The sequence below is a fragment of the Rhinopithecus roxellana genome, chromosome 4 (genome assembly GCF_007565055.1).
Source record: "Rhinopithecus roxellana isolate Shanxi Qingling chromosome 4, ASM756505v1, whole genome shotgun sequence".
In the NCBI taxonomy this organism is placed as follows: Eukaryota; Metazoa; Chordata; class Mammalia; order Primates; family Cercopithecidae; genus Rhinopithecus; species Rhinopithecus roxellana.
The window spans coordinates 51,515,024-51,803,381 of record NC_044552.1 but is presented as its reverse complement, the minus strand read 5'-3'; the positions used below and the strand labels follow the sequence as shown (position 1 = coordinate 51,803,381).

Genomic DNA, 288,358 nt, shown 5'->3' with positions numbered 1-288,358 from the left:
CAGCATTGGCCAACCTCTTGATTTCAGCCTTGCAGAAAATCCAGGTAAGCTGTGCCAGGAGCTGTACTCCTGACCTATAGAAACTGTGAGATAAGAAATGCATCTTGGGTTGAAAAATTACCTATTGGTTACAATGTGCATTATTCAGGTGACGGGTACACTAAAAGCCCAGACTTCACCACTATTCAATATATGCATATAGGAAACCTGCGCTTGTGCCCCCCAAATATAGAAAAATAAAGATAATAAAAAATAAAAAATAAATGCATCATGTTTTAAGTCACTAAGTTAATGATAAATTTTTATGCAGCAATAGGAAACAAATACGATGTTCCATTCTCATTGCCTGGAAGATACGTTAGTTGCATACATATTGACCATTTTTCTCTATGTTCTTTCTGTTAGAATACTAATTATGTTTTAGATATTGGAAACCCATGTGCTTTGAGAGCACCTCTCCAGCTCTAGGAGGGTATAGGGTTAATTGGTCCAAGCCAGCCATATTTTATCCAATTTGCCTCACCAACGACAGGCTATGCCAGCATGTGTATCCTAATCCATATTTAAGAGGATATTTCCTGGGACACTTTCCTCACCCTTAATATGGATGCAAGTCAAAGACTTGCTTCTTCCTGCCCTGGACTTTTGCTACTTGATATGATTCTGGGATATACAGCAGCCATCTTGCACTTGAAGGGAAAGTTAAGAGAACAGCAGAGAAGCCTACCAGGGACCCTGATGTTATGGAGTCACTATATCTATCTGTCTATCTATCTATCTATCTATCTATCTATCTATCTATCTATCTATCTTTTTTTTTTCTTTCTTTTGAGACAGAGTCTTGCTCTGTCTCCAGGCTGGAGTGCAGTGGCGCAATGTCGGCTGGCTGTAACCTCCGCCTCCTGGGTTCAAGCAATTCTCCTACCTCAGCCTGCTGAGTAGCTGGGATTATAGGCACATGCCACCACACCAGGCTAATTTTTGTATTTTTAGTAAAGATGGGGTTTCACCATGTTGGCCAGGATGATCTTGATCTCTTTTTTGTTGTTGTTGTTTTGAGATGGAGTCTCGCCCTGTCACCCAGGCTGGAGTGCAGTGGCGCGATCTTGGCTCACTGCAAGCTCCACCTCCCGGGTTCATGCCATTCTCCTGTCTCAGTGTCCTGAGTAGCTGAGACTACAGGTGCCCGCCACCACGCCCGGCTAATTTTTTGTATTTTCAGTAGAGATGGGGTTTCACCATGTTAGCCAGGGTGGTCTCGATCTCCTGACCTTGTGATCTGCCCGCCTCTGCCTCCCAAAGTGCTGGGATTGCAAGCGTGAGCCACTGTGCCCAGCCTGAGTCACTGTATTAACCTCATAACTTCTTGTAAGTAAAATATTATATCATCCTCATTATTTTAGCCATTTTTAAATGGGTATCAGTAGCTTCCAGCCAAAAGCACTCTAACTGAAATCTTGTAAAAGATTCAGAGCGAGGAATGGGCATGTCACCAAAACATTGGTGAATCGATTGATTCACCTCTCAGAGTCGATTGATGTCCAGATTCTGGACAAAGTTCTTTAGGCTTGCTAAGTTGGAGAAGGAAGTGAATCCCAAACTAATGGGCACTGTCTTTACCACCACATTCATAGGGCCTCTGTGCAGAAATGAATGAGGCCAAACTCATGGAGAGAGGGAGAGACATAGCAGTAATAAGTCGCCATGCTGTCACTGAAGCTTTGGTGGCCTGTAGCTCATTTTATTTGGTTCTTTTAAATAACCTCACACTCTTTCCAGCTATGTCAACTAATACATGCATTCTTTTGCTTACCTGAGGTTGTGCTCTATTTCTATCACTTGCACTGAAAGTAACCCAAGAATGCACTTTCTTTTCTGCCCCTCTAGAGTCCACAGCCAGCTGACATGATTTATTGCCCATTAGTTGGTCTCTCTCACCCTTTAGTCCATTCTTTCTCTGTGTATGGTTGTGCCATTTCCCTCCTGAAAAGACCCCAGGGCTCCTCAAGGAAGGCAGCTTGAAACCAGAATTCCTCAGACTGACATTCACAATCTAGTCCCAGCCTACGTTTTCAACATTTTCTATTACAGTCTTTCTTAAACTTTTCACTTTCGACTCTCACTCACAATAGGAAATATTGTATATACAAGCATTTTAAACTTTTATTTTATTTTATTTGAGATGGAGTCTTACTCGGTCGCCCAGGCTGGAGTGCAGTGGCATGATGCATTTTAAACTTTCATATTCAATTGTTACAAAAATATTAAGAGTTCCTACCTTACCTTGAGATGCGTGATAGTAATAAGGTTTTCTTTCTGTCTTTAATTTTATTTATTTATTTATTTATTTATTTATTTATTTATTTATTTATTTATCTTGAGACAGAGTCTCACTCTGTTGCCCAAGCTGGAGTGCAGTGGCATGATCTCTGCTTACTGCAACCTCTGCCTTCTGGGTTCAAGCGATCCACCTGCCTCAGCCTTCCGAGTAGCTGAGATTACAGCAAGCACCATCATGTCCAGTTAATTTTTGTATTTTTAATAGAGACAGGGTTTCACTGTGTTGGCAAGGCTGGTCTCGAACTCCTGACCTTAGGTGATCCACCTCCCTCGGCCTCCCAAAGTGCTGGGATTACAGGCATGAGCCACCACACCTGGCCTCTTTCTGTCTTTAATTTTAAGAATCAGTTGTTTAGTGACATATTGAATATTTTAAGAAAAGTCATCTTTTTTTGTCTTTTACATATATGAACAGGAAATGAAGTAAGTAGCATTTTCAATATAAATCAAAGTGCTTATACATTCAAAGTTTCCCCCAAGAAGAGCTCATTTTTTAAACTTTAATTGAAGGGAAGCCAGTAGAAAATGTTCTGTCAAGTTACCTAAAATATAGCAGATCTTTAGTCACTTGAAATAGAATTAAGTGAGTAAAAAGGAAGTTTGCATTAGTGTTGATCTAACAAGTTTCAGTTGAAAGGAGTTGGCTTGCTGAACATTGATATTCTCAGCCCTCCCAATCTCTGTTATGAACACATTCCTCTATCTTTCAGTAACATCTTGTATCCTTTTCTCTTAGACCTTGCCAACCTCCAGCCACCATGTTGTGTTTCGTATTTTTTTAACTTTTTATTTTGAGATACTCGTAGACTCACAATTGTGAGAAATGTTACAGAGAAATCTCCCATACCCTTCACCAGTTTCCCTCAATGTAACATCTTGTGTAACTATAATATTACAACTAGGAAGTTGATGTTGATACAATACACTTATCTTGTTCAAATTTCACCAGTTTTACATGCACCCAGTTTTGTGTGTGTGTGTGTGTGTGTGCACATTTAGTTCTATATAGTTTATCACAGGTGTAGAATTGTATGACCACCACCACAGTTGGACATGGAAAAGTTTCATCCTGGGGATTCCTCATGCTGCACTTTTAAAACCACAGCCACATCCTGCTCTTCCTCCTCCCCTAAACTTTGGCATCTCCTAATCTAGGAGTCCCCAACATCCGGCCACTTTCCGATACCAGGCTGCACAGCAGGAGGTAAGTGGCAGTTGAGCAAACATTGCTGCCCGAGCTTCACCTCCTGTCAGTTAGCCACCGCATTAGATTCTCACAGGAGTGGAACCCTATTGTGAACTGTGCATGCTAGGGATCTAGGTTGCATGCTCCTCCTGAGAATCTAATGCCTGATGATCTGAGGTGGAACAGTTTCATCTCGAAACTATACCCCTACTCCCCATCCATGGAAAAATTGTCTCCCACGAAACCGGTCTCTGGTGTCAAAAAGGTTTGGGGACCATTGGACTAATCTTTTCTCCATTTTTATAATTTTGCTATTTCAATGATATTGTGAAAATTGTGAAAATGGACCATTCGGTAAGTAACCTTTTAAGATTGCCTTTTTTTTTTTTTTTTTTTTTTTTTTTTTTGCTTAGCATGATTCCCTTGAGATCCATTCAACTTGTTTCCTGTATCAATGATTCATTCTTTTTTATCGCTGAGTAGTACTCCATGACATGGATGTAACACAGTTTAGCTGTTTCCCAGTTGAAGGATATTTGGGTTGTTTCCACTTTGGTGCTATTATAAATAAAGCTATTAAAAATTCATGTAGATAACAGAACTAAACAAATGCTGGTTGCAGCCCACTAAATTGATTTCATGGCCAATGAATGGGCATGACCTGCATTTTTTTTTTTTTTTTTTTTTTTTTTTTTTTGAGACAGAGTCTCACTCTCTCTCCCAGGCTGGAGTGCAGTGGTACAATCTCAACACAAGCAACCTCTAATTCCCGGGTTCAAGCAATTCTCATGCTTCAGTCTCCCAAGTAGCTGGGATTACAGGCACCTGCCGCCACGCCCAGTTAATTTTTGTATTTTTAGTAGAGATGGAGTTTTGCCTTGTTGGCCAGGCTGGTCTCGAACTCCTGACCTCTGGTGGTCCGCCTGCCTCGGCCTTCCAAAGTGCTGGGATTATAGGCATGAGTCACCACACCCGGCCTGACCTGCAATTTTTAAAAAATGTTTTCAGTTACTTGGCTGTAGTAACCTTGTTTTCAAGCCACACTAGAGGTCTTGCTTTCCTCATACATGGCCCTTAGGCTCCCTATTTCTGTACTTCTGTTCAGGCTGTGATTTGTGCCAAAAATTCTCTCCCTGAAGCATCTTTGGCTATTGAAGTCTTACTTATTAATATAAGTTAGGAGCTGGGCGCGGTGGCTCAAGCCTGTAATCCCAGCACTTTGGGAGGCTGAGACGGGCGGATCACGAGGTCAGGAGATCGAGACCATCCTGGCTAACACGGTGAAACCCTGTCTCTACTAAAAAAATACAAAAAACTAGCCGGGCGAGGTGGCTGGCGCCTGTAGTCCCAGCTGCTCCGGAGGCTGAGGCAGGAGAATGGCGTAAACCTGGGAGGCGGAGCTTGCAGTGAGCTGAGATCCGGCCACTGCACTCCAGCCCGGGCGACAGAGCAAGACTCCGTCTCAACAACAACAAAAAAATAAAAATAAAACAAAATATATATATATATATGTGTTAGGAATGCTTTTGGCTACAAACCACAAAAAAGGTTGACTAAAATATTTGATATCATTTGGATATTTGTCCCTGGCCAAATCTCATGTTGAATTTTAATCCCCAATGCTGGAGGTGGGGCCTGGTGGGAGGTGTTTTGATATGGGGGTGGACCCTTCATGGCTTGGTGCTCTCTTTGTGACAATGAGTTCTCGTGAGATTTGGTTCTTTAAAGGTGTGTGGTAACTTCCCCCCACCACTCTCTCTCTTGCTCTGCCCTGTGACCTGCCGGCTCCCCCTTTGCCTTCCTGCCATGATTGTGAGCTTCCTGAGGCCTCCCTGGAAGCCAAGCAGATGCTGGCACCATGCTTCCAGTAAAGCCTGCAAAACCATGAGCCAATCAAACCTCTTTTCTTTATAAACTACCTAGTCTCAAGTATTTATTTTCTTCTTTTTGAGACAGAGCCTCGCTCTGTTCCCCAGGCTGGAGTGCAGTGGTGCACTCAGCTCACTGCAACTTCCGCCTTCTGGGTTCAAGCAATTCTTCTGCCTCAGCCTCCCGAGTAACTGGGATTACAGGTGCCCGCCACCACACTGGCTAATTTTTTTATTTTTAGTAGAGATGGGGTTTCGTCATGTTAGCCAGACTGGTCTTGAACTCCTGACCTCGGGTGATCCGCCCACCTCGGCCTCCCAAAGTGCTGGGATTACAGACGTGAACGACCGTGCCCGGCTGTATTTCTTTATAGCATTGCAGGAACAGCCTAATACAGGAAGGAAAGAAAAGAAGAAAGGAAAGACAGAAGAGAGGAAGAAAAGAAGAAAGGAAGAAAGAAAGAGGAAGGAAGGAAGGAAGGAAGGAAGGAAGGAAGGAAGGAAGGAAGGAAGGAAGGAAGAAGGAAGGAAGGAAGGAAAAAGAGGGAGGGAGGGTGAGAAAAGAAGAGGTTTCTCTTTTGCCCTAACAAGTATTGCCTAGAGCAAGGGTTGACAACCTTTTCTTTTCTTTTCTTTTCTTTTCTTTTTTTTTTTTTTTTTTTGAGGCGGAGTCTCACTCTGTCGCCCGGACTGGAGTGCAGTGGCCGGATCTCAGCTCACTGCAAGCTCCGCCTCCCGGGTTTACGCCATTCTCCTGCCTCAGCCTCCCGAGTAGCTGGGACTACAGGCGCCCGCCACCTCGTCCGGCTAGTTTTTGTATTTTTAGTAGAGACGGGGTTTCACCGTGTTAGCCAGGATGGTCTCGATCTCCTGACCTCGTGATCAGCCCGCCTCGGCCTCCCAAAGTGCTGGGATTACAGGCTTGAGCCACCGCGCCCGGCGACAACCTTTTCTATAACCAGAGAGTAAACATTATATACTTTGCAGACTAAGCGGCAAAATTGAAGATATTGTGTAGGCACTTACATAACAGAAAATAAAAGTCCTCCCTGTCCTATTTGCTTGAGGTGGGCATGCTTTGCATCCAGTTGCCTTCTGCTGGAGACAGTCTTGGAAGAAAGAGCTTATCAGCCCAAGGAGGGGGCTGGCCAGCCAGGTGTGTAATAAATATTGACAACCCCCCATGGTCAGTTTCACTCTCCACCCCAGTAACATCCAGTGCCTGTGCACTCTTCTCTACTCCTGGCGAGCCCAGCCACATCAATTTGGGCAGCTAACCAGAAGCAAGGTGGCTTGCAGGGTCACCAACTCCCGGAGTGAGATTCCAGCACTCAGTGCCCAACAGCTGTCAACAATGGAGTCCCCAATGTGTTGGAGGCAACCAGCTGGGCCCTACGCACTGCAGTGCATACCTGCCTACTGGCCTGGGGGCAAGTGCTGGTAGCAGAAGGGAAAGGAGGGGCAGAGGATGCCTTGGCTTAGTCTCTTGGCTCCCAGTGCTAGCCTGGTCAGTCGTGCCCCTGAGGCATATAAACAGATTTGCCATGGGGGCTGCAGTTTGCCAATCCTTGTTTAGAGCAAGTGATTGCTAGTTATTGTTTGGGTAGCTTGAAGATATCAGGACTGACATCTCTGTGATTCTGTGATTCTCTTGGTCTTTCCCTCGTGGTCTCAAGGTAACTGCTTCAAATCCAATCTTAACATTTGCATTCAGTTCAGGAGGGAGGATAAAATAGAAGGGACCATAGACTGTCTCCTTTACTAACAGATGTTTTTCCAGAGCCATAACCAGCAGATTCTCTTTATGTCACATGGGCCAGAACTGGGTCCATGACTTAATTCTCAATGTCTCTCAAAATGGTGATCTGCATGCCACGGCAGCATTGGGCTTCTGTGGTTCTCACTTAGCAGATAAAGCAGAAAAAAAAGTCTGTCTCTTTACTAATGAATCCTGTCAGTCCTGGTGGTCCAGTTCAGATGGTCCAGTTTGAGTTACATTCCCATCCCTGTGGCCAAGGGGATAAGAAACAGTGCTTGGCCAACCTGGGTCTATTCCCTCCCCATAAACCAGGGGATGTGATTGTCAGTGCTGTAGTATGAGGGAGAGTGTGTTTCTAAAGGAAAATGTGCCAGGCAGAAACAAATATGTACTCCAGAAGGGAGTCAATATGGTTTTGCCAAATTAAATTGAAGTATAATAATGAAGTAGCTATACGCAAGAATTTAATGGATTCTTAAATACTGCTATCCTGGCAGCATTCTGGGCTGTATACAAAATAATTGATAGTATTTGCCTTCAAGAAGTATACAGCCAGCTGGGCATGGTGGCTCACGCCTGTAATCCCAGAACTTTGGAAGGCTGAGGTGGGCCGATCACGAGATCAGGAGATCGAGACCATCCTGACCAACATGGTGAAACGCCATCTCTACTAAAAATACAAATTATCCAGGCATGGTGGCACGTGCCTGTAGCCCCAGCTATTTAAGAGGCTGAGGGAGAAGAATCACTTGAACCCGAGAGGCAGAGCTTGCAGTGAACTGAGATTGCACCACTGCACTCTAGCTTGGGCGACAGGGTGAGACCCCACCTCAAAAAAAAAAAAAAAAAAAAAAAAAAAAAAGAAGTATACAGCCTGGAATAGACAATGGTTATTTAGCTAGAAATAATTATTTTGGTGACAAATGAAAAATATATGGCCAGGCATAGTGGTTCATGCCTGTAATCCCAGCACTTTGGGAGGCCAAGGCAGGGGGATTGCTTGAGCTCAGCAGTTTGAGACGAGACTGGGCAATGTGGCAAAACCCCATCTCTACAAAAAAACAAAAACAAAAACCAAAAAATTAGTTGGGTGTGGTGGCATGTGCCTGTAGTCCCAGCTATTCAGGAGGCTGAGGTGGGATAGCATGAGCCCAGGAAGTTGAGGCTGCCATGAGCCATGATCGCGCCACTGCACTCCAGCCTGGGCGACAGAGCAAGACCCTGTCTCAAAAAAGAAAAAGAAAAATATATAGCGTAGACAAAGCCATGAGATTCTGAATAACAGGGACTCAGAAGTCAAAAGTATATTTTGCATAAACAAACTGAAACAGAGAAGATTTAAATGATGTATCTACAGGTGCACTGAAAGTCATGATTCAGGTTGGGTCAAAATACAGAGTTCTTACCTGGGAAGGATCGATTAAACTTCCTGAGTTCATCCAGTTTGGAGTTTTTCGAATGGGCCCTTAGATGAGAGATACTCTGTCCTGGCAGACATAGGGAGTCCCTACAGACTGATCACGTTTCACCTTGGCATGCCCAAAGCATCTGGCTAGACATTAGGTATTTTCTGTGCCTGGCAAGACACATGCTATCTGCCTGTTTGGGACTCAGCCATGAAAGAACCATTTCACAACCAGTGATACAGTACATCCTTGATGACTCAAGACATTCTAGGTTTCTTCTTTTTCGTTTGCCAAGTTTAGACTAGGACAGGGGATGGGGTAAGTGGCAGTGGAAACCATAAGGCAAAAAGAAGATAGTTGCTGGGTATATCACATTAAGGTGGGTTTATTAGGTAAAGATGGTCAGAGGACTTGGTAATAACAAAACAAAGGGCAGAAAATCCTCATAATGTGTCCTATCCAGTTCAATGTTGTTTTTATTTGACAATTACCAAATTAAACCACTATGCCACAGCATGTAGAAATTCTCACTTGTCAGCCACAGTCAAAATCTCCTCAAAATTCAACAAGATTTGATTCAAAAAAAATCACACACACTCCCTAAAATGCAATTATACCCTCCTTACTAGTGACAATAATCAGGGTAAATAGCACAAACACCAATTCATATTTGTCATTAAATAATGCAAGAATCTTCCAGATTTCCATGATGCTGGGGGCGTGAGACCAAGAAGAACAGGAGTATTGAAGGGAGAGACCCCTAAAATGAATATAAGAAACCCTTCAGTCTTCACTCGGACACATCTGTGTGCTATCAGACCAGGTTCTTTAGCTTTCTGGATCTCAGTTTCCTCATCTGTTAAATGACAAAGTGACTTCTAACATCTCTTCCCACTCTATTTTTAAAAATCTTTACGCCTATATTAAAAGCATTCTGAATGCTTTTAACTCTTGGTTATTGGCAACACAAACTCGAGCTAGCTGAAGATCAAAAGAGATATTTATTAGAAACTCTAGTGTGCAAGGAATGGGACATTAGTAAATTTTCTTTGGCTCAAACAAGGTCTAATTCTGTTCTTCCACCTCGTTGTGCTGGGAGGAGCATGTAGGGTAGGGTGTGTGCAGGTGCAGGGGTCAAGGGTTGAGAAGGGATGCTATTCAAAGTATTTAACAACTGCTATAACTAGAAAGATGCATACCAGGGGAACGTAAGTCTGGGTGAAAGGGTTTGGGAGTTAGTGAAATGGTCAGAGGAGGCAGTGAAGGAGAATGGATAAAACAAAGAGCTTGTCTCCTTTCTGATTCTTTGCCTCCGATAAACAAGAATATGGGTACCTCAATACGTTAGCTCAACACATAAAGATACATGGGCATGTAATGGAAGTCAAGGGCAGAGATGCAGCCAGCTTGCCAGAATGAATGGAAGCAGGGGCTTGAATGCCCCTAAGACTTTAGATTCATCTCTTGTAACTGCTCTTCTCTTTAGGACTATCTCACTCTCTTATCTATCATCTGCTGAGACAAACTTCACCTGGTTTTCCAGTTAGCATGCTGCCAACATCTCCTGACTTTACTTTTTGTTGTTGTTGTTCAAAATACTACATAGCAAGAATGAACCTAATCCAAATTCCTCATGAAGGGGATCTAATTGGCAAAGTTTGGGTCAGGTAACCTTACTTGGACAATCTAACCGTGACAAGGCTGGGATCCTATTGATATCACTATGTGGATGGTGGTATGGGAGGGATATTCACAGTTTTAACAATTGGTATAGTATGGGCAGAATCATTGAGGATGGACACAAGCCATTAACAATCCACTGGTTCCAGAACCAGACCAGGGCATTCTAGCTAAATACCAGCCTGGGATGAGGAAAAATGAGGACCAATTTTCAGAAAATGAAGAATAATTGTTGTGAATTGAGTAGTTAATCCAAGAGTATAAGAAAGAATCTGGGCTGGGCACAGTGGCTCAAGCCTGTAATCCCAGCACTTTGGGAGGCGGAGGCAGTGGATTACGAGATCAGCAGATCGAGACCATCCTGACTAACATAGTGAAACCCCATCTCTACTAAAAAAAAACAAAAAATTAGCCGGGCATGGTGGTGGGCATCTGTAGTCCCAGCTATTTGGGATGCTGAGGCAGGAGAACGGCGTGAACCCAGGAGGCAGAGCTTGCAGTGAGCCGAGATCTCACGACTGCACTCCAGGCTGGGCGACAGAGCGAGAGTCCGTCGAAAGAAAGAAAGGAAGAAAGAAAGGAAGGAAGGAAGGAAGGAAGGAAGGAAGGAAGGAAGGAAGGAAGGAAGGAAGGAAGGAAGGAAGGAAGGAAAGGGGGAAAGGGGGAAAGGGGGAAAGGAGGAAAGGAGGAAAGGAGGAGGAAAGGAGGAAAGGAAGGAAAGGAAGAGAAAGAAGAGAAAGAAAGAAAGAAAGAAAGAAAGAAAGAAAGAAAGAAAGAAAGAAAGAAAGGAAAGAATCCCAGAGTACATTACAGAGTATAAGAAAGAAAGAGTCAACCCTTTTTTTTTTTTTTTTTTTTTTTTGAGACGGAGTCTCGCTCTGTCACCCAGGCTGGAGTGCAGTGGCCGGATCCCAGCTCACTGCAAGCTCCGCCTCCCGGGTTTACGCCATTCTCCTGCCTCAGCCTCCCGAGTAGCTGGGACTACAGGCGCCCGCCACCTCGCCCGGCTAGTTTTTTGTATTTTTTTAGTAGAGACGGGGTTTCACCGTGTTAGGCAGGATGATCTCGAACTCCTGACCTCGTGATCCGCCCGTCTCGGCCTCCCAAAGTGCTGGGATTACAGGCTTGAGCCACCGCGCCCGGCCAACCAGTCAACCCTTTTAAAAAATGAAGCAACAATGTTCCTGGAAACTTTTTAGCAATAGAGGGATTAAGTGTCATTTTGGTTTTTATTTGATTATAGGCAAGAGTTCCATACAATAGTGTGCTAAGTATTGCAAACAATAAAGGAAAAATACAGCATGAGATGCCTCTTACACTACCCCCAGAAGTTTTCACTCTGATTGGAGAAGTCAGACACAGTGAACATTTACAGAACCAGGCATTTAATTGTATAATCTACACAGCGAGTGCCCTAGGAGTCAGAAAAGAGTTTCCTGTGGCTAGACTAGTCAGGGACACCTTCAGGGAGTAGCTGAGGATGCTTTCTATGGCTCCTTTCAGCATAAAGATTTTCCAAATTCTATGGATTAATAAAGAGACATTCCTCCATTTGGATTTTGAAGGATGTACTCTAAAGGTCTGGGAGAGCCTTCTAAGTCAAGGATGGGAATGCAAAAACTTTTGCTAAAAGTTAAACACCAGTCTTCTGAATAAAGTATGGATGCATCCTACAACATGGATGAACCTTGAAAACGTTATGCTAAGTGGAAAAAGACAGACACAAAAGCCACATATCATATGATTCCATTTGTATGAAATATCCAGAATAGGCAAACTTACAGACACAGAAACATAATTAGTGGTTGCCAGGAGCTAGGGGGAACAGGGAATGTGGAGTGACTACTAATGGATGTGGGATTTCTTTTGAGGATGACGAAAATATTCTGGAATTAGATAAGGGTGACCATTGTACAACCTTCTAATTATATCAAAACCCACTTAATTAGATGCTTAAAAAATGGTGAATTTTGGCTGGGCATGGTGGCTCATGCCTGTAATCTCAGCACTTTAGGAGGCCAAGGCGGGAGGATCACTTGACACAGGAGTTTGAGACCAGCCTGGTTAACACAGCAAGACTTCATCTGTGTGAACAAATTAGCAGGGTGTGGTAGTGTGCACCTCTAGTTCTAGGTACTCATGAGGCTAAGAGGGGAGGATCCCTTGAGCCCCAGATATCAAAGCTGCAGTGAGCTGTGATTGTGCCACTGTACTCCAGCCTGGACGACAGAATGAGACTCTGTCTCTAAAAAGAAAAAAGAAAGGTGAATTTTATGGTATGCGAATTATAAGTCCATAGAAATAAAAAGTGACAAAACCAAAATTATTTGCCAGCCTTCTGGTTAGAAATAACTTCTTTGGGCCGGGCGTGGTAGCACACACCTGTAATCCCAGTACTTTCAGAGGCCGAGGCACATGGATCACCTGTGGTGAGGAGTTCGTGATCAGCCTAACATGGTGGAACCCTGTCTCTACTAAATACCAAAAAAAAAAAAAAAAAAAAAAAAAAAAGGCTGGGCGTGGTGGCTTATGCCTGTAATCCCAGCATTTTTGGGAGGCTGAGGCGGTGGATCACCTGAGGTCAGGAGTTCGAGACCAGCCTGACCAACACGGGAAACCCCGTCTCTACTAAAAATACAAAATTAGCTGGCTGTGGTGGCACATGCCTGTAATCACAGCTACTCAGAAGGCTGAGGTGGTAGAATTGCTTGAACCTGGGAGGCAGAGGTTGCAGTGAGCCAAGATTGTGCCATTGCACTCCAGCCTGGGCAACAAGAGTGAAACTCTGTTTAAAAAAAAAAAAATAGCCGGGAGTGGTGACTGAGACAGGAGAATCGCTTGTACCTAGGAGGCAGAGTTTGCAGTGAGCCAAGATCATGCCATTGCACTCCAGCCTGGGTAACAAGAGTGAAACTCCATCTCAAAAAAAAAAGAAATAACTTATTTGAGCTGGACGCGGTGGCTCACACCTATAATCCCAGCACTTTGGGAGGCCGAGGCAGGCGGATCACAAGGTCAGGAGATCAAGACCATCCTGGCTAACACGGTGAAACCCTATCTCTACTAAAAATACAAAAAATTAGCCGGGTGTGGCTGCACACACCTGTAGTCCCACCTACTCAGGAGGCTGAGGCAGGAGAATCGTTTAAACCTGGGAGGCAGAGGTTACAGTGAGCAGAGATCACACCACTGCACTCCAGCCTGGGTGACAGAGCGAGACTCCATCTCAAAAAAAAAAAAAAGATATAGCTTATTTGTCATTTGTCCTCTTTTTTTACTCTCTATACCTTTACTTGTCCTACCTATACCTGTGCTATGAATGTCCACTGACAACCTCCTCATCTATCATACCAGACCAAAACTCCCCCCAGTCTTCAGTTGCAGCTGAGTATTTTCCCTGGTGACCCCATAGATACCTCAAACAAAACATGATGAAAATGAAACTGCAATTTTTGAATCAAATCTCCTTTTCCTCCTCTGCTTCCTCTGTTAGTTGGCAATTTCCCCTAACCACTAGTCACTTAGACCTTCTATGTGCAGGTACTTCATCTCTTCTATTCATTTGTTTGTTGACATATTTAGCTAACTTTTTAAAAGACTTGTATCTATCAGGCAGTGTGCTTTGTCCTGGGAGCATAGCTGTGAACAAGATTCACATGGTTTTAGCTATCATGGAGAAGGCTTTAATAAGAAATTCCAGGCCAGGCACGGTGGCTCAAGTTTGTAATCCCAGCACTTTGGGAGGCCGAGACGGGCGGATCACGAGGTCAGAAGATCAAGACCATCCTGGCTAACACGGTGAAACCCCGTCTCTACTAAAAACTACAAAAAAGTAGCCGGGCGAGGTGGCGGCGCCTGTAGTCCCAGCTACTGGGGAGGCTGAGGCAGAAGAATGGCGTGAACTCGGGAGGCGGAGTTTGCAGTGAGCTGAGATCCGGCCACAGCACTCCAGCCTGGGTGACAGAGCGAGACTTCGTCTCAAAAAAAAAAAAAAAAAAAAAAAGAAGAAGAAATTCCAACATAGATGAAAAACTACAATATGGAAAATATGGAAATCTATATGAATGCACAGCATAGAATCCAGCTTCCTACCTATAATTAGCCACCAAATGCTATTGACTTTGCCTTTAATTATGAACACCTCTTGGATCTGGTATTTGCTCTTCAGCCACAATAACCTTGCCTTCCTTCAAGCTCTTAGCATCTCGCACCTACAGCTGCTTTCTAACCAGTGTCCTTGTCCCAGTTTCTCATGCCTGGAGCCTTGCTAAGTCTCAGATCCTTCTCCCACACTGCTGCCAGCAAGATTTTTCAAAAACAAAATATCTCTTCACGTGAATTCCATGCTTATAATTTTTTTTTTTTTTTTTTTTTTTTTTTTTTTTTTTTTGAGATGGAGTCTCGCTCTGTCACCCAGGCCGGAGTGCAGTGGCACCATCTCAGCTCACTGCAAGCTCCGCCTCCCGGGTTCACACCATTCTCCTGCCTCAGCCTCCCGAGCAGCTGGGACTACAGGCGCCTGCCACTGCTCCTGGCTAATTTTTTGTATTTTTAGTAGAGACGGGGTTTTACTGTGTTAGCCAGGGTGGTCTCAATCTCCTGACCTCATGATCCACCCGCTTCGGCCTCCCAGAGTGCTGGGATTACAGGCGTGAACCACCGTGCCCGGCCCCCTGCTTATAATTTTTTATCTCCTATAGCAAGCAACCCAGAACCTTGGGCTGTAACTTGCTGCCATCAGAGCAGAAGTCCTCATCAATAGAGCTTGAGGACACAAAGGGGGTTTACCCCTCTTCCCCCGCTCTGGTGGAGAATCATTGTGTAGTTCAAGTTCCTTCTCAGGATATGCAAAGTCCTTCAAAATGTGATCCCTGCTTACTTCTCCAGTCTCATACCTTGCTATGGTTCCTCCTATTCGGTAGGATAGATTTTCTTTCTCTTTAACCTTTCCCAGGATCCATCGTTTGCACATCACCAAGCTGCGAATGCTCTCTAAGGCAGAGAAGTTGACAGATTTTCTTTTAATATCCTAAGTTATCAGGTGGCTCAACTAGACCACATGAAAGTCCTGATGATCTTTTTCAGATATTTGAGCCTAAGGCCACTTCATGGGCTCTATCTCCCCACCTACTTGATTTAAAACTCCTGACCCAGTCCAGTAGCAGCAGTGGATGAAATTGAGTGACTTAAAATGTACCTAAGACTGAACATAAGAAGAGGCCAGGTGCAGTGGTTCACACTTACAATCCAGCACTTTAGCAGGCTGAGGTGAGAAGGTTGTTTGAGGCCACGAGTTTTAGCCCAGACTGAGCAACATATGGTGACTCCATCTGTACAAAAAGTTAACCAGATGTGCTGGTATGTGCCTGTAGTCCTAGCTACTTGGGAGACTGAGGCAGGAGGACTGCTTGAGCCCAGGAGTTCAAGGCTGTGGTGAGCTATGATTGTGCCACTGCACCCCAGCCTGGGCAACGGAAAGAGACCCTATCTCTAAACAAAAAAAAAAAAGAGAGAGAGAGAAGAGAAGGGAAGGAAGGGGAAAGGGAAGGACAAGAGGAGGAAGAGGAAGAAAGAAGGAGGAGGAGGAGGAGGAGGAGGAGGAGGACAGTGACAACACTGGGCAGAGCAGGGAGTGGAGGGAATGAAAAAGTTTAATTGGGCCAAAGAAATGGGGAAGGAGAGAGGAAGCAGAGAGCCCAGAGGAGAGATGATTCTCCTGCCCTTGCTTACACAAGGTGCTGACCACACAGCCACTGCGAAAGTTGATGCTAAATCTTGGTGCTAGTTAGAGGAACTGGTAGGGTGAGTGAACTAGGAAGAGGAGCTGCTCCTGAATATTTATTCCCCTAAGGATTTTATAGGAGTCAAAGCATGCCATGGGAACCCAAAGTAAAGGACTGTGTTTACTTTCTTTTATACTCCATGTGTGTGATGAAGTGACTAACAGTCAAACTGGTCATGGACTGTATATCTCTCTCTTCCATGCTGAGGGGTATAAGCGGGGGTTGCACCCATATTTTTTTTTTCCTGCAAGTGTCATGGTGCTGTATGCCTCCGTGCTTTTGCACCTGCTATTCCTTAGCCTGGAATGCTTTCCTTCCCTCTTGTCTGCTTTCCTTCCCTCTTGTCTGCTTATTAGTCTCAGCCTTCATGACTCATCCTAACTTTTGCTGACCCTCCCAACACTAAAAACCTTGGTAACTAGAGAGCTAGGTACCGCTCTTCTGTTTTTTTTCATAGCATCTAGTGTACCTTTCTTGTAGCCCTTGTAACACTGCATTGTCATCAGTTCTTTAAATATGTCTTCTCCACTAGATCAGAAAGTGAAGATTGCATCGTGTTCATTTCTTTGTCCTGAGATCTTAGCAAAGTGCTTTTAGCACCTAGGTGGTTTTCAATAAACATATTCTGAATGGATGAAATAATTAATAACATGGCCGGGCGCGGTGGCTCAAGCCTGTAATCCCAGCACTTTGGGAGGCTGAGACGGGCGGATCACGAGGTCAGGAGATCGAGACCATCCTGGCTAACACTGTGAAACCCCGTCTCTACTACAAAAAACTAGCCGGGCGAGGTGGTGGGCGCCTGTAGTCCCAGCTACTCGGGAGGCTGAGGCAGGAGAATGGCGTGAACCCGGGAGGCGGAGCTTGCAGTGAGCTGAGATCCGGTCACTGCACTCCAGCCCCGGCGACAGAGTGAGACTCCGTCTCAAAAAAAAAAAAAAAAAAAGAAAGAAATAATTAATAACAGAACATTGCATATTGAGCAATAGCCATGTGTCCCCTTTGTCCCCAGACTCAATTTTATTTAGTGTCTTCATGGCATGGTAATAAGGTGCTTCCCTTCTGACCTAAACAATTTGCTGACCCCTTGTCAGAAATGTGGAGTGATCAGGGCTAATTAGATTTGTCCAAAGAGAAAGAGAGAGAGATTTAAAGCAGCCAGGCCTCATCCTGCTGCAGCATTGGCTGGACTCAATCTCAATAGAACTGGATCTGCTGACACAATTCTTTTCCAGTCCTGATTTAATAGAGGGGACAAGAGATGTCAAATGCACCACTAAAGAGAAGCATAGGTGGAAGGCAGACTACTCAGATCCAACATTGCTGGTCAAAGTGATGTGTCCATTAGTGGCTGCTAAAGGAGGGCTCGTTGCCTATTACATTTGGTGTCCCCTCTAAGAATCTCAGGTTCCTGGAAGTCTGAGCACGCCAAGACTGACCTCCCTGCCACCCACGCCTGCTGTACCACAGATGATGAACTGACTCTGACAGTTTTTGGTTGCCTGTAGCAGGTTACCTCTTTTAACATCTAATTTAAAAGAGAATAAATATTATATTTGTTGTTGCTATGAGCTCAGAAGCACAGGGTGCTCACAAAGCACCCCACAAATCACCATCACAATTGCTATGATTAACTTTACTGTATTTTTGTTCTATAATAATCTACAACTAATTATAGCCCATTAGAATTGCATGTACATACGGAGCAATTAGTGACAGCCATTTATGTATGTATTTATTTTATAAAGAATATTTGGAAAATATTGAAAAAATTTTTAAATGTTCTCCTGGAAATATTATAAATGTGGCTTCTTTCTCTTTTCTTTCTTTCTTTCTTTCTTTCTTTTTTTTGCAGTGCATGTTCAGTGTATCTTCTTTTTTTTTTTTTTTTTTTTTTTTTTTTTGAGACGGAGTCTTGCTCTGTCGCCCGGGCTGGAGTGCAGTGGCCGGATCTCAGCTCACTGCAAGCTCCGCCTCCCGGGTTTAGGCCATTCTCCTGCCTCAGCCTCCGGAGTAGCAGGGACTACAGGCGCCCGCCACCTCGCCCGGCTAGTTTTTTGTATTTTTAGTAGAGACGGGGTTTCACCGTGTTAGCCAGGATGGTCTCGATCTCCTGACCTCGTGATCCGCCCGCCTCGGCCTCCCAAAGTGCTGGGATTACAGGCTTGAGCCACCGCGCCCGGCCTCAGTGTATCTTCTTAAAAAAAAAAAAAAAAAAAAAAAAGATCACTTGGCCGGGCATGGTGGCTCACACCTGTAATCCCAGCACTATGGGAGGCCGAGGCAGGTGGATCACCTGAGGTCAGGAGTTCAAGAACAGCCTGGCTAACATAGTGAAACCCCGTTTCTACTAAAAATACAAAAATTAGCCAGGCATAGTGGCACACTCCTGTAATTCTAGCTACTTAGGAGGCTGGGGCAGGTGAATCGCTTGAACCCAAGAGGTGGAGACTGCAGTGAACTGAGATCGTGCCACTGCACTCCAACCTGTGCGACGGAGTGAGACTCTGTCTCAAAGAAAAAAAAAACAATAGATCACACTGCACTATAATCTGCTCTGTTTTACTAAACCAAAGAACCACGGAGACTGCATATTTCTCTGTGCCATACAGTCTATGGTATTTTTGAAGACTGCACAGTATTCCACCTCATGCATAGACCCTAGTTAATTTAGTCAGTCCTCAGTCATCATTCTTTATTGCAGGGAATACTTGCTTTGTAAGCCTCATGCTGGAACTTCCCATTGACATTGCCAGGATTTGAAGTCTCTGGTCAAAATCCCCAGGCTATCAGATGATTTTTGTAGGCTACAAGGAACATTTAGGGAGAAAGACCCAATAAACCTGGCTTTCACACTCAGAATAGCTTCCAGCGTTCTTCCCAGATGTCCTCAGGGCTGGAGGATCCCAGGCTAGTGGGAAGGATAATCAGATAATTTTAATTTAATTGAGAGGGAGAACAAAGGAGAATTTTACTTTAGTTTGAACTATTCAGGATACTTCAGTATGTCAAATTCTTGCAACTCAGTTTACTTCAGTTTTTTGTTTGTTTTTTGAGACAGAGTCTCACTCTGTCGCCCAGGCTGGAGTGCAGTGGCGCGGTCTCGGTTTGCTGCAACCTCCGCCTCCTGGGTTCAAGTGATTCTCTTGCCTCAGCCTCCTGAGGAGCTGGAATTACAGGTGTGCCCCACCACACCAGGCTAATTTTTTGTGTTTTTAGTAGAGATGGGGTTTCACCATGTTGGTTGCTCTGGTCTCGAACTCCTGACCTTGTGCTCCACCCGCCTTGGCCTCCCAAAGTGCTAGGATTACAGGCATGAGCCACCATGGCTGGCCAGTTTACTTCCGTTTAATTCAATTTGACAATTTTAAAAATTGAGCAGTCCATTACTGTAGCACTGCCTGCTGGGACCAGAATTAACTCCTGCTCATTCGTTTCCTTTCTCTCTCCCTTCCTCTCAGATTGGAATACATGTTTCTCCTTAACTGCTTCTTCTTGTCCTCCTTGTTTCTACCCCTGGGGCATGTTTTCCTCTTCTGGTACATTTGTAGGTCATTCTAGCCTTCTCGAAGGGTTCTACAGTAAATGATGATAGACTCCTGTACTAAGTGGATTCTCAATGTGCCAACAATTTACATTATTTGGTTCATACACTTAACAAATATATGTTGAACACACACTCTTTGCTATGTCATATGGGTAGGACGATGATTATCATGTATACAAACCTCTCTCCGTAGGAGCTTACAGTCTAGCAGAGGAGCCAAAGAAGTAAAAAGAGATTTGCAAAATGAAAGTATCACAAGAGAGGTCAGCTCAAGATGCTATTTCCATCAGACCAGAAGTCACCCTTGACTCAAACCACAACTTTCAACTTGGCCCAACATCCAGTGCCCTGTCCCCAGGGGTACAAATATGGACTGGAAAGGACCCCAATTTATCTGCCCTGCCCTGCAGTCTGGGCTGAGATATAGCCCAGGTCTCATCTATCCTGAGGCCTTCCAGATGGACACATGGACAGCCAGTTCTGGCCCCCGACTTACAGCTCTGTAGTGAAAACAGACTCAGTAAACACAAGCTGACTTAAACTGGTTAATTGTTGCATTGATTTTTTTTTTTTTTCTTTTTAGATCATTAAACCCTGAAACCAAGCCAGAGTCAAGTGTGAATAATGCAGTTGCTACTCATCTTGTCCAATACTGCCATTTTCACCGTCCCATCCTATTTAAAGAAAGAGAGAGCCAAGATAAGTATCCCTGAGAAAGGCTTCAGCTAAAGAGTTGTGGACAGGACACTCTGTCACTTCCTGGGATTTTGACCCCCAGCTGTCCAACAGAGGAGGGTCTGTGCCTTTGCTCATTAGCCTAACTTAGATGATAGGTGAGAGACTGAAATGAGCTATAGGGAATTGTCCACTTCCGGGCTGCTATGAGTATACCAACTGGAGTGTGGCAAAGTCCAGAGGTTCAAGCCTTAGTTTTTCATCCTGGGTGAGTTCACATGGCTTTCCTTTTCTAGTCCTAAGCCTGAGAAATTTCTCTCCAAAATCTGGCCAACATGGTGAAACCCCGTCTCTACTAAAAATACAAAAGTTAGCTGGTGACGGGTGCCTGTAATCCCAGCTGCTTGGGAGGCCGAGGCAGGAGAATTGCTTGAGCCTGGGAGGTAGAGGTTGTAGTGAGCTGAGATTGCACCACTGCACATCAGCCTGGTGAGAGAGTGAAACCCTGTCTCAAAAAAAAAAAAAAAAAAAAAAAAAAAAAAAAAAAAAAAAAAAAAAAAAAAGAAAGAAAGAAAGAAAAGAAAAGAAAAAAGAAAAGAAAAGAAAAAATATTTACCTCTCGAAACTTTTGGTATCAGTCTGAAGCTCAATCTTTCTGATTTTCCCAGTGCTCAGGAATTGCCCATCTCCCTCTCTGCCCCAGGAAAAAATGACTGAGAATCAGAAGCAAAGCGAATGGAAGAAACAAAATTGTCAGACCCTTTAAAGAGGAGGGAAACCAAGTCCATTTACCCTAAGGCTTTTTAGTTGCAAATTTCTGCTGGAGAATAAGGAAAGGCCTCATGCTTTGATATCCAAACTTTTATTTGCTGTTAAATTACCACAATCCAATTATACACTGTATTTCCTAAATCAGGGTTTTGTTTAGGAACAGGTGTTAAAACAAACATTTACACACATCAAATGTTGTTGGACTTTAGGAATTCATATTATTTTATTAATACCATTCAGCCATAAAAAATGAAATCTTTTGCACCAACATAGATGGAACTAGAGGTCATTATGTTAAGTATAATAAACCAGGCACAGAGAGACAAATACCATATGATCTCACTCATGTGTGGGAACTTAAAAAGTTGATTTCATGGAGGTACAGAGTAGAATGATGGTTACCAGGGGCTGGAAAGGGAAGGGGAATTGAAGAGAGGTTGGTTAATAAGCACAAACATACAGTTAGGTAGAAGGAGTGAGTTCCAGTGTTCAATAGTACAGTAGAGTGACTATAATTAACAACAATATATTATATATTTCAAAACAGCTGTTAAGAGAATATTTGAAGTGTTCCCAACACCAATAAGTGATAATGGTGGCTCACGCCTATAATCCCAGCATTGTGGGAGTCCCAGCAGGAGGATCTCTTAAGCCTGGGAGTTTGAGACCAGCCTGGGCAACATCGTGAAACCCGGTCTCTACAAAAAAATTCAAAAAATTAGTCAGGCATGGTGGTGTGCACCTGTAGTCCCAGCTACTTGAGAGACCGAGGTGGGGGGATCACCTGAGCCCAGGAGGTTGAGGCTGCAGTGAGCTATGATAGTGCCACTGCACTCCAGCCCTGGAGACAGCGTGAGACCCTGTCTCAAAAAAATAAAAATAAAAAGTAAATTGAAATAAAAAATTAATTTAAAAATATTTTTAAAAAAATATATGTTTGAGGTGATAAGTACCCTAAATACCCTGATTTGGTCATTACATATTGTATGCATATGTCAAAATTTACATGTACCTCATAAATACCTACAATTATTAGTATCGATTAAAAATTTAAAAATAAATATATTTGATAAGACTTTTAAAATAATAATAATATTAAAGCTTCCTGCTCAGTCCTTTTATCATTTATTCTTATAGCTTGCCATCTGAAACTCTTCAACTAGGAACTGGTTACCTTAGAGAATGAGAGATCAGATATAAGGCCTCAAAATCTCACATGTGCCCAGGGCTTACTGAGGGCCCAGGAGCAATTTCTACATCTTTTCTTTTTTGTCTGCATGGGTTAATTTATTTGCTCCCTGAATTGTTATTATTATACACAAACAAAAGGAAAAGATGACATGAGCAATTCCTAATGAAAATCAAATTAGCTTTAGTGAGCCCCTACCATTCCACCATTAAATGAGATAAAATAGACAGACAGTACAAGAAAATCATGATTTTTATTTTTAATTGGACTCAACCACAGTTCTTTAGCATCCTGTATGTGAAATTAGTATCGTGGTTACTTTTCCCAGTTGGCCATTTGGCAGGGGATCTAAATAGAAACACTAAGTATGGATGGCTATCTGATCATGGAATGTCAAGGAATGATGGATTTGACTTTAGGGTAAAAAAATACAGATATTCACGTTTTCCCAAATTCTTCCTGTGTAGTCCACTGGGATAGTATATCTTTGCTGCAAGTAGAAAGTATTGAAACAAAGATTCCATAAACAACCACTTAAGCTGGGCACGGTGGCTCACGCCTGTAATCCCAGCACTTTGGGAGGCTGAAGAAGGCAGATCACCTGAGATCAGGAGTTCAAGACCAGCCTGCCCAACATGGTGAAACCCCATCTCTACTAAAAATCCAGAAAAAAAAAAAAAACAGCAGGGCATGCTGGCGGGTGCCTGTAATCCCAGCTACTCAGGAGGTTAAGGCAGGAGAATTGCTTGAACCCGGGAGGTGGAGGTTGTAGTGAGTCGAGATCGTGCCATTGCACTCCAGCCTGGGCAACAAGAGCAAAACTCCATCTCAAAAAAACCCCACTTAAATGAAGTCATTGTCTTTTCACCCATTTAATTAGGCCTTCCTTGTATGATATGTGGGTATAATTATTATTTTTGTGTTAGAGATAAGGATCCTGAAGCATAGAAAAGTTAAGTTACCAGTCAGGCATGGTGACATTTCCACTAGTATCCACCTATAAGTAAGTGCTGGACTATGATTCCCTGGGGAGAGCAGTGGCTCTGAAGACAGGCCCCTGGGCTCTTTCCTGGCTCTGACTCAGCTTCAAACCTGCCATGTAACTGCTCAGAGTCTAAATGTCTTCATTTATGGAACTGAAATAATCCTGCTGAGATTACCTACTTTCTTGGCTTCATAATGTTTGCCTGAGAATAAGAAGCCGGGACTACAGGCATGTGCCACCACACCCATCTAATTTTTGTATTTTTTGCAGAGAAAGGGTCTCACCTTTTTGCCCAGGCTGGTCTCGAACTCCTGGACTTAAGCAATCTGCCCACTTCGGTGTTTCCCAAAGTGCTGGGAATACAGGTGTGAACCATCACACAGCTAAAATGTTTTGAAAAAGAGAAACATTGTACAAATGCGAGATGTTGTGTGACATGTCACTGAAACACGGTGGTATAAGAGAAGTTTTGGGAAACAGCAGACCAGAATTAGGCCTGAGAAAATCTTACAGTAAGCAGACCAGAATTAGGCCATCTGAGAAAATCTTACAGTAAGCAGACCAGAAAATCTTACAGTAAGCAAGCCATCTTCCCAGGCCTTTTCTCCAGATAGTGAAGAAGGCTTTTTAAAAGCAAAGCCAACTTGATTTGTTAATTGATCATCCAACTTCTTAACTATCTTTTTCTCATGGTAAAATACAGAGAATGTTGTGGGTGAGGGGCAAGTCGGGAGGTGGAATCCACCCCCCCATTCCACCCCCAATAGATTGTGTGTGTGGGTCGCTATTGCTAGGACTCACGAGTGCTGGGGATTGAGGGCACAGGGTAGAAGAGGGATCCTCTGCAGGGCAGTGTCAGATGTGTCTGTGTGATGTAGTCATGGGAGAGGCACGAGTCTTGGGCGGGTGTATCTTAGGGGTGTGGAAGTGTCTGCAAGGGCCTCCGTAGTATGTCATCACATTATTTATATCATGGGCATGACCCTGAACGTTCACCCGAGAGTGGTGAGAGAGAGAAGGCCAGGATTTAAATCAGTCTTGACAGCGCAGATGAAGTTTGTTATTGTTTTCCGCCCTTCCCGAGGGACTTTGGAAATGGCCCCCTGGGAGGTGAATTCTTGGAAAGAATACGAGGGCGGTTAAGGCGTCCCTGTCTCAAAGTCCGGTTTTTCTGCAGCTACCAGGGACTGCGAGGGTCTGCGTCCTGGGTGGAAGGAAGCGGCGTCAGTCAACTTCCTCGCAGCGGCGGCAGCGGCGCGGGCAGCGGCAGAGCGCGCGGGTCTGCGCATCCCGCCCCCGGGTTGGGAAGGGGCGGAGTCGGGCGTCACCCGCCCCCGGCGGTCTCCTCCTCCCGGCCGCTCCCCCAAGCCTAGCCCGCCGCGGTCGCAGCCGCCTGCGGGAAGCTAGTGGCCGGGACCCCAAGGCGGGAGTGCGGGCTGGGCCGGGCTGGGCTGCGCGCACGGGCTCGGCCGCCGCCCCTGCCGGTGAGTCCAGCCGCGGGAGGCGCGGAGCGGGTTGAGTTTGGTATCGTGATCGCGCGGTTGGGGAGCCCCGGGGCCCGAGCTCGGGAGGCGGGGACGTCAGGATCGCGGCTCTGGGGAGTCGTCGCACCACGAGCTCGGAGGAGAGGTCCAGAACCGCAGCGTTGGGAACCTGAGGCCAGGGGCCGGAGTTTAGGGCCCCTATTTTGAGTCTCAGAATCTAAGCCCGGAAGAGGGGGACGACGGGTTAGGATGTTGGGGACCCCTGGAGCTCTGAACGGCAGTAGTGGGGTGGCCAGGACTACGATGCTGGGGAGTCATGGAGCCCGAGCCTGGAGAGCTGGCGGGGGTGTGGGGACCGCGATGTTGGGAAGCCTGAGCCCATAGGGCGGGAGATTCAGGACCGCAACATGGGGGAGTCCGACAGGGCGGAACGAGGGGTGCCCTATCCGCATTTTGGGGGCGCCCTCCGCAGGGCGGAGGGGAACGGAACCCGGGAGGGGAGTGCGAAGGGGAAGAAGCCCGGGGTGGGAGGGGGAAGCCCGAGGATGGGGAGCCCGAGGTAGGGGAACCCCGGAAAGAGTAGGGTGGGGCTAGGCATGTGCTTTCGCCCGGGAAAGATGGAGGGGGCTTCTCTGAGAGGGTGAGAGGGTTGGCGCGAGGAGCCGAGTTGTGATGAGAACCGCCGGCAGCTGGCTAATGGGCAGATGCTGGGGCTTGGCGGGATGGGAACGCTGCGGTGGGGTGTCGGAGGTGGCTGGTGGGGCTGGAACGCTGGGAACGTCTGTTTCGGCTATGGGAACGAAGCGCCCTCGGTGGAACAGGGTCGTAGACAACTCGAAAGGGAATCTAGGCAGCAACACCGGGCATACCGGGGCGGGTGGGGACCTCGCACTCAACGCGCTTGGGGAATATTCGGAGCCTGGGTTTGGGGGGCTGCTGCACCTCGCCGACCCGGTGCGGGGACCTGGAGGCAGCCGGGCACCGCAGCTTCCTGTGCATCTATAGGTGCGCCAGGCACTGGCAGACTAGCGGGAGGTACAGGGGCCTTGGCAGACTCATTGTCTTGACCTAAGTTGCATCCCATATTTCTTGGCTGGGTTAGAAATGATTTTGTCCAGGAACCCGATGAGAAGAGCCTAGGCTAAAAATAATAGTTATGGAGTGAGATTTCACATGTACAGGTAATATCTACCTGTGTGTGTGCGCCTTAGGGATAACTTATATAACACACCGTATGTGTGATTTTTAGACCCACGTGTGTACTACTTGTTCCAGTACTCTGTGAGAAGCTGTTTCTGCGTAAAAACGAGGAAAATCCACAACCCATACACACACCAAACAATGCCCACAAACGCACTGCATTCCAGTCGAGTTAAACATGAGAGTATTGTGCAGTTTGGGAGTATTTGCTTGTCAGTGAAGACTCCTGTTAGTGAAGTTAATAGGTGTTTCCTGCATGGAAGGTGGACTGCCCTTGACTGCCCTGTTAACATCATCCACAGCGTGTACCCAGCCCTGAGCTGCTGCACCCTTGACCAGGTCAACTGGAAGGGAGCCAGACTGCTTAGGACCTCAGTGGATAAGTATCCAAGTGTGTATCTAAAAACGAAGGACCAAGGCATGGCTTTTGTTTTTTGTTTTTGTTTTTTATTTCTGTTGTTTGTCCTTGGGTGCATGTCCTTCAATTATTAGTTAAATGTTGACTATCTTACATTAACCCATCTTGTATTGTTAATTATGTATTGTAATTAGTTCAGTTATTTGGCATAACAACCAATTCTAGAAGACCCAGGGTAGAGGAATCTTATTAAGTGGATATATCCATTGAAAGATACCTGGGTTTTTCTTTTTTTTGCGGGTGTGTGTGCACTAGATTTCCTTCTGGTGCATATAGGTCCATCTTCTGACACACACTGAGATTTGAGCTTCATTGGAGAAACAAGGATTATTTTGGCAACTAGCATTTGTTGGGTCTGTTTTTCAATTCATGAAAAGGAAATCTTTAATAGTTATGCAAGTTAACAGGATAGAAAGTGATTTATTCATTTTACAAGAATCATTTCAGGACAAGCATGTTTCCATTAAGGGTGTGTGTATACCTTACTGAGTGGTCAGGACCTTGCATCAAAATCTGCATTATCATTCCTGCAGCAGTGTACTTATTCACTTGGACGTAACACTTGCTGATGCTTCCAGTTCTTTATCCAAATGTTAAAATAAATATGCCAGTATTTATACATTCAAATCAGTATTTCTTCCCTTCAAAAGCCTGCTCTTGGCAAGCTGTGTACTAATTCTAGTGATGCTGTCACTACTGAGAATAATTTTGGAGCTCCTGCTTTGGAGTTGCCTTCAGAGTTTGCAACACATTTCCTGATTGCCTCAGTGATGGCAAACCTTCTTCAGCTGGGAAACAGCTAGGCCCTGTGCAGGGCCAACTTGGTCTTCCGGGGTGGGGAATCGAGGTTGTCAATAAGAAGTATGCTCATTAAAATAATGAAAATTCTCTTGAAGGACCAGCAGTTCTAAAAGGGGCATTCAGTAATGGCATGGAGTGTGTATTTAGGATTGGAAGGAATTACAGTCGGTCCCTGAACAACCGGGGTTAGGGGCTCCCATCATCTCCACAGTGGAAATTTTGAGTATAACATTTAACTCCTCAAAAACTTAACTACTTTGAAGCACAACCTTCATTTTGGTGTTTATGCTCTGGTATGTGTATAAAGTAATTGGTCCTGTCACTTTATTGTTATAGCTTATGGCATATTGGGCTAGAAAAAGTAAGTCTTTCTTTTCCCCTCCTGATATTTGTTAATAGGCAGTCTCCGTCATTGTGGATTTTTACAGAAAGCAAAACAGAAATACAAAAGACTTGTTGTCTCACCAAAAAAAGAGGTACCCAGAAAGCCATTTGCCCCAGCTGTAGGTAATGCCTGGTGCTTGATTTTTGATGTGAAAGGATCTAGAGAAGTAAAGGGAAGAGAATGATTTCTGAAAATTAATTTCAACTTTGAGATTTCATGACACACAGTATAAAAAATGACCTGAACATATCCCTTTTTAAAATCCGCATATTTTTTTTTTCAGGTTGTATACCATAAAGCTTCACACAACCACAGCTTGAATCTTGATCTAGCTGTGGTTTGGGGGCAAGTTTCATCTCTTTTGACCTCAGTTTTCTTACCTTAAAATGAAGATATCAATGAGCATGTACCTCATGGCGCTGTGATGAAGATGAAATAGCATTGATGCATGTAGAACACTTGAGTTCGGTGCCCAACACATGAGTGCTCAACAGAGTCTAGCTGTTCTTGTTAGGAATATTATTTATTGATAGTCTTATGTTAAAAGTCCTTTGAAGTCATGTGGAAATTTATCATTTCCCAGGTAACGATACTCCCTTCAGTTAGGTTTTGCAACTAACTACAAATAGAACATTTTGGTTTTTGCCCTCCTGTTCTTTTAAGAGTTTTTAAAGGGTGGTCTTTTAAGAATTTTTAAAGGGTAACCTTTAAAAGCAACCACAACTACTTACTTTTTATTTATTCAGAAATGAGGAAATACAGACTCCAAATAAATGGGGTCAGTGCTCCCAGTTACTTTCTTTTGAATTCAGATTTTTTAAAATGAGCATTCCTGTTATGATTGTATATTAGGTATAACAGTTTGGCGTGGTAAGGCAAATCTCAAAGAAAAAAGTTTAAAAGCCTCTCCTCTAATTTTTTTTTTCCTTCATCCAATGAAAATATTATTCTAACGAAACAGCTACAGTTCTCTTGGCATGTATTGAAAGAGATGATTCTGGTAAACATTCCTTTCATTCCAAATGTGAGTTTTGCTCTGCTGTGTTTTTTAAACAATAGGGAAGAATAGCCTGGCACTGAAATCTCAGCTCTTCTGTAAATGTCAACACTAGTTTTTTTTCAAGTTTATAAGTGTTATTTAATATATATACGTCCATATATTAGAAAGATGGGAAAGTTTCATCTTAATTTTAATCAGATGATTAGGGGCTGCTATGAAATAGTTAATGTTTCATGAAATGTTGACCATTTAGTGAGAATTCTCTGTTTTAGGCAAGCAAGTGCTGGAGATGGACAGGCTTGAGACACAGGCTTTGCCCTTCAGAAGTTCTTTCACATCATGTGCTCTCTTACAATGATGCATGAACAAAAGTTTCTTCTCCTAATGGCCTGTGGAGCTAAGAATTAATATGGATTTTACTACATGATCTTTTCCCTCAATTTCTCAAAGACGGGTAAATAGGTGGATCTCTCAAGAGTGTTCATATTTTTGAGGTGGATTAACTCTTTAAAAATTAGATCCCAATATGCACTCAGAGGCCATAAAAGAAGATAATAGCTATAATTAGTGAATTACAAAGTTATATATCTATAGGATAGGGTGGTATTATTGCTTTACCAAACTTTCCTGGAATGTTGTGTTTGGTTCTTGCTCTGTCTTCTGAGTAGCAGTTTATGTACTTGTAAAGGACAAGGAAACAACATACATTGTGGCTTAGATTGGAGCCATGATGATGATGATGATGATGATGATGATTATTTTGAGACAGAGTCTTGCTCCGTCACCCAGGCTGGAGTGCAATGGTGCGATCTCGGCTCACTGCAACCTCCATCTCCCGGGTTCAAGCGATTCTCCTGCCTCAGCCTCCTGAGTAGCTGGGATTGCAGGCACGTACCACCAGCCCAGCTAATTTTTGTATTTTTGGTAGAGACGGGGTTTCACCATGTTGGTCAGGCTAGTCTTGAGCTCCTGACCTTGTGATCTGCCCATTTTGGCCTCCCAAAGTGCTGGGATTACAGGCATAAGCTACCCCCCCACCCCCGGCCTGGAGCTGTGATTCTTAATGGGGAGAAGGGGGTGGTGAATTTGCCCCTCTTTCCCCCAGAGGATGAAATTTGGTGATGTCTGGAGACATTTTTGATTGTCGTAACTGGAGGGGGAGGGATGTTACTGGCATCTAATGAGTGGAGTCTAGAGATGCTGCTAACCATACTATAATGCACAGGACAGCCCCTCACAACAAAGAATTATCTGGTTCAAAATATCAGTAGTGCTGAGAAGCCCTTGGCTAGAGCATGGGATTTGGAGTAAAAATAAACCTGCATTAGCACCCTGACATCATCATTTCTTAACTGTGCCACCCTGGGTGTGTTACTTAATCTGAGTATCCATCAAATGCATATCTGAAGAGATGTGAATTAGAGTGTGTATGAAATGCTTAGCACATGGCTCAAGCCTGTAATCCCAGCACTTTGGGAGGCCGAGACGGGCGGATCACGAGGTCAGGAGATCGAGACCATCTTGGCTAACACAGTGAAACCCCGTCTCTACTAAAAAAAGTACAAAAAACTAGCCGGGCGAGGTGGCGGGCGCCTGTAGTCCCAGCTACTCGGGAGGCTGAGGCAGGAGAATGGCGTAAACCCGGAAGGCAGAGCTTGCGGTGAGCTGAGATCCGGCCACTGCACTCCAGCCTGGGCGACAGAGCGAGACTCCATCTCAAAAAAAAAAAAAAAAAATGCTTAGCACACAGAAGGATCGCAGTAAGTGTCAACTCTTAGTATCATGACTGGTTAGTAGATCTAGGTCAAAATCCAAAGACTGTGCTTTAAACAGATACAGATTTTGTTTCTTAACCTATTACGTACAGAAAGAATTCAGGTTTCTTGTTTCCATTTGTGTGCCCAAGGATAGGGCAGGGGCACAGATGTAGGGCCTCCAGCGTCCCTGGTACCTTCTGCATTCTGGCCTAGGTTCTGCCAGACAGCTAAGTGTAGTCTGCAGATCAACCAAGCAAACAGGACAGTCCCCCAGACTTGTGTAGAGGAAAGATGAGGATGGAGGAGCTTTCTCTTCCCACTGGGCTACACTTGGAGGGAGGAGATAGCCAGGCCAGGAAGCTCCTTCTGATTGAACTTATCTCCCAGCTTCTGAAGGCTCTTCTCAGACCCCTGTCTAGGCATGATCAGAGAGTTACCTTTGCTGTGTGAGCAGGTGAGGAGGTCTGGCCATTTCCCCTTCCCTTTGCTTTTCTTTAGCTGCCTGTGGTGGTTTATGCCTGTAATCCCAGCACTTTGGGAAGCTGCGACAGGAAGATCGCTTGAGCCCCAGGAGTTCAAGACCAGCCTGGGCAATATAGCAAGACCCCATCTCTACAGAAAATACAAAAATTAGCCAGGCGTGGTGGCACGTGCCTGTAGTCCCAGCTACTTGGGACGTGCGCGTGCGCACACACACACACACACACACACACACACATACACACACCCGAGCCACATGAGTGAGTAATTAACTCAGTAACAAGCAGATCTTCAGCAAAATGGGTTGGGGGATGGGCACAGTGGAGCAAACTCTGGGCACAGAGAATGTTTCGCAGACAAGGATATAAATAAGTAACAGTGTTTTCTTAGCTGTGATCTAGAAACCATTGGTACTGTGGTTCTCAGTCCTGGCTGTAGAATAGAATCACCTGGGGCTGTCTAAGAATATTGTTGCCGGAGCCCCACCCCAGGCCATTGTTTGTGAGTCAAGGTGAGTAGCACCTGGGTATCAGATTTTTTTAATTCTCAGATGATTCTGATGCCCATTGTGAGTTGAGGGTCAAGGACCACTGCCTTGTGAAATGCATGACTTGCATTAAAAAAAAAAAAAAGAAGAAAAGGGAATTAAAAATATCTAAGTAACATAAGTATTGTTTTCTAAACTTTTGTTTAGTCTTGGGTGTATGCTGGCTTCTAATTGGTTGTGGTCGAAGTTTGAAAAACATTGTTTTAGAACCTTAGAGGTGTTTAATTAATATTGATAAATTTACCTCATTCAGTATTTCTGCGTGCACATCTGCTGGACAGTTTTCAAAGTGCTTTTATATATCCTCTCAAATATGACTTTTGCTACCATCCCATGAGGCATAAAGAGCAAATATAACTTTTTTTTTTTTTTTTTTGAGACGGAGTCTTGCTGTGTCGCCCAGGCTGGAGTGCAGTGGCCAGATCTCAGCTCACTGCAAGCTCCGCCTCCCGGGTTCACGCCATTCTCCTGCCTCAGCCTCCCGAGTAGCTGGGACCACAGGCGCCGCCACCTCGCCCAGCTAGTTTTTGTATTTTTTAGTAGAGACGGGGTTTCACCGTGTTCACCAGGATGGTCTCGAACTCCTGACCTCGTGATCCGCCCGTCTCGGCCTCCCAAAGTGCTGGGATTACAGGCTTGAGCCACCGCGCCCGGCCAACTATTTTTTTTTTTAACAGATGAAGAGTGATGTGGTTTAGCTCTGTGTCCCCTCACCCAAATCTCATCTTGAATTGTAATAATGCCCACGTGTCAAGGGCAGGACCAGGTGGAAATAATTGAATCATGGGGGCGGTTTTCCTCTTGCTGTTATAGTGATAGTGAGTTAGTTCTCTCCAGATCTGATGGTTTTATAAGGGGCTTCTCCCATTGCTCGGCACTCATTCTCTCTCCTGAGGGAAAGGTTTTTCTTTTCTCAATGTCTTGGAGGGTATAGGCTTCCAAACCATCTAGGTGGCAAATAAACTTCATATTTTCTTATGTGAAGGATATTCAATACCATATCAGAGCAATATTTGTTGAATGAGTAAGTTAATAATTATGATGAATGTTAATATACAATGGAGGTAATAGGGGACTTCAAAATTTCAAGACAAGTACACCTAGGGAAGACCCAAGGCTAGTTCACCTCTCTTTCCAGGGTGACCTGGTTCCTGACCTCTGTTCCTAGGGCTGTAAGAATTTGAGAAAGACCAGAGCTAGGGTTACTGATTTAAGAGCTTTTTGTTGATTTTGAGACACAGCTAATAGTAGAGGTGGTGACATTTATCCTTTGAGGGTCCAAGATTAAAAGGAGCAAAGAAGAATAAAAAAAAATCTCTATTCTCAAAGAATGGAGAATTGGGTACTTTCCGACAATATTGTGAAACTCTGTATTTGCCCTGTCCTTAACACCTACTCTTTTGAGTCCAAGAAAATACCAAAAGATTCAAAATAAATCCATAGTCAGGAAACTGGAGGTGAGCTACACGTGCCCAAACCAGGTGAAGATGGAAATAAAATATACATACTCTGCTGAATAATGTCTGTGGATCATAATTTTGGGAGAAATGACTTTTTTGTTGGTGAAAATTATAAAGAGAATTTGGTAAATCTGTATAAAATATGGACGGAAAGAGCAGATAGTATATAGTCAGTGGTGTAGTTTAATGGCTCTCACATTAGAACATTTGTATTTTCCATAGTGAATTCATTCCAGAAATCCCATCTTAGCTTTTTGATTCCTGCACTTAAGCAAGATAAAGGCATTACTATTATTCCCTTGAGTTGTCAGAGACCCTGAGCACTTTAGAAAGTGGAATTAGTTTCAGGCCGGGCGCGATGGCTCAAGCCTGTAATCCCAGCACTTTGGGAGGCCGAGACGGGTGGATTACGAGGTCAGGAGATCAAGACCATCTTGGCTAACATGGTGAAACCCCGTCTCTACTAAAAAAAAAAATACAAAAAAACTAGCCGGGCGATGTGGCGGGCGCCTGTAGTCCCATTTACTCCGGAGGCTGAGGCAGGAGAATGGCGTAAATCCGGAGGCGGAGCTTGCGGTGAGCTGAGATCCGGCCACTGCACTCCAGCCTGGGCGACAGAGCGAGACTCCGTCTCAGGAAAAAAAAAAAAAAAAAAAAAGAAAGTGGAATTAGTTTCATGGGCTAATACTCAATTGCCTGCAGTACTAAAATGTTACCCAGATAGGTTCAAGAATGTCATTGAATCTGGGTGGCATTTCAAGAAAGTAGAAACTGATTCCTCAAATCTTGGTTTGATGAAAAGGTTCAGGTTAATTCATGAAGTGCTATAGGTGTTTCTTGGATTGCATGGCTTTTTTTTTTTTTTTTCGTCTTAAAAACATACTGAATGATGACTTGTTTATGACTTACATCTCTGGAACTATTGTCACCTTCTGAGAAACTTCTGGTCTGAGGGTCTCAGACAATGTCTTTGTCTCATCTGGGATGTCAATATTTCAGATTTTTGTAGCTCTCAAGAATCAGTCTAACTTAGAGGGACACTAGGGAAGGAGGGGGAGAAAAAGGCAATAGATGTTGGGGCATAAATGAAATAAGGCTGGAGCAGCAGAGGTGGGGTTCAAATAGGAAATTTGTCAGTTCATTTATAGGGATATTTTTGGCCACTTAATAAGTACCCAACACTGTTAGATTCCTTGAGAGATGTAAGAGAAGTGTAAAGCATGTCTTTCTGTGCTTAAGGAGCCTAATACATTTGAAGGGTCTGCTATTTTTTTTTTTTTTCCATGAAGGAGAAAACTTTAGAATGTTTATAGTTGTGTGTAGGACTCTGAGGCACTGGTAGTATGTGCAGTACTGCTCAATGTGAGACAGGGTAAAGTCAATGGGAGCTCTTGTAGTTTGAGTGTAATTCAGGAGAAACAACCTGACTGAGATCTTGAAAGAAGAATAATATCCAGAAAGGGGGACATTTATGATGGGAGACATACCTTCTGCAATGGCACAGAGGCAAAAATCAGAATAGTACATGGTATGTAAGGCCCTGAGGAAATCACTTTATTTGGCTTCATTTTTCTTCATATCACTTGGCACCACTTCACGTGTGTGTGTGTGTGTGTGTGTGTGTGTGTATTCCCTATCTTCTGCACTGGATTGCAGTGGTCAGCTACATAAGGAATACATAGAGCAGGACCTCAGATACAGATACCCTTTTGCAATTGGGTGTTTGCAGAAAGGAAAAAAATTAAATCATTCATTAAAAAACATTTTTCAAGGGTCTACTTTACTATGTGCTTGGTTGGCACAGTTCTAGGTACAGGAGATACAGAGATGAACAAGGTCCCTGCCTTCATGCAACATATATTCTCTTGGGGGAGGCAGACAATAAGTAAATCAGGAAATGTATGATTTTAGGTAGTGAAAAATGCTATGAAGAAGAATAAATCAGGATAAGGGGAAAGAGAGTGCCCGTTTTAGGTAAGGGTAAGGTAAGGGTAAAATTTTAGATTAGCTCGCTCTTAGCTTCCCTAGAGAAGCCAAAGACCGCTAAAGTCTTTGCTAATGGAGTTCCAGCTTTATTATATGCTCGTCTTGTCCATTGACCCTCTCAACAATATATATACAGTGGATATTCAGCAAGTATTTCATAATGGTAATAAGAGTGGTCTTGCTAGACTTGAATTGGAGCACTTTTTTCTCCTTTTTACTTTCTATAAATAAGTTTAAAATGTATTGTAACAAGACATTTACAGAAGAAGCATGAATTGCATAGGAGAGGTCACACAGGTACTGTTGACAATAACACAGTGATCCATAAATCATCTCTGTGGAAGAGAACGTTGAATGCATTTGCAACAAAATTTTGTTACATGAAAAAGAAAATATTAAACTGTTTATAATTATGTGGCTAATACATCTCCTGGCCTGGAGAACCACTGGTTAACCAAATTTCAAAGGAGGTAATAATATATCCATGCATACATAAAAGCATACAAAGACATAAAATAGCTACCATGTATTGAGCAATCATAGTGTGCCAGGCATTGTGCAATATACTTTACTTGCATTACCTTTGGTCCCTGCAACAACCTTAGGAGGGAGATATCCCAGTACAAATGAGGAAACAGAGATGAAGTAGCTAGTGCAAGGCTATTACAGTTAGTATCAGAGCAAGGATGGCAGATTCCTTGTTTGTGTAGGGGCATGGAATCGAGTTTGGAAATGCTGGTTTAATTAAGGGATTCCTTGGAGTGCATATCTAGCCTGGCATTACTCCAGGGTGGAGTTCCCTGTCTGTGCAGCTCAGCACCCTATCTAAGAAATCCTAGAAGCTGGGAATTTCTGGGGCTGGCTCTGAGTTGATGTAAGTGGTTCTCTGAACTGATTGGAGGCATGGAGTGCATTGAACATTTTTTCACTATTTCGTATGCCTGTGAAACCACATACATGTCTATCAAGCAGCTGCATGTGCCATTAAAACTTGGAAGTGCTTAGCTTTTGGCTGGGGATGACAGCAGCTCAGTTTGGAGTCACCAGCAGCTCAACTAAAACTGACTTGGAACTCTAACTTGTGATTCTGTATATCTGTAAAAGATCTAGGTAATGAATATTGGAAGGATGTGAGATTTAGTAAACTTCCAAAGCATAGAGAACCAACAATAATCAACTTACTATTGTTACTGATAGTGAAAAGTTTGGGCAGTAGTGGATGATCTAGAGTGACAGTGAAGTTCTCTATGTGTTTAACTCCCTCATGTTGGCCCCAGAGCCCACCCATGTTTCTAGAGAGGCCGGCTGGTCTCTTGGCACCTCTGTAACCTGGAAACAATGCCCTCAAAACCTCTGATCTACAACAGATTACATTTAATGAGCACATGTTGTGTGCTAAGAGTTTTACATGTATTTCTCTCTCTGTTTCTCTCTCTGTCTTAAACTTTCTATTATTGAAATTTCAAACAGGCAGAGGTAGACAATATGGTATAATAAATCCCCATGTGCCCATCAACCAATTTCAGTAAATATTAACTCATGGCCAACTCCATATATATCTTCAGATTATTTTGAAGCAAATCCCAGATGTCATATTATTTTTGAACATTCCAAAATGTGTTTCCAAAAGATAAGGACCCTTTTATTATAATTCTTTAAACTTCACAATAACCCTGTTAGATATCACTATATCCCTATTTGACAGATGAAGGCTCTGAGACACAAGGAGTTTAAATTAGTTGGCCCTGGTCACCCAACTTGTAACTGACTGAGTCAGGATTCAAATCCAAGTTGCCTAACTCCAAAGCCCATCTTGTTTACCACCATGCTATATGGTTGCTGCCAGACCCCACTGTTGTAGCTAATCCTTGCATTACAGAATTGGATCCTGGGATTAACAAACTCCTGCAGACATGACTATTGATTTCTATGAATTCAACCATTTTCCCATTGCTGCAAATTGGGTTCATTTAGGTACACAGGGACAGAATAGCTGTGAAAGGCCTGCCTGAAAGAAAGAAAGGACTAGTCTGAAATATTAATGGATTCTATTAGGGCAACAAAACTGATAAAGCAGTCAAACCCTTCTTGTGATAGTGTTTTAAATCTTGGAGAAATCCACAATGAAAAAGGACTTAATAGAAAATATGACTGTCATTGGGCCATAGCTGCCAAGGGAACTAAAAGGTTTCTTTTAAATGAATTATCCTTTGGTTTTCTCTTGGCGGAAGGAATCAGCCATCCCACTGAGTCTTTTCAGTTTGTTTCTAGCACAGCTAATTGTGTTTATTTGTCTCTGGAATCACATGCCTCTCTCCTCTCCCTTGCCCTTTCTTAGGGTCTTTTGCCTGCTGTGTACTGCTTTTACTGCCAGAAATGTTCTCACCTGGGAGCCAGTTGGCTGCCAACACTGAATGGATGCTGGGAGGCTGATTCTGCCTCTCTAGAGATCTGACCTGGCCTGGGTGTCCAAGGTTGCCTTAGGGTAGAGAGAGAGATTGGATAAGCTGGCTACAAAAGGATCTGTTTTTTTTTTTTTTTTTTTTTTTCCTCATATGTGTCCACATGGTCCATAACAGCATTAAGAACAGAGCAGACAGCAAGAAATAGTATTGATTAATTGATCAAGATAGCTTTGCTAGTTGATATGGTTTAGATCTGTGTCCCCACTCAAATCTCATGTTCAGTTGTAATCCCTAGTGTTGGAGGTGGGGTCTGGCGACTGGATCATGTGGGCAGTTTCTCATGGCTTCACATCATCCTCATTGAAGCTGTCATCCTGATAGTTCTCATGAGATCTGGTTGTCTAAAAGTATGTGGCACCTCCCCCTTCCCTCTCTTACTCCTGTTCCAGTGTTGTGAAGTACTTGCTCCCCCTTTGCCTTCTGCCATGATTGTAAGCTTCCTGAGGCCTCCCCAGGAGCTGGGCAGATGCCAGCATCATGCTTCCTGTACAGCCTGCAGAACCATGGCCAATTAAACCTCTTTGCTCTGTAAATTACCCAGTGTCCAGTATTTCTTTATAGCAGTCCGAGAATGGGCTAATACACTAGTCAAGTTCAAGAAATTGGTTCTCCATTTTTCCTGTCAAAACATCACATCAACTGCTTAATAGTTTCCTTTGTCACTGGGATCACTGCACTGATATTTACTTGATTCTTTCCTTCTTTCCTCCTTTCTTCCTTTCCCCTTCCCTCCCTCCCTCCCTGCCTCTCCTTTTATTTTCTTTTCGTCTTTCAACAGGGTCTTACTCTGTTGCCCAGGCTGTAGTACAGTGGTATAATCATAGCTCATTGTCGCCTTGAGCACCTGGGCCCAAGTGATCCTCTTGCTTCAGCCTTCTCATTAGGTAGGATTACTGTCACATACAACCATGCCCAGCTAATTTTTTGTAGGGTCTTGCTGTGTAGGTACCCAGGTTGATCTTGAACTCCTGGGCTCAAGCAATTCTCCTGCCTTGGCCTCCTAAAGTGCTGGGATTATAGATATGAGCCTGTAGGTATTTTCTTGATTCCTAAACCTCTCTTTCCTTTCCTTCCCCCTTACCTGTCCTGTCCCATCACAGAAGCCATATAACTGCTGGAGAACTTCTTAGCTCTTTTTTAACCATCTTACCCATGGAGTTCTAGAAGATGGTAGTTGTCAGGATGCAATTGAAGAAAAGCCTACAAATTCCACCTTTGGTTCCCTATTGCACATGCCAAGGAGGACCTCATTATTATTAGAGATAATAATTATAATATTTAATTATAATAATTATATTGTTTATATATAGTATAATGTAATATATATAATATGATTCTATTAGAGATAATGAGGGGAATACGTTTTTAGGGAAAATATTTAAAGATGTTATTGCAAATATTTTGAAATAGTTTTTTATTATTGATATGATCACTACTTTTTAAAAAAGTTTTAGAGGGAAAAACAGTAGACCACAAGTCACTTAGCTGTCTATAGTAGAGTCAGCTCAGGGGTGGCAAATATATGGTTCTGTGCCACTTCTCCCTCCTGAGCCCCACCTCCCTCAAGAGCTTGTGGCAAACATTGTAAATCCATAACACCTTGCCTTCTAAGCTCCAGTCCAGGCCTGGAATGCCACTCAACACATGACTCCAGGAAGCCATTACCAAGCAATAGAGGTTGGCATGACGACTGAAATCTATTTGCCGTCTTCTAAATAAGTAGTCTATAAAGCCCTTCCCACACTAAAATTCAGTGAGCTTTTTAGCCTGTGGTCATATTAGGTCCCTAACAGCTAGGGAGCACATCTCCTCATTCATTGACTTTACCACATAGATGCCAAACCCTCTCTGGAAAACAGATGAGAAAGGAAAATTTTTAAAATTATTTTATTTATTTATTTTTTTAAGATGCAGGGTCTTGCTCTGTCACCTAGGTTGGAGTGCTATGGTGTGATCATAGCTTACTACAGCCTCCTTTCCTGGGCTCAAATGATCCTCCCTCCTCAGCCTCCCAAGTACTTGGGACTTACAGGTGCATGGCACCACTCCTGGCTAATTTTTATCTATCTGTCTATCTATCTATCTATCTATCTATCTATCTATCTATCTATCTATCTATTTATTTATTTATTTATTCTTTTGTAGAGACAGGGTCTGTGTTGCCCAAGCTGGTCTTGAACTCCTGGGCTCAAGTGATCCTACTGCCTTGGCCTTCCAAAGCACTAGGATTACAGGTGTCAGCCACCATGCCTGGTTGGGATGCTTTAAACACTGATGATTCATGGAAGATTTGGAAGTCACAACTCTCCCTTTGCAACTTATAGTAGGTCCTTCAGTGGTTTGTCAGTAAGACTAAATCAAATCATTCTTATGGAAGAAACAGAATGCTAATGCGTTGCTGAAGGGGAAGAAGAGGGATTGAAACCCAGAGCCTGTCCTGCAGGAGTTCCTACTGTGGTATAGCAGTTGTATTAAACTGAATCTAGATTATGTGTAGTTTAATGAGATGGGAAAGCAAAAAACTCAGTGCCTGGTTATAACTAACTCGCTATCACCTAATAATTCTCTTTACTTTTGAAGAAATTTGGACAGTATTAAGATAATACCTATGAAGCATCAAGACTTCCTTGACGAGGTTTTAAGTGTTCATGACCATATTATAGACAATGTGTTGGACAGCAGTAATGGCTTAGGCCAGTCTGTAGTCACCAAAATTACGAGCTGGTAGGCTGTGCAGGCAGAAGCTGTGTGGGCTGCTCCAGGCCTGCCTGTCTCTAGGAGGCTTGGCAGAGGATGCCAGGCTGCTTTCTGGGTGGTTAAGATCAGGCTGTGTATGCACTGGTGTGGTCTTCTCTTGTTTTAATCAACAGTACATTCTTTTGCAAGGAAAAGTCAAACTGAGGCTCATTTTGGAATGCTTTGGATTTCAGAGCAAGGACAGGCAGAGATACTTTTCCACTTTGGAAGTCTCAACTGAATATTGGGTATGGGGTGAGGAAAAGCAGGAAGGAAAACCCATATAGGTTAGATAAAACATTAGATTAGCCAAATATTCTTAAAGTATTTTCTAAAAATTAGATAAGATTTAGAGCTTATCCCTACCCCATTAATTGGATACTTTTATCTAGTAATGCGTATGTAACAATCATACTTAAGCTGAAATCACTTCTGGCTTACTGTTGTTCTTTATTTTCTGCATCTTTTTGGATGTCATATAAAAAGAGGCCCCCCCCCCCCCAAACATCATTTGCTTGTTATTTGGGAATGAGAAAGTAATTGAATTCTCTGGAGGGGTGAATGGTGGGTGACGCTGAAATAGCGAGTTGGGAATGAATGCAACTTTTCAGTAGATACTATAATCCTTTGTCAAAGGGAGTACTGGTGTGACGGAAATGAAACTACAAGTGCTGACCTTGAATTTCTGGTAACATTGAGTGCTTGTCTCTTCCAAGCCCATATGATCTATGGACTTGCCCAAATAGTGTCTTGCTGGTACTGTATCCTCTGTTTTCTAAAGGCACCTTAGGGACTTCAAAATGCATATTTTTGCTTTAAAGTGCATCGTATTTGAATGTTAACTCAATGGCAAACTTATATAATATTGGGTGTTAGACACTGAATAAACTTAAAATGCAAAAGTGACACTTTCTCGACCTGCATTCATCTTACTGCTTGTAATTGCATTCATTGTTTTTTTAGCTTTAATTCAGAAATCTTAACTTATTGACCTTTATTATTCTTTTCAGTTTACAGATGGCATTACTGGTACCAGAAGGATTGTGGTTTATTTTAAGTATGTGATTCATTTAATCTGATGGGACTCAGGCTTGGGCTGTCTGCTTTCCAGCCCACTTTGCCTCCAAGATCAATGCAGCCTCAAAGAAGGAAAGTTGTCAGTTTTTTTAATGGTATTTATGATTGATGTACCTTGTTGATATTAATAACTGTATCTGCTACATTATAACTTTGATTAATAACAGTCTTCAAGTAAACTGACTTGCTGACATACTCCACTTTGGAGAAAAAAATACCAAAACACAGGAAAATCAAATGCTATTAGAACTTTTGTTTAAGAGCAATTTCCCAGGGAGAACATCCTTGGGAATTGTTTAAGAAGCAACTTCCCAAAACCCTAGGAAGTTTTGTTTAAGAACAAAACTTAAAAGGGAACTTAGTTTTGGTTAAGAGCAAAACTTAAAGGGGAAACTTAACTTCCCCTTTAAGTTCAGCTCAAAGGGGAAACTTGAGTTCCCCTTTAAGTTTAGCTCTTAAACAGAACTTCCTAGGCTTACCATAGACACAGTCCTATCTTCTTCACATTGGTATCTCCATTAGCCAGACTGCATATGGAAAGAAATAAAGGACCTGGACAAAATTATGTTCAATTACACATTTAGGAAAGTGGACTAATACATTGATAGAATGATTTCCAATAAACGAGGTTGAAACAGAAAGCATTTCCTGAATAGCATAAAAGTTTAGGGCATGGACTCTGGAGCCAGACTACCTGGGCACGGATTCTGGCTCTACCACTTCCTGTCTGGATTTTGGGCAAGGGACTTCACCTGTTTCCTCATCTGTACAATAGCTAAAAATAGTAGATTCCATTTCATAGAATTAAGAGGAATAAATGTTTTATTTAAGTCACATGCAATGAACTTAGAACCATATGTAGTAGAGAGTAAGTGCTCAATATATGTGAGTCATTTTAGTAATCATCACTGGCAACTGGGTAAAGAACGCTAACAGTGAAGAAGGAATGCTATATATCTGGTTTCTGGCTTGAGCACCTGGGTGCAGCTATTTACTGAGATAGGAACAAGAAGCACAGGACAGAAGTAGGGTTACTGGGAGAAGCTTGATTCTCTTTTGGTAGTGTTCATTTGAGGTATCTTTGTTACAGCTGAGTAGATCTATCAAGTGGGCGTCAAATATACCCCATTCCAGATACAACAAAATTTTGTGGAATATTATTCAACCTTAAAAAGGAAGAAAATTGGCCAGGCATGGTGGCTTACACCTGTAATCCCAGCACTTTGGGAGGCTGAGGTGGGTGGATCACCTGAGGTCAGGAGTTCAAGACCAGCCTGACCGATATGGTGAAACCCCCTTTCTACTAAAAATACAGTGTGGTGGTGGGTGCCTATAGTCCCAGCTACTCAGGAAACTGAGACAGGAGAATTGCTTGCACCCGAGAGGCAGAGGTTGCAGTGAGCTGAGATTGCGCCACTGCACTCCAACCTGTGTGACAGAGCAAGACTCTTTCTCCAAAAAAAAAAAAAAAAAAAAAAAAAAAAAGTAAGCCAGTCACAAAAGGAAAGCACTGTATGATTCCACTTATATGAGGGACCTAGAGTAGTGTTCTCTAAATTCATAGAGACCGAAAGCAGAATGGTGGTTGCCAGGGGATTGGGAAGAGGGAGCAATGGGGAGTTGTTTAATGGGTACAGAGTTTCAGTTTTGCAACATGAAAAGAGTTCTGGAGATTGGTTGCACAACAGTGTGAATGGATTCAACACTAACTGAACTGTACACTTAAAATGGTAACATGGTAAATTTTATGTTATGCGTATTTTACTTGTATTTTTTTTTTTTTTGTATTTTTTTTTTAGAGTATCACTCTGTTGCCCAGGCTGGAGTGCAGTGGCGCAATCTCGGCTCACTGCAACCTCCGCCTCCTGGGTTCAAGTGATTCTCATGCCTCAACCTCCCGAGTAACTGGGATTACAGGCATGCACCACCATGCCCAGCTATTTTGTATTTTTAGTAGAGATGGGGTTTCACTGTGTTGGCCAGGCTGGTCTTGAACTCCTGATCTCTTGAGATCTACCCGCCTTGGCCTCCCAAAGTGCTGGGATTATAAGCATGAGCCACCCTGCCTGGCCCAGATTTTTTTAAAAAGTGTGAGCAAGAAAATAACAAGTTAAGTCACAAGGTGATAAGTAGTGCTATGGAAAACAAAGAAAAAGTAGAGCAGAGTTGGGTGTTGTGGAGTGCCAGGGAGAGTAGAAATGCGATATTAAATCAATAGGGTGGTTGGGAAGCCTCCTTGAAGAGGTGAGATTTGAGCAAAGACTGGAAGAAGTTGTTTGTCTCTTGGCTGCTGTTAAAATCTGTGTCTAAATCTGCCAGGGTCCACTTGGGATATGGCAATGCTAAGTCAATAATCTAGCGGTATATATCTGTTCAAGTACATATTGGTGGGCAGCTGTGGACGTGGACATTTCAACTCATTTGGAAAAACAATCCAGGCACTCAGGTAGCACTTCACAGATTGTAATCAGATGTCATCTGAGACTTGAGGTTATGTTACAGTAAAGACAAATGGTTATTCTTATATGTGACCTTTTCTAAAATCAACCTATAACCTAGAAACAAACACCAAGGGTTTGATTTCTTTAGTTATTCCAAAATGTGCATGTTGTTGTTTGCCCTGAGAAGTGGCGCCTTGGGAGCTGAGAAAACGCACACTTTTCAATATGAGTGTTAAATGCCTTCGTAAGACTAGGATTTTCCAGGCTTCAACTGACCTTCCTGTCTAAGACGGCAGCTTTAAAATCCTTATTTCATGTATTCTTTATTTGATGGATCATATGGCATGGAATGGTGAGCTGCTTATAAAAATCCTGTGACCTGGACATGTTTTATTATAAATTTATGAGGCTGGTACAAACAGGTATCAGCTTGCTATCATTTAAGCCAATACTTTATACTCACAAACAAACTGAAAGAGGTTTGCATCCTTGGATACTTGAACTGATTTTTCCACATATAATTTCTTAACCTCATTTTTCTAGATCTAATAAAAAGAAGTATACTGAGCATAAATCTCGACTTTGGAATCAGCAAGAAATCTCCCCCACCCTCCTCCTCCCACTGAACTTTGTGGGGAAATTAATATCTATGGATGGACAGGCCCCTTTGCTTCTCCCCAGTCCTGCTTCTCCCCAATCCTATCTTCTGGTCAAGAATTCTAAAGCCACACACTAGCAGCCATTCAGAACACACATGGCTGTTTGTAACTCTCTTGCCAGGCCACATTTATAGAATAATTGCTAAGGTGACAGGTAGGTGGGGGAAAAGGAAATGGATTCTCTCTATAGGTCCTTTCTACACTAATGGCAACAAGCATTGGTGGATTTGAAAAGCACAGCAATGACTGGGTGTGGTGGCTTAGGCCTGTAGGCCCTATACTTTGGGAGGCCAAGGTGGGTGGAATGATTGAGCCCAGGAGTTCAAGATCAGCCTGGTCAACATGGTGAAACCCAGCTCTACAAAAAGTACAAAAATTAGTCAGGTGTGGTGGTATGTGCCTGTAGTCTGCACTACTCAGGAGGCTGAGGTGGGAGAATAGCTTGAGCCCAGAGGTTGAGGCTGCAGTGAGCTATGATTGTGCCACTGCACCCCAGCCTGGGTGACAGAGAGAGATCTTACCTCAAAAGAAAAGAAAAAAAAAACTCAGTACCAATCTCAGAAATTGCCCCCTTCTCCAAATTTTGGTAACATTCTTATCCCCCAATGTTTGATTTCTTTTAGTTCTGAACACAATTCTTTTTTTTTTTTTTTTTTTTTTTTTTTTGAGACGGAGTCTTGCTCTGCCGCCCAGGCTGGAGTGCAGTGGCCGGCTCTCAGCTCACTGCAAGCTCCGCCTCCCGGGTTCACGCCATTCTCCTGTCTCAGCCTCCCGAGTAGCTGGGACTACAGGCGCCCGCCTCGTCGCCCGGCTAGTTTTTTGTATTTTTTAGTAGAGACAGGGTTTCACCGTATTAGCCAGGATGGTCTCGATCTCCTGACCTCGTGATCCGCCCGTCTCGGCCTCCCAAAGTGCTGGGATTACAGGCTTGAGCCACCGCGCCTGGCATGAACACAATTCTTATAAAATTACTGGCATAGGCCGGGCGCGGTGGCTCAAGCCTGTAATCCCAGCACTTTGAGAGGCCGAGACGGGTAGATCACGAGGTCAGGAGATCGAGACCATACTGGCTAATATGGTGAAACCCCGTCTCTACTAAAAAATACAAAAAAAAAAAAAAAAAAAAAAACTAGCCGGGCGCGGTGGCAGGCGCCTGTAGTCCCAGCTACTCGGGAGGCTGAGGCAGGAGAATGGCGTAAACCCGGGAGGCGGAGCTTGCAGTGAGCTGGGATCGCGCCACTGCACTCCAGCCTGGGCGACAGAGCGAGACTCCGTCTCAAAAAAAATAAATAAATAAAATAAAAAAATAAAATTACTGGCATAAAAATGTAGTATTTTGGGTGATTTAACAATAAAGAAAGGAGGAGAAATATTTTTCCTTTATCTTTATGCATGCACAGTTCTCTATGGGCATTTAGCCCCAGCTGGTTGTTGAGCTCAGGGTATACCCTAAATATTTAGTTTCTTCCAACATACAGTGTTGATGGAGACCCCCATGAGAGTACAGAAACAATAACACATGAGAATGTAGCAGCCATTAGGTGTATATTATTGTCATGAGATATATATCATTAGATAATGATAGCAGTACTTAGTAGCAAAAGGAGGGTTTAGTGGATTCAACAGATGTTCACTGAGGGGCCACTCTGCTAAACATCTGTGCTAGGGTCTAAGCAGGGAGGTGAGGGAAGTTAGTACCATACAACATAGTACTTGCCCATAAGAAACTTATGGCCTACTTGCAAATACCCAGATAACTACAGAACAAGGTTGTATATGGTGGCATCATTTAAGTGATACAAACTGGAGGATGCAGGAGAATGGATGGAAGAAGATATTACTTTGACCGGGTGAGTTGGAAGGCATGGAAGAATTGGCATGTGAGAGGCGTCTTCAGGGACAGATAAGGTTTTCTGAGATAGGAAGCCATTCCAGGTCAAAGGAACAGCTTGGGCAAAAGTCTGTAAAGGAATCCCCTTCTAGTCACATACATATCCAAGAAGACATGGGCAAACAAGACTGCAGCCTAGTGTGTCAGAGCAAATCACTAGAAACAGCCTCCATGTCCATCCACAGGAGGATGAACTAAAGAATTGTGGTATATTCACACAGTGGAAGTAGTCAGCAAAGAAAATGACTCAACTAGAGAATCATGTAGCAACTAATGTGGAAAAACACAAAACATAGATTAATTGAAAGGCAGAAGAATGTTAGGTACAAAATTTGTATCAAGGTTAAAAAATCCAAAAAATACCTTATTTATAAATTTCATGTGGTTTTATTATATCATTATATGTAGATATAACTTTAATTTCATAATGTTTTCATGTAGGAAGATGTAGGGAATGGGTAGATGTACAAAGCTACATTTCAGTTGAATCCACTTTTTTTTAAGACAGGGTCTCACTCTGTCACCCAGGCTAGAATGCAGTGTCACTATCGTGGCTCACTGCAGCCTCAATCGCCCAGGAGCAAGCAGTCCTCGCCCTTAGCTGGGGCCACAGGCACATACTACCATGCTCAGCTAATTTTCTTTTTCTCTTTTTTCTTTTTTTTTTTTTTTATGAGATGGTGTCTGGCTCTGTCACTCAGGCTGGAGTGCAGTGGCGCGATGTCACCTCACTGCAAGCTCCGCCTCCTGGGTTCACGCCATTCTCCTGCCTCAGCCTCTGGAGTAGCTGGGACTACAGGTGCCCACCACCACACCCGGCTAATTTTTTGTATTTTTAGTAGAGATGGGGTTTCACCGTGCTAGCCAGGATAGTCTCGATCTCCTGACTTTGTGCTCCGCCTGCTTCGGCCTCTCAAAGTGCTGGGATTACAGGCTTGAGCCACAGCGCCTGGCCATGCTCAGCTAATTTTCTAAAAGTCTTTTGTAGAAACAGAATCTCCCTATGTTGCCCAGACTGGTCTCATAACTCCTGAGTTCAAGTGATCAGCCTCTCAAAGTGTTGAGATTATTGGTGGGAGCCACTATGCCCAGGTAATTGTATCTATTTTAGAGAGAAGAGGATAAACAGATAGATACACTAATATATTTTATACACATATAAACACATATACTATGTACATATATATTTTAAGATCTAAAGTAAACATCACATGTTAATGTGATAAATATTACATTATCCTCTACTCTCTTCTTTACACTTGAAATATTTCATAATACAAAAATGAAGGAGTAACTCACAGTTCAGGTTTAGGAACAGCAAATGGTATAGAACAGTGATTCTCAAACTTTAACCTGACTTTTGGCAAGAAATACATTTTATTTTAGAAACCAGGAATTCCATGACAGGACTTACCCTTAACACACTGGATGTACTCTAACGTGTTCTATTTGCTCTTTTATTCTGCATGATATCAAGCAGTGGGTGATGCCTACAGATGCAAATAAAGGCTAGGTCCTGGAAGGCTTTGATGGTCAGGCTCAAGAATGTAAGCTTTAGTTGGCAAAGAGGAAAGGCCCACTGGTGGCTTTGGGGCATGTTATGTGAGCTAAACTTTAGCTAAATCAAAAAAAGATGGAACTGAGGCCAGAGATTGGAAGATCCAAAATCATTCAGGAAGTTATCATCATTAATGTTACTGGAACAGGATATGGGTCTGCAGGGGAAGTGAAAAAAAGGGAGAGGTTTAGCATTTGCTATGATTAAAAATACTACTGATAATAGGGATTTGATGACTGGGGTTTCAGGGAAGCTAGAGGGAAATGAGATAAATTTCACTCTTGATTTTAAGGCTTGATGCCTGGGAGATTGGTTACATCAATAACAACTATGTATATCAGGAGAAATTTGGTTTTAAACACAATATTTAAGGTGCTGATGGGGGACATCTACACATATGTAGTGAAGTCATGACTGAGGTTAAAAGGAATGCATAATGGTTTCACAATGTATTATGGCTTTCTATAGCAGTACACAGTACCTGGTGAGGGAAAAAATGAAAGGTGTAATCAAGGTGGGGCAAGGCAGGCAGACCTAGCAAAGGTGTGGCGGGTGGAGGGTGAGGAGTGCTGGCTAGGGCAGCGTGAAATGGCTAGCACTGGGTTGGGTTTGTGTTGGGATGGCAGTGAGTCCAAATGCAATGGGTGCACTGAGAGAAGAAGGGTTGGAAGACTGGAGGTTATGAGACACCCAAAAAGTATCTTTAGCACGTGTGATGAAATATTACAGGTGGAAGTTAGGAGTGTTTTAATCAAGGAGGAGGAATTTCAAACCTGAAATCTTGGACCTAAAATAATTCTAAGTTAGAAAAAAAATATTCTGAAATTCATATGGAAACAAAGAGTCTAAATAGTGAAAGCAGTCCTAAGCACAAGGAACAAAGCCAGAGGCATCACATTACCCAACTTTGAAATACTACAAGGCTATAGTAACCTAAAGGCTGCAGTAGCATGGTACTGGTACAAAAAAAGACACACAGACCACTGGAATAGAGAACCCAGAAATAAAGCTCCACACCTACAATCAACTGATCTTTGATAAAGTTGACAAAAATAATGGGGAAAGGATACCCTATTCAATAAATGGTGCTGGGAAAACTGGCCAATCATATGTAGAAGAATGAAACTGGTCTCCTACCTATCACCATATACAAAAATTAACTCACAATGGATTAAAGACTTAAATGTATGATATGGTTTGGCTGTGTCCCCACTCAAATCTCATCTTGAATTGCAGCTCCTATAATGCCTATGTGTTGTGGGAGGGACCCGGTGGGAGATAATTGGATCATGGGGGCAGTTTCCCCCATACTATTCTCATGATAGTAAGTCTCACAAGATCTGATGGTTTAATAGGGGAAATCCCTTTCACTTGGTTCTCATTCTCTCTCTGCTGGCTGCCATATAAGACATCCCTTTGCTCTTCATCGTCTTCTGCCATGATTGTGAGGCCTCCCCAGCCATGTGGAACTGTGAGTCAGTTAAACCTCTTTACTTTATAAATTACCTAGTCTTGGGGTATGTCTTTGTCAGCAGCATAAAAATGGACTAATACAATGTAAGACCTCAAACTATAAACATCCTTCAAGAAAATCTAGGAAGTACCCTTCTTGACATAGGCCTTGGGGAAGATTTATAACTAAGTCCTTAAAAGTATCTGCAACATGGCCGGGCGCGGTGGCTCAAGCCTGTAATCCCAGCACTTTGGGAGGCCGAGACGGGCAGATCACGAGGTCAGGAGATCGAGACCATCCTGGCTAACACAGTGAAACCCCGTCTCTACTAAAAACACAAAAACTAGCCGGGCGAGGTGGCGGGAGCCTGTAGTCCCAGCTACTCGGGAGGCTGAGGCAGGAGAATGGTGCAAACCCGGGAGGTGGGGTTTGCAGTGAGCTGAGATCCGGCCACTGCACTCCAGTCCGGGCGACAGAGCGAGACTCCGCCTCAAAAAAAAAAAAAAAAAAAGTATCTGCAACAAAAACAAAAAATTGACAACTGAGAACTAATTAAAGAACTTCTGCACAGCAAAAGAAAACTATTGGCCGTGCACCATGGCGTATGCCTGAAATTCTAGCACTTTGGGGGCCAAGGTGGGTAGATTGCCTGAGCCCAGGAGTTTGAGGCCAGCCTGGGCAACATGGTGAAACCCCCTCTCTACAAAAAAATACAAAATTAGCTGGGCATGTGGCGTGCGCCGGTAGTCCCAACTACTCCAGAGGCTGAAGTGGGAGGATCACATGAGCCCGGAAAGGTTGAAGCTACAGTGAACCATGATCACACCACTGCACTCCAGTCTAGGTGACAGAGTGAGACCCTGTCTCAAAGAAAACAAAAAAGAAAATTTCAACAGAGGAAACAGACAACCTACAGAATGGGAGAAAATATTCGTACATTATGCAAAGGTCTAATATCCAGCATCTATAAGGAACTTTAAATCAACAAGCAAAAAACAGCTCAATTAAAAAGTGGGCAAAGAAAATGAGCAGACATGTCTCAAAAGAAGACAGACAAGTGGCCAACAACATATGAAAAAATGCTCAACATCACTAATCATTAGAGAAATGCAAATTAAAACTACAATAAGATACCATCTCACACCAGTCAGAATGGCTATTATTTAAAGTCAAAAAGTAACAGGTGTTGGTGAGGCTTCAGAGAAAAGGGAACATTTGTACACTGTTGGTGGGAATGTAAATTAATTTCAGTCACTGTAGAAAGCAGTTTGGAGATTTCTCAGAGAACCAAACACAACTACCGTTTGACCTAGCAACCACATTACTGGGTATGTATTCAAAGGAAAACAAATTGTTCTACCAAAAAGACACATGGATGCATATGTTTATCACAGCACTATTCACAATAGCAAAGATCAACCTAGGAATCAACTTCAGTGCCCATCAACAGTGAATTGGATGAAGAAAATGTGGTATATATACATAATGGAATACTATGGAGCTATAAAACGGAATTTGCAGCAATATTAAGTGAATTAGTGCAGAAACAGAAAACCAAATACCACGTTTTTACTTACAAGTAAGAGCTAAACCTTGGGTATACATGGACATAGAGATGGGAAAAATAGACACGGGACTACAAGAAGGGAGGAGGGACCAGCACAAGGCTGAAAAACTACCTGTTGGGTACTATGCTCACTACCTGGATGATGGACTCAGTCGTACCCCAAACCTCAGCATCATGCAATATACTCTTGTAACAAACCTGCACATATACCTACTGAATAGAAAATAAAAGTTGAAATTTTTAAAAAATGAAGTAATTCTGAGTGATAAATAATCACTACCTTCATAGATACTACAGGTTAGGCGGGTAGGTAATTGTAATATCACGGAGCTGAAAGCTGTAGCTGTGTGATAGTTTACAATTACTGATCTGAACTGAGTAGATTGACTTTTCAAATGAAACTCTTCTATGGAATAACTAATGATTTTTAACCAGATCTGCTACTGATTATGAGTTACTACTTCTAATTACAGAAAAGCCCACACTGGGAAGTGGAGCAGGGTCTTCAGGGGTGCCCTTAGGGAAGAGCCCTGATGGGATGTCTTGGGAGAGGAGGCTCTGGATAGTGCTCCTGGGTCACTACAGTGAGCCAGGATTCCGAGTCCATCAGCAGCTCAGAGATGGACAAGCACTATCTTCTCATCTAATACTTCCTTTTCATTCACAGCTGCTAGACCTTCTTCTCCAAAGACACAGTCAGTTGGCTGGACTCTTGGGACATGGGTCAGAATTATTGGGGTCTGCCCATACATTATTGCTGATTTGGTTTAGGGCTTTGAATAGGTCACTTAAATTCACTGTACCTCAGTTATTCTCACAATCAAGTAACACAAGCTAAAATCTTTGAAAAAATATTTTGAATAACTTCCTTATGCAACCCAATGAATTTCACAATTTAAAGGAAGACATATGTACAGCCAGTTATAGCATAATGCTAAGAGGATGCTATAGACTAAAGTGTCTCCCCAAATTAATATGTTGAAATCCTAACCCCTAATGTAAGGATATTAGAATGTAGGGCCGTTAGGAGGTAATCACCTAGATCAGGGATCCCCCAAACCCCAGTACCCGTCTGTGGCCTGTTAGGAACTGAGCTGCACAGCAGGAGGTGATCAGCGGGCAAGCAAGCAAAGCTTCATCAGTATTTATAGCCGCTATGCTTTGCTGGCTTTACTGCCTCCTGTCAGGTTAGCAGCATTAGATTTTCATAGGAGTACCAACCCTATTGTGAACTGCACATGCAAAGGATCTAGGTTGTACTCTCCTTATGAGAATCTAATGCCTGATGATCTGTTACTGTCTGCCATCACCCCAGACGGGACCATCTAGTTGCAGGAAAACAAGCTGAGGGCTCCCACTGATTCTACATTATGGTGAGTTGTATAATTATTTCCTTATATATTATAATGTAAAAAGAATAGAAATAGACTGGATCCAGTGGCTCATGCCTGTAATCCCAGCACTTTGGGAAGCCAAGGTGGGTGGATCACTTGAAGTCAGGAGTTTGAGACCAGCCTGGCCAACATGGCAAAACCCCATCTCTACTAACAATACAAAAATCAGCCAGGCGTGGTGGCGCATGCCTATAATCCCAGCTACTTGGGTGGCTGAGGCATGAGAATGGCTTGAGCCTGGGAGGTTGTAGTGAGCTGAGATGGCATCACTGCACTCCAGCCTGGGCAACAGAGCGAGACCCTGTGTCAGGAGGAAAAAAAAAAAAAAAGTAATAAATGTAATGGACTTGAATCATCCTGAAACCATACTCCTCAACCCCCAGCCCCCGTACATGGAAAAATTGTCTTCCATGAAATTGGTCCCTGGTGCAGAAAAGGTTGGGGACCACTGACCTAGATGAATGGTATTACTGCCTTTATAAAAGAAACTCAGGAGAGTTCCCTTGGCTCTTCTGCCATGTGAGGACATAGCAAGAAGACAGTTGTGTTTGAACCAGAAGTGGGCCCTCACTGGACACCGAAACTGCTGGTGCCTTGATCTTGGACTTTTGCAGCCTCTAGAAACTGAAAAATAGATTTCTGTTGTTTATAAGCCACCTAGTCTATGATATTTCCTTACAGCACCAGTGAATGGACAAAGAGGATTTAGTAAGACATGATGAATTCTACTTCAGCCTGTCGCTAAGCTTCATAGGGGAGGGGTTATATCTGAGCCTGAATTTGAGAGAGAAGTGGGTTTTGCCAGGCACAGCAGGCTACAATAACATTGGCGATGTCAAGTGTGTGGCTTGTTCAGGCAATCAGGACAGTCTGTTCTGCCCTTTTGTATGCAACAAGAATAAAAACGAGTTCTAACAGTGCTCCAGTGTTATTTTACATTATGTTTCTCTGCCTGGCCCCTCCTTTTCCTAAATCTTTGCTTAGGCATTCTTGGTCATAAAAGTGACAAATGGTAGAAGATGATAGACCAAAAACGAACTGATGGTTAGAAATTCAGCCAGCAATTTAAATATTGGTGTGGATACCTCTCAAGTGGATGAACCACATACATAAATAAGATCCAACTCAAATGGTGTTTTCTTTTGAAAACTCACATTTTCGTTATCTTAGATCTCACTGGTTTTTACCTTTAGAAGCAGGCAAAGGATAGTCATTTCACTTTGTTTTTGAACAATGATCTATTGACACATTCTGGGGCATCTTTCCTCTGACTGTTTGCTGATAGAAATAAAACATAGGTAAGCCAGTGTTCCTGTCTCCAGAGGCTTGCAATTCAATAAGCAGAAGAGAGAAGGCTCTCTACACACACAGTAGTGAAGTAATGGGCAAGCCCGATGTTCTACTTATGAAAATATGTGGAATAGATACATAAGTGTTGGGGGCGGGGGAGGAATCCAGATGGCCTGGAGAAGGCTTTGTGGTGATTTGGAATTGAACTAAGGCCTTGGGGATATCTAAGGAGAAATGGAGAATAAAGTGACTTGCTTGACTCTTTATAGCAAATAAAAATGCTGGGCCTTAGAACCACCAGGAGTGTACTGTTGTCACTGCAGAAGAGTTAATGTTTAATTGCTAGGGAACACAGCTTTCTTTATATGGTGCTCCAAACCCTTGCTCGATTTGTTATCTGATTTTTCTGCTATGGAGAGGACATTTCCAAGATTGATTTCCTGCCAGTGGAAATGAGCAGCTCTCTTCATGTTCACCCGGGCTGGCCTAGGTCCCAGCTGGTTTGCAGATCATGATGAAGCTTCCTGCCGGTGAGAAGCTAGATTTAGTTGAGAGGTTGCCTGACTGAAGCCAAACCACACCTAACGAAGCCAATGCTTACACTCATGTAGAAAGTCCAGGGAGACACCTGTCCCTAGGCTTTAATTAGTGGGAGTTTCAGACAGCAGAGTTTACCTTTACTCAAACAAGAAGTCTCAGAGGAACATGATCCTCACACCTGAACTGTTGATTGGCCGGAGACTGCTCAGTGTGTTCTAGTAAATTGTTCCCAGCTCCTCTGACTTCTCCCACTTGAGAGATTAAACACAGATACTATTTATTCCATGTGGCAGGTGCATTCTGTGTCTGTAATGATGCATTTTGAAACCAGTACTTTCTCAAGTGAGATTAGCTGAGATGTGGAAAGTATAGGAAGTGACAGAACAGACAGAAATTCTAGCTTAGAGGGTTCTAGTTGGACAAAGAGAAAAAGGCACTCAGGAAATATGCTCTGCTCATCTTCCCCAGGGCACAGCAACAAATTAAGGCTGTCTTTTCTTTCTCCTCTTAGGAATATTATAGGACACCACAGAGGAAAAGATTCATAAGTGGAGAGGTCACTGAGCCCAGAAGGACATATCTTGCTGCCACATCTGTGGCAAAAAGGTGTACCTTACATTTTTTTATAGGCACGGTTCCGCCATACCACAAACCCACATGGTCAGGAAGTGACTCATTTATTAATGCCGTTTGAGCTTGTGTGTTGTGGGAAAAGTCTTCTGACAATATTGTGTATACTGGCTTTTCCAATCGAAGAGAACATCTTTGCTGCATTAACAGTAGATGTTACATACTTTTTTCCCTTTAAACCCCCCATGACCAATGGCTTACACTAGGGCAAGTGTAGTTAGGTTACTCCTAATGATTAATATGGTATGCTAACTAGTTGAACTCACAGAATAATACAAGTATGCATGTATTCCTTTGTAATGCTGGGGTGTTTATTGGGGAGGGTCTTAATATTTTACCAACTTATGTTTTACCAATTTTTGCATATTTATGTCAAATATTCCTGTTTGCAGAGTAGTACTGACATTTGCTTTCCAATTACAAAAGTCGTAAATGTTTGTTAAAAAGTACTATAATGATAGTATTTCCAGAAGAAAAGTAAAATTCCCCACAATCCTCTCATGTTAATAGCTGTATTGTTTTGATTATATGCATTTCCATACTTCATCTGTACCATGTTTGTATATTTACAAAAATAGGGCTGGGTGGGACACATACTTTAAGTCTGTTTTTTCCTTTACATGTCTTTGACTCATTTATTCATTCAAGAAAAATTTTTTTGAGAATGTACAATGTGCTAGTCCATCACTTTTCTGAGTGCAGTGGAGACTACAGTGAAAAACCAATGGAGCACACATATCGTGTATCTTTGTGTAACAATGAATGTCAATATGCTAGTTATTTTAATAAGTGTATTGTGTAGATTTATCTTAATTTACTCAAATACTCCATTTTTGGATGTCGAGATTCTTTTGTTAGGTTTTGTTAAATATAGGGGGGAAATATGCACTGACCATTGGTGAATCTGAATTGATGTTCAAATGATCTCTGCTAATAATAGGATTGCACCGGTAGTGCCACTCTTTCAAATGTGGCTTTACAAATAGTGATATGCTCCTTGGAAGATGTGGCTGTAAAGATCAGTATGAGCCCAGAGGTCTCTCACTTAATGACTATGGAGATCCTGAGGCATGTGAGGCTGTTTCCAACTCCACCTCTGGCTCAAAGGCTGCTTAAAGCACAGTTCCAGTCCTTATAAATGGACACCAGGTTGTCATTTTGGCTGCTATTCCTTTGCAGCCATTTATAGTTATGCAGTGATGTGTGAAGCTGGGCTTCTGTGAATTCTGGAAGCATTTCTTCTGCCTTTGATAGGAACTGCTGCTCGTTTGTCCTCTATCCAACAACCAGCAGGTCACTTTCCTGCCATCTGTGTGAGTCCCACACACAGTGACATGAAGTGATGTCACAGGATCTGTTTGTTGGTGATTTCAGCATGCTGCTTGACGTTCAGTACAAAGCAAAACATAGCCCAGGTGAATTGTGGAATTTTACAGTATTAGAGGTTATATAGATTACACCCCCATCTTATGGGCAAGGACACCAAGGCATGGAGAGGTTGAGTAATTTGCTTAAAAGTCACTTAGAGCACTTTGGGAGGCCTAGGCAGGCAGATTGCCTGAGCTCAGGAGTTCGAGACCAACCTGGGCAACACGGTGAAACCCCGTTTCTACTAAAATACAAAAAAAATTTAGCTGGGTGTGGTAGTGTGCACCTGTAGTCCCAACTACTCGGGACGCTGAGGTGGGAGAATTGTTTGAACCCGGGAGATGGAGGTTGCAGTGAGGCGAGATCGCGCCACTGCACTCCAGCCTGGGTGACAGAGCAAGACTCTGTCTAAAAAAAAAAAAAGTCACATAGTGGTAGAGCTAGAACTAAACATTGGGACTTCTAATTTCTTGCCCAGTGTTCTTTTCAGGGAATCAGCTATTCCAAGTTTGTGGTAGAGTCACATAGCATCCTTGTAATAGGTCAGGAAACACTATTGCTTTGGAGTGCTTCTATTTGGCATCCAGATAAAATGTCTTCAGTACCAGACAGTGCCAGTTTCCCAAATATGGAGCTTTTCTTTAATCCCCCACTTTGTTAATTTGGGAGAGGCTTTTTAGGTAGCTTGCTATATGCATAGCAGATTTAGTGATCTCATTGCCATTGTGTGTTCCACCAGTAGGCTGATAAATGACCCCAGGTTTATGATTGGAATGTCTCACCCCACCAGTTCTGTAAAGCTAGCCACAATGAACCATGTGTCTCTTTAATATTAAAGAGGCCCATCAGATTTATGATCATATTTATCTGGGCTAATAGACCTATTTGGATTATTTGATAGATTCCACTCAGATTTTGTGGAAGTCACATTTTATTCTCTTAGGGAGCATTGGAATCTGATTTACAAGTAAACTCAGTGTCAAAGCACTGAGAAACTTTGCAGTACTGATTGTTTTTGTAAGGCCAACTGCAAGTTGTCTTTGTTAATGAAGCAAAGCAGTACTGCAGCAGCATATTTGAAGTTGTATTTCAAAAAATATTGGAGTTTAGTCATAGAGTGCATTTTTTGAGGCATAGTGGTTAAGAACCTAGACTTGAAAGTGCACTGCTTAGTTACCTCCTGGATCTATCACATACTGTGTAGCCTTGGACAAGTCAGATAATCTCTCTGTGACTCTGTTTCCTTATCTGTGAAATGGGAATGATAATAGTACTGGTGTCAGGTAGTTGATGGGAAGTTTAAATAAGTTAATATTTTCAAAGCACCCAAAACACTGTCTGGTATGTGCTAGACATCGTATAAGTGTTTGATACTATTATTCTGACACTTTCTCTCTCTCTCTCTTTTTTTTTTTTTTTTTTGAGATGGGGTCTTGCTCTGTTGTCCAGGCTGGAGCGCAGTGGCATAACCATGGCACACTGTAGCCTCAACCTCCTGGGCTCACATGATCCTCCCACCTCAGCATCCTGAGTAACTGGGACTACAGGTGTGCTCCACCATGCCTGGCTAATTTTTAAATTTGTTATAGAGATAGAGTCTTGCTGTGTTGCCAAGGCTGGTCTTGAACTCCTGGGCTCAAGCTATACTCCCTACTCAGCTTCCCAAAGTGCTAGGATTACAGGTGTGAGCCACTGTACCTGGTCGATTTGGACACTTTCATTCCATCCATTCATTCATTCGTTCATTCAACAGCGATTTCTTGGAATATCGATGTGCTAGGCACAATGCTAATGATAAAAATATTCTCAGCCCTCAAAGGATCTCGTAGTTTAGTGGTCACAGAGACATATAATGCAAACCATGTAGGCATATAGTAAGGAAAGTCCTATAATGAAGGACTATAAGTGCAGTGGCAGTTAGGTGAAGGAGCACCTGAGGGGAAGGCTTCACAGGGGCCATTTGAGATGGGACATGAAGCATGAGTAGGAGTTGGCCAGTGGACATCAGTGGTATGGGCATTCCAGGCATGCACAGAAGGACAAAGTCCTGAGAGGATGGCAGAATAACTGGAACACAAAGTGGCAGAGTGGGAGATGCTTTGGGGACAGTTAAAGAGACACACAGGTAGGGACCAGGAAAGCCTCCTGTATCCTACAGAGGTTCCTGTGAGAGATAGTAAGGACTCAAATTCAGACAGGGGCCAATGAGAGGGAATCCAGCAGATGGAGGAGATGGCCAGGAGCAGTGAGTGCAGTGGGCATACCTGTTAGACACGGTTACACCTGTTTCTCAGGTGATAGGAGATGTGCCCAGGTACTGCTCTGCTTATCCATAAAGTTCCTCTCTGAAAGTTAAATGGTCTCTTATGGATACTTGACATATTTTGCTGTGTTTTCAGGGGATAACAACTATCACCAAAAACGTGTCATTTCATTGTTTTATTGAAAATTACTGAAAAGGAAATGCATTTTAGGTAGTTTCCATCAGTCAGAACTAGGAAAACAAAACCAAACCTTAAGAATACAGATGATCCCCAACTTAGGATGGTGTGAAAGTGATACACATTCAATAGAAACCATACTTTGCATTTGGGATTTTGATTTTTTCCAAGGCTAGTGATAGGCGGTGAAATACTCTAGCAATTCTGGGAAGCAGCAGTAAGCTGCAGCTCCCAGTCAGCCATGTGATCTCAAAACAACCAATACCCTACAGTGTCCTCTGCTGCCAGATGACTTTCCCCACCTGTAGGCTAATGTGTGTGTTCTGAGCACATTTAAGGTAGGCTAGGCTAAGAGTGGTTAGGTTCAGTAGATTAGGTGCATTAAATGCATTTTCAACTTAACAATGAGTTTACTGGGCTATATAACCCATCATATGTCAATGAACATCTGTATTTGGCTTAGTTCTGTGATTTTCTTTTAAAAAGAACACCTAAATGCACATTTTTTGGCTAAAATGTCAAATTATTACCATGAACTTGGGATTTTTACCCCATTTTTCTCTTTCCATTAAAGAAAAAAAATTTGCAAGGCTCTTCTAAGATAACTCTTTAAGATTAGATCCTGGCCGGGCACAGTGACTCACACCTATAATCCCAACACTTTGGGAGGCCGAGGTGGGTGGATCATCTGAGGTCAGGAGTTTGAGACCAGCCTGACCAATATGATGAAACCCTGTCTCTACTAAAAATTCAAAAAATTAGCTGGGCATAGTGGCATGCGCCTGTAGTTTAGTCCCAGCTACTCGGGAGGCTGAGACAGGAGAATTGCTTGAATCCGGGAGGCGGAGGTTGCAGTGAGCCAAGATCGCGCCATTGCACTCCAGCCTGGGCAACAGAGCGAGACTTCGTCTCAAAAAAAAAAAAAAAAACAAAACAAAACAAACAAACAAACAAAAAAAAGATTAGATCCCTATATAACGCAAGGCATTATTCAACTTTTTCTAACACTTTCTTATAAACATTAAGTGAATTCATGGTACATATACTCAGTAAATAGAACTTTTAATTCCAATTCCATTATAATCTGAATCTAATTAAAAATCCTTAAAGGAGATAGGGCAGTTCAAATGTCCCACTGCTGTAGATGTGTCCAAATGAATGTCTCCCATGGGTACTTCAAACTCAACATTTTCAAACATGTCATTCAGCCCAGACTTGACCCAGGGAGGCAGTATTATGACAATTCCCAGAAGTGTTACCAAAAAAAATACTCCTTTTTGATTTTAAAAAATTACATTAAAATCAATTATAAGGTAGAAAATATGTGTGGATAGATTTATTTTTACTAAGTTATATCCTTCAGTGGGCTCTTTATTTGAAATATTACTAGGACTTTATGTGCATGTTTTGCCTCTTGAAAGTACTATTCCATGACTGACCATTTTGTTATTATTCATTCTGTTTTGTTCCTTAAAAGTGGATAGACAGGAAATCACCTCCTCCCACCCACCCTTTTTTATGAGGACAATGACTCTGAGTAATTGATTGTCTTAGGCATAGTCACACACCTGAGTAGAGCAAATACTAATAGCCAGACTTCCTTACTCCCAATCCATTACTTCTTTTTTTCTTCACCTTTGCAGAAGTATAGGAAATTGGTGCCATGAGCCTGGGCCTAAAGAACTGTTCATTCAGTAAATAATTGTAAGGTTTCTTCTATATGCCAGATATTATTTTCAACATGGGGACTTCTGCACCTAACAGTGCCTGGCTTTAAGGAGCTTGTGGCTAATGGGAAAGTAAGTGGAGTAAATGAATGAACCCAGCTCCACGAATGAAGCAAACTGGGAGTCTAATGAGGGCTGGAGAGAACCCTAAGCCAGTCTGGGAGTTAAGAAGAACTTCCTGGTGGAGCCGACTTCCAGGTAGAGTGTTGAAAATGAGCCAGAGTTGCTGCGGTAGAGCTTACTAAGTTTGCATGCATGGGAGATAGAGTGTCAAGAACTCCCAGTATTAAGAGTATTAAGATCTGGACCAACAAAGTGGCCTTAGAGGTATGGGCTCTGGGAGAGGAGGCTGGAATAGGAAGGTCAACAGAGAAAGGATCTGTTTGAATAATTAGGGCTTAGAATTTGTATTGTAAACAAACAATGGTGAGCTGTTGAACTTTGAGGAGGGAATGATAATCAGATTTCCATTTTTAAACTGTTGCCCTGAATGAAATGAGGGTTGGGCATGTGAGTTAGGAGAGTCATTATTGATGAAGAAAGGTCAGTTATGAGACTGCTATTGTCATCATTAGCATAAGTTAATTCTGAAGGCCTAAATTAAGGGAGAGCAGTAGAAATGGAAAAGGCAATGGATTCCACAAATGTTGAGATAAAATCAGCAAACCTTGATTCTGATTAGATGTAGGGAATGAGTCAAGTCTGGGTTGAAGGAAATGTCTGAAGATGAGTTTGAAGTGTCCATGGGAGACATTCTTTTGAACACATCTAGAGCAGTTGGATATTTGAATTCAAACCTCAGGAAAGATCTGGCTGGAGGCAAATTTGGAAATCAGCGGATACAGGTGCTAGCTGAAGCTAAGGGCCTGGGAGAAGTGCCTATCTGAGAGACTGTGGATGGTGAAAAGGCGGCAGATACCACAGTTGACAGGGATGGTGGGAGAAGAAAGCCCAAGGTGGGGCCAGAGAGGGTAGTGTCATTGTTACTTAAGCCAAGAGAGGAGGCATTGGTTAGCATTGGGAATCCTTGCAGAGCTCAGGGGAGATGAGCACTGAAACAGGGTAATAGTTTCAGGGGAGAGAAATGACTCCCATTTCCTCTGTAACATCAAACCTAAACTTTCACTAATTCCACTGCACCTAGCCCACTCCCTTCCTCATTACTCCCCAATAGCCTCTCTGCTCATAGACCTACCAGGAAGTCATACCATTCCTATGCTCTTATTTTGCCTCTTTGCTAGAATGCCCCAATTCTCACTTGTCTGAGCTCTATCCAGCCTTCTAGGGCTAACATAAGCCCACTTCCCCCCAAGGCTGCCCCCGCATACTCCGAGTGCATTCTCTTCTATAGATCTATTTGTATTTCGCTCTACTTTACACTTGATTATGTGGGTCATCTGGTGTTGGCTATTGATTCATGAAGTTTGACTCTTCCAAACTTCTTGAAGTAAAGGGTCTTATTGTATTCTTCTGTGGCTTTTGTAGCCTGGAATAGTGTTGAACAGATAATCCTTGCTCTGAAAAAGATTTCTGGTTGATCAAAATTATAAGACTTGAAATTATCCAGTTCATAAAAATTCTTGAGGAAGATTTAAATTTCAGCTGTCCAGGAGTTGGAGTGAACCCTGTACAAAGGAGACTGTTCTAAGGTAGAATCTTGGTCAGCTGATAGTCACTTCAGGTTAGGGAGGAGAGCGTGGGAACAGAGGTCAGAAGTGAGGGAGGGGCTCTTTACTCAGTGCAGCCACATGGAAGGCTGGGAGGATTCAACATCATGATGACAGTATGTGGTTTCCTCCAAAACGGGCTCAAACTTTACAGCTGGTCCTTTGAATCATGGAACCGTTGCCCATTCCTGCTTGGTGAAAGTGAGGCCTAAGAGGGAGGGGGGCAGACCCCACTTCACAGTGGCTTCTGAAGTTAATGAGGATAAAAGAATTATAACTCAGAGTACCATTTTTGTGGCTGTGTTAGCTGCTCTCAAAGGCAGAATTTCATGGCAGGGGAAGAGGTGGTTGCTAAGGAAATGACAGAGGGAAAAAAGAAAAACAACCCAAACCCTCTTTCTGACCACAAGGTTAGAATTTTTCTTTCCTTTTTTTTTTTTTTTTTTTTTTTTTGAGGCAGAGTTTTGCTTTTGTTGTCCAGGCTGGTGTGCAATGGCATGATCTTGGCTCACTGCAACCTCCACCTCCTGGGTTCAAGTGATTCTCCTGAGTAGTTGGGATTACAGGAGCCTGCCAACACACCCAGCTAATTTTTTTATATTTTTAGCAGAGACAGGGTTTCACTATATTGGCCAGGCTGGTCTCGAACTCCTGACCTCAGGTGATCCGCCCACCTCGGCCTCCCAAAGTGCTGGGATTACAGGTGTGAGCCACAGCGCCCGACCTTAGAATTTTTCATGACCTTGCACTACCAAAGGGAAATTTAAGTCCTTTGTTGCTGTTCTTGTTTTTGAGACGAAGTCTCGCTTTGTCATCCAGGCTGCAGTGCAGTGGCATGATCTCGGCTCACTGCAACCTCCTCCTCCTCGGTTCAAGTGATTCTCCTGCCTCAGCCTTCCTAGTAGTTGGGATTACACGCACCGGCCACCATGCCCAGCTAATTTTTGTATTTTTAGTAGAGATGGTGTTTCAACATGTTGATCAGGCTGGTCCCGAACTCCTGACCTCAAGCAGTCCACCCGCCTCAGCCTCCCAAAGTGCTGGGATTACAGGCGTGAGCCACTGCCCTTGGCTGGGAAATTTAAGTCCTTTTTACCCTCAGATGACAGATCTTTGCGACCCTCTCATTCCTGAGAGAGGTAAGGAATCATATTCTGAGTTAGAGGCCATGGTGTTTGTATACCTGGACTCTCAGGTTCCTTTGTGGGTATTGGGTTACACACTCCAGGGGGTGGAGCTGTTAAGAAGACCCTGAGATCTCGGTGGCTGCATTTTAAATATCTCATTTGTAAGGGAAATGATGATTCTGCCAATTTATTTTCCCGGTGCACCTTTTCTTTTGAAGTTAAAGTTAATATCCTTTTGGACTTGTACCTTTCTGCTTCTTAGTTCTATAAATCTCTTCCTAGTTTATTTTCTGTAAGAGTGAAGTAGAAATAATTTCCAGAAAAGAACTTGTCAACATAAAGTCATGAGGGAGGCTGGTGATATGAGAACTAGAAGGAACTGTCAGAGCTCTGCAGTCATTGTCTTCTGCAGACCAACAATAAGGCAGTATCATGTTCTGTCCTTTCTCCCTCAGAACAGACAGATATGCCAGTTAGTTCTCAGATCTGAATTGTGCTCTCTTCCAATCACTAAACTACTAAAACCCTAAGTTTTAGTTTTTAGAAATTCAGTTGTCAGTTTATAAGAACCTGCTATGTGATGGATATGCTATTTTAAGGATATGAAAATAAGGAGGAATTGTGTGGTTATATATTATTTAACTCTGGATGCAGGAATCGTCTGATTGGTTTGGCTTCCCAAAGATGGTTTGGGTTCCCAAAGATGAGAGAAATAGCCTTGATTTTAGACAGCATGCAGACAGGGCTACTGGGAGCATCTTTGGGGATTCCTTCTTCTATAGCTTTATAACCCCAGTGACTCACCTTGATTTCTCCCAGCCATAAAATTAGACTGGTAATTTCATCTGGTTTGCTCTCTACTTCACAAGAGGGTAGTAGAAGATTATATCTAAACAATAGAGCACTTTAATTCCCCAGAACTCCAACAACCCAGCACCTCCAGATTATATGTTGCTAACAGCAACAGGACAACTTGAGAAGTTATCCCATGTCCCAGGCCCATTCCTGTAGTTCGTCCACCAAGGTCAGTTGGAGAAACCTCCATCCGGAACTGAACTCTTAGGCACTTGGATCCCTCTGCTGGCTGACAGCAGAAGCACTGCTTAGCTTTTTCTTTTCTTTTTGTTTTTAAATGAATTCAGGTATTCTAATTAGCATTTTCTTTCTCTCTCCCACACTCCCTCTTTCTATGTTTCTCTTTCTGGCCGACTCTGTAATCCTTAATACATTTCTCTTGGTGTCTTTAATTCCTACATTGAGCATGAGTTCATAGCCCATTTCTGGTCGAAGACCACTGTCTGATGGGTGCTGGCTAAATGAATGCCTCAATACAGGGTTATAGGGGCTGCCATAGAAATAGGTTCAAGGTATAGAGGGGACATTAGACCCTGACCTCATGAATGATTCCTGCATCTCATATCAGTGATGGTCATAATAATGGCAAGTACTAATGCAGACTTGGAACCAAGCACTTTGTTAAACACTTTACAGGCATTATGTCATATAGTTCTTTTTCAGCCCTGTAAGGTAGCTTCTCTGTTGTTTACTCCACAGATAACAAAGCTCAGGCTGGATTCATGCAGCTTGTTGATGGTGGGGCTCAGGATGTGAGCTCAGGTCTCTCTGGCACCAATGTCATAACTGCAAACTACAGTGACCTCAGATGCTCCAGGCTTTCCAAGCCCGTATCTTGGCAGAAGTTCTTTGACCTTGCTCTCTGCCTACAAGTCTCTTCCGCCTTTATCTTGTCTCAGGAATTCTGATTTTTCTTCAAGATTCCGTTCAGGGTCACTTTGAGAGGGCTATACCCCCATCCTTTCCCTGTTTTGGTTGTTTGCTGAGACCCCTGTGAACCAGTATTTGTTTGTGTTGATTCCCCTACATGTCCGTTTCCCCAGTAAACTTTGATCTCTTTGAAGGCAGGAAGTGTATCTTACCAGTCTTTGTATCCCTAGTACATAGTACAGAGCCCAGCTCATAGCAATAAAAATGACAGCAATACTTCACATTTACTATGTACTCATCTTGGGCTGGGCAGAGTGCTAAGCACTTCATTTTTTAGACCCTCTCATTTAACTATCATACAACCCATATAATATATAGAATTATGAAGAAACTGAGGCTGACAGAAATTCTATAACTTGCCCAAGGTCACCCCAGTAAGTGGCAAAACTGGAGCTTGACTCCAGGTCTCCCTGAACTTCTTTACATTTTATTAATTTTCATGCCCTACACTTTTTTACCTGATTAGGTATTTTTTCTCTTTCAATATTGATTGAGATGTATGAGTAGGAATTACATTTTCTTTGCTAAAATTAGTAAGCACCTTGAACAGTACTTGCTGTATGTGCTCCAGTTGAGGGTCTTTGAAAGAAGGGGTGCATTTAGATAAATCAGATATTGAATTTTTCTGAAGAAAAAAGCTTGGGAAACATAATTACATAAGGTAACTAGAAATGCTCAAAATCTATTTCTTTACCTAGCAACTTCACATGAAGTTTTGCAGCAGTTTTATGAAATATTTTATGAAATAATTGCTGTATTTGTCTGTCACCGAGAAATACAAGTATAAGTTAAGCACTTCTGAAGCCTGAAATCACTAAGTACAGTTTTAATTACCCAAGAGAGGCAAATCTAAAACTACTCGCTTTTCAGAACATAATTTTAAAAAATGAACAACAGTCTTTGCAATTAGATTTTATGTTAAATTTAGGTCACATGTTAATTTTAACTGTTAGGATATCCTAGAATGTGCATTGTTCTTTAGCAACCTAACTGATAAGTCAATTTGCCTGTCTTAAATATGAGGCTTAGTCAGTTGCTCACCTCATACTTTCAAAGTACCAGTGAAATTAGCGGATAGTTTAAGATTAGGTAGGTGCTAAAGAAATACAGTCTATCATTAGCGATATCAAGATTTGTAATTCTTATATTTCAATACGATATTTCATGCTATTAAAGCCTATTACATTTTAATATTGAGAAAATCCCATATCCTTTAAAGGCTACCTTACTTATAATTAAATCTTGATAATCATTAAGTCATTGATATCACTAAATTATGTTAGGGTAGCTAACATTTCCATTTTACAAGATGTAACTTTGCCTCACAGTAAGTGTAGTAAACATAGAATATTGGGACAGGCCAGGCATGGTGGCTTACGTCTGTAATTCCAGCACTTTTGGAGGCTGAGGCGGGCAGATAATTTGAGGTGAGAAGTTCGAGACCAGCCTGGCCAACATGGTAAAACCCCATCTCTACTAAAAATACAAAAATTAGCTGGGCATGGTGGTGCATGCCTGTAATACCAGCTACTTGGGAGGCTGAGGCAGAAGAATTGCTTGAACTCGGGAGAGGGAAGTTGCAGTGAACCAAGATTGCGCCACTGCATTCCAGCTGGGCAACAGAGCGAGACTCTGTTTCAAAAAAAAAAAAAAAGCCTTGGGAGGCTGGTGGGCAGATCACCTGAGGTCGGGAGTTTGAGACCAGCCTGACCAACATGGAGAAACCCCATCTCTACTAAAAATACAAAATTAGCAGGCATGGTGGCACATGCCTGTAATCCCAGCTACTTGGGAGGCTGAAGCAGGAGAATCGCTTGAACTCGGAAGGCGGAGGTTGTGGTGAGCTGAGATGGCGCCATTGCATTCCAGCCTGGGCAACAAGAGTGAAACTCCGTCTCAAAAAAAAAAAAAAAAGAAAGAAAAAAATATATTGGGACAGTAAGAGATCTTAGTCCAACTCCATTATTCTACAGATGAAGAAAAGGAGGCTCAAAGAAGCTGTCTGCAGCTCCTTGCTTCCTCTACTGTACCAGAAAGCCACGTTCCATTAAAATAACCACAGATCCTAGCCGGCCTGGTGGCTCATGCCTGTACTAACACTTGGGGAGGCCGAGGAGGGAGGACTCCTTGAGCCCAGGAGTTTGGACCCAGTCCAAACGCTGTACATAGCGACACCCCTGTCTCTACAACAACAGCAGCAACAAAAAATTATCCGGGCGTGTTGGCGAGCATCTGTGGTCCTAGCTACTCTGGAGGATTACTTGAGCCCAGGAATTAGAGGTTGCAGTGAGCTGTGATCGTGTCACTGCACTCTAGCCTGGGCGACAGAATGAGATCCCATCTCAAAAGAAAAGAAAATAGCCATAGTTCCTTGTCTATCTTAGCTGCATTCGTGTCTCACTGCCGCTTTGCCAATTTTCCTTTCTTTTCTGCAGGTTGCATCACCTGTCCTGAGTGCGTGGCACGGAGCGCAGGCGGGCCGCGGCCATGACGACCGCCATCTTGGAGCGCCTGAGCACCCTGTCGGTCAGCGGGCAGCAGCTGCGCCGCCTGCCCAAGATCCTGGAGGATGGGCTTCCCAAGATGCCTTGCACTGTCCCGGAAACAGATGTGCCCCAGCTCTTCCGGGAGCCTTACATCCGCACCGGGTACCGACCAACGGGTCACGAGTGGCGCTACTACTTCTTCAGCCTCTTTCAGAAACACAATGAGGTGGTCAACGTTTGGACCCATTTACTGGCAGCCCTGGCTGTCCTCTTGCGATTCTGGGCCTTTGCCGAGGCTGAGGCCTTGCCATGGGCGTCTACCCACTCCCTGCCCCTGCTCCTTTTCATCCTGTCGTCAATCACTTACCTCACCTGCAGCCTTCTGGCCCACCTGCTGCAGTCCAAGTCAGAGCTCTCCCACTACACCTTCTACTTTGTGGACTATGTTGGCGTGAGCGTTTACCAATATGGCAGCGCTTTGGCTCATTTCTTCTACAGCTCTGACCAGGCCTGGTATGAGCGGTTCTGGCTTTTCTTCTTGCCAGCAGCTGCCTTCTGTGGCTGGTTATCTTGTGCTGGCTGTTGCTATGCCAAATATCGTTACCGGAGGCCTTACCCAGTCATGAGGAAGATCTGTCAAGTGGTGCCGGCAGGGCTGGCCTTCGTCCTAGACATCAGCCCTGTGGCACACCGTGTGGCGCTCTGCCACCTGGCTGGCTGCCAGGAACAAGCAGCCTGGTACCACACCCTCCAGATCCTCTTCTTCCTGGTTAGCGCTTATTTCTTCTCCTGCCCGGTGCCTGAGAAGTACTTCCCGGGTTCCTGTGACATCGTAGGCCATGGGCATCAGATCTTCCATGCCTTTCTGTCCATCTGCACACTCTCCCAGCTGGAGGCCATCCTCCTGGACTACCAGGGGCGGCAGGAGATCTTCCTGCAGCGCCATGGACCCCTGTCTGTCCACATGGCCTGCCTCTCCTTCTTCTTTCTGGCTGCCTGCAGTGCTGCCACCGCAGCCCTTCTGAGGCACAAAGTCAAGGCCAGACTGACCAAAAAAGATTCCTGAGGCTGGCAAGTGGGGCAACGTGTGGAGGAAGCCCCTCATAATTTGGAGAAAACTTGATACAATAGAAGTTGACTTTGAAAGGATTGGCCTTTATATTAATACATATATCCAAGGATATGTTATAGCTGCAGTGTTTGAAAGCCAAAGGATTTAAGAGTTTTGTTGTTGTTAATGAAAGGAATACTCCTTTTCCTTTTGGATCATAGCTTAACAAGGCACAGGAAGGGAAGGGATCTCTCATAATGATTCATGAGACATTGAAATAAGGAGAATCATCTTCATGCCTGAAAATTTAGCAAAATTCTGACTATGGCCTCCAGGGGCAATTCCTAAAAGCTGAATGGATAATAAAATCGGACTGGAAAGTAAGTAGGTGGCTGGTCCTCACCCTGTTGGAATGGCTATCCTACTATGCTGTTCTTTGGTAATGGAATAAATTGACCCAAGGACCCAATTTCATTTGGATTTCAAATTGTCCAGAGTGGGAAAGCCTTCAAGATGACATAATGAATTACTCAGTTCATCTGATTTCTGGTCTCTCCTTTCTCGACAACTATAATACTAACCCTTTTCTCGGGATAACTGTCTACCTGGCAGTTTTCTCTGAAGTGCTGTTCACTCCCATCCCTACCTTGCATGGTGATATAAAGGACTAGGAAGCAGTCATACTTCCAGGAAATGCTTGGATTCATGTGGACATTCAGAAAGCTTATTCTCATATAATACTAATGTAAACAGTACTAGAAATTACAGTGCCAAGAGCCACCAGGACGCCCAGCCAATAAGCGTAGATACTACATGGTGTCATGGGACCCGTTCTATTTTATACCGGTGGACAACAGGAGTACTTGAGAGTTATCAGGGCTGCGTAACAGACCAGGAGATCTGGGGGTTGCACCAGGGAATCTCCATATTTGACCAGCATGTTTTAAAGGCTCTTGGTAGGATTAGTTGGTTCTAAGGATCCCTCTAGGGACCTCATTATTTCAAGAGGAACCCAAGGTCCAGTCTCCTACATAGATGCTGTCCCACAAAGGACCCACATAACTAACCCAGTTCAGGGTTCTCAGGCGGGCAGTTCTGCATCAGCTTAGAGCAGAACCCTTAAAATGCTCAAGTACTGGGATAGGCAAGCATGTGTGTTTACTGTGGGGTTGTCCTTTAAACCTCCTTTGGGTGAGAACGTGTGAACCAGGCACCCTGGTTTGTTTGGAGCATTGCTGCCCAGAAGCTTCTGTGGGATTGGTGGTGCTTGGGATTGATGTGTTCTGGCCATGCAGCCCTCCCTGAGGATTGACTTCTACACTAATCCAGTGAAGGAGGCTGTGTCAAAAGAAGGGCTCAGAAGCCCTCTTTTCAGAGGCAATGATTCCTGTCAGTATGAGGTCCCTTATTTACTAAAAAGGGACATGATTTAACTCCAGTTTGATGAACCTCCTCTGAATTTACTTTGTTGTCTTCAAATCTTTTGTTTTCTTCCTTTCTCTGAGATTTGTGGGTTTTGTGCCTTATAAATGGAAATGTATGAACACTTAATATATGCCCATGTAGAATTTTCTGTTTTGGGTTATTGGGATAAGAAAAGATATATGTTGCTCTTCAACTAGTGAATGAAAGAAACTTCAGAAAGCTAAAATTGCTTATCAGTCAAAAGACTTAACCTGTATTTCGGCCACAAACAAAAAAAGATATTCAACTGAAGCTTTCCAATAATCTTTATATCAAGAAAGCATGCTTCTTGTCAGCTACATTGTTTTCTTAGATGGATTTCTCCTGTTAATCCTCAAATATCTGAACTTCTGTGTTACCCAAGTGTCTTATACAAGCTTCTGGTGTCTAGGACAAATTTATGGCAAATAAAATTAGCAAAACTGAACTGGGTTGAACTGAACAAGAGGATGGAGGAATTGTGCACATACGTTGTTAGTAGAGGGTCAATTTAAAATAGGGACTAGAAATTGAAGTTTTCTTTATTATGGATTCAAAGACTGTATTATTTTGAAAGTTGGAAGGAGAAGGGAGGGAAGAGAGCAGAAGGGAAGAGGGTGTAAGTCAAACTCTTGAATATAACTGGTGGTATTGTGGGCAGAGATCTTTAGTTCAAATCCACATATTTTTAAAAAGAGAGAACCGGAGGTAGAGCAGTGATCAGGTGGGTACACAGACCAGTGCCAATCTGAACATTGTTAATGGCCTGTGACATGAAGAGCACAGGAAGAGGCATTAAGATATTGCCATACAGTTTTAATTTATACAAGTATTGGCCCCTCAACTGGTTGGAAATTTTTTTCTTAAATCTTTTTTTCTGAGTCAGGGTCTTACTCTGTCACTGAGGCTAGAGTGCAGTGGTGCAATCACGGCTCACTGCAGTCTCGACCTCCCCAGCTCAAGCAATCCTCCCACCTCAGCCTCCTAAGTACCTGGTACTACAGGCGCATGCCACCACACCTGGCTAATTTTTGCATTTTTTGTAGGGACAGGGTTTTGCCATGTTGCTTAGGCTGGTCTTGAACTCCTGAACTCAAGTGATCTGCCCACCTCAGCCTCCCAAAGTGTTGGGATTACAGACATTAGCCATCACGCCCGCCCTACAAACAGTTTTTTAATAGGAGATATTTGAGAGGCATTGAGGTAGGAGACTCTATGACATGCCCTCAGAATATCAGAATCTTCTAAGAAATAAACTAGGAAATGCAGATGTTTTTAACTACTCAGACTTTTGAGGAATTACTCCTTTTAAAACATTTTGGTAAAGTTTAGTGTATCAGTAAGAAAACAGACCTAGTTGAAAAGGAATAATTAACAATTTTATAAAGGAGATGGCTATCTTATTCCACCATAGCCCCTCCAACATATCTACTGGAAATTCTGCTAGTTAACTTTCTCTCTCTCTGTTAATTTAGACTTTCAACCTATGAAAATGTAAATACCTTTGAAAAAACTAAACTGTCAGTCATTTACATCTTCTCATGAATGAAATGCAGTATAGGGAGAGGAGATGGCAGGACACACTAAACTGGGGACACATTTGCCTGCTTCTCTCTTGCCTAATTCTTCCTGATCTGTATTTACTGATGAGCTAATAATATTTGTAAGACTCTAGGGGTTCATTTCCCATTTCAGTGGAAAGTACTTCACTCAATAACAATATTCTCAAGAGTCTTCTACGGGAAGCTAGAAAGACATAGGAGTTTAAGTCCATAGAATGAAGGTAGTTATTCCTGCCTCTGTTGCCCACCTGTTCACAAAAAGTACCTTTACACTTGAAAACATTAGGTTCTTTGGTTACTGCACTGTAGTTTCAAATGGATCCTCCAGATGGCATTCATGTCTTAGAAAGGGCACAGCCATTGTCCCCAAGGCTTCTGCCTACTAATTCTAGTGGTCTTGTGTTTTTCTTGATTGCTTGGCAAAGTAAAAATGGAGCTATTTTCTGTCTGTATAAATCTTCTTACATGAATAACCATTAAAGTGATTTTGTATATGCTTGTTGTAGTGTCAGCAGTTTAAAGCAACAGCCACCTTGTTTCTTTGACAAAGTGTTAACAAGGACTACCTTGAAGAGGCCCCCTCTAAAAGGTTCTGTTTATACAAACATTGCCAGGAAAAGGAGGTCAGGACACTTTACCTCCACCAAGAAGCAGGAAAGTATAAAAACTTTTAAAAAAACTCTATATCCCATCCCCCATACACATATACACACACACACCCTAATACCTACTCGTGAGTAGAACAAATTGCTTCCCCACAAAATGCTATGAAGTTGATTTCTCTGAAGATTTCAGTGTAATTAAATAAATACTCCTAGTTTCATAGATAATAGTGTAAAAGATTTCAAAATTTTTAAGTCATTGGCTATAATTTTATAAATGTAAAAATGATGAATTATACTATGATTCAACTATAGCAGGTACTACAATATACGAGTTGTGAAATGTGGCATCTATCAACTAATTTTGTAGCCTTCACAGATTGAAAGAGCTGTGTAAAAGGTGATTCTCTAAGCAACTGCAGCTTCAGGCTATAGTACTATCACAATCACTAAGAAAACAGCATTTCTGTGGCTGGAGGCTCCACTGGTTGAATTATGGTTGTCATTCTTGCCCAAACCCTTTTTTGTCACCAGCAGGGGCCCTAGGCAGTTTGAAAATGGCTTCTGTTGTTACTGTTACTAGTTTAACCACTCTTCACTTATTAATTTAGCAAGAGTTTATTGAGCACCTATTGTTGAAAGGTACCACATTGGCTCTGGAGACACCACAGTGTGGGAAAACACACCCTGTGGGCAGAGAGTCTGCCGTCTGCTTTTCCTTGGGCCATGAGGGTCCCTCTCTCCAGATCATGGTTCCAATCACAGCCTGAGGGCCAAGAAGCTGGGACCTGGTTTGGGCCAGAACCTCTTCATAAGGATTAAGCTCTCTCTCCCCTTTACCTCCAGAGGTTGGAAACCTCTTTCCCTGTAGCAAGACAGTCACCTTAAAGGTGCCTCTACTTCCTGTTACTCCTGCAACTTCTCCAACCCTTCTCACTGCCCTCTACTTGTTTTAACTCAGTCCTAGGGATCCTTGACACATCCAGACAGAGAGATTTCCACAAGCAGTAGAGACTTCCCAGGTACATAGTCCCATCCTTCAAGGAAGGGGATGTGTGGTTCCAACCTGAGTACAGGTTCCTGACTTGGTAAGTTGAAAACAGCATGCTGCACTCTGGCTACCTCCTTTAAAAAGTAACAACCATATCCTTTGTGGAATTACTATAGAAGTAATTTAATATGGAAGGGAAATCATTGCATCAAAAAGATAATTCATTTAAATATTAACTTTGGGAGCATATCTATCTATGGTAAGGGCTTTTGTTACATAACAGGATTCTCACTGGAAAAGGTATTCACTATATTTTAAGATTGCAGGAGGTCCAGACCATATGGAAGGCTACAGAATAACAGCTCAAATTTTATTGTGCATTATGATTTCTAAAACATTTCCACATCAATATGAGCTTCTAAACTACGAGGTAAGTAAGGTCAAACAGGTCTCCATTGAACTAGGAAACACTGGAAAGGTAGAGTGACTGGTTTGAAGCCACACAACTAGTTATAACGTTTAAACTCATTTTTCCTTCAGATAAATTCACGGTCCAGCCAATCAGAACATCAGCACCAAATACTTGCAGAGCTTGTTACAGCAAATGAAGCACTTTTATGCATTATGTACACTGACATAATCTTTTAACTTTTGATCCTAATATCTCATGCATAGCCAGGGTTGCATCATTTCTTTTTGAGTTAAAGCAATTTCACTCCACTCACCTCCTTGGATGCAGAATAAAGCATTCATTGCATCACAGAGGCTTCTCAGAACCCCAGAGTTCATTGTCCACGGACCCTTGGTGGCTGGATTATAAAGTCAAGTCCTACTCTCCAGTCAGTTTCCTGAAAATATGTTTGGATCCTTGGATGAGAAAGTCCTGCCAAATCTCAAATCCTCCCTTTTATCTTTTGATGGGATTGTCAGTTCTTTAAACAGTCAGCTTTCCCAGGGATTTTGACAAGAGATATGAACTTGAACATGGGATTTTAAAAATGTTTCTCTGCCATATGAAAGAGTTTTGCAGACTTAATAGAAAGCACAAAAAAAATCGTTAATTATTTCTTAAAGCAATATATGCTTATTAAAGAAACTAGAAAAGTAGGAAGAAAAGATAATCCTTGGACCCATCAGTAAACTAAAATCCCTGTTAGGGAAAAATAAGACTTATGTCAAAATACTGTCAATGGTAAAAGGTATAGCAGTGTCATGCAAAGATTCCTGAAAAAATCAGATAATGTAAACTAGAATTTTTTTTTTTTTTTTTTGAGAGGGAGTCTCGCTCTGTAGCCCAGGCTGGAGTGCAGTGGCGTGATCTCGGCTCACTGCAAGCTCCACCTCCCGGGTTCACGCCATTCTCCTGCCTCAGCCTCCCAAGTAGCTGGGACTACAGGCGCCCGCCACCACGCCCGGCTAATTTTTTGTATTTTTAGTAGAGACGGGGTTTCACCGTGTTAGCTAGGATGGTCTCGATATCCTGACCTCGTGATACGCCCGCCTCAGCCTCCCAAAGTGCTGGGATTACAGGCGTGAGCCACCGCACCTGGCCGTAAACTAGAAATTTTAAGCAGCCTAGTTAGTACTTTATTCTCTAAGTTACAAAATCAACCGTCTGGCTCAGTTTACAGGAGTACTGAGACAGTGACATTACACTCCCTTCTGACATTACATTATATAGGTAATTTGATGTTGTTGTGGCTGATACTGTCTCATTAATCCAAGCCAATGATACATTATCTCTCATGTTGAAAGAATTGTGTGGAATGTTTCTTCTGAATCAAGCTCTCAGAGAGGACTGTGCTAGAAATACCTTCACTGGAGGTAAGGACTGGCCTGTTGAACCGGTGAGTATGTAGATTCATTGACAGCCCTTCCACAGTGAACACTACTAGGTATCAGCCTCTGTTCTAGGCACCTAGGATACAGGAATGAACAAAACACTAATTCCTGCCCTTATGGAGAAATAGTGAACCAAATCAATAAATTATATATTAGAAGGTGATGGTGCCAAGGAGAAACAGAGCAAGGAAGAGAGAGAGACTGGAGGAGTGGGTAAGTGCGCCATTTTAAACAGGATCAGGGAAGAATACCAAGAAAGGTGATGGAGCCAGCTCTGTTTCTCACCCAGGCAAAGGGAAGAAGTGCAAGGGCTCTGAGCCCAGGGCATGCCAGGAATGGCCAGGAGGCCAGTGTGAACAGAGAGGCAGAGTACAGCAGAAGAAGAGAACAGGTTGTATAGGTCTTGTGAAGACTTTTGCTTTTACTGTGACTTTGGGAATGGGGTATGTGGGGAAGAATTCTGTCCAATGAAATTCAGGGTAGCTATCTATCGATATGGATTAGTTACTAATTGCACATTACTTTGCCTTTAGAAAACAGAGCAAATTCTATTTCCTGCAATATGCACAAAACCAGATTGGCATCAAGTTATCCCATGTGTAGGCCTGGCCCAGCAAACTGTGTTCCTGTGGCCACACGCTCATGCTTGCAGAATTCTTCCCAGATTCCTCCCAGAGCCTTTTTAAAGTGCCCAGAATGTTGACCTCTGCTTCCGACATAGTCTTTGAATGTTTTCTCATTCTTTGGACACTAGTTTGTACTCTGGATAATCCTCTGGGCAGAAGTGGAATGACATGTCTAGGGCAGAGCCTGTAAATTGGGGATAATAACAGTTTACATTATGTAGTACTCACCACTTGCCAAGAACTGAGCCGAGCTGTTTTCCTAGATTCTTTCATTTAACCCTCATAGTAGCCTTGTGAGGTAGGCACTAATATTGCCTCCATTTTGTAAATGAGGACACTGAGGCATAAAGTAAATTTGCCCACAACTACCTGGCTCTTATGTAATGGAATCTCACACTCAGGACTTTGAATCCAGAGTCTATATTCTTAGCCACCAAAATTAAGTGAGTGTAGAAGATTCTTTTGTCTAACTTCTCACATTGTCACTTGTGCGAACCAGAAAAAGTTTAAGAGGGAAGTGTAATGTAGATTTCCATTTCCCCACCCCTGATAAATGAAGTAAACCTAAGGATGCAGTTCTCATTTTATTTCTAGACACTTTAGCCAAGCAAAAGTCCTTATACTGTTATTGTTGAATGGTACCAAGGCTGAGATTCGTAAGTGTATTTTGTGCTAGAATACAACATGGAGCTACTCACATTACAAACAGTCTCAGAAGCCCTCTGTAATGACCTGAAGGATCTGAAGGACAGAAACTCACTTTAAGAACCACTGACTTCAAATTATTTTCGCATGCTTCTCTAATGTTTATAAAATGACTCTAGTGAATACTTTCTCATCTTTAGGACCTTTTAATGTATCTTATTCCTCATTAAAATAAATTTGAGCATGATTCCAGGCTAAACCAATTTCTTAAAGACAACAATGGCAACATGCAAAATATCTCCATCTAGTGTTTTTTCTTTTCTAAACAATAAACAAGGACAAATTATCTTAGAATCTGACTAATTTTACTCCAGGAAAAATACCTTTGCACACAGTACCCGGCACAAAATTTGTATTCAGAAAGTGCTAGTGGTAATCACACAGTCATTATTTCTTTTTCTTTTCTTTTCTTTCTTTCTTTTTTTTTGAGACGGAGTTTTGTTCTTGTTGCCCAGGGTAGAGTCCAACGGCACAACCTCAGCTCGCCACAACCTCCACCTGCCAGGTTCAGGCAATTCTCCTGCCTCAGCCTCCCGAGTAGCTGGGATTACAGGCATGTGCCACCATGCCTGGCTAATTTTGTATTTTTAGTAGAAACCAGGTTTCTCCATGTTGGTCAGGCTGGTCTTGAACTCCCAACCTCAGGTGATCCACCCGCCTCAGCCTCCCAAAGTGGTGGGATTACAGGCATGAGCCACTGCACCCAGCCCACAGTCATTATTTCTATCACTTCACGCTGAGCAGGGTGTTGTGAGTCCTGCACAAATTCATCCACACTCTCCATGGGCTCCCAGACGTCTCACCAGAACAGGAGCTCTATGTCCTTGAGAGGGATTTTTCTCCACCCACAACAGAATAAGATGTAGTTCATCTTCCCCCGGGAAATGGGGGATTTCTTGCTTTCCTCCACATTCCTTCCCTGACACTCAGTCTCCATGATCACAGACTCTCCCAGGCATTAGGAAGAACCTTGCATTGGTACACACACACCACGCAGACATTCTGGCAGCACCGCCCTTTCTCACTATGGCCCCAAGTGTTCTCAGACTACAGAAGAAACCCTACTGGTCCATGTACTCATTTTTTCTACCTCTTGATTCCCATCTATTATGTGTTTGTGTCTATTATGTGTTTGTGTATGTGTAGATATATTGAAATCCTAAACCCTGCTACCTCAATTAGTGACCTTATTTGGAGACGGGGTAGTTGTATATGTAAGCAGTTAGGATGAGATCATGCTGGACTATCTCTTAATTCAATATGATTGGTGTCCTTATAAGAAGAGGAGAAGACACGAGGAAAGACAGTCATGTGAAGACACAGAGACACATACAGGGGAGAGCACCATGTGACAATGGAGGCAGAAATGGGAGTTATGTATCTGCAAGCTAAAGAGTGCCAAGGATTGCTGGTAATAAGCAGAAGCTGGGGGATGGAGTGTGTGGGTTAGGGTGGTGGGGCAGGCAGAGAGAGAGAGAATGGCCTTGCCAGCACCCTGATTTCAGACTTCCAGCCTTTGGAACTGTGACAGAAAAAAATTCTGTTTTAAGCCACCCAACTTGTGGTACTTTGTTATGATGACCCTAGAAAACTTAATACAGCATCCAGGGCCAACCTCAGTTTTTACCTCCCTGTGAAATTGACACAGTTTTTCCTAACAAGTGGCTCTTGGTCTCTCAACTCCTTCCCCCCCCATCTATACCCAATTAAAGGGAGAAATGGGATTTGCAGATCTCAGAAGAGATACAGATGGGAAGCTTATCACATGTATGAATACAATAGAACCTCTGTGGTAGGGAGTTAAGTACAGAGAAAACGTTGTGAACAGCCAGTTTCAGTGTGGCTGTGTTTCCCATCTGAGTCTACCCTGTGTAAGCAGGTGCTCCTGGGTTGCACCTTGGCAACTTCCCACCTGGGTCTTTGCCTCTACTCTTGGTACTCACAACCAACTCATCTACCTGCAAGCACCTTCATCTTTGGGTGCGAAGGTTTTATATTCACCGTCTGCCTCGCATTCTAGTGGTGATTTTTTAAAAAATAGTAAACCAAACAAATAGGGAAAAGACCATGGCTCCGCGGAAAGCTCCAGCCATCTAGCCTCCTCTGTGGCCCACCAGAAAGCCCTTGTGCTCTTTTCATAAACTCTATCTTGAAAAGAGATTAGATGCCCTCCTACCCTCTAAAAGGATCTGGGGGTGTGTGTGTGTGTGTATGTGAAAGATGTTTATTCAGAGTTGGTGGGTGGGGGTGTGCATAAAAAGGAAAGAAAGACTTAAGTCACACAAACCAAACCCTTCTACATGTTGCATTCTCTAAAGTACCCAACATATTTCCCCCTTCTCCTTTCTTTTTACCTTAATCTGTCTTTAATTTTCCATGATTTTTCCAATTCCCAGTCACTGACCAAAATGTCCATTTATCATGCTCCCCCAGACAATGGTAATAGCAAACAGTCAGTGAGCGCTTACTACATGCCAGGCACTACAGTAAGTGCTAACATATATGAACTCATTTAATGCTCACAACAATCTTGTGAATTGGGAATAACAATTATTATTCCTGTTTATGGCTATTAAAATGTTAAGAAACTTCTGCAGGGTCACGGAGCTGATAAATGATAGGATTTGTACCTCTGCAGTCTGACTCTGCAGTCCATACTTTTTAAAAATATTTTTTATTATGAAAAACCTTGAACATATACAAAAGTAGATAGAATTGTATGATGAATTCCCATGTAATCACATACACAATTATCAAATCATGGGGAATCTAGTTTCATCTATATCTCTACTCACTTGCTTCTGTCCATATTATTTTGAAGCAAATCCCAGATATAATTTTTTCTACAACACATGCTTTCTATGTATCCTTAAAAGATGAAGAGTCTTTAAACAAGAATATGATACCATTATCATGTCTAAAAAACTGAAGAACAATTCCTTACCATCAAATATCCTGTGTTTGAATTCCCAATGGTCTCATAAATGTCATAATTATTTTAAAGTATTTAGTTTAAATCAGGATCCCAGTAGGACCCACACATTGCAATTGGTTGACTTTTTACTTACATCTCTTTTTAATCTATAGGTTTCCCTTCTACCTCAGTCTTTTTACTCCTTTCCAATTCAGTTGTTGGCAAAACAGAATCATTTGTCCTGAAGATTTTCCTACAGTCCACGCACTTTACCGCTATATCATTCTGCCTTTGGGGTACTATATTGTAGACTTTTCATTCCATAGATTTTAGAGAGAGGAAAACTCAATGAAGTGATTTCTAGACTCACTGGAGCTTTCATGAACTACATGAAATTATAAGTACATGTGAATATGTGCATTTTAGGGAACCATAGTCTAAAACTTTTACAAGATTTTAAAAATGATCCCATGACCCTCAAACAATCAATGATCATTAGCTCTGGTCCTGGTTTTTCATTTTAGAGATGAAAAGCAGGAGACATGGGTAAGTAAATTGTCCAAACTCACACAAATATTCTTAACAGGACAGGAATGTGGCTCTCAGGACCTAACCTGCTCCACTTTCTGTTTCATGCTGCATATGTGAAAGGGGAAAAGGAAAAGTGGTTTGAGGTGCTCAATAGAAGGTGTCAATTTCACCATTGTTTCAAAGTTGTCATTTACCTGAATTAATGAATTCACTTCTTGTCCACATTGGGAATCTAAAACTGTAGTCAATGTTACTACCACAACATTCTCATACTTCTCTTTCTCCGTATTATTGAGAGCTTTATTATGCCAGAGATGTCTCACAAGCAGGATGCCAAGATCAATGATCTGTCCTGAGCTAAATGAGAACTATCTTTCCTAGATGTGAGAGGATTGAGGTGGAGTGTAAGAATACTCAACCAGTCATTAATTGATAGTTCCTTGATCTCTTTTGGTCTGGAGATTTCTCATTAGTAAAATGAGCTAACTGGATTGTGTCAATTACTTTTCAAGCATTTTGACTGTGACCACGATATACTCTCACTATGAATGTATACGTATGTATATATCTTGAAAAAACTTTCACTGAATTATTCTTACAAACGAAATGGAATGCATCCGGATAATTTCTATTCTATTCTTTTGTAAAAATAATTCTGGTTGTGGTCACAACCTATTAAGTTGATTGTAAGAATTGCTAAAGGAAATCTGCAGCAGTTTGAAAAATACTTTCCCAGGTAACCTGAGTCATTCATTCATTGACTGTAGTAGGTCAGTCATTTTACAGCTATTTAATGGGCATCTATGTAGTGCTAGGCACTGTGATGAGAGTTAGGAAAATGGCAATGAAAAGACAAAGACCCTCTTATGACGGTTATATCCTGTGAAGTATGTTTGATCAGCTTTGACAAGGAAAGAGAATTCCAGCGGAATCAGCTAAAGCTATTGAATAGGTTGGACTTAAGGGAGGAAAAAGCAGAAATACAGGTTTTTCCAAACCCCAAGCAGGAGCCCGCATCAAGACTAAAATAGTCTAGACCCAAATGATGTAATTTTTGTGTCAAATGAAGATCTCCTGTGGATCCTAAATCTAATTACTGGATGTTTCTCCTTTTCCCATACTTTGCAAAGATTGAAGTGGTTGACGGGGCCCTCTTTTTAGATAAAATATTTCAGAGGCCATTGAGTGATGGAAAGGAATGCTAGAGAGCACTCTGACTGAGGGACACCCCCTGGCCATCTTATCCCCATATTCACGTGCTCACCACACCCACACCCCCAGTACCTGCAAAACCTGCTGGTATGTAATTGGTTGTTTTCTTTTCCAGAAATTTTGCTGTACCATTTTTATCCAGCAGAGGGAAGCAGAACACCAAAATCACTGCAGAAATAGTCCAGGACACACGCACACACAGCCCTTTGGTACTTTTTGTCCTGTGAATTTAGGTACTATAAAATAAGAATGTCACAGTTTTGAAAACAAATTCTGGGTAAAGCCAGCTATGGGCAAAATGCTGAAAGAGGAGAGGTTTATTTTAGCTGACTACTTATGGCCTGTCCCATTAGGATTGCCTGGAAGTCATCACCCAGCTCACAAGGCCCTCTTTCAGGCTTGGCTCCTGGCAGTCTGACCTTTCAATTTTTTTCCATTCCCCAAGTTTTGGAACACCTGCTAAAATCATGCAATATTTCTGTGGTCTTCTGAGTCAGGCTTTATGCAATGGCCTTTCAATCACGGCATTTCCTACTTTAACTGCCAGGAATGGTCAGTTTCTTGTCCTCTTTTATATATTCCACAAAGTGGGAAATGGTGGGTACAAACTGAAGTGCAATGCATGCTAAGTGGTCATGTAGACTGGAGTGCAGTGGTACGATCTCTGTTCACTGCAACCTCTGCCTCCCCAGTTCAAGCGATTTTCCTGCCTCAGCCTCTTGGGTAGCTGGGACAACAGGCATGCGCCACCACGCCCAGCTAATTTTTTTATTTTGAGTACAGTCAGGTTTTCGCCAGGCTGGTCTCAAAATCCTGGCCTCATGTGATCGGCCCACCTCGGCCTCCCAAAGTGCTAGGGTTACAGGCATGAGCCACTGCACCCGACTGGGATACAAACTCTTAATCATAGCAGACCTTCTGAAGATCCAGATACCTTTCTGAAGCCCTACCTTTCCTCCCGCCCCACTTCTTTACAGACTTGTCCCTGTGCCTTTTAACACTGATGCAGTACTGTCTGACTTCCCCTCCTCAGAGATGATAGCATTTTTAGGAGGCCATAGACCAACAGAAGTTGTCTTCATGCATTTCTGGGGTCCGAAAGTAGTTAAAACAAACCCCTTAGCCATTTAACTGGTGTGCTTTTCTGGAGAGAAAGGCATGAGTAGAGAGCACTCCTCAAATAGAAACAGATGCGATAATGGACAATAGGCTTGGGCATGACTCATCCTTTCCAGTTCCACACGTTCCTTCCCTACCCAACCCAGGAATATAGATCCAAGTGCAACCATGCAGTTAGTCAAGAAGGGCTCTTCAAAGTGTGTCCTAATGCCATGAAATTTACTTTTATTAAGAGAGTGGGTAGGGAGGGATCATGGAACTTGTAACAGTTTAAGGTTATCATGAAGAGTCAGCAAGAATTACACTAACGCATGATTCTGGGTAATCAGCACCAATGAGGTGGAGAGAAGTGGGAGAGGTGCCTTATCTTTGAAAGTTTAAACTTGCCATCTTTTTTTTTTCTTCTTTTTTTGAGACCGAGTTTCACTCTTGTTGCCCAGGCTGGAGTGCAATAGCGCAACCTTGGCTCACTGCAACCTCTGCCTCCTGGGTTCAAGTGATTCTCATGCCTCAGCCTCCCAAGTAGCTGGGATTACAGGCGCCCGCCACCACGCCCAGCTAATTTTGTATTTTTAGTAGAGGTGGGATTTCACTATGTTGTCCAGGCTGGTCTTGAACCCCTGACCTGAAGTTATCCACCTGCCTTGGCCTCCCAAAGTGCTGGGATTACAGGCGTGAGCCACTGCACCCAGCAAACTTGCCATCTTGACATATTCCTCCAGTGACTGGCATCCATCCTCGGTTGGTGTCTAAGGTATAATACAACGTATAGGTACTTTAAACGTTTTCAGTAACTTCCACAATGCTAATCAATGTTTTAGGGAAAGGATTACATTTCTTTTTTTAAAAATAATTTAAGCAAGTTTTGTAAAAAGCACCAAAGGCAAAAAAACTTCATTGAAGTTTTTAAAAAATGTATTCAACTACTGCATTAAGGTACTGTACTTACAGAAAAAGAAAAAAAGGTTTAAAAAAGGACAAGAACAGGAAACAGATGCAGTAAGGGGAGAAGAGTTAGAAAAGAAACTGTGGGCAGGGTATGGTAAGCAGCCAACAATAACTGCCTCAGGTGCCACTTAATGCATTAATGTCCTGGGCCTCCTGAGCATCATGCAAATTAGTGAAACCCAACAGGGGGATTTGCTGTGACAAGCAGCAATAAAAGTAAAGCTGCTGTCTGTATTGGCAGTAAACTACCTGTGACACTGAGATATGCCTTCTGTGTCTGGCTTATTACTCTATCATGTTCCTAAACTGGCTTGTGACAAACACCTGTTACAAAAATCAGATCCCTGGCCTCCACGTCAGACCTAATGAATCCAAATCTCTTGGCACCTGGGTTTGGATTACTTTTTATTTTTAAGTTCCTCAGCAATGATGGATAGCTTTCTTTTTTCCCCCCTAAAAATGTTTCAGGAATAGGATTACGTTTAAGAAAAAATAATTTAAGCAAGTTTTGTGAAAAGCATCAAAGGCTATACCTATGATGCTGACAATATTTCACCTCACTTATTTGCTTCTTTCCCAAGACTTAGTCTTTCTCTTTGAAGGAGCTGTGTTTCTCCTAGTGGTTCTGATCTTTTCATTGAAGCTGCAGGTACAAACGATGGATTGAAGTGACCACCCTTCAATCTCCAGTTCTTCAGTCAACAAATATCAAGTACCTATCAGAGTGCACCCTGTCCTGCAGCAGATATTCAAGGCTCTCCCTACAAGAATGAAGAAGGTGTTTAACCGAAGAGATTGGTGGTAGAATAAAGGGAGCTGGGCGCGGTGGCTCACGCCTGTAATCCCAGAATTTTGGGAGGCGAGTTGGGAGGATCGCTTAAGCCTAGGAATTCGAGACCAGCTCGGGCAACATAGTGGGACATCATCTCTAAGGAAAGAAGGAGGGAAGGAGGGAAGAAGGGAAGGGAAGGGAAGGGAAGGGAAGGGGAGGGGAGGGGAGGGGAGGGGAGGGGAGGGGGAGGGGAGGGGGCTTAATGAGGGGGAGGAGGGAGGGGAGGGAGGGAGGGGAGGGTAGGGGAGGGGAGGGAGGGAGGGAGGGGAGGGAGGTGGAGGGGAGTGGTGAGGGGGAGGGGAGGGTGAGGGCGAGGGGCGACGGGGGAGGGAGGGGAGGGGAGGGGAGGGGAGGGGAGGGAAGGGAAAGGAAAGGAAAGGAAAGGAAAGGAAAGGAAAGGAAAGGAAAGGAAAGGTAGGAGGGAAGGAAACAGATTTTAAAAAAGAATTAAAAGGGGAAAAATACAATGTGGCAGTGGGAGAATTAAGGATGAGATGATTGCATTAGTTCACTGACCATCCCTGAGCAACAGAAACACAATCATGAGGAATCCTCGGCCCTTGCCTACAAGAAGCACGAGTCTAGGTTAGTAGCACTGCCAACCGGACCAACGATTTACACTTCTCTGTGAAATGGGGCAGAGCGGGGAGAAAAGAGTGCCTGAGCTCACAGCGTTGGCGGGGCGCAGTGAGGTCCGCCGGGACTGGGCGGAAGGAGACAAGGAACGTCTCTCTCTGCAATTCATCTAGGGGCCTGCTCGGACCCCGGATCTCGCAGCGAGAACTACCGCCTCACCTACGCTCACCTTTCCCCGCGCCACGCAACAACTCTCACGTCTCATCCTCAGGGAGCGGGGCGGGGCGAAGCGGAAGGGCAGGGGCCGACACAACCACGCCCACTAGCCGCGCTCCAAGGCCGTAGCCCCCTTACCGCGAGAACGCAGAGTCTCGCGGGCGGCGCACGCGCAAACCTCCTGTGACGCCTGCGCCTCCTGGCTCCGCCCTCCGCTCGTGGGAGTTCCGGATGTTTAGCGTTACCATGGAGCCTGCAGGTGCCCGCGAACGCTGCTTGTCGCCTGGGCAACTGGAGAGGACGAAGCAGGACCTAGGTGGCGGCGGTGGTACCGGCTGCAATGGTGTCCAATCCCGTGCATGGCCTGCCCTTTCTTCCAGGCACGTCCTTTAAGGACTCTACGGTGAGAAGTTATCTGCCAGACTCCCACCTGTCCCCACCTTCCAGCAGCCCAGGAGGGTTCCCCGCTCAGTGCACCTCCATTCCCCTCCACTCAAGTCTGCTCTCCAAACACGTCTTCTTTCCTGACCTTGTTCTTTCTTCTCGGCCGAACTTCTGCCGTTCTTCCCTAGCCAGCCTCATCTTCCCTCTCCAGTCCTTTGCCCTCCGCCTCATCCCTTTTTAGTTTTTTTCCCACTCCATCTTGGCAGTGTGTTGGCGCCTTCATTCTCATCCCGTTAGCCGCGTTCTTTCTTAAGGCTGTGTTCCTCCAACCCCCTGCCTCTTTTCCCTTTAGATCACTGTTTCCCCACGCTAATCCCAGGCTTTCTGGGCCCTCTCCCTAGCTCATTCTCTCACATCATAACCTGTCTCCGTCTGCCCCCACCCTTAAAACCCCCCGCCACTATGCACCTTCATCCTCATTCCCACAGGTCCATCATTCCCGCCCCACCTGCTTCCTCTTCTGAATCCTATACCCGATAGTCTCCCCCACTCCCAGCTCCATTTCCTGTTTTGTATGTATATCGATTCCGCTCCTCTTCTTTCCGCCAGGTCTTTTTCCTTTCTTCTTTATGCTTGCTTCCAACCCCATTCTTTTCTCTCCATCTTCTACCTTTTCCATAATTTAGTCCCATCCTCTCCCTATTCTTTTCTTTCTCCATTGCGGTTTTTCCCCCAAAGCTTGCTCACCTTCCTCCCAAACCATCTTTCCCTGCTTTGTAAGAGATATTCCTTTCCAGTTCCCTCAAGAATTGATTAGTTGCTGTTTATTCTTCACCGACTCTATTCTTTTTGTTCTAACGTTTTTGTAAAAAGATTCCTGTTTAGATTTTGTTTTGCTCATTCCCCCAACCTTGTGTTTTTATTTGCATTTTCTAGACAAAATTCTTTAAAAAGCAGCAGCAGCTTGGATTCTTTTTTTTTTTTTTTTTTTTTTTTTTTTTTTTTTTTTTTTTTAACTCTTGCCACAGTTTAGCTCTTAAAATTATTTAGTATTTGTTTTAATCCTAACAGGGCTACTGAAATATGTGCTGAAAAATCAATAATGAGATTCAGTAGACTGATCATCACAGATGAGCTAACAGTAGTTTATGTTTATATAGTTTAATACTTTAAACTCTTACCTTCCTCTCCAGCTTCACAAAGTTAAGATAAAAGATTTGGTCAATTTATTTTCTTTGGAAGAATAAATTTAGAATGAAATCGAAAGTTTGATGAGAGAATTTGTATTCTGAATCTCTTTGTGATTATCCCTGCATTAAGACAAAACATCATAGATTTTTAGTTTCAGTGGACTTTTCAGTTTTATGTCATTTAGAAAATGTAGGCACGTGCCTGTCCTATACAGGATGAGCTTAAGCTTTTGGTGTTGGTGAGTATAGACAGGGCTGAGTTGATACAGGGAATTACGGAGGCGTGGATGGAAGTACAAAGCTCTAAAAACATATTGCTGTATTACAAGTAAGATGAACTGTGCATTGGACATATTTCATATTTCAGATTTTAAATACACTGACCAAGTGTCAACCAATTTGCCCTATTTGAAATTTGAAAAGCATCGTCAGTATATCTTCAGCAGTGAAGGACTGAATATGTATGAATGTAATTCTAAAGACATGCAGATAAGAAGTTAAAAACTTTTTAAAGGGGAGTGGAAAGATGATTAAAAAAAAAAAAAAAGACACACAGAAGGTGAACCATAATGGACAAGTGGGGTGGAAAGGGCCGAGGTTGCCTTGCCTGGTGTGTCTGTGAGTTATGGCTGAGTGATGGTAGAGACATTTGTGTAAAACAAAGAAATAAACTGAAGTTACTGATGTTGCTTCTGTCTTTGGTGGTGGAAGAAGAGCTTGAAGTTCCATAAATTACCCAATGAGGATGTCAACTCAGCGCATTTTGTTCTGTATCATGTTTAATATGTACCTGGAGCAGTCCCTGTTAACTGACTTGTGACTCTGAATACATGACCTTTAAAAACAAATGTCCAAGTTTATAGCCCTTTTAGCAAAAGAAGTTTATTCTGTTGTACCTTTCATCTTGAAAGATGGTAGGCTGGGCTCTAATGCAATTAGGATGTAGAAAGTTTATTTCATAAAAATATATTTTATGATTAATCCTAAATTGTATCTATGTAACTTTATATATTTGAATGTTGTATATATAAAATTTTGAAAGCATCCTCACAACAGAAAAAGGAAAACCATTAACATAACCTCTAATTTGCCTTTCTACTCTTTTTTATGTAATCTTTTAAATAAAAATGTGTTCATTGTAAAAAATCAACATAATTTAGAAATGTATAATACAGAGGACCAAACCGGTCTCTTCATGTACATATTTCTATGCTTATAATTGTAGTATACATATAATTTTATATGTTGCCTTTTCAGGCTTATTAAATCATAAATATTTTCACTAGGTTGCCACATGATCTTTAAAATCAATATTTTAATGACAGCACCATAATCCATTGAGTGAGTTTTCGATCATTTACTCATGTCTTCATGTGATTGTCTTCAACATTTACCATTGTAATAGGCAGCTTCAGGCATATAGCTCTTTCTCATAATTCTGGGTCATATTCTTTTTTTTTTTTTTTTTTTTTTTTTTTTTTGAGACGGAGTCTCGCTCTGTCACCCAGGCTGGAGTGCAGTGGCCGGATCTCAGCTCACTGCAAGCTCCGCCTCCCGGGTTCACGCCATTCTCCTGCCTCAGCCTCCCAGGTAGCTGGGACTACAGGCGCCGCCACCTGGCCTGGCTAGTTTTTTGTAGTTTTTAGTAGAGACGGGGTTTCACCGTGTTAGCCAGGATGGTCTCGATCTCCTGACCTCGCGATCCGCCCGTCTCGGCCTCCCAAAGTGCTAGGATTACAGGCTTGAGCCACCGCGCCCGGCCCTCATAATTCTGGGTCATATTCTTAAATAAATGGTCAGGGGTAGAATTGAGTTCAAGACTTTAAATATATACCATCCAGTTGCTTTCCAAAGAGTTGTAAGAATGTATCACTGTCACTTGTGACAAGGGGAACATGTAAAAATAAATTCATTGCATGTAAAAATAAAATTCACTGAACCATATCTTCTAGGTTCTACAGTTTTTATGACCACCAGATATCAGATGAAAAACATGAGAAGACTAGTGAAAAATTTAAGAGTATAGATGAGATACTCTTTTAATCTCTCGTGCAAGGTGAATTGATAGTTAAATTGGGCATTACAGAGCAGGGCTTTAAATTTTACTTTAAGCTCAGGTGGCTACTTCGCTCCTTGTTCTTGTTCAAGTGTTATAACTTAAAATACAGAATCTTTTAAGGTAGGTAAGCTTTTTTTTTTTTTTTTTTTTTTTTTGAGACAGAGTCTCACTGTTGCCCAGGCTGGAGTGCAGTGGTTCAATCATAGCTTATCGCAGCTTGGACCTCCCTGGCTTAAGTGATCCTTCCGCCTCAGCCTCCCAAGTAGCTGGGACTATAATAGGCACAAGCCACCACACCCAGCTAATTTATTTATTTTTTTAGTTTTTGTAGAGACAGGGTCTTGTTGTCCAGGCTGGTCTTGAACTCCTGGGCTGAAGTGATTCTCCCTCTTCAGCCTCCTAGAGTGCTGGGATTATAGGCATGAGCCAGCATGCCCAGCCTTAATATTGGTAAGCTTCTTGGTGTAAGTTTCGTGATGCTTATAAGCAAATATTTAAGTTATATTTTTAAAAGTTAATTTTTTTAACCTAAAAAATATTTGTCTAATGTTATTAATGACACATTTCTTTTCTTCAGAAAACAGCCTTCCATAGAAGCCAGACGCTGGGCTACAGGAACGGCTATGCAATTGTTCGACGTCCAACAGTTGGGATAGGCGGAGACCGGCTCCAGTTCAACCAGCTGTCCCAGGCTGTGCTGGATGAGTTGGCCAGTAAGGCACCAGTCTTAACTTATGGCCAGCCTAAACAAGCCCCACCTGCGGATTTTATTCCTGCACATGTGGCTTTTGACAAAAAGGTATCATCTGGAATTTTAGGGTACCCCTTGAATTAGGGTCTGAGAGCCAACTGCTTGCAGAAAAGTTAAAACAGTAAACCACAGAATTTCCAAAGTGCTCTGAGGAGAAAATTGTTCAAATGCCTTAACCCTTAGTCATGGACAGCTGAACTCAGGCTAAAAAGAGGCTTTCTTTAGTCAGGAAGCTGATTACAGGGAGTAAAGTAATTCCCTGTAGACTTCACCGGACTATTTTCCAAATGCAGTTAAAGAAAAGTTGGCTATAATTCTGAATTCCTGAATTTATATTCTATGTTTATCAGCCATGTGTTTTCCCCTTTTTAAAGGTACTATATTCTGTAATGGGGACATATCTAATCTCCATGAGATGCAGAATATCATAATGAAAACAATGACTCCATCTATTGTCAGCTTTTTGCAGGCAGTCTCCGTAAGTTGTTTTTCAGGGAACACTTCATGTTTGATATTGCATAACCAGTGGGTGGTATAACATTTTTGTTTGTTTCTCATTTATCTTTATGTTTTTGCAGTGTGAGTTTCCTTATTTCCATCTGTTGACATTACCACATCATTCTTGTTTTTCCTTGTCAATGAGCCTCCTCTTTTCACTAAAGTGAAGTAGTCCTAGCCCTGACCATGTAGCAGAATCACTGGCGAGATTTTTAAGAAAATTACATGTTATTCCAACCCTCATCAATTCTAATTTCCAGATGAGCTTTATGTGTAATTGGTTCTGAGAACTACTGATCAGTTTTGATAAGTTAGCTTTCTTAATTTACTCTTAGTCTGTTTCTTTTCTTGTCTTAATTGTTATGTTATCATTCCTGTTAAATGCCTGTAACATTTTCATCCAGCCAGCCAACTTTTGTTGAGTACCTGTTGTAAGCTAGAGGCTGGGGAGGAGCTATGCCATTTACATTGATAATCACTTATTTTTAAACAGTTTTAATATCTCAACTAGAATCCATATCATTTTCTCTTCCCCAGTTAACTCATTTATAGGGACACATTCACATATGCATTCATAGGCCGAACCTAAACATCCACGAAACAGTATGATTTATATAATTTGATATATCTTTTCCTTTTGCTTGTTTCTTTTATTTGTGGCTCTGACAGGCACTGCAAAATCAGCAGAGAAGGGAGAGGGCTGAAAATACAAGAGAGAAGTGGGATAGGCACTAAATAATTACCAAGATATGAATCCTGGTATGTTTAATTTTTACTGAAAAGAATAGTAAGTAACTGTAATAAAGTAGAGGGTGATAAAGTGATACCTGTCGTAAGAAAGTATTAGTGAAATTCAGTGGAGAAATTGTGCTTGAGTAGGAAATAGGCTTCCTATGTTTTGTTTTTCTGTGTTATTTTACACTAATTGTTGTTACTTACTTTGTACTTATTTAATATTCATAATTCATTTCTTTAAGGATAGTGCACATAAAATACTATTTTTATTTTCCAATTCATTTTACTTGGATCATCACAATTTCTAGATAAATGAGCCTTAGCATAGATAATGGGGTAGAGAGAAGCTAAATGCATGACTTTGAAACTAAGTTTGTTTGTTTATAATAAGGGAATTATGGTTTCTCTGAATTAAATGAAGGTTCTAATTTTTTTAGGAATACCTGGAGGTCCACATAATAGCCAACATATTTGTCTATATTTTGGAAATTCTTAGGACTGTTCCTCATAAACAGAATATAACTTCATTTCTTACTTAGGTAATGAAGACCAGGACATCTATTCCAAGTGCCGTCATCTTTTCCCCTTGCTCCCGTATAATTCCGGCATCACTCACTATATTCTGTTTCCCAGACTGACCTCCAACTCTTTATTTCTGACGTTCATCTTTCATCTTTTTCATCTTCAAGTTTCATATTATTTCTGTTTCAGACACTCTAGTGACTACTTCTCTAGCAAGAGTCATATCATCCTGTCCTCTTTCTATAATATCTTGTGACTCCTTTAAGCAAGAGAACTTTGTTTCTCACTTGACTGTCAAATCACTTACAATCTGACTTCTCCCTACCCACAGCCCCAACATACTTTTTCCTAGGTAGCCAGTGCTGTCCCTTTTACCAGATCTGGAGAGGTTTACTTTGCCAGCATTCTCTTTGGCCTGTTGGTGCCACCTGACATTGTTGACCCTCCCTCCCTTCTTGAAACTGCTCTTCTTTTGCCTCCATGACTCTTGTTTTCCTCCTCCTTTCTGTGATTGCTTATTCTTTAGCCTCCCTTCCTTTTTTCTTTTTTCTTTTTTTTATTATACTTTAAGTTCTAGGATACATGTGCACAACGTGCAGGTATGTTACATATGTATACTTGTGCCATGTTGGTGTGCTGCACCCATCAACTCATCAGCACCCATCAACTCGTCATTTACATCAGGTATAACTCCCAATGCAATCCCTCCCCCCTCCCTCCTCCCCATGATAGGCCCCAGTGTGTGATGTTCCCCTTCCTGAGTCCAAGTGATCTCATTGTTCAATTCCCACCTATGAGTGAGAACATGCAGTGTTTGGTTTTCTGTTCTTGCGATAGTTTGCTGAGAATGATTGTTTCCAGCTGCATCCATGTCCCTACAAAGGACACAAACTCATCCTTTTTTATGGCTGCATAGTATTCCATGGTGTTATGTGCCCCATTTTCTTAATCCAGTCTGTCACTGATGGACATTTGGGTTGATTCCAAGTCTTTGCTATTGTGAATAGTGCCACAATAAACATACATGTGCATGTGTCTTTATAGCAGCATGATTTATAATCCTTTGGGTATATACCCAGTAATGGGATGGCTGGGTCATGTGGTACTTCTAGTTCTAGATCCTTGAGGAATCGCCATACTGTTTTCCATAATGGTTGAACTAGTTTACAATCCCACCAACAGTGTAAAAGTGTCCCTATTTCTCCACATCCTCTCCAGCACCTGTTGTTTCCTGACTTTTTAATGATTGCCATTCTAACTGGTGTGAGATGGTATCTCATTGTGGTTTTGATTTCCATTTCTCTGATGGCCAGTGATGATGAGCATTTTTTCATGTGTCTGTTGGCTGTATGAATGTCTTCTTTTGAGAAATGTCCATTCATATCCTTTGCCCACTTTTTGATGGGGTTGTTTGTTTTTTTCTTGTAAATTTGTTTGAGTTCTTTGTAGGTTCTGGATATTAGCCCTTTGTCAGATGAGTAGATTGCAAAAATTTTCTCCCTATTCTATAGGTTGCCTGTTTACTCTGATGGTAGTTTCTTTTGCTGTGCAGAAGCTCTTTAGTTTCATTAGATCCCATTTGTCAATTTTGGCTTTTGTTGCCGTTGCTTTTGGTGTTTTAGACATGAAGTCCTTGCCCATGCCTATGTCCTGAATGGTATTACCTAGGTTTTCTTCTAGGGTTTTTATGGTATTAGGTCTAACATTTAAGTCTCTAATCCATCTTGAATTAATTTTCGTATAAGGAGTAAGGAAAGGATCCAGTTTCAGCTTTCTACTTATGGCTAGTCAATTTTCCCAGCACCATTTATTAAATAGGGAATCCTTTCCCCACTTCTTGTTTTTCTCAGGTTTGTCAAAGATCAGATGGCTGTAGATGTGTGGTATTATTTCTGAGGACTCTGTTCTGTTCCATTGGTCTATATCTCTGTTTTGGTACCAATACCATGCTGTTTTGGTTATTGTAGCCTTGTAGTACAGTTTGAAGTGAGGTAGCGTGATGCCTCCAGCTTTGTTCTTTTGACTTAGAATTGTCTTGGCAATGCGGGGTCTTTTTTGGTTCCATATGAACTTTAAAGCAGTTTTTTTCAATTCTATGAAGAAACTCATTGGTAGCTTGATGGGGATGGCATTGAATCTATAAATTACTTTGGGCAGTATAGCCATTTTCACAATATTGATTCTTCCTATCCATGAGCATGGTATGCTCTTCCATTTGTTTGTGTCCTCTTTTATTTCACTGAGCAGTGGTTTGTAGTTCTCCTTGAAGAGGTCCTTGACATCCCTTGTAAGTTGGATTCCTAGGTATTTTATTCTCTTTGAAGCAATTGTGAATGGAAGTTCATTCATGATTTGGCTCTCTGTTTGTCTGTTACTGGTGTATAAGAATGCTTGTGATTTTTGCACATTGATTTTGTATCCTGAGACTTTGCTGAAGTTTCTTATCAGCATAAGGAGATTTTGGGCTGAGACGATGGGGTTTTCTAAATATACAATCATGTCATCTGCAAACAGGGACAATTTGACTTCTTTTCCTAACTGAATACCCTTGATTTCTTTCTCTTGCCTGATTGCCCTAGCCAGAACTTCCAACACTATGTTGAATAGGAGTGGTGAGAGAGGGCATCCCTGTCTTGTGCCAGTTTTCAAAGGGAATTTTTCCAGTTTTTGCCCATTCAGTATGATATTGGCTGTGGGTTTAGTCATAAATAGCTCTTATTATTTTGAGATATGTTCCATCAATACCGAATTTATTGAGCATTTTTAGCATGAAGGGCTGTTGCATTTTGTCAAAGGCCTTTTCTGCATCTATTGAGATAATCATGTGGTTTTTGTCTTTGGTTCTGTTTATATGCTGGATTACGTTTATTGATTTGTGTATGTTGAACCAGCCTTGCATCCCAGGGATGAAGCCCACTTGATCATAGTGGATAAGCTTTTTGATGTGCTACTGGATCCAGTTTGCCAGTATTTTATTGAGGATTTTTGCATCGATGTTCATCAGGGATATTGGTCTAAAATTCTCTTTTTTTGTTGTGTGTCTGCCAGGCTTTGGTATCAAGATGATGTTGGCCTCATAAAATGAGTTAGGGAGGATTCCCTCTTTTTCTATTTATTGGAATAGTTTCAGAAGGAATGGTACCAGCTCCTCCTTGTACCTCTGGTAGAATTCAGCTGTGAATCCATCTGGTCCTGGACTTGTTTTGGTTGGTAGGCTATCCTTTTTTCAATTCTCAACTTACAAGTATTTTCAAGATTCTGTCTCATTCTTTATATAATTTTCTTGAGATCTCACCCACTTTCATGTTTTCAACTGTCACCTCGCTGTAGACAATGTCACTATTTAGTTCCAACTCTGACATCATTGAGACTCAAGATCTATATCCCCCTGGCCCATGGGATATCTTCACCTGGATTAACTGTTGGTACCTCAAGTTCTGTATGTCTCTAACTTATCTCTATCCGTCACCTTTTCCCATAGATCTACTTTCCCTTTGTGATTCCACTAGGTAATCCAAGCTTGAAACCTGAGCCATCTTTGGCTTTTTCTCTCCTCTGTTCTCCACACTTAATGAGTTGCCAAGTCAAATGTCTCTCACTTTCATTTCCTCTGCCACTATCGTAGTTCAAACAAGCCAAATGACTACCTAACTGTTGTTTTAGTCTCATTCCTAGTCCTTATGCTTATAGCAGGTATGCTGCCTGGTTTATTCTCTAGAGTTCAGCTCTGATAATGTCATTTTTCTGTGAAAATGCCATCAGACTTTCTTAACCAATACAGTAAACATTACCACTATTCACCTCGCTGTTCTAGTCCCCAACTTGAAAGTCATCTTTCATTCTTCTTTCCCCTCACAATCCACATCTAATCTACTAGCAAGCTCTATTGTTTCTGTTTCTAAAATGTGTAACTAATTCATTTACTTATTTTCATCTTCACTATTACCATAAATTTATTTTCCACAGACTAGCCAAGCTTATTTTTTGAAAATCGATTATGTCAAATACTGACTGAAACACTTCCATGGCTTCCCCATCATCTATAAAGATCCAACTCTACAGGTTCCTCACAGCCCTACTGGAGCTGACCCTCCCTGCTATCTCCCCAACCTCATCTTGGGTCCTTTTTCTCACCTACCATGTTTCAATACATTGGGTTTATTTTTACTGATTTCCTTGAAATGGCAGCATTTGAAAATTACAATTCGAGACCTTTTTGTACATGGCGTTTCTCCTATCTGAAATAGCTTCCCCACCATCCTTAAGTGGCTCACTCCATCTTTCCTTTCAGTGAGGCTTTTCCTGACCACTCTACTATGGCAGTTCCTCCTCATTTTTCTATATCACTTCCCTCTCTGTTTTTTCTTTTCCTTCGCAGCACTATAATTTGTGTTGCTGATTTGTTTAGTGTTTGTCTGTCCCACTTGAGTGTATACTTCATGAAGGTAAGGACTTATCTAGTTTATTATATATTTAGTGCTCAATAAATGTTAGTTCTAAAATGACATGAATAATTAACAAATAAAATTTATTTCTTGTCTGTGTCACTGCTGAAAATTGGCAAGCCGAACACGTAACATATATGCATATAATAATGTAAAATTAAAAATGTGACTTGGCTTTTTATAGTTGTGTGTGATATGAAAATATTTATGCAGCATTTCCCCCCTTCATCTTGAAGTAAATACAAATATTTTTATGTTTATTGTGGCATTCTGAGAACTTCCTGGGAGTTAGGCAGCCTGTATTATAATTCTGGGTCTCCTACCAGCTAACATTGTGACTTTGTAGACTCACAGTCTCTAATTTCCTCATCTGTAAACTCAGAAGGTTAGACTACATGATAACCAGGAGCCCAGCCTGCTGTAAAATTCCATGAAAAGTATATATTTTAAACACAGTATTTAAATATAATTTTTCTTTTCTTTCTACGTAATAATCAAGTTCTTATTCTATCTGGGAAAGGTGATGTTATCCCACTACTTAAAAAAATGTTTTTTTATTTCCATAGCTTATTGGGGAACAGGTGGTGTTTGGTTACATGAGTAAGTTCTTTAGTGGTGATTTGTGAGATTTTGGTGTACCCATCACCCAAGCAGTATAGAGTGCCCCCCGTTTGTAATCTTTTATCCCTCACCCCCTTCCCACCCTTTACCCAGGTCCCCAAAGTTCGTTGTGTCATTCTCATGCCTTTGCATCCTCATACCTTAGCTACCACTTATGAGTGAGAACATACAATGTTTGGTTTTCCATTCCTGAGTTACTTTACTTAGAATAATAGTCTCCAATCTCATCCAAGTCATTGTGAATGCTATTAATTCATTCCTTTTTATGGCTGAATAGTATTCCATCATATATATCACAGTTTCTTTATCCACTCATTGATTGATGGGTATTTGGGTTGGTTCCATATTTTTGCAGTTGCAAATTGTGCTGCTATAAACATGCATGTGCAAGTATCTTTTTTGTATGATGACTTCTTTTCCTCTGGGTAGATACCCAGTAGTGGGATTGCTGGATCAAATGGTAGTTCTACTTTTAGTTCTTTAAGGAATCTCCACACTGTTTTCCGTAGTGGTTGTACTAGCAATGTAGAAGTGTTCCCAGTTCGCTGCATCCACACCAACATCTAATAATTTATTATGTTTTGATTATGGCCATTCTTGCAGGAGTAAGATGATAGCACATTGTGGTTTTGATTTGCATTTCCCTGATCATTAGTGATGCTGAAGATTTTTTCATATGTTTGTTGGCCATTTGTATATCTTCTTTTGAGAATTGTCTATTCATGTCCTTAGCCCACTTTTTGATGGGCTTGTTTTCCTTGCTAATTTGTTTGAGTTCATTGTAGATTCTGGATGTTAATCTTTTGTCAGCTGTATAGATTGTAAAAATTTTTTCACACTCCTTGTATTGTCTGTTTACTCTGCTGACTGTTCCTTTTGCCGTGCAAAAGCTCTTTAGGTTAATTAAGTCCCACCTATTTATATTTGTTTTTATTGCATTTGCTTTTGGGTTCTTGGTCATGAAATCCTTGCCTAAGCCAATGTCTAGAAGGGGTTTTCCAATGTTATTTTCTAGAATTTTAATAGTTTCAGGTCTTAGATTTAAGTCCTTGATCCATCTCGAGTTGATTTTTGTATAAAGTGAGAGATGAGGATCCAGTTTTATTCTCCTATGTGTGGCTTGCCAATTATCCCAGCACAATTTGTTGAATAGGGTGTCCTTTCCTCACTTTATGTTTTTGTTTGCTTTGTCGAAGATCAGTTGGCTGTAAGTATTTGGCTTTGTTTTTGGGCTCTCTGTTCTGTTCCATTGGTCTATGTGCCTATTTTTATACCACTACCTTGCTGTTTTGGTAACTATGGCCTTATAAGTATAGTTTGAAATCAGGTAGTGTGATGCCTCCAGGTTTATTCTTTTTGCTTAGTCTTGCTTCGGCTATGCGGGCTCTTTTTTGGTTCCATATGAAGTTTAGGATTGTTTTTTCTAATTCTGCGAAGAATGATAGGGGTACTTTGATGGGAATTGCATTGAATTTGTAGATTGCTTTTGGCAGTATGGTCATTTTCACAACATTGATTCCCATCCCATCGGCATGGAATGTGTTTCCATTATTTGTGTCATCTATGATTTCTTTCAGCAGTGTTTTGTAGTTTTCCTTGTAGAGGTCTTTCATCTCCTTGGCTAGGTATATTTCTAAGTTTTTGTTTGTTTTTCAGCTATTGTAAAAGGGGTTGAGTTCTTGATTTGATTCTCAGCTTGGTCGCTATTGGTGTAAAGAAGAGCTATGGATTGTGTATATTAATTTTGCATCCAGAAACTTTGCTGAATTCTTTTATCAGTTCCAGGAACTTTCTGGAAGAGTCTTTAGGATTTTCCATGTAAACAATCATATCATCAGTGAACAATGACAGTTTGACTTCTTTACCTATTTGGATGACCTTTATTTCTTTCTGTTGTCTGATTGCTCTGCCTAGGACTTCTAGTACTGTGCTGAAGAGAGTGTGCTGTGAGTGGACAGAGTGGGCATCCTTGTCTTGTCCCAATTCTCAGAGGGAATGCTTTCAACTTTTCCCCATTCAGCATTATGTTGGCTGTGGGTTTGTCATAGATGGCTTTTTTTTTTTTTTTGAGATGGATTCTCGCTCTATCGCTGGGGCTGGAGTGCAGTGGCCGGACCTCAGCTCATTGCAAGCTCCGCCTCCCGGATTTACGCCATTCTCCTGCCTCAGCCTCTGGAGTAGCTGGGACTACAAGCACCCGCCACCTTGCCCGGCTAGATTTTTGTATTTTTTAGTAGAGACGGCGTTTCACCGTGTTAGCCAGGATGTTCTCGATCTTCTGACCTCGTGATCCACCCGTCTCGGCCTCCCAAAGTGCTGGGATTACAGGCTTGAGCCACCGCGCCCGGCCCATAGATGGCTTTTATTATGTTGAGGTATGTCCCTTGTATTGATTTTGCTGAGAGTTTTAAACAGAAAGGGGTCCTAGATTTTGTCGAATGCTTTTTCTGCATCTATTGAGATGATCATGTGATTTTTGGTTTTAATTGTGTTTATGTAGTGTATCACATTTATTGACTTGCATATGTTAAACCATCCCTGCATCTCTGGTATGAAACCCACTTAATCATGGTGGATTATCTTTTCGAATGTTGTTGAATTCAGTTAGCTAGTATTTTGTTAAGGATTTTAGCATCTATGTTCATCAGGGATATCGGTCTATAGTTTTATTTTTGATTATGTCCTTTCCTGGTTTTGGTGTTAGGGTGATACTACCTCCATAGAATGATTTAGGGAGAATTCCCTCTTTCTCTATCTTGTAGAATAGTGCCAATAGGCGTGGTACCAGTTTTTCTTCAAACGTCTGGTAGAATTCTTATGTGAATCTGTCTGGTCCTGGACTTTTTTTTTTTTTTTTTGCTGGTAATTTTTAAATTATTTCAATCTTCCTACTTGTTATCAGTCTGTTAAGGGTATCTAATTCTACCTGAATTAAGCTAGCAGGGTTTTCTCTTTCAGGAATTTATCTGTCTACTACAGGTTTTCTAGTTTATGTGTGTAAAGGTGTTCATAGTAGCCTTTTGTATTTCTGTGGTGTCAGTTGTAATATCTTCCATTTTGTTTCTAATTGAGCTTATTTGGATTTTCTCTCTTCTTTTCTTGGTTAATCTTGCTAATGGTCCATGAATTTTATCTTTTCAAAGAACCAGCTTTTTGTTTCATTTATCTTTTGTATTGTGTTTGTTTGTTTCAATTTCATTTGTTTCTGCTTTGGTCTTGGTTATTTTCTTTCTTCTGCTAGGTTTGGGTTTCCTTTGTTCTTGTTTTCCTAGTTCCTTGCGGGAGGTGTGACCTTAGATTGTCTCTTAGTGCTCTTTCAGACTTTTTGATGTATGCGTTAGGGGTTTGAACTTTTCTCTTAGCACTGCCTTTGCTGTATCCCAGAGGTTTTGATAGATTGTATCATTATTGTCATTCAGTTCGAATAATTGTTTAATTTCCATCTTGATTTTTTTTTTGACCCAAAACTCATTTAGGAGCAGGTTATTTAATTTCCATGTATTTGGATGGTTTTGAAGGTTCCTTCTGGAATTGACTTCCAATTTTATTCCACTGTGGTCTGAGAGACTGCTTGATATAATTTCAATTTTCTTAAATTTATTAAGGCTAATTTTGTGGCCTATCATATGGTATATCTTGGGAGAAAGTTCCATGCGCTGTTGAATAGAATGTATATTCTGCGGTTGTTGGGTAGAATGTTCTGTAAATATATTAAGTCCATTTGTTCCAGGGTATAGTTTAAATCCATTGTTTCTTTGTTGACCTTCTGTCTTGCTTGCCTGCCTAGTGCTGTCAGTGCAGTATTGAAGTCCCCCCCTCCTCATTACTGTGTTGCTGTCTATCTCATTTCTTAGGTCTATTAGTAATTGTTTTATCAGTTGGGTGCTCCAGTGTTAGGTGCATATATATTTAAGATTATGGGCCGGGCACGGTGGCTCAAGCCTGTAATCCCAGCACTTTGGGAGGCCGAGACGGGCGGATCACGAGGTCAGGAGATCGAGACCATCCTGGCTAACACGGTGAAACCCCATCTCTACTAAAAAATACAAAAAAAAAAACTAGCCGGGCGAGGTGGCGGGCACCTGTAGTCCCAGCTACTCGGAGGCTGAGGCAGGAGAATGGCATAAACCCGGGACGCGGAGCTTGCAGTGAGCTGAGAACCGGCCACTGCACTCCAGCCCGGGCGACAGAGAGAGACTCCGTCTCAAAAAAAAAAAAAAAAGATTATGATGTTTTCCTATTGGACAGGCCTTTTATTATTTAATGTCCCTCTTTGTCTTTTTTAATTGCTGTTGCTTTAAACTTTGTTTTGTCTGATATAAGAATAGCTATTCCTGCTCGCTTTTGGTGTCCATTTGCATGGAGTTTCTTTATCCACCCCTTTATCTTAAGTTTGTATGAGTTCTTATGTATTAGGTGAGTCTCTTGAAGGCAGCAGATGGTTGGTGAATTCTTATCCATTCTATGGTTCTGTATCTTTTAAGTGGAGCATTTAGGCTATTTACATTCAACATTAGTATTGAGATGTGAGATATCATTCCGTTCATCGTAGTATTTGTTGCCTGTATACCTGGATTTTTTGTTTTTTGTTTTTAATTGTATTTTTGTTTTATAGGTCCTGTGAGATTTATGCTTTACAGAGGTTCTGTTTTGATGTGTTTTGATTTGTTTCAAGATTTAGAGCTCTTTTTAGCAGTTCTTGTAGTGGTAGCTTGGTAGTGGCAAATTCTCTCAGAATTGGTTTTTCTGAAAAAGACTGTATCTTTCATTCATTTATGAAGCTTAGTTTCACTGAATACAAAATTCTTGGCGATAATTCTTTTCTTTTAAGAGGCTGAAGATAGGGCCCCAATCCCTTCTAGCTTGTAGGGTTTTTGCTGAGAAACTGCTGTTAATCTGATAGGTTTTCCTTTATAGGTTACCTGGTGCATTTGCTTCACAGCTCTTAAGATTCTTTCCTTCATCTTAACTTTAAATAACCTGAGGAAAGTGTGCCTAGGTGATGATCGTTTTGTAGTGAATTTCCCAGGTATTCTTTGAGCTTCTTGTATTTGGTTGTCTACATCTCTGGCAAGGCTGGGGACGTTTTCCTTGATTATTCCCCCCAAATATGTTTTCCAAAGTTTTAGATTTTTCTTCTTCAGGAATGCTGATTATTTTTAGGTTTGGTTATTTAATGTAATCCCAAACTTTTTAGAGGCTTTGTTCATATTTTCTTATTCTTTTTTCTTTGTTTTTGTTGGATTGGGTTAATTAGAAAACCTTGTCTTTGAGCTCTGAAGTTCTTCCTTCTGCTTGTTTGATTCTATTGCTGAGACTTTCCAGAACAGTTTGCATTTCTATAAGCACATCCATTGTTTTTTCCTGAAGTTTTGATTGTTTTTTATTTATGCCATTTCATTGAAAATTTTTCCCTTCACGTCTTGTATCATCTTTTTGATTTCCTTAAATTGGGCTTTGCCTTTCTCTGGTGCCTCCCTGATTAGCTTAATAACTAACCTTCTAAATTATTAGGTAAATTAGGGATTTCTTCTTGGTTTCAATCTATTGCTGATGAGCTGGTGTGATTTTTGGGAAGCATTAAAGAACCTTATTTTGTCATATTACCAGAGTTGGTTTTCTGGTTTCTTCTCATTTGGGTAGACTCTGTCAGAGGGAAGGTCTAGGGCTCAAGGCTGTTGTTCAGCTTCTTTTGCTCCATGGGGTGTTCCCTTGATGTAGCACTCTCTCCCTTTTCCTATGGGGATGTGGCTTTCTGGGAGCCGAGCTGTAGTGATTATTATCTCTCTTCTGGATCTAGCCATCCAGCAAGTCTACCAGGCTCCAGGTTGGTACTGGGGGTTGTCTGCAGAGTCCTGTGCTGTGAGCCATCTGTGGATCTCTCAGCCATGGATACCAGCACCTGCTCCAGTGGAGGTGGCAGGGGGGTGAAGCGGACTCTGTGAGGGTCCTTAGCCTTGGTTGTTTAACGTACTATTTTTGTTTTGGTTGGTCTCCTGCCAGGAGGTAGTGTTTTCAAGATAGCATTAGCTGTGGTAGTATGCGGGGGAGCAGGCAGTGGGTGGGCCCCTAGAACTCCCAAGAGTGTATGCCCTTTGTCTTCAGTTACCAGGGTGGGTAGGGAAGGACCATTAAGTTGGGGCAGGGCAAGATGTGCTTGAGCTCAGACTCTCCTTGGGCAGGTCTTGTTGCGGCTGCTGTGGGGGCTGGGGGTGAGGGTCTGAGGTCAGTGGAGTTATGTTCCTAGGAAGATTATGGCTGCCTCTACTGTGTACTTCAGGTTGTCAGGGAAGTAGGGGAAAGCCAGCAGTCACAGGCCTCACCCAGCCCCCATGCAACCCAAAGGTCCAGTCTCACTCCCACTGTCCCGCCCCTCTCCAACAGCACCAAGTCTGTTTCCAGGCAGTGGGTGAGCAGGGCTGAGAACTTGCCCCAGGCTACCTGCCTCCCGGCTTTGAAAGCAAGTGGGGCTTTCCTTCTTCCCCCACCTGTGGAATCCGCACACTGGATTCACACCCTCTCCCGAGTTCTGGCCAGGAGATTTCTTGATTGGTTCAAATTGTTGCAGAGTTCAGCTGGAGGTTCCCTTCTTCCTGTGGCCTTTTCCCAGTGCCTCTGGCTGCCGTGCCCCAGTACCCCTGTGAAGCAAGGCAGAAATGGCTTGGTAGGGGACCCCAGCGAGACCACAAGACTTTTCCCGCTGCTTCCTCTACCGCTGTATTTCACTGGGCTCTCTGAATTGACCCAGTTCCAGGTAAGGTCAGAATCTTCTGTAATCTAGACCTTCAGGTTCCTCAGTGGGGGTGTGTGTTTGGGGGCAGTTGATCTCCTTTTCCCACTTCCATGGTTTGGGCACTCACAGTATTTGGGGTGTCTCCTGGGTCCTGTAGGAGCAATCTGCTTCCTTCAGAGGGTCTGTGGATTCTCTCCGCTTTCCTAATTTACTCCTGCAGTCATCCTGGAGCAAAAGTTCACAGTGTGAGCCTTCACACGCTGCTCTGCCTGTCTGAGTGGGAGCTGCAATCTAGTCCTTCCTTCCATCTGCCATGATTCCAGGGAAACTTTCCAAAGAGCTTTTCTTCGTTAACTCTTCTCCCCCAGTCATTCTTTGTGGGAGGAGCACAGAACTCTTAATTCTGTTCTTAATAAATAGATAAGTGCCTTTTAAAAATTAACAATCAATTAAGTAATTCTTTTCGGTTAGCATATTCTTTACCTGAGACCTTACACACACACACACACACACACACACATATATATATATCAAGGAGAGAGATATGTATCAAGGAGATATATATTATATATATATATCAAGGAGATATGTATATATATCAAGGAGATATATAGATATAGATATCAAGGAGATATAGATATCAAAGAGATTATATATATCAATATCTCCTTGATATATAGATGTATCTATATCTCCTTGATACAGATATATTTATATATCTCCTTGCCTCCCATTCTGAGGCCAACTTCCTGTGGCCATAGGCATTTTCATGCCCACCAGTCTTAGAAAACAGATGGTTTGACAACTTGGCTGTGGCCACAGACTCGATCTTTGGTTATCTTCTCTGTGATTCTCTTCTCACTCCTTTGGTGAGTTGCCCAGGTTCATGGCTTGAAATCTCCTCTTTATGATGATAAGTTGTCCTCTAAACATATATATACATAAATGCCTATTTGACATCTCCTCTTGAATGTCTAATAAATATCTCAAATTAAGCCTATCTAAAACTGAACTCCCAATTTTGTCTTCTTACCCCCAAAATCTGTTCTGCAGCAATCTTCTTCATATCAATTTGATAGTAATTCTATTCTTTCAGTTGCTTGGCCAAAAATGTTTGTATTATCCTTGAATGTTCTGTAATATTTACTTCTTCCTCTAAACCAAGTCCTGCAGTATAAATTACCAGCGCAGTATACAACTTGTGCTGTCATTTAAATTCAGTAAGTCTAAAATCAAACTCACCATCTGCCATACCCAAATTATCTTCTCCTTATGTTTACATTTCTATGGGATCACCACTATATCGCCAGCACTGGGTTTTCCTTAATACCTCATCTGCTTCCATCTTCCCACTTCCTATCAATCCAGTCAGACTTCTGCTTTTCCATTGCTGCTAATTAATTACTGCAGACCTGGACTGTTCAAGGGGCTTTCAATCTGATTGCCATGCCTGGTACTTCCTCCTCCATCATAGTCTGCATACTGCTGCTGGGTTTCCTTCCTCTGCTTCTGTTATTGCCACTGCTTACAAACCCCCCTTGTATCCTCTGCTGATCTAAAATCTGCCCACTCTTCAAGTCTAATACGTCTCCTGTTTCCTCCTAGTTAAGCTTTCTCTGACCACTTTAGCTCACACAGATTCCTTCTTGGAACCACTATAGCATCTGCTATCTGAGAAGTAGCAAGATATGTGGAGAGAATATTGGGTTGTGAGTTAATAGTCTGAATTTTAGTTCCAGCTCTGGCCCTAACCCCTTACATGGCCTCAGGCAAGCCACCTTACTACCCTGGGTCTCAGTTTCCTCCTTATATAAAATAAGTGGGGTTCGACTAGCTGATCGGTTCAGCTTAAATGTTTTATGTATTTATAAATATATGGCTCAGATACAGGCCATTTTATGTATGAATTACTGTGATCATGTCCCCACTTTCAGTTCTTTGCAGTCGATCTAAAATATTACTTCAACATTATCTGTCCTTTGTTTTTACTGTGTTATTTTTCTCCTTCAAACATTCCACTGCACTTATCCATTTTATCTTTTGTTTTGTTTTGTTTTGTTTTGACAAATGAAAGTCTTTAATTTGAGTTTAAAACTGGTATTTTACAAGGTCCACCTTGTTTCTGTCAAAAAGACAATGATCACATCTTTTAGACGTAAGAAAAATTTCAAAATCCAAAAAAAAATAAAATAAATCACATAGCATTTGAAGTCAATAAATGATTAATGGGAATTTTTTTCCTGTTGTATACAAGGCCTTCATTGTATTCATATTTCTTCTATGCAATTGCCAGTTCTCTTTTGGTTTTTACTTGTTTTTCCACAGTAGTTATTCTACCTTTTTTTTTTTTTTTTTAGTAACAGTGCCCATGTATAGAATTATTTCATCTTTCCATTTATCAAGCCATATTTGTGTTTCATTTAGGATCTTCTTTTTTTTTTTTTTTTTTTTTTTTTTTTTTTTTTTTTTGAGGCGGAGTCTCGCTCTGTCGCCCGGGCTGGAGTGCAGTGGCCCGATCTCAGCTCACTGCAAGCTCCGCCTCCCGGGTTTACGCCATTCTCCTGCCTCAGCCTCCCGAGTAGCTGGGACTACAGGCGCCCGCCACCTCGCCCGGCTAGTTTTTGTATTTTTAGTAGAGACGGGGTTTCACCGTGTTAGCCAGGATGGTCTCGATCTCCTGACCTCGTGATCCGCCCGTCTCGGCCTCCCAAAGTGCTGGGATTACAGGCTTGAGCCACCGCGCCCGGCCTCATTTAGGATCTTCTTGATTTGTTCCTCTTATTCTAGTAGAGGCTTGGGTAAACTGTCTTGCCTGCTTAGAATCCCATTCTAATACTGTCTCTCCTTGAAAAGACACATTAAAAACAGAGACAAAATAACAGAAATTTTAAAATCCCAAAGCATGTCAATATATGCTTTTTATAATATTGTTTTATGTTTTTATTTTTTATTTTTTTGAGATGGAGTCTCACTCTGTCACCCATGCTGGAGTGCGGTGGCGCTAACTCAGCTCACTGCAACCTCCACCTCCTGGGTTCAAGTGATTCTCCTACCATAGCCTCCTGAGTAGCTGGAATTACAGACGCCCACAACCATGCCTGGCTAATTTTTGTATTTTTCGTGCAGACGGCGTTTCATCATGTTGACCAGGCTGGTCTCGAACTCTTTAACTCAGGTGATCTGCCTGCCTCAGCCTCCCAGAGTGCTGGAATTACAGGCGTGAGCCACCGCGCCTGGCATGTTTTATGTTTTTTAAATGTATAATCTATATATTGATACCATTTTGACTTCACATTGATGATGATGCTCCCCAGAGGACCAATGGTTTGCTTGATGTAATATATGTGTTTCTGAGCACAATGAGGGTATTTACACACACCTTTTAGAGATTCTGTAGTGGATTGATGATGAGGGTATGTACACACCCTGCAAAGATTCTATAGTGGATTGATGATATGAAAGTCATTCATATAAAGTCTATAATAATGAATGTAATTAATATACATTTACAAAGGACTACACTTCTAAAGAAGTGCAATTAACCCTCATTTTCAGTTTGAAACCAAAAATCACAATCTTGTCCAAGATTTTTTTACTCTTCCCAGAAGTTCTGGGAGGGACTTTTGACATGGAGGTGAAGCTAGTAGAGTTAAGTCCTTTGAGATGTATTCTCACCAAGGAACGTATGCAATAAATAGTTTATACACATTGTGAATATTTAAAGCAGATATCAGCAAACTTTTTCTGTAAAAGGGCAGAGAGCATATATTTTGGCCATTGCAGTAGTTTTAGTCTGCATAGTCTGCCACAACAAAATACCACAGATTGAGTGGCTTAAATAATAGAATTTATTTTCTCACAGTTCTGGAGGTTGGAAGTCCAAGATCAAGGTGCCAGCTGGTTTGAATTCTGGTGAGGGCTCTCTTCCTGGCTTGCATACAGCGGTCTTCTTGCTATGTCTTCATGTGGCCTTACCTTGGTGTGTACATGTGGGAGTTAGGAGAGGGACGTAACTCTCTTTCTTTTCTTCTCTTCTAAGGCCACCAGTTCTATGGGATTACACTTAAAGGTGGCATACCCCTATCCTTGAGATCTCGTTTAACCTTAATTATCCTGTCTCCAAATATAGTCACATTGAGGGTTAGGGGTTCAACATATGAATTTTGGGGATGAGGGGGACACAATTTAGTCTGTCTATCTCTGTCACAACTGTTCAACTCTTCCCTTGTAATGGGAGAGCAGCTGTTAACAAAAAGGCATAAATTATTTACATAGTTATTTGTGGATTGAAAATTTAAATTTGTATAATTTCCATGTGTTATGAAATTTTTTTTAAAATTTTTTAAACCATTTAAATATATAAAACCCATTCTTAGCTTGCAGGTCATAAAAAAACAGGTGGCAGGTTAGATTTGTCCCATGGACTATAATTTGCAGTGTCTGTAGTTTTAGAGTATCAAGATTTACAGGATAGGAGTGATGAGTGTTAAAATCTCCCTGTGTGGTTCTGTTTTCAGGAGGGTACTTGATATTTTTCAGATGACTATGACAAGCTAATAGTACACCATTTCTCCTTTCCTTGCATGTTACAGGTATTGAAATTCAATGCCTATTTCCAAGAAGATGTTCCTATGTCAACTGAGGAACAGTATAGGATCCGTCAAGTGAACATTTACTATTATCTAGAAGATGACAGCATGTCTGTCATAGAGCCTGTTGTAGAAAATTCTGGAATCCCTCAAGGCAAGTTAATAAAACGCCAGCGGCTAGCCAAGAATGACCGGGGTGACCATTACCATTGGAAAGACCTAAATCGAGGAATAAACATCACAATTTATGGCAAAACTTTCCGCGTTGTTGACTGTGACCAATTCACACAGGTATAGCATATATTTTTGACAGTTGTGGGGTCTGAGGCATCATTCTAATTTATAGAAGGATACATTTCATTTATTAGGGTAAGGGGAGGACGTTGGTAATCTGTCCTGCGTGAATTATTATGGTTGGCTAGGTATTTGCATGTGTGTATGTGCTAATATGTGCCAACACTAGTAGTAACATAATTTTTTCAGAATGATATTGATACTTATTCACTCAAAATCAAACTCTCATCATAGATGAATCGTTTGGTAAGAAACCAGGTTAAAATGGCAGTTCAAATAGAGAGTAGGGGAATAGCACCCCTGCTGGGATGGAAGTATGGAAGAGGGATTAAACGTTTTATCTTAAGTGTGAGCTTACGAAAATAGCACTACTTCTATTAGCAGATATGAGCCTAAAACTTTTTGTGTAGCTCATATATTTTTGGTAAATGATACTTGCTATATTCTAGGAAAGCTTACCATCTAAAGAATTTCTGAAATAAAACCATTTTTAAATGAAAAAAACTCTTCTATATGTAAAAAGTCCTCTACTTTCTTAATTTCATAAGTTTGGATTTTTTAATACAAAGGAAACCCTTCTTAAAGTTATATGCATAGAGGCTATAGATGGCCTTTCTTTACTACAAAGTGTAGGAATTAGGAAGTCAATTCCAATTTGTCTTAGTTAAAAAAATATTTCTAGCAGCAAAGATATAGTTTCTGAAGTATTTTATGTCCTTATTCCAGGATACCTAGTGCCATATTTGACTAATTTTTACATGCAGTGAGCTTCTATGAATCCATTATTGTTCTCATTTAGTTTATTTAACAAATATTTATTTGCATGCCTGCTTTGTTCCAGGCAGTGTTCTAGGTGCCAGATGTAAGGACTTGCCTCTATAGAGGTTCCAATCTTGTTGGAGGAGATAAACAATAGCAAATAAATAGACTGATTATATGTCAGATGATGATAAGAGCAATGGAGAAAAGTAAAGCTGAGTAAAGGGAATGGAAGTTGAGGGGCTCTTTATAAAGGTGGATCAGAGAATGCCTCAGTGATAAGATGACACATGAATAGAGGCCTGAAGGAAGTAAGGAAAGGAGCCATGGCATCAGTGCCATTCCAAAACATTAGAGAAAAATAGCTTCAAAAGTAGAGGTGCTAGACCATCTTTGAGATATTCTCCCATTCCAACATATTTTTATCTCTTTGTTTTTTAGGTGTCTGAGGTCTTATATATCATAGGCAGTTTCACAATTGTACCAACAGTGAGAAATTGTAAAATGTTATTTAAACATAAAGGCATTAACAATTATTTTTGCTGTTGTGTTTTCATAACAATTATTTTTACAGTTGTGTTTTTATGGGCAATTTGAACATTTGCAAATTAATCACTGAACAGTTGATCTATTTATAGTCAGTTCTCATTATTCACAGTAATTATGACTATAAAGTCACCACAAATACTGAATTAGTGAATACTGAACCACTGGTCTTAGAGGAAATACAGGGTTGGGTTCCCACCAATCTCTGGCCACATTTTTGTCAACTGACCAATACGTAAGTTTGATTTATATGTGTTTCTGTTTAAAGACACCTTATTTAATATATACGGTTGATTCATTAACATTAAACTCACACCCAACAGCACTGTAACTCATGTCTGAACAAAGCTTATCTAAGACATGCATTTTCTCTATGAGGTGTGTTAACAGCCTTCTTGGGCTTAGGAACACTAAATAGCACTTCAGTGCTAGGCATTGGGACCCTTTAAACAGCAAAACCACCAACGAAAAACAAAAATGCAAAAAGTGTGGCACCTTCATGTATATGTATGTGTATGTGGATATGGATATGGATATGGGTATGGATATGGATATGGATATGTATGCGTATATGTATCACATTTTCTTTTTCCAGTTTACCACTGATGGGCATTCAGGTTGATTCCATGTCTTTGCTATTGTGAATAGTGCTGCAATGAACATACTTGTGGCTATGTCTTTATGGCAGAATGATTTATGTTCCTTTGGGTATATACTCAATAATGAGATTCCTAGGTCAAATGGTAGTTAGTTCTGTTTTCAGGTCTTTTAGGAATCACCACACTGCTTTCTACAATGGTTGAACTAATTTATACTCTCATCAACAGTGTATAAACATTTCTTTTTCTCCACGACCTTGACAGCACCTGTTATTTTTTGACTTTTTAATAATAACCATTCTGACTGGTGTGAGATGGTATTTCATTGTGGTTTTGATTTGCATTTCTCTAATGATCAGTGATATTGAGCTTTTTTTTTTCATGTGTTTATTGGCCTTGTGTATGTCTTCTTTTGAGAAGTGTCTGTTTATGTCCTTTGCCCACTTTTTAATAGGGTTCTTTGCTTTTTTTCTTGTAAATTAAAGTTTCTTATAGATGGTGCATATTGGACCTTTGTCAGATGCATAGTTTGCAAATATTTATTTCCCATTCTTTAGACTGTCCTTTTACTCTGTTGATGCTTTCTTTTGCTCTGCAGAAACTCTTACGTTTAATTAGATGCCATTTGTCAATTTTTCTTTTGTTGTGATTGCTTTTGGTCATGAAATCTTTGCCCATTCCTATATTTAGAATGGTGTTGCCGTAGTTGTCTTCCAGGGTGTTTATAGTCTTTGGTTTTACATTTAAGTCTTTAATCTATCTTGAGTTGATTTTTATATCTGGCGTAAGAAAGGAGTCCAGTTTCAATCTTCTGCATATGGCTAGCAGGTTATCCCAGCACCTTTTTCCGTTGCTTGTTTTTGTCAACTTTGTTGAAGATCAGATAATTATAGGTGTGCAGCCTTATTTCTGAGCTCCCTGTTCTGTTCTATTGGTCTGTGTGTCTGTTTTTGTACGAGTACCATACTGTTTTGGTTACTGTAGCCCTGTAGTGTAGTTTGAAGGCAGGTAACGTGATGCCTCCAGATTTGTTCTTTTGCTTAGAATTGCCTTGACTATTCAGGCTCTTTTTGGATACCACTGCATTTTGAAGTATTTTTTTCCTAGTTCTGTGAAGAGTGTCATTGGCAATTTGAAAGGAATAGCATTGAATCTGTACATTGCTTTGGGCAATATGGTGACTTTAAAGACACTGATTCTTCATATCCATGAGCATGTAATGTGTTTTCATTTGCTCATGTCATCTGATTTCCTTAAGCAGTGTTTTGTAATTCTCATTGTAGAGATCTTTCACCTCCATGGTTAGCTGCATTCCTAGGTATTTTATTCTTTTTGTGACAGTTGTAAATGGGATTGTGTTCCTGATTTTGCTCTCAGCTTGGCTGTTGTTGGTGTATAGGAATGCTAGTGATTTTTGTATGTTGATTTTGTATCCTAAAATTTTGCTGAAATTGTTTATTACCTTAAGGAGTTTTTGGGATGAGGCTATGGAGTTTTCTAGATATAGAATCATGTTGTCTCCAAACAGTGATAGTTTGACTTTCTCTCTTCCTACTTGGATGTCCTTCATTTCTTTCTCTTGCCTGATTGTTCTGGCCAAGACTTCCAGTACTGTGTTGGATAGAAGTTGTGAGAGAGGGCATCCTTTTCTTGCATCAGTTTTCAAGAGGAATGCTTCCAGCTTTTCCCTGTTCAATATCATGTTGGCTGTGGGTTTTTCATAGATGGCTCTTTTTATTTTGAAGTGTGTTCCTTTAATACCTATTTATGTATTTACTTATTTATGTATTTATTTATTATTATACTTTAAGTTCTAGGGTACATGTGCACAACATGCAGGTTTATTACATATGTATACATGTGCCATGTTGGTGTGCTGCACCCGTTAACTTGTCATTTACATTAGGAATATCTCCTAATGCTCTCCCTCCCTGCTCCCCTCACCCCACGACAGGCACTGGTGTGTGATGTTCCCAACCCTGTGTCCAAGTGTTCTCATTGTTCAGTTCCCACCTATGAGTGAGAACATGCAGTGTTTGGTTTTCTGTCCTTGTGATAGTTTGAGAATGATGGTTTCCAGCTTCATCCATGTCCCTTCAAAGGACATGAACTCATCCTTTTTTATGGCTGCATAGTATTCCATGGTGTATATGTGCCACGTTTTCTTAATCCAGTCTGTCACTGATGGACATTTGGGTTGGTTCCAAGTCTTTACTATTGTGAATAGTGCCTCAATAAGCATACGTGTGCATGTGACTTTATAGCAGCATGATTTATAATCTTTTGGGTATATACCCAGTAATGAGATGGCTGGGTCAAATGGTATTTCTAGTTCTAGATCCTTGAGGAATCACCACACTGTCTTTCACAGTGGTTGAATTAGTTTGGAGTCTCATCAACAGTGTAAAAGCGTTCCTGTTTCTCCACGTCTTCTCCAGCACCTGTTGTTACCTGACTTTTTAATGATCACCATTCTAACGGGTGTGAGATGGTACCTCATTATGGTTTTGATTTGCATTTTGCATTTCTCTGATGACCAGTGATGATGAGCATTTTTTCTTTTTTTTTTTTTAATTATATTTTAAGTTCTAGGGTACATGTGCACAACGTGCAGGTTTGTTACATATGTATACTTGTGCCATGTCGGTGTGCTACACCCATCAACTCGTCAGCACCCATCAACTCGTCATTTACATCAGGTATAACTCCCAAGGCCATCCCTCCGCTCTCCCCCTCCCCATAATAGGCCCCGGTGTGTGATGTTCCCCTTCCAGAGTCCGAGTGATCTCATTGTTCAATTCCCACCTATGAGTGAGAACATGCAGTGTTTGGTTTTCTGTTTTTGCAATAGTTTGCTGAGAATGATGGTTTCCAGCTACATCTATGTCCCTACAAAGGACATGAACTCATCCTTTTTTATGGCTGCATAGTATTCCATGGTGTATATGTGCCCCATTTTCTTAATCCAGTCTGTCACTGATGGACATTTGGGTTGATTCCAAGTCTTTGCTATTGTGAATAGTGCCGCAATAAACATACGTGTGCATGTGTCTTTATAGCAGCATGATTTATAATCCTTTGGGTATATACCCAGTAATGGGATGGCTGGGTCATATGGTATTTCTAGTTCTAGATCTCTGAGGAATCACCATACTGTTTTCCACAGTGGTTGAACCAGTTTATAATCCCATCAACAGTGTAAAAGTGTTCCTGTTTCTCCACATCCTCTCCAGCACCTGTTGTTTCCTGACTTTTTAATGATTGCCATTCTAACTAGTGTGAGATGGTATCTCATTGTGGTTTTGATTTGCATTTCTCTGATGGCCAGTGATGACGAGCATTTTTTCATGTATCTGTTGGCTGTATGAATGTCTTCTTTTGAGAAATGTCCATTCATATCCTTTGCCCACTTTTTGATGGGGTTGTTTGTTTTTTTCTCATAAGTTTGTTTGAGTTCTTTGTAGGTTCTGGATATTAGCCCTTTGTCAGATGAGTAGATTGCAAAAATTTTCTCCCATTCTGTAGGTTGTCTGTTTACTCTGATGGTAGGTTCTTTTGCTGTGCAGAAGCTCTTTAGTTTAATTAGATCCCATTTGTCAATTTTGGCTTTTGTTGCTGTAGCTTTTGGTGTTTTAGACATGAAGTCCTTGCCCATGCCTACGTCCTGAATGGTATTACCTAGGTTTTCTTCTAGGGTTTTTATGGTATTAGGTCTAACATTTAAGTCTCTAATCCATCTTGAATTAATCTTCATATAAGGAGTAAGGAAAGGATCCAGTTTCAGCTTTCTACTTATGGCTAGCCAATTTTCCCAGCACCATTTATTAAATAGGCAATCCTTTCCCCATTTCTTGTTTTTCTCAGGTTTGTCAAAGATCAGATGGCTGTAGATGTGTGGTATTATTTCTGAGGACTCTGTTCTGTTCCATTGATCTATATCTCTGTTTTGGTACCAGTACCATGCTGTTTTGGTTACTGTAGCCTTGTAGTACAGTTTGAAGTGAGGTAGCGTGATGCCTCCAGCTTTATTCTTTTGGCTTAGGATTGTCTTGGCAATGCGGGGTCTTTTTTGGTTCCATATGAACTTTAAAGCAGTTTTTTCCAATTCTGTGAAGAAACTCATTGGTAGCTTGATGGGGATGGCATTGAATCTATAGATTACCTTGGGCAGTATGGCCATTTTCACGATACTGATTCTTCCTATCCATGAGCATGGTATGTTCTTCCATTTGTTTGTGTCCTCTTTGATTTCACTGAGCAGTGGTTTGTAGTTCTCCTTGAAGAGGTCCTTGACATCCCTTGTAAGTTGGATTCCTAGGTATTTTATTCTCTTTGAAGCAATTGTGAATGGAAGTTCATTCCTGATTTGGCTCTCTGTTTGTCTGTTACTGGTGTATAAGAATGCTTGTGATTTTTGCACATTGATTTTGTATCCTGAGACTTTGCTGAAGTTTCTTATCAGCTTAAGGAGATTTTGGGCTGAGACGATGGGGTTTTCTAAATATACAATCATGTCATCTGCAAACAGGGACAATTTGACTTCTTCTTTTCCTAACTGAATACCCTTGATTTCTTTCTCTTGCCTGATTGCCCTAGCTAGAACTTCCAACACTATGTTGAATAGGAGTGGTGAGAGAGGGCATCCCTGTCTTGTGCCAGTTTTCAAAGGGAATTTTTCCAGTTTTTGCCCATTCAGTATGATATTGGCTGTGGGTTTGTCATAAATAGCTCTTATTATTTTGAGATATGTTCCATCAATACCGAATTTATTGAGCGTTTTTAGCATGAAGGACTGCTGAATTTTGTTAAAGGCCTTTTGTGCATCTATTGAGATAATCATGTGGTTTTTGTCTTTGGTTCTGTTTATATGCTGGATTACGTTTATTGATTTGCGGCATATGTTGAACCAGCCTTGCCTCCCAGGGATGAAGCCAACTTGATCATGGTGGATGAGCTTTTTGATGTGCTACTGGATTCGGTTTGCCAGTATTTTATTGAGGATTTTTGCGTCGATGTTCATCAGGGATATTGGTCTAAAATTCACTTTTTTTTGTTGTGTCTCTGCCAGGCTTTGGTAGCAGGATGATGTTGGCCTCATAAAATGAGTTAGGGAGGATTCCTTCTTTTTCTATTGATTGGAATAGTTTTCATGTGTCTGTTGGCTGCATAAATGTCTTCTTTTGAGAAGTGTCTGTTCATATCCTTTGCCCACTTTTTGATGTGGTTGTTTGATTTTTTCCTTGTAAATTTGTTTAAGTTCTTTGTAGGTTCTGGATGTTTGCCCTTTGTCAGATGGGTAGATTGTAAAAATTTTCTCCCATTCTGTAAGTTACCTGTTCACTCTGATGGTAGTTTCTTTTGCTGTGCAGAAGCTCTTTAGTTTCATTAGATCCCATTTGTCAATTTTGGCTTTTATTGCCATTGCTTTTGGTGTTTTAGTCATGAAGTCCTTACCCATGTCTATGTCCTGAATGGTATTGCCTAGGTTTTCTTCTAGTGTTTTTAAGATTTTAGGTCTAACATTTAAGTCTTTAATCCATCTTGAACTAATTTTTGTATAAGGTGTAAGGAAGGGATCCAGTTTCAGCTTTCTACATATGGCTAGCCAGTTTTCCCAGCACCATTTATTAAATAGGGAATCATTTCCCCATTTCTTGTTTTTGTCAGGTTTGTCAAAGATCAGATGGTTGTAGATGTGTGGTGTTATTTCCGAGGAATCTGTTCTGTTCCATTGTTCTATATCTCTGTTTTGGTACCAGTACCATGCTGTTTTGGTTACTATAGCCTTGTAGTATAGTTTGAAGTGAGGTAGCGTGATGCCTCCAGCTTTGTTCTTTTGGCTTAGGATTGTCTTGGCAATGCGGCTCTTTTTTGGTTCCATATGAAATTTAAAGCAGTTTTTTCCAATTCTGTGAAGAAACTCATTGGTAGCTTGATGGGGATGGCATTGAATCCACTTGGTGCAGAGCTGAGTTCAATTCCTGGATATCCTTGTTAACTTTCTGTCTCGTTGATCTGTCTAACGTTGACAGTGGGGTGTTAAAGTTTCCCATTATTATTGTGTGGGAGTCTAAGTTTCTTTGTAGGTCTCTAAAGACTTGCTTTATGAATCTGGGTGCTCCTGTATTGGGTGCATATATATTTAGGATAGTTAGCTCTTTTTGTTGAATTGATTCCCTTTACCATTATGTAATGGCCTTCTTTGTCTCTTTTGATCTTTGATGGTTTAAAGTCTATTTTATCAGAGACTAGGATTGCAACCCCTGCTTTTTTTTTTTTTTTTGTTTTCCATTTGCTTGGTAGATCTTCCTCCATCCCTTTATTTTGAGCCTGTGTGTATCTCTGCACATGAGATGGGTCTCCTGAATACAACACAGTGATGGGTCTTAAGTCTTTATCCAATTTGCCAGTCTGTGTCTTTTAATTGGAGCATTTAGCCCATTTACATTTAAGGTTAATATTGTTATGTGTGAATTTGATCCTGTCATTATGATGTTAGCTGGTTATTTTACTCGCTGGTTGATGCAGTTTCTTCCTAGCATTGAGGGTTTTTACAATTTGGCATGTTTTTGCAGTAGGTGGTACTGGTTTTTCCTTTCCACGTTTAGTGCTTCCTTCAGGAGCTCTTGTAGGGCAGGCCTGGTGGTGACAAAATCTCTCAGTATTTGTTTGCGTGTAAAGGATTTTATTTCTCCCTCACTTATGAAGCCTAGTTTGGCTGGAAATGAAATTCTGGGTTGATAATTATTTTCTTTAAGAATCTTGAATACTGGCCCCCACTCTCTTCCGGCTTGTAGAGTTTCTGCTGAGAGATCTGCTGTTGGTCTGATGGGCTTCCCTTTGTGGGTAACCCGACCTTTCTCTGTGGCTGCCCTTAACATTTTTTTCCTTCATTTCATCTTTGGTGAATCTGACAATTATGTGTCTTAGAGTTGCTCTCCTCAAGGAGTATCTTTGTGGCGTTCTTTGTATTTCCTGAATTTGAATGTTGGCCTACCTCACTAAGTTCTCCTGGATAATATCCTGAGGAGTGTTTTCCAACTTGGTTCCATTCTCCCTGTCACTTTCAGGTACACCAATCAGATGTAGATTTGGTCTTTTCACCTAATTCCATATTTCTTGGAGGGTTTGTTTCTTTTTACTCTTTTTTTCTCTAAACTTCTCTTCTCACTTCATTTCATTCATTTGATCTTCAGTCACTGATACACTTTCTTCCCCATGCTCCAATTGGCTACTGAAGCTTGTGCGTGCATCACATAGTTCTCGTACCATGGTTTTTAGCTCTATCAGGTCATTTAAGGACTTCTCTGCACTGTTTATTCTAGTTAGCCATTCATCTAATCTTTTTTCAAGGTTTTTAGCTTCTTTGCAATAGGTTCAAACATCCTCCTATAGCTCAGAGAAGTTTGTTATTACTGATGGTCTGAAGCCTTCTTCTCTCAACTTGTCAAAGTCATTCTCTGTCCAGTTTTGTTCCATTGCTGGCGAGGAGCTGCGTTCCTTTGGAGGAAAAGAGGCGCTCTGATTTTTAGAATTTTCAGCTTTTCTGCTCTGGTTTCTCCCTATCTTTGTGGTTTTATCTACCTTTGGTCTTTGATGATGATGACGTACAGGTGGGGTTTTGGTGTAGATGTCCTTTCTGTTTGTTAGTTTTCCTTCTAACAGTCAGGACCCTCAGCTGCAAGTCTGTTGGAGTTTGCTGGAGGTCCACTCCAGATCCTGTTTGCCTGCGTATCAGCAGCAGAGGCTGTAGAACAGCAAATATTGCAGAATGGCAGATATTGCTGCCTGATCCTTCCTCTGGAAGCTTTGTCTCAGAGGGGCACCCGGCTGTATGAGGTGTCAGTTGGCCCCTACTGGTAGGTGTCTCCCAGTTAGGCTACTCAGGGGTCAGGGACCCACTTGAGGAGGCAGTCTGTCTGTTCTCAGATCTCAAACTCCATGCTGGGAGAACCACTTCTCTCTTTAAAGCTGTCAGACAGGGATGTTTAAGTCTGCAGAAGTTTCTGCTCTCTTTTGTTCAGCTATGCCCTGCCCCCAGAGGTGGAGTCAGAGGCAGGCAGGCCTCCTTGAGCTGCAGTAGGTTCCACCCAGTTTGGCTGCTTTGTTTACCTATTCAAGCCTCAGCAATGGTGGACGCCCCTCCCCCAGCCTTGCTGCCACCTTGCAGTTTGATCTCAGACTGCTTTGCTAACAGTGAGAGAGGCTCAGTGGACGTGGGACCCTCCGAGCCAGGCGCAGGATATAATCTCCTGGTGTACCGTTTGCTAAGGCCATTGGAAAAGCACAGTATTAGGGTGGGAGTGTCTGATTTTCCAGATACTATCTGTCACAGCTTCCCTTTGCTGGGAAAGGGAATTCCCCGACCCCTTGAACTTCCCAGGTGAGGCAATGCCCTGCCCTGCTCTGTGGTCTGCACCCCCTGTCTGACAAGCCCCAGTGAGATGAACCCAGTACCTCAGTTGGAAATGCAGAAATCACCCGTCTTCTGCGTCACTCACACTGGGAGCTTCACACTGGAGCTGTTCCTATTCGGCCATCTTGGAACCTCTCCTACTTAGTTTATTGAGAGTTTTTCTCATTAAGGGATACTGAATTTTATCCAAAGTCTTTTCTATAGCAATTGAGATAATCATGTGGTTTTTGTCTCCAGTTTTGTTTATGTGATGAATCACATTTATTGATTTGTGTATGTTGAACCAACTTTGCATCCTGGGAATGAAGCCTACTTGATTGTGGTGGATTACCTTTTTGATGTGCTTCTGGATTCAGTTTGCAAATATTTTGTTGAGTATATTTGCATCGATTTTCATCAAATATATTGGCCTGAAGTTTTCTTTTTCTGTTGTGTTTCTGCCAGGTTTTGGTATCAGAATGATGCTGGCCTCATAGAATGAGTTAGAGAGGAATCCTTCCTCCTCAACTTTTTGGAATATTTTCTGTAAGAATAGTACCAGCTTTTGGCCAGGCACGGTGGCTCACGCCTGTGATCCCAGCACTTTGGAAGGCCGAGGTGGGTGGATCATGAGGTCAGGAGATCGAGACCATCCTGGCTAACATGGTGAAACCCCATCTCTACTAAAATTACAAAAAGTTAGCCAGGCGTGGTGGCAGGCGCCTGTAGTCCCAGCTACTCAGGGGGCTGAGGCAGGAGAATGGCATGAACCTGGGAGGCGGAACTTGCAGCGAGCCGAGATAGCGCGACTGCACTCCAATCTGGGCGACAGAGCAAGACTCCATCTCAAAAAAAAAAAAAAAAAGAATAGTACCAGCTCTTTTTTGTATATCTGATAGAATTCAACTGTGAATCCATCTGGCTCTGGGTCTTTTTGGTTTATAGGCTATTGATTACTGATTAAATTTCAGAGCTTGTTATTGGTCTGTTCAGGGAATCAGTTTCTTCCTAGTTCAGTCTTGGGAGGGTGTATGTGGTAGGAATTTATCCATCTCTTCTAGGTTTTCTAGTTGTGCATACAGGTGTTCATTATATTCTCTGATGGTTGCTTATGTTTCTGTGAGGTCAGTGGTAACATCCTCTTTGTTGTAAAAGTCATTCAGGAGCAGATTGTTTAATGTCCATGTAATTGCATGGTTTTGAGTGTTTTTTTTTTTTTTTTTAAGTTTTGACTTCTATTTTTATTATGCTGTCATCTGGGAGTGTGTTTGCTATGATTTTGATTCTTTTGCATTTCCTGATAATTGTTTTATGTTTGATTATGTGGTTGATTTTAGAATATGTGCCATGTGCTGATGAGAATAATGTATACTCTGTTGTTTTTGGGTGGAAAGTTCTGTAGAGGTCGGTCAGATTCATTTGGTCTGATGTTGAGTTAGGTCCTGAATATCTTTGTTAATTTTCTGCCTCAATGATCTGTTTGATACTGTCAGGGAAGTGTTAAAGTCTCCTACTGCTGTTGTGTGGGAGTTTAAGTCTCGTTTTAGATCTCCAGGAACTTGTTTTTTGAATCTGGGTGTTCCTATGTTGGGTGCATATGTATTTAGCATAGTTAGGGTTTTTTTGTTGTTGAGTTGGATCCTTTACCATTATACAATGCCCTTCTTTGTCTTTTTTGATCTTTGTTGGTTTAAAGTCTATTTTGTCTGAAATTAGGACCACAACCCCTGTTTTTTTCTATTTTCCATCTACTTGGTAGATTTTCCTCTATCCCTTTATTTTGAGCCTTTGGGTGTGAGATAGGTCTCTTGAAGACAGCATACCATTGGGTCTTCCTTTTTTATCCAGCTTGTTATTCTGTGTTTTGTTTTCAGTTTTTTGTTTTGTTTAGTTTTTTTTTTTTTTTTTTTTTTTTTTTGAGACAGAATCTCACTTTGTCACCCAGGCTGGCATGCAGTGGTGTGATCTCAGCTTACTGCAAACTCTGCCTCATGGGTTCAAGTGATTCTCCTGCCTCAGCCTCCCTAGTAGTTGGGATTACAGGTGTGTACCACCATGCCTGGCTAATTTTTGTATTTTTTAGCAGAGACGGGGTTTCACCATGTTGGCCAGGCTGGTCCTAAACTCCTGACCTCAAGTGATCCACCCACCTCTGCCTTCCAAAGTAACGGGATTACAGGCATAAGCCACCATACCTGTCCTCTGTGCCTTTTAAATGGGGCCTTTAGCCCATTTATATTTAAGTTTAGTATTGATATGTGTGGATTTGATCCTGTCATTGTGTTATTGAAAGAACACATTCCTCCATACATCACAGCCTTGAGCCCGACACATCACATCCCCCCATATGCCTCCACTTCCTGGGCCCTACACAAACACATTCCTCCATATATCTCAACTTTAGAAGAAAAACAACACCTGGAGAAGCTCCGATAAGGTTACAACCGTTTGTAAAAGCGCAGGAACCAATAAGAAGGCTGCTAAAAGTATAACTTAAAATGTAAACCAATTGTAATGCTGTAACCTAGAGAAATGCCTTGTTCCTCTGTAACCTGACAAGTCCTGTTTACCTCGAGCTATAAAAAGCAAGCGCACACATTGTTCGGGGCCCTCTTGTATGTTGTAGAACGGAGGGACCAAGTTCGAACTTGCATTAAAGATCCTTGCCGCTTGGCTTTGACTCTGGACTCTGGTGGTCTTCTTCGGGGAATAAACGGTCTGGGCATAACATTATTAGCTGGTTATTATGCTGGCATGTTTGTGGTTGCTTTATAGTGTCACTGGTCTGTGTATTTCAGTGTGTTTTGTATTGGCTGGTAATGGCCTTTTCTTTCCATATTTAGTGTTCCTTTTAAGATCTCTTGTAAGGTGGGTCTGGTGGTAATGAACTCTCTCAGTATTTGCTTATTTGAAAAGGATCTTATTTCTCCTTTGCTAAGAAACTTAGTTTGGTTAGATATGAAATTCTTGGTTGAAGATTTTTCTTCTTTAACAATGTTGAATATAGGCCCCCAATCTCTTCTGGCTTGTAGGGTTTCATCTGAGAAGTCCAGTGTTAGCCTGATGGGGTTCCCTTTGTACATGACCTGCCCTTTCTCTGTAGCTGCTTTTAACATTCTTTCTTTCATTTTGACCTTTGAAAATCTGATGATTCTGTGGCTTGGGGATGATCTCCTTGTGTAGAATCTTGCAGGGATTCTTTGTATTTCCTTAATTTGATTGTTGGCTTCTCTGGTGAGGTTGAGGAGTTTTTTGCGGACGATATCCTGAAATATGTTTTCCAAGTTGTTTGCTTTCTCACTTCCCTTTCAGGAATGTCTGGTGAAATCTGAGCACTTGGTTTGTCTTTCCTATTTTGCTAAAATGTTTTCTGGTCTAATATAACCAGTGGGTATGCTTTTGTTTTTTTCTTTTTTGGTGAGGGGAAGGGACTTAATCATATACAGTATTTGTTTTAAGTGAATTAGAAAATTGGGAATATGATTTCAGCCTAACTTGGCCATTGTGCAGCTTGCCTTCAGACCTAATAGGAATTACATATTGTTTGAAACCATGGTTAGGTTCCAGATATATGGAAGTAAGCAATCCTAAGACTTACTCTGTTACAGGCACTTAACTAAATTTGATTTAAATTCATATTTGAAAACAGTTATTTTGCCATTGTGCATCCCAACTAGCTTAGCAAATACCTAGCAATATAACAATATAAGATACTTCAAGTAACTCCTGATTATTATCTGCATTATGGAGTTGGCCCAGTTGGAAACTTAATACAGCTTACATGTGCTCAAGCAGCAAACTAATGTTTAACTTGAGCAATGGCATAGAAATCATGATTACACTTTGTCTTTCTTTTTTTGTTTTTTTGAGGCAGGGTCTTGCTGTCATGCAGGCTGGAGTGCAATGTCATGATCATGGCTCATTGCAGCCTCGACCTCCTGAGCTCAAGCGGTACACTCACTTCAGCCTCCTGAGTAGCCTGGACTGCAGGCAAATGCCATCAAACCAGTCTAACTTTTAAATTTTTTTGTAGAAACAGGGTCTCACTATGTTGCTCAGGCTGGTTGTGAACTCCTGCGTTTCAGGAGTCCTCCTACCTCAGCCTCCCAAAGTGCTGAGATTGTAGGCCTGAGCCACAGTGCCTGGCCCATACACTTATTTTTATATCATCAGTTTATAACTTACTCTAAAAAGCTCTAAGAAAGATGATCATTGTTAACTTTCAATTATTTAGGTATTTTTAGAAAGCCAAGGAATTGAATTAAATCCACCAGAGAAGATGGCTCTTGATCCTTACACCGAACTCCGAAAACAGCCTCTTCGTAAGTATGTCACCCCATCAGACTTTGATCAACTCAAGCAATTTCTCACCTTTGACAAACAGGTAAGTGACAGAGGAACTGCAGTAGGCTTACTTATTTCCAAATGTGACCTATACTTATTGGCAAAAGGTTTGGGTAGCTGTATTGGTGACTATTTTAAAACATTACAGCTATAATTGAACTGTTGGGACACAGTACTGTCTTTCTGCTTTCATCAAGGGTTACAGGTACAGGAATGCCTGCATTTCATATGGAAATCCAAAGAAGATTGTGGAGTTGCGGAGTTGTTTTGTGAATCCCACCAAACATTTAAATCTCAAAACAATTCCTGAGCTACATCTGCTTCCCACCTTACGTTTCCAATTGACAATTTTTTCACTTAAAATGAGCTAATTTCATAGACTCCTTTGGGAAACCATAAATCGATTATTGGGAAATTTCAAAAATATGCATATATGTAGGTTCTAATGTTAAAATGTTTAATTTCGGCCGGGCGCGGTGGCTCAAGCCTGTAATCCCAGCACTTTGGGAGGCCGAGACGGGCGGATCACGAGGTCAGGAGATCGAGACCATCCTGGCTAACACGGCGAAACCCCGTCTCTACTAAAAAATACAAAAAATTAGCCAGGCGAGGTGGCGGGCGCCTGTGGTCCCAGCTACTCAGGAGGCTGAGGCGGGAGAAGGGCGTGAACCCGGGAGGCGGAGGTTGCAGTGAGCTGAGATCCGGCCACTGCACTCCAGCCTGGGCGACAGAGCAAGACTCCATCTCAAAAAAAAAAAAAAAAAAAAAAAAAAGTTTAATTTCACAGAAACCCCACTACAGATGCTTCGTTGTTAAATGTTATATTAATATTGGAGTCCAGAATGTTCTGAGCATTTTCCAACTCCGTTCCAACCTTCCTAATCCTCTCCCTTGTGAGCTGATGTGTATAAGCAGATTTAAATCCTTTCCTTTCTGTACTAAAGGGAGAGAGAAAAGGAAGAGATCACCCTCAGTGCTTCTTTGCTGTTCCTTTTCTTTAGACATTTAACCCCTTTTAGTTCAGAAAATGTAAACTAGCACTAGCATGGTCTTTTAAGGATTTTATTCATATCAGTCATATATCTGTTATTATTTTGTATTTAAATATTTTGTTTATTCCCATGATTTGAAGAAGCCTAGCAAAAAAAAAAAAAAAAGATTGTGTTTATATTATTGCTAGAAGATATGTGTTGATGGGACCAAAAAAAGACTGGTTAATAAATAAAAATTTTTTCTATACTAATTATATATATACTATATTCATATATACCTTTATTAATATTTATAAACCACTATGTAAAGAACTTCATTGCTCTTTTAATTTAGCTTCTCTTTCACTGACTAATATTTTGGATCAAAGTGAGCTCTTTTCTGGCACAAACTTATAATCCTATTATTTATTTCCGGCTGCTGATATATGGTACATAATTTCAGATGTTTTAGTATCTTTGTTATTTCTTTTTCTTTTTCAATTTACCCCATCTGAAATTACTTCATAGTCTTTCCAGCTAATCTTTTCATCATTGATACATAATTGCCAAAGTAGTCAAGTTGAACTCCCTACTTTTAAGATTCTTGAGTCACTACTTTGGATTCTTCAAAGGTCCTTCGATTTTATGCAATCTGGGATGATACAGACAGCATGTATGGTGAATGTCGGACCTACATCATTCATTACTATCTTATGGATGATACGGTGGAAATTCGAGAGGTCCACGAACGGAATGATGGAAGAGATCCTTTCCCACTCCTAATGAACCGCCAGCGTATGCCCAAAGTTTTGGTGGAAAATGCAAGTATGTTTGATTCAGTTTATTCTCTGTTACTTGGGATATTTTTAGGTTCTTAAAGGAGTTAATCAGTATCCATAATTCGTTTATACTTGGAAGCCTCTAGCTATTTTTGCTTAGATGCTCAGAAAATGGCTTCCCACAGCTTTCCTCCTTTACTTGCCCCTTGGTCCAGGCATGTCCCCAAGACAGTCTGGTACCCAGGTCAAGGAAACAAAACCAAAACAACAGTGGGGGGTTTATTTAAAGTGCAGTAGAGCAAAGTTTCTGAACTGAAACGATTTAATATTAGATTTTTAATGCATTTTTCAAGCAGGCTTGTTTTCATTCAAGGATATGAACGAAAGCTTAGCCTTTCTTTATATGCTTTCTTGACTTTGCTCCTCACTTCAACTACTTCCTAAACAGGAAGTTTCTATGTGGTTTAACTTGAGATGGGAAAAGGCATGTCTGTGACTCATAGAGGTGAGGTCCATTGTGTCAAACCCAGCTCATTCTTTGCTGGTTTAAAATTACCTAGCATGGGCTGGGCACGATGGCACACTCCTGTAATCCCAGCACTTTGGGAGGCTGAAGTGGGTGGATTGCTCGAGCCTAAGAGTTTGAGACCAGCTGGGCAATGTGATGAAACCCCATCTCTACAAAAAATACAAAAATTAGCCGTGCTTGGTGCCGCACACCTGTATTCCCAGCTACTTGGGAGGCTGAGGTGGTAGGATCATCTGAGCCTGGGAGGTCGAGGCTGCGGTGAGCTGTGATTGTGCTGCTGCACTTCAGCCTGGGCAACAGAGTGGGACCCTATCTCAAGAAAAAGAAAAAAAGTTACCTACCATGTTTGAGAGTGGCAGTGCAACAAAATGGCAGCAGATATCTGCAGTTCACTATTTCCTGGGATGAGTAGGCTTGCTTTAGTTATTGTTCTAGTAGTTTTTATATTTCACTTAGAATAATGTCATCTTGGTCACATGTAATGACTGACAACTCTCATGTTTGGGTGGCTGACAGAATTCTGTAAATGTGTTCATTGATTTTTTTTCTTTTTACTATATTTTTTGGAAATTAGGATATAAGAAATTTCAGGTATTGGGGCTGGGCACGGTGGCTCACTCCTGTCATCCCAGCACTTTGTGAGGCCGGGGTGGGTGGATCATGAGGTCAGGAGATCGAGACCATTCTAGCTAACATGGTGAAACTCCGTCTCTACTAAAAATATAAAAAATTAGCTGGGCGTGGTGGTGGGCGCCTGTAGTCCCAGCTTCTCAGGAGGCTGAGGCAGGAGAATTGTTTGAACCTGGGAAGTGGAGGTTGCAGTGAGCCAAGATCACGCCACTGCACTCCAGCCTGGGCGACAGAGCGAGACTCCGTCTCAAAAAAAAAAAAAAAAAAGAAAAAGAAATTTCAGGTATTGAGCAAGAAGTTTGTCTACATTAGAGGTTATAAATAAACGTGTAGTCTGAGGCTAAATTCAACCTGTCCACATGTATTGCTTCTCTTGCACAGTGCTTTTTTATAAAAAATGCATTATTATTTGTGGGCAAGGAGTTGGAGGTTCCCATCATTGAAAGAATGGATAAGCAAAATGTAGTGAAGGTACATTTTGATTAATATACAGTAGTTAGAAGCAGTAAACAAGATGTTCCCAGAAAGCAAGTGGATGGATCTTAAAACATAATGCTGTGTAGGAAAAATACATAAAATTAGATATATAATGCTGTAACACATGCAAAACATAGTACACATAGGACACATTCAGTCACATAGCTGCGTTAGAATGATTGCATGTGAGGGGAGGATGAGATTGGGGAAAAGGATAAAAGGGAGTGAAAATTGTCATCATTTTTGAATTAGGAAAGTTTATATTATATATATATATATTTTAAATGAAAATAACTGCTAATTCAACTTGTATGCTCAAGTAGAAACAACTGGATCTGTGCCCTAGTTCAACATAGTTTGGCTTCTACCTACTATACATATTCTTATAATCAGTTCTCTATAGAACCGTCTTAGAGTTCAGTGACAATGGGACTAATATACTAATTTTGGCCTTTAAGAATGCTTAAACAAGCCTGAAATCAGTCAGTTCGGAGCTAACAAACATTAGATTTACAATAGATAAAGAAAATGAATAGGAATATATTCAAGGTGGCATGAAAAGTCTCACTGAAACTAAATCCCTTTAAATGACAGATTCCAGATTTGTCTCTGCCTTATCAATGTGACCTATATTGAAAACTTAATATATAATTATCCTCCTCTATAATTTCCCAATTAAAAATTTTTATCAAAGTTGCCTGGAGAGGCAACCTGGTGACATATATAGGGTTCTTTTCAAAAGTAGGAAACAGGCTGGATGCTGTGGCTCATGCCTATAATCCCATCACTTTGGGAAGCCAAGGCAGGAGGATCACCTGAGGTCGGGAGTTCAAGACCAGTCTGGCCAACATGATGAAACCCCGTCTCTACTAAAAAATACAAAAATTACCTGGGCATGGTGGCAGGTGCCTGTAGTCCCAGATACTTAGGAGGCTGAGGCAGGAGAATTGCTTGAACCCAGGAGACAGAGGCTGCAGTGAGTGGAGACTGTGCCACTTCACTCCAGCCTGGGCAACAGAGCAAGACTCCATCTCAAAAAAAGAAAAAAAAGGTATCAGTCATGAGGTACAGAAAAGGCTATGTTTCCATCAGCTACATAATTCCTTTAACTAGAATGGTAGTGTTAAAAAAATGATGTCTAACTGACTCTCAAAGGCATTTATCCAATGAGTGATTTTTATTAAGTTCAATTAAACAAGAGGTAAGTAACTTCTATGGGAACCATTTCACGTGTTAAGTGTTATGGAAAACAAAATGTGACTCCCATTCCTAGAATCCTATCTTTCAGTCATTTCTAGTATCATTAAAAAGACAAGGCATATAAAATACATAAAGCTGTTAAGTAATAACACGAGTATACCAGATTATCTGATTATGTAATTAGTTAAGTCATGCAGACAGAGGTCAGAAGGAGAAAGGTGTGGGCCTGAAAAACTAAAGAAGTCTTTGTGAAAGTGCTGGGATTGGACCCAGATTTAGAATGGCAGAGAACAAAGGGCACACTGGAAAGAAGAACAAGAACAAAGGTTGGGAATTAGGAACAAGTATGGCATGTTTGGGGGCGTCAAAGAGATGGTGGCTAGGCAGAGTTTGTGTTAGACAGTAATAGGAAATTGTGGGAGTAACTTTCAAAAGTCCTCTCAACTAGGGCCTCCTGTTAAGTAGCTAAGATGAATCAAAATTATATATTTCTAATGGATGAAGTTAAAATATCAGAAATTCTGGAAGTTATTTCTTTGTCAAGGACAATTACATATTACCAATAGGTGGCAGGTAATGTCAAAATGGGACATTTTTTGGTTTACCAAAAGCTTTCTACTCAGCTCTTGAACCCAAGGAACCAGGTTCTGAAAGTCTAAATATGTCAGTTATCCTTCAGAGTGGCTTTCATAGTTTGATCTTGCCCTTGCCTGTGAGGTGAATCTTGAACACCCCTTGGACCTTTAGTGTTCCAGAAAGTTGAATGTTTTTTCTCACTTTCTGTGAGACACTTCTCAAAAGAAAACATACAAATGGACAACAAACATTTTTAAAATGCCCAACATCATTAATCATCAGTGGGATGCAATCATACCAGTCAGAATGGCTATTATTAATAAGTCAAAAAATAACAGATGTTGGCAGCGTTGCAGAGAAAAGGGAATGCTTATACACTGTTGACGAGAATGTAAACTAGTTCTGCCCCTGACGAAAGCAGTTTGGAGATTTCTCCAAAAATAGAACTACACCAATCCCATTATTAGGTATATACCCAAAAGAAAACAAATTGTTCTATCCAAAAGATATTTGCACTCATGTTTATTGCAGCACTATTCACAATAGCAAAGACATGGAATCAACGCAGGTGCCCATCATTGGTGGATTGGATAAAGAAAATGTATTAATGGTACATATACACCATGGAATACTATATGGCCATAAAAAATGAAATCATGTTCTTTGCAGCAATGTAGATGCAGGTAGAGGCCATTATACTAAGTGAATTAACACAGAAACAGAACACTGGGTACACATGGACACAAAGATAGGAGCAATAGACACGGGGGACTCCAAAAGAAAGAAGTAAGGGAGAGGGGCAAGGGTTGAAGAACTACCTATCAGGTACTCTGTTCACTCTTTGGGTGACAGGATCAATAGAAGCTCAGACTTCAGCATCGTATAATATACCTGTGTAACCAACCTGCACATGTACCCCCTGAGTCTAAAATTTAAAAATAAATAAATAAATAAATAACAAAAGTTTTGCTTTCCAAAAGACACTGTTAGGAAAGTGAAAGGAGAAGCTAAAGATTGGGAAAAATATTTGTAAAACATATTTGACAAGGTACTTGTCATAGGATATATAAAGTGGCTCTTAAAACTTAGTAAAACAACCCAAATAAAAAAAAATAGGTGGCCGGGCGCGGTGGCTCAAGCCTGTAATCCCAGCACTTTGGGAGGCCAAGACGGGCGGATCACGAGGTCAGGAGATCGAGACCGTCCTGGCTAACACGGTGAAACCCCGTCTCTACTAAAAAATACAAAAAAATAGCCGGGCGAGGTGGCGGGCGCCTGTAGTTCCAGCTACTCGGGAGGCTGAGGCAGGAGAATGGCGTGAACCCGGGAGGCGGAGCTTGCAGTGAGCTGAGATCTGGCCACTGCACTCCAGCTTGGGCGACAGAGCGAGACTCCATCTCAAAAAAAAAAAAATAGGTAAAGGATTAGAATAGATACCTCACCATAAGCATGCATGTATGACAAGTTAGCACCCAAAAAGACATTTAGCATAGTTACTTATTAGAGAAATGCAAATTAAAACCATGTAAGATACTACTGTATACCTACTAGAATGTCCAAAATTAAAAAGACTGACCATACCAAGTGTTGACTAGGATGTAAAGCAGCTGAAAATTTCATACACTGCTAGTGGAAGGTAAACTGAAATAACCACTTTGAAAAATAGCATGACGGTTTGTTTTTTCAAATTGCATATATATCTACCATACAAACCAGCCATTCTTTTCTTGGGTATTTGCCAAGAGAAAGGAAAACCTATGTCCACACAGAAACTTATGTGAATGTTTATGGCAGCTTTTTTTGTAATAGCCAAAAGTTGGAAAGAATGCAAATGTCTATCAACAGTTAGTGAATAAACAATTATTGTGTATCAGTACTTTGGAATACTACTGAAAATAAAACAATTATTGATGTATGAAACAACATGAATGAATCTCAAAGTAACTATGCTAAGAGAAAGAATTCAGACAAAAATGCATGCCTTATAATTCCATTGTTGTAAAATTATTGAAAACACAATATAAATAAGTAAAATAGATCAATGATTGCATGAGGATGGTGAGAAGGAAAGTTAGATTATAAAAGGGCATGAGGAGACTTTTGGATGTGATAGGTATGTTTATTATTTTGATTGTAATGATGGTTTCACGGGTAAATACATATGTCAAGCAACATCAAAATTGTATACTCTAAAAATGTGCAGCTTATTGTAGTCAATTACACCTCAGTAAAGTAGTAAAAATATAAATTCATATCTAGATATGTCATAGTCAAATGTAAGAACACTAGATTCAAAAAGATCATGAAAGCAGCTCCAAATAAAAAGGGAACCCATACAGGATGGCAGTTAGAATGACAACTGACTTCCATAGCAACAGTGATTACCAGAAGACAGTGAAATAATATCTTCAGAATGCTGAGAAAAAATGGAATTTAATGCCTAGAGAAACTGTCTTTCAGGAAGAAGGTGAAATGCATTTCCAGGCAAACAGATGTTACTAACAACAGACCCTTACTGGGAAAATTCTAGAGTATACTTCAAATGGAAAGAAAATGATTGCAGAAGTAAGGTCTAAGATACAAGAAGTCATGAATAAAGAAAATAGCAAAGTGTGGGTAAATCTAAATAATTATTAACTATACAAATTAAAAGAACAATATTGAATTTGTGAGAGTTAAAAATATCAAACTAGAACCAAAAAGTATTACAGTAATAGCATAGGAAAGGGTGATAGGATTAAATACATAACAAGTTTTGAAAAATGTTGTTTTTTTAACTTTTATTTTAAGTTCAGGGGTACATGTGCAGGTTTGTTTTATAGGTGAGCTTGTGTCATGGGGGTTTGTTGTACAGATTATTTTGTCTCCCAGTTGTTAAGCCTAGTACCCATCAGTTATTTTTCCTGATCTTCTCCCTCCTCCCACCCTTCACCCTCCAATAGACCCCAGTGTATATTGTTCCCTCCCGTGTGTCCATGTGCTCTCATCATTTAGCTTCCACTTATGAGTGAGAACATGTGGTACTTGATTTTCTGTTCCTGCATTAGTTTGCTAAAGATAATGGCCTTCAGCTGCATCCATGTTCCTGCACAGAACATGATCTCATTCTTTTTTATGGCTGCATAGCATTCCATGGTGTATATATACCACACTGTCTTTATCCAATCTGTCACTGATGGGCATTTAGGTTGATTCTATGTCTTTGCTATTGTGAATAGTGCTGCAGTGAACATACACTTGCATTTCTTTATGATAGAATGATTTATCTTCCTTTGGGGATATACCCAGTAATGCGATTGCTGGGTCGAATGGGTAGTTCTGTTTTTAGGTCTTTGAGGAATCACCACACTGCTTTCCATGGTGGTTGAACTCATTTACACTCCCACCAACAATATATAAAAGTGTTTTTAAAGACATACTTAAGGTATAGGCACATATCTTTAAAAAGATAGACAAATAAGTATCAAAAGAAACTGATGAAGTATAAAAACTGATGAAGCTATATTAGTATAATACAAATAGACATTTGGGCAAAAAGCTTTGATTGACATGAAGAGGATCATTACCTATTGCAAGAATATTTTATTTACTAGGAAAATATAATGATTCTAAACTTAAATGCAGTTAATAACATGGATTCAAAATATAGGAAAAATTCGTTTTTCTCTTCCTGTACTCAATTATGGCGCAGGATCAAGGTGAAAAGGAGAACCCCATGCGGGAACTTCGCATCCGCAAGCTCTGTCTCAACATCTGTGTTGGGGAGAGTGGAGACAGACTGACTCGAGCAGCCAAGGTTTTGGAGCAGCTCACAGGGCAAACCCCTGTGTTTTCCAAAGCTAGATACACTGTCAGGTCCTTTGGCATCCGGAGAAATGAAAAGATTGCTGTCCACTGCACAGTTCGAGGGGCCAAGGCAGAAGAAATCTTGGAGAAGGGTCTAAAGGTGCGGGAGTATGAGTTAAGAAAAAACAACTTCTCAGATACTGGAAACTTTGGTTTTGGGATCCAGGAACACATCGATCTGGGCATCAAGTATGACCCAAGCATTGGTATCTACGGCCTGGACTTCTATGTGGTGCTGGGTAGGCCAGGTTTCAGCATCGCAGACAAGAAGCGCAGGGCAGGCTGCATTGGGGCCAAACACAGAATCAGCAAAGAGGAGGCCATGCGCTGGTTCCAGCAGAAGTATGATGGGATCATCCTTCCTGGCAAATAAATTCCCGTTTCTATCCAAAAGACCAATAAAAAGTTTTCAGTGAAATGTAAAAAAAAAAAAAAAAAAAAAAATTCATAGCACCATTATTCAATGAGACTGGAAAAATACACCATAATAGTTTGAGCCATTAAAACATTTCTTTCAATAGTTATTAGATCAAAAAGACAAACCAATAAACATATATAAGACTTGAATAACATAATTATTATTCATTTAATAAATATGTATATACTTACCCAACACCTAGAAGATTATCATTCTTTTCAAACACAAATATCTGTAAAAATCAGTCTTAAGAATTTTTAAGGCTAGCTATTGTATACCATACTTTCTGATTTCAACAAAATTAAGTTAGAAGTCACTTTTGGAAACATAACGTGAAAAAAACCATGTATTTGGAAATTGAAAAGCATATTTTCTTTCTTTCTTTTTTTTTTTTTTTTGAGACGCAGTCTTGCTCTGTCGCCCAGGCTGGAGTGCAGTGGCCGGATCTCAGCTCACTGCAAGCTCCGCCTCCCGGGTTCACACCATTCTCCTGCCTCAGCCTCCCGAGTAGCTGGGACTACAGGCGCCTGCCACCTCGCCCGGCTAGTTTTTTGTATTTTTTAGTAGAGACAGGGTTTCACCGGGTTAGCCAGGATGGTCTCGATCTCCTGACCTCGTGATCCGCCCGTCTCGGCCTCCCAAAGTGCTGGTATTACAGGCTTGAGCCACCGCGCCTGACCGAAAAGCATATTTTCAAATAACCCATGAGTTAAAAAAAATATTGTCAGAAAATACCTAGAACTGAATGGTAGCAAAGACTCTTAAAACTCTAAAAAAAAAAAGACGTACTTGGAGGAAAATATATAGCTTTAAATGCTTACTAAGAAGAAAGATGACAATAAGTTAGGCATCTTTCTTAAAAAGTTAGAAATCTAAAGAATTTAAAAATTAAAATATTAAGAAATTAAAAGAAAGGAAATCATAAAATAAGAGTCTGAAAATAATGAAATTGAAAACAAAGGTAACAGAGAAGATTTGTCAAGTCAAAAGTCGTTTCCTTGAAAGGACTAATAAAATGACAAACTATAGACAAGATTTATGAAGGGATAAACAAAAGAAGACACATATGCACAATATTAAAAATAAAAGAAGAGGCCAGGCACAGTGGCTCACACCTGTAATCCCAGCACTTTGGGAGGCCAAGGCAGGCGGATCACTTGAGGTCAGGAGTTGAGACCAGCCTAGCTATGTGGTGAAACTCCATTTCTACTAAAAATGCAAAAATTAGCCCAGCGTGGTGGCATGCACCTGTAGTCCTAGCTACTTGGGAGGCTGAGGCAGGAGAATCGTTTGAACCTGGAAGGCAGAGGTTACAGTGAGCCAAGATCGCCACTGCGCTCCAGGCTGGGCAACAGAGCAAGACTCTGTCTCAAAAAAAGAAAAAAAAAAGCATTCTTTAAAATGCCATAACTATTAAACATAAAATAAAAGAATAATACAACTTTATGCCAATAAACTTAAAAACCTAGGTAAAATGAGCAGTTTTTTGTTTGTTTTTGTTTTTGAGATGGAGGCTCGCTCTGTCACCTAGGCTGGAGTGCAGTGGCGTGATCTGGGCTTACTGCAAGCTCCGCCTCCCGGGTTCATGCCATTCTCCTGCCTCAGCCTCCCGAGTAGCTGGAACTACAGGCGCGTGCCACCACACCCAGCTAATATTTTTTCTTTTGTATTTTTAGTAGAGACGGTGTTTCACTGTGTTATCCAGGATGGTTTTGATCTCTTGACCTCGTGATCCGCCCACTTCATCCTCCCAAAGTGCTGGGATTACAGGTGTGAGCCACCGCGCCCAGCCAAAATGAGCAGTTTTAAAAAAGTGTAACTTGTTTATGAAGAAATAGAAAACCAAATATCTTCAACATTAAAGAAATAGATTTAGTTTAAACATTTCCCACAAAAAAGCCAGCAGATCCAGATAATTTTACAGAAGATTTTTGACAAATATTTAAAGAACAGATAATTCTAAGCTTAACACAAACCCTTTTAGAGAGAAGGAGAACTTCTTAATTCTTTCATTTAAAAAGGCCAGTGAAACCAAAGTCACCATGAGAAAGAAAAACTACAGTCATTCTCACTTAAGAAGATATATGCAAAAATCCTAAACAAGATATATCAGTAAACCAGATCCAGCATTATATGAAAAAATAATTTGTTGAGCAAACAAAGGCAGATGACTGGACAGCACACATACATATACCAGATCTGCTGGAATATTGTATACTAAGGGAAGTTCATATAGTCAGAAGCTGTGTCACCCATTGCCCATCACTTCCTGGGGAAGCTCAAAGGGAGGTAGTAGGGTTGGGAGCAGACATAGGGAGAGGATCCCTTGGACTGTAGAACTTTTATTAATAAGATGCATTATTAGGGAAATAGCAGGCCCTCCTTTGCCATGATCAAGGGCCGGAGTTCAAATTTTATGCCTGTTATAGCAGAAAGTTAGCCTTATTCCTGTTTTTCAATCTTAGTAATTGCCAGTTAGGAGAACATCAGCCTACTTTTCATCCCCGTTGTAATCAGGGTTCTGTGCCAAAGCTTTGTGGTTACAACTATGGGATGTGGCACTCTACTAGAACTGATTGACTCTTAAGATTTCCTTGGATGCCAAGCTGCAGGTAATCGACCTTTTTTTTTTTTTTTTTTTGGTTTCTTTTTTTTTTTTTTGAGACAGAGTCTCACTCTGTTGCCAGACTGGAGGACAATCCCGGCTCACTGCAACCTCTGCCTCCCAGGTTCAAGCGATTCTCCTGCCTCAGCCTCCCAAGTAGCTGGGACTACAGGCGCCCACCACCATGCCTGGCTAATTTTTTATATCTTTAGTAGAGATGGGGTTTCACCATGTTGGCCAGGATGGTCTCGATCTCTTGACCTCGTGATCCACCCACCTCAGCCTCCCAAAGTGCTGGGATTTCAGGCGTGAGCCACCGTACCCAGCCCAGGGAATCAATCTTAAACAAGTTAATTCTTAGTTCTCATGAAACAGTAAGATAAGACTGGAATTATTTCACAAATGCAAGATTGATTCTACATTTGGCAATTATTTATTCCCACATGAATGGATTATTGTCATCATCTCATTGACTGTCCCTGCCTCCTATCTCTAGGACTAGCTTACAGTATCCTAATAGCAGTGATTACAACTGAAATGAAACCATTATTTATATAATTTTTTAGTATCTGTCTCCCTAAACAGAATATTTTCTCCATGAAGTCAGGAATTGTATCTACAGTGTTAATTATTGTAATCCCAGTGTTTAGCAGTGCACCTAGTACATGATGGTCACTAGTAATTGTTGGATGAATGGATAAACAGGTGGGAAGTTGAGCTGAATGACTTCGATCTTTCCTAGACCTAAGACTTTACCCTTATAGAAGGACATTTGTTCTTTCCTCCTGTAGTGATTTCTTCTAAGCATTAATTTGCTAAAATTAGTGATTTGTAGTGATAGTTTGAGCTGAATATGGGAGAGAGACTTTACAAAAACTTTATTATGTATGTGTCCTATCAACAGATGGAAATACACAGCCATGTGTTCTAGTGGGAATGTAGGGGAGACCCTGACTCTTGACCAGAGCAAAAGACTGCACTCCCTCAGGTTCTCAAGAATGGTTGTTGTGTGTCAAGTCTTTCTTGACACGCTCATTCCTTCTTCTTTTCTCTCTAACACCATCTTATATTAGAGAACTTCCCTCAGTGTGTGCTGGAAATCTCTGACCAAGAAGTGTTGGAATGGTATACTGCTAAAGACTTCATTGTTGGGAAGTCACTCACTGTCCTTGGAAGAACTTTCTTCATTTATGATTGTGATCCATTTACTCGACGGTATTACAAAGAGAAGTTTGGAATCACTGATTTACCACGTATTGATGTGAACAAGCAGGAACCACCTCCGGTAAAACAGGTAATCAGATAGTACTTCTTAGTGTGGTGAGAAAACTAATTTTTTGAGGTAGAAATTTAAGAAAAAGAAAAAAGACTTCTATGCAAATATTCGATAAATAATGGACAAAGTATATGTAATACAGTTGTTCACAAAAGAAGAAATACAAATGGCAAAAAAATTATGAAAAGACCCTTAATGTAACTGATAATCAATGAAATAGAATGAAAATAATGATGTTTTTGCATCTGTTCAATTTTAAAAGATTCACGATATTCAGTGTTTGCCCTATATGAAGAAATGGGAATTTTCATATACTGTTTATGGGAAAGCCAATCAGAGGAAACTTTCTGAAGGGCAATTTGTTGTCTATTTTATTTTGATAAATAAATAACATATATATTTTCTGGCCAGGCACAGTGGCTCACGACTGTAATCCAGCACTGTGGGAGGCCAGGGCAGGCAGATTACTTGAAGTCAGGAGTTAGAGACCAGCCTAGCTAACGTGGTGAAACCTTGTCTCTACTAAAAGTACAAAAAAGCCGGGTGTGGTGGTGCGCACCTGTAATCCCAGCTGCTGGGGAGGCTGAGGCACGAGGATTGCTTGAACCTGGGAGATGGAGGTTGCAGTGAGCTGAGATCACGTCATTGCACTCCAGCCTGGGCAACAGAATGAGTGAGAGTCTGTCTCAAAAAATACATAGATATATCTGTTTCGATATATATATTATAACTCATTATGGTTTATAATATATATGATATTGGATATATATGATGATAGGACACATACATAATATGGTTTATATTATGATATATAGATATAGATGTATCTCATGTCTTTTACCTAGAAATATACTTTGGGGACTCTAAAAACATGTGGAAGAATGTGTATTGTAGCATTATTTATAAAAAAAAAGTGTGAGGAGATTGACAAAATAAATGATATCCATTCATGAAATGGATGTATGAAAATACATCTATTCATACAATTAAAAGATAATTAAAATACACCCATTCATAAATTAAAAGACTACTGTGTGTGTAAAATATCACTGGGCCCTTTCTCCTCAAAAGAAAGGCATGAAAAAATGATGAAATGATTGAGTGCTTCCAGCCAGGGCCCTGCCTTCCCCTCCAACAGCTGCTCCTCTTGCTTGCACTTGGCCTCCAGTCGTACTGAGTTCTGTGGTTCTGCCAGTACAGCATCTTGTTTTACTCCCAGGAACTTTTGCTTGTGCTCTTCCTCCTTGAACCACTTTTCTGTTCTTACATGCAGCTCTTTTTTATCCTCCAATACCCAGTGTAGGCTTCCTCTCCAAGAAGTCTTTTCTAAAGCTCCAGGTAGGGCTAAAAGCCTTTCATCTCTATTCCTGGGGTATTCTCTGCCTCTCTCCACTAGCACTTCTCTATTATTAAATTATCTGCTAGTGAATCTTTTGTACTAGATTGTAACTCCCTTGAGGCCAGAGACTATGTCCTACTCATCTTTCTCTCCTAGTACCTAATACAGTGCCTAAAAAATAGGAGGTATATGTTTCTTGAACTGGACTGAAGAAAATTGGCTATGAAGGTGTTCTGCAAAAAAGAAGTGGTGTCTTAGGCAAAACTTTTAGAAACAATGTTTTATAGAAATGATTACAAAGAAGGATTTGGATTTTGGTATGCTGTGAGTTCCCAGAGGCAATACAATTTCTGGAAGGAAGTGTGGGTGATAATACCTCTTGCTGTCAGTTTTTTCTCTGATAGATTTCTTTATCAATGATGTGTTCATTGATTAAGAATGATGATAAACCCTCTCCTGGTGTATATGGATTGTGAAAAGAAAAATCATTATGATAAACCTTCTGCCCCTAAGTTTTTTGGCAGCAGTTGATGCAGTATATGGGGGGAAATAGCATGGGATCAGATTTAGATTTTGATCAAGGGAACTATTTTACCTCTTCAGTTTATAGATAAGGATGGTTGTCTAACCAGGAGGTAGAGTAGTGAGAGATTGCAACATAGTGATGCCCTTTGCTTAGTGAAAGGACTTTGACCTATTTTTTTTTTTTTTTTTTTTAAAGACTGGGTCTTGCTTTATCTCCCAGGCAGAAGTGAGTGGTGTAGTCTTGGCTCACTACAACCTCCACCTCTCAGGTTCAAGCTATTCTCATGCCTCAGCCTCCCCAGTAGCTGGGACTACAGGTCGTGCTACCACACCCAGCTAATTTTTGTATTTTTAATAGAGATGGGTTTTCACCATGTTGGCCAGGCTGGTCTGGAACTCCCTACCTCAGTGATCCACCCACCTTGGCCTCCCAAAGTGCCAGGATTACAGGCATGAGTCACTGCACTGGCCTGATCTATCTTTTGAGCCGATGAAAGCTTTTGAGTCTTAGAATACCTCTGTTCCCCATCCTTATTACTATCATCTTTTTTTTTTCTCGTAACCTATCTTGAAGTAAAGAAAAGAGAGGGAAGCCCTGTATAAAGAGCAGAGGGAACTGAAGATCTACTGTAGATTTTAGTTGGTTATTTTGCTCTATCCCAGCCCCTTTGTATAATAAAACTAATTTTATATAATAAAACATCTATACATTTGGCACATTAATTACAGTTTTTGGTCAGTTTCTTTCCCATACTTTCTCTATAATAAATAGCTCTATAGTAAACAAATTCCATCTGTCCATGAAATTTGTTGGAGATAAATAGAATGCCGATTACTAATCAGCAAACACTTTTTAGTCATTACACCTCAGTCATTTTAACCCTAAATAACATAAATGGAAACCAGGGATAGGAATTTGTAGCAGAGTCTAGAGGGATAAAGCTAGAGCCAAGCCAATGGAGGGGTAGAAGTAGATATGAAATGGATATATTCAATTCGAGAGACATGGCACTTGTAAGTCAGGCTTCTCTGCTAGATCAGGAATAAGTAAACATAAATGCAATAGCCAGATGTGTTTTCTCTCAGGCTGGCTCCATCTGGAGGCATACTGGTAGGGAAAAGAAAGAAACCAGAATTAGGAAAGCTAATCTGCTGTGGAGATTGCTCCTGAAAGCAGTATCTGAAGGTTGTGGTACTCTTGGGTTCTATGTATACTACTAGCTCAGTTGAAGATGTCCAGACAGAAACTGTGGTAAGTGGATCATATGAGCAGGAGTATCTAGGAGTGTGATATCCATAGTCAGATGAGTGTTCATCTAGTTTACAACAGGACCCACCCAAGCAGTAGCTTAAAGTATGAGAAGCAAGATGCCAGGATACCATGAATATGGACTGATATTTAGGGAAGGTCTTTATTCCAGGCAGGGAAAGTGAGGTATATTCAGGAAAAACAGGTAGTCTGTTAAAATACAACAGGAATTTGAGAAGAAGGCCCAGAGGCTTTATAGCTACCTTCTTACTGCAAAATCCTCAACCCTCAGTGACCTCCCTACTGGCACCCCCAGCCAGGATGCTCTCATTGTGTGTTGTTGGTACAAGTGCAAAGCAAGTTCAGATACCACCACTTTGCAGTTTCTGCCTAGCCTCCAGAGAAAACTCAACTGCTTCGCACGTAGGCCATCAGCTCAGGGTTCCTCTGCCCATAGTAACATGTAAATTCACTGAGTAGTGGTTTTGCGATTGAAGCAAATTAGGTCATTTTCCATCTGCTAAATCTACTAGTAATATTCTAGCCATGCCTATCACATTAACTACAGTCCCAACTAGTGATTTTGGGGTCAGTGTTCCAAGTAGTACGCCATGGACAAATTTAATAATCCTTTGTTGTTGAAGAAATACTCTGTTATGGATGGTACTAGGGACTATATGGACTTACTTGTTAAAGTGCCTGAAAATAATACATAAAAAGATTTTGTGGAGGTATATACAAGAGAAAATGTGTGCTACAAGCTGAATTTCCTAAGAAAGCATAGCAAAGAGGAGTCAGGAATAAATAACTCTGCTGATGTTTGCCTATCATTAGATGAGGAGGAGGAAGACTTAGTCTTTGACCTAAAGTTCTTAGGGAAATAAATCTTAGCATCCTACAGTGATGCTTCAGGCTCTTCATGGAGCCTAAATGAAACATACAAGCTCAACCTATATCTTCACGCAAACTCATTAAATAACCTTTGTATCTGAAAAATAATTTCCTAAATTGAACTTTTTCATGAAGAAAGGGGGTCCTGTGTGGACAAGGGATCTGAGTTCTCAGAAAACTATAGCTGTCATCCTGTTCTGTGAGGCAGAAATCAAGAAATAAAAAGGTTAGAAATATGGATGTAAGTAGGAGAAAAAGTCGCTTGAATCAAGTTCTTACCACCTTTCCCCTATCACACATACACTCACTCTCTCTCTCCCCCCCACACCCTCTCCCTTCCCCACCTCCCTCTCTCTCTGTCTTACTTTGGGTGAACTGAGGAAACAGTTTCCAGGTCTGCTAGGGTGAGGTCCACATCCTAGAGCAAAGAAGTCATAGACAGACCCATGCTAGGATGACTACAGGGTCATTTGCATTGGGACTAGGGTGGGACTAGGTCCTGCTTTTGTAGTAAGGGGTCAGTTTACATCAGCAATAGTTTCTCTCCAGCCCTGAGAGTTACTTTAGAGCATCATCAGTTACTTCTGTGATCACTGAACATGATGCAAAATCCACGAAGAGGAAGGGGATAAGTTGTTTTTTCTGACTGTATTTGTTTATATAGAAAATAAATTTGAATAAGTATTTTCTAGAGTTTTTTTTGTTAAATTCATAGTTACCTTTAATGTAATTTTAACACAAGTAGCATTTGCCTTACGTCTTGCTTCCTGTATATCTCCAGGAGTTGCCTCCTTATAATGGTTTTGGACTAGTGGAAGATTCTGCTCAGAATTGCTTTGCTCTCATTCCAAAAGCTCCAAAAAAAGATGTTATTAAAATGCTGGTGAATGATAACAAGGTGCTTCGTTATTTGGCTGCACTGGTGAGGCTAATTTTTATATACTAAAGATTCTCTTCTATCTCAGTACTGCGTACGATTGTTTATTTTGTCTGTAAGCTATAGATTAACAGCTGTCAGAGTTATGTGTTGACTCAACCAACCATTGTATCTAGTACCCAGCCTTCAGGGAGGTTGGATAGTATTAAGTATGGTGCCCCTGAGCTAAGACCTAGATCAAGTCCTATCTCTCCCAGTAATCTTTCTTAGATCATTAATCTCTCACTCTTAACACCTCAAATGTTGACAGACCTTTTGCCTCTTTTATTAACTATGAAATTGCTTAATATTCAAACCATGTGTGTATCTGTGTGGCTTTTTCATATACTGTGATTTCCTTGAGGTTAGGGACCATGTCTTAGTAAGTTCTGCATTTACCTGTGATATCTTGCCTGATATCTTGAGAGGTTATGTGACTAATAGTTAAGAGCATGCAGTTGGAAATAGACATACACTCAAGTGCTGCATATCCCATTAATTAGCTGAATTGTATGAGATAAATTATTGATAGAAATTCAAAGTATAAGGTCTTTAAAATGGAAAAAAAATGTAGACTAGGAACCTAACCATTTTCTTAGAAATGTGGACATAAATAGCAGAAGTTGAAATAAGTTATATCTGGGAATAGGAATTAGGAGCTGGGGGTAGGAGGTGTCAGGTGACTTTTCAAACTACATACATGTATTTGAAAAGATAAAAACTGAGGTAAAGACAACTGAATAATAGATTTTAGAAAATGATTGTATAAAGCTTTAAATAAAAAGGGAGTCCTGGCTAAAAACAAATTTTTTTAAGAAAACAACAAAACAGCAAAATGTAGGCCAACTACAGCACTCTCCATAAGAATTCTGACCAACAAAAGTTTTGTAGTACTAGATTCTTTCAGTTACTGTTAAAATTCAAGCGCCTTGTCGAATTATGATATGGTAACTACAACTCCTTAAGGGCAGGAATCATGTCTTTCTAGACTTTGTAGGTACTCATTAACTGCTCGTTCAGTAGGCAAAATAATTTATTTCTGCACACATTATCCATGAGTAAGGCAATACAATATTTTACCCATTTTATGTTTCAAAACTTAAGAAACAGAAAGGCTAGTTATCTTGTCCCAGATCCAGTGCTGCTTAGACAGGGGTAGGACTAGAAGTCAGCCTTCTGGCTTTCAACCCAGTATTCTTTTGATGAAGAGCTAGTTTCACACTTAGGATTAGAAAAGGGAAAGGAACTCATATGGGTTTGTAAACTGCAAAATTGTAAGCTTACCTTTGATGCATGAAAAACCTGGAAAAATTAATACAAAGTTGATTACAAAAATGGCTATGAATAGTGTTAGATATTGCTAACTAAGGAGAAAGGATAAATTTCTTTTGATTGCAGCCTTCTGTACTCACAAACAACCTGGTCAAACATGATATATCACAAAAAGTTAAAGCGTTTGTAGAGGACTTCTATTCCTAGCCGTGATAGACCGGATAATTTGGATCAGCCCTCTTGCTGAGGGGTGTGTGTGTGTGTGTGTGTGTGTGTGTGTGCGCGCGCGCACACGTATATGTATATGTATGTGTATGTGTATGTGCGTTACCACTTGAAGGTGCTGAACAACTAGCAAGATGTGAAGAATCACAGAACAAGAACCAGGGAAACAATGAGAACCACAGAAGTGAACCTGACATTTGGGGCCATTTTTCCGCTAGGCGCATTAACTGATTTCAGAAGACCCACCTGTGAGGACAAACATTGGAATCTCTTTAGGGCCTGTCAAAGGCAGAAGCTCCTGGTAAACCCTCTGTGCTTCAGTCTGTCTGTAGCTAATCTTTGAAGGGACTATTGTCTGTCTTTGAATTATAGTCCCTGATTGTCTCAGTTTTACAAATCAGATTAAGGTGATCCTGGATTCTAATAACCCCAGGTGACTGTCAGAAGCAAACAAATTCTCTGCAGATGACATCATTTTCGGCTTCAATTTATTTCTAGAATTTTAAAAATACAGTGTAACAATATTAATAATACAGTGTTCAGAAACAAGACAAGATAACATAAAGTGACCAGAAATAAGAGACTATAGAATATACCTATAGGGACTTCAGATACTGGCATTATGAAACTTAAACTTAAGCCGGGAGCAGTGGCTCACGCCTGTAATCCCAACACTTTGGGAGGCCAAGGAGGGTGGATCACTTGAGATCAGGAGTTTGAGACCAGTCTGGCCAACATGCTGAAACCCCATCTCTACTAAAAAAATACAAAAATTAGCCAGGCATGGTGGCACGCGCCTGTAATCCCAGGTACTCAGGAGGCTGAGACATGAGAATCACTTGAACCCGGAAGGTGGAGGTTGCAGTGAGCCAAGACTGCATCACTAAACTCCAGACTGGGTGACAGAGCAAGACTCCGTCTAAAAATGAAATGAAATGAAATGAAATAAACAATTTAAAAAATTTAAAAACCCTTTGTTTACCATGTTAAAGAATAAAATTGAGATTTTCAGCAAAAAATGAGAAATAAGCCAAAAAAGTCTGTTTCAGTTTTGAAAAATCATCACATTAACAGAATAAAAGAGAAAAATTAGCTTTTGAACAGCATTTGCTAAAATCAATCTGATTTAAAAATGAAATTCACATATACCCCTGAACCTAAAATAAAAGTTTAAAAAAGTAAAAAATAAAACAAAACTCTTAATAATAAAAAAAGGAATAAAAAGGAGTTTCCTTAATCTGTTAGAGGGTATGGTGAAAAGTCTACTACAAACAGCTTACTTAGTGATGAAATGTTGAAAGGGTACTTTCTGAGATTAGGAACAAGGCAAGACTGCTGTCACCCCTTCTGGTCAACATTGTTCTGGAAGTCCTAGCTGGAACAGTGAAACAGGAAGTGAATAAACAAGCATACTGATTGAAAAGGAAAAAATAAAATTGTCATTATCCAAAATGAACAATTGTATATATAGAAAATAAAGAATCTGACTTCTACATTAGGGAAGTCAATATACAAATAGCAACAAAGAAAACATAAAGTTAAAAAATACCATTTACCATAGCATCAAAAATATTAAATTCCTAGGTATAAATTAAATTCCTTGGTATAATATTTTAGGTGTTACATACAAAAGATATGTTACATACAAAAGATATGTGTTACATATCTTTTAGGTGTTACACACAAAAGATATGTTACATACAAAAGATATGTAACACCTAAAAGATATATCTTTATCATGCAAAAGATATGTGATATCTTTTACATACAAAATATATGTAACACCTAGATGTTACATACAAAAACACTTTAGGTGTTCCATATCTTTTAGGTGTTATATACAAAAGATATGTTACATACAAAAGATATGTAACACCTAAAATTTTATTGAGAGAAAATTAAGAAGACCTAAATAAATGAAGGAATATACCATGTTCATTGGTTAGAAAATTCAGTATTATAAAAATATTTTCCCCAAATTGATCTATGGTTTAAAAGTAATTACAGTCAGAAAATCCAAAAATGTTTTTATTTTTACAGACAAATTGATTCTGTAATTTAAGTGGAGAGGCAAAGCACCAGGAATAGCCAAGATACTCTTGGAGAAGAGCAAGATCAGTGGATTTTGCTCACCAAAATATCACTCTGTATTAAAAGTCACAGTAATTAAAACAACATGTTTTTGGTGCAAGGATAGACAAACCAATGGAATAGAATAGACAGCCCAGGAAAAGACATATGATAAATACAGCACTGCAGAGGGGCTGGGAAAGGAAGATGTTTCTAATCAATGATATCAGAACAATTAGATATTCATGTAACAAAAGAGAAGAAAATTTGACCTCCATCTCACACCAAAAATGGCAATCAAGTCTAGGTAGATTGAAAATCTAAATGTGAAAAGCAAAACAATAAAACTTCTTAGCAATAAATAATCTTAACATTATAGTGGGGAAAGATTTATTTAGTGGGATACAAAAAGACAGTCATGTTTTTAAAAAGGATAAATGGCCAGGCACAGTGGTTCATGCCTGTAATCCCAGCACTTTGGGAGACCAAGGCGGGCAGATTGCCCCAGCTTAGGAATTTGAGACCAGCATGGCCAACATGGCGAAACCCTGTCCCTACTAAAAATACAAAAAATTAGCTGGGCATGGTGGTACATGCCTGTAGTCCTAGCTACTTGAGAGGCTGAGGCAGGAGAATCACTTGAGTCTGGGGGGCAGAGGTTGCAGTGAGCTGAGATTGCCCCTCTCCACTTCAGCCTGGGTGACAGAGCGAGGCTCTGAATAAATTAAAATAAAATAAAATGGATAAATTTGACTACATTAAGATGAAAACTTTCTGTTCTTCCAAAAAACAGCATTAAGAGTGTAAAAAAAGGCAAGCTTCAAGTGGGAGCAGATGTTTAATACAGAAATCAACTAAGATCTTATATTCAGAATATGTAAAGAACTCTCTGAAATCACTTAGAAAAATGAGCAAGAAACTTGAACAGGCATTTCACAAAAGAGGATATCCAAGAGGCAACTAAACATACAAGAAGGCCAGGTGCAGTGATTCACACCTGTTTTCCCAGCACTTTGGGAGGTCGAGGCAGGAAGATCACTTGAAGGCAGCCTGGGAAACATAATGAGACCCTACCTCTACAAAGATAAAAAAAAATTAGTTGGGCATGGTGGCATGTGCCTATAGTCCCAGCTACTTGGGACACTAAGGCGGTAGGATCACTTGAACCCAGGAGTTCGAAGGTGCAGTGAGCTATGATCTGCCACTGCACTCCAGCCCAGGCAACAGAAACTCTGTCTTTAAAAATATGTACATATGAGAAGTTGCTTTGCTTGTTAGTAACTAAAGAAGTGCAGATTACAATCATAGTGAGTTGCCTCTACCCACCCATCAGAATCATTAATATGTTGATGAGAATATGGAACCATAGGAACTCTCATACTCTTTACTAAGAGAGTATACCCACTTTGTAAAACACTTTGGCATAATCAAATATACTAGATTGTGCTAAGGGTGCAATATATGTGTACCAAAAGATAAGAATGTTTATAATAGCATAATTCATAATAGCAAAAATAGACCTAAATGTCTACTACAAGAGACGGGATAAGTTATGGCCTATTTGTGTCATAATTTGATTTCTGTTCAGTGAAAATTAATGAACTACAGCTACTAATAACAACATGGCTGAATCACATCAACATAATTTTGAATATAAGAATCCAGACACAAAAGAATGCATGCATATTATGTAATTTCGTTTATATGAAGATTAAAAAGCAGACAAAACAAAACTTTATGGATGTCTGCTTTGTAGCAAAACTAAAGAAAACCATACAATTCAAAGCAATGACCTGTTCAGTAGGGGAAGGATAGAATATTGATTGGGAGGTTCTGTCAGCGTTCCGTTTCTTAACCTGGATGGTGGTTATATGGTTGTTCACTTCATTAAAATTCTTTCGGCCATACATTTTGGTATTTTTATTGTTGTTTTGGGTTTTTTTGTAGTTTTCTCTCTGTGTTACTGTTCACAGTAAAAAAATTTAAAAGAAAGCCAACAGAACTATTAGTAAAGAAATAGTGGATATCTTCATGTGGGCAGGAAAAAAGAAGTGATATTCTGGTCATGGTAATTTTCAGATGTTTTCCCCTGACCTATTTGATGAAATAGAGAATGTATTCATTAGACTCATCACAAAAGTTCTTGAGGAAGAAAGGGTGCTTGACAATAAGGGGAAAAGGTTTATGAGTGAGGTGGGGGACTTCAAAAGAAAATATATGGAAATTCAAAAAGAAGGGAATATGCTAGAGAAATGATCAGAGACAATTAAGTCCCATGGAGGTCAGACAAAGACACGGGATGTGTTCTGAGAAAACAATGTATACTAAGTTCTGATAGGCAATTGGTGCCTAAGTAAAAGTATGCTGGTAAACTCTCTGGGACTGAGAGTGGAGTGCTGGCTGAGAAACTTGGCAAAGCTTTGGAAGAGCATAAGAAACATGATTTGAACTGTGATCTTCAAAGCAGCTGAATGTCTTCCAAGAGATATGCAAGACAGTACCATCTGTGGTGTTTGTCAAGAAAATATTACAGCCTCTGTTTATTTACTATGAGTGCATTTATTTTATAGCCTCTGATATTTTTATATGTGCCTTTTAATGCACAAACTATGTTTATATAGAAGAACATATGTTTAATTATTAATTCATTCAATAAATATTAAAGGACTACTCTGGGCTAGATATGGTTCTAGATACCAAAGGTACAGTGGAGAACAAGATAGACAAATATTTGCTCTCATGGAGCTTACATTCTAGTCAAATAAATACATTGTATAAGGATAGGTAGTAACGTGCTGTAAAAAATAAAGCAAGACAGAGAATGATGGGAAGGGGGCTCATTTATATCAGCAGAATGGGGAAAGCCTCTCTGAGGAGGTCATAGCAGAGCAGAAACCAAAGGAATAGCTGAGGGAGCCAGCCAGGGGAATATCTGAGAGAGCTGCATGTAAGACCAAGACAGTGTGCAGTGAATGGAGGGCAAAAAGGTGGAAATGACAGGTCGGGGGCCAGCCAGGGCTCTGCAACCAGTGGTATAACAAGGCCAGAGGAATGGGCTGATGGGAGCAGTCCAGGTAACAAGAAAGTATAGATAACAAGCTGCAGATAATTTAAAAATAAAACCAACTGAAAGTTGGTCTGTTTCTTCTTATTATCATTTGCCTGTGATTCTAAACATCAGTGATACTCTTCCCCAAAGGGATGGCTCCTCCATACAGTAGAATTTCAGTTAATAAGTGTAAAACAAAAGTGGGAAGTAGAAAAATTATCATTATGCACACTGCTGTAATCACGGTTGCAGATAAGATCCAGCAATGGCTGCTAAAATTAGTGGGAAAACCTTTGAGGAGGAATAGGATTCCCATAATCTCAAAACATCTCCCACAAGATGTTTTGTAATTGCAAAGGGAAATACAGTAACTTTAAGGGAAGAAATCCAGCAGAAATCTTAACCAAGTGATCAAGGTTAGTGTCATCCATAATAAGATATATTGACTTCATAAACTCCCTGGTATACACTAAAGACATGACATCTTTTCTGGGATACTTTTGCCAAAAATGCAAAAATGAGATGCATGAGGAACATTCAAGAAAATAATTGATCAGTAGTCTTCAAAAGTGTCAAAGTCATGAAAGAGAAGGGCAGACTGAGGAACTATCTATCACATATTGGAGGAGACTAAAGAGAAATAATAACTAAATGCAATGTGGGATCCTGGATGGGATCCTGAAACAAAAAGACCATTTGTCAGAAACAGGTGAAATTTGAATAAGGACTGTAGTTTATTTATTAATATCATACTATTGTTATTTTCCTGGTTCAGATAATTGCACTAATGGCTATATAGGATGTTAACATTAGGGGAACCTTGGTGAGGGGCATGAGAATTCTCTGTAATATTTATGCAGCTTTTCTATAAATGTAAACCTCATTCCCAATAAAGACAATAATTTTTTTTTAAGTTTTATAGTACTCTTTCCTGCCATGGTAAACCATTACTATTGTCACCCCCAATGGCCCTGGTATGCCCCTGCTTAGAACTTTGTATTTTATTCTAAGTGTGACAAGAATTCTTTGAAGGTTTGAGAGCAGAGGAGTGATATGATTTGATTTTTATTAACTATATTGTGATTGTTTAACATTTATATTTTTACTACATGGAGTGTACAATCCAAATGATTTGGAAACTATTAGATGAGGGAATGATATGAGAAGATTATTTCACTAAGAGAAAAATCTAATGACTTCTTTAATAGATGAAGAACTATTACATCTATTATGTATGTACATAATCTTCCCATACATCTATGGGAAGAACAATCCCATGGGCTTAAAGAGAAGATGTGCTACAGTTACAGTATGAGTGGATTTTAGGAATAAGCAGAGCTGTATTAAGGTTTGTTGGACCTGGAATTTCTTTCTTAGGGGTTGTGTGATCACTCTGCAATTTGGTTTAGAAAAAGTCTTGTCTACAAGGTAGTTTCTCAGAATCACTTTCAATTCTTTGATTTTATATTACTCTTATCCCCTCTTTTTAATTTTTTTTTTTTACATTATGTATATACATTTGCTTAAAAAACAAAACCTTACTTTAGTGTTCATGAAGTTGAACATAGTATCAGCCAACAGGTCTCAGCTAGCAGCCTGTGGTCAGAATGTAGCCCACATATATGCTCTAGTATACTGTGTTTGTTTGGGCTTCATGGTGCTTTAAAAGAGTTGGAGTCAGTACTTTAAAATCAGAGGTTTAAAATAGTAATCCACATTTTTATCTTTTGAAAAACTGAAAGATCTAGCAACATTGGGCCTACATTCTCACAAGGCAGCCATTGAGTTGTGTTGGTGCAGGCCTCCCTTGGGAAGCCTCCCTTAGATGAGGCATGTTCTTCCCAGAGACACCAGAGTTCCCCCATAGATGGTTTGTTTATATTGTAAGAACCCAGACTGCTTCATTTATATCCTATACCTGGCCCCTGTAGGCATTTAAGTTTGCACATCTGCATAGACCATGAACCTTCATAATATCCTCTTTTCTTCACCTTTGTAGGAATCCCCCATCCCAGAAGACAAAGACCGGAGATTTGTCTTCTCTTACTTTCTAGCTACTGACATGATCAGTATCTTTGAGCCTCCTGTTCGCAATTCTGGTATCATTGGTGGCAAGTACCTTGGCAGGACTAAAGTTGTTAAACCATACTCTACAGTGGACAACCCTATCTACTATGGCCCCAGTGACTTCTTCATTGGTGCTGTGATTGAGGGTAGGTCTAAATACAGTCCAGAATTTCCTACTGGCTGCCTGAATGAGTTCTTAGTTGGAATTTAATTCGTTTTACCCTTGTAAGAAGCAATTAGATTATACTGCAACTGAGATAAAGCTACTATCCTTGTATATATGGTATAATGTGTTAATCGCCTTCCTAATCAATTAAACTCTAAGTTGATTGCATTTGTTGGCTACAGATGTCGACAGTAAGTTTTGTAAATACTGAGCAAGTGACTGCATATTAGTATGTCATTTAAAGAAAGCTCATTAGTTTCTGTCATAAATGCATAACTGTGAATTTGTCATAGGAAGGTTAATACTATTTTACTTCTGATTGCGTGAGAGAACATCACCAAGCTAAGTGTACTGCTACCTTCTCTCCAGTATTTGGTCATCGGTTCATCATCCTTGATACAGACGAGTATGTTTTGAAATACATGGAGAGCAATGCTGCCCAGTATTCACCAGAAGCACTCGCGTCAGTTCAGAAACATGTCCGAAAGCTAGAAGCGCCTGCTTCAGAATCAGAAAGGTATGTGTTTGATTGCTAGGGTTTGGCACACTCAAGATATTCAGGAATTAATTCTGACTTTGAGTAAACACATTTTAGATTTGCCGATTTCTCTCACCAGGTGGGAATAATTAGACATAAACAGAAGGTTCCCTGTGTCAGTGTAATAACTTAGAACTTTTTCAACTTTATTTATTTAGCAAATACAGTTGACCCTTGAACAGTGTGGGAGTTAGGGGTACCAGCCTTTCTGCACAGTTGAAAATTCATGTATAACTTTGACACTCCAAAACTTAACTACTAATAGCCTACTTGTGACTTGTGACTTACTGATAAACAGTTAACACGTATTTTCTATGTCGTATGTATTGCATCCTGTATTCTTACAATACAAGTAAGCTAGAGAAAATAAAATTAAGAAAATCATAAGAATGAGAAAATTATTTACTATTCATTAAGTGGATGTGGATCATCTTAAAGGTCTTCATCCTCATCTTCATGTTGAGTAGGTTGAGGAGGATGGGTTGGTTTTGCTGTCTCAAGGGTGGCAAAGCAGAAGAAAATCCAGGTATCAGTGGGCCTGTGCAATGCATATTCTTGTTGTTCAAGGGTCAGCTATAATTATTAAATGCCTACTATGTGTCAGAGACTATCACCAGGCCCATGGACTTTTATCGGTAAACAAAGCAGACAAGAATTTGTCTCCCACATTGAGTTGACCTTCCAAGCAGCAGGAAATAGACAATAGCACAAATAAATTATACAGTATATTGGGTGATGAATGCTGTAAAAAATGGAGCAAATTAAGAGTAATAAGTATTTCTGGAGAGTGGCAGTAGGTTGTGAAGGTAGGTCAGGGTATGTGGTTGTACCTTGAGGTGACATTGAACAACCACTTGAGGGGAGTTAGCTGGGTGGATTTCTGGAGGAAGTGCTTTTCAGGAAGAGGAAATGGTGCATGCAAAGGCCCTAAATGCTAGCATATCTTGCTTAAAGTATTCAACGAACATTGGGAAGAAGTAGGCCAGTGAGGGTGGCTGAAATGGTGTGAGTGAGAGGAAGAGGAGTAGGAGATGGAATTAGAAAATTAACAATGGGCTAGATTGTGTAGGACTTACTAGGTCTTTGGAAAGGTGCTGGCTTTTTTCTCTGAATGAAATGAGCCTTTGGGAGCAGGGGCATCTGAATAGAGGAGTGGCAAGATTTGATATATATTTTAAAAGAACTATTCCGGCTGTTTTATTGAAAATAGATTAGGAGAGAGATTAGTTAAGAGACTATTGCAGTATTCCAGGCAAGAGATGGTGATGACTGGGCCTAGGATGGTGGTATCAGTGGAGGTGGGGAGAAGTGGTCTGATTTGGATATATTTTGAAGGTAGCACCAATTGGACTTCAGACAGATTTTCTAGGGGATGTGAGGGGAAAAGAATAGTTAAGGAGGACTCCAAGATGTTTGGCCTGAGCAACTGGAAGGAAGAAATTGCGATCACCTGAGATGGGGAAGATGCGGGCTGTGGGTAGAACAGTTGCCTTCTTTGTTGGTTGGGGTGATGATTTCAGTTCTGGATATATTGTATATTAGGTTTAAGACAGCCAAGTCAAGAACATATAGTCTGTTGGATATGTAAATCTGGAGTTTGAGTGAGAGGTCTGGACTGGCAATATAAATGTGGGAGTTGTTGGCGTATAGTGATATTTTAGGCTGTGAGACTGGATGACATCTCTCTCTCTCTCTCTGTCTCTCTCTTGAGACAGGATCTCGCTCTGTCACCCAGGCTGGCATGCAATGCTGATAGTGGAGTAATAGCTCACTGCAGCCTCAAATTCCTGAGATCCTCCCACTTCAGCTTCTCAAGTAGCTGGAACTACAGGTACATGCCATCATGCCCGGCTAATTTTTAAATTTTTGGTAGAGACGGGGGTCTCAGTTTGTTGCCCAGAATTCCTGGGCTCAAGTGATTCTCCCTCCTTGGCCTCCCAAAGTGCTAGGATTACAGGCATGAGCCACTGTTCCTGGCCTGGATGAAGTCTCTAAAGGAGTTAGTATAGATAAAGAAAAGAATGGCTCCAAGAACTAAGCTCTGGGGTCCACCAACACTTAGAGTTAAGGAAACTGGAAAGGAAAACCAATGAAACAGGAAGAAAACCAAGTGAATGTGGATGCCATCCTGCATGCCAAATGAAGAAATTACAGGTAGTTCCTTGTTTACATGGTAGCGTAGGACTGTAAAAAAATAACATGCAAAACAATTTTAATAATCAAAGGGAAAATGTACAATTGTTCTGTGCCCTTTAAAAATTTTTGTCACTGCCAGGCGCAGTGGCTCATGCCTGTAATCCCAGCACTTTGGAAGGCCAAAGTAGTCGGAGCATGAGGTCAGGAGTTCGAGACTAGCCTGACCAACATGGTGAAACCCCGTCTCTGCTAAAAATACAAAAAAAATTAGCCAGGCATGGTGGTGCACACCTGTAATCCCAGCTACTCAGGAGGCTGAGGTGGGAGAATCACTTGAACTCAGGAGGCGGAGGTTGCAGTGAGCCAAGATTACGCCACTGCACTCCAGCCTGGGCAACAGAACAAGGCTCTGTCTCAAAAAAAAAAAAAAAAAAAAATTGTCACAATATTAAAAACTTTGATGGTTATAAATGTATAAGAACATGAAAAAATAGTAAAACTAATTTTCACTTAGCACACTGAAATTTAAAACATTGATGACATTAAGAATTAAAGTGTTTTATTGCTTTATAAAAACTTTATCAAAAGCGGTTTGAGCAGCACTTGCCTACTTCTCATTGTATAACTTATGATACGGAGTGAACATCTGTTCTATGCCTTGGTGAATTGTCATATTCCTGTTTAAGATGGATCAGCTTCCAACATTTTATGATTTTTGCTTTCAATGTTATATCTCTTAGACTTCTTTTAATGAGAATGAAATATCTCTGAGAGTTCTTTTAATGTGAAGCATTTTACAGGCATCTGGGATATCTTCATTCTTTTCATTACAACCACCTTTCTCATTTGTGTTGATAGGTTTGCCTTCACCAGTTTCCACTGGCTGCACATCTAGAGGCTCTTGAAAGGCAGCTGTGTTGACATTCCTACAGTCAGCTTTCTCTTCTGTAACTCCGTTTATATTTGACTTGAATTCACTTCTTGCATCTTTGCTGTACTTTCATCCTTATTGGCCAATTCTCTCTTTTCATTATCCATTTTTGTAAAATACAGTTTGTGTATCACTGAGAGACAAGGAGACAACATAGCTACACACTTTACTGTCTGTGTGAACTATAAAACAAATATACAGTGACCAGTCACAAACAGACTTTGAAAGAAGTGATGTAATTGTCACTGATGGTGATATGCATCTGTTTATTTACATTGTGGTTAGTGAACTAAAGTTCTGACAGATAAGTTTGTACTTTATGCAATTACTCATAGTTAATAACTGTGTTGACTGAAATTTGAACCATGTTGTTGAGGGAATGGATTATTTTACTAAATGGTGGTAGTCGAAATTCATGCATCTTGGAACTGTGCAAACTGAGAAATGCCTTCATATCAAGGAAGACAGACTTGATGGAGGACAGGTGAGCCTCAAAATTAGGGCTCAGCCAGGGAGAGTTATTGGCTTTTCCCAAGAAAGAATTCCAGGGAGAGCTGGTGCTGTTAAACAGCAACTGTTTTTAAGCAACAGTGTACAGCAGCAGCTGAGGTTCTGCTCCTTGTAGAGTAGGGATACCCCCTAGGCATTGTGCCCAGAATAGTAGCTCAAAGGCAGTTCTGCACTCATATTTATACCCACTTTTTATTATATGCACATTAAGGTGCAGTTTATGCAGAAATTTCTAGGAAAAGGGTGGTATCTTCCAGGTGTTCGTGTCATTGCTATGGAAAGGGGTGGTTACTTCCAGATGTTGTCATGGCAATGGTAAACTGATATGGAGCACTGGTGGGCATGTCTTACGGAAAGCTGCTTCTGCCCCAGACCTATTTTAGCTAGTCCTCAATTTGGTCCTGTGTCTGAGCCGAGCCTCCAGAGTTGAGTCCCACTTCCAACCTCAGAATGATTCAGTATATCAAATGGGGATTTAGCAATATTAAGGGAATTGGGGACCTTGGAGACCTAATGAGGAGTTTCAGCGGAATGGGAAGACGGGGAAAACCTAATGGCGTAGATTTAAGAGAGAATGGGAGAGAGGAATTCTGGATCAGAGTGGAGACTACTCTTTTGGAGAGGTTTGGTGCAAAGGACAACAGAGAAATGAGGCAGCATCTGGCAGAGAAAGTAAAGTCAGGAGAAGGTCTTGTTTTATTTTGTTTTTGCTTTCGTTTTAACATAGAAGAAATAGCATGTTTGTATGTTAATGGGAATGATTCCATAGAGAGGAAAGCATTGATAAGTGTGTGAGAGAGCAGGGAGAATTTCTGGAGTTTGTGAGAGGATGGGGTTTAAGTGGAGGAATTGGCTTCAGATAGAAGCACCAACCATTCACCTAGGGCAGTATTTCTCAAACTTTTGGGTCTTGAGACACCTTTATACCCTTAAAAATTATTGAGGGCCCCAAAGAGTTTTTATGTGTTTATATCTATTGCCATTTAGCATATTAGAAATTGTATCTGAAAAATTTTCAAATATTAATTTATTTTGAAAACAGTAAACCCATTTCATGTTAACACAAATAACATAATTTTGTGGAAAAAACCTATATTTTTACAAAGAAAAATCGAGTGAGAAGAGTGATAGTGCTTTACATTTTTGCAAACCTCTTAATGTCTGACTTTAGTAATAGAAAATGACTAGATTTTCATGCGCTTTTGTATTCTGCCTGCTGTGATAGCCTGTGTTGTGTGACCTTTGGAAAACTCCATTGTGTACTTATGGGAAAACAAGAGTAAAAAGATAAATAAATGACTAAGTATTATCACAAGAATAATTTTGACTTCACAGACCCCCAGAGGGTCTTGGGAACCTCCACAGGTCCTGGGATTACTCTTTAAAACCTTGATCTAGGGCAACAGGCAAAAGGCAGGCAGGATATGTGGGTTCAGATGCTAGTAGGTGGGTAGATATTGGAAGGCCCTTGTGATTGTTTCCTGATAGTAGTGCAGTAGAAAGAGTGAGGATAGAGGGAGATGTTGGAGGTTTCAGGAGAGAGGAGAAGTTATGAAATTCTCTTTTTATTGAATATGTAAATATCAACAAAATGAATATAAAATAAAATTTAAAACAGCATATATTAGCTACTACTAAGAAAGAAAAAATTTCCAAATATAATCCATATTCACCATTAATTGAAAAATGCATGTTAATTCCAGAGATATTAAAATGTAAAAAAAAAAAAAATTGTCTCATTTCATGGATACATCTTTAATTAAAAAAAAAAATTGCCTCAGGACTTAAACAAATATGATAGCTGTCCAGGAAAGTGGAGGCTAAACAGACTGGAGAAGCATAGTTTGGTGGCTGACCAGCATTAAAGACCTACTTCATATTCATAGTCATATATTCTAATACTTCCCAAAAGTTTTTTTCTGTAATTGTCCCTTGTTTATGCAAATACCAGCAGACACTGGAAAGCTTCTTGCTTCAGCATACCACTAATTAAATCATCTTTAACATTTTTTTTAAATTTAGTAATTTAAGTTTTTTAAAATGCAGTAATGAGGAAAAGATACCACTGTGACTCTTAGAACATGATATCAATAAAAATAAGGAGAAATTCAAATTTTAGGTTGCCATATGGATATGGTTTGTTTGGCCCCACCAAGCCTCATGTTGAAATTTGATCCCCAGTGTTGGAGATGGGCCTCATGGAAGGTGTCTGGATCCTGAGGGCAGATCCATCATAAATGGCTTGGTGCCATTCTCATAGGAATGAGTTCTCACTTGTAGTTCCCATGAGAACTGTTGTTGAAAAGAGCCTGGCACCACCTACTCTCTCTCGCTCGCCTCTTCTCTTATCATGTGATCTCTGCACATGTCTGCTCTCCTTTCCCTTCCACCATGAAAGGAAGCAGCCTGACATTTTTACCAGAAGCAAATGTTGGTACCATGTTCCTTATATAGTCTTCAGAACTCTGAGCCAAATAAGCCTCTTTTTTTTTTTTTTTTTTTTTAATAAATTACCACCCTTAGTTATTTCATAGCAACATAAATGGACTACAACATGGGGTAAGAGATCCATTGCCATCCTCATTTTGATCCTCACTCTCCCTTTCTTCTCTTGTGATGGATCAGAGAGATGAGTTAGGGAAAATGCATGGAGATGATAAGAATCCATGGTCACATCTTCTGTGTCTCCTAGCTATTCTGCATTTAGCTCTTGACTCACCCATCTGATAAAGAATCCTGCTCTAAGGAAATGCAGTTACAAATATATTTTGCCACTCATTGCAGAGTCATGAAAGGGGATCATGAGTACTTGTCAGACCAGTACTGTTTGTTTTTGTCAATTGTCAGTTCCAAGATGATGAAATTTGGAGTTGGCCATTTGCTTTCTCTGAGCCAGAAAATTAGAATAATGCACAGGTAACTGAGTATTAACTTCATCTTCAAGGTCTTAAATTCTCTTTGGGTTTGGGGTCCTCATTGCAGTATTTGAACTCAGACTTAAGGACAGCAAATGCACACACTTACTAACCTACCCTCCACAGGAAATCCACATGTGTGAATAGCATAGATACATACACACACTTGTTCATATGTATTATTCTTGTTCCATTAACATGCCCTTTTGTGCGCTTCAGCTTCAAGAGGACCCTACTCTCTTACTCAATGATCTTTTTAATCTTTTTCTTTTTCACTTCCAGCTACTTTTCCCATGAGAATTGTCCAAATATTCTCATTTTCTTTAAGGAAATGGAAGTGATTTGGTTTCAAATATGAGATCAAATGATCCAATGTGGGCTTCATCAGTTTTCTCACCCTTCATCTTAGAATGTTTCTCTACTATCACTCTTCTTCTCTTTACCTTCTTTTGTCAGAGATAAGTAACTCCTCCTATTTCTTCAAATCCAATTCTTCTATTTTGTGTCTGTAACCACTTCCCTCCTGACTGCTCCAGAATCTTTATGACTTTTTTTAATGACTGCTTCATAAATTTCTTTCTTGAAGGTCATTGATTGTTTCCAAGTATAATGGACTCTTCTCATTTAGTCATTCATTCAACAGATATTTGAGCTTATACCATATACCAAACCTTACATTAAATGCTTAGACAATTATATAAGAGAATAGGGAGCTCATAATCTATTCTCTGAGAGCAAGGGTTGTCAATTTTTTTTTCTTTTTTTAGTGAAGGGACAGGTAGTAAATAGTTTAGGCTTTATGGATCATACCTTCTTTGGCGTAACTACTCAATTCTACCCTTACAGCATGAAAGCAGCCATAGACAATATGTAAATGAATAGGAGTGGCTGTATTTCAATAAAAAGTTATGTATAAAAAATAGGCAGCAGGTTGACTTTGGCCTGGGTGTCATAGTTTGCTGGCCCCTTGATCTAGTGTTCAGTTTTTCTGATCTGCATATAATATTGATTACTCTTTACCACCTCTCTTTTGAAATCCTCTTTTGAGTTCTGGAAACTCAAAGTTTTTGGTAGTCCTAGCTCTCTTAAAGCCTATTCTGTGTGTCTTTCCTACTTCTGTCTACTAGGTTGGCATTTCTCAAGGTCCTGTTTTTTGTCCTCTTGCTTGCCTTCTCTAAACTTTCTAGACGTTGCAGTATCTGAATTGCTCTCCTGACCATTCTGCTGAATCTATTTTCAACATGTCTTTGTTCATCTGAGCCACCAGCATCTCACACTTTGTACAACTAAAAATGAAGCCATTGTCATTTTCATCTTTCTAACTCTTCCTTATTCCTTCTTTTTGCTTATCTGTCTCATTTTCTAAGTGGAGAACTTTGCCAGGATGCTCATAGCAAAGTATTTGAAGAGCACACAGAAAACTGTGACATCCCTCTTACCTCTGGAAGATTAGCCACTCTATAAAGCACGTTCACTTTTATGGAAGTTAAGGAAGGTCATTGGAGGGCTTGGCACAGAGTCTTCACCCAGCATGTTAGGACCTCCAGCCACCTCTCAGTTGGCAGTCCCTGTTGGGCATAACCAGCTGGCCCCTGTGTTTTCTTGTTGACCCATGTGAGCAAAGCTTGCCCTGTAACTTGCAGCTCTTTTCCAGAATGTGCCCTGACTTGGGCTTTGGCAATAAGTAAGGGCTGTAACTTTAACTAGCTCTTCCTTAAACAGTACCACCTGTTGCTATCTATCTGTGAATTTACTCCATCTTACTCAAAGGCAGCAGATGCCATGGGCATTTTTCCTGCTGTATAAAGGAGAATGGGAATCTAGCTTCTTCGGGAAAGGGAGAGTTATTGTCTCTTTCCCCAAATGATTGGATGATCACATTTTAACTTTATATGTTTCATGGCTCTAGTTCTTGGAAACACATGGAAGATTGAGGTTTGACTGCTTCCTGCCACTAAAATAGCTCCCTGGTGGTCATTCATAATTTAGTATATATGATTTGAATTACATTAATCAGATAAACATATTCTGCTTCTATAATGAATAATGCCAGAGAGCATTTAGATATTGGGGATTATTACAATTTTTATTGTTCTTGGCTTACTACAAAAGTAACACATGACCAGCATGTGAAAATTTAGGGAATAAAAATCTAGGTAATAGAAATGGAAAATAGCAAAAATTTTTGAAAATCTTATAACTCAGAGATAACTACTTCTAATATTTTGTTTTTTAAAGATGCATATAAAGTGGAAAATTCTGTAATACTATTTTGCTTTTTTCACTTGATAGTCTATCATGAACCCTTGTGAAATGAAATATTTTAAGACATATATATGAAGGGACCAAGGAGAAGCTTTGCTCCTACCCCATCTTTCATGTACCTACTTCTTACCCTCCACTCCCCATAGGTAACTACCTCTTTCATTGATTTTTTTGAATATCTTTTCAGAGTTTCTTTAAATAATATAAACAACTTTAAGTACATACTCTTATTGCCCCTACAACTTTTATAACACAAGGTAACACTCTATACATACATTTATGTCTTGATTTTCTCACTAAAAATATCTTTATACTCTTTCTGCAGCATTTTCAATGGCTACAGTATTATTCTGTTCCTTTATTGTAGTGTAAATTATTTAATCCCCTATTTTTGGACATTTGGGCTATCTCAAAACAATCTTATAGATGTATCTTTGCATACAACCCATGATTATTTCCTTAGGATAAATTATTTGAGATTATTTGCTGGACTGTTGCTTCATGTTTCCAAATTTTTCCTGAAAGGTTATTCCACTTTATACCTTCCCCAGCAAGACTTGCCAGCAGGTAAAAGGGGAAAATAAGTTAAAAAGAGGTTATTTGCAACAGTGAACTTTAAAAATATTATACACAAGAAAAATAAATATAGAAAAGCAATGGTAGATTGACAGTTTTCAAGTTATGGAAGGAGAGGAATTCAGGGAGAGGTGACTGGGCACAATTGAGAGAATATATTGGAACTGGAGTGGGATGTGAGTGCTAGTCTTGCTGCTGACATGGGATGTGGGATCAGTCACTCAGTTCTTCAGATGTGTTTTCTCATCACTGAAAGAGGGAAGAATGCTTACTGAGTTTATTTGGCCCATTTTGTTCTAAAAGGATTTATAAAGATGAAATATGAGGGAATCTTTCAGCTCTAAACTTTTTAATTTTATAACTGTACCTTCATTTGCAGAGGAAATAAAAATTGAGCCTCTACTTATTATGGTTGTGTTTCAAAGGGTTAGACCGCTGTCTTCCCAACACCCTGTGCTACTATTCTCTCTTTTTTTTTAATTATTATACTTTAAGTTCTAGGGTACATGTGTATAATGTGCAGGTTTGTTACATATGTATACTTGTGCCATGTTGGTGTGCTGCACCCATCAACTCGTCAGCACCCATCAATTCATCATTTATATCAGGTATAACTCCCAATGCAATCCCTCCCCCCTCCCCCCTCCCCATGATAGGCCCCGATGTGTGATGTTCCCCTTCCCGAGTCCAAGTGATCTCATTGTTCAGTTCCCACTTATGAGTGAGAACATGCGGTGTTTGGTTTTCTGTTCTTGTGATAGTTTGCTAAGAATGATGGTTTCCAGCTGCATCCATGTCCCTACAAAGGACACAAACTCATCCTTTTTTTATGGCTGCATAATAGTCCATGGTGTATATGTGCCACATTTTCTTAATCTAGTCTGTCACAGATGGACATTTGGGTTGATTCCAAGTCTTTGCTATTGTGAATAGTGCCGCAATAAACATACGTGTGCATGTGTCTTTATAGCAGCATGATTTATTATCCTTTGGGTATATACCCAGTAGTGGGATGGCTGGGTCAAATGGTACGTCTAGATCTAGATCCTTGAGGAATCGCCATACTGTTTTCCATAATGGTTGAACTAGTTTACAATCCCACCAACAGTGTAAAAGTGTTCCTATTTCTCCACATCCTCTCCAGCACCTGTTGTTTCCTGACTTTTTAATGATTGCCATTCTAACTGGTGTGAGATGGTATCTCATTGTGGTTTTGATTTCCATTTCTCTGATGGCCAGTGATGATGAGCATTTTTTCATGTGTCTGTTGGCTGTATGAATGTCTTCTTTTGAGAAATGTCCATTCATATCCTTTGCCCACTTTTTGATGGGGTTGTTTGTTTTTTTCTTGTAAATTTGTTTGAGTTCTTTGTAGATTCTGGATATTAGCCCTTTGTCAGATGAGTAGATTGCAAAATTTTTCTCCCATTCTGTAGGTTGCCTGTTCACTCTGATGGTAGTTTCTTTTGCTGTGCAGAAGCTCTTTAGTTTAATCATATCCCATTTGTCAATTTTGGCTTTTGCTGCCGTTGCTTTTGGTGTTTTAGACATGAAGTCCTTGCCCATGCCTATGTCCTGAATGGTATTACCTAGGTTTTCTTCTAGGGTTTTTGTGGTATTAGGTCTAACATTTAAGTCTCTAATCCATCTTGAATTAATTTTCGTATAAGGAGTAAGGAAAGGATCCACTTTCAGCTTTCTACTTATAGCTAGCCAATTTTCCCAGCACCATTTATTAAATAGGGAGTCCTTTCCCCATTTCTTGTTTCTCTCAGGTTTGTCAAAGATCAGATGGCTGTAGATGTGTGGTGTTATTTCTGAGGACTCTGTTCTGTTCCATTGGTCTATATCTCTGTTTTGGTACCAGTACCATGCTGTTTTGGTTACTGTAGCCTTGTAGTATAGTTTGAAGTCAGGTAGCGTGATGCCTCCAGCTTTGTTCTTATGACTTAGGATTGTCTTGGCAATGCGGGGTCTTTTTTGGTTCCATATGAACTTTAAAGCAGTTTTTTCCAATTCTGTGAAGAAATTCATTGGTAGCTTGATGGGGATGGCATTGAATCTATAAATAACCTTGGGCAGTATGGCCATTTTCACGATATTGATTCTTCCTATCCATGAGCATGGTATGTTCTTCCGTTTGTTAGTGTCCTCTTTTATTTCACTGAGCAGTGGTTTGTAGTTCTCCTTGAAGAGGTCCTTTACATCCCTTGTAAGTTGGATTCCTAGGTATTTTATTCTCTTTGAAGCAATTGTGAATGGAAGTTCATTCATGATTTGGCTCTCTGCTTGTCTGTTACTGGTGTATAAGAATGCTTGTGATTTTTGCACATTAATTTTGTATCCTGAGACTTTGCTGAAGTTGCTTATCAGCTTAAGGAGATTTTGGGCTGAGACAATGGGGTTTTCTAAATATACAATCATGTCATCTGCAAACAGGGACAATTTGACTTCTTCTTTTCCTAACTGGATACCCTTGATTTCTTTCTCTTGCCTGATTGCCCTAGCCAGAACTTCCAACACTATGTTGAATAGGAGTGGTGAGAGAGGGCATCCCTGTCTTGTGCCAGTTTTCAAAGGGAATTTTTCCAGTTTTTGCCCATTCAGTATGATATTGGCTGTGGGTTTGTCATAAATAGCTCTTATTATTTTGAGGTACATTCCATCAATACCGAATTTATGGAGCGTTTTTAGCATGAAGGGCTGTTGCATTTTGTCAAAAGCCTTTTCTGCATCTATTGAGATAATCATGTGGTTCTTGTCTTTGGTTCTGTTTATATGCTGGATTACGTTTATTGATTTGCGAATGTTGAACCAGCCTTGCATCCCAGGGATGAAGCCCACTTGATCATGGTGGATAAGCTTTTTGATGTGCTGCTGAATCCGGTTTGCCAGTATTTTATTGAGGATTTTTGTATCGATGTTCATCAGGGATATTGGTCTAAAATTTTCTTTTTTTGTTGTGTCTCTGCCAGGCTTTGGTATCAGGATGATGTTGGCCTCATAAAATGAGTTAGGGAGGATTCCCTCTTTTTCAATTGATTGGAATTGTTTCAGAAGGAATGGTACCAGCTCCTCCTTGTACCTCTGGTAGAATTCAGCTGTGAATCCATCTGGTCCTGGACTTTTTTTGGTTGGTAGGCTATTAATTATTGCCTCAATTTCAGAGCCTGCTATTGGTCTATTCAGGGATTCAACTTCTTCCTGGTTTAGTCTTGGAAGAGTGTAAGTGTCCAGGAAATTATCCATTTCTTCTAGATTTTCTAGTTGATTTGCATAGAGGTGTTTATAGTATTCTCTGAAAGTAGTTTGTATTTCTGTGGGGTCCGTGGTGATATCCCCTTTATCATTTTTTATTGCGTCTATTTGATTCTTCTCTCTTTTCTTTATTAGTCTTGCTAGCGGTCTGTCAATTTTGTTGATCTTTTCAAAAAACCAACTCCTGGATTCATTGATTTTTTGGAGGGTTTTTTGTGTCTCTATCTCCTTCAGTTCTGCTCTGATCTTAGTTATTTCTTGCCTTCTGCTAGCTTTTGAATGTGTTTGCTCTTGCTTCTCCAGTTCTTTTAATTGTGATGTTAGAGTGTCAATTTTAGATCTTTCCAGCTTTCTCTTGTGGGCATTTAGTGCTATAAATTTCCCTCTACACACTGCTTTAAATGTGTCCCAGAGATTCTGGTATGTTGTATCTTTGTTCTCATTGGTTTCAAAGAACATCTTTATTTCTGCCTTCATTTCGTTATGTACCCAGTAGTCATTCAGGAGCAGGTTGTTCAGTTTCCATGTAGTTGAGCGGTTTTGATTGAGTTTCTTAGTCCTGAGTTCTAGTTTGATTGCACTGTGGTCTGAGAGACAGTTTGTTATAATTTCTGTTCTTTTACATTTGCTAAGGAGTGCTTTACTTCCAATTATGTGGTCAATTTTGGAATAAGTGCGATGTGGTGCTGAGAAGAATGTATATTCTGTTGATTTGGGGTGGAGAGTTCTATAGATGTCTATTAGGTCCGCTTGGTGCAGAGATGAGTTCAATTCCTAGATATCCTTGTTAACTTTCTGTCTCGTTGATCTGTCTAATGTTGACAGTGGAGTGTTGAAGTCTCCCATTATTATTGTATGGGAGTCTAAGTCTCTTTGTAAGTCTCTAAGGACTTGCTTTATGAATTTGGGTGCTCCTGTATTGGGTGCATATATGTTTAGGATAGTTAGCTCTTCCTGTTGAATTGATCCCTTTACCATTATGTAATGGCCTTCTTTGTCTCTTTTGATCTTTGATGGTTTAAAGTCTATTTTATCAGAGACTAGGATTGCAACCCCTGCTTTTTTTTTGTTCTCCATTTGCTTGGTAGATCTTCCTCCATCCCTTTATTTTGAGCCTATGTATGTCTCTGCATGTGAGATGGGTCTCCTGAATACAGCAGACTGATGGGTTTTGACTCTTTATCCAGTTTGCCAGTCTGTGTCTTTTAATTGGAGCATTTAGTCCATTAACATTTAAGGTTAATATTGTTATGTGTGAACTTGATCCTGCCATTATGATATTAACTGGTTATTTTGCTCGTTAGTTGATGCAGTTTCTTCCTAGCCTCGATGGTCTTTACATTTTGGCATGTTTTTGCAATGGCTGGTACCAGTTGTTCCATTCCATGTTTAGGGCTTCCTTCAGGATCTCTTGTAAGGCAGGCCTGGTGGTGACAAAATCTCTAAGCGTTTGCTTATCTGTAAAGGATTTTATTTCTCCTTCACTGATGAAACTTAGTTTGGCTGGATATGAAATTCTGGGTTTAAAATTCTTTTCTTTAAGAACGTTGAATATTGGCCCCCACTCTCTTCTGGCTTGTAGAGTTTCTGCCGAGAGGTCTGCTGTTAGTCTGATGAGCTTCCCTTTGTGGGTAACTCGACCTTTCTCTCTGGCTGCCCTTAAGATTTTTTCCGTCATTTCAACTTTGGTGAATCTGGCAATTATGTGTCTTGGAGTTGCTCTTCTGGAGGAGTATCTTTGTGGCGTTCTCTGTATTTCCTGAATTTGAATGTTGGCCTCCCCTACTAGGTTGGGGAAGTTCTCCTGGATGATATCCTGAAGAGTGTTTTCCAACTTGGTTCCATTTTCGCCCTCACTTTCAGGCACCCCAATCAGACGTAGATTTGGTCTTTTTACATAATCCCATACTTCTTGCAGGCTTTGTTCATTTCTTTTTCTTCTTTTTTCTTTTGGTTTCTCTTCTCGCTTCATTTCATTCATTTGATCCTCAATTGCTGATACTCTTTCTTCCAGTTGATCGAGTTGGTTACTGAAGCTTGTGCATTTGTCACGTATTTCTCGTGTCATGGTTTTCATCTCTGTCATTTCATTTGTGACCTTCTCTGCATTAATTAGTCTAGCTGTCAATTCTTCCACTCTTTTTTCAAGATTTTTAGTTTCTTTGCGCTGGGTACGTAATTCCTCCTTTAGCTCTGAGAAGTTTGATGGACTGAAGCCTTCTTCTCTCATCTCGTCAAAGTCATTCTCTGACCAGCTTTGATCCGTTGCTGGCGATGAGCTGCGCTCCTTTGCAGGGGGAGATGCGCTCTTATTTTTTGAATTTCCAGCTTTTCTGCCCTGCTTCTTCCCCATCTTTGTGGTTTTATCTGCCTCTGGTCTTTGATGATGGTGACGTACTGATGGGGTTTTGGTATAGGTGTTCTTCCTGTTTGGTAGTTTTCCTTCTAATAGTCAGGACCCTCAGCTGTAGGTCTGTTGGAGATTGCTTGAGGTCCACTCCAGACCCTGTTTGCCTGGGTATCAGCAGCAGAGGTTGCAGAAGATAGAATATTGTTGAACAGCGAGTGTACCTGTCTGATTCTTACTTTGGAAGCTTCCTCTCAGGGGTATACTCCACCCTGTGAGGTGTGGGGTGTCAGACCGCCCCTAGTGGGGGTTGTCTCCCAGTTAGGCTACTCAGGGGTCAGGGACCCACTTGAGCAGGCAGTCTGTCCGTTCTCAGATCTCAACCCTCCATGTTGGGAGATCCACTGCTCTCTTCAAAGCTGTCAGACAGAGTCGTTCGGGTCTGCACAGGCCTCTGCTGCTTCCCCTGTTGTTTTTTAGCTGTGCCCTGTCCCCAGAGGTGGAGTCTACAGAGACAGGCAGGTTTCCTTGAGCTGCTGTGAGCTCCACCCAGTTCGAGCTTCCCAGCGGCTTTGTTTACTTACTTAAGCCTCAGCAATGGCGGGCGCCCCTCCCCCAGCCTCGCTGCTGCCTTGTGGTTAGATCGCAGACTGCTGTGCTAGCTATGAGGGAGGCTCCGTGGCCATGGGACCCTCCCGGCCAGGTGTGGGTATAATCTCCTGGTGTGCCCGTTTGCTTAAAGCGCAGTATTGGGGTGGGAATTACCCGATTTTCCAGGTGTCGTGTGACTCAGTTCGCCTGGCTAAGAAAAGGGATTCCCTTCCCCCTTGTGCTTCCCAGGTGAGGCAGTGCCTCGCCCTGCTTCAGCTCTCGCTGGTCGGGCTGCAGCAGCTGACCAGCACCGATTGTCTGGCACTCCCCAGTGAGATGACCCCAGTACCTCAGTTGAAAATGCAGAAATCACCGGTCTTCTGTGTCGCTCGCGCCGGGAGTTGGAGACTGGAGCTGTTCCTATTCGGCCATCTTCCTATTCTCTCTTAATTTCAGTAAATGCTAAGCTCAAACTTCTCACTCCACGTCACAGAGCAATCTCTTAGCTTCCATAGATAACCTTTCACAAAATTCAGTGTGAATTGGACAGGGAATAATATTAAAAGTATAAAAGGTTGATTCTTGGCTGCAGATCGATATCGATATCTGTATCTATCTATCTATCATCTCTCTCTATATATATCACTCAGGCATTTAGCTGTAGGTGAGGAAACATTAATCTGCAACATCAGTAAGAGACAATGATGTGATTTCCACAGATACCAAATTTGGCATGGTGGTGGTATTAGATTTGCCTCCTTGTAGTGCAGTGATTAACAGATGGCAGGAAAGGAGGCTGAGCAAGAAGGGAGGAAATTCAAAAACTGCCCCTAATCAGACCTTCCTGATGTGGAGGTCAGCTATCGGCCTGTGGGCAAGTGTTCAGTCATTGGTCAGCTCAGTCTCAAAGCTGGGATTAGAAGCTTCCCTGATTTCATCAAGTAGGAACTTTGGTCACTGAGATGAGATTGGTCAAGAATAAATACCACGTGCAGTCATTTCCTTCCTTTCTCTCCAGCAAGCAAACTGAAAAGGATCCAGGAGTGCAGGAATTGGAAGCATTAATAGACACAGTTCAGAATCAACTGAAAGATCACTCATGCAAAGACAACATTCGTGAGGCATTTCAAATTTACGACAAGGAAGCTTCAGGATATGTGGACAGAGACATGTTCTTTAAAATCTGTGAATCACTTAATGTCCCAGTGGATGACTCCTTGGTTAAGGAGGTCAGTATGAATTACTCTTCTGAGTTGATTGCAGAGGCTAAGCACTGGTCATTCTTTCCTAAAGGTAATTGTATATGTATTTCACTATAGCTGGGACAGATTTAGGATGTTCAGATCAGATCTACTATTCTGTCCTGATTAGGTATTGCCCGTTGATTCTAGCATTGGCATTCTTTTCTAATTGCTGTTGCAGGGCATCTCTTTAAGTGGGCCTGGGGCTGGACAACACAGTGGTTAGTAGACCAACATGTCAGGACTGAATAAGAGCAACAGAGATGATCCAGGAGGGGCAGCTACCAAGGGGAGACTCAAAGATAAGTTGATTGAGCAGACTGGTTGGCAACCTTTGATATCCTTCACAGCTGATACCTACACTGGCCCATCAGTAGGGTTAGCATGGAAGAGGGCGTGACCACTGTGGGAGGGCTGTGGCATCTGTCAGTAATGGTAGCATGACTAGCAGCAGATGGAGAAAGGGCATGGAAGTTTTCTTCATTGAATTTTTCTAAGTCAGTTGAAGGGGGACTTTCATGCCTTTTCTTCATTATAAACCCTTTAGCCAGGGTTCCCTTGGAAGTCAGAACAAAGTCCCCCTGAGAAATGCCAAGGACTGTGGCTTATTATCATTGAGACATTCTTACTGATTAAGAATATTGAGGTTCTGTAGGCCCTTTTAAAGATCTTTTAGCCAAAATAGGTGTTCATAATTTAAGAGTCATTTAGGAAAGGGTTTGGTTTAGGGCTAGTGACTAGGTTGGAGACAAGGATTTTTCACAGAAACATTAGCAGGGAGTGAGTAGGAGGGCAGATAGAAGAGTATTTGTTTATGTGGACCAAACACACATTTAGCTCCTCAAATTTTAGGTTGACAGCTTGCCCAACTTTTGATTTTCAAATTCTTCATACTGTCTGATGTGGGAACTTACATGGGAGATAGGAATGGCAGTCATTGGCAAGTGCAGCAGGGAAGTGGGGGTGGGACAGATTTGCACATGTCTTATAAAAATAACCACAGAAAGTCAGTCCGTTACCAGTCACAGTTGAGTTTCAAGGGACACAGGTTGAGCAGTGGCATAACCAGACCCTTCCGTTAGGCTGCGGTAGCAAGAGCCTGCTATTTAAAAAGTCTTACTCCTCATGAGCCGAGTAGACAGTCTTTTATTTGAATATAAAAACAACTAAAAGTGCTTTTATAAATATGGATGTTCTGAAATCTTGGGAAGTGTGGCAGACTGCCACGGTTACTACTTGAGACCGTCACTACAACAATTACTACTGTTACTACTTGAGACCGTCATTACAAGAGTTAATGAAGGAGGATGAAAGCAGAAATGAAAACTTAAAAGAAAAGTAACTATTTTAAAGGAAGGGAAAGAAGAGAGCTCCCTGCTTCTAGTGAGCAAAGGCAGCTGCCCGAGCCTCTACACCCCTTCATCTTTATTGGGTAGAAAGAACAGGGAGGAGGAGGTAACGATTGGTCAGTTGCTTAATTGATCATAGGTTCACATTATTGCTAACAGGCTTCAGATGTGCCTAATCACAAGAAACACTTGTGCCTGGGTCGTGACTGCCCTCAGCATTCCTTCTGGGCAGCAGATGCAGTTTGTCAGTTTGCCAACATCCTGCTTTCATGAGAAACAGTTTGCCGTTTACTCATATAGCCTCCAGTGATATACTGAGTTGATCATGACCCTCATTCTTTTAACCTTCAACAGGGAAGGTCATTTACTCCATCCATCTTTGGTTTCATTAAGTGTAAGATGGGGATGATGTCTGTCCTACCTGCCAGGTTCACAGGATCATTTCAGAATCAACTTGAAGATATAAAAATTCTGAACTGATTTACAAAGGCTGGGGATCATTATGTATAAGCGCACTCTGCAGTTGAGCTGACGGAAGCCCTGCGGATCTGTCTCACCTATTCTCTTTGCTTTCTCTGCAGTTAATCAGGATGTGCTCTCATGGAGAAGGCAAGATTAACTACTATAACTTTGTTCGTGGTTTCTCAAACTGACCTGCTGATGAGAAAATGCAAGACAATTTCTGATATTGGAATTATGCTTTGAAATACACCTTACATTCTTCATAGAGGCATTTACAAAGTTCCTGAAGTTTTATTTCTGTTTTGGTTCTTATTTCACTCCTACTGAAGTCAAAACTAAATTGGATCTAATAGGATCGAAGATTGGTGCCTTATTTAGGGCAGTAGGGGTATAGCAATGTCTAATTTTGTGTGTCAAATTGACTTGGCCACAGGGGGCCCAAATATTCCCTTTCTTTCTTTTTTAAAAAATATTTTAAATTTTTTTAGAGATGGGATCTCACTCTGTCATCCAGGCTGGACTGTGGTGGCACTATCCTAGTTCTGTGAAGCCTCAGACTCCTGGGCTCAAGTGATCCTCCTGCTTCAACCTCCCCAGTAGCTGGGACAACAGTCTCAAGCCGCCATGCCCAGCTAATTTTAAAAATTATTTTGTAGAGACAAGGTCTCACTATGTTGCCTAAGCTTGTCTCAAACTCATGAGCTCCAGAAATTCTACCACCTCAGCCTCCAAAAGTGCTGGAATTATAGGCATGAGCCACTGTGCCCAGCCTCAGATATTTCATTATTCTGGGGGTTTCTGTGAAGGTATTTTTGGATGAGATAAACATTTGAATCAGAAGACTAAGTAAAACAGATAGTCTTCCCTAATGTGGGTGAGCCTCCTCCAATCATTTGAAGACATGAGTAGAATAAAAAGGCTGACCTTCCCCCAGGTAAGAGAATTCCTCTTGCCTGACTGGCTTCAAATTGGGACATCAGCCTTTTCCTGGCTTCAGACACAAATGCAAACATCAGCTGTTGTTCTGGAGCCTGGTGGCCTTCAGACTGGACCTAAACCATCAGCTCTCCCAAGTCTTAGGCCTTTGGATTCAGACTGGAATTATACCTTTAGCTCTCCTGGGTCTCCAGCTTGCCAATTTACCCTGCAGATCTTGGGACTTATAAGCCTTCATAATTGTGTGAGCAATTCCTTATGACTCGTTCTCTCTCTCTATATATCTATCTATCTATCTATATATAATATATACACTTACATATAATATATATGTATAATATATATACACATACACACGCACATGTTTATATGTATATATGTATATGTGTATATATGCACACATATATGTGTATACATACATCCTATTGGTTCTCTTTCTCTGGATAACCCTAATTCAGATGTAGAATGATCAAGAGCAGGAGGAATGTTAGAATTCTCTAAAAGAATCATCTGGGATGTTGGAATCAGTACACAGTATCGCTGTTACTGCTAGTCAGTGGGCCCACCACTACCCATCTGCCCACCCTGATACTGAGGGAAATATACACCCATTTTTCAAACTGTGGTTCTAGGCCCATTAGACCTGCATTAAAAAAAAAAGGAGGAGGAGGAGGAATATAATAGAAAATATCTGGTATACCTAGCAGGGTATTTTTTCTTTTTTTCTTTTGTTTTGAGCAAGACGGAGGCTCACTCTGTCACCTAGGCTGGAACGCAGTGGCGTGATCTCAACTCACTGCAACCTCTGCCTCCTGGGTTCAAGTGATTCAGCCTCCCGAGTAGCTGGGACTACAGGCATGCGCCACTATATCCAGTTAATTTTTTAAATTTTATTTTTAGTAGAGACAGGGTTTCACCATGCTGGGCTGAGACTTCTGTTTCAAATGAGAGTGGATTTACTGGATCATCATGTAAAATGTATTTCTTGATGTGGGTTGTAGTAAAAAAAATAAAAATAAAAAGATTTGGCTGGGAACACTTGCTTACACCTGTAATCCCAGCACTTTGGGAGGTGGAGCCGGGTGGGTCACTGGAGGTCAGGAGGTCGAGACCAGCCTGGCCAACATGGTGAAACCTCATCTCTACTAAAAATACAAAAATTAGCCAGGTGTGGTGGCGTGTGCCTGTAGTCCCAGCCACTCAGGAGGCTGAAATGGGAGAATCGCTTGAACTCTGGAGGCAGAGGTTGCAGTGAGCCAAGACCACGCCCTGCACTCCATCCAGCCTGGGTGACACAGCAAGACTCCATCTCAAAAAAAAAAAAAAAATTAGAAAAATACCGCTTTTAGAGAGCTCAGCCTTGAGAGAGGAAGGAAAGACTAGTTGCAGTTACTATCCTCTAGTGAGCTCTGATCGGCTTTTTAGAATCAGGGCTGCTCTTTGGTTGAAGTCAGCCACTAAGTTCATCTTTAAACATGCTATCTCAAATTCCCTCAAGCCACCCAAAATATGGTATGAGTGAGGATAGAGTTACATAGAATTCAGACTGCTTTGCCCTCTCAGAACTTCTAGGGAACTTCCCTTGGTGTTTCCTTCCCTAATGAGCTCAGCCACTTGTAACTAGCTTATTGAAAGGGCTGTGAATGTATTATGTTGACTCCTTTTCTGTTCCAGGTTATTATCTTGGGAATAACCCATGTTTTGTTTTGTTTTTACCCTCAGTCGCTCATAACTATTTAAAACAGTATCTTTCAACTACAGATGCTCCTCTACTTATGGGGTTATGTCTCCATAAACTCACATAAGTAAAAAATATCACAAGTTGAAAACACATTTAATAACCCTGATAAGCCCATTGTAAAGTAGGAAAATAAGTTGAACCATTGAAAGTTGGGGACTATCTGTATTTTACAAGTTTTTTCAGTTTAAAAATTACCAAGCTCTATCCTGCCTGGCCCAGCTCAGTCCTTCCCCAGGCTTAGAAGCCTGTGGTACAGTGTGCGTATACTGGGGTGATGATAGTGGTTCCTTCTTCCTCCCTTCTTTCTGTCTTCTCCCTTTGTTCCTATTCAGCTATGCTGCTGTTTCTAGCCCATGTAGGCTCTGGGAAAGGTTAAGGGGGTAGAAACCAGAGAAAAAGCGCAAAGTCTTATTTCTGTGGCTAGTAATGTCATAATGTGGGGCCCAGTCTCTAAGTGACATGTGCCCAAAGGCTGACTCTTTCTCCCAGAGCACCTTTTTTCTCTTTTTGGATTCAGGGGGTACATGTGCACGTTTGTTACATGGGTATATTGCACCTAGGTAGTGAGCATAGTACCCAGTAAGTTTTTCTGCACATACCCCCACCTTTCCTCCCCCACTCTGGTAGTCCCCAGTGTCTATTGTTCCCATTATGTCTGTGTGTATTCAATGTTTAGCTCCCACTTAGAAGTAAGAACATGCAATTTGGTTTTCTATTCCTGCGTCAATTCACTTTAGGATAATAGCCTCCAGCTGCATCCATGTTGCATTGTTTTTTACAATACATGATTTCATTGTTTTTTATAGCTGCATAGTATTCCATGGTATTAGATATACCACATTTAAAAAATCGAATCCACCACTGATTGGCATCTAGTTTGATTCCATGTCCTTTGCTCAGAGCCCCATTTTGGTGAGTACTTAGAACTCTTTCCAACCGGAAACTGCCCAGTGCAGCACTCTCAGGTGGAGGGGACCCAGTCAGTAACTGACCACCCCGGCTCTAATGGCATGCTCTCCAAGGCTCCTTCTGATCTTCCCAGGAGGCCCTTTCAGGCTGACATACCTTCCAGGCTGTGCACTCTCACCATGTTCTCACCCAGATGGCTCTCTTGGCTGTGTAATTAGGCAGCTCAATCCCTTTCCTTTAGACTGTTTCAGGGGAGAACCAGGTACCCCAAACCTTGTGCTCTCCAAACTCCAGGGGACAGACACATGTCAAACCCTGAGTCTTTTAAAGTATCCCCTCACTTAGCTTGCAGACCCGAGGTACTCTAACAGCCTCTTTCAAGAAGCTTGCACTTTCTGGTATTTTCTCCATCACTCTTGCCTCCTGTGGTAGAGGAGCTTTGGGCTCCTCCTCAGCAAATCATTCATGGATCAGCAGCAAATCTGCAACATATGGAAATATTTGCCAATTTTTGTCCTCAGCTTTGGGTCTCAGCCAAAATGGAGATTTAGGAAGGTCTCATTTAGTATCCTCTAGCCTGCTTTTGCTTGTTTTGTTTTTCTGTTTGTTCTGTTTTTTAGCGACAGGGTCTTACTCTGTTGCCAGACTGGAATGCAGTAGTGTGACCATAGCTCACTGCAGCCTCAAACTCTTGGGCTCAAGCAATCCTCCTGCCTCAGCCTTCTGAGTAGCTAGGCCTATAGTCTCAGAGGGAACTGTCTTCAACAAAGCTGGCACTATCCACATCCACTCCTTAAGTTTGCTGTCCACTTCTTGCCTTGCATCTCCTTTTAAGTTTACTTAAGATTGAGAAGCTGATCTCTGACAGCACCATCACAAGGTATAAAAGCGATTTCATGAAAGACCAAAGCCAGCAGGCCATTTCTGTGGTGTCCACACACTTGCTGCTCACCTGTTAGTTTATACAAAGCAGCAAGGGTAGGAACCACAAATGTTAGAGCAAATCACTTTTTCTACTAAAATCCTGAATGGCAGTGCAGCCATTGGATGTCACTAATTACCTTGTGCTACAGTCACAGCTGGCATGCATCTGGAGTGTCAGGCTCAGGTGACAGAAGAAAGCTGAGCATTAGCCTGTAGCAAGCAATATTTTAGGAAGCAGAAATGATCATCACTTCAAATTGGCCACCAGGGAGTTGAAAGATTCTAATACACACACACACACACACACACACACACACACACACACACACACACACAGAGAGAGAGAGACAGAGAGAGACAGACAGAGAATTAAGATTAGCGTTGGTAGCTGAAGCTATCAGGTCTAACTGAAGAATTTGACTAAGACTGCTTATAGTGCTTACCGCTTTGGGACTAATAAAAATCTGCCTTGTGGGTAAAGATGGGCTGTGAGTTAGCCACTACTCAGAAACCTGGGCCTGTACTTTGTCTGCACCACCAGGGGGGGCTTGAAAATACCATCAAATTAAGGTGTATCAAATCTGTATCTATAGGCTTTGAGGGTATTTGGGACAAACAGGTAGAGAAGACTTCTCTAAGTGTTGTTCCAGAGAATCAAGGGTCACTTGGGTAAGTGATTCCTGAATATCCTGCTGGCACATAAGTTCATTTTCAAAAGCCAATTTGAGTGCTTTATATGTACCATGAACTTAGCATTCAGTATCTCTAAGTCTCTCACCACCATTCCTCGCAAAACATGAAACTCTTTTGACACAGATGAGCAAAAAGACTCAGAAAGGTTAACTGCTTAGTTCACCTAGCTTCTTAGTTCACCTAGCTTCTTAGTTCACCTAGCTTCTTAGTTCACCTAGCTTCTTATGGCAGAGCAGGACCCAAGTCTGCAGTGAAGCTTGCCATGCATCAGAACCACTCACCTTCACCTCAAGCAAACATTTCCTCTTTAATTCTCACACCCCATGGGTGTCCTTCACTAACTGCCACCTGTAACTGCACTCATCTTTTGAAATCTCTCCAAAGATGGTTCTGGTAAACACAGCAGGCAGCTATAGGCAACAGCAGCCATGTAAGTGACACCAGCGATCCCCACTGCCTGCCATTACTACTAACACTTGGATGTCTTCTAGTCAGCACCAACATGTTTGTTGGCCTTTACACAAAAGAAACCTCATTTCCTCCAAGCTAAACAACGTCATAGTATAGTAGGCATCAAGGATGATGTGCTTATTTCTGGAGCTTCCTACCCACAAAACCCCACGTTAAGAAAACCCCTTTCCCACTTTACTATTAAAGATTCAAATAAAAATGATGCTTACTATCCAGCACTTGACATAACTGACTCTCCATCCTTAATTCTAATTCTCTAATTCATGTCACCACAATGGACAAATACGGGTCGAGATACATAAGAAATGACTAATAAAGTGAAAAATAATAGACACGAGGGCTAAAATTCATTGCAAACTCCTTTAAGCAAACATAAACATCCATGTTAAAAGCATCACTGTATAAAAGCACATCAAGGAAATTATGAGACAGTTCTGATCATTTTCTGCCTTTTATTGTTATTTCAGAAAATATTTGATGTCTCAAAATGTACATTTAAAAAATCCATACAAAACTGTAATTTGTTTTAAAACCAGACAGAAACAGTGGAAAAATGATTTTGAAAAAAGTTCACCAAAAGTAAAAAGACACCCCTCCCCCCAACCCTTTTACATGAAAGCATAAATACGGCAGGTACAAATTTTCCTTGAGTTCCTTGTTGAAATTTGGTCCATATGAACAGGCTAGAGTAGAAAACAGACAATTTGTCCACATTTGCATTATCAGTTGCTCAGGGCACCAGCAGCCTTAGTTCATCCTTCAGATGTTTTTTTAAACAGAGGAACTGAAAAATGAGGTTTACAGTCTCATCACGTGAACACTCAAATCCGTACCCAAGGAAACGGTAGTATTATATTTACTATCACAGCCACAGCCTATCAGGTGAACAGGGCTATCCACCTGTGGCTGCTGCTTGGCAAAATATCCTTCCTCTCCACGTGAACAAGAAGCTCTCGAATGCTTTTAGGCAGAGTGATGGTGATGTTATGGGCACCACACTAATCTTACTCCTGGACAATGACTTAAGCCCCATCATGAGAATGGTTTTTTCCTCTTCAACAGATTTTGTAAAAATAGACCTCTAAGATGATGCTACATGTTCTAAAAGAGTGACACAGAAACCCACCCAGGATGAGAATGACAGCAACAAAAGGAAAGTGGCTGCTATTTCTTGTGTGAGGGATGATGACTACCCCTCCCATAGGTCCCATTTCTCCCCCAGTTAGATGTTCTAAGGGACAGAAAGGCTGTGGAAAGGACCACCGGCTGGGAGAGTTATTGCACAACCCGGAAGAGCGAGAAAAACGTGGACAGGCAAGGGGCAGGGAAGAGGGTTGCTGCGACTAACACAAGGTAACACTGAATTAGGAGCTCGAACCGTGCTGCAACAGTCAGACATGTATGTGTTAGCACTTGAGACTGGGAAGTAAAAGTAAACTCCTTTATCATATAAACTTTGGGCTGAATGGGAAGCAAAATAGACCAAAAGAGGTTATGGTAAGCGTGCCTTTTAAAAAAAATCTGGCGGTGGGGAAAATAATGGAGAAGCAGGGCTTGCTATGTGGGGCCAGACGGGAGTTTTTGAAGAGGGGCTGGAAACTCTGGGCTTCCCTTAATAGGTATGCTTGTGGTTGGACCACCTCACTGACTTCCACAGCCACCCAGCTGGGCCAGAAGAGAACTGACACAGGGAGAAACCAAAAACAGAACACGCCGCAGACCCTAATGCTGGGCAGCGGGGTTTGAAACAAATGCGGCGAAACTGTCACAATCCGTGTCCCTTTTATAGGTAACTGTACTGAGGTACGGTGTCTTTGGCTGCTTGTGAGAAGCAGCCATCGAGCCCTGGCAGCTGAGGGCTGGCCACGGAGTACAAGTGAAAACCACACAGCAAAGTAAGGCACTTATTCACACACACACACACACACACACACGTGCAATCTGCTTGGGACAAAAAGTCTACAGGGGTTGCCAAGCATGAAAGGCTACATGGAGACTGCAAATCCCAATGCTCTTCTTTATAGCTCTGCCAGTCCAGGGAACTCCGTAAAAGAATGAGGCAGCTCTCACTGGGGAGAACTGGTCTTCAGCCTTTGTGAGGTGGAGCTAACACACATGCGAGAAGTGGGGTAAAGAGTGAGAAGTTGGTAAAGTCTTCCTCACTGGGACAACCTTGGGCTGGAGAGGGATCCTATTTAGGTTTTCCAGTCATCTGACAATGACCTAATCCTCCAATAATCCCTAAAGTCCTCTCCTGAGGAAAGGAGCCATAAGCTCGGAAGGCAGAGCGAAGGAGGAAGAGCACACTACTGTCTTGACTCACAAGCTTTCAGCACTCCCTCTGTTAGAGAGCTGAGAACATCAAGAATTGAAGTTTGTGCACTTGTGCCACCGGCCCTTAGGCGGGAGAATGAGTTCTGTGCAGACTTCCCTCTCTCTCACACCAGGCCTAGGAAAAACCAACTAGGAAGGCTAAAGCATACAAAGGAAATCTAAGCCGAGGCCTTTTCTAGGCACAAAGGGAGTCGGCAACCCACTTCTGATTAAAGCATCCGTGGAAGATAAGAATTTTGTTGTGGAATCCTGGGATGAGATGCACTCTTTCACCCAACCTCTTATTAGCTGCTGAGAAAAAGGTCAAGGGGTACTGACAAAGGAGGTCCAAAGAGAGACCCCAGAAGCACACACCCGCCCCAAGCTTTGGGCGTTCTTAGGGTCCCAGGGTTTCCGGTCAAGACAAGGATCTGTGAATGTGGCCAGGGCAGCAAGGTGTCTACTGGGGTTTCTTACATGTTGGGAAGTTATGCCTTGGGACATGGACAAGTTTCTCAGCAACCATTTCCGTCTGGTGGCCAGACACACACAGGATTAGAAGTGACTCGAAAGGGAGGACAGTAGCTCCCCTCCTGGCTCAGCCTGCTCCCCCTTTGCCCAGAACCATCCCCTACCTTCAAAAGGAACACATGCAATTTATAAATAGTGCAGCTATCAGCGCCCGGATGGTAAAAATAACTCCCATCATCACTGCACCTCCAAGGAGGGGAGCCGGTAGCACGGATCCTTGGTCCACCAGCGCCACCTCCCTCTCCTCCCACTGTGTCTGTCGGCTTCCCCACAAACTGAAGTTAGGGCTGTCGAGAGGCCACAGTTGCTGAGGTAGGTCACGTCTTTCCTCCTGCCCTTGGTGCATGGTGCCGAACTCTCAAGCTTGGAGGTGTCTGGCGGAGCCTTCACAAATGGCTTGGCACTTTGGGGCAGGAGAAAATGCATCAAACTGAGGAAAACAGCCAAAGTGACCAAAATTAGAACACACTAGCCCAACAAGCTCATAGGATGTGGAATTATTTCAGCTCTGGCAACATAGTCTGTGTCGACCTGCCAGACTTGGCTCTGCTGTGAAATAAACGTGCCAGGGAGGGTGGTGGGCGGGGTGGGGGCTGACAAAGTACCCTACAACCACCCTCTAACCACCCTCCTCCCCAAACATCCCTGAAGCCCAGGCTGGCAAGATGCCAGCCCCACTCACGGTCTCAGGGTTTTTGTTTCACATAAAATAAACCCTAGCACACTCCTGTCCACTGGGAAGCAGAGCCTAAGTTGACTCCAGCCACTGGGCTGGTGGGACCACATCCAAGGCATGATGTACTGGCAGCACGGAAAGCTTGCATGAGACAGGCACATGAAGTTGTTGAGTCTCTGGCACGCCAAGTGTCCTGGGACAGAGCAACGGAAACCTACAGGCATGAGAATGAAGGTTGCTTGATGGCAAGACTTTGTTGCTCTGCTCAACACTACCTCTCCAGCATCTGGCACAGCGCAGGCACCTGGCACATCCCAGCATGCCATACATATCTGTTGAAGGCACAACTCAACGGTTTAACCTGGGCTCACCTGAGAGAGGCCTCCTGCATGTGAAGCCCTGACAATGACACAACCCGGAGAGCACCCAGGATGGGTGTTCTATAATGGGGGAGGAAGGTGGACTTAGGAGGCTGCTGGCTGAACACGCCATTTGCAGTTACCAGGCAAGGTGGGGGGCCTGAACTCAATTACAGCCTCTGTCGGGGCTGTTTGACTGAAATGGCTCCCGTATCAGGTCTGCTGTATTGATACCGAAACTGCCCTTTACCAACAGTTCTGCTGTGCAGCCCAGAGAAGTGTCAGGGAAGGAGAGGGACAAATGGGGGAAATGCATATTTTCAAAAACAGTCTCACTTCCTAAGGGTAATCAAAAGCAACCACGGGTAGCTCTTCCCATTTCTGCAACCTTATTGTGGAGAGGGATGAAGGCCTCCAATGGCGTTAGGAAACAAATCCCTCAGTTACTGGGAAGTTAAAATTTATCTATGATGTAAGTGACTTGGAGAAGGGGAGTTGCCTTGATGAAAAGACCCATTTTCCCCTTTTTGATCTAAATTCAGGTTTGGTTTCTGCTGTGATGTCAGGAAGATGACCAGTATACCAAATGACACATAGATTCCTGCACCTACCAAGAACGACTCCCCTTCGCCTCAGCACAGAGTTCGGAGGTTCTTAATTAGGACCTTTTTTTATTGTTGTTTAGAATTTTGCTCTTGTTGCCCAGGCTGTAGTGCCATGGTAAAATCTCTGCTCACTGCAACCTCCGCTTTCTGGGTTCAAGCGATTCTCCTGCCTCAGCCTCCCGAGGAGCTGGGATTACAGGCACCTGCCACCATGCCTGGCTAATTTTTTGTATTTTTAGTAGAGATGGGGTTTCAACATGCTGGCCAGGCTGGTGTCGAGCTCCTGACCGCAGATGACCTGCCCACCTCAGTCTCCCAAAGTGCTGGGATAACAGACATAAGCCACTGCACCCGGCCGTAATTAGGACCTTTTTAAAGCTGAATGCCCCTTCTAAAAGTCCTCACAAGGCACCATAAGGACTTGGAGGCCTTGTCTTCAGGTGGAGGGGGGGGGGGGAAGAATCTGTGAGGGAAGGGGCCAGAAAGGTGCCTATCATCTACCCAGAGAGTGATTCTCAGTCAGTCATGGTTTCATGCAGCCTAAAATGCTGTAGTTGTGCTCAAATGACAATTCCAAAGAACACTCAACAAGGGTGGCCAGATGGACAGTGGTCCAAGTGACCCTCCCTGGACACCAAGGGACCGGCATGGGGCTGAAGCCCTTGAGGCTTAGTGTTTCTGCAGCTAGAGATGAAGTCAAGGTAGTAAGTTTGGCCCCTGATGGGGCTGGCTGGCTCTGGAGGTGAGGACCAGCATATCTCAGGCAGGTTTATGAACCGCTGTTTGGTTTGGTTTTGAATGCTTGTGAATGTCTAAAAAAGCAAACGGCGACTGGGACTGCTGGAGAAAGGCCTAGGTCGACTCTTCTGTGGGTTCTGCCACCATTACCTTTCTGGAGGGGCCTGCTGTGCAGTTTGATCTGCTCTTGCTCTAAGCAGTGGGAAGACGTGTCTCCCCCACAGAGTGACAGCAGGCTGGCTTCCAATCCGCGGCCAGCCACTGGTAAGCGCTCAAGTCACGGGACCCAACTGAGTTCACACCATCCTTCTTGGTTGAGTTGTCATGTCCCAAAGCCAAATGCCTTGGCATTTACAACGAGCAGTGGCTGCTGTGCCTCAAGATGGTACGTGCAGAACTGGAATCGTATATCTCATCAGTTAATCAGCACCAAGGAGATGATGATCCGAGAGGGCCGCTCTCTCTTCTTCTTGCCCATCCGCATGAGGACCACCGAGGGCCTGCTACCAGCCCCAGGCTTCTGACTGGCAGGCCCTGGGGGACCGAAAGATAGGACTGCAATCTTAGCTCCCCTCCCATTATAAAAATCAGACAGAAAAATGGCAAGATAAGGTGAAATTAGGAAGTAAAAAGGAAAAGCAGCAGCCATGAGGGAAGAGACAGAGCAAGCAGAAAGGTGCCAGCCACCGGTGCCCGGGGTTCTGGAAAAGCCAGCACAGGACAGGAGTGAGGACAGGAGGTGGCCTGAGGAGGAGAAAGAGAAAGATTTTTGGCTTTATTGAGAATGGTTTGTGGAAGAATAAGAGAAAGCCAAGAAGAAAGAAAGCGAAACCCCACATTGAAAGACAGGTTTCGGCCGTTTGAGATGGAGCATCACAGGCAGGAAGGAGGAGGCAGGGAGGGGCGTGGGCTCCTTGCCCCCTGCTGGGCCCCCACCAAGAGGATTCCTGTTCTTAGCACTTTGGCCTTAGGGAGACTTGAGTTTCTTAGTCCGTGGGGAGGTTCCGTTCTCTGCCTTCACCACTCCATTTTCATGGTAACCTGGGAAGTGGAGAGAGACAAGGACACATGGTATTTCTGCTGCAGCTAAGGCAGGAGAGGGGAGGGTGGGGCCAGGCCAAGGAAAGGGCCCAGGCAGCCCGGCTGCTACACATGGATGCACCAAAGGGGCGCAGGGCTGCAGCCTTGCACAGCAAACAGAAGCCAGCAGATGGCTCCCAGGAGGGTCCTGTCTTCCCCAGGGCCCTGTCTGAGAAGCTTGGTCTCTGACTGCACTTTAGCAGGAAGGGCCTCGGATGACGCACAGTAACTCAGCAACAACAGAGGCCAGCCTGCCCAAGCCCGAGGCTGGGGCTAGATACTCGCCGAAATCACTGAGATGCTGTCACTGTCTCAATGTCCTCAGTTCCTCTCAGGCCCCTGCAAGGCGTCAGCCCATTTCCAGTTCAGCAAGAACTCCTAGGAGCAGTGGCCACAGAAGGGAGGGGGACGAGGCTGTAGGAACAAGGCCTCGCGCAGATGCCCAACACTCCTCTGGCAGAAAAATTGTGCTCTATTGTTCAAAATACCTCCATGAGCCTGCTCAAAGTCAGAGGTACTGGCTGCAGTCTTATGCCCCATACCACCCCTGCCAGCCAGGCCTCACTCTGCGACACACCCAGTTGCGCACGTGTCTGGTTCAAACACACATAAGCCTTTGCCAACCAGGTGGCCGCCTGGAGAAAAGCAGGTGAGTCAGAAAGCAGCGCCCAGTGTAGACAGGCCCCCAGGCTGGGCAGAACGTGCAGGGTTGGCAGGGCCTGGGGACCTGCTGAAGGTAGGTGATGACTGGAGTGCATGCAGGGGACAAAGGAGAAGTGGGTGTCCCACCCCTACCCCCCACCTAGCACTGTGTCACTGTGAGTCATTCTTGGAGACAGAGGAGGAGCCAGCAAGCTGGGAGGCAGGGGCAGGCTGAGATGTGGAGCAAAAGGGTAGGTGAGGACAGAGGCCACTGTCCGGCACTGAGAATGGGCGGCGGCAGCAGCAGCAGCTGGCTGGGGTCCAGAAGCCACCCTGAGGACACGCTTCCTGCCAGAGTTCCCCGCCCAGCCACTGCCCTGCCCCACGGTGGCCAGGGCTCCCAGCCTAGTTAGGGCCAGCCCCACCCACAGTCTGTCCTTGGCCCACACCCAGCCACGTGCCAACCAGGGAGCTAGAAGCCCCAGCCCTGAGGAAGGAGTCAGGAAGGAGAAGCTGGCAGGATTGGTCTGGGGAGCACCCAAGAAGCCTGGTGCCTTGGCTCCTCCCACCCATCCAGCCAGACTTCCCTGGCTCCACTCTCTGCCAAGGGCCCTGGCACTCACCAGATTCCCTCTTGATGAGCCTGGCTGGTAGTCTGGGTGTAGCTGGGACTCTCCGCTTTGCACTCTGCTCATTCCAGTATTCCCGCCAGTGCCGCAGCTGGGAGTGGATGAAGCGCCACATGAGCCACGCCTGGGCGGCACACACCAGCAGCAGCACGCAGAGCCTACAGAGGGGCAGGGGGTGGGCTTAGGCCGGGGCTTGGGCTCACGGGGAGCGGGGGAGAATAAGGGCCAGGGGCCCTGCAGTTCCCATGGCTCATCAGCTCCTCTTTCACCGCCAGCCCTCTTCCACACCACCACTATCACCAGGAAGAGTGTGTGCTTCGGTCAGTCTGCTCCAGCACACATCGCATGTGCCAGGGAGATGGGAAGGAAGTGGCGACAGATGTACGGACAGCTCTACAATCACGCTACTCCCATGACAAGGGAGAGGTCCATGGCTGTGTCTCTTTTGCGCACACCGCACAGAACAAGACTAATGTAAGCTCCACAAATATTGGTGGAATTCAAATAATCTGAATTTCTGGAAGAGTGGCTTCTCATTTAACATGTTACTTACAAGTGGAGCAACCCTGGACAAATCCCTCTCCTGGGCCTAGGGGCTCTGGGAAATAGTGGCTTCCTCGCTGCCTTTCTCACTGGTACAGGCAGCCACTGGCCAAGCCACTGAGCACACAGTTTTAAAGCACCCACACACAAGAAGAAGAGAATGATATCAACTGAGAGACTAAGTGTGATGTCTCTATGTGCCATGAAGTGCCAGACAAATGTACGGGACTCCCATTTGGACTAAGTCTGAGCAAACCAGGACCGGGGGTGAAGACGGTTTGGATGGAACCAGAGGCTGCTATCTCTTCTCCCTTCAGGCCTGATATCCAAAGATTCCCAAAAAAATAACAACATGTGGGAGACTAAAGGGTCTGCTGCCTCCAGACCTTCTGCAGGGGCTGTGCCAAGTTCAGGAGGCTGCTTGTGGTACTCAGGAAGCCCTGGCTCATCACCCTGGACTTCTGCTCGACTCACCTGCAAAACAAAGTGTTGAAGTTCCCTTTCTCGGGGTCAAATGCCTGGTTTTCCATGCGAGCCAGTCCAAAGCCAATGGCCAGCACGGCAAGGGTGAGGATGAAGAGGCGGGTGACCCCAAAAACAGCAGCCCAGGCACTGAACCTGCCCACAGAGGCAGAAGAGGGATGTCAGTCTTTAGCGCCCTTGAAGGAATCTTCACCTACTTCTCCAGAAGAGACCCCAAGTGGGAAGAGCATTCAAGGGTGGCTGGGGAAAGTGCTTGAGGGACAAGATATCTAAACTCAGATGTTCCAGAAAAAAATAACGTGAGGGCACCCCCTGCAGGTAAGCGGGCAGTGTGCACCCAGGGAGGGACCCTCCAACCCTCCGGGCCTCAGGGGGAACCCCTGCCCACGCCTCTAAGCAGGCCAGCCTGCAGCAGCCCCACTTACAGTTTCTCGTTGTTTTCATCTGCAAAGTAGAAGAGTCGAGCCATGTGGAAGAGGAACTCAGTTGAGTACTGCAGCAGCAGCAAGATCAGGCCCAGGCGGCTCAGGCTGAGGGGGAAAAAGACTAGCCTTACATTCCTTCCAAGATGCTGTGTGGGGCAGAAGCCATTGCATCTTGGCTCAGGACTGTCCCCTGTGCCTGGCTGAACTCTGCTTTCCACTCCCACGTTCCCTGGCTGGCTCTGCTCCATCCTTTAGGATTCGGTTTAGCTGTCACACCTTTAAGACATTTTTCCTAATACAGACCCGCTGGCCGTTCAGCTGTCCTGTCTCGGTCAGACGCCCTTGCCTGCTCCCACTGCAAACCTGGCACAGGCCCTTCACAGTACTTAGCACCTTGCACTCATCACCTTGGCTGGAACCAAGCACATAAAAGGTACTCAGAACACATTTGCTGAGCTCTGAGTATAGGAATATGAAGTGTTCCTGTTGTCTGACTTTCCATTATCCAAGTCTTCACAGCTCCGAGATACATGCAGAAGCAGGAAGTGCTCCTTCTGTGTGGTCCTGCTCGTACATTCTCCCCGGTCCTCACCACTGCTACGGTGACAGTGCAGACTGGCTTCTTAGACCCGTTATGCATGTGACACATGAGCATCCAACACAAGGGCAGAGCTGGCATCACCCCACAGCCTTCAGCCCTCAAAGACCCATCCATGAACTGATGGTGCTACAGGCCACCAGAGACAGGAGACAGAGTTCGAGAGCTCCCTCCCTGCCTGAATCTCACTAATCCAAGTCAGTCATTTGCACAGGATGCCTGCTGCAAGGACCTAGTCCAATGCACCTCGGGATTTCCAGGCACCTCGGCAGAAAGTCACACACAGTGAGCTCTGTAAGTGCCAGCTTGGAGAAAGTGTGGGGTGCTCTCTTTTACTGCATGGATAACACTCAGCAAAAGCCCAAATTATCAATGACACAGCTCATTACCATCAATAGAACTCTTTTCATAAAAGAGGCTCTCGAGAACTGACATTATAGCAATACTTTCTGCCTCTAGATCAACCAAGAGAGACCTACTCTCCAAGTCATTATAAACCAAAGGGAAGGGAATTCCAGGGCTACGAGCTTTAGCAGTGTTTACACTGGACACTGTGAGGCAAGAGCCCAGCTTTGGGAGGCCTTCAAGCTGCAAAGCCATAGTTCAAAGGCCAACATCCATTGGAAGTCTTCCTGGCTCTCTCTGTTGAGGGTCTTCTTCTGGGTTGCAGAGCAGATGATACATACTGTGTTATGGTGCTCATCATTCTAAACTCTCCTTACCTATGTCTAAAACTGTCTCTTCAGACTGAGAATGAACCACTGAAGATAAAGAATCTTCCATTACCATCTTTGTATTGTCAATTCTTAGCACGGTGCTAGGCACACAGAGGGTGTCAACAAATGCCTGATAATTATATGATTGTGTGGACAGATGCATGGACATAAAAGGGCAAGGAAATCTGGCTGGCTCCATGGTCTCACTCACTTTAAGAGGTATGCTCCAGCTATGTGCACCAGGTACAGGCAAATATACTGGAGCTGGCGGGGAATTTCCTCCTGGAAACAAGAGAAGCAGATGGTAAATTTGCTAATTCCCTAACTGAAGACTCAGGGAAGGGGGAAAAGTGCAGGGGGCTGAGACAACGCCAAGCTTCTCTGGGCTGCTTTAACACACAGTTCCATGTCCCAAGAGTCCCACAGTCCCACTGCACCAGGCTGCTGAAATTCAAGGGCATTCAGGTCCATTCCCAAATTCCAGCAGCCTTGGGTCTAGTGTCAGAGGGCGAGGTTTGGATTGAGAAAGAAGAAACAGGGACTGGAGAAGAGGGCTCTTGGAAATAATTCAGAAGGAAACTATAAAAAGTAAAAATTAAAAAAGACTATGGAAATGGCAAAGACCTCTCCTTTGACATCTAGAAGATGAGAGTTAGGTTTCCTCCAAAGCCACAGGTCTGGTGGAAGAGGCAGGCAAGAGACTGACACTGGTGGACAACACTCATGGGGGTCTACATGGCACTTCTCCAAGAGATGACTCAGCATGTTGCTCAACCCCAAACATATTCCTATCACCACCCAATACTCCATGCTTCTGGAGGAAAGGAAGGGAGGTACCCCCGGGAACAGCAGGAGGGGAGTGGTGAATGAATGGCCTCCAAGAAGGGGGAGAAGTGAGCACTCACCTTCCGTACCTTCTGGAAGTATAGCTCAGGAAGTGCGTGCAGCCAGTAGGCCAGCTGGCATAGGTAGAAAAACTTCACCTGGAAGCTGGAGACAAGGGGGCAAGTCACAAGGGCAGGATAGAGAAAAGTGTCCCTGCAGGCGCTGGCCAAGCACGGGAGGGAAAAGCATGGGCCGAGACTCTGCCTGTGAGGAGCTGGTCCAGGAGCAAGGGAGTGAGGCCAGTGACCGCCGCACCCTGAGCCTGGGACCCTGGCTTCTCCGTTGGCCTGTGCCCTTGTTCCACATACAAGACCACTTAAAGGGACACGGAAAGTCCACAGAAAGAAACAAACATGATTAAAAGAGTGCAGAGGAGGAGGAATCCTTCAGCCTTGAGGAGGGAGCTGATTATAGAGCACTGTTGATGGAGATGGGGACCAACAGATATACTGACACAACGAACGGCTCTAAGCAGCAAGGGAAGGTTCTAACTCAGTCCTATGTCCTTGGCTATTGTTGCTCTTAAAGATCTCAGGAAAGGCAGCCAGGTGCAGTGGCTCACGCCTGTAACCCCAGCACTTTGGGAGGCTGAGACAGGTGGATCACCTGAAGTCAGCAGTTCGAGACCAACCTGGCCAACATGGTGAGATCCCGTCTCTACTAAAAATACAAAAATTAGCTGGGTGTGGTCCAACATGCCTGTAATCCGAGCTACTTGGGAGGCTGAGTCAGGAGAATTGCTTAAACCTGGGAGGCGGAGGTTGCAGTGAGCTGAGATCGTACCATTGCACTCCAGCCTGGGCAACAAGAGCAAAACTTCATCTCAAAAAAAAAAAGACAAAAAATAAAGTTCTCAGGAAAGGCAAAGGGTGGCCTCCTGAGGGAGATGGCCCCAGGTGTTGCCCTCGGGGTAAACTGGCCTCTTGGCAGCACTCTATGAAGCAGAGGACGCTGGCTCTGACAGAGCACCAGCCATGGCAGGCCAGAAGGAAAGACAGTCTACAGATGTCAGGGGGTCACCAAGAAGGTAGAAAGCCCAGAGGGCATTATGGAGGGAGAGGTTCTGCTTCTGTATCTGTCTTGTGCAGTTGAGGCACCTCCGTGATGGGAGCCAGCACAGATGGAATTTCATCTGGGGATTCTCTGGTCAAGCATGCTGAGAAGAAGTGGCTTCCAGACAAGTCTGCCATCCACAATAGGCTCAGGGCATGACGGGCTCGTCAGGCCAGCTGGGCCTGTGGTGTTCTGGCCACACTCAGCTGGGACAGGAAGGCAGTGGGCCGGGTGGCTCCTCCCTGGGGCTGAGTCACGAGCATACTCACGGGAGGTGCACATGCGGGTAGTCCTCCCAGAGGCTTCTTGGGTTTGTTAAGTATCCTTCCTGCAGTGGGTGAGAAGAGAGACCATTTAGAGATGTGGACATGAGACCTGCTGGGGGCCCTAGGACTGGTCCAGGGGTCAGGGATGCATCCAGCCCCCACCTGGCAGAAAGAGGAAGGAAAGGGAAATGCGAAAACAGAGAACTTCTCTGTGTGGGACCCCTGGCGCTTGGCTGGTTTCTTTACTGTGGAAGAGTCATGCTGGAGTAGGAAGGGCCATGGTCTGAGGCCCAAAGACCCACATCTGAAGATGAGTCTGACAAGCGAATCAGTCTTGCTCCTCTGAGCAAGCTAATTAGTCTCCCTAAGCCACAGCTGGCTCATCTGCAAAACAAAATAAAAATACCCACCCTCACAGAGTTATTGTTGGAAATGAATTAGACAGTTTATGTGCCAGTGTCTAGTCCTGTGCCTGGCATGCAGGCGCTCAGGAAATGCCTCTATAATGAATACACAAATGAACTCTAGAATCACCACCCGCTGGAAAAATGAAAAGCCTACTTTGGCTTTTCACATCCTGCTGAATAAAAAACATGGCAGGACCCCGTAGGCCTCACCATGCAGCTGGACTCTGACACCTACCACACTGTGTCATTACTATCCGTTGTTTCCATTACTCTTGCAAGTCCCTTCACATTAGGGCCTTTTCTTGCCTATCTTTAGGATTCTAATATCTAAGCCCAGCACCTTATATGGGGTGGGGAAGGTAACATGAAAATCCTCCCATCACAAAACATCTAGAAATGTTGGCTGAAATCTAATGAATATTCTTTTAAATGCAAAGAGCTGATGAGCTCACAGTAAGAAAGGGAAACCCCCCGGGACCCAAAGGGAGAGGGAGGCTAAAAGGCAGAGCAGTAAGGTGACACTGTAGCAGCCCGTAGGCACTTCTCACGGGCCAGGGTTTTTGTGCCCATGTGAGAACAGAAGATGGTGCCTTGGGAGGTGAAACCCGAGACACTTGTATAAGATCAGGACCTCTGAAAGGCCGCAATCTCAGAGAGAAGAAAGACTAGAAAGTGTTTGCTGACCAACACAGGGAAATGAAGATGTCTGCTCAGCCCATACTCAAGGTGAAAACAAAATCATTTATTCTAAAAATCTGCAACCTCAGGTTCACTCTGAGTTTGTAGGTGAAATATACCACCTCTGTGATCCAAAAGCCACCAGCCTAAGAAATTAGAATTAATAGTGTTGTGGGCCAGTGATACCCTAGGGACATACCCTCATCCAAGGATGCTCAGGATTGCCACAGATACAATCTTGCTAAAGATGAATTTATAATCCAAGATTACAAAACACGGGAAGAAACAATCTACCACAAGCAAGAGTCAGCTGACAATACAGGAGGGCAATAAACACCAGTTGGCTGAATGAACGAATGAATGCTTTGTGCAATTTCTCTCTTCTGAAGAAAGGGCTCTTACTTGTCACTCAGAGAAGGCAGAGCAGATTAGATTAGGATGACTTCATTTTAGAAACGGGAAAATGAAGAAGAAAAGAGAGAGGAATCAAATAGATGCAATAAAAAATGATAAAGGGGATATCACCACTGACCCCACAGAAATACAAACTACCATCAGAGAATACTATAAACACCTCTACGCAAATCAACTAGAAAATCTAGAAGAAATGGATAATTTCCTGGACACTTAAACACTCTCCCAAGACTAAACCAGGAAGAAGTTGAATCCCTGAATAGACCAATAGCAGGCTCTGAAATTGAGGCAACAATTAATAGCCTACCAACCAAAAAAAGTCCAGGACCAGATGGATTCACAGCTGAATTCTACCAGAGGTACAAGGAGGAGCTGGTCCCATTCCTTCTGAAACTATTCCAATCAATAGAAAAAGAGGGAATCCTCCCTAACTCATTTTATGAGGCCAACATCATCCTGATACCAAAGCCTGGCAGAGACACAACAAAAAAAGAGAATTTTAGACCAATATCCCTGATGAACATCGATGCAAAAATCCTCAATAAAATACTGGCAAACCGGATTCAGCAGCACATCAAAAAGCTTATCTACCATGATCAAGTGGGCTTCATCCCTGGGATGCAAGGCTGGTTCAACATTCGCAAATCAATAAACATAATCCAGCATATAAACAGAACTAAAGTCAAGAACCACATGATTATCTCAATAGATACAGAAAAGGCTTTTGACAAAATTCAACAGCCCTTCATGCTAAAAACGCTCCATAAATTCGGTATTGATGGAACGTACCTCAAAATAATAAGAGCTATTTATGACAAACCCACAGCTAATATCATACTGAATGGGCAAAAACTGGAAAAATTCCCTTTGAAAACTGGTACAAGACAGGGATGCCCTCTCTCACCATTCCTATTCAACATAGTGTTGGAAGTTCTGGCTAGAGCAATCAGGCAAGAGAAAGAAATCAAGGGTATTCAGTTAGGAAAAGAAGAAGTCAAATTGTCCCTGTTTGCAGATGACATGATTGTATATTTAGAAAACCCCATCGTCTCAGCCCAAAATCTCCTTAAGCTGATAAGCAACTTCAGCAAAGTCTCAGGATACAAAATTAATGTGCAAAAATCACAAGCATTCTTATACACCAGTAACAGACAAGCAGAGAGCCAAATCAGGAATGAACTTCCATTCACAATTGCTTCAAAGAGAATAAAATACCTAGGAATCCAACTTACAAGGGATGTCAAGGACCTCTTCAAGGAGAACTACAAACCACTGCTCAGTGAAATCAAAGAGGACACAAACAAATGGAAGAACATACCATGCTCATGGATAGGAAGAATCAATATCGTGAAAATGGCCATACTCCCCAAGGTTATTTATAGATTCAATGCCATCCCCATCAAGCTACCAATGAGTTTCTTCACAGAATTGGAAAAAACTGCTTTAAAGTTCATATGGAACCAAAAAAGAGCCCGCATTGCCAAGACAATCCTAAGTCAAAAGGACAAAGCTGGAGGCGTCACGCTACCTGACTTCAAACTATACTACAGGGCTACAGTAACCAAAACAGCATGGTACTGGTACCAAAACAGAGCTATAGACCAATGGAACAGAATAGAGTCCTCAGAAATAATACCACACATCTGCAGCCATCTGATCTTTGACAAACCTTAGAGAAACAAGAAATGGGGAAAGGATTCCCTATTTAATAAATGGTGCTGGGAAAATTGGCTAGCCATAAGTAGAAAGCTGAAACTGGATCCTTTCCTTACTCCTTATATGAAGATTAACTCAAGATGGATTAGAGACTTAAATGTTAGACCTAATACCATAAAAACCCTAGAAGAAAATCTAGGTAGTACCATTCAGGACATAGGCATGGGCAAAGACTTCATGTCTAAAACACCAAAAGCAACGGCAGCAAAAGCCAAAATTGACAAATGGGATATGATTAAACTAAAGAGCTTCTGCACAGCAAAAGAAACTACCATCAGAGTGAACAGGCAACCTACAGAATGGGAGAAAATTTTTGCAATCTACTCATCTGACAAAGGGCTAATATCCAGAATCTACAAAGAACTCAAACAAATTTACAAGAAAAAAACAAACAACCCCATCAAAAAATGGGGAAAGGATATGAACAGACATTTCTCAAAAGAAGACATTCATACAGCCAACAGACACATGAAAAAATGCTCATCATCACTCGCCATCAGAGAAATGGAAATCAAAACCACAATGAGATACCATCTCACACCAGTTAGAATGGCAATCATTAAAAAATCAGGAAACAACAGTTGCTGGAGAGGATGTGGAGAAATAGGAACACTTTTACACTGTTGGTGGGATTGTAAACTAGTTCAACCATTATGGAAAACAGTATGGCGATTCCTCAAGGATCTAGAACTAGATGTACCATATGACCCAGCCATCCCACTACTGGGTATATACCCAAAGGATTATAAATTATTCTACTACAAAGACACATGCACATGTATGTTTATTGCAGCACTATTCACAATAGCAAAGACTTGGAATCAACCCAAATGTCCATCTGTGACAGACTGGATTAAGAAAATGTGGCACATATACACCATGGACTATTATGCAGCCATAAAAAAGGATGAGTTTGTGTCCTTTGTAGGGACATGGATGGAGCTGGAAACCATCATTCTTAGCAAACTATCACAAGAAGAGAAAACCAAACACCGCATGTTCTCACTCATAGGTGGGAACTGAACAATGAGATCACTTGGACTCGGGAAGGGGAACATCACACACCGGGGCCTATCATGGGGAGGGGGGAGGGGGAGGGATTGCACTGGGGAGTTATACCTGATATAAATGATGAATTGATGAGTGCTGATGAGTTGATGGGTGCAGCACACCAACATGGCACAAATATACATATGTAACAAACCTGCACGTTATGCACATGTACCCTAGAACTTAAAGTATAATAAAAAAAAAAAAAAAAAAGAAAAAAAAAGAAATGGGAAAATGAAAAAACAAGGCCGGGCGCGGTGGCTCAAGCCTGTAATCCCAGCGCTTTGGGAGGCCGAGACGGGTGGATCACGAAGTCAGGAGATCGAGACCATCCTGGCTAATCCGGTGAAACCCCGTCTCTACTAAAAAATACAAAAAAAAAAAGTAGCCGGGTGAGGTGGCAGGCGCCTGTAGTCCCAGCTACTGGGGAGGCTGAGGCAGGAGAATGGCGTAAACCCGGGAGGCAGAGCTTGCAGTGAGCTGAGATCCGGCCACTGCACTCCAGCCTGGGCGACAGAGTGAGACTCTGTCTCAAAAAAAAAAAAAAAAAGAAAATGAAAAAACAGGCAGGATCTCCTGAAATAAGATAGTTTTTTTTGATATGGAGTTTTGCTCTTGTTGCCCAGGCTGGAGTGCAATGGCACGATCTCGGCTCACTGCAACCTCTGCCTTGCAGGTTCAAGTGATTCTCCTGCCTCAGCCTCCCAAGTAGCTGGGATCACAGGCACGCACCACCATGCCCAGCTATTTTTTGTATTTTTAGTAGAGACGGGGTTTCACCATGTTGACCAGGCTGGTCTCAAACTCCTGACCTCAGGTGATCCGCCTGCCTCAACCTCCCAAAGTGCTGTGATTACAGGCGTGCACCATCACGCCCAGCCAAGATAGTTTTTCAGTAGCACAGCCGAAATCTGAGTTGGGCCACAAATCTTCTGGTCCAATAACTTCAGGCTAGGATGCTTCAGTAAATCAGAAAATCAACTGAGCTGGTGGCTTTGATGAGAAGACTGAGAACCTCGCATGTTCACACTGGGATTAAAGGCAGAGGTTTTATAGTGCTCAGCATTTGGCCAACAAGGTTTAGTAAGAAGTATTCTAGGTTATTGTCTATTAGGATCTTTAGTTGTATTTTCAAGTGAGGGCTGATCCACCCACCTTTGAGTCACTAAACGCCCTGTGATCTGTCAGTATGCCTTTCAGGTATAGTCCACAGCCTAATTCCACAAACTTGGGCCTCCATGAGCACAACAACCTAACTGATAGGTCCAGTTGGATACATGTATACCACTGTAGTCACGGTCACCTGGATTAGAAGGAAATGATCTCACCTCGAACTTACATGGCCTCATTTCTAATCTCTTCTCACTACCACTGCCCTCCTTTCTCCTCCCTGGGTCACGCGCTGATTGAGGAATAAAAGTGGACGAGGCTCTCAGGTGGTGGCTCTCAGGCAGAGTTTTGCTCTTGTTGCCCAGGCTGGAGTGCAATGGCACGATCTCGGCTCACTGCAACCTCCGCCTTGCAGGTTCGTGTACAGCGGTCGTGACAGTTGTGAGCAGCTTGTGTACAGCTTGTGTAGCGGTCGTGACAGTTGTGAGCTCTTTCAAATACACTGCTTCTATCACCCCCAGCCGCCTCCACTGTCACGCACACACGCCTGCCTTCATCAGCTCTCCTGCCCTAGGCTACCTCATTCCAGGGACATCAGAGAGGTGAGAATGTCTCTTCCTAGAGGAAGCAGCAATGTGCTTAGCAGGAAAAATGGTACTTCTGAAACTGAGGTGGGAGAGAAAGTTTTGCCAAAACAAGACTCGCCAACAAAAGCAGCACTGAGAGCAATGTAAAGCCCAGACAATCTCATGATTTTAAACAGGAACGCTCCTTGGCTTGGCCTCTTACTTAGAGACAAAGAGGTCAGAACTTTGAAGCCAACAAGCAAAGAAACTCCCCAGAAAAATGTTGCCTGCTTGCGAATGTCCAGTCCGCTGGGACTGGAGGAGGAAAAGGGTGGAGGGAGGAGAGCAGGGGGAGCCAGAGGAAAAATGACTCACTGCTCTGAGAACAGCCTTTTCCAGACCTCTGTCCAGGCAGCTGTCTGAGGGAGGACTGAGGCTGGGGCACCCTCTGAGCTCAGGCACGCAAAGCACCTGAGTCCACAGCGGGCTGAGGGTGACCCAGCAAGCACCTGAAACCCACCCCAAATCCCATCAACTGACAGGCCCCAGCGGATGGTTTGGAGCTTTTGAAATCCTTTGTTGTCTCTTGATTCTAAAAATCCACCCATGAGCTAAGCAAGGCCTCAACAAGGTGGAGAGATCCCTCCTGTTTCCCCAGCAGCCTTCCTTTGGTGTGTGAACAAACAACCACAAAGAACAGCGTAATTCAGACACAGCACAGGCAAGTGCTACATAAATTCAGACATACCTTATATTATTTGACCATCAGAACAACCATGCACTAAAAATCTGCCCTAAAGCAACTAGTCTGTTAGTAGAAACCGGTCCTGGTACAAACACCAGCGTTAAGGACATTCCCTCTACTTGGTTCTAAAATCTACGGTGGATTTTAGGTTCTAAAATATGAAGTCAGATATGGCAAGGAAGTCAGACAGGGAAGACCAAACGCCCACCCGTCCTGCTTTCTCCAGTGGAGTGTTTTTTCCTTTTTCCCTGAACAATGAGTAGTCGATCAAAGGTAGATTAAAAGTTGGAGGCTGCCATTCCCATAAAATTATTGGTGGTCCAGCCACACTCCCACTGCTCTACTTCTATACATGCAGAGAGAAATGTTTCAGTCAAACACCAAAATAATACTGGTATTTCTGGTGGGAGGAATTTGCTTTTTTGAACTTCTCTATATTGTTCACTTTTTTAAAAATAATCATTTATGATATTTATTAAAACAACCAATTCATTACTTAAAAAATGTTGAAGGCTGGAGAGAGAAGATGCATTTGCAGTTTACTCACTCATTCCACAGCCAACATTTAGCGGGCACTTAGTATGCGCCAGGCACCATACCAGGGATACAGCAGTGAGCACGGTGCCTGCTAGCAGGCAGCTCACAATCTAGTGGGAGAAACAAACAGAGAGTACACCAACAAGAAAAGCACCAGCAACAGGCACAGTACAGAAAATGCCAATTGGTGGGGGATTCTCTGAGGAGATGGTATCTGGGAAGAGACTTGGATGGCAAGAAGGAGTTGGCCATGGGATGGCAGAGGATGAAGCCCTTGAGCAGAGAAACCACCAGTGCAAAGCCCAGGATGTAGAACAGCCAGGACAAAAGTGGGGTTGTGGCCAGTGAGATGAGACCAGCAGGATCAGCAGGACCCAGATCACATGAGTGGGGAAAAAAACGATTTCACTGCAAGTGTGATGGGGGCTTTTAAGCATGGGAATGTATGGTTTTATTTCTGTTTTAAAAGATCCATCTGGTGGAGCAGAAAATGGATTGGGGTGGGAGGGTACAAGAGTGGAAACAGTCTCCTAGAAAAAAAGATATTCAGTGTCTAGGCAAGAGAAGATGGTGGCTTGGACTACACAGATCAAGGTGTCTCAACCTTGGCACTATGGCTAGATAATTCTTGGTTGTGGAGGCTATCCTGTGCATTAAAGGCTGTATCGTAGCATCCCTGGCCTCCACCCACTAGATACCAGTAGCATATTGCCAAATGTCCCCTAGAGGCCCAAATCTCCCCTGGTCAAGGGTCACTAGACTAGGGGTGGTGGTGCAGGCAGAAAGCGGCAGACAGTCTCAATGGGTTTGGGAGGTACAGCTGGCAGGACCTGCAGATGAAATGACTGTGGAAAGTGAGAGAAAGAAGAGTCATGAAAAAATTTGCATCATAACAGAAAAATATGATTTTTTTTAAAAACAAGCTGTTTTTATGTCTTTTACAGAACTACCTCTCTTCTTTTTCAATCACTTTCCTTCCAGGAAGCACGGTTCTGATGGAGGAGGGCAAGGAGTCAAATGCTGTCAGGAGGAGTTGGGGGTCACTGGAGCTTTCCGTGGTCCCCTGGTCTCTGTGCCTACTGAATATGTTGAGTGGGAAACTGGCTCTCCCCAGAATAAAAGACTGTTCTGTGCCTCCCCAAGAGAAGCCTATGTGCTCTCAAACTAATTAGCAACATGTTCAAATCCTTGAAGAACTGAGAGAGGCAAAGACAGAGCTGCTGAGCATTTCACACCCTGGAAGGCATGTTAAGCAACTTGGCTCTAGCCTCCAAATCTGGTCACCACGTGTCACAGCTGGGGTGGAATGTCTGGGGGTGAAGTTGAAAGGGTAAAAGTGACTCAGAGATGAGGCAATCCTTCTCCTGAACAGCGGTTAAGCATCTTTGGTATCTTGAGGCTGTCCTGTTTCAAAGCAGCTTCAGCCTCCAGGGGTGGGCACGGACGGAACGCCAAGGGACTAGGTGTGGTCTGAAACCTGAAGTCTAGGGACTTCTGTGCACGGCACGACAGCAGGGGTGCACTGTTCACACGGTGTCAATCTGCCCCTGGGACTGTGACAGAGTAGCCTTGCTTGAGAGGACAGAAGTCTTGGGCCTCTCATTTAAAATTCCTAGCGTTCTGCTTAGGAAAGCTGTTCTTTGATGAAATGATAACAGGAATAAAAACAATGTACAAAAGGACATGTTGACTCTGGCTTTGAGAATAGGAATTCAACATTCAGCTCTAGAGACAGAGTCCCTTGTGATGGAAGGGCCCATCACTGTCACTGAAAGAAGAGGAAGAAAGAGAGGGATCTGTGGAAGGCCAGGAAGGAAATCTTAAAGAGGTCACAGGGTTGCTGAATTTTCCAAGACCCAGGCATGGGTTCCTCGGGGGGCCAGGTTACAGAAAGGTGGAGCTCCAGGTGGTGGTGGGTACTAACTCAACACTTCCTAGCAGGACAGGCAAGGTCTTGTTACAGCAAACTCCAAAGGACCATCCGCATTCCCTTCTATGAGGGAATTTTCCTGTATCAAAGGTTGCTTGAAATAAGAGTCCGTTTACGTAGAAAGGAGGGGAAATTGTCTGGTCCTGCAGGCATCTGTTGCAACAGCATCGACTCTCACAGGATCTGATGAGCTGAGAGAGTGAGGCTGGCCTTGTTTATAGAAGGCCAAGGTAGTAAAACAGAGAGTAAGCTGGGCTTGGAACTCTATGTCCAAGTCCAAACTATCCTTGCTGCTTCAAAACCACAGACCCAAAGGCATACTGCAAAATTTGAGCTTGGAACTCTTCAATCTATAACATGGGTATCAGAATGAACATCAAATGTATCTTATGGGACAGTGTTTGTAGAAGGGCCTTGTAAAATAATACAGTGTTAATGTAGGTACACAGTATCATTACTGCAGTATTGCATAATGATTAAACAAGTGGTGACTGTTGGCCAAGATGACTCGCTCCAGCTATAAAATGGCATCTCTCTGCAATACCATGAGAATGCAAACATAGTTTCATTTCTAGGAAGCTAAGAAGGTTCTAAGAAACTTGTTCCCCTTAACAGAAAAAGAAAAAGAGCAAGGTGTCCTCTGCAGTCATGTGATCAGCAATCCCAGAGCCGGAAGTGCCCCTTGGTCTGAGCTCTCCCACTTCAGCAGTCCTGAGAATGGCTCACCGTCACCACCACGTAGAAGCACCAAATCACCGAGGTGAAATGAAAGACGACCAGCTGTCCAGATTCATTGAACTTGCTGTGTTTGACCTTGGAGAGATGAAGCCGTTTGCTGATTTTCTAAAGAATAAAGAAAACCCCTCATATTAATATACAAATGTATCCATACTGGGCAGGTTTCAAACTCCTGTTTTCTCCCCACAAAAGGGTTGAACATCCTTAGAAGTTTGCAGCTGGCCATAATCCAAGGTATTTAGTGTAAGCCTACTGTGTGCATACAGTGCTTGATCTAAGGCAAGCATTCTGAGAAAGTGACAAGATGAATGCCTCTAGTCTACGTGTAAAGAAAATATCCCCAATTACTCCATGTGCCACAGACCCATAAGGAGACCATCTCCAGACAGCTTTCTCTCTGTCTCATAAATACTGCTGCTCCATGTGCTGATTAAAGGAGGCTGTGAGAGGGAACAGAAATCAAAGCGTGGTGAAGGAAGCCCAGGCAATAGACCCAACCAGCGCAAGCAAGTTGGAGGATGAATGGGTGCAGAGCTGCAGTTTCCTCCAAGGCCAGGTCCTCCACCCCAAGGCACCTCCCCAGCTTCTGATCTCAGAATCCAGACATGTTACTTACATCTAAAATGTACTCTTGAACCACAGCGTGCAAGATGATGGTGATGAAGATGTAGAACAAGATTGTGACCAGGTCCTTAGGGCCATAGTGGTAGTGCACGGTCTCACTGTCTGTGGAGGTAATAAAAGTCCCATCAGCATCCCTGGGGGAAGGAAATACTCTGGGACCCAAAACTGAAATGAGATGGGAAGCAAAATGTGCCATCAAATGGTACCCATTTGCTATAGCCCCAGACTTAGAAGAAGGTTTCTGGTTTCTGCCCCAGATTCCTACCCACCCTCTGGTCTTAGCCCTTGGAAGCACCCACGAAGGTGACTAAGGAGAACCAAGTGCATGGCTGTATTGTCATAACAGTATCTCCCGAGTCTGTGCGGCAGGGCACAGTGGTTAGGAACCAGGGTTGGAGACCACCAATCCCCATTACTGGCTCTATCACTCCCTAACTGTGTGACTGTGGATAAAGGACTAACCTCTTTGAGCCTCAATTTCCTCCCCTGTAAAATGGGACTATAGTTACACTTTCTCAAGAAAGCACCGCATAAGGCCTGAAGGTGGACTCAGAAGCTGGACTCCTCAGTTTGTACCACAGCTCTGTCCTATGTGACCCAGGGGTATCTATCTCCATGTGTGACTTTTCTGTACCTCAGTTTTCTCATCTGAAAAATGAGGACAACATTTCCTGCATAGTAGGTTTATTATGAGAATTTAATGAATAAATACGAAGTGCTTAGAACAGTGTCTGGCACATAGTAAGTGCTATATACATACTTGCTATTATTTTTGTTGTTGGGCTATGGTTAAGGATCAAATGAGATAATTTGCTTACAGCAATGCCAACAATTTACAGTAAGTCTGTTTAAATGGTAGCTTATTAAAATACAATTTAATAGTAATAAATGAGACAGTATCCCAGGTAGAGCAATCTTGTGAAACTCTGCCGTTGCAGCCTGTGGACGGGGGAGAATCTGCATCCTTGCTCCAGTCAGTGGGCAGCAGGCTGCGGGGCTGTGAGCCTGGTGGCCAGTGTGCCTGGGTCTGGTCCGCTCTCTGCAACCCCCACCTCCCCCAGTCAAATGGCTGCTCTCCAGCTGTGCTGCATTCGCTCTGAGTCACACACACATGAGTCATCTACGCTGCTGAGATGCATTTACCAGAAGGTAGCCAGGCTGTTTGTTTCAGGGTGGCCAGGGAACAAAGTCAAGCTGACTGGGTCACTCTGGGAGTCCACCCTAATCTCAGCCACCCTAGACTGAGGGAATGTAACGGTGGGCAGTGGTGAGGGGGTGGGAGGAGGTGGCGAGGACAGAGAGAACATGATCTTTGAAATCAGACAAACTTTCCTTTTTCCTCTCCCTCTTCCTTTCCACAAAGACCTATTCTGTGAGAGGCACTGGGCTAATTGTTGAAACATGGAGATAAAAGACACCACCCCTGGTTGGAAAACATACAGTGCAGCAGGGAGACTAACAGACAGATGTACAATTACACTACAGACAGGCAGCACTCCCAAGAGGCACACACAGTGAGCCACAGCAGGCGAGGGCCCCACTCTGGCTAGGGTGAAGGTGGTGGGTAAACTGTTCACTGGTCAGGGTGAACAGGACAGCATCGGAACTTGGGGACCGGCAGGGAGGCCAGTGCGGGGGCGGAGGGCATCCTAGCCAGAGAAAGCCACATCCACAAAGAATGAAGGGACTGCAGCTGGAGTGCTGGGGGCGGAGGGGAGGTCACCATGGTGAGTGGCGGGCTGCTGTGCATGGCCCTGTATGCCATGTGAAAGGGTGTGGACTTTATCCTGAAGGCAACGTGGAAACATCGAAGAATTCAAATTAAACAGGAAAATGATGACATTTACGTTCTGGAACATTTACTCTGGCAGCAGTGAAAATGCCCAGAGGTAAGGACACCAGTTAAAAAGCTGTTCCTGTGATCCAGGTAAGAAGCCACAGGGCATGAATCAAGGCAGGAGAAGAGAGAGGAAGGGAGAAGGAGGGCTGTCAGTGAGAGAGAGCTGATGAGCCTGGGCCACTGAGGACTGAAGGGCTGGGATCCAGGACGGGGAGTCAGGCACTGAAGACCCAAGGAGAAGACATGAAGATGAGGGAGAGGAGACTCATGGCCCTGCCTCTCTGCTCTACCATGTGTGACGCCAGGATTACAATTTCCTTGCCTTCTTCATAAAGAGACCGATGAGGTGGCCACATATTTTGAAATTATAAAATAACTAAACACAGTTTCATCATCAAGATCATCCTTATTAGGCAAAATGGGATTTATACTCAACCAAACAAGCACAGTCCAAAAATCAGTGAACAGTACCTGACAAGACCTTAGATTAGCCATTTTAAAGCCCTTTAAGAGGGTCACCTGCTATTCTTAGGATCCCAAATAGTAGGGTTCCAAAGAGATGTGACCATAGTCTGAAATCCTTATTGAAACTAGAATGAATGTAGAAATAAACACAGGCTCGTATTCCTCTGCTGTTGAGAGCTGCACACATGTATCCTCATTGGCTGACAAACCACGCACAGGGCTCCATGCTGGGCTCTGGGAGATGACAGTGAGCAAGGTGGGCACAGCCCCTGCCCTCCTGGAGCTTAGCGGGTACATACCAAATCCTTGTACATTTAAACACCAGCAGCCAAAGAACTATAACTCAACAACAAAAACCAAACAACCTGATTCTAAAAGGGACAAAGTTCTTGAAGAGACATTTCTCCAAAGAAGAAATACAAATGGCCAATAAAGACATGAAAGATACTCAACACCACTCATCATTAGGGCAATGCAAATCAAAACCACAACAAGGTTATCTCCTCACACCCATTAGGATGGCTACAATGAAGAAAAAAATAAAATAAAATAAAACAGAAAACAACAAGTATTGGTGAGGATGTGGAGAAACTGGAAACTTTGTACATTGTTGGTGGGAGTGTAAAATGGTACAGACACTGCAGAAAACAGTATGGTGATTCTTCAGAAAGTTAACAATACAATTACCACATATTTCAGCAATTCTACTTCTGGGTGGTAGGGTAATTGAAGGTCAGATTTCAATAAAATATTTGTACATCCATGTCCATAACAGCACTATTCACAATAGCCAAAAAGATGGAAGCGACGCAGGTGTCCATGGATTGACGAATGAATAAACAACATGTGCTGTACACATACAGTAGAAGATGATTCAGCCTTTAAAAAAAAAAAAGAAATTCTGACACATGCTGCAACATGGATGGACCTCGAGGACAGTAGACTAAGTTAAATAAGTCAATCACAAAAGGACAAATACTGTATGATTCGATTCATATATAAGTTACCTAGACTAGTCAAATTTAGAGACAGAAAGCAGAATGGTAGTTACCAAGGGCTGGGAGTGGGAGGAACAGGAAGTGCTACTTCATGGGTACAGGGTTTGTTTTGCAAGACGAAAAGAGTTCTGAAGATTGGTTGTACAATAACGTGAATGTACTTAACAGTACTGAACTGTACACTTAGAAATGGTTAAGATGGTAAGTTTTACATTATGTATATTTTACAATTTAAAAAACAATAACAGCCGGAGGTGTCAATGCTCTGAAAAAACCCGCATGCAGGTGTGTCAATGCTCTGAAGTGGACTGAAGGCTGGAGGTCTGGAGCAGAAGGTTGGAGACCTGCAGAGGTGGGAGATCAGGAAGGACCCCTTAGAGGTCAGGGCAAGACATGTGGACTGTACCCTAAAGGAATGAAAGCTACTGGAGGAGTTTAGTCACATGTTCATACAGAAATCTCTTCCTGCCACAGGGAGAACAGGTTAGAGCGGCAAGGCTGGAAGAGCAGTCAGGAGGCGCCCGCGGGAATTCCAGCTGGAGCAATGGGAGAAGACATGTGCGTCGGGTAGACTCTGTGACGGAATCAAAAGAACCAGCTAACACGCTGGCTATGCAGATTGTTTCGATCATGGAAACTATCTCATAAGATGAACAAGGAAAGTGAATGAGGAAAGAGTTCACAGAGTTAAGGGACACAGTCCATTTCTTGGGTTTCCTCATTCCTAGAACCCAGCCACCAAATGCCACCTCAAGGTCAACACAGCCCCCCATCCCACTCCATCACCGCTCCATTTCTGGTAACATGCCATTCCTCTGACCTGTTACTCCTACTATCATAAGGAACAGCTTCACACACAAATACTCAAAAGCTATATTCTAATTTGCAGAAATTATCTCCATGGCTTCCCTCCTTACCTGCTATCTTCCTACTTTTTGTTTTGTTTTTTGAGACAGTCTCGCTCTGTTACCCAGGCTGGAGTGCAATGGCACCATCTCGGCTCACCACAACCTCCTGGGTTCAAGCAATTATCTTGCCTCAGCCTCCCGAGTAGCTGGGATTACAGGCGCGGGCCACCACATCCAGCAAATTTTTTTTGTATTTTTAGTAGAGATGGGGTTTTGCCATGTTGGCCAGGCTGGTCTTGAACTCCTGACCTAAGGTGATCCACCTGCCTGGGCCTCCCAAAGTGCTGGGATTACAGGTGTGAGCCACCACACCCAGCCCTATCTTCCTACTTTTGATCAGAGGAGGAAAGTATTAGGTTGGTGCAAAAGTAGTAATAAGTTGACTTGGCGCTTTCTGTTTTCATAGAGCTATAGAGGTTGGACCTTTGTCCTCTTCCAGGTGCCTATAAACAAACTGATGTTTTTGGTTTTTTTTTTTCTTTTTAAATTTTGGTTGCTCACTAATTCTTACAAAAATCCTCAAACAAGACCGGGCGCAGTGGTTTACGCCTGTAATCCCAGCACTTTGGGAGGCCAAGGCGGGTGGATCACGAGGTCAGGAGATCGAGACCATCCTAGCTAACACGGTGAAACCCTGTCTCTACTAAAAATACAGAAAAAAAACAATTAGCCAGGTATGGTGGCGGGCGCCTGTAGTCCCAGCTACCCAGAAGGCTGAGGCAGAAGAATGGCATGAACCCGGGAGATACAGCTTGCAGTGAGCTGAGATTGCGCCACTGCACTCCAGCCTGGGCAACAGAGCAAGACTCCATCATAAATAAATAAATAAATAAATATCCTCACACGACCCAGGTTAGAGCTCCCACTTCTCACAGAATGCCCCTGTCGTGCATGAGCTCTCAAAAAGAACAGCAATCGTTTGGCAAGAATCTATTATATTTTTTTTAGAAGAATAAGTCCAGCACATCTCTGGCCTATGAGACCAGAGAGATGACTCTGATTTTGCATCAAAACAAAATGCCTACAAAGACCAGGGAGAGCACAAATTAGCCAGGTGGTCCAGGTGTCTTAAGATAGCTGCTTTCAACACAGAGGCCCACTGCATTAAGCAGGTCGTATTCTTCACTTCCACAGAGAAATATGCTTTACACTGTTTTTCTTTAAACATATCACCCTCTTGGTCTATCTTTCACATCTCCACTTTGAGAGAAACAAGTTTAAGAGATATCCACTGATCTTTTAACCTTACTAAAATAAATACACATTAAAACTGAGATAAACGGTAGCAACAGGCAGCCTCGGTGTCAGGGACACACTAGAGAGGAGGGGCACATCCCACACTGTGTCCCGCAGGGGTGAGGGAGTCAGTGGCGAAGCTGCATCTCAGTCGCTGTGGCTACGGGAGAGGCGCAACCCAGTGGCTGGAGTCCCAACATTTCAAAAGCAAAGAAAAATCTTTACGTGAAATCATCTGATTTTAAAATGCTGGTGACTAATTCGAAATTTTTAAAAACACTGTATGGGCCAACACCAGACTGGCCAAAGAAAACACATCTGCGGGCCAACTCTGACTACAGACCACAGATGTGTAACCTCCAACCTTCCTGACCCCTGATACCTTTCCAACACCAATACTCGATGAGCCCTCTTCCTATATAACCCGATGGAGTATGCCAATATGCTCTAGTGTAGGAATTAATCTAGCTTTGGTAAAAAGCACCTTCAATAATGACCTTCCTACCGTAGTGGGTTATCCCACCTCCTACCAAAAGTGACACTCGCTTTGCTTATCTTTGATTACAGTTTAAAGAGAGACCTGGAACAGTCAGAATCTTGGCTGTTTTGACAATCTCTGTGGGCAGCCGTCCCTTTTGGGGAGTCACATTCTGCTTGACCTCCTGCTCCGTTTCCTATGACTAATAGATATTTTCCTGTTTCCTTCTGAGGTCACCTGCAAGCGGCTTCTCCTGCCTGCGTTTACATTTTCCAATCCTGTCTGGATCCCACTGTGCGGTCTCTGACCTCCTCTGCACAACCTGAGCTGGTGTCCACTTACTACTGCCATCCCATCTGCTTCTGAGAACTCGTTTGAGCTGGGGCAGGCATCTCCCCTAGAAGCTTCTTCTTTTGTCTGAAAGCTAGTTGTTTAAAGAGCATCACTGTACTCCCAGTTTCTTTCCGAAGCCCTGCAAATCCGGATTTGTAAAATTTTCTTCTGTTGGTTTCTGTGCTAAGAGCCAACTCTGTTTTCACATTATTTTGAGTCTTTTACACTATATATAAATCCAGAATTAGATACGGAAACATCACCACAAACAAAAGCCGGAGGCAAATGATCACCTGGGGAAAATGTTTACAATTCAGATCAGAGACAAAGGGCTAATCTTGCTAATAGGTAGTAAGTTGCTATAATTTGACAATAAAAGGATTTTTAAAAATCGAGTAGAAATGAACAAAGGATATACACAGACAAGCCACAGAAAAAAGAAACATAGAAAAGATGATCCTTATACATTTAAAAAAATGCTCAGCCTTACACAGAAGAGATATGCAAATTAAAACTACACTGAGATACCATTTCATACCCATCAGATTGGCAAAAATCCAAAGCTTGACAATATATTCTTGCTAAGGCTGTGGGGAAACAGACTCTTTCTTACACACTGCCAGCAGGAATGTAAAACGGTACCACCTCTTTGGAGGGCAATTTGGCAATTTCTATTGAGATTACAAACGCATCAATCCTTTGATGCAGCACTTCTACTTCTGGAAATGTATCCTGCAGGTGGTACCTGCTACAGTCAAAATGACATGTCTACAAGGTTATACACCACAGCACTGTTTTTAACGGTAAACGAATGGAAACAACCCATGTTGTTTTATCTATAGGGAACTGGTAGATACAGTTATAATACACCAGGGTTACTCAACATGTGGCCATGGGCCAACAGCATCAGTAACACCTGTGAGCTTAGAAACGCACATTCTTGGGCCCTGCCCCAGGCCTACTGGCTCAGAAACTTAAAGTAGAAATCTGTATTTAGCCACACCTTCAGGTTATGCTGACCCAGCAACAATTTAAAAAATATTTATGTAAGCAATAGAGCGATTTAAAATGAGAGAAATGAAATCAAGAACAGGGAAAATTGTAACCAGGGCATTTATGAATCAGAACAGTGGTTACTTTAGGAGGGGTGCTGACTGGAAGGGGCAGGAGGAAGCTGGGGTGCTGTATCTTGATCTAGGCTAGAGCTGCATGGGTGTGTACACATGTAAAAATTCATCAACATGGGCACTTGGCTGCATGCACTATACCTCAAAACAAATTTTTAGAAAGCTGATGATGCTCTCTACATATTGATATGAAATGATATCTAGGATACATTATTTGTTGGGGAAAAAAGCCAGGTACAGAAGAAGCATATAGTATTCCATCTTTTATGTAAGAAAGGGCAGGAAAGAAAAATACGCATTTGTATCTACATAAAGCAACACTGGATGGCCAGTTAAGAAAGTGTGGGAGGGTACACAGGACACAACAGGGACTGCCTACAGGGAGGAGGGGTGTGAAAGGAAGGGAGGGCAGGATGGGAACAAGACTCTCCCTCCGCAGTCATGGACTGAATGGGGTGCAGGGAAGCTAGGAAGTGGGAAATAGTCTATCTTGGTCTAGGTTCAATTGGTACAAAAACCTTGACCTAGGTTAGAGCTGTACAGGAAAGTGTTTCAATACAGATTTATAATTGAACCATGTGAATGTACTTCTATTCGAAAAATAATTTTTAAGTAAGTCTTCAAATTCTTCCTGCTTTGTGCAAATAAAGTGGTGTCTTCTTATCTACCTTGTTGCTCTATTTTTTTCCATAGGAAGCCAGACTGAGCATGAAAAGACCTGAAGCTCACTTCTGGAACCGCCACTTGTCTGTCATATGATCCAGGGTCTCTCTGTCTCAGTTACCTCTTCTGAACAATGGGATAAAACCATCTACCTTTTCTCACAGAGCTATACATTGTAAGGTGCTATGCAAATAGATGAAAGCATTATGCCTATTTCCAACAGAAAGAATCAGACACTAAAGGAACAGAAGAGTCACTTGCTCTATGCTATGCACGGTACTGAGTACCTCTCATGGGAACATTTACTCTTCACAGTAATCCCAGGTTATTATCTCCATTTACTGACATGGCGCTGAGGCACAGAGGTGAGCAGTTGCTGTACCCCCAGAACCTGCAGCTAGGCAGCAGTGGGGCCAGGACTCAACCGTGCTACTAATGCCAGGGCCAAACCCATTAGCTCCCCACCAGGCCTCTCTGCCTCCTGACGTCCCTTCAAATCACACAGAAGGTACACTCATTAAACCCTGAAGGCCTGCCCTACCCTCCCAGGTGGCAGGGAAAAAAGAGGCGCTTAAGACAGGCATGGGGTAAGCAGCCTCCAAGGGCAGCATTCTGACCTCCACCCCTCCCCACTCTCCAGGCTGCTGGTCTACCCCCTCTGTGGCCTCCCAACCTGGAAGATGTGACCAGTGGTGTTTCAACTACAAGCATCACCATAGTTCTCAGACACACGAGCATAGACACACCCACACATACACACACACACACACAGGCTGTTATAGGTTGAATTGTGCCTCCCAGCACTTTGGGAGGCCGAGGCGGGTGAATCACGAGGTCAGCAGTTCAAGACCACGCTGGCCAACACAGTGAAAACCCGTCTCGACTAAAAATACAAAAATTAGCTGGGCTTGGTGGCAGGTGCCTGTAATCCCAGCTACTCAGGAGGCTGAGGCAGGAGAATCACTTGAACCTGTGGTTGAGTGGAGGCTGCAGTGAGCCGAGACTGCGCCACTGCACTCCAGCCTGGGTGACAGAGCTAGACTCCGTCTCAAAATATATATATATTTGAAGTCCTAATTCAGATAGAGTATTTACAGAGACAAATTAAAATGAGGTCATTAGGGCGGAACCTGTTTCAATATGACTGGTGGTCTTCTAAAACGGGAGAAATTTAGATACATAGATAGACACAAACAGAGGGAGGGTGATGATAAGAGACACAGGGAGAAGATGGCCATTTACAAGCCAATAGAGACCGAGAACAGATCCTTCCCTCACAGCCCTCAGAAGGAATCAACATTGCCATCATCATGATTTCAGACTTGTGGTCTCCAGAACTGTGAGACAATACATTTCTGTTTAAGTCACTCAGTTTGTGGTATTTTGTTATGGCCATCCTAGGAAATACACACATACATACATACATACACACACACAAACACACACACGCACGTGTGCCAGAGAATTAAAGATCTAACAGATCTTCAAAGTTACCATTTTAACTCCACATTGCATGCTTTGGAATATATTTTCTCCATTTTTATAGTAAGGAAGGAAGATAAAGAAAGGATACTTACATGACATAAAACAATGTAGCAAAGATGAATGAAGGGTTGGAAAGAAGTTAAGATCCTGGACTTCTGCATTGCTTTTTTTTCCCTCCCCACCCCAGGCTGGAGTGCAGTGGCACGATCTCAGCTCACTGCAACCTCTGCCTCCCAGGCTCAAGCGATTCTCATGCCTCAGCCTCCGGAGTAGCTGGAATTACAGGTGCGCCTCACCACACCCGGCTAATTTTTTTGTGTTTTTCATAGAGATTGGGTTTTGCTGCTGGGCGCGGTGGCTCACGCCTGTAATCCCAGCACTTTGGGAGGCCGAGGCGGGCAGATCAAGGGGTCAAGAGATCGAGACCATCCTGGCTAACACAGTGAAACCCCGTCTCTACTAAAAATACAAAAAATTAGCCAGGCATTGTGGTGGGCGCCTGTAGTCCCACCTACTCGGGAGACTGAGGCAGCAGAATGGCATGAACCCGGGAGGAGGAGCTTGCAGTGAGTCGAGATAGCACCACTGCCCTCCAGTCTGGGCGACAGAGCAAGACTCTGTCAAAAAAAAAAAAAAAAAAAAAAAAAAAGAAAGGATACTTCCATGACATAAAACAATGTAGCAAAGATGAATGAAAGGCTGAAGAGAAGCTGATAAGATCCTAGGCTTCTGCATTTTTTTTTCTTCCCCCCCAAGGCTGGAGTGAAGTGGCATGATCTCAGCTCACTACAACCTCTGCCTCCCAGGCTCAAGCAATTCTCATGCCTCAGCCTCCCAAGTAGCTGGAATTGCAGGTGTGCCCCACCACACCCGGCTAATTTTTTTGCATTTTTACTACAGACTGAGTTTTGCCATGTTGGCCAGGCTGGTCTCAAACTCCTGACCTCAAATGATTCTGCCTGCCTTGGCCTCCCAAAGTGCTGGGATGACAAGCATGAGCCACCGCACCCAGCTGGCATTGCTTTCTTGATGCACCATTCCTTTTTATAAGGCTGTAACCCTCCCTGTAGCTTTCCAGAAAGAAATATACAAGGATTCCGAGGTGCTAGGCACATACTACAGACTCCACTGTACTTCAAAGTTCTGTGACTTCTGTATACAACATCGCCTGGGCATGACACATGCATTCCATAGGCTGCCTCACGTGAAGAATGCTTATAGCTAGGGGAATGTGTGAACATTTTAAAATTCACGAAGAGCTGTAAAGAAAAAATAATCTCTCAAGAATCACATACAAAAAAATTTTTTTAATTAAGGCTTTTTTTTTAACTTACATAAAAAAATAACAATTTCAACAAACCCATCGTTAAATTGACAACAATTATTTCAGTAAAAACAAGTGATTGGAAAAAAAAAATTATCTGGCTGGGTGTGGTGGCTCATGCCTGTAATCCCAGCACTTTGAGAGGCCGAGGTGGCGGATCACTTGAGGTCAGGGGTTCCAGACCAACCTGGCCAACATGGTGAAACCCCGTCCCTATTAACAATACAAAAATTAGCTGGGCATGGTGGCGGGTGCCTGTAGTCCTTGCTACTCGGGAGGCTGAGGCAGTAGAATAGCTTGAACCCAGGAGGTGGAGGATGCAGTGAGCAAAGATCGCACCACTGCTCTCCAGTCTGGGCAATAGAGCAAGACTCCATCTCAAAAAAAAGAAAAAAAAAGAAAAAAATCATCCTACCTAGATAGAAGAAACAATTTGATCAGAAGAAATAGGAAAGTGAAGTTCAAGTAAAGATGTGGGGTGGGGTCCAGGTCAGAAAAGGTGCGGGATGGGGTGGGGGTAAGAGCAAGATGATTCACTAGGAGAAGAGACATTTGGGGGCTCAGTGCAGCAGTTCAAAGATGTGGGTCTGCAGGCTCTAGCCACGTTCCTGCTGACCGCAGGCTTCAGGCTGGTTAACAATCAGCCACAGCCACTCTGTGGCTCTGCTTATTTAAGCCTCTACAAGCTCCACACAGAATGGGATAAATTATCTGAGCTACGACAGGGAATTGGATAAAAATCAAGCTGCGTCTGAAGAAGACACTTCTAGGCTGCATGAGTGTTCAGTGTGTGAAAATTCGTTGAGCTGAACACATGATTTGTCCACCTTTCTGCACAATTGTTACACTTAATAAGTTTTAGTTATTGGGGAAAAAAATCAAGCCCAGGACTGGCCACAAGTCCTGGGTCAGAGGCTCCCCATTCTTTTTCAGATGGCCAACCAATAAGGCCAGGGACACTGGGGGCCGTGGTTTTTCTCTTATTCATACAAACAGAACCTCAGGGTCAGAGGAGATCTTTGTGGCTATTTGGCTCAACAGGGACAGGACAGAGCCAAGTCTCTACCTCCCTGGTTGAGACTGTCTATGCCCACTGCCCCATTTGATAAACCCAGCTTTTCTAAAGCTTTCCAGAACACTGGTGCTATACAGGTGTGAGCACCCCGGCCCCTCCTTGGCTCTCACTGCTGCATCCTTGGGAGCACAAATCAATTCTCTGAGCCTCAGTTTCCTTGGCTGTAAAAGCAGCAGGCTAGGCTAGATGAGTCTCAAGTCTCCTCCAGCTGTATGGGCCACAGATTAGGTAGCTTTCATCTATAATCAAGTATGGCTTCCATCTCCAGAGCCACCGCTGTCCACCTGTCTCTTTCCTTTCTTGACCCCCATGAGCTCATCTTACAAAGAGGGGCTCAGCTTGATATGTGATGCCAATCTTTCAAGTATATGATACAAGCAGGAGACAACACTAATTCCTGCCAATCACCAAAGGGAATAAGAATCATTTGAGCCCTGGAAAAAGGCCTTTGGCTGAAAGAGGCTTTAAAACCATCTGTCTGAGGTTGTTTTGACTGCAGCGAGTCTCATCCTAGAAGAGGCTGCAAGAACAATGGCCAAGCTATGGTGTAGGAGGTCCTCAGGCCTTTCATCTCTGGCTGCAAAATGCAACAGAGCAGATGGTAGTAATAAAGCCAATTGGGATCCACAGGGCTTGGGGATGGATCCTTACTACCTTTGATCACTGCAAAACAAACCTTTCTCTGGAAGAGCTCCCTCAGCCTCAACCTTGGTGCTCTAGGTGTGCAGCAGCAAGCAGGCTGAGCAACATCAAAGCTACCAGAACTGCTGCCCACATTGCCTTACAAACAGGTACATGACTTTTTTTTTTTTTTTTTTTTTTTTTTTTTTTTTTGAGACGGAGTCTCGCTTGTCACCCAGGCTAGAGTGCAGTGGCGCGGTCTCAGCTCACTGCAACCTCCACCTCCTGGGTTCAAGCGATTCTCCTGCCTAAGCCTCCCGAGCAGCTGGGACTACAGGTGCGTGTCACCATGCCCGGCTAAATTTTTTGTATTTTTAGTAGAGATTGGGTTTCACTGTGTTAGCCAGGATGGTCTTGATCTCCTGACCTCTTGATCCGCCCGCCTTGGCCTCCCAAAGTGCTGGGATTACAGGTATGAGCCACCGCGCCCAGCCACAAACGTGTACGTGACTTCTTAGGGATCTGTAGCCCCAGCTGGAAACCAATTCCACTAGTGATACTCCCCACCTCCCCCAACCTTTCCCTAGGACCCGATATTTATAGAGAAACCAAAACTAGAAAAGGACAGAAAGATGCAAATGAGTTACTGGGTTTACGGGTTTCCCTATCTTACCTTTGCGGTTAGAAGCGCAGGATTATTTGAAAGCCTAACGAGAGATTTTCGCCTACCTCACTTAAAACCGTGCTTCTCGGGCTTTATGGGCCACAGGAACCTCGGGAGCTCTTGTTAAAATGTAGGTTTTGATGTAGCAGGTCTGCAGTGGGGCCTGAAAGTCTGTGTTTCTCACAGGTTCCCAGGTGGTGCCGATGGTGTTGGTCTATGGAAAATCTGAGTAGCAAGCCCTTCAGAGGACTCCCAGGGCTTCCTGTCTACAAGAACCACTGGGGTTGAGGGAGTGGTCATCACTCTGGATTTTGCAGATGGGAGACAGAGACCCAGGTGTTAAGTGTTTTGCCCAAGACAATTCAGCAAATTAGAAGCACAACCCAAGACAACCTTGTGGCTAAATGCTTAGCCCATTTGGGCTCACCTGTTGTAGATCAGAGAGGAAGTCAACAGGCTTGGAGTCTGCCTGTGGGAAGAATCAAACTTTTCTTTTCTGACCTTTATAGTCTATACATTTCTGATCACACACGAGATACTCTGGGGTAGTTTAATTAGAAAGAAGACTCAGAGTGTGTAATGGTGAGACCAGAAAACACACATTTTATTCCTTGCCAGAACTGAGCAGGGTGGACGGTTGTGGCCAGTTAAATTTGAATTTCAGATAAACGATGATTAATTTTCTAGTATAATTCTATCTCATACATCATTTGGGACGTACTTATACTTTTAAAAAGATATCTATTGTTTATCTGAAAATTTCACTGGCAGTCCTGAATTTGTATTTGCTAATAGAATGGCAAGCAGAAATGAGGAGAGCAGGAAGTTAGTAAAGGAATATCTCCTGCTTCATCACTGTTGTCCTTAAAGAAAACCTCAAGGATGCCAGGGTGGCAGGGGCTCCACTAGAATGCATAAGATGCATCACTGCCACTACTGTATGCATCTCTCTGAATGAAGCTTAATTTTTTTTAACCAGCTGATTATAATGCACAGTCATAAATTTATAGCTGGTGTTATGAGCTAAATTGTGTCTCCCCCACCTCCACCAAAACTCTTGTGGATGTCCTAACTTCCAGCACCTCAGAATGTGACCTCATTTAGAAACAGGGTCTCTGCAGATGTAGTTAGTTAAGATGAGGTCACCGTGGAGTAGGTTGGGCCTCTAATCCAACATGACTGTGTCCTTATGAAAAAGAGAAATCTGGACACACAGACGTGTACACAGGGAGAATTCCGTGTGAAGACTGGCACTGCACTGCCGCACGCAAAGGAACTACCAGAAGCCAGGAGGGAAGCCTGGACTAGACCCTTCCCAGAGCCTTCTGAGGAGCGGGGCCCCTCTCCTGGCCCCATGGTCTCGGGATTCTAGCCTCCAGAAGGCTGGGATGGTAAATTTCTATTGTTTTAGCCTCTAGGTTTGTGGTATTTTGTTACACTGGCCCTAGGAAACTAGTACTGGGAGCTGAGAAGAAGAGAAAGGAATACAGAAGAAGAGGGAGTTACGGCAAAACAAAACCTTCAAGAAAAAGCCTCAACCACATTACTTATTAACTTTGTTCCTTAGAACTTGAAAATGTCAGCTGAGGAAGACACAGGGATTTGGAAATGATGGACCCCCCTGTATGAAAACAGTTACTGGCTCTACTAAAATTCAGTTTTAAATGTTGAGTTGAGCAAGTTACACACTACTTAAGGAAGAAACCTTAGAAGTCAGAATTTACACTGGTTGTACAAAAAAAAAAAAAGGTACATTTCCAAGAGTAGAGCGCAATCTAAAGAGATTTTGGGGAGGGCTTTTAAAATCACAACCTTAACAGACTTGTTATTGTACAGTGTTTTTTCCCATGAGAAGTTTGCTTTCCTCCAGTTCTTACAAACCAAACAATTACCATACTGGGTTAGTGATTAAGAAGCTCAAAACAAAATTAAGCAGGCTATTCTGATTTCATTCTCTCTCTTGATTATTTGCTTGTTATATTTCCAATAGCCCCAAATGGCAAGATTTAAATAAAAGATAGGCTACTTAAAACACTTAATCTTCTCTTTCTAAAGTAACTGAAACCCCCTCCATTTACCATGTACTTTACTGTACCTTTTCCTCTGCCCAGGTCTGTTCTGGGCCTGGAGGAGGATTCCAGGAGCAGAATTCAATAGTCCCACCCTGGGAAAAGGCCAAAGCCCACTGGCTCAAGTCACGCTGGCCTATGTACAGTTACTAGAGCCACCACGCCTCCCGAGGTGTTACTAGAACCTCCCGAGGAGTCTCTGCCTCACTTGAGGGCTTCTGCTTATGCTGGTCCCTGTGCGCGGAGTGCTTTCTTCTGCCCAGACCTCTTCCTCTACTCACAACACAACGCAACCCCACACTCAGAAACATCTTCTGTCGCCACCCCTTTGTTTTTCCTTACCACATAACCTTGTACATGTCCTTCATCACCCTATCACAACTACAGTTTAATTCACTGTTTACTTATTTATTACCTATCTCTCTCTAATAAATGATAAGTTTCGTGACATCAGAGATCAGATGGGTTCTGTACATTATTTTACACCCAGACCCTGGCCCACAATGGGCACACAAATATTTGTCTAGCTTGATTAATTAAGCAAATGAAGGCATGACACGGTGGCACTCCACTACCCCCATTCCTCCTTACTCAAACACTGTAGGAAGCTTGTCCTGCCCAGAGGGTCTGAGTTCAGCTCTAGAGTGTGCTGTGTCTACGCTTCTCATGCTGTTGTGAGAACAATGCTTGAGGATATCACTTGTCTTGCCAGTGTCTCTAGGAAGGTTTCAAACTCAAAAATCAACCCTCTGATCATGATCTGGCTTTACAAGTAGCCCTTCTTATAATAAAAGGATGCCCAATCACATGCACGTCAACTTTTGTGGTCTCCAGGACAATTCTTTCACATGGTAAATTAGTAACACAGCTCTGGGTATGTGGGGTATGATCCAGCATCCCCTGTAAGTTGACTTCAGGGAGAAATGTAATGAAAACACCAGCACAATATTTGATAACTGGCTGTCTCTGTAGACATTTATAAACTGGCATTCTGATTTCTTTTTTAAATCCTGTGCATTTTATATTTACAAAACAACTTTAAAATTGAGGGTTTATGGGTCACGAGTATTAAATGACAGAGGATATTTTGGCAATACATACATAAAACCTTTACATACTACTTAACCTAGAAGTTCCAGGAATACGAAGTTATCCTAAGAAAGCAATCATAAATAAATGTAAAAATTGAGCCACAAGAATGTTCACTGTAGTACTATTTACAATAAAAACAGATAACCTAAATATCCATATGGGGCTGATTGGATAATTTGTGGTAATCCCTATTAAGAAACATCCCGCAGCTTTTCAGAATATCTGGTTGAATGGAATGATAATCGATGACACACAAAAAGGTTCATCATATTATAATAGCAAAAAATTGTGTTATAAATCAATATTCCAAAACATTCTAACTTTAGTTTTTTTCTGGGTGATGGGGTCCTGTGTGACTTTTATCTTCTTAATGGTTTTCTGTGTTATAATTTTTCTCTAAGACTTATGTATCACTCACATAAATATATTTTGAAAAAGTGTTGAAGAATAATTTTTAACTAGTTACAAAAGATCAAATACTATCTATATTTCACTTATATGAAGTACCTAAGGTAGTCAAATTCACAGAGACAAAAAATGGAATGGGGGCTGTTGGGGGCTAGAGGGGGTAGGGAAAGGGGAGTTAGGGTTTGGTGGACAGAGCTTCAATCTGCAAGATGAAAAGAGTTCTGGAGATGGATGGTGGTGATGGTAGCACAACAATGTGAATGTACTTAGTGTCACTAAGTTACACGCTTAAAAATGGTTACGATGGTACATTTTATGTTATATATATTTTACAATTTTTTTAAACTAAAAAATAAATCAGTAAATCTTGAGTACAGTCGAGTCTCTGTTATTAGGATTTTCAAGAGGCAAGAGTAAATAAGCCCGGATTTGACTTAGAACACACAGCCCTGAGCTACATCATCCACGTGCCCCAGCACTGGAGTGTGCCCTGGGATGAGCAGGCATCTGTCTGCTTCCTGACCACTGGTGCTGGCCACATGTTTCCTGGCCTACTGAGGGCAGAGATGCTCTCCAGTGTCTTTCATGGCATAGTTTTCTTCCTCTCTTGCCAACATCCCTAGGTTTGACTCTCAGATGAAGAAACTGACTTGGTTGCCCCAGAAAAGCATGGCTTCCTTCCAATCCTGGCCACAGTGACTGCAGGGGATGGTGGGCCCAGGAAAGATTCATGGCTATATCCCCCATGAGCTGCAGGTTCAGGATTTGCCACCAAAGTCTTTTAGCTAGCAGCTGGCAGAGCCAGACAAGGAAAAGAATCTCACCTTAAAGCCACTTCTCTACTATAAAGAGGAAAAGGCCGCGTGCAGTGGCACATGCCTGTAATCCCAGCACTTTGGGAGACGGAGGCGGGTAGATTACCTCAGGTCAGGAGTACAAGACCAGCCAGCCTAACATGGTGAAACCCCTTCTCTACTAAATACAAAAAATTAGCCAGGCGTGGTGGTGCATACCTGTAATCCCAGCTACTTGGGAGGCTGAGGCAGGAGAATCACCTGAACCCGGGAGGTGGAGGTTACAGTGAGCCAATATTGCGCCATTGTACTCCAGCGTGGGCAAAAAGAGCGAAACTCTGTCCAAAAAAAAAAAAGGCCAGGTGTGGTGGCTCATGCCTATAATCCCAGCACTTTGGGAGGCCAAGGTGGGCAGATCACCTGAGGTCAAGAGTTTGAGACCAGCCTGACCAATATGGAGAAACCCTGTCACTACTAAAAACAAAAAATGAGCCAGGCATGGTGGCGCATGCCTGTAATCCCAGCTACTTGGGAGGCTGAGGCGGGAGAATCACTTCAACCTGGGAGGCGGAGGCTGCAGTGAGCTGAGATCGCGCCATTGCACTCCAGCCTGGGCAACAAGAGTGAAACTCCGTCCAAAACAAACAAACAAAAAGAACAACAACAAAAGAATAAAGAGGAAAGAACTAGGTTCAGCAAACTAAAGTCCTTCCTTTGTTCATCAAGAGGCCACCCAGGACTTTGCCACTGAGAAAGGAGTGATACTCAGGTGCTGGTGGCGGGATCTGAGAAGCCCAAAGTTGCAGACCTGTGCCTAAGGGCTGGACTCGGCCTTCAGATGTGTTGGTTTGGTTTACACAACGTTGACCCGCATGGTGTTTGCAGAATTTCTAAATTAGTTGGCAACATTTAAAAATCAGAGTTTTTCTACCTAAAAAGAGATTTCTTTGGATTCTCTTATGGGGGGTGGAAAAGGAAGTTCTTAGGCACACAGGGTTTACACTCCTATGTGACAACTGGCTGGAAGTGAGCAGCAGCTACTCCTTTAGATAGACCCTCTCCCCTGTCCAGTTCAGCGATTTACCTGCCTGGCCCTGCTGCTCCTTGAGCTGCAGCCCCTCAGCCGTACTGGGAACTGCCAGTGAGGCCACTGTGGTACCTGGCATGATGCTGGCTGGGTTCCCTGTAAGTGCTTGGAAATGCCCAGCCACTATGGGGGAAGCTTGTGATGCAGCAGCTGTAGTCAGTGGGCCTTAACAACAGCCATGCAACAAGACTTGGGGCTGGGCCTGAGGTTCAGTCCTTACCCCAACCCAGTCAAGAGTGCAGCACTCTGTCCCTCAATCATGCTTCCATGCACTATCAAAACACAACATCCTGCCCATTGTCCTCAATGAAAATGTTAAAAGGAAGCTATGCTCTGGAGAACAGATCAATGGTCACGATGTCTCATGTCCTGTCTCCAACAGAACTCAATGTTAGATGCTTTGGAGAAAGGAGTAGGAGCTGCATGAAGCACCACGTGGTGCAGCAGGTCCTCTTCTGATGAAGAAGAGAGAGCAAAAGAGAGGGAAGTTCTTAGCTGTTAATACTGCACCACTGTAATCTCAGTGGTGGAGGCTGCCGGAGGCTGGTTTCAATATCTAAAGATTATACACAGCTAGATGTGGTGGCTCACGCCTGTAATCCCTGCACTGTGGCAGGCCAAGGCGGGTGGATCACGAGGTCAGGAGTTCGAGACCAGCCTGGCCAACATGGTGAAACTCCGTCTCTACTAAGAATACAAAAATTAGCAGGGTGTGGTGGCACACACCTGTAATCCCAGCTACTTGTGAGGCTGAGGCAGGGGAACTGCTTGAACCTGGGATGCAGAGGTTGCAGTGAACCAAGATTGCGCCACTGCGCTCCAGTCTGGGTGACAGAGCAGAGACTCCATCATGGGAAAAGAAAAAAAAAAAGATTGTACACGGATGGTGAAAAGGAAGCTTTCCAGGTTCTTCAGGATTAACAGGGCCAGGAGAAGATGGAGACCAGTGATTCTTACCTGCTGTAGGCACGCTAATGTTATACTGAGGTAAAATAAATAGAAAGGCAGTCTTGGCTGTGACCTGTAAAACAAAGGAAAAGAGTTCCAGTTTAGCTTTTGGCCACATCAAAAGAAACAAGTGGAAGCTGCTAACCGCCCCTTTTACATCTTAGACCCTCAAACCTCTTGACTGAAGGGTTCTGCCTAATGCAGAGTTAGCACTAGTTTTTGTTCTATTTTTATTTAATGACATGCCTCTCAATACCTGTACCCTGGGACCCAGATGGTATCTAGACTGATACTCACTGCAGATGAGATGAAACAAGCTGTGTGTGACAGGATGGGAGCTCACAAGTGAATAGTACAAATCTGTTGGCCATCCATTCATTCATTCATTCAGATATTTATCAGTTTACTTCTGTGCATCAGCACTGTGGAAGACAGAAACTAATAAATAAAGTCACAACCTTCAAGAAGGTTAGGGGCTAGCTGAGGTTTCCCCAGCACTTCGGCTGCCTGTGCATTGAAGAGCAACCTGAAAGTCTACACCTGAGCTTCAGAAACAGAGAATTCCAGCTGCTAATTTCACATCTACCTTACCGGGAGTCATGGGACCAGATGTAACATCCCACATTGCTGGCTTATTTCAAAAACTGCCTTTAAAATCTTAGTTGTGCTGTGAAACAAAAAACTGTGGTTTCCACCTAGTTATGAATGGCCAAATCAGTACTGTGACAGTTTAGCCAGCAGGGGAGAGATGACAAAACCTGGGGGTTTGAAGCTTGGACTCAAGAATCGACTACCTGGGTTTAAATGCCAGCTCTACCATTTTCTTGCTATGTAACTACCAGCAAGTAATCTTATACGCCGAGCCTCAGTCTGCTTGTCCATAAAATTCGGGGTGTTTGTAACACCTCAGCTGGTCTGGGTACTACAGACTGGTGTGGTGCTGGCCCAGCTGTCAGCATTGTTCAAAGATCCCCAGAGGTTTCGGATGTGCAGGTGGACCTGAGAACCAGGCCTTTCCCAAGGGCCCTCTGGAGACACCTCATCAATAAAGGGTGCTGGTTCTTCTCTAACAGAGGTTTGAAGGATGCACATGTGAGGGACGGGGTGGGGGACAAACACACTGGACAGTGGCAAAGGCAGCATGGAAACGAGTGAATGATGCATCACAGATGCCCTGTGTTGCCCAGACATGCCAGCAAGAGGTCACTATCCTCAGCTACTTCTAGAGACAACCCTCTCCTTTAAAGAGTAAATCTCCCCCATCCCCTGGTCAACAAGACCCATCCCATTCAGTGGGTGTCATTTACTCTGTACAAAGAGATGCAGGACAAGCCTTCTTGTGTTTTTGTGCTGCTGCTTTAGACATGTCCTATCAAGCTTGCAGGGAAAAACCCAAATGAGATTAGCTAAGAGCAGGATTGATAGCAAACACCAAGCCCTATCCGAATATACAGGTCTTCCTAATCCCCACCCTAAAACCTTAATACCTTTGGTCAAGACCTTTTTCAGTGTTCTCAACCTACCTTCCCGTCCGACTGCCTGTATTTTCTTTAGAACAGATGTGCTGGGTTTCAGCCAATGCATTCTAGTCCCTACTTCCTTTGGGGAGTTTTAGCCCCTCTCAGTTTGTGTCCTACCTTTCCTATACCCACCACCACACACACAGTTGTCCTGCTTAGAATCTCACGCATCCCTTCATGACCCACCTCAATTGTAATGTGAAGCCATTCCCAGCTGTTCAAGGGTATGATCTCTGCTTGCCGGATGCACTCTGTGTCATGCTCTGGTGTTTTTATCATTTCCTTACCCTTGTTCATAGTTCTCATCAGCCTCTCACCTCCTCCATAGTTCTCATCAGACTCCTCACAGTCCCACAGGCAGCGACTGTGCTGTCCTGTCCCATTTATCCTCGCAGCCCCTCTCACATAAGGAGCCCAGATGCACACAGTAAGTGCTCAGTAATGGCTCACTGCTTAAGATGAAAAATCAAAAGCCAAGTCAGCTTCAATCAGCTGTACTTATCCCCCTCTGTCACGGGAGCTGTTCCCAGTGCCATCATCCAGGCTGTCCTCTGTCACCAATGGCCTTCTCTGTGAGACCTGTCCAGGCACTAAGCCACCTGAATCCAGCTCCGCCAGAGCCCCTCCTGACCACGCTAGCCATGGTGGTTCTCCTTCTCTGAACTCCGCTCATATAGGTCATTCCTGGCCCAACCACCTAATACTCCATATTGTCTGACAAGACTCCTCTGAAAATAAACCTCATCTTCTCAGCCTGAAATCCCTGTGAAGGAAGATCAGAGGAGTTGGAAGAAATGAGAGAAAGGAAGAGCCAGGGGAAAGGCAGGCAGGCATTAACCAAACACTGCCCTGTCTAGGCACATATCTCTCACTTGATTTCATTCAGGAAATGCACATGTCTTTTGGAGCACAGGGTGGAGTGGACCTCTGTGGGGCTTGGGCTGTCTGCCATCCATTCTCCTCTCTTAACAGCACCAGGGTTTCCTGCGGGAAGCCTCCCTCCAGCTGTGTGTGGGCATAGGATGTGTGTGGCGTCACTACGGGGGATGGGAGGATGGAGGGGACAGACCCTCAGGGCAGGAGCCCAGCCAACTGGACACCCTCCCTGGGCTCTGGATCTTGAGCGGGTATGAGGAGGTGCTGCTGGCCCCAGAGAGCCTCCTTCAGCTGGCCAGGGTCCACTTCTAAGACACATTATCACTCAATGTGAAGAGCACTGGTGTTCAACTCCGGCTGCACATTAGAATCCCTGGGGGAGCTTCTAAAATCTCTCTGCCTGAGCCACACCCCAGCCAATTAAACCAGACTCTTTGGGGCATGGGCATTTTGTCAAACTCCCCAGGGCATTCCGATGTGCTGCCAAGTCTGAGAACTTTTGCATTTTTTTTTAAAGGAAGATAGACATCTGGTATGTGGGCTCTACATATATTCTTGCCCTCGCCCAACATATCCAGTTAACTGTCATCATTCACACGAGTTATGTTCTATCAAGTCACTGCAAACACTGAATTAGTGAACACTGAAACATTGCTCCTGGGAGAAATACAGGGTTAGGTTCCTGCGAGCCTCTGGTCCCATTTTTGTCAACAGATCAATTCATAACCTTGTTTTATGTGCGTTTCTGTTTAAAGACACCTAATTTAACATACATTGTTGATTCATTAACATTGAATTCATGGCCACCAGTGCTATAACTCATGCCAGAATAAAGCTTATCTAACCACATATGCTATCTCCATGAGGCACATCACAGTCATCCTACGCTCAGGACACTAGACGGCACTTCTGCATGACAGTTGGGGGCCATTTTTAAATAGTGAAATCACCAAGAAGCAGCATAAAAATGCAAAAAATGTGGCACTAAAGAGACTACGAAAAAGACATCTGTCTACAGGATGAGAGCCGGAACGGGAGGCAGAGTGTCGCCTTGTTTGGCCTCAACTGTGAATGTGAGTGTTGGGCAACTCAAAAGCTCTGCACATGTCTGTGAATGACCATGGAAGCTGATTTGGGGGTTACAAATAAATCTCAGCGAGTAAGCGAATTTGCAAAAACAAAATCCACAAATAAGGATCAAATGTATCAGGGCAAACCTGAACGCCGGCACCATGGGGGCCAAGATTTTTCTTTTCTAACAGCCGTATCCAGGTATAATTTACACAACAATAAAAAAAAATTCACCCGTTTTAAGTATACACCTCTAAAGCATTTATCTTTATTTTTAAACTATCTCTTTCTTGGGGAAACATAAGCTGTAGGAGCGTGGGGATCTGACCTGCCTTGATGATCTGACTTGCCTCGTTTGAGGCACACATCCATGGATGGCTTCAAACTGCCCCAGAACATAGCGGCACTCAGCAAATGCTTAAATGAACACAGCGACTAAGCAGGAGAGAGCTGGTGCTGTGCTCAGCCATCTGACCCTCATCCTGTCATCTGTCCACGATTATTCTTCTACATATGTCCTCTCTCTCTCGGTCTGTCCCAGAGCTGGGTGAATGGTAGGTTTCCTATAAATTCCTATTTGACAAACTCATAAGGTAAGCAGCTGTAATATTTAGTGACTGCAGATGAATGCTTACCATGTTTTCTGAACATGATTCTGAGAGAATAGGATCTAGGACCATAATCATGACAAAAATACTAGATCCCAGTACTTTTCTATCCCTAGCACCCCTGGTAGTAGCAGCAGAAACCATTCTAAAAAGTGCAACTTTCTCTGTAAACAGCCATGCTTGCTCCCACGTTACCATATCTCAGCAAGATGGTGTCAGTTTCTCTGGTTTATAGATGAAAAAGCCAAATTTGAGGAACAGAGAGATAAAGTAGCCTCCCGAGACCTCACAACTACACAAGCAGAAAAGGCAACATTCAACTTGATTTTTTTAAAAACTTGTCCCCAAAACAAATTTAGGAGGCACACAATACTGCACATAGAATGGTAATGTAAAATGCAAGCAGGAAAGAACACAAAAAATATGCATTTTAGGCAAAGAAAAGAAGCAAGGAATGAGGCTGATCCACAAAAATGCATTCCAGGAAGTCCTACTCATTGGCTAAAGGTGGCCAGAAATTTGGCTCCAAGCTTTTCCGCAGCCACCTGAAGAAGGAAGGAGTGATCGGCTCCTAGATTGACCATATCCATCCATTAAAAAAGCAGAAAGCACTAGTCAAGAGCAGACTTACTTCTTCAGCCTTCTTCTGTGCCATAAAAGGTCCTTTAGCACCCCAAATCTTCACTCCATGACCCTCTCCTGACCTCAGACCAGGGATCAAACCACTAACAAGTCCCTCCCCACAAGCACCAGCTAAGTTCCTGTAGTACACAGGGCTGAGAATCAGGAGCCTATTAAAAATGTCATTCCAATTATTTCTCATCCCTCTAAGGCTGTTTATAGGAAACATTATTGAGTTTAATAGCATTTTAAATGCCAAGCTCAGTGGGTAAAAGGTTAAAAGTGACAACATGCTAATACACTAATGTAAAAGGAGAACACTGAAATATGTAGGAAGGGTCACACCACACACACACACACACACACACACAGAGAGAGAGAGAGAGAAATAGAGAGTGAGAAAGACAGTTTCCTTATATTTTTTAACTAAAACAGGGCATCAAACACCAAGGCAAAGGCCTTGAGCATGCTTGTGTAGCCATAACAAACCAAAACTGTTCCACATGCCATGCTGTATTAGGGGCACATGAACCTGAGCTCTTGGCTGCAACTAGACCAAGGATGCTGGTGAAATAGCTGCTTCCAGTTAAGCACAGTGGATGTGGATTCCAGTCCCAGGTCTGCTGTGGGCCAGCTGGGTGACCTTGGGCAGGATATTTCACCTCTCTAGACCCCAGTTGACTCATCCATTAACAATGACAACAACAGTTAATGTTACCAAGTGCTTACTCAGTGCCATGCTTGAGTCCAAGGTCTTCACACAAATCTATCTCATGTCATTCCCACAATGACCCTACAAGGTAGGCACTAATCATGTCCCCATTTCACAGATAAGCACGGGAAGGATAAAGCCAAAGGAGCAGCTCAGAAGGAATGTCCTTAAAGGTCCTTCTCACCCTCAGCTCGAAAAGGCAAACTTTACCTGATTCTACTTACTTTCCAATGCCCAAAACGCAACCTTACACTGACAAACTTTGTAAGAGGTCTTTACAGAAGTTTAAAATATATTGTTGCTTCTTCACTTTGTGAAGATAAGGACTGGGTATCATCTACATCCGACAGAGCAAGAAAATAAGGCCTCTCAGGTTAATCCACCACCTGCCAGCCACGGGCACTGGGTATACCTAGGCTTCCAGATGCCCAGATAGGTTCTCCTTCCACTGCAAATTGTTAGCTGGTCACCAAAGACGAAAGAGAAGAACTGTGATGAAAGCAGTTCCATGGCTTCTCTTTTAAATATTAAATCCTCTGGTTTGGTTTATTCTGTTTTTTTTTTTTTTTTTTTTCTTGGCAGACACATCCATGCATTGGCTCTTGGAAGGGGTTGTGTGGGCAGACCAGCCCCCAGAGGCAGACAGGGTACAGAAGGCCTTATTTTCACAAGAGCAGCTCTGCTCTTAATGGCTTCTGTCTCACGGACACCACCCCTCCCACCTAAAGGACAAAACACAGAGACACATGTGTCCCACTACTGACGACCTTCATTTTTAATTCCTGAGAAGCACAGGATAAAGCCAAGTGACAGGTCCTGCAGAGGCTGGGAAATTAGGCACCTAGAACTTCCCTTCTTCTCCCAGCTTGGCCTGTTTTTGGAATACAAAGGGTCTTCACTAAAGCTTCCCCAGATTGATTTTGCATCTTTCTGTGGAGGAAGTGAACAGGAAAAGTTCAGGCAGACAAGAAAACCTTGGAAAGTTATGCCCAGTTGGTGGCGAAGAGATTTTTGGGTTTTGTTTTTTTAAACAAAAGAGTCTTTTAGCTTTTTTTCTTGGAGTGTTTACGTTCCAAGCCACTGATCACCTGCATGCGCCAGGGATGTGGTCAGGGTGCGATGGACGTGGGTTTGCAGCCCCTCCACTGCTCGATAAAAGGCAGATACAGCTGAAACAAAGACGCTTTTCACTTGTGCTTTCTGAAAATCTCCGTTTTGAAGGGCCAGAGGCTGGCTGCGACGGCTAAGCGCCTGAATCGCAGAGGGGCAGGGTTCTGACAGTACCTTTCTGTGTGGCTTTTAGCAACGCCTAGAGATTCTGGTTTTTCACCTGAAAAACTGCCTTGATAGGAAAATCAGGCAAAGCTAAACAGACACGCACACAACAGATTCTCTACAAGCCTGTGATCACGATGTTGAATAGACTCACTATTAACAGTTTCGACAGCAGTGTTAGATTAAAAGTAACATTGTGTATTCATGAAAAAATACTCGTAATTTGAATAGCCACGATAAAATTATGTTACTTGGTTTGCTACAGTCACCGATTTAAAAGTCTAAACTTTATATTGGGATACAGAGGAATGCAGAAAGGGACACAGTAAAGGGTTTTTAAAATCTTTGAAATTGGGCTTTTGAAAAAAGAGAATAACGCTTGAACTTGCTATAATATACATCCCCAATTTGGGAAGTTGATCAGGTACTGAAAAACAGAGGGTGGCCTAGGGAAAGCCCTTCCCCACTGCCTTTATATCCACAAGTTAATTATAACTTTAAGAAGACTGTATATTTATGCAATTTATGCTGGTATAGCTTGAACTTGGCATACTATCTATGCACCTTATAGATAGCCTTATATAAAATATAGGAATTTGCCTGAAGTAAATGTATTACTTCTCTGAGAGCCTTAATATATATATTCTCATCCTCCCCTAAAAAGAGCACTGAGTTGGTATTTCTAATACTTATCACTTGATTATATACTTCACTCTCACTCACACCCACCTGGCCCCACCAAGTAGCTTTTCCCCTTATCTGGATAGCAAAGCATACTCATAAACCATTCCTTATGGAAGCTAAAAACTACATAAAAATTTTTAAATGCTCAGGCAAAATAATTTTTCAGAATAGTGACATTCTTAATATTTATTTCTCCTGCATCATGGGGCAGAGTTCACATTACTGGTTGTGTCTGGATATGAGTAAAACACACATTGGTCAGAACAAAATATTTTTACTTTTGGCCAAAAGCCACCTGTTCTGATGCAGTATCATTGATACATTAAAAATAATAACATAAAAAAGAAAGGATTATGGAGTGTAAAACTTTAGGTTGCAAGTGATTTTTTGAGAGTTGAGATTAGGTAATATTTTAGACTTGGCCGCAGAAAAGAAACCCCTCACCGGTATAGCACAATGTCATTTCAGTGTCATTTCAGCTATAGTTTCTAAAGACGTTTTTGCTCCGTAAGACAGAAAGCAAAAAGAGAGGAGGGCCATTCTCATCAGTATAGATGTGTCTGCAACATCCTGTCTGTCACTGATCTTCAGCAAGCAACAAGAGTGGGTACCAGGGAGAATCATACCCAAGGAACTTCTGGCATTTCCTGGTATTCAGGGAAATTAAAGGATTATTCAAGGTCTCCACAGACTCAAGGTAGCTGGACTAGGCAGGACCCAGGTATATTTGCCTTCATTTGCTTGTTTGCTCTTAGGGAAAGCAAGAGTTGGCAGACAGTGATCTGCTGCAACCATTTTAAATTATTCTCCACCATCTGGAAAGTTTCCTGCTCAAAACATCAGAATGTTGACCCCCACATTTTGACTGAAGAGCTAGGCATGTGGATTAGCGCCTGCTAAGACAATGAACTGTGAGTTCACACAGCGATGTGGCAGGGTGAAGCCATCTCCAGGGGCCATAAACCAGACCAGTCAGCAGGGCTGCCGACCAATTCTCACAGGAAGCCTTCAAATTCCTCTGGGTATTTGTGTAGGGGCACATAAAGACAGGCCTTGACCCTGGGTGTCAACCTCCACCTATTATTAAACTAAGCGAACTGAGGCCAGAAGGTGAAAATACGAGTTTTTAAAATGTTAGATGTGTGATCTCTGCTGTCCTAGTTTCCATACTACCCCTACTCCATGGACGAGTGTGTTGGTAAAAGAGCTTAAATGAGGGATCCCACGGAGTTGGCCATGGTACCATTCCAGTAGCTTTAGAAGTCCAGGTCAGGCTGGGGACCTCTGCTCTGTGTGTCTCAGTTCTGAATCACCTTGGTTTCCTACCACTCTCTGTTACAACAGTGCATCCCCCTCCTGTGGGAAATGCATCAAAACACACTCGGCACTGGCGTTTGAGTCCATCTTGCTTGAGTCTACAAAGACCGGCCAATGACCACCTACATGAGGGAACCTGATAAGCAGAACTTCATGATGATGATTTGATTCCAGCATCTTAAACCAAGGCCAAGAACATTAATGAAAAACATCCAGCACTCAAACATCTCTGTTTGTCAGCAAATAATATTCACAAGAGGATATTCAGAACCATCTTCAAAGTGGAGAAGGAAAATAACAACATAAAAGGCAAGAGTTCCCAGGAAAATGTGCTACAGATGAACAGGATATACAAATCCAACACCAAAGGCAAGGCCTCAGGTAAACGCTCCCCATACTTTGCCACAAACCAGTCTCCACATACCCCTAAGCCAAATAAAGCCTGGCCAAATGTCAATATTTAAATATCACATCCCAAGGTTTCTCTCTCACATACACAGTTATATACGTATAAAATCTTATTAGACTAACTTGAAAGTGGGTTTTAACTAAAATATAAAAAGACTTGGGGATTTTTTCTCAGTCCTGCTAGGCTAGTCTCTATTCCAAGCTCTAGCATCCCAGGAATCTGACAGTGACTTCATGCAGGGCAAAGGTGGCCCAGGAAGAAAACCAAAAATCAGACGGAGAGGCTGGACCCCCATCTGAACTCACAGCTGGGTCTCAGAGGTTGACAGGGGGCATCAGACACCCTCGGCCATGGCTCAATGTGCAAAGCCACACTTGGTGCTGAATGCAGGCCTTGGAGCAAGGTCCAGGAGGCCAGGTGTCCCCCACCCCTGGCCCATTCAGCAAGTCTCTTTCAAGGGGCTACAAGAAGAGACAGGAACTGCCTGGGACACGAATGACCTTAAGCTTTTGCCAAGAAGCACAGATAATCTCTCTGTAAGAAAATCACAGAGTAAGAGCCTAAGAAGGGGCAGACACAGACACACAAAGAGAAGGAAAGAGGAAAGCAGCTCTCCTGCCAAGGCCTTGCAGGAGTAGGGGAGGAATGGGGAGCATGGTTCTCCTCCTTCATTCTTCTAGTCACTGCTATGACCCCCACCCCCACCTACTGCACACACACCCCAAGCAGGAACCAAGGCCATGGCCATGCCAAGAGCAGCTGGAAGAACCACCCCCACCTGCTGTTTCTGTCATCTCCCTCTAATCAAGCCCTGGAAAAGACAACAGATCTTAAAATTCCACAGGACCTGTTCCACAGTCCTCCATGGCTCCCTATTGCTCAGGAGAGAATCAGGACCTATGCTGACATTCCGACTCCAAGGTGGCCCTATCTTGCTTTTCACATTTTGCCCCCTCCACTCCCACACTCAGGAATTTTGCTCCAAAACCACAGCAGGCACCTCCATCCCAGGTAGGAATGGCACCACCGCTCAAATGTGCAGCTCAGTCAGATAAATCAGTATGCAAAAAAGTCATTTACAACACAACAGAATCATCACTCTCACAGGGCAGGTACAGGCGGTACAGGCGGTTCAGGATGGAGAGGCTCCTGACTGCGAGAACTGAGGCTGCCCCACTCCAGGGCAAACTTCATCAGCAACGTTCTACCTGACCTGCACTCTGAAGGGCTAAAGAGGCAAACAGGAGGCAGGAAGGGTGCTACAGGCTGAGGGAACCGCATGCACTAAAGCTGAGAGAAGGGAGAAATGTGACTCCCAGGGAAAATGAGGGGCCTGCATATGGACGGTAGTGAGGCTGGAAGGTTGGCAGGAGGCAGGTCCTATGAAGGACCCTTTCCGGCAGGTATAAATATTGAACTTCATCCTACATGTGAGAGGTAGCCACTGATGGTTTTTAAGCAGGGGACAACCCAGTACGATTTCCATTGCACCAATCTCATTCTGCTCACAGTGTAGAGAAAGGGCTGGAGACGGCAGGTGAGCCGGGCAGCACAGAGACTTAGGTTACTGCAAAAAGAGACCATCCAGGCCTGGACTTAGGCAGCGGCAACAGACCTGGGGTAGTGCTAGACAATTTTCAAAAGACCTGATGGCACAATTAATTAAGGTGAGGGAATGGCCAAGTGTGGTGCTCAGGTCTTATTCAGGAAACAGACACACAAATGTCCAATTTAAATAAAATGTGCTAGGGGTGATGACAGATATTCACAGGGTGTTGTAGATGGCTGGGGGTGTGAGAGGGGAGAAGGGCACTGAGAAGGCACAGTCAGAGGGGCCAGACGAAACCCAGAAGGAGCCCAGCAGCCCAGGGAGGACACCATTGCAAGGAGTCAGCTGCACACCTGCAGATGCCCCAGGGAGGACCAGTCAACTCAGGACTGAAATGTGAGCAGCACGTAAGCAGGTTTTTGTTTTGTTTTCTGATGGGTCCCAAGTGCCTGCAACAGCACTTGGCACATAGTGGGGACTTAATAAATATTTATGGAATGAATCTGTGAAGTGTCCATCAGATTTGTAAAGCAGAGGTCACTGGTAAATGCTGCCAAAGTTGGAGGAAAGGAGGGGCAGAGCTGGTGTGCATGGGTGAGCATGGAGTGGGAGTGTGGAGACAGAAGTGTGGACTGCTCAGTCTAGCAGCTCAACTCGGAAGGAAAGCAAACAGATTGGGAGCTAGAGAGGAGTGGACAGTCAGGGAGGCGCGGGAGAAGCTTGGACCATGTGTGGTGATGAGAAAGACCATGGAGAGAAATATGGTTGGACATGCAGAAAAACATGGGGGCCTAGAGAGGATGATCTCCTGGGAATTACACCAATCCAATGGGTATTTCTTCGGAAACTGAGATCCAGGACTGCAGAGAGGGATGCCCAAGAGGGAGCACTGGGCCTGGGCAGCTTTTGTTAAGACCACACCCTTTCTCAGTTCCCCAAGACCCCTGCTGCTTGTGCAGTTCAGACACCTTGTCTTGATACACACATCAGCTATGGAGAAGATGCTCAATAAACACCCCATGAATTAATGTACTTTCAGAGGAGCTGGAGGGGAGAGAGGCAAAAACAAAATTAACATCCTCCCTCCACTGTATTCGCAAAGGGGCTGGGAAATTTTCTGCTATTTAATCAATTCTTTTGAACCGATGCTACAGTGCCACTCTCAGCAGCTGTGACTTTACTTTCATTCACTTCTCTAGAGGGACAGGCAGGGCCACCTGGACGGATTTACAAGGGATGACTGTTCTGCACGTTCCCAGGGGGAGAACTGTCAGGGTGCCAAAGGGGTGGAGGGCCACGGGAGGCCTCTGGTCTCCTCTCAGCCTGTCAGCCTTTACTGCATCAGCTGGACAGACAGAGTTCAGAACCAGAACCCACAGACACGCAGATAAGCACCTGGCCATGGGCCAGGATCCATGTTCATGTTCTACAGCCACAGTGACAGCTGCCCACAACCATGGGGCAATTCCGGATCTGACAATGGCCACACCGGGTTTTCTAAACAGGTATGTCACAGAAAGCATTAGAAGTATGGTGTGTTTGTTCATGTGCACAAAGCTGGCTGGTAAGACAATTTCACACCCTAGTAATAAGTCTTTGTTTAGCACTGTCCCTACACAACAAAATATAAAAATTTTTAAAAATCATTTCTTCAATCACAAAATATTGAGCACATGCTCTAGGCAAGGCAAAATGCTACTAGAGATGAAAAAAATTACAACATCCACTTCCTTCTCTCAAAGGCTCAGGGCCAGAATCCAGAGTCAGGCTATACGTCTAGTCCAGTTCCGTTATCACAAAGACAATAAAACCAACCACTCTTCTTTGAATATTTACTGCAAGCCAGGCAAGGTAAAGGCACTTTACACAATTACCTCAAATAATCCTCAGCAACCCTGCAAGGAGCGACAATGACATCTAACGTGTGAGATCTTATGAAATGCCAGGCATTGTGCTAAACGCCAAACAGGATTACCTCATCTAACCTCCAACTCTATAAGGAACTGCTACATTACTACTATTCACTGAACTTCTATCACCTGCCAGGAACTGCTCTGAACACTTACAGAAATGATCTCACTTAATGCTCCCAGAGGCCCTAATACGCAGAAAAGTGAGGCCCAAAAAGCTTAAGCAACACGCCCCAAGGCACACAGTTAATAAGCCCCAGAAGCAGGACTAGAACCCCAGATCCATCTGACCGTGACATCTGCACTGTTAATCACCATGCTACCTGAACAACGTGCCTAAGATCTAATGATCAAAATGAGACCTTGATGCACAAAGGGTTCATTTTAAGACAAGAGATGTCACAGATCAGGACAGCGTTAGGCAAAGGGCAAGTGGAAGCTCCTTTGCTTCCTCCAGGGCAGAGACCATGTCTTTATTTATCTCCATACCCCCAGTGTTCTTGGCACAAAGGAGAGACCCAAAAAACATCTGTTAGTGCCCTGGGTTTGGAGATTTCTGGACCTCCTCTGAGAAGATTTCTGGAAGGGGCTGAGCTGAGCCAGAAAGATGTACAGAAAGTGGATAAAAGGGGGCAGGTGAGGGTTAGAACAGAATCATAATGGCACTGGAAAGGCCTGGAGAAGGCCTAGAGATACAATGGTTTAGTTTAGGATCGTCATGACAGCTTTACAGGGGCTGTCCACTGTGTGGGCCAACTTCAGACCTCAGCTGTGCCCATTTGTTTCAAATGAACTAGTCTAAAATGGAAGAAAGGGTACCTGGCCCTCAGACCCCTTAAAGCTTTCCTCCCCTTCCTTCTCTCCTTCCCTCCTTCCCTTCCTCCCTCCTTTCCTTCCTCCCTCCCTTCCTTCCTTCCTTCCAAAAGCTGCCCAAAATCAGCTGTCTCCTGAGTTCATTAATGGGGATATCATCTATTCCAGCATGGTGCACATTTCAAAGCTTTGCTTCCCACAGTGATTCAAATCAAGATAAAGAAATGATTGTCTCTCTCAAAGTATAAAGGAGGCAACATTGTAATATAACATTTGAAACTCTTTTCAGCCACAAAACTCTAAAAAACCATCTCATATTTCATAATTAAACAATTAAATTTTATCAGTTACCTAACAGGTACCTGAGTCCAAGCTCCTGCATGTGAAACTGTCAAGAAAGCCATTTCCTGTTGGATACAGATATTCAAAGACTAGTGGCAATTAGACACAGTGATTAGAATCCCATTTATGCTGCACCAGAAACTCCTCTTGGTCCCTGAGGGCTAGTGTGCAAAGCACTGGGGCAAGAGAAGGAAATGGGTTTAAGTGGTGCTTGAATATTATCTGAACCAGCCAAAAGATGGAAGTGGAAGCATTTACTGTGCGACCACTTTAAGAAGCAAGGGTGATTCTAACTCTCCCCAGAAATCAGGGCAAAAGTAGCTTAAAGTTAGATGTGTTGCACTATTTGGCTTATTGCAATCAGGAAACGTCTGTCCAAAAGTCCTACTCTCAGAGATGGTAGTATTTCAGGGACATCGATTTAGCTTTGCCACTCTTTGATTGCCTGTTGTCATATATGAGGTAGGATTCAAACAGAAGGCAGAATAGCATCTGTAAGTTCTACTGGACTGCACAGTGCTCCATCCTACCCTGTGTCCCAGAACAGACAGCTTCACCTTTACGGAGTACTTCAGTGGGCTTCCGGTGGAATCTGCAGAACAGGAGACAGCATGAACAGGGTATTCATCACCTGGCTCCTTTCCTGCTGGACAGTTCTGGCAGTGACTGCAACCCTCCACCAAAGCTCTAGCCCCTCCCCTTCAACCACAGCTCTCAGTGGTATTTCCTCTCTCTCCCTTACCTCTTAGTTCTAGATCCATGCTATCCTCAGCCCCTTCAAGCTTAGGGATATCTCCCCACATTTGCAAGCCTTGGAATGCTTTACTGTTCCTTATCTGTTTCCCCTGAGCCAGTCCACGCCCTTGTTAATAGTGCCTACATAACCACTCCTCAATTACCCCACCTGTTTCCTGTTGGGACCCTGACTGATGTAGATATGCTCCTCAAATAAAAGACTTAATACTAACACCATATGATAATAATTAACCTCATCAATGTAACCGCTGGCAATGGGACACGATTTTCATTTTATTTTATTTTATTTTTTGAAACAGAGTTTCACTCCCATTGTCCAGACTGGAGTGCAGTGGCAAGATCTCAGCTCACTGCTGCCTCCACCTCCCGGGCTCACGTGATTCTCCTGCCTCAGCCTACCGAGTAGCTAGGATTACAGGTGTGCACCACCACACCCGGCTAATTTTTGTACTTTTAGTAGAGATGGGGTTTCATCATGTTGGCCAGGCTGGTCTTGAACTCCTGGCCTCAAGAGATCCACTTTCCTTGGCCTCCCAAAGTGCTGGGATTACAGGAGTGTGCCACCATGCCCAGCCGAATAGGACACTTTAAACCAGCAAAATTATCCTCCACACATATCCTGGTACTATCCCTCACGAAACGCATGGGAGGCACACAAATTGCCACTCTTTATGGGCCATCTAATTTCCAAAGGACCAACAGTGTTGATAACCAGCATCAGAAATGGTTTTCTTTAGGCAAGACACCCTGGGACTGGCTTCTCACAAACTCAGATCAAGATAAACCACTGCGGTGAACGACCACTTTCCTGCCTGAGTTTTTCAAGGGGGCCTTTACTGAGGCAGGAGGAGGTGAATACAGGATCTTGAGGACACCACTGGCCTCAGGCTGCAGTGACGAATATGAGTCCTGGCTTCATGAACACTTGATCACATAGCTTTTATTATTATTTTGGAAAACCATATCCGTTATGAATGGGGACTGACTCTATACTAACCAATACTGTCTCCTAATTAATATCTGATCTGTTTCAGTCCGGAAGGCAAAGGATCTTTACCTTTATGTGCTCAGAGTGCCACACAGGGTCGCTTGGATGAAGGGATTACGCTGCTGGTCCCTAGCCATTTACCTCCCTTTCACAAAGGGATTCTTTCTAACGTTTTCAGGATAGAGCAGCAACTGGAGTGAGGGTGGGCATGCAGGGGAGGGTGAATGAGGGAGGAGGGAAAGTCTGCAAACAAACGGGCCACTTATCTCCAGGAGTCTTTCTACCTTTTCCTACAGCTGAGTAGCTTGGGGGCAGGTTGTCTGCCAAGCTTCCCTGGCCCGTGTAAACACTCTGGCACCAGCTGGGGTTTGGAATCTGCTGAGTCTCTGCCAGCTGGCAACCTGGAGATGGGTCAGATTAAAGGAATGCATAATGAAGAAGGGGGTGGGAGACAGAGGCTGTATTTACACAGAGGGGGTCTGCAGGGGTCAGTACGGCGCTAGCCAAAGGGGCCTCTGGAAGTGGAAAAATAGGAAGGGAAAAGGAAGGGGTTTCAATGTGCCCAAGCACCATGTCCCACCCAATTGGCCCAAGACTGTTATGTTCATTTATTTTTTTCCTTTCAAAAACTAACTTCTTTGTCCCCTTCTCAGTCCCCCACAGCATCTCCCAAGCCAATTACACACAGCCCTTTGAAAGGTTTGCAGCTGGCCGCTCGAGAAGGCTCAGCATGATCAGACAACACGGACACTTGATCTTCTGAGATCCCAATTTGGGAACGTTAACACGGAAACCCTAGCCACGTGCTGACAAGCAGGCCCTGGGCCACATTCTGTCCCAGACTGAGTCCAGGCAAGAGGAGAGGGCACAGATAGCCAGCAGTACCAGGCAGCTATCCTGGCTTCCAGCCTTAAAGAGAGACAGGCTCCCGGCTCCCCCATGCAAAGCCCAGGGGGCACGGATGCAGAGAGGACAGCCCTGAGACAAGACCAACAGTCTCCCCAGCCCTTTCACTACCCTGCGGAGGCAAGGGGGACAAGAACAGACTGAAACCTGTTGGGTATTCGGTGGCCACGCCTGCTAGGAAGGCTACCTGCAGCTCTACTACAGCCCATGCAAATAGGTAAAGCTCAAATGGCTGTACATATATTACTAAGAGGAAGCAGAGGGGAGAAAAGTGCAGTGAGGAGGCAAGAGACCTGTTCCCTGGCAGCTCAGCCACAAACTCGACAGGCTGCCTCCAGCTGCTCCCATCCACCTCACTGGGCCTCAGTGTTCTCATTTTTTAAGGGTGTTCTCTGAAGTCCCTTTGCATCCATGGATTCTTCCCCATGCTTCTGGCACATGGCTTCACCTCCAGGCCCACGGTGCAAGCCTCAGCTCTTCTTGCTTTCTTGGAAATCTCTGCTATAGCAGCCACCTCTATTCCAGTGACACTCAGATCTACTTTTCCTGCTGGAATCTTTCTCCCCAGGATGGGAGGTGCGAGGCTGCATCTTTACCTAGATAGTGTATCATTAACTCCCATTCAGCATGCCAAACCTGGTGCCCAGGAGAAAGCTCTATACTTGCCTATGTCCCAGGCTGCAGTCAAAGACTCCCCACCTTTCCTTATAGCCCCTTGTTGGCTTTTTCCTTCACTATTTTATTAAATCCATCATTTCTACTCCCAATGCTGCTAAGAGCTTCATATTCTCTTTGCCACCAGCCTGTAGGAGAGACTTCTAACGGGATTCTCAGCCTCAAGACTCAAACCCCCTTCCTCCCCTCCCACTATCCATAGCTAGAACAGCCAGGCATATACACACAAACATACACACACACACACCACAGGCCCTCCATGCCTGCTGCTGCTTAAAGGATAATGTTAACCTCTTTAATCTGGCATTCCTAAACCTCCCTCACTCTCCACATTTGATTATCATAACTTTCCAAACTAATATGATAGTCCTGGATGTCCTAAAGGATATATTAAGGATATTATTCCATTAAATACTCTCCAAGATCAACAAATGTATTTGGTAGAGAAATATGTAACTCATTAATTCTATATGAAGGCACTGACAAGTCCTGCAGTAAAGAAACAGTAAAGAAACAGCCTAACATTTCCCAAGGCAATCCGGCCCAGGAACACTTGTGTAGCAGAATACTTAGCGGCTGCTTTCTTTGATTCTCTGAATGTCCTTTCTTGCCTGCACTCCAGCAATCCAAATCTGCCTTCCATTTGTTCATCTGCCTTGGCTTTCCTTTGAGAGCCTGCTCCAGCCTCACCTCCTCCTTCCTCCTCCCCATTCTACCATCTTGGCTGCTTCCTCCTCACACCTGAAGCACTCACTGCCTGTACCTCTTTGTTGAGAGGTAGTAAAGCATAATAGTTAAGAGCCCAGATTTTGGATTCAGAAAGACCTGTGTCAAAATCCCAATTCTGCCCTCACTAACTCTGAAACGGAGCTGTTCAGTTGCTTGGTGTAGACAGAGATAGAATCCATAAAGAGGACTGTGGAGGGGACTAGTGGGATTAGAAGGTCAAATCTAGCACAAGGCCTAGCACATCACGGGTATTCAATAAACAACAATTAGTCATTCTTCCTCTTCTTTTTTATCATTGCTTTGTAATTTATAATTTTCTGGGTTCTCCTGCCCCTACCCTTTGCATATATCAAGCTTAAATACGTGCTGATAAGGCCACCAGCAGCAACAGTTCTATCTTCCATGGGACAGCAGGAATACACCCTAACCTGCCAGCCCTGAACACACATCCGCCCCAGCACACCATCCGCCCCAGCCTACCAGCCCTGAGCAAGAGGCTCTCCCAGGCAATCAAGTCCTAGAACTTCACAGAAGCCCCTCAATGTTACCACCCAGCCCTGCCCCCACCACCTGTGTGCTTACTGCACCCCTGGGAAGGGATGCAGAGGCAAGGCATCACACTTTGGTTTTGAAAACCAAAGTGGGCCAGGCGCAGTGGCTCCTGCCTCTAATCCCAGCACTTTGGGAGGCTGAGGCAGGTGGATCACCTGAGGTCAGGAGTTCAAAACTAGCCTGGCCAACATAGTGAAACCCTGTCTCTACTAAAAATACAAAATTAGCCTGGCATGGTGGCATGTGTCTGTAATACCAGCTACTCGGGTGGCTGAGGCAGGAGAATCGCTTGAAACCAGGAGGCAGAGGATGCAGAGATCGCGCCACTGCACTCCAGCCTGGGCAACAGACTGAGACTCCATCTCAAAAAAAAAAAAGAAAAAAAAAAAGAAAACCAAAGTGAACAGATCTCACCCAAAAGCTGGCTGGGTAACTTATTTCCACAGACTCTCAATGGGGCAGCAATGGGCTACTGTGTTGGGGTTTAAAAGTTTTCAAATTTTCACCATTTCAACAACCATTTCACCACAGGCCATTTCATCCATGGCTTATGCAGTCAATGTCAAGAAGAAGTTACATTTCCACTTTTAGAGTCAATCTTTTTTTTTTTTTTTTTTAAAGAGGGTCTCGCTCTGTGGGCCAGGCTGGAGTGCAGTGGTGCAACCACGGCTCTCACTGCAGCCTCAACCTCCCAGCTTCAAACGATCCTTCTACCTCAGCCTCTTCAGTAGCTGAGATACACGCCACCATGCCAAGGCTGGTCCCGAACTCCTGGCCTCAAGGGATCCTACTGTCTCAGCCTCCCAAAGTGCTGAGATAACAGGTGTGAGCCATTGCGCTTGGCCAACTTCTAGTCAATCCTGACTTGAGTTTTTCCTGATGCTTTTGTATCCTTCTCTGACTGGTCTAATACCCTTACTTTCACCTTCTGAGCCACTGTTCAAAAGGCTTTTGAAAAGTAACGCTTTGATTCATATTCGATGGGAATGGTATCTGTAAGATTGAAGGTGTGGGCTTCTCTTTCCAGCATCCCTTGGCTGCCCTGCTTTCAAGCCCCCTCCTCTTGCCCTCTTCACTCTCCCACTTCCACTCCCACCCTCCACCTGTGCCCTGGCTTCTGCCCCCAACCCCCCAACTCTCCCCCAGCAGCGGGCTTGTCACTAATCCAAACTTTCCATCTTTCCATTCCCCAAATAAAACCGTTTCAACATTGCCTTTTTCTGATCATCAAAATAATATGCGTTTCATTGAAACAAATACATATATATGAATAGACAGATATAAACATGGAGAAAAAAAGTAAAATTACTTGAAATCCTATGACAGAGAAAAACACTGGTGCTATTTTGATGATCATCTTTATAGATATCTTTCTATAAAAATAAAATACATCCAAACGTTTACAGAAAAAGGCTCACACCAATATGGTATTCTGTAAGCTGCTTTTAAAAAAACCACAACCATATGTTTTGGACATCATTCTATGATACTGCATACAGATTTATGTCACCATTTTAAACTGATCTAGCCAATCCCTTACTGGTAGGCATTTAGGACAACCTCATCTTTAAAAAATGCTAACATCTCAAAATATTTGGATATACTATTGAGTGGGGAAAAAAAATCGGAATTCAGCCTGTGCATTTTTATTACAACCATAAAAAATCATAGTGTCCAGGCATAAAAACAGAGTAAAACTCAAGTCAATTTTGTAAAATGGAAGAGCTATAGAAAATCTGCTTATAAAAGTGGTATTTACACAGAAAAGAAAGTCCTTCAACAAAAACAACATGTAAAATGCAAAATCTCCATTATTTTTAAACATGTTATGATGGTTAGGTCATGCCTCAGTATAAAATATTTCAAGCAGCTGATCTCCATTCAATTTAATCTCATAGTTTTCTTCCCAGTGGGAGAGGGAGACAGCAGTAAGCAGTGCTGAAGCCATATGATCTTTGAGAAGGGACAAGGTGAGGGGTAATTCTGGAGCTTGTGGCTCTTGAGGGAGGGCATTCATGGGCAAAGCCGGGGGCTGGGGGCTCAGGCATGCAGGGAGAAGTGGGGCTCAGAGGTCACCAAGAAGCCCTCAGCAAACCCACTCAATCCGTACTTTTTTGGTTTTGTTTTGTTTTGTTTTGTTTTGTTTTGTTTTTGTTTTTGAGACAAAGTCTCGCTCTCTTGCTCAGGCTGGAGTGCGGTGGCACGATCTCGGCTCACTGAAACCTCCACCTCCTGGGTTCAAGTGATTTTCCTGTCTCAGCCTCCCGAGTAGCTGGAACTACAGGCGTGCGCCACCATATCCAGCTAAGTTTTTGTATTTTTAATAGAGATGGGTTTTACCATGTTGGCCAGCCTGGTCTCGAACCCCTGACCTCAAGTGATCCACCCACCTTGCCCCCACAAAGTGTTGAGATTATACACGTGAGCCACTGTGCCTGGCCCAATCTGTACATTTCTTAACAGTCTTCGTGGCCCAGGCAGCAATGTTTGAGTATAAAAGGTATAGGCCAGGTGCAGAGGCTCATGCCTGTAATCCCAGCTCTTTGGGAGGCTAAGACAGGCAGATTGCTTGAGGTCAGGAGTTTGACACCAGTCTGGCCAACATGGCAAAACCCCATCTCTACTAAAAATACAAAAATCAGCTGAGTGTGATGATGCATGCCTGTAGTCCCAGCTACTCGGGAGGCCAAGACAGGGGAAACGCTTGAACCCAGGAGGCGGAGGTTGCAGTGAGCCAATATCATGCCACTGTAGTTCAGCCTGGATGACAGAGACTCCATCTCAAAAAAAAAAAAAAAAAAAACATTTTGGGAGGCTGAGGTGGGCAGATCACCTGAGATCAGGAGTTCAAGACCACCCTGACCAACATGGCAAAACCCTGTCTCTACTAAAAATACAAAAGTTAGCCAGTGTGGTGGCAGGCGCCTGTAATCACAACTACTTAGGAGGCTGAGGCAGGAGAATCACATGAGCCTGGGAGGTGGAGGTTGCAGTGAGCCAAGATCGCACCGTTGCACTCCAGCCTGGGCGACAAAGTGAAACTCTGTCTCAAAAAAAAAAAAAAAGATATGTCTTGAGAGGAATGGATGCACCAGGATGTATAGACTGTACACAACCTATAACATGAAAATCAGAGGCACAGAAAATGGCTGCTTAATGATAGAGGCAATACTCATGGAATTAATTAATATTCTGAACAAATAATATTGAGTCCTTACTGCATATCAGGTTCTATAAGGATGCCGTGCATGCATTATTCACTTACTTGGTCCTTTCAAAAACTCACTGAAGTAGGTACAAGAATTTTCAATACCATTTTACTGATAAGGAAATGGCCACAGTTAAGTAACTTCATCATGTTATCTAGTTAAGTACAGGAGCTGGTAAAGAATCAGACAATCTAAATCAAAGCCTGCACTCACCATGCATACATACCACCGTATTTATAAGCCCTGTGTGATGTGGCAATCAGAAATGGAGAATCAGGGGGCATGTCCTGATAAGGCAACTGAGCCTCAAATCTGCAGCCCATTTTTCCAGGGAAGGAGAGCATGCAAGTTAATCATCATAATAAATCTTTTCTAAAAGGAGCTCTATATACCATATAAGAATGCCCTATCTTTCACTTTCAAGAGGTCTCCATGGAAATGAACAAAATCAAATGTGACCTGGAGCCAGTTCTCTGCAATCTGTTTAGTTTTCACATCCCCCTAATCTGTGACTTCGGCCACGTCACCATGGTCATTTTTTAGACACGAAATGAAGAAAAGGCACTTAGGAATAATCACATAAGTCGTTCCTGGAGGAAGCTGAGCTTGCAAGCTGAAGGACAGTATATTTAGCTTAAATATGATGACTGGGAAGTCTAGGATACTATATTTGGGCAAACTGTTGATTTGGGGTTTGGTAAGTTCTGGTTTTGGCAGCAGCGCCCTTGTCCTGCCCTACCCCCACCTCGGGCCACGTGGGCTTAGCTATAGAGCACAGCTCTCGCACAAGCAAAACCTGCAGGCTTGGCCTCCCCAGGGCTCTGGGGAGCAAAGCAATTTCTCCAGGGATTGATAGGGTGAGAAACTACTTGCAATCAGCAAGTAGCCAAACTGGATGCCAGAAAAGGAGGAGCCTGGGAGCACCAGGTGGGAGCATGGTCCCATCCTGAGGCCCAAAAGCCCCCCAAGTCCAGTCCCGTAAGGAGCACCTCACCACTCTGGCCATCCTGAACTATAACCACCAGTTTTCCTTTCTATCTTCCCTATTAGACTGAGCAGAGAGCGTATCTTGAAAATCTCAGAGCAGCTGCTCAATAAATTTGGAATGAACTGAAGAGTTCTGGAGATTGGTTGCACAATGTGGATATACTTAACACTACTTAACGGCACACTTAAAAATGGTTAAGACGGCAGATTTAATGTTATGTGTATTTTACATAATTTTTAAGAAAACACAATAGTGACACTATTACACCAAACAAAAGGTAATGGCACTTGGATCCTTCTAATACTCACTGTAGAGTGTAGGGTGAGTAACTTGAGTTTAGGAAGTATGGGAGGGTTAATTAGGTAACCTCCCATACACCCTGTTAATGGTGAATCATGACTTGCTGCAACAAAAAGTCACAGAGCGATGGCAAATACAATCCCCCTATTAGGCTTTTTCATGTGTCCCAAAGAAGGAAGAGTCAGGAAAACGTGTCAGTGGCTAGAGATTTGGCCCCAAACCCATCCAAGAAATCACTCTCTATTAATTCCAACGAATATTTTTCCTCACACCCTTTTAGCCTCAAGACCTTGGAGCTGGCACTCTTATTTATTAAGAGAGAGAGAGAGAAATGGAAAGCTGTTCAAGAACCTGTGCCTTCCTTACAGGACAAGAAGATGGCATTTCGCAAAGTGGGATCTGCGGAATGTAACTATACACTACTTGGAAAGAGATGGTCACAGACTTGAGAAATGGTGGCTACTACTTTAGTAAGTTTATATGCTCTGTGAATCTCCAAGAAAGAGGGCATGGTAGAAAGAGTTCTGCATACTTCTCTGGCCCAGAACTCCCAGCCCCCACTGTTTCAACAGTTTGGACTCCACATCAGGAAAGATCAGTGGAACTTTCCTGATCAGGAAAGTTCAGATCCTGGCTCACCAATTTACTAGCTGTATCATCTTGGGCAAGTGACTTGAATTCTCTTGGCCTCCATCTCTCCTTAAAATAGAGTAAAGGACTCAGGCTGTGAAGTCAGACACACGGACCTTGAATTGTGGCTCTGGCACTGATGAGCAACGAGAGTCCTTAGTCTGTCTAAACCTCAGTTCACTCATCTGTAAAAGAGGAGGCACCACAGTATCTGTCACACAGGCTGACTGTGGGGGCTGAATGACAGAATACAGGTAGAGCGCTTTTTACAAGACTGAGCACAAAGCTGGTAGTAAATACAGAAGACATGCTTGTTATCTTTGATTCTATAAACTGTGAAGTGCTCTATAAATGCTACCTATCCTCTAAGGCCTAAGTCAAGTCCCATCCTTCATGAAGATTTCCTGATTGCTAGAACCTAAACACTCTTACCTCTGGACTTACACCATTTGTAAACTACTATGCTTACCACAAATGTATCTGCATTGAGTCATATGCCAATATGTGGTATTATATCCTACATTGCAATCTAGTGGTTCAGACATAATTCTTATCTCAAGTTTTTATTTTTGTTGTTGTTTTTTCCCAAAACAGAATTGTGGGAAGTTAACTGAATTTAAAAGCAATACACACCTACTGTAAGAAAATTTTAAAAAAGAAACATATAGGCCGGGTGCAGTGGCTCATGCCTGTAATCCCAACACTTTGGGAGGCTGAGGCAGGTGGATCACCTGAGGTAAGGAGTTCAAGACCAGCCTGGCCAACATGGTAAAACCCCGTCTCTATTAAAAATACAAAAAAATTAGCTGGGCATGGTGGCGGGCACTTGTAATCCCAGCTACTTCAGGAAGTTGAGGCAGGAGAATCACTTGAACCTGGGAGGCAGAGGTTGCAGTGAGCCGAGATCGCGCCATTGCACTCCAGCCTGAGCGACAAGAGCGAAACTGTCTCAAAAAAAAAAAAAAAAAGAAAAGAGACAGAGAGAAACATATAAAGTTGAAAGCTAAAGTCTTCCATAACCTATCTCCTAGAGAGATACCAATGTTGACAGTCTGCTGTGTGTGATCTTTCCAGATGTCGCCTGTGCATACATAAACATAAGGTTTTTCTTATTAAAATAGGCTCATCCTATACATACTAATTTGTAATCTATTTTTTTATCAGATATCAGTCGATGTCAACACAGAAAGATTGATCTCATCCTCTTTCCAACAGCTATAAAGTATTCCGTTGTATGGCTATATCACAATTTACCTAATCCGTTCGTTATAGGTGGATATTTGGGTTATTTCAAATGAATTTTGATGTTAGAGCAAGAGCTGTGTCCTGTGTCCTGTGTGTTTTGGCATCCCCAAAACACAGTGAGAAGCATTCAGTAAACTGTCGTATGAGTTAGCACAGTGAGAAGCATTCAGTAAACTGTCGTATGAACTCTGACAACATTTGCTCTGAGTCACAGAGGATTACTGGCTCACAGTTTGTCAAATATAACTCTCAATAACCAGCACTGCTGGGGCAAGCCAGAATAATGGGCAATATTCATAGTACTGGCCCTGAGCTATCATTCTCAGATCAAAAAGACAAGCTGTTCAATGTAGTTTTGATGCTGGCTCCTTGCCTATATTAAAATTATTTAATGACCCAGCAATTCCACCCCCCAGGTATATATCCAAGAGAACTGAACACATGACATCCACACAAAAACTTGTACATGCATGTTCAGAGCAGCATTATTCATAATCGCCAAAAGATAGAGACAAATGTCCATCAACGGATGAATGCATAAACAATATGCACTTTGCCATACAATAAAATGATTCCGTCATAAAAAGAAATGAAATACTTATACATGCTACAACATACATGAACCCTAAAAACATGCTACATGAAAGAAGCCAGATATAAAAAACCACATATGGTATGATTCCATGTATATTAAATGGCCATTTGCGAGTCCAGAGACACAAAGTAGAGAGTTGTTGCTGGGGTGGAGATGCAAGTGGAGATTAAGGTGGGATGGTGAGCAATGGGAAATGAATCCGAACAGTTTTTTGTTTGTCCGTTTGTTTGTTTTGTAGAGACGGAGCCTCACTCTGTCACCCAGGCTGAAGTGCAGTGGCGCAATCTCGGCTCACTGCAACCTACGCCTCCCAGACTCAAGTGATTCTCCTGCCTCAGCCTCCCAAGTAGCTGGGACTACAGGCACACGCCGCCATGCCCGGCTAATTTCTTTTGTACTTTAGTGGAGACGGAGTTTCTTTTTTTTATTTTTTTGAGACGGAGTCCCGCTCTGTTGCCCAGGCTGGAATGCAGTCGCGCGATCGCGGCTCACTGCAAGCTCCGCCTCCCGGGTTCACGCCATTCTCCTGCCTCAGACTCCCGAGTAGCTGGGACTATAGGCGCCCGCCACCAGGCCCAGCTAATTTTTTGTATTTTTAGTAAAGACAGAGTTTCACCATGTTAGCCAGGATGGTTTCATCTCCTGACTTCGTCCATCCACCCGCCTCGTCCATCCACCCGCCTCGGCCTCCCAAAGTGCTGGGATTACAGGCATGAGCTACCGCGCCAGGCCCTAGAGAGGGAGTTTCACCATGTTGCCCAGGCTGGTCTCAAATTCCTGAGCTCAGGCAATCCACCCGCCTCGGCCTCCCAAAGTGCTAGGATTACAGGCGTGAGCCACTGCGCCGGCCAAACAGGTTTCTTGTGAAGATGATGGAAATGTTTTCGAATTAGATAATGGCGATGTCATAAAGCATGGTGAATACACTAAAAATCACTGTATCATACACTTTAAAAATCACTGTACCGTACACTTTAAAATGGTAAATTTCATGGTACATGAATTCTATCTCGATTTTAAAATGCAAAAAAAAAAAAAACTTTAAAAAGGGGTTATCAACTGGTAATTCCACTTTACCACTCATGTACTGAAAAAATATGAGATTCGATAGAATGTCAAGTGCTGTGCTGGGTACTAGAGATACTACGGCAAGCAATGCCGCCTGCCCTCAAAGAACGCACAAAGAGGTTGTGGAGTGCCACCGGCTGCACACGATAAACTTGGGGTCATCAGAACCATGATAAGGGAAGCACAGGGAGAAAGGAGGGCTTTCCAGAAAAAGTGGGCTGCAGCTTGAAGAATGAGGAACGGCTGGCCAAGTGAAAAGGGGAAGCATGTCCCGAGTAACTTGTATGAGGTGCCAGAGGCAACAGAAACATCATAGAGGAGCTGAAACATAATCGATAGGAAAGAGCCCCGTGATCCAAATGTGCCCAACAGAGTAACTTTAAAACTCCAACATGTATTTTGCCTCCTGTTATATACCAGGCACTTGATAGATGCTGAGAAATTTTTTTTATTAGAGTTCTGGGGTACATGTGCAGAACATGTTTTGTTACATAGGTGTACACATGCCATAGTGGTTTGCTGCACCCATCACCTGGTCACCTACATTAGGTATTTCATCTAATGCTATCCCTCCTCTAGCCTCCCCACCCCGCCACAGGCCCTGGTGTGTGATGTTCCCTTCCCTGTGTCCACATGTTCTCCTTGTTCAACTCTCACTCATGAGTGAGAACATGCGGCGTTCGGTTTTCTGATGCTGAGAATTTAGCAGGGAGCAAGATCAATGAAGGCACTGGTAGAACTTTCAGTATGTAACCATACATTTCCATGGGTATACAGCAAACAGTCTATGGCTAACTGATTCATTGACCTGGATACGGTATTTTAAAAGGACCAATACAATTTGTCAATACCTATCAAAAATATGAATGCAGTTAACGTTTTGACCTTATCATCTCACTTCTGGGAAAATATCCAACAAGATAATGCCCATATAGGTACAAAATGACATATGTACCAGGATATTCACTGCTGCACTGTTTATAAGAGCAAAACACTGGAAACGACCCAACTGTCTGTCAAAAGGGGACTGGTTAAATGAATTAAGGTGACCCTGCACAATGGAAGACTGTGCAGCCTTCCACATGAATGAGGAAATTCTCTGCGTACTGACATGGAAAGATCGCCCAGATATTTTGTTAACTGAAAAGGCAAGGTGCAAAAGTGTAAATAATACACTTCATTTTGTATAGGAAACGAGACAGACACATAGACAGATATAAGTATATATCTTATTTATAGCTGTTTGTATTTGCTTAAATAAACCCAACAAGACAAATACATAAAAGTCAATAAAAAGTGGTTACTTAGGGCCGGGCATGATGGCTCACGCCTGTAATCCCAGCACTTTGGGAGGCCGAGATGGGCAGATCACAAGGTCAGGAGATCAAGACCATCCTAGCTAACACGGTGAAACCCCGTCTCTACTAAAAATACAAAAAATTAGCCGGGCATGGTGGTGGGCGCCTGTAGTCCCAGCTACTTGGGAGGCTGAGCCAGGATAATGGCGTGAACCCAGGAGGCAGAGCTTGTACTCCAGCCTGGGGGACAGAGCAAGACTCCGTCTCAAAAAAAAAAAAGAAAAAAAAAAGTGGTTACTTGGGGGCAGGGGAGCTGGATGAGAACAGGTGGGGACGGGCAGTTCTTAAAGAATTCCTTTTTATGTGTTTTATTTTTGAGTCACATGAATGTATCGCCTAATGGTACCAATTCCAAAACTTTTTTTTTTTTTTGCCACGTGAATGTATCTCCTAATGGTACCTATTCCAAAAAAAAAAAAAAAAAAAAAAAAAAATTTAAGCTTTAAAAGGCTAAGATTATAGGCTGTCTGCATGCACATGCTAAAGTAGCCAGCATTCCTAATGTGCTCAAAAGCATCTCTTACTGATTACCCGAGAACCCAGAAGAGACAACATGGATAGAAAAGCTTCAAATGACCACCAGCAGCAGAAAGGCAACTCAGACACGCACCATCCTGTGTGTACATGGGACCATACCTGACAAATTCATCCTGACTACGTGGTAGGTACAGAGGTGCTGGGGATACTGAGAACATGTGAAACACCTCTTTCCTGAGGTTGTGGAGGGATGGCTCACGGCAAGCGCAAGGAGCCATGCCCCGCCCTAGTACAAATTGGAGTCACTCTCATGCTGAAAAATCTTCAATGGCTCCCTATTACCTAAGCTGAGGACCAAACCCAAATTTTTAAACAAACACCTCCATGGCCAGAACCCTGCCTGCCAGTCCAGTGTCACTTTTCACCACTTCCATCCTTAACCGGCCCCTACCCAGCCCATTCTGGCAATATAGAGACACTTGCCATACTCCCCTTGCGCCCATGCCTTCTCTCTGCCTGGAACTCCCTCTCCCCAGCACATCTGCCTGCCCCATGCCCCTTGAACCTCAAGGACCAGCCCAAACTTATCCTTTTTAAAATGAATGGTCCCTACCCCTCTCAGTGGGGTTATGCTCCCTTCCCAGACAAACACATTGTACCCACCACACACAAGAGCAGCAGTGACACTGTCACTCCCTAAGGACTCTCAACTCAATGGAGGCAGAATCTTCACCTCTTCATCCTTTATCCCTAGCCCCAAGAACAGGGCTTGGCAGAGAGCAAATGCTCAGTCCAAGTCTGGGTGAATGAATAAACAAGAGAATGAAAGAGGTGGGAAAAAGGGAGGAATTAACGCTCTCAGGGCAGAGGGGCTGGGAAACACCTGAGCAGGGGGTGCTTTTGCCATATCTGAGGCGGGCCTTAAAAAAGAAATAGCAGTTACAGGATGAAATGGGGAATGAGATGACTTGGAGTGCATGGTGCATGAACAAAAGTAGAGAAGCATGAAGGAGGAGGGAATGTTCAGGGAACACAGGGAGGTTGGTCTGCAATGAGGGTCAGGGCAGGGATGAGGCCTGCAGGAGGTGCAGAGTCCAGGACAAAGGCTGAGATTGCAGGGAAGCTCTGACGCCAAGCTAATTGCCCAGCCTTTAGGCGGGCACCTTGGAAGGAGTCTAAGTAGGGAGACCCAGGCTCAGCTCTGTGTTTGAAGACAACCCATGACAGCTATGAGGAGAAAGGATCAGAAAAGATGAGAGTGTGGGGTCCAAGTTAGGACCAACCATAGCCATTTAGGTGAGGAATATCAAGTGCCCGAGCTAAAACAAAAGATCATCAGGACGAGAGGAGACCTGGGGGCAATTCAGGAGGTAAAACCACTGAACTTAGTGAACACACATTGGGGGCAAGGCAAGGGAGGGCAAGTGATGGCTGCAGGGTTTCGGTTCTGGTATATACACTTGCTGAATTTCCCTCTTCTAGAGACCATGCAAACTGCAGTCATGCATGGGGATGGCGGTATGGGAGCTAATAAAATTGTAGTGTCACCAACAGGCCTTGGTAAGAAGACCCCTAGATACTCAACTAGTCTGCTAGAAATCAGACAAAGGGAAAATCTCACTGCATCTATTTCTAGGGGGTCTGGCAAAAGTTTAGAGATGAACAGCATACAATGGATCAACCAGTCTTCTTCATGTTATCACACGCACTTCAAAAAATTACTTACTGACACCTTCATCGGAACTTTCAGGTGCAAAATATAGGTAGACCCCAGTACACAGTGAGTGCTAAGTAACTTTTTTGAATAAACGTCACATACAGGCCATGCCTACTTCTTCTGTCCACCGAACATGCCATGGCCCTCCCAACCTCCACTATCTCTAGAAAAGCCTCCACAAAGGAAGTTCCCACTCCCTCTGCCTCTGCTGAACACTGGAACAAAACCAGTTTCCTTAAGTAAGGCCACAGTACTTGCATGCAAGCTTCTTTATGGCTTATTTAGCCAATAACACAAAAGGTAGAGGGAAAAGATGTTCTAACTCACTGGGTCCCTACCTTTTAAAAAATTAGAAGTTACATGAGATGCAAACAGATACCTTTTTTATTATAGTAAGTCTATAGGACACTTCAGTGATAAAACCATATGAAGGCAATGCAAGACAGTGAAACGGAATGATGTGCATGTTACAGGAGCACCACCGGCATCACGGCACACCTCAGGGTTATAAGAAGGTCTAGGGAAAAGCCCTTGCTCTCTCCCAGCTTTCACTGTCCTTGCCCACTCCACCACTGCCCTGCTGCTTGCCTGTGTTACATGAAACATAAGAGAACGAGAGCTGAGAACGGCCTTGCAGTTTCTGAAGTCTCTGAATCAACACCAGAGACAGTTCAGCTGCTTTGGGGGCTTGCTTCCTGGTTGGGGGTCGAAACTGAAATTTCCCCAGGTGGAATTTCTCACCTGGATCAGTGCCCCAGCATCCTAACCAGACTTCCTGTCTCTAATCTCTAGACTCTAATTTCTAATCTCATCCCTAAACCACTCTGGTAGTCTCCAGAGCAACCTCATCACCGCTGTCTTTCCTAACAGTCTTTAAAGGCTCCCATTACCTCCAGGACGGTCTCAACTCCACGGCAGGACCTAAGGGGCCCTTGGGTGATCTGGCCCCACCTCCACCCTTGTCCCTTGTCCCCGCTGCATCCCACCTCCAGAGCATCCTATGACACCAGTGTGCTGAGTGTCCAATGCTCCACACTAGCTCATCTGTCTACAAAGGATGGACTGTTCTATCGCCCTCCCATATCTCCTTCTTTGGCCTTATCTAGCATCCATCTATTCCTATTCTGAGCTGGGAGACCACCCCCCCTCCATGTTCCCAAAGCATCCCCTCTAGCAGACTACACTTACTGAGCACCACTGTATGCTAGACCAGAAGACCCACATGGCAGCTCAAGTGGGGTAGTCATCATCAAGTGACTGTACTTGCCTCCTTTTATTTATCTCCCTTACGAGATGGTAAATTCCTTGTGATTAAGCAACGTGTCCTTTTTCTTTGTGTTCCCAGCATCTAGAACGATGGTTCACACAAAAGCACTGCTTAATCAACATTTGCAGAACTAGGGGCAAGAGGTCAAAACCAGCTCAGTTCAGACTCACGTCCCTTGGGCTAGGTGATCCCTTGGGCCATGTGAGCAGCAACCCAACTGGTAGGGCTGAGAAACCAACAACATTGGTCAAGTTACACTTAGCTATGCCACAGCTGCAGGCTAAAGGCGTGGTAAGTGGTCAGTGAAAATCTGGCGAGGCCATAGTTGTCATGCCTGAAGTTATCTGGACCCAGGAAATGCAGGGAAGAGTAGCTGAGAAGCGTCACATTCTCTTCTTTCTGAAGCTCCAAAATGAGCACAGTAGAGAGAGTTGTATCAACAAATATGTTAGCTGGCTTGCATTTCATATTTCAGTGTTTTGTACAGAGTAAGTGTGTTTGCTGAATGATTATAAATAAAATAAAACTCAATGGCCAAATGGTTGAATAGTGTTGAATGTGGATATTTCCCAGGCTGGGCGAAGAATGACAGAAATGTTTCTTTTATATTTCTTGGGTAATAAAATGTACTATGCAGCAGACCAACTTTGCTTTTTACTTCAGGGCTATAAAATTGTAGCTTTCCAGAAATTTCTGCAGATGAATCAGTCTGGATAGCCAAATTCTCCATATTGCCACAGATTTAGTTTTGAAACTTCAACATTGTTCATTATGGATGGTGATTTTTTAAAGTCACAAAGCCAAGCCCAGATTCCTTTCCAATATACGGATTTTCTCCTTCTCCATCATGGGTTCTGCCTTTAAGCCGTATTTCATGCCAACCCCGAATTTGTGCTAGAATCTGCTTTCAACTCAAGTAACGAATGAAACCAAGATTAGAAGTGAGCCCACTAACTTAATGGAGGCACAATGTTTCCCTAGTTACTACTCCTAAAGCTACAGGATTGGGGGAAGGTGCCTCTCTCCTTCTCCCAATTTCTGACTGGCAATTTAGTTTTATACACATTTTCCAGTCCTGTTCTACATGCCCCTCTTAAGAAGACACAACCAGGCTACCGGACATTCGACACATCCATGAAGCAGGTGAGGCCCAGAGAGGTGAAGGGCCTTGCATGGGCCACAAGGCTATTTAATGGAAGAATCCAGGCCCCTGTCCTCGCCCCTTTCACTGCACGCCTCCCTGCTGCAGGCCTTCCACTGGCACCAGCCATAACTCATCCCTGAAGAACCCTGAAAGAAGGGCACATGTTCCAGCCATCATACCTAAACCAGAGCCCAAACTGCTATTTTTTAAAAAAAAAATCAACTACCACCCGTTCCTTTCTACTTCAACATTCCTCCTCCAAACAGTCACAAAATCCACATAAACAAGTTATTCCTTGCCCGTTGAGGTCACAAGTTGATCCAGTACAAAGCTGGACTACAAACTAAAAACATAGTCTCTACTCCAAAAGCGTGGGTCTGAAAAGTTCCAATTCTGCTCTGAGTTCTGAGGAATTCTTCTCAGCCGGAAACCAGGCATTGTGAAGCAGGCCCTGTGATTTCCTGCAGGACTCCAGGAATTGCTGGAGGGAAGGCCTATTTATCCTGGGATTGCTCCTCCAGGTCAGGAGCTTCCAGACTGCTCTTAACCTTCAGGAAAGGAGCTGATAAATAATTGCATAAGTTTGTCTCTACCCTTTGTCCTGAGGTAGGTACGTCCTTCTCCCTCTCCAATAGCCACAGAAGTCTTCGTAACAGTGGTGGGCCCCTCAACAGTCTCTTTTTAAAATTCTCTATAGAAAGAAAAATTAAACACACTCTAAGAGAGAATATCCACACTTTTATAATAAAGATGAAGGAACAAACTGATTAAACTAACAATACTCTGTCCCTGCAAAATTCAAGGGCTTTATTAAGAAGTCCTCTTTCCATTTCAAAGGCAGGGCAATTGAGGCTCAGAGAGCTATGTCCTTCCCATCAGAGGTACAATCATCAGCTCCACCAACCCAAAAAAGACATTACAGATCATGTTTGGGTTTGATGTTTAAAGTCTTAAGAAACCATATGGAAGAGTTCTCCTAACTCCAGCCAGGGTTTCAATCAATACAGGCCAGCACCTTGGTCTTGGACTTTCCCAGCCTTCAGAACTATGAGAAATAAATGCAGGGCCAGGCGCGGTGGCTCATGCCTGTAATCCCAACACTTTGGGAGGCCAAGGTGGCTGGATCACCTGAGGTCAGGAGTTCGAGATCAGCTTGGCCAAAATAGCAAAACCCCATCTCCACAAAAACACAAAAATTAGCCAGGCACAGTGGCAGGTGCCTGTAGTCCCAGCCACTTGGGAGGCTGAAGTGGGAGAATCGCTTGAACTCAGGAGGTGGAGGTTGCAGCGAGCCAAGATTGCACCACTGCACTCGAGCCTAGGCGACAGAGCGAGACTTCATCTAAAAAAAAAAAAAAAAAAGAAAGAAATGCAGGTTGTTTAAACCACCAAATCTATGGCATTTTTGTCATAGCAGCCCAAACAGACTGCCTTTACGCAATAACGTATATATAAGGGTACCAACTGTGCCTCACAAGGTATCTAAAAGTGACCACCACCATTCTCCTTGAATACTGACCACACTACACCTAGGGCATTATCACTTAATTTAATAAACCACCCCTTCCATCAACAGCGATGACTAGAGGTTGAGGTCCAATAGTCTGAGGACGCACCTGCCACTCACATCAAGTTGAAGACCTGACTCCTATCCACAAACAATCTATCAGCTTTAAGCTACCACACTAAGACCTCTTTGAGGAGAGGGACCCCACCTATTCATCTCTGCATTCCCAGAGCTCAGCACAGGCCCAGAAGAGGCACTCAGGCACTCAATAAAAAGCTGCCAAATAAATGAGTACAGCACTCAATTTCAAGACTTCTACATAAATATTGGCATTCAAAGGTAGAGTCTAGAATTCCAGTGGGCAGAGCTGTAGAAGACCACCAGAGATGAGTGAGAAGACTTGGATTCTAGCCCCCGTTTTGCCAAAAATTCACTCTACTATCCTATCCTGGGCAAATCTCCCAGTCAATAAGGGTCTTATTTTGTTTTTCTGTAAACACAGTAGAAAACTTCTTAGGTTTCCCTCTAAGATTTTAAACTTATAAAATACAAAGCAAAGACGTGCCCTTGAGCTACAGCTACAATGTTAACTTGATGATAAGGGCAGTAAAAATATAACAGCCAGAGTCATCTTCTCTTACACAGACGCTGGGTAGCAGCAGGCAGTAACTTTACTAGTAGGTAAAGCTCCTGTGTATTTGCTTATGTTCACGCGTTATATACACACACATTTGGGTCACTCCCTGTAGTCTCTTTCAGGGAGATGCAAATTTCAATAATTGTTCCAGGCAGAAAAGCCTCCAAGTGGAACAAAGAGCCACAGACATTACTTCCAGGTAATAAACAGATTCCACTCAGACAAAGAAAAATAAAGCAGCCTGTGGCTACATTCCATAGACGCCCCATTTGTGGAAGCATTAGGGCTGAGCTCTACATGTGAGCCAGACGTTGCTGAGTTCTTATTTTGGCTCCGACTCTAACTTGGAGTGGATGGTCCTTAGCCAAGTCTCTGCTCTAGAAGCCAGGCTCTGGATGAGTATGGCAACCCCCATAAACCATCCTGATTACAGGGTGAGGCGAGTGAAGCATTTCACAGATGTAAAGTGCTGCCAGCCCCTCCAGACAAGTGAGGAAAGCCATCACGAGACAACGTGGCTTGGTGGAGAGCCACAGAGCAGCCCCGCTCCTAATCCTGGGCTCCTACAAACTCACCAGAGGCTTCAGAGATCTGCCTCAATCCCCCCTGCCCCCCCACACACACACACCCTGCCTCCATTTCCCCTGCTGAAAAGCAAGGACTTTTTGCAAGAGTCACTTGCACAGCTCTTTAAACCACACAGTTAACTCGCAATGTTAACCAGCTGCGACCAAGTTAGGTGTGGTTCTCCTCTACTGTGGGACTTCTGAGACAGTAGAGGTATACCAAGGCAAAGTAATAGACTGTATAAAAGATAAAGGTCTGTTTGTGAAATAAGAAGGGCTGTTCAGGAACCATGTTAGTACTGTTACTGTTCCCCCCGCCCCCACCCCCGCTCTTTTCTTTAACCATTAGGTACCAATGGATACCAGATACACAGAGCTGAATAAAAAGGTTAAGAGATACTATCAGTAAAGTTTCCCACCAAAGCCTGCTAATAGCGCTCTCGCTGATTAGAAAGCACTTCTGTCATTTGGGAACTCTAATCCGCTCTTATCAACCCTCTGGCTTCGTCATTTATCAGGGTGGGAATGAGAGGTACATCAACTATGCCACAGAGTGATTTCTGGGGCCCCTGCCCATGAAGAAGCAGATCAAAAAGGAGCTCATGCCTGCCAGAGTGAAGCTTTCACCATAGCAACACATGTTATTCTACAAACACTCAGGACTAAGGCGCTCTGTTGTGACTGGTCCGGACGGTGCCCCCGAGAAACGAGTGACTGAGGGTTCAGACAACAGAGCAGGCAGGAGAAAAGTGGTACCTATTTAACTTGCAGGGCAGTCTCCCTGTGGTTTTTGCTTCTCCACAAAGTTAACAGTGGCAGCCCTAAGACCCTCCAGTACCCACAGCCTGTGTTCTAATAGGATAGATGTCAAAGAGAAAACAGGTGTTCTCTGTGGAGCAGCTGCACCACCAGGCTCCGTGGTGAAAAGAAGTTCTGGGGTAGAGAGATTGGTCTGTTTGGAGATTAGATGGCTAGCAGTGGAGAACTTGGGGGAAAGGTCTCCATCTCAAAACATATCATCTCTAAAACAAAATACAGCCAGGAAGCTCAGTGAGCCACCTGAGGATGAAACATAGACCCCCAGACCCACCAATGAAGTCAGTAACAATACTCATCCATGTACTTGTTGAGACCATTAAGTGTCCATGTGCCAGATACAGTGCTGGGTATTTTTACACATACTAGCTTTCACTAGGTAGTTAGGGTTAAAAAGTCATTAACCGATCAATGTCACTTTCCTGGATATCACATTTGTGCCAAGGAAAGAAACAGGAAAAATCAGTGTGCCCTTACATCCCATAGGATAGGATTACACTTGAGGCTTGACGAGTAGAAAATCTAGCTCCAAATGTCTGCTCTGTTGCTCATATCATGGAGGCATCCATATAGAAATCCAACCACAGAACAAGTGCGCCCAAGAGAATAACCCTCCTTGGGTTCCTGTCTAACCTCTCTACAACACCATGGATAGAGTAAATAAAAGGCTAAAAGGGAGATGCATAAAGTTAGGAACTAGAAAATCTGGCAAAGGCACTTCTTGAAAAGTGCATTAGAAGTTAGTCAAAAAGGCCAGGCGCGGTGGCTCAGGCCTATAATCCTAGCACTTTGGGAGGCCAAGGCGGGCGGATCACCTGAAGTCAGGAGTTCGAGACCAGCCTGGCCAACATGGTGAAACCCCGTCTCTACTAAAAATACAAAAATTAGCCGGGTGTGTGGCATCTGCCTATAATCTCAGCTACCCGGGAGGTTGAGGCAAAAGAATCACTGGAACCTGGGAGGCAGAGGCTGCAGTGAGCCGAGATCGCACCAAAGGGCACAGAGCGAGACTCCTTCTCAAGTTGACCCATGTCCACAGATGTATATGTGCGCCATTTGCATACGTCTTTCTATGAACACAATAGAAGCAGGATTGTTTTATGATGCTGCTAACAATCACAGACAGGACCCGCAGCCACATTTCAGGTTATGATGCCTACAGGTATGTCTGGGAGGATGTGAACCAGTGCCACAGAAGCCATGTACTAGCAGGTGGTGACATAGTGGGCTCCATTGTATATGCTGCAAACATTTCACCCTGACAAGTCAATCAGTGTCAGGAGCAGGGAAGAAGGTGGTTCCTGAAGAAAAGGTAAATCTGCCAAATCTGCCTCCAAAACAATTAAAAGGCAAAAACCAGCCACCACCAAGAACTCCTCTGAGTCCCTAAACCTTGAAGTCATCACAGACCAAAAAGAAACCAAACTTACAAACGATAGGCTCAGAATTGTGGAAATATTTCTTTGCAGCTGCAGAGCCTATAAATGAGCTTTTAAAAAAAAGTTTCAGTCTTGAAATGACATTTGAAAGGTAGTATATAAATTGCTTCCTCTCTTCAGTGCACCCACTTTTTCCTCATTCTCCATTCACTAATGAAAGACTTTTCCTCTTCTCCTGCCTGTTTCAATTTGAAACGTGGCACAGAATGGGACACTGGAAGGAGAAGGGAAGGTGGGGGGAGGTGGCTACTTTCAAATCTGACACACATACCCTCCAACCGGCTATCCATACCCTGGTTGACGGTCAGGCCAGACTCCACCTAAGACAGGACTGAAGGACCAAAAAGTAGAGTAGAAACTCCCCCTCGTGCCACCTCTCCCAAAAGCAGACTTAACGGTGGAAAGGAAGGAGGGGGAAAATAAAGTTCCACATTCCTGACATTTTTTAGCCAAGTGCTGTGGCCGCACAGAGCAGCTTCTCTATTCCAAGCAGCCTCTAGGACTGGGAGAAAACCTGGGTTCAGGGAGGGAAAGCTGCCCCCTGCCTTTGAAACAGGATGACTAAAAACTAAACCAAAATTGGGGTAGTGATAGGGGTGGGCGGTGAGAGGAGAGACAGCCTTTCATGTGTGTTCCCAAAAGGAAATTATCCCAAGGGAAAGAATTTAGAGTCATCGTCTCCCTGGGGACAGAGAACTAGCAAGCCCTGAGGTCCCTAACAGGGACACAGAAGCCCTCTGAATGCAGAAGAGGTGACCAGTGAGTTGGGGAAAGAGCAAGGCAGGGACGCAATGCAGACACAAGGGCTGTGGCTGCTGGGGCGTGGGCTGACAGCGCGAGAGGGACCCAGCTCATTGGCAGACGCAGGTCAGAGGACCCCAGAGGGAGGAACGGCCAAGAAAGTCGCTCTTTGTGGGAAGAATTATAATTGAGTTTTCCTGGCTCAGCTTCTGAATGAAGGAATCCTAGCTGGGGCCAAGTCAGAACCCCAAGAGCCTATGTCCTCTCACCCGTTTCTCCCATTCCCCTTGTACCTCTCTTCCTGTCGTCACTTCTAGGAAAAGGGTGGTGAGTCCCCAGTTGCACCTACCATCCCACCATATGCATCCCTACATACCCACACATGCACACCACACACTTCCAGAGGGAAACCCAGAAGATCCTAAGTGATATCCAGCCAGTCTTGTGCTGGGTTATGAGGCATCTCCCCCTGCTTTACTCTGAGTATGACGATGCCCATATTTGTTTCTCTGTGGTACCTATAGTATCCAGGACGCTTCTGCTCTCATTTGATAGAGGCAGCAGTTCCAAACTCACCCTCCCCACCAAAAGGAATACTTATCTCTGTGGAGAGTTAGTCAGTAGGTAAAGACAGTGAGGCCCCCCGCCATGTGCCCGGCACAAAAGAACACAAGACCTTCTTACTGGAGGCTTAGGGGAGAGCCCTCTTTCTCCCAGAGAAGCACAGACTGATGATCTCACAAAGTACCTCCAAAAGAAGGAGACAGCTGCCCTGTAGGTTCTGTAGGTTCAAGGTGCTATGGGAACAAGCGATGGGGTTGGCAGGAAAAGGGGGCCTGTAGGCATTTCAACCAGGGGCCTAGGTACATTTCCCAATCCAAGCCTAAGGGGGAGAAAGAGTAGTTTTGTTTGTTTGTAATTTTTCTCATCTTGGGCCTTTCTCTTTCACCAGGTACTGGAAGTAAGAGTTCTTAGCACCTTTCAACTTCTAGAGTGGCAGGTTTAATGCACAGGACTTTCCAGAAGACTAGAGACCCGGGGAAAGAGGTAGGTACCAAACTCAAGCGCTGGCAGCTCTTTCTGAGCAAAGATAAAGCAGGTAGGGCAACAAACCCTAACAAATGCTAGAAATACGACAGAGCCACAGGCTATGCGAGAAACTTGGCCGCTGCAGAGCCTGTGGCTTTGAGGTTTACAGCTGTCACGTGTATCTTTCCAGCCACACCCTCCAAGGCTGGGGACACGCACTTGGAGTCCTCTTAGAATGGAGGACAGCAAACAGACAGGAGAGAAGGCACTGGGCAAAGGAAATTCTGTTATTTTGTTAAGCTATTATTATAATAAATAATCACAGGGCTCCAGGCGCAAGAGACTTTTTCATGTTGGTAGGAGATGTTATGGCATTTGTTGCTGATATGATCTCAGTTAAACCTTACAATCACCCTGTGTGGAAGACCAGTTCTATTAACGTCTTTAATGATGGAGAAACTGAGGCTGCAGTCAGTTTTCAGTCAGCCTAGTCAAAGAACAGGGACTGAGACACAGGGATATGACACTGTGTGACACCACACACTTCCAGGGGAGAACCCAGAACAAGGTGGAGGAAGCCTGATCCAATATACCACTAGAGAGAGCTATGAGAGGGAGAGGAAGGACAGAGGGACTGAATTAAAGGAGCACTACCAAAAACTGGAGTGGAGACCCCAGTCCTAGCACCACCGTTTATTTCCTACAGACCCTAAAGCCCAGCGACGGACACATTCATTCATCCAACCCTGACTTGGCCACCACAAGAATGTTCCCAGCTTGAGAGTAGCTTCGCCAGCCAATTAGGGCCCTTGTCATTCATAAAGATACAGGGAACCCGGAGACAGAGGGACAGGGAAGGAAATTTAGCCAGGCAAGCCATCCTCCATCTCCCAGGAAGTTTGTAAATGATCACAGCTTCCTAACCCAACCATGAGAATGCAATAAGCAACCTGGCCCAGAAGGGAGGACAAGGAGTCTCAGGAACCAGAGGAGACCGCGGTGAGAGGGAGGGGAATGTCGCTCATATATCTCACTTCTGAGACAAGATATACCGCAACAAACCCATGCCAACCTTCCTCCAGTTCTTCCCACTTTTGAATATCACATTTTTCTTGCTCTGCAAGAGTAGGGAATCCTTCCCATCAGTCTTGTGAATTCTGACCCCTTGCTGGTTTTCTACAACTCCCCGCCTGGGAGGCCAACACCAGGGCATTGCTGTCGGGGTGGGATCCCCATCCTCTGCCTGCCACTCCTACACTATAAGAGAATCAACTTCCCCAAAAAGTGGAGGGTATCCCTGTCTCTCTTCTTGTCTCTGTAAAGGGGGTGAAGCTCTGGGTCGCCGCAGATGTATCTAAAGGGACAGTCCACGGAGTGGTACAGGATATCCAAAAACCGGCCTTCCAGAGCACAGCAAAAAAGTGGGAGCGAGAGGAGCGCAGAAGGCCACTGCTGGGATGGGGCCAGGGCCACACGTGAACATCCCAGCACGTTCCAGAGCTGAGATGCAAAACACCCAGAAAATCAGATAGGAAGTGGAAAAGGGTCAGGGTCTCTCCTACTGGAAAAGCCCAGAAGAGGTAGTGGCCACCCCTTGGGGGAAGAGGGTATTGTGCAATGACTGCGGGTCTGGGAGTCTCTGGGCTTGGCTCCCGGACTTCAGAAAGGAAACCCCACGCGTCAAGCCAGGGTGGCAGCGCGGCGGTTGGTTCGAGGCCAGGCTGGGGTTTCAGGGCTGCAGACAGAGCTGCAGGATACGGTGAGTGCCCAAGGGAGCGGCAGAGCATGGCATGGCTGGCACGGCGCGGAGCTGAGGGTGCTGTCTGGGCTGGCCGGGGTACAGGCCGGAGGGATACAGTGCACAAAGCTGGGGTGCAGATAACGTACACGGCAGCCAGGAGCCCCAGATCAGAGGAGGGCCCGCTGACCCGCAGGGGTGTGCCGGGTGGCGCACGACAGGGGGCACTGTCCCTCCAGCTCCCTCCTCCCCAGGCTCTCACCTCGAACATAAGCCCGATGAGGACGCAGAGCACCAGGCAGAAGCCGATGTCCGCATGGTTGTGGATGACGAACTCCTGGCTGAAGAGCGGGTAACTTTTCGTCCTCCTGCGGAAAGCCATGGCAGCGGGCGCGCAGCGGCCGGCGGGGCCCGCACCCTGCGCTCACGAACCGCAGCGCAAACTTCTCCAGCCCCGGCCCGGTCCGCCCGCCGGCCCGCCGCCCGCTCTCCCACCGCCGCCCGCCCGCCCAGCGCGGAACAACTTCGGGGCCCGCCCCCTTCCTCCGCCCGCCCCCGCCCCCGCCGCCCGTAACCGCCCCCGGCCGCAGCCCCCGCCCAGCCCGCGGCCCGCACTCGGCGCGCCCGGCCCCGCCCTCCGCGCGCTTAACCCTGTAGCCGCTGGGCACGCGCTGGCGGCCGGGGCGGAGGCGTCCGGGGGCGGCGAGCGGGGACCGGCTTCTCCTCATCCCGCGCCAGCGCCGCGCCCGGCCGCATTCTCGGGGCCGGGGGCTCAGCCGCTGACGGCGGAGAAAGCAGGCCGCGGAGGAGGCGGGCGCCCGGGCCTGCCCGGACAGGAAGTGGCCCGGGTTTCCCACTCCTCGCTCCGCTCCTTCCTCCGCGGGAAGGGCAGGCCCGGGAGGCAGCGAGCGCCCCGGGGGTGGCCGGGCAGCCGGATGCTCTCGGGGTTGCGGGCTGTGGCCCTGGGGGCTGAGTGCAGCGCGGGTGCGGCGGAAGCAGGGAAGCTGCGAACCGGCCTTTTCCCTGGCCACAGCGCCCTGCACGGACGATCAGTGAATGGAGATTACTCAAGTATTTATCGAGAACTTGCAGTGGGCTAGGCACGGTTCAGGTTGTGTGAATGCGCAGATCAACAAACCGAAAGACCCTGCCTTAGGGGAGCTTTCCCTCCAATGAGGGGAGAGGGTGGATGATTGCAGTTTTGCCTAGTGACTTTTGGGAACCTCACGCCACCATTAATTAGCTACACACATCTCACCGAAAGTCTGCCTTACATATTAATCAGAAGAAGTGGAAGAATAAACACAGAAGCAGCAAAAAAGGAAGGCATTTTCTCATTGGAAGTTTCTATTTAATATTAAGTCTTTAAAGTACTCCTGGAAGGACAAAAGGTGTTTTTAAGAAATTAATTTATATTCTCAAATATTGGATTTAATCCTACCAGTAATGAACGAGTCAGTTATTTTCTAGATGTGCAGAAATACGTAATGAACAAAAAACTAATTCCTATTCCATTTTTTATTAGGTCCACAGTTATTTCACTTCTAAGTAAATATGATTTTTTAAAAGTGGCACGGGGTGGAATGTAATTGAGACAGGATGGAGTTCCTAGAGAAATTTTACTTCCTCAATTTGCACTCCACCTTACTTAGCATACAGTCTTGGGTCTGTAATTCCCTTATCTGACTCTCAAGGAAATGAAAAAGTAGTGCCTAGATTGGACTAAACTCATTTAACTTCAAGACTGACCTTTCTCAAAGTTGAACCTTCGTGTTGTGAGGAACAGAAAGATCAAGAACTCTGAAGCACCTCAATTTTCCAGCTGTGAAGATGCGTTCAAATTTTCAACGTGCGGCCACATCTGTGAGGTTGAACTTTATACAATTGGTTTATTTATAGGTTCAGATGGTTGAATTTAACAGTTACCCCCACCGCTATTATTATTATCATTATTATTTTGAGACAGAGTCTTAACTCTGTCGCCCAGGCAGGAGTGCAGTGGCGAGATCCTGGCTCACTGCAACCTCTGCCTCCCAGCTTCAAGCGATTCTCGTACCTCAGCCTGTACCTGGAACTACAGGTGTGTGCCACCACACCTGGCTAATTTTCGTATTTTTTAGTAGAGATGGGGGTTTCACCATGTTGGCCAGGCTGGTCTCAACCTCCTGACCGCAAGTGATCTGCCGTTTTTTTGAGACGGATTCTCTATTGCCCAAGTTGGAGTGCAGTGACGCCTTCTGGCTCACTGGAACCTCCTCCTTCCAGGTTCAAGCAATTCTCCTGCTTCAGCCTCCCTAATAGCTGAGATTACGGGTGCCCTCCACCACCCCCTGCTAATTTTTGTATTTTTGCTAGAGACAAGGTTTCACCATGTTTAGCCAGGCTAGTGTTGAACTCCTGACCTTCAGTGATCTGCCTGTCTGGACCTCCCAAATTGCTGAGATTACAGGCCACTGCACCCGGTCTTTTGCTATAGTACTATACTATACTATACTATGGGCAGCGCAGTAGGTTTGTTTATACCAGCATCACCAGAAACAGGTGGTTAATGCATTGCGCTACAGTGTTACAGTGGCTATGACATCACTAGGTGATAGGAAATTTTCAGCTCTATTGCAATCTTGTGGAACAACTGTTACGTATGTTGTTTGACCAGAACATCATTACGTGGCATATGAGTGTATGTCCTCGAGTTTTTCGATATTCCTCCTGTCAAAAAGAGGCAATTCGTTCCCCTCCCCTTGAGTGTGGGCTGGACTTACTGGCTCACTCCTAACAGATAGAATGTAGCCTAAGTGATGGTATGTGACTTTCAAGACTAGGCCAGAAGAGGCATTTGGGATTTCTGCTTTCTTTCTCTCAGGTCACTCCCTCTGGAGGGAACCAGCTGCCACTTTGTGAGGATACGCAAAGTCCTGTGGAGGCATATCCTCCATATGGCTGAGGCCTCCTGCCAACAACCATCACTGACTTGCCAGGCATGAGTGTGCCACCTTGTAAGCAGATTTTCCAGCCCCAGTCAAGCCTTCAGATGACATCAGCCACTGCTAATCTCTTGACTACAACCTCATGAGAGACCCTGAGCCAGAACTAGCCAGGTAAGCCACTCCTGAATTCCTGACCCATTGCACCTGGAAGAGAATAAATATTTGCTATTTTAAACCACTAAATTTTATTGTAAGTTCTTACACAGCAAGAGGTAGCTAATACTGCTAAGCTTACAATCTTTTAGAATAGACTAAGACATCATTACAATTCAGGGTGATGCTGGTGACTCTGAAAACAACCTGAAATATGCACACTCTGAGTACAAGCAAAAGGTAACTTAATTCTGTCTGGGGGTGTAGGGAGGAGGTCATTTGGGCTGGGCCTTTACCTGACAGATTGTACTGTCAGAGAATGCAGAAAGGGTGTGGTAGATGAATTTGGAGAGTTAAGACAGAGCTGGATTGTGGCAGGATTGTGGCAGGTTTTGCATACTGTGATAAAGAATTGTGACTTTATTCTGCAAACAATGGGAAGGAATGGAAAGTTGGTGTTTTTCATTTGTTTGTTTTGAGATGGAGTTTCGCCCTTGTTGCCCAGCCTGCAGTGCAATGGCAGCATCTCAGCTCACCGCAACCTCCGCCTCCCGGGTTTAAGCAATTCTCCTGCCTCAGTCTCCCGAGTAGCTGGGATTACAGGCATGTGCCACCACGCCCGGCTAATTTTGTATTTTTAGTAGAGACGGGGTTTCTCCATGTTGGTTGGGCTGGTCTTGAACTCCCGACCTCAGGTGATCAGCCCGCCTCAGCCTCCCGAAGTGCTGGGATTACAGGCGTGAGCCACTGCACCCGGCAAGAAATAGAAAGCTTTTAAGCATGACCAGATCTGTCTTTAGAGAAGAACTATCAGGAGTATGGAAGACCATCCTGATTTAAACAGGAAGACCACTTTGGAAACTATTATAATAGTCCAGTAAAGTAATGAACACTTCTCTCCTTTTTTTTGAGACAGGGTCTCTGTCACCCAGGCTGGATGGGCTTAAGTGGTCTTCCTGCCTCAACTTCCGAGTAGCTGCAACTACAAGTGCACACCACCATGCCTGGCTAATTTTTATTTTTTATTTTTTTTTAGAGACAGGGTCTCCCTATGTTGCCTAGGCTGGTCTCGAACTCCTGGGCTCAAGTGATCCTCCTGCCTCTACCTCCCAAAGTACTGGGATTACAGGCATGATCCACTGTGTCTGGCTAGCACTTCTCAAAAATCAGTAGCAATAAGAATAAAAGGGAGTTGAATGAGTCAGAACTTTGCATCTGGGATGACAGAAATGATGGTGGGACCATTAAAAAATTTATTTAGAATAGCAGATAAAGAGCATGTTTAAGGGAGGAGAAGAAGATGGCCTCCACTTTGAACAAGCTGAGGTTGAGGAGCCATGGAACACTTTGACAACTCAGTTGGAAACTGTTGGATTGAATTTGGGGAGGGAAAATCACAACTAAAGTATTTTCAGTTCATCTTCAGTAGGACTGTTGAAGTCATCAGGTTACATGAGTGTTCCTGAGAGAATGAGAAAAAGTCTGAGGTCAGCAGAGTCCTGGTGAACCCCGACACTCAGAATGGGGGAAGATGAGGACAAGGAAAGGGTGGCATAGAGGAAGCCACGACATAAGACTTTCATTAAGGATGGGTTGAATCAGGCAGAACAAGAATGAGATGAAGCCCCTAGATTCAGCCATCCTGGCTTTTAGAGACCACTTAATTGAACATTGGAGTGGGCTTAACAGTAGGTAGAAGTTGAGAAAAGGAGGTGGGTAAAAAGGTCTATTTGTAAAAAAAATGTTTTGTGAGAAAAACAGAAATGGATGGTGCTTTGAGGGCTATGGAAGATCTAAGGAAGGATCTTTAAATTATATTTAATTTTTGAGATTGGAACATATTTGGAGACAGAGAGGAAAAACCAGGAGAGAGGGAAATACTGAAAATACTTGAGATACGGGAGATCAGTGATGAAACCAAGGAGGAGACCGGAGGGTGGCTCCAGCAATAGGAACAAAAGGGAAAACTCTCCTGACAAGGATCAGGGACCTAAAAATGGGTGAATACAGTTCCATCTGGATGTGGAGGAAATAACAACCCCTTACATTTGTACTGCATTTTCCAATCACCCTGTGAAGGAGGTAAGACAGTTATTACCAGCCCTTTGTTGTAGCTGTTCTGAGACATGACTGACCAAGGGCCACATAATGAATAGGTAGCTGAAGCTGGACTCAGACCAGCCAGTCAGGCTCTCAGCACAGGGTTCCCTTTGCTGGACCATACTTCAGCCCTGCTCAGGCTTCCTAAAGCACAGCACTGTCAGGCAGGCACTACCTCTCCCTCTCTACCTGTCTAGTCATGGCTGCCAACAATTCAGCTGTATCAATTTTTTTTTTTTTTTTTTTTTTTTTGAGACAGAGCCTCGCTGTGTCACCCAGGCTGGAGTGCAGTGGCATGATCTTGGCTCACTGCAACCTCTGCCTCCTGGGTTCAAGTCTCCCAAAAGTACCTGGGATTACAGGCATGTGCCACCATGCCTGGCTAATTTTTGTATTCTAGTAGAGATAGGGTTTTCCCATGTTGGTCAGGCTGGTCTTGAACTCCTGGCATCAAGGGATCTGCCCACCTTAGCCTCCCAAAGTGCTGGGATTACAGGCATGGGCCACTGCAACCGGCCTCAACTCTTAACTAAATTAGATTACTCCCTCTTTACAAAACAGAACTTATGGTTTCCAATCCCTATGTCTGTGTGTTTTTGTTCACCTCTCAATGTTAACCATCTTTTAAGATAAAGAGTGTGCACCTCTTCTATCACTAAGCTTCATGGCATTAGTCTGGGGGCATCGACACAGCAATTTGTGTGTAGCTATCAGCTAGGACCAGGTCTGCCTGCAATCGGTATGTTTGTCTATGAGTTTTACCCCTCATTACATGGTGCAATCCTTCAAGGCGTGAATCCTGCCATGGAGTACTGTCATAGTCCAACAGCGTAAAGCACAAGAGTCCCACATCTTATATTCTCATCAGATATTGGTTGAATGCTTGATTGAATGAGAGATGCTGTTGCTGTGGGCTGTGTAAGAATGACCACTATCCCCAACCTTATCTACATGGAGCACAGCATGCTTTTGTGTTGATGAATTCTTTCCAGTAGCTGTCCTTTCCCCAAAGTGGAAAATTTATTTTCTCACGTAACAAGAAGCCCAGAGTTAGTTCATTCCTAGGGATAAGTAATGCATCAAAGACCAGGATCTCACTATCCACCCACTTTGAAACTTGTTTGCTTTTGTCGCAGGCTTACCCCTCATGGTTGCAAAGTGGCTGCAACAGCTCCAGGTATTCTATCCTTTAACACAGAATAATTCAAACAACAAGACCCAAAATTCAGACAAGAAGGAAAGGGACTTTTGAGGAGTGAGGAAAACTTTCCTAGAAACCTCAGACTTCTCCTCATGCCTTATTGACCAGATTGTATCCCATGCCCATTTCTAAACCAATCGTTGGCAAAGTGAATGGTATTGATGCGATTAGATTAACTTTACCAAGAATGCATCCTCAGAGAGGCTGAGAAAAAGTCCAGCCTCCTTTGAAGAGCCTGGCTACCTTTTACCTGAACAAAACAAGAACTCTGATGAAAAGAAAAATGGAGAATTTATGTGGAGCAGGCATCCAGAGTGTCTCTGCCAGGATTTTTTTTCAGTGCATTTCACCAGTTATATTTTTATCTAAATCTTTACCTTACAAGATAAGTGGCACATTTGCCTAAAACAAGCCTTGCTTTCTGATTTCTGTGCACTCAGCACTTAAACCTTGCAAATGTCATTTACCTAACAGTCACTGTCAAGGAGTACCCGGCTAAAGAATCTCCAGCTAGACAAAGTAGAAGTGTCTGTGCTCTGGCAGTTGAATATATTGTATCAGGCTCAACAGCAGCTTTCACCAAAGGATGAGACTTCACAACCATTAGATCTTCTTTTATTTTGTTTTTATTTAAAAAAAAATTTTTAACACACCATTGCTACCTTGAGGCCATTAGATCTTACCCCCAATACCACAAAACTTTAGTGGAATCGGGTATATCAAGGCAAGTGGAGTAGGGGAGCTGGAAGCGGTCAGCCCCCAGGGCAGGCAATGAGGGATTGTGAATTTGGGAAGAATTTTAAAGCAGTGATACAGCTCTAAATGCAATGTACTATCCTGGACTTAGCCCTGGAAGAGAAAAAAGGTATTAGTGGAAAAACTGATAAAATTCAAATAATGTCTGTAGTTTGGTTAATAGTATTGTACCAATGTTAATTTCTGTTTTGATAAATGTACCATGGTTATGTAAGCTGGATGAAAGATATGTGGGAAATCTCTCTATTTCTGTAACTCTCCTGTAAACCTAAAAATATTTCAAAATAAAAGATTTAATGTTAAAATTGACTGAAAATTGATCCGCTTTTTTATTATCACCATGTGCTGCACATGCTAAACAATTTTAGGAATAAAATACTTCCTCCCCTCCTCCAAATCTTTCGGTCTAAGTTCTAAACAATTGCTGTTTAGAATCTTAATAATATATATGTAAATTTCAACTTAGCATATTTTTATTATTTATCTTTTAATGAACTTTGCAGGCTGGGTGCGGTGACTCATGCCTGCAATCCCAGCACTTTGGGAGGCCAAGGACAGAGGATTGCTTGAGCTCAAGATTTCAAGACCAGCCTGGGCAACATAGCAAGACCTCATCTCTACTGAAAAAAAAAAAAAAATTAACCAGGCATGATGGCATGCACCTGTAGTTCCAGCTACTGGGGGAGGGGGGGCGCTGAGGCAGGAGGATAGCTTGACCCAGGTGGTTGAGGCTACAGTGAGCCATCACTGTACCTCTGCACTCCAGTCCGGGTGACAAAGTGAGACCCTGTCTCAAAAAACTAAAAAAAAAAATTAAACATTGCATTCTACATGCAAGTTAATGCTAGAAACTCATGTACCAAATCAGCCCCTGATGTGTGCAGTGTCAGGTACACATATTTGTTCATACCTTATTGGAATCATCTGAGTTTGTTTGGGACACAGTTCACTTCTCCAATGTGGTACTACAGATTCTTGTGTTTAAACTAAAAATTTCAAACGGTGATAGCATGGTGATTGTAAAGACAACGAAACAGGACTGGTTACTTTAATTCTGTCATTCTACGTGACCACTTGAACCTTTTATTTGTGTTTAAAACTTAAGCTAGTGAAATAGAGGGCATAATGCCAATACTATCATTTGTTTCATGGCATGCAGTGTGTGTGTTTGTGTGTGTGGCATTCTTTTCATTTTCATTGAGAGGAGCAGGGGGTTAAAAATGATCTGCTCCAGGGCTGGGCATGTTGGCTTATGCCTGTAATCCCAGCACTTTGGAAGGCCAAAGCAGGAGGGTCACTTGAGCCCAGGAGTTTGAGAATCACCTGGGCAACATAGGGAGACCCCCCCATCTCTACAAAAAAAAAAAAAAAAAAAAATTAAAAAAAATCTCCTCCTGGCATCAAATATGCTAAATATAAGAGTGAATGCAATTAAGATTCGAGGTATTAGAAACTACCTTAGGGCTGGGCGTGGTGGCTCATGCCTGTAATCCCAGCATTTTGGGGAGGCCGAGACAGGTAGATCACCTGAGGTTCGAGACCAGCCTGGCCCACATATAAGTGAAACCCTGTCTCTACTAAAAATACAAAAACTAGCTGAGTGTGGTGGCGCACACCTGTAGTCCCAGCTACTTGGGAAGGTAAGGCAGGAGAATCGCTTGAACCCAGAAGATGGAGGTTGCAGGGAGCTAGAATCGCTCCACTGTACCCCACCCTGAGCAACAGAGCAAGACTGTGTCTCTCAAAAAAAAAAAAAAAAAAAAAAGGAAAAAAGAAACTACCTTAAACATTGTAGATCCACTTTCTCACTTTAGAAGCAAAGAAAGGAAGGATCAGAACTTGCTGCCATTAGTAAGGATTTCGTGAGCAGGGTTGAAAACAGGCCCCCCTCCCTCCTGGTCTGTTGCTCCCAGCACTGCCTCTGAACCCTATGCCTGTTGTCCTTTAGCAGACAGGCGATAACTCAGAAAAACCAAGTCCCTTGTCCAATGGCCACTAGTGACTCAGTGGCAGAGTAGGCGTGGGAACCGGGACTCCTGACAGCTCCAGGGCTCTGACCACTGCGCCCAGTTTCCCCTTTCCAGCTCTCATTCAGCTAGAGACAGAGCAATTCCAGGCAACTAATGAATGTGCCACCGGACTTTCAGATGGCAAGAGGGGAGCATTATTAAAAACAGACTTTAAAAAAAAAAAGGACACAACTTGACTCTAGACACGAGTAAACTTCAGCCAGAATTCCCACCACCAGAAAAATACTGGGATATGACATTTGGGAAGCAAGGGAACAATTTCAGGCACTGTTTTCCTCTAATTTGGGAGACATCTTTGTTTTGTTGTTGTTGTTGTTTGTTTGTTTGTTTTTGAGACAGAGTCTCACTCTGTCACCCAGGCTGGAGTGCAGTGGTGTGATCTCAGCTCACTGCAACCTCTACCTCCCGGGTTCAGGTGATTCTCCTGTCCCAGCTTCCTGAGTAGCTGGGATCACAGGTGTGTGCCATGACACCTGGCTAATTTTTGTATTTTTAGTAGAGCTGGGGTTTCACCATGTTGGCCAGGCTGATCTCAAACTCCTGACCTCCGGTGATCCGCCCCCTTCAGTTTCCCAAAGTGCTGGGATTACAGGTGTGAGCCACCGCGCCTGGCCTAATTTGGGAGGCATGTTTGGATGAAAAGTGTATTAGAAACTTAAGTTGCTGACAAATATGCTTATTCCTTAGTTTTTCTTTTCTTTTCTTTTTCTTTCTTTTTTTTTTTTTTTTGAGATGGGGTCTCACTCTGTTGCGCAGGCTGGAGTGCTGTGGCACGATCACGATTCACTGCAGCCTTGGCCTCCCAGGCTCAAGTGATCCTCCCACTTCAGCCTTCCCAGTAGCTGGAACCCCAGGCGCATGCCACCATGCCCAGCTAATGTAAAAATTTTTTTGTAGAGACAAGGTTTCACTATGTTGCTCAGGCTGGTCTCAGAACTCTTGGGCTCAAGCAATCCTCCCACCTCTGCCTCCCAAAGTGCTGGAATTACAGGTGTGAGCCACTGTGCTGGCCCTTAGTTGTTCTATGTACACAGAGAAAGCAATAATTATCAGAGGAACACTGTTAGGATGCAGTATGCCATCACACTGAGGAAAAGTTCAATAGAAAGAACTCTGTGGAAAGAAGATTTCCATGAGCCAAAACACAACTCATGAACTCCTGTTACTCAACTGCCGTGCCTGCCTTCTCTGAGCAGCTGTCTCCTAGGCCGCAGAGAAACTCAGAAACTATCTTGATTAAAATTAGGCATCTCTCTATGAACCTTGTTACCAGTCCTTGCAATTCATCCCATCTCTGCTTCTCAGATCACAGCCCAGTGTTCAGGAACCATTTGCTTATTAATTATCAGGCACAGACAATGCATGCAACTACCAGTGTTCTGCTTTACACAACTCTCTACCACAGTAATTGGTTAGATATGCCCCACTCCCTGCTGGACTAATAAATTAACTCTTACCACGTGCTTGGAAGGATGATGGATGAGTGAGCAGAGGATAAATGGATGGATAGGTAAATGGATGAGTGATGGATGTGTGGGTGGATGGATGCATGCATGGATGAGTGGATCGGTGGATAGTAGATAGATGGATGAATGGGTGAATGGATGGTTGGTTGTGTAGAAAGGTGGCTGGGTGGATGGATTAATGGACCAAAGTGTGGAAATCTGTACCATTCCATCTTTATGTTGATACCCAAGGTAATTCCATAGTGAAGATGCCCCAAGTGGATTCTGCTTCCAAGTAAAAGATGTTCAGGACCAAAGTTATGTTTAGATTTGGTAGAAGTTTGCCTTGGAGTAGACTTTAAGACCCTGAAAGGCAGGGATCATAGCTTTCCATCTATGAGACAGTAACCATCATTGCCTGCCACAGAGTAGGTATTGAGTAAATATTTGTTGACAAACATGAATGAATGAATTATTTGGAAAACACAAGGACGGGCTCTCCTTGACTCTGAAGTTCAACCCCACATTCTGATTCTTCGTGCTTATACAGTTTTAAAATAGTGTTTCTTTATAAATTGGTTAGGCATCCAGAAGTGTCCTGTTATGATGCAAAACATTCTTAGATGTTGAAAATATTAAACCCTTTGCATCTGTTGTCCCTTTGTCAGGAATTAGCTGGTCACATTGCTGTCTCCTTGATTCTTTGCTGATGATGTTGGGCATGGGGCAGGTCTGGCGGTTTCTCTGACTGGGCTGAAGGACTTTTGCTGACAAGTAGAAGAGGGTCCTTTACAGCAGGAATCACCAAGCCTTCAAGGAAGGACCCAAAGGCTCCCCTCTGTCATGATCTCAGCAGCCAACCCCTGCCCACCGTGCCTTCTTGGCAATCCTGCTCCTGATTTGAAGGGAATTCCTCACTTTGTCCCATGGGTTTCTGCAAGCTGAGCAGGACACCTAGGTGAGGACAGAAGTGAAAAGAGAAGAGGAAAGGTGAGAGCAAGAAAGGAAACATGAGAAAAAGGGAGACACACAACAGTAAGAAGAGAAGAGAGGAAAGAGAGGGATATGAGCAGGGGATGGGAGAGACAAAAAATAGATTGTATTTGCAGCACAATGCCTCTAGTAATAATATTATCATTATCTTGCCTGAACAGATGTGCAAGGACTCCCATCTACTCATTATCCAACATGAAAATGGAACGCGTTTCTATCACCCTCATCGGAAATCTTGGCAGATGCTGTCAGAAAGTGTGTGCTGTTCCTGAGATGTGATTTTTCAACAGTGTAGACTGTACTATTTGACTAGGGGTGGGAAAAAGAGGAGAGGGAGTTGATTGTGCTTTCATTTGGTTTTGTTTTTAATTTTGAAATTCTTCTCTCCAAGGGGACCTTGCCTTGGACTATGTCCAGCTTTGCTGAATAGCCATGTCATGCATGACCAGTGGTCTGGGGCTGGCCAGCAGTTCCAGGGCCCCACCAAAGCCCAGTGCCAAGGGCCCATTTCTTTGAAATAGTTCCCTCATGGTTCTCACTTCCCCTTACTCCAACATTATTCATAGCTACCATGCCCCTCTATTCCACTTCTGCCCTGACCTCAATGTCTTGCATTGAGACATTTGAAGAGTGTGGTTCAAGGAAAGAGCATGTTTGTTCCCAGCTGAACAAGGCTCAGGGAGACTAGCAGTGCCAGAGACAGGAATGGGCACCATTCGTCTCTGAATTAAGCCATGCAGTGTGCAAGTTCCCCATGGCAAACACCACCTTTCCCTGGGAAGACAGCCAAGGCCTGGAGCCTCATGTAGGAAATCTCCTGTGAGAGGCCCTTCCTGAGCCCCACAGAAAATGATTCTTTTCATAGGCACTGAGTCCCCTTTTTCTCTAGACGCAAATGCCCACATCACATTCCCCCTTCCTGGCCTTCTACACTCTGCCCCCGTGCCAAGTGCCCTCACCCAGGCCCCCTCATAGCTCATGCACCCCTTTCTCTTCCTTTCCGCACTCAACTGGCCTCCCAGAGCCCTCAGAAAGCCTCTTCCTCTCCCCAGCTGGGCTGTTGACTCTCCCTCCATCTAGCACTCTATGCTTCTTACATGAAACTGCTCCATGCCGTGACCTAACATCTCCAGAGGCTCCTCTCGGGTTGAACAGACATGATTTGTTGACTTTGCCAGATTAGCAAAGGGAGCAAATTCCATAGATGCCTCTGTCCCTAAGTCTCAAAGTGCAGACCTTCATCTTGATAGCAGGAGCGAGGTGATGGAGGCAGCCTGGGATTGCATAAAACAGTAACAGCAATATGACAGCTCTGTAGGGGCAATTATTCCCTGGCAGGTCTAAGGGCTAAGCCTTAATCTTTCCAACAAGGCTCTGTAGTAGGTACTATTACTAGCCTCATTTTATAGCCAAGAAAACGGAAGGCTGGGCACTGTGGTTCATGCCTGTAATCCTATCTCTTTGGGAGACGGGCGGATCACTTGAGGTCAGGAGTTCAAGACCAGCCTGGACAACATGGTGAAATCCCGTCTCCACTAAAAATACAAAAATTAGCTGGGTGTGGTGTAAACCCAGCTACTCCAGAGGCTGAGGCACAAGAATCGCTTGAACCTGGGAGGCAGACGTTACAGTAAGCCAAGATTGCACCGCTGCACTCCAGCCTGGGCAACAGAGCAAGAATCTGTCTCAAAAAAAAAAAAAAAAAAAAAGGCCCAGCACGGTGACTCATGCCTGTAAATCCTAGCACTTTGGGAGGCCAAGGCAGGTGGATCACCTGAAGTCAGTAGTTCAAGACTAGCCTGGCCAACATGGTGAAACCCTGTCTCTTCCAAAAATACAAAAATCAGTCAGGCATGGTTGTGCATGCCTGTAATCTCAGCTACTTGTTAGGCTGAGGCAGGAGAATTGCTTGAACCTGGGAGGCGGAGGTTGCAGTGAGCCGAGATTATGCTACTGCACTCCAGCCTGGGCAACAAGAATAAGACTCTGTCTCAAAAAAAAGGAAAAAGAAAGATGTTAAGTGACTTTTCCAAGGCCCCAGGTTAGCAAGAGACAGAGGCCCCTACTGTGCCTGGGGAGGGGCTTTCTGCACTCACCCGGCTGCCTTTCCTGGCATGCCCTGGGGATGGCAGGAAACCTGGATCCCAGCCCGGCTCTGCTGTTTCTAGGTGGGTTACCTCAGGTCAGACACATTCATTTCCCAAGTCTCTGTTTTCTAATCAGAAAAATTAGGGGATTTGAGGAAATTTCTCAGGGCCTTTTTCATATGGTGATGCTGTCATTTTTTTTCTAATGATAAAAGTATTCAGAAAGCTCTTCAAATTTTCTGGACTCAGGGCCAACCCTAGGCAAAGGGAAGAAATAAGAGGCAACATTGATCTTTGGTGACACCTAAAGACTCTATCTGTGCAACCTTTTCCTCTGTCCAGAATAAGCCTTTAGTGTAATCCCTGCTGCCTCTGGGGACCCTAGGGCAAAGTCTCGGGGAGGGCGCAAAGAGGGCTTGTCCATCACCTGAGGACGCAGAGGACACATGTGCCCTGCACATCAGGATGAGTAAACCTGAGCTCCTTACTAAAATAAAGCCGTCTTTTGAGTGTGTCCTCACTTGTAACCGGGATAAATGCACTGACCAGTGCTAGTCAAAGATGACCTCAACAACCGCTCCATTCCAACTGTCTTGGGCAAGAGGGGAGTGATCCTTCATGCTTTGATATGAGATGGAGTCATAAATACTGTTTCAGATGCCAGGGGAACATATGCTCAGAGACACCAGCATCATACTGTCATGCCAGGAAACCTTCGGTGACTGCCTGCTAGAGGAAGTTCATATCCCTTAGCTTGGCTTCAAGGAGCTCCAGGAGCAACACTCTCACCTTCGCACCTTGGCCTCTGCCTTCCCTAGCTAGACACTCATGAGTACACATCCCCCCGATTCCCCGACCAATTTTGACTGAGCCAGCAGCATGTCAAGTGTTAACCCTTACCATTGGTAAAAATTTTGTATCATCATATTTGGTTGATTGTAAGATGCACACTTTTTCTCATTTTAACCTCTTACTCATTTAACATTGATGTTACAATCATTGACATGTCATTGTTTTGTGGCACTTTTTCTTTCTTAGTGATTTATAAAATAATGGTGCATCGTGACTGAAGGCCTCTTGGATTTGATGAAATACTGGAAGTAGCATTCTCCAGATTTGAGCTCTAGAAGCTCAGCCGGAAGCCGGGAACCTGTGTTCCCATACGCTGAGTTTGTTTTCCCAGTTAGGATTGGGTCCTAGTGTAATGGGGTGATATCTGGGAACCTATATAGCTCCCTAGTTGTAACCAAGGGTGATATTCAAAGTGTTTAATGACCATACCAGGCCAGGTACAGTGGCTCACACCTGTAATCCCAACACTTTGAGAGGCCGAGGCGGGCGGATCACTTGAGGCCATGAGTTCGAGACCAACCTGGCCAACATGGTGAAACCCTGTCTCTACTGAAAATACAAAAATTAGCCAGGCATTGTGGCAGGCGCCCGCCTATAGTCCCAGCTACTCAGGAGGCTGAGGCAGGAGTCTCCCTTGAACCTGGGAGGCGGAGGTTGCCGTGAGCCAAAATCATGCCATTGTACTCCAGCCTGGGTAATAGAGCAAGACTCTGTCTCAATTTAAAAAAAAAAAAAAAATGACCATACGAATTAGAAGAGAAGACGACCAAAAACAACTGGCTTGTGTGTCCTGGAGCTTACCTGCTGAATCCCAGGCCTACTACCGTGCTCCTTACCTGTTGGTTCTCAACTCTGCTCATTCCTTATTTTATGGATACTTGACAGCACACTCAGGGAACACCGCCTGTTGCCCAATCCCAGGAGACATTCCCCAATCAGGCTGAGCCAAGCATGGCTACCCTAGACTCCTTCAAGGGTGGGTATGTGTACTAGTTTTCTGTTGCTGTTGTAACAAATTACTACGACTCTAGCTCAAAACCACACACATTTATTTTCTTACAGTGATGTAGGCCAGAAGTCTGGTTCAGGTCTCACTGGGCTGAAATCAAGGTGTCCACAGGGCCGTGTTCCTTTCTGGAGGCTTGAGGATAGAATCCGTTTCCTTGCTCTATCAGGTGTTGGCTGATTTTAGTTCCTTGCAGCTGCAGGAATGAGGTCCCTGTTTCCTTGCTGGCTGTCATCTGGGGGTCTCTATTAGCTTCTAGTAGCCTCTCTCTGTTTTGTTTTGGTTTTTTAATGATTAAGTGTATTTTTTTCAGGCTAAAGCTTAAAGATAGCCATCCAAGGGCATAGATTCAAGTTGCCCTGAGTATATATTCCTATTAGCAGTAGTTACAAGTGACCCTTGTTTGTTTTTATTACTACATTATATTTGTACATATTTAAGGGATCTCTCTCCGGTTCTTACACATTGCCTCCTACATCTTAGTCCCAAATCCTTCCCATGCTGCCGTCTCCCTTACTCCGCTGGGCTAATGTGATTAGATGGGGCTCACTGGTAATCCAGCATAGCCTCCCCTTCTCAAGATTCATGCCCTTAATCATATCTGCAAAGTCCCTTTTGCCAGGTAAGGTGACATAGTCACAGATTCCAGGGGACTAGAATTTGAACATCTTTGACAGCATTATAATGCCGATTACAGTATGTAAACCATCCTTGCCAATGAAATGTAGAGAGAAATCTGCTGAGGCTTGCAGGGAGGATTTTGCTCTCTGATTAAGAAGAGAGGCATTAGGAGGCCTGCTTTGATTGAGGTGGTGTGAGCTGTGGCAGCTATCTAATGACCATAGGGCCCTAACACCAAGAATAAAAGCAGACACACTGAGAACAGCAGTAAGAGTATCAAAGTGAAAAAGTGGAAAGAGCTTGGCCTTTTGATAACAATGTTTAGCCACCAAGCCAATCCTAGAACACCTACTTCCAGACTTCTTGAGAGATACTTTGCTATCTTTATTGCTTAAGCCACTGTTAGTTAAATATTGTTACTTGTAGCTAAAATCATCCCAGTATTCTGTTACTTGTAGCTAAGTCATCCCAGATAAAATTCATTCTTGGTCCATTTCAACAATACCTTGATTTACTACTTGGTAATTTCTTTGTCCTACCTATTAATAGTATCTTGGTCCTACTATAGTACTGATACTACCCACCTCCTCCCTAAACTTTTGCCTATTTAACTAAGGTCCTGGCCTCCTGCCTAGTTTCTCCTGGCACCCTCTTTAGAGGCTAGGCAAGGCCCCTATATTTCCAGTTATGGCTGGGGATTAGTCTTGGATGAACAGATCTCCCCAGCCCATGACACCGCCTGTAGATTGTACTTCCTAGTTGAGATGATTGTCTGAATTATACCTGACCTTGCTACCTTTAAAACATGATTACTTGGAAAGCTGACTGGCTTCACAGTGGCTCCATCTCCCCAGCCCTGACCCATCCAGTTTCACTGTTTAATCCTGCATTTCCGGGGTCACATCATAATACACTCTGTCCATCTTGATATCTCTGGTGTCTCTCCTTTTGTTTTTTTGAGACAGAGTCTCACTTTGTCACCCAGGCTGGAGTACAGTGACACAGTCTTGGCTCACTGCAGCTTCAACCTCCCAGGCTCAAGCGATTCTCTTGCCTTGTCCTCCCGAGTAGCCAGGACTACAGGTACGCACTACGATACTTGGTATTTTTTTTGTAGAGATGAGGTTTCGCTGTATTGCCCAGGCTGGTCTCAAACTCCTGGGCTCAAGTGATCTGTCTTAATATCCACGCATACTAGACCACTGGCCATTCTTTGACTAGTCTTTTCACTTTTATGCTTTTACTCAATTTCTCATGCTGGTCCTTCAATCAGAAATGCCCTTTCTAGACTCTTATATCTACTCTTATGTCTTTACCCCTAAATCCTTGTGACAATCTTGTGAGGAGGTGCTATTATTCCCATTTTGCAGATGATTACAAAAATTAGGTAACTTATTCAGGGTCATACAAAGTGGCAGACTGGGATGCTAATGCAGGTGTCTCTTCAAAGCTCATGTCCTTTCGTTCCCGTGTTTGGCATTTTAGAGATAGATAGTGTCCAAGCCAAGACTTGAAGGACTTATTTCCCTCAATGCGTTATAAGCACCCCAGGGGGAGGTCTGATTATTTATTGACCACTAGAGTCAGTGGTGTGCTTGTAAATGGTTAACAACTGACTCTCCGAGGGGCATGGGGGATGCCCTTATTTACAGAGGTTTTCTGAGTCCTGTGGAGTAAATACTCCCAACTGACTGATTCTGAGCTACTAGCATGATGTATGTCACCGAACAAGGGGTAGGGAAGAGATGTGCAGTAGCACACGTTAGAGGGTATTTCCACTATACAGACATCATTCATCTGAGCAGCCTCAAGGGTACAGTTAATAGTAAAATGTAGGGAAATAATTAAGAAATGATGAATTGGTATCTTTATTACCTTCATTTTAAATCTGATTTATTCAACAGTGATTTTATGTAATTTAATCTTTAATAATCATTACATTTAACAGTTTGCAAATTTCCTAAAAATTTAACAATTAGACTCATAAACTGGTTTGAACCAGCTCCAGCTCAGCACTGCTGAAGTCTATTATAATACTTTGCTTTTAATAGACACGGAATGGTGGTAAGGATGCTAATAGAAAGGACATGATTCTCCACTTACGAGCTTTGAATGCAGCTGGTAACCCAGATTTCAGTATTCTTTCCTACATCTGAGACTTTCTTAGTTCTATCTCTCACACCTAACAGAAGGCCAAACAAATGAAAAATAGTTGAGGGTGGAGACCGAAGAATAGCCAAAGTTCCAACTAAGGACTGTGAATATTGAACTCTGCCCAGGGTCAGGGTGGGGCCCGATGCCTGCTTGCAGTTGAAAACGGTCCTCTACAATTGGGCTTGAGCAAGCCTCTGAGCTATAACTGTCTTTTCTCCTCGGCTCTTCCTGACCACGCCCACAAGAGAAGTACTGAAGAAAAAGCACCAGCCATAATATTCTATTACATTCCAGAAAGGACAGCCTCCCAGGAAGTGGGGAGCCTAGAAAGAAGTAAAACCTCAATTGCATCCTCCCAAAGGAGGCGAAGTCCTGCACTTCAGCTATCTTAACCTTTTGTTATGGGTGCAGTGCTGATCTTAATGGAAACTGGAGTGGGCAGGCACAGCTTAGGGAAAGAGGGACAGCTGGTGAATCAGCTGTGTTACATTACAGTCAGCACTATCCCTGTCATGGTTCAGGGATTATACCATATATGGACTCCAGCTCAGGACAGGCGATCCTGCTGATTTGCATCAGGACTCCCCTAAAATTGCATCTTGGGATTAGGTCATCATTACTAGAAAAGGGAGACCCCAGAGAGGTGGTCAGTATGAAGAAATCAGGAACAACTGTGGTCTGGTAAGGCAAAGACGAGAGAAGGAGGGTGCAGTCCAGCTTTGCTTGGGAATGAAGTCCAGAGCCTGAGAAAGCTGTGGGAGTGATTCTAAGAGTGGTTGCAAAGGGAGGGAGGGAGGGTTACAGCAGAGGACCGGCCCCCTTCTGCAGACTCCATCCTGCCTCTCACCCGCCTGGGGCTGCAGAAGCTGTATCCTGAGGCAGACTCAGTCCAGTTTAATAGGGATCAAGGAGAATACCTCCCAAGTTTCAAACATGAGAGGTACTTTCTCTTACTGTGGGTGAGGGTGGCTGTGATGCTGCTGAAGATGCAGAAACCCTACTGGCCAAGTTGGAGACAGTCCAGGCTCTGAGTTATTCTAAGGTCAAGGTGGGTTCACCCAAGTAGAACAGAGCTAGTTAACCTGCATCCCCCTAACTCTCTGTTCAGGCTGGGTGATACAGCTATATGGGGCTATGGGCACCTAGGGGAAAAGAGAGGAGAGAGGGATGGGGAGTGATCTGGGAAAGTGGCTTTTAAGAGATGGCCAATAGGCCAGGCGCGGTGGCTCAAGCCTGTAATCCCAGCACTTCGGGAGGCCGAGACGGGCGGATCACGAGGTCAGGAGATCGAGACCATCCTGGCTAACACAGTGAAACCCCGTCTCTACTAAAAATACAAAAAACTAGCCGGGCGAGGTGGCGGGCGCCTGTAGTCCCAGCTACTTGGGAGGCTGAGACGGGAGAATGGCGTGAACCCGGCAGGCGGAGCTTGCAGTGAGCTGAGATCCGGCCACTGCACTCCAGCCTCGGCCACAGAGCAAGACTCCGTCTCAAAAAAAAAAAAAAAAAAAAAAAAAAGAGAGATGGCCAATAAATTGGATCTAATTTGTAAATATTAAACTACATTTTTTTGGTGTTTGAGCAATTTCATTGCTTTAATTTTTTTTTTTTTTTTTTTTTTTAGGACCAGCTTGAAGTGTTTCAGGACACTTCTGTCTCTGTGTGCCTCTTGATTTGGTTCAGAAGACCAGTACTATGGAATACTGTATCACAGTGGTAATTAACTACTCGATATGCAAAACACAGACAAATCTCACAAACATAATGTGGAGCAAAAGAAGCCAGATACAAAAGAGTACTGTGAAATCCCATTTATGTCAAGCTCAAAACCAGGCAAGACCAATCTGTGATGTTAGAAGTCAGGATAGTGGTCCCTTTGTTGGCGGCTGTGGCTGGGAGGGGCTCGAGGGCTCCAGGAGTGCTGGTAATGCACTAATTCTTTGTCTGGGTGCTACTTACACAATGTGGACATACTGGGCTGTCCATTTATGATCTGTGTACATTTCTGTATGTATGCTGTATTTCAATCAAAAGTCTCAAAAAAAGAAAAAAATAAAAGAGAGAAAGAGAAAAACCAGAATGTAATCTTGTGAAATAAGTAATCACAGGCAGTATGAGCTGTGTGCCAACCAAAAATAAGCCTCTGAGGATTGGTGAGGCTGGAGAACAGTATCATAAGGCTAAGAGTCAGAAAACCTGATTTCCAGTCCCACTTCTGTTATTCACTGGCAAAAGGATGCTGGAAACTTAGCTCCCCTCAACTCATAACAGCCAGTGATTAAATGAAAGCCTTCAGGAAAATCTAAAGCTGTTCCCCATTCCATGCCTGCCAGGAAAGGTTAAGGATCCCAGCTGAAGACCAAACACCAAGAAACTTGGATGAAGAGTAACAATCTCATGTCTGTATAATGCTTCCCACTCCCAAAGCACTTTCATAATCATTATGCCATTTGATTCTTCATAATAAGATCAGGAAAGCAGGCTCTAGGGCCAGGCTGGCTGGGTTGGAATCCTAGCTCCATCTGTTGCTAGCTGCTTGACTTTGGGCACAGCAGCTCTGTGCCTCAGTTTCCTCATCTGCAAAACAGGGACATGAGGGGATTCAATGAATTTAACATGAAAAGCATTTACAGTGATGCCTACCACACAGTTAGCATTTGATAAATGTTAGTTAAAACAGGAACAAAAGTCCAGATAGTGTTACCTAGATTTTATAGCTGAAGAAACTGAGGCTCACAGGCTATCACAAGACTAATTCACAGCAGATCCAGAACTGAAACCTAGGCCTTCTGGGTTACAACACTGACTTGTTAGGTTATCTGGAATAATCTAAATGGACTGGTCCATTTTTATGTGATAATAATAATAACAATAACACTACCTTTTACTGAGCACTCACTAAGTGCTTTACATACTATATCTCATTTAATCCTCATAATAATCTATGAGGCAGGTGTTGTTATCCCTATTTTAAAAAGGGACAAATTGAGGACTAAAAATTCAGAAAGCAAACCTGGGTCACCCAGCTAGTGACAGGGAAGGCCAGATTCTGAATCCTGGTCTCTGCAAACACAGGACCTGCGTTTTCAACCACTTAATTGCATAACCTCTGGACAGAAAAATATCACCATGGTTGCTTACTTTATAAACATTTGGGGGTTTCTGGGACAAATTGGGTGATTTTTGTAAGTTCCCCAAGGTCAGGCAGAGCCCTTCTTATCCATCCTTCATCCTTCTCCTGTGCATCAGTACTGGACCTCCATAGGTGTCCCAGAGGCTCCCATGGAAGGATTTACAAATCAGGCTCCAAGAGCTTAAAAAGCCAGGCTCAGTAGTGGAGAGGCACCAGATGAACTCTTAATAGCCCAGGCAAGAACTGGGCACCAGCAGCATTACTTGATGGTGTCAAAGAGATACAGGACCAAATGCCAGGATGCAGAGGGAGTGCTGGTGCCTGGGCACACAGGCTTTGCAACAGCTATCAAGTTTGCAAAATGAAAACAAAGGGAGAGACTAATAAGACTCCACCTAGAAGCAGCCACTCCTGGACAGGCTTCCCCTTCTACATGGCTTCAGATGGCTGCCAGGGAACATCTGCCTGGTTAAAATTTCAAGTGAAGACCTAATCGAAGCAGCTCTTTGGCAGGCTTTGCACTGGCCGGCCTGACTGTGACATACGCTCCGATGCCCACACATGGTTGTGGCTGGCAACTCAGACAGACACGACTGTTTTGGCTTCTGTCGTTTCTTTTTCTTCCTCCAGGCGCTCAAGTCCTTGATCCCAGCTCTCCTGATTAGGGGTTGTCATCAATCCGCGCGCCCTGCCTGTGCTTCCTGGGGCCCCCTGGTGGATGATCAAAGGATAAAGGGATGGTTTGAGGCAGGAAAGAGAGTTGGGGATGGTAGTGCAGTGGACTGTGGATCTTTCCCCCACAGGCTTCGAAGAGGTCTTTTGTGAATATCTCTCTTGTCCCTCACTGGGTGAATGATTTACTGGAACTGAAGGGGCCACACACACAACAGCTCTCACCCTGGAATGGACTTTGAGAGGGAAGCAAAAGGAAGCGTTGCCCTCTTTCCTGGACTTCCCTTTGGAGCACCCCACAACTCTCAGGGGATTTAGAAGGTAACACATTTAGAGCTTTCCCAAAAGAATGTGCGGCTGTGGCTTGAGCAAAAGGTGTTTACTCCCATGGAGGTGGGATTTTTATTGCTAGTTTCAACATCAAATAGGTGTGAAAGTTATATACAAATCCTGACAATCAATACCACCTGAGAAAGGCGAGAAAGAGGCTGCATGGGCCAATGCTTCACAAACTTAAGGTGCACAGCTTGGAAGCACTGAATGGTGGGGGGTGGGGATCTTGTAAAGTGCAGATTCTGAATGAGTAGGTGTGGAGTAGGGCCCATGGTCTGTGTTTCCAACATGCTTCTGCCACAGGAAGACCGCTCTGGACTAAGAGCATGTGCATTTCTTAGCACCCACACTCACCTCCCGCCACCAAAAACATGAAATAAAACAAAAACAGGGACATTGCATTTCCTGCAAGTGTCTTACATGATACCAATTAAAACTCTCTTTTTTTTTCTTGCTTATAAATTTATTCTTTTTCCTTTTTTTTTGAGATGGAGTATCATTTTTTTGCCCAGGCTAGAGTGCAGTGGTGTGATCTCAGCTCACGGCAACCTCTGCCTTCCAGGTTCAAGTGATTCTCCTGCCTCAGTCTCCTGAGTAGCTGGGATTACAAGTGTGTGCCACCATGCCCGGCTAATTTTTTGTACTTTTAGTAGAGACAGGGTTTCACTATGTTGACCAGGCTGGTCTTGAACTCCTGACCTCAAGTGATCCGCCTGTCTTGGCCTCCCAAAGTGCTAGGATTACAGGCGTGAGCCACTGTGCTCAGCCTAGAAATTTATTATTATGTCGCCCTGGCTAGAGTGCAGTGGCGTGATCTTGGCTCACTGAAACCTCTGTCTCCCAGATTCAAATGATTCTCCTGCCTCAGCCTCCCGAGTAGCTGGGACTACAGGCGTGCGCCACTACGCCCAGCTAATTTTTGTATTTTTAGTAGAGATGGGGTTTCGCCATGTTGGTTGGCCAGGATGGTCTCGATCTCTTGACCTCGTGATCTGCCCACCTCAGCCTCCCAAAGTGCTGGGATTACAGATGTGAGCCACCGCGCTCGGCTGAAATTTGTTCTTAAAGGTGGCTTTGACTGATGTACATAAAAATCACTAGAAAACATGGTTATAGGCAAATTTTATTATTTCTTTGTGTTTTTCTACATTTCCCAAACTTTCTACAAATGAACCTATATTGTTTTTATTTTTCTTGAAGGCTAAACTTGAAACATTTTGTGTTGTTTCAAGGCCTTTTATTTCCCTGGTGCTAGCTAGACCAGAATGGATTATTTAACATCTCAGGGCAGATGTGTGAACCTTTGCAGGTGTTGGGAGATTCAGAATCTTCTGGTTCACACATCTGCCCTGTTGAATCACTGTTTAACACTGAAGGAAGGCCAGGGAAGGCCTGTGAGAGACAAGCAGTCTCTGCCTCCTGAGGTCATGCTGACCGCTTGCTGGCCCGAATCTATTTCAGTTTCTATGTCTGTGAACAAGGCCAATTTGCATTAATGATGGTCTGGCATCTTGATCCATGTTTACAAATCAATGAGCAGACCGCCTAAATCAATGAACTGTGATCTGTGCATTTTATAGATGAGAAAAGGCAAGTTGGGGGAAAGAGGCTGGAGAGGGTGGTGGTAATTATAGAAATGAGACCTTCATAACTCAAGTTTCCATCCCATGGCATTTTCTTTAAATAAGGGATTCCCAATCTTCAGAAGCACTAGTGCAGTATAACTTTGGATAAACACAGTTCTGTCTTATCAGCACAGAGTTTTGTATTCAATAGGTACTCAATGTTTAATATGCTAAAAAATATAATTTTTGAATACATTTTTTTTCTATGATGGTCTGAGCACACAGCACAGAGCCATTTTAGGAAATAGCCATGCTTTCCCATAGTAGCTATAAGCTTTGCATATCCAGTCACCCAGGGCCTATTTGTTAGATAGGATAAAAGAACATCAAAGTGACAAGATTTGACAGAAAACCTAGGCAATACCATTCAGGACATAAGCATGAGCAAAGACTTCATGACTAAAACACCAAAAGCAATTGCAACAAAAGCAAAAATTGACAAATGGAATCTAATTAAACTAAAGAGCTTCTGCTCAGCAAAAAAAACTATCAGAGTGAACAGGTAACCTACAGAATAGAAGAAATGTTTGCAATCTATTCATTTGACAAAGGTCTCGTATCCAGAATCTATAAGGAACTGAAACAAATTTACAGGAAAAAAACAAACAAGCCCATCAAAAAGTGGGTGAAGGATATGAACAGACTCTTCTCAAAAGAACAAATATATGAAGAAAAGCTCATCATCACTGGTCATTAGAGAAATGCAAATCAAAACCACAATGAGATATCATCTCATGCCAGTTAGAAACGGCAATTATTAAAAAGTCTGGAAACAATAGATGCTGGTGAGGTTGTGGAGAAATAGGAACACTTTTACACTGTTGGTGGGAGTGAAATTAGTTCAGCCATTGTGAAAGACAGTGTGGCAATTCCTCAAGGATCTAGGACCAGAAATACTATTTGACCCAGCAATCTCATTACTGGGTATATACCCAAAGGATTAAAAATCATTCTATTATAAAGACACATGCACACGTAATGTTTATTGCAGCACTATTTACAATAGCAAAGACTTGGAACCAACCCAAATGCCCATCAATGATAGACTGGATAAAGAAAATGTGGCACATACACATCATGGAATACTATGCAGCCATAAGAAAGAATGAGTTCATGTCCTTTGCAGGTATGTGGATAAAGCTGGAAACCATTGTCCTCAGCAAACTAACACAGGAACAGAAAACCAAACACCGCATGTTCTCACTCATAAGTGAGAGTTGAACAATGAGAACACATGGACACAGGGAGGGGAACATCACACACTGGGGCCTGTTGGGGGGTGGCAGGCAAGGGGAGGGAGAGCATTAGGACAATTACCTAATGCATGTGGGGCTTAAAACCTAGATTACGGGTTGATAGGTGCAGAAAACCACCATGGCACATGTATACCTATGTAACAAACCTGCACGTTCAGCACATGTACCCCAGAACTTAAAGTAAAATTAAAAAAAAAAAAAAGAAGAAGAACATTGAAGTGACAAGATTCGGGAGGATTGAAACAAAACAGACTACAAGGAACAGGAGAAATAAGACAACTGTAAGAGTGGCAATATTCTTTTATATTTATGCACGTAACATGGCTGCACTGGTTTCAAGCATCTGACTTTTAATATTTGAGGAAATAAAATTCTTGCTTAGATCCTTCCACCCGCTGTTCAGGAATGAAGATTGACCTTCTGTTACCATCTTAGCTGATCTGTCTGCTGCTGCCTTTTTGCCTGTCCTACTCAGTTTTGAGTAATCTTCATCCTTCATGCTCTGGGCTGCAAAAATAAGTATAAGCAACATTTGCTGTCTTCATCTCCAGTCTTCATTCTTGTAGGTCCTCTATTCCCTCAACCATGACCCTTCCCACCAGTGTTCAGTATTTCCATGGCTTCTTCTTAGAAAAAAGGAGAAATTCCTTTATACAGAGGTTCAAACAACTGATAGCAGTTTAGAGTAGCATAGATAAGTTCTGTTTCAGGCCAAACTGGCAGACAAAATTTTTCTCAGAAGGATCTCCTTGCCTGGTTTTGATCCTTTGTTTACAGTGTTAGGATGTCTCTGGGTCTAGGAGTACTTCCCTAGGCTCTCTATCCGCTAGGGAAAGGCTCCCTCTTTGCAACCTTGCCCTAACCACCACACCGCTCCCACTCTCACCATCCCAACAAAACCTTCCAAACTTGTCCCAGCTTTCAGTGTCTTCATCATAAATGTACTAATAAGTCCCCTTAACAGTGAGATCAGGGGAAAGTGCACTTTTGAGACAAGAGAACTTTAACTCAGCGAATGTAAGTGGACCTGCTCTTTTGTCCAGGGGTCAGATAAAGGTTGATGGCAGATAAGTTGGGCTGTGGCCTAGTGTTGATCTTCCCTCCATTCCAAAGCACCTTCCTCAGGCCTTGTAGGTGTCAATGACTTACTGGCAGCTTGGGAGGCTCAAAATGCTCCAAAAGCAAATCAGATAAGATGAAATCACAAGGTGGTGTTTGCTGAGGTGGATTATTGCCATTTAGGCAGGTTTCCATTGGCTCTTTCTGATCTGAGGTCCCTGGCTGGAGTAAACTGAGATTTGACCAATTAAATTTCCCCTGTAGGCCGGGCGCGGTGGCTCAAGCCTGTAATCCCAGCGCTTTGGGAGGCCGAGACGGGCGGATCACGAGGTCAGAAGATCAAGACCATCCTGGCTAACATGGTGAAACCCCGTCTCTACTAAAAAATACAAAAAACTAGCCGGGTGAGGTGGCGGGCGCCTGTAGTCCCAGCTACTCGGGAGGCTGAGGCAGGAGAATGGCGTAAACCCGGGAGGTGGAGCTTGCAGTGAGCTGAGATCCGGCCACTGCACTCCAGCCCGGGCGACAGAGCGAGACTCTGTCTCAAAAAAAAAAAAAAAAAAAAATTTCCCCTGTAGCAGATGTAGCACATGTCCAAAGCCTCAGTCATCATGAAGTACATTTCCTGAGCACTTTGCTAATGGAAGAGGGCTCTGCCTCATATGGAAGAACCAGAAGACCAAATATGGGCCTCGGACACCCATTTCCCTTGGCAAGAACCAGCCCTGAGTTCCCCACAAACCTGCCATACCTTGCCACTGTCCTACAGTGGAGTTCTGTGATTGCCCATGGAAAGCAGTCTGCCATAAAGAAAAGCAGCTGGGAAGACTCCAGGACATCCTGACTTCTGGGGTGTGCTAGGATCAGCGGCTAATAAAAACAGTGCTTCATTCATTTGCTGTCAGGGTAGCATGAACTGGAGTTCTCAGACCCAGGCAAGCCTGCATAAACTTGAGAAGGAAGCCCTCTGTACTTAGGGGAAGAGTCTGGCATCTTTGGTTTGGTAGGCTGCAGGGATATCTGGGTCAGCATGTCAAGACCCCAATTTAGAGTATAGGTTAGACCCCTTGTCAGGAGCTTGAGCTAGGGTGCGTCACATACTCCCTAGAACTCTCCAGGGGACCTTTTTAACCAACAGTCATCCAGCTCTGACTCATTCTTAGTTCATTTAAGCTTGCTGACAGGAAGGGGCCTCTCAACTTAACTGAAGATGTTAGATTGGAGCAATTGGAGAAATATGTTCCAGGCTATGTATGTTTGGGGGACAGGATGTACCACTTATTTTCTGATCTGAGAACAGATGTGATTCAATTAAAAAAGACTCCAGGAAGGGTAAGTTACATGCAAACACAAATGTTACCAGTTTAACTATCTTGAGAGGCCTTATAATACAGTATTAAATCCACAGACTTTAGCATCAGACAGATCTGGATTCAGATTCCAACTGTACTTACTGTGTGGACTTCTACAAGTTACTTAACTTCTCTGGACCTCAGTTTCCTTATCTAAAAGATAGAGATGATGATAATAATAGTCCCTTCTAAATAAAATTATTGTGAGGATTAAATGAGTGAATGTAATCAAAGTGGTTAGAACAGTGCATTATTTCATAAGCACTCAATAAGCGTCATGTATAATGTTGGGTATGTGAAAGCCCATCATTTTTAAAAAATAAAAGTCATGTTTATGGAGGTCCATTTTATGTACAATAAAATCCATTTCTTTTAGTATGTGGCCTGTGAGTTTTAACAAAAAAAATCGTATTACCACTACCACAATCAAGATGCAGAACAGTTCTATCATCTCAGAAAGCCCCTTGGTGCCACTTTGTCATGAAACCCTCTACCCACACTTAGCCCTGGGTAACCACAGATCTGTTTTCTGTCCCTGTAGTTCTGTCTTTTCCAGAATATCATATAAATGGAACAATATAGTACCTAGCAGAAAGCTCATCATGTTTAAAGGGTGGCCTATATTTGGTATCCAATAGATTTCTAAATGCATTTAGAGAATCAAGTTAGAATGTTTACCCCAAATCAGATTATATATTTTTTTGTTGGCGTATTGAAGAGGCATAATATTTTTGGAATGGTTCCTGATTTCGTTTCTTTATTGATGTGTCCTCCTCATATTCTGTGGCTACCTATCAGTCATTTAGTCTCAAACTTGAGGCTAAACAGTTGGTAAGGAGGAGGATAAGGCATCATGAAAATCTCAGATATTCAAAAAGGTGGGGGAGGAAGAAACATTCCCCTTCTTACCTGAACGGACAGAGGGAAAGGAACTAGAGTCACGTGAGGAAGTGAATTATATGGTTCCCTATCTCTTCCTTTTGGGAGAAACCTGGGGAGGTATGGAGAAGAATGCCAAAAGCAGGGGCATTTTTGTTGTTGTTGTTGTTTATTTATTTGTTTGTTTTTCCAATTCATAGCTTGCACTCTTAGAGGATATTGCCTTATAGCCTGCCTTGCACCAGACCTAGGAGATGGCCATTTCAAAATAAATTTGGTGGCACAGTGACTATCTCAGCTCCCGTATGGTATGAAGGGGGCTCAGAAGTGCCCTCATGAAGTGGGAGGAGAGAAAGTAGCTAGGTTGAGAGTGGCCCACTGTGACAAGCAGAGATGCCTCTGCAGCAGAGAACATGGGCTAACCACCTAGACAAGGCGTTAGAGCAAGGTGGCGGTTGAGAAGGATTTCACACAAAATCCTGTCCAGAGGCCAGGAAGACCCAGGCAGCCAGGATCACCCCCAAACCCTGGTTGAGAGAACAGATGTTGGAGCAAACCTACAACTGACTTAGCTGCAAGGGTCAGCAGGAAGGGCAGTGCCCAGACTAGCTGCTGGAGATCAGTGGGCAGGGAAAGGGTAGGGTAGGAGGGATGAGTAGAGCATCTTTGGATACTTCTTGGATTCCAGAAGCTCTTTACTCTTATGACGATTCAGTTAACACAACCCTCTCCCCAGTCCCATTTTATGGAAGCAGAGAGAGAAGGTGATAAGATTGGGAAGATTGAGCATCTTACCTCAAGTACTGGTTATATTATTGCAGCAGACTAAGATGATTCAGTGAGCCAGGGCTCGTGAGAAAGTCAGGTCAATTAGAGATTTAAAAAAAAAAAAAAAAAGGAGCTGTGTTTTCTCAGTCCTCCTGAGCATAATGAGTGTAAATCAACAGCCCAGCTATAGTCTCATTATAATTTCACACTTGCTTTACCTTAATTTCTGAGCTATTATGTCTTGACAGTGCCCCCTAATAGTGTAGCTTTAAGAATTTTGGTCTAGCAACTTCTGTGAGAGCTGGACATTTTAAGAAGTAGTGCAATGCATATACACCTCTTCAAATAATGATTTAGAAAAGTTTTGTAACTAAACTAGGTGTTCCGTAACTCATATTTCAGTTCAAGATTTTACCCTTCTTCCCTTCCCTTCCCTTCCCTGCCCTCCCCTCCCCTTCCCTTCCCTCCCCTCCCCTTGTTTCCCTTCCCTCCTTTGTTCCCCTCCACTTTGTTCACCTCCTCTCCTTTGTTCCCCTCTCCTTTGTTGCCCTCCCCTTTGTTCCCCTCCCCTTTGTTCCCCTCTCCTTTGTTGCCCTCCCCTTTGTTCCCCTCCCCTTTGTTCCTCTCCCCCTTGTTCCCCTCCCCTTTGTTCCCCTCCATTCTCTTTGCTTCCGTTCTCTTTTTTTGTGTGTGTTTTTTAGACAGAGTCTCCCTCTGTTGCCCAGACTGGAGTACAGTGATGCAATCCTGGCTCACTGCAACTTCCACCTCCTGGGCTCAAGCAATTCTCATGTCTCAACTTTCCAAATAGCTGGGATTACAGGCATGCACCACCCCCCACTCCATCGGCTAATTTTTGTACTTTTAGCAGAGACAGGGTTTCACCATGTTGATCAGGCTCATTTCGAATTCCTGAGCTCAAGTGTTCCACCCACCTTGGCCTCCCAAAGTGTTACTCTTCATACTTCTTCAAATGGGCCCCTTCTCTTTCTCTTTGGACACATATAAAGGTACATTAGACTGTTAGATGTGTTTATGCATTTCTATAGGCAAACATGAGCTTTTAATAATGAGCAGTCAGAATGAAATGTTACTGCCAGGAGAAGATTAAGAAAATGATTATAAATAGCAGGAAAAACAAATGCTCTTTATGTGGGAACAAATAAACTTTAAACGGTAGGATGGGTTACAGTGTCACAGTGATAAAGTAATTAGTAGTTCATATTGAAACAAACTTAACCCAAGAGAAACTCCATCAGCAATTATATTTCCCATGTATAACTCGGCAGGAAAAATATGAGACCTAAGAAAGCAGAAAATAAACTTCTTTGTAGACATCCATTAAAGTGGAATGTTGGAACATGAATGCACCCTTTAGTATATCATTATTTTCCTGCACCCTTGTATCACTCTGAAGCAAGAAAATCAATCTAGGGAAAATGCGAGAGAGAGTTGGCATTTTGAAATGTGCTGAGAAATTCTAAATTATGAGAGGTACTGACAAAGCTGGTATTTATAGCTCTATCAAAGATTTTTATATTTACATCTATCTGTACTATAAACACAGTCAGAACTCACAATCCTATTTCAATTTATTAATGCTATTTCTATCCTCAGAGTCACTAGATTTAAGTTTCATGAGACTCGTCTTGCAACCAAATACATGCAAGACAAGAGTCACACTCGGAGGGTCACTTGGATCAAGATTTAAAATACAGACCATTTAAAATAAAGGTCATCCAAGCCAGGCTATGCATTTTGACAAGTTATAAATTGGATCTAAATGGGTATCATCAAGGACATATGTTTTTAAAACTAATCAGCTGAATTTAAGATTCAAGAGATATAGCTTTGATATTCATCTGCAAGCACAACTTCTTATAGCAAAGTCAGACATCGCCCAGGCATATAAAATGTCCGTGGACCTGAGGGATTTCTGATTTCTAAAACTGTGGCAGAGTTTTCTCTGAAACCCCACTTTCAGATTC

At 43.0% G+C, this 288,358-nt stretch overlaps 5 protein-coding genes across 5 annotated transcripts; 4 read left to right on the top strand and 1 right to left on the bottom strand.

Moving 5' to 3' along the window:
* The first annotated feature begins 24,526 nt into the window (after nt 1-24,526).
* PAQR8 (progestin and adipoQ receptor family member 8) lies at nt 24,527-71,559 on the top strand. Its single transcript, XM_010364181.2, has 2 exons — nt 24,527-24,673; nt 66,959-71,559. Exon 2 carries the CDS (start codon nt 67,011-67,013, stop codon nt 68,073-68,075), a length of 1,065 nt encoding a protein of 354 aa, XP_010362483.1. The 5' UTR covers nt 24,527-24,673; nt 66,959-67,010; the 3' UTR covers nt 68,076-71,559.
* A 12,748-nt stretch (nt 71,560-84,307) lies between these two features.
* Nucleotides 84,308-168,193, top strand: EFHC1 (EF-hand domain containing 1). Its single transcript, XM_010364143.2, has 11 exons — nt 84,308-84,582; nt 88,390-88,611; nt 106,710-106,997; nt 121,534-121,683; nt 123,247-123,439; nt 134,748-134,968; nt 139,736-139,876; nt 148,486-148,699; nt 149,089-149,236; nt 165,805-166,015; nt 167,958-168,193. The coding sequence occupies exons 1-11, from the start codon at nt 84,520-84,522 to the stop codon at nt 168,027-168,029; spliced, it is 1,923 nt and encodes a 640-aa protein (XP_010362445.1). The 5' UTR covers nt 84,308-84,519; the 3' UTR covers nt 168,030-168,193.
* LOC104663015 (60S ribosomal protein L11-like) lies at nt 130,466-131,095 on the top strand. Its single transcript, XM_010364131.2, has one exon. It carries the CDS (start codon nt 130,488-130,490, stop codon nt 131,022-131,024), a length of 537 nt encoding a protein of 178 aa, XP_010362433.1. The 5' UTR covers nt 130,466-130,487; the 3' UTR covers nt 131,025-131,095.
* Nucleotides 168,194-173,947: 5,754 nt separating the features above from the next.
* TRAM2 (translocation associated membrane protein 2) lies at nt 173,948-257,523 on the bottom strand. The gene is made up of 11 exons (XM_010364167.2): nt 257,231-257,523; nt 216,194-216,257; nt 196,562-196,671; nt 195,934-196,050; nt 186,058-186,116; nt 184,756-184,840; nt 184,062-184,132; nt 182,537-182,641; nt 182,103-182,246; nt 181,080-181,243; nt 173,948-179,775 (listed from the first exon to the last, which is right to left on the bottom strand). The coding sequence occupies exons 1-11, from the start codon at nt 257,348-257,350 to the stop codon at nt 179,702-179,704; spliced, it is 1,113 nt and encodes a 370-aa protein (XP_010362469.1). The 5' UTR covers nt 257,351-257,523; the 3' UTR covers nt 173,948-179,701.
* LOC104663006 (translation initiation factor IF-2-like) lies at nt 257,349-264,414 on the top strand. Its single transcript, XM_030929587.1, has 3 exons — nt 257,349-258,836; nt 259,832-260,066; nt 263,285-264,414. The coding sequence occupies exon 1, from the start codon at nt 257,349-257,351 to the stop codon at nt 258,066-258,068; it is 720 nt and encodes a 239-aa protein (XP_030785447.1). The 3' UTR covers nt 258,069-258,836; nt 259,832-260,066; nt 263,285-264,414.
* The last annotated feature ends 23,944 nt before the right edge of the window (nt 264,415-288,358 follow it).

Excerpts from the sequence above, each read along its gene's own strand:
- PAQR8 (XM_010364181.2), top strand. The coding sequence starts at position 67,011 with ATGACGACCGCCATCTTGGAGCGCCTGAGCACCCTGTCGGTCAGCGGG.
- LOC104663006 (XM_030929587.1), top strand. The coding sequence starts at position 257,349 with ATGGCAGCGGGCGCGCAGCGGCCGGCGGGGCCCGCACCCTGCGCTCAC.
- TRAM2 (XM_010364167.2), bottom strand. The coding sequence starts at position 257,350 with ATGGCTTTCCGCAGGAGGACGAAAAGTTACCCGCTCTTCAGCCAGGAG. Across the intron at positions 196,051-196,561 it reads TTCAAGAGTACATTTTAGAT|AAAATCAGCAAACGGCTTCA; the intron begins GTAAGTAACATG and ends TTTATTCTTTAG. Across the intron at positions 184,133-184,755 it reads ACTTCCAGAAGGTACGGAAG|GAGGAAATTCCCCGCCAGCT; the intron begins GTGAGTGCTCAC and ends TCTTGTTTCCAG.
- EFHC1 (XM_010364143.2), top strand. The coding sequence starts at position 84,520 with ATGGTGTCCAATCCCGTGCATGGCCTGCCCTTTCTTCCAGGCACGTCC. Across the intron at positions 121,684-123,246 it reads TTCTCACCTTTGACAAACAG|GTCCTTCGATTTTATGCAAT; the intron begins GTAAGTGACAGA and ends GATTCTTCAAAG. Across the intron at positions 123,440-134,747 it reads AGTTTTGGTGGAAAATGCAA|AGAACTTCCCTCAGTGTGTG; the intron begins GTATGTTTGATT and ends ATCTTATATTAG.
- LOC104663015 (XM_010364131.2), top strand. The coding sequence starts at position 130,488 with ATGGCGCAGGATCAAGGTGAAAAGGAGAACCCCATGCGGGAACTTCGC.